General features: G+C 39.2%; 2 protein-coding genes and 1 pseudogene across 3 annotated transcripts; 1 reads left to right on the top strand and 2 right to left on the bottom strand.

Moving 5' to 3' along the window:
* Nucleotides 1-55,769: 55,769 nt before the first annotated feature.
* On the bottom strand, nucleotides 55,770-184,112 carry DERA (deoxyribose-phosphate aldolase). 2 transcript variants are annotated; one of them, XM_030939547.1, is made up of 9 exons: nucleotides 183,889-184,112; nucleotides 145,918-146,015; nucleotides 144,607-144,754; nucleotides 143,027-143,122; nucleotides 140,063-140,197; nucleotides 120,225-120,353; nucleotides 60,355-60,467; nucleotides 56,679-56,828; nucleotides 55,770-56,371 (listed from the first exon to the last, which is right to left on the bottom strand). In XM_030939547.1, the coding sequence occupies exons 1-9, from the start codon at nucleotides 183,917-183,919 to the stop codon at nucleotides 56,315-56,317; spliced, it is 957 nt and encodes a 318-aa protein (XP_030795407.1). In that variant the 5' UTR covers nucleotides 183,920-184,112; the 3' UTR covers nucleotides 55,770-56,314. The 2 variants fall into 2 exon arrangements, with proteins under 2 accessions (XP_030795407.1, XP_030795406.1); XM_030939546.1 differs by lacking the exon at nucleotides 55,770-56,371 and having other exon boundaries at nucleotides 56,381-56,828.
* On the top strand, nucleotides 129,964-130,709 carry LOC115899941 (annotated as a pseudogene).
* An 8,027-nt stretch (nucleotides 184,113-192,139) lies between the features above and the next one.
* Nucleotides 192,140-213,964, bottom strand: STRAP (serine/threonine kinase receptor associated protein). Its single transcript, XM_010368478.2, has 10 exons — nucleotides 212,968-213,964; nucleotides 212,115-212,250; nucleotides 205,813-205,894; nucleotides 205,159-205,231; nucleotides 201,914-202,010; nucleotides 200,672-200,809; nucleotides 198,191-198,327; nucleotides 195,868-196,017; nucleotides 194,900-194,965; nucleotides 192,140-192,718 (listed from the first exon to the last, which is right to left on the bottom strand). Exons 1-10 carry the CDS (start codon nucleotides 213,077-213,079, stop codon nucleotides 192,657-192,659), a joined length of 1,053 nt encoding a protein of 350 aa, XP_010366780.1. The 5' UTR covers nucleotides 213,080-213,964; the 3' UTR covers nucleotides 192,140-192,656.
* Nucleotides 213,965-288,358: the final 74,394 nt, after the last annotated feature.

The following is a 288,358-nucleotide window of genomic DNA, read 5'->3' as shown; positions in this document are numbered from 1 at the left end:
CAGGAGTCTGTCCTCATGGAATTCACCTATTACTTTGTCATTAGTTAATATTCATCAGCTACATTTGATATGGAAAACATATGTTAGGTGTTTGGGAATGGCCAATAAATAACATTCCTTTTTCCCAGTTGAATTCAGAACTAAATTAGAGATAGAAAAGATAGACAGATGGAGATCAAACCAACAGCTTTATAACTGTTAAAGCTGATCGGAGAATGTGACTTTAAATCTGCCTTTATCACCGAATTTAAGAGACGTGTTTCCTTATTCTCCAGTGTAGTCTGACAGGTGCAGGGCATTCTCTCTAGAAACAGAACCCTTACTGTGTGTCAGAGGGCTGACAAGAAGGCATGAATCCTGTGGACATATTCACCCTGAAAAAGAGGTTTAGAGGGAACCTGGTCCAGTGTGTTTGGTTTCTTCTCTTGAACTTACAAGTCAGATAGTGACATTAGAGGCTAAGAGTCTTTTTTTTTTTTTTTTTTTTTTTTTAAGTCTCGCTCTGTCACTCAGGCTGGAGTGCAGTGGCGCGGTCTCGGCTCACTGCAAGCTCTGCCTCCCGGGTTCACGCCATTCTCCTGCCTCAGCCTCCCGAGTAGCTGGGACTACAGGCGCCTGCCACCACACCCGGCTAATTTTTTGTATTTTTAGTAGAGACGGGGTTTCACTGTGTTAGCCAGGATGGTCTTGATCTCCTGGACTTTGTGATCAGCCCACCTCGGCTTCCCAAAGTGCTGGGATTACAGGCGTAAGCCACCGCGCCCGGCTGAGGTTACAAATAGTAATTGAGTAGAAATCCCGTCACATGAAAACACGAGGCCAGAGTGATTATACTAATCATAAATGAAACTGAAAAAAATATAGTTGAGTCAGGAAAAACTTATTTGTCCTTGGAACACTAAAGATTTATTGAGACTTAGGAAAAAGTTTTCTTAAGAGTCATGGTTCCACAGGTTAATTAACAGCGATTGTGAGAGTCTGCGCTATGCAATGATTTCAGCAATGGTCATAACACGAAGGATGACTTTCATTTTGAAAGCAAAAATTGCAGGCGAGGTAAAGATATGTAGATTAGGAGTTGCTCGCTTTGCATTCACATCTGAATTAAAATAAATAGCAATCTAAAATACAGTTTACAGAACAGTGAAGAGTAATTATGGCAATAATTGAAGGAAATATTTTTTAATGAAGCATTACATGTATAGACAAGTTGTTTGAATAAGCCTATCAATCGAAAATTCAGTATCACCTTCTTGCAGGTTTGGATTTATTAAACTATTTTCCAATATAAATCTAAGAAGAAGCAAATGGTTTTCAACCATAACAACTAGAGTAATCACCAATAAGACCTCAAGTAATGTTGGATGATGACTCGCTCACTCTGGAGGCTGCTGCAAACATAGGAATCAGTTATATTCCAAAGCTGTTGCTTGCTCCTAAGAGATCAGGTCACACTGTCGAGTCCCCCAATTTATTTAAATCTGTTATTTTATTTCAAGTGCTAATTGTCTCTCACAACAAACAGAGACTCCTCTCAGCTGCAATTATTGGCATTACAATAGATAATCAACAGGAAAGCTTGAAAGCAGAGAAAGAAGAGTTGCCTTGGTTACAAACCTGAAATGCTTTTGGTATTACAGTTACAGCCATGTTTCTAAATTTCCTGAAACATCAAGAGCAACCTGTCACATTTATTTTCTTCTTTGTGGCCCAACCAAGTTAATGTTAACCAACATGGAGACCTGGTCTTATACAAATAGTTTTACAAGGTCTCTTCAATAAATAGCCCCACCAAATAGGGTTTTCATTTAATTAAAACATTTGTATACACATGTTCATGGATTTCAGAATAAGAAATCAGAGGATTTTTTTTTGTGCTAGAGTAGCATATTATTATATTTTCTCTCTCCACAACCGTAATATACAGCCATTACTCTACATTATACTCTCATCCCCTTTTTCTTAAAAGCAAATGGAAAAATAAATCACTTTATGGTCCATCTCTATACCAGTCTCGAAATGGTATTTTTCCTCTTGAGTGCAGACTGAGTGAGGCTAGCTGGGCAGACCAAAAGGTAGACCTTCATAACAGGGCTCTGCTAGTAATCATTTTGTTTTGTTGCTTCCCTATCTATATAGTAAATTGAGGTTTTTATATTTATATAAAATATAAAATAATAATTATAATAAACAATAATTATTCAGATAATGATCCATTGATATAACTAGCAGTTTAGAAAGCACATAAGAAAATTAATGCTATACTTCATAGGACATCTTATTGCTTATCAGGCTGTTTTAGTGGCCAGTATGGTTTATCCCTCCACCCATTTGTCTTGGTTATGGGAGATTTTCTTGTTTACTTTTGAAATACCTTGTGCATACTCAGATGACTCACATTTCACTACCTCAGTGAAGGTATTCAGATGTACAAATAACTACCATTTATTAAGGCCTTAATACATGACAAACACTGAATTAGAACTTTTAACAAATAGTGTGCTAGCTGCAATGTACAACATTACAATTTAATAACTACAATAAATAACAATCCCATCATGCAAAAATTATTATCCCTATTTATAGATAAGGAAACTAACTTGTGATTTGAAGAGATTTGGGGGGATTTTTTAATGCAAAATGTTTTTACTAACAATGTAGAATGGAGTTTAAGGGCCAGAACACCTTGATTAAAATCCTAGCTCTTGCCGGGCACGGTGGCTCAAGCCTGTAATCCCAGCACTTTGGGAGGCCGAGACGGGCGGATCACGAGGTCAGGAGATCGAGACCATCCTGGCCAACACGGTGAAACCCCGTCTCTACTAAATATACAAAAAATTAGCCGGGCGATGTGGCGGGCGTCTGTAGTCCCAGCTACTCGGGAGGCTGAGGCAGGAGAATGGCGTAAACCCGGGAGGTGGAGCTTGCAGTGAGCCGAGATCACGCCACTGCACTCCAGCCTGGGTGACAGAGCAAGACTCCGTCTCAATAAAAATAAAATAAAATAAAATAAAATAAAATAAAATAAAATAAAATAAAATAAAATAAAATCCTAGCTCTGTCACCTAGAGCTGTGTGATTATTTGCAAGTTACTTAGCCTCCCTCTGCCATAGTCCTTTTATCTATAAAATGAGGAAAATAGAGAAATAGGATTACAGTGAGAACTACATGATTTAATATATGTAAAGCATATAAAGCAATGCTAGACACATAGTAATTATCCAATGTTAACTCTTTAAATATTTGGAATATTGTATAATTTTCCAAAGTGATTATATTTTAATGTTTCAATTGTATTACTATAATTATTTCTTATATCTATAATAAGTTCAATCATTTCAATCAAAGCCATTGAAGATTATAAAATACAAGTATGGGTATAAGGTATTTCTGTAACATACTTTGTATCATTGAATAGGCAATACAGATTTTAAACATGAATGTCTATTATTATTTTGCTATTTACATAGTTAATATGTGCAACCAGCTTTAGCTTTTCTTTGTTAACATTATCTAGAGGGATGAAATATCTCAGTCAAAGCTTACACTATGCAAAATGATGACAAGTATACCTTCCTATTCTGCTGTCCACTTTGTAATTTCATTCATGTCCCTCTCCAATTCCATTAGAATTTGCCTCCCTAGGTTTTCTTCTCTATCAAAACTAGTTTTCAAATTATTCCATTTATAATACATGTGCTGGTTACTAAGCTGCCTTTTCAGGTGAAAATCCATTCCTCTATACTTAGATGCTATTGATAGGACTTCACCAGAAGTATTTCTCCTTTGTCTGTTAGGCACGACCAACAGAGGGCAGTATGGAGAGAGCGGTAACTAGGGACTTGCTTTATATATGCATGTTGTTTATGTATTGCCAACAATAGGCCTAGTGGCAGTAGTGGTCCCAGTCTCCGGCTTTGTTCATTACTCCTTAGAAGCATCAGATGGGAGGTTTCCCTCCTCAGAGTTCTGAGTCCTAATTCCATGCGGCCACTCACTCTCTTGTGACTTTCCGAGATACCAGAAGCAGCTGAACAGCTCCCCCTACCAGGAAGTCTGAACTCCAACTCTGCAGGGCCCCTTCCCTAAGCGTCTAGGTTCAGCTAGCTCCAGCCTCTTCCCTCTGTTCTCCAGGGCCTGGGTATAATTACTCTCTCCGTGTTACTTAAATGTTCACTCTTTTCCAGTCTTCTAACATCTGTTTAACCGGCTCCTTTTTTTAAAAAAATGCCCTTTATTGAAATACCTGTTGTAGTTTCTGACTTCTTCTCTGACCCTAACTGATCCCAAAATGCTACAAATGTTTAAAAGTGTTATACTCTTGGAAGTTTTGCAGATTTAACAAAAAAAAAAAAAAAAGAAAAGAAAAGAAAGAAAGAAAAAGAAAAGAAACGAAAAGAAAAAAAAAGAAGAATGAAGGGGAATTTGGGGCAACTTTCAGGAGATAAAGAAGTTTTTGTGGGTGTAGCAAAAGTTTTCCCTGCGTCCAACCCCACTCCTCCAAATTACTTACACTCCACCTAGGCAGCCAGTTCTGTCCTTGGTTTAAAATCTAACATTTCCTAACACACACCTCTAGAACAATTAATAAACTTATGAATTAGGGTTGTACCGTATATTTATTATAAAGAATTAGCCAGTTTCAAGTGATGTGGCTTTAATGATAATGTACGTGAACCTTCATAGCTTGGCTTTTATCTATTGCCCACCAGATTAAGTCAACACTTTCATTTTCTGGCAACGATATTCACTCTTGAGGCTATATTAGTTAGTTTTGTGGTGCTATAAGGAAATACCTGAGACTGGGTAATTTATAAAGAAAAAAGGTTCATTTGGCTCAGAGTTCTGTAGGCTGCGCAAGAGCATGGTGCCAGCATCTGCTTCTTGGTGAGGGCCTCAGGCTGCTTCCACTCATGGCCAAAGGTGAAAGGGAGCTGGCATGTGCAGAGATCACATGGCAAGAAAGAAAGCACAAGGGGTAGGAGGTGCCAGGTTCTTTTTAATTACCACTCTCTCAGGAGCAGTAACTTCCTACCACAAGAATGGCATGAAACCATTCATCAGAGATCTGCCCCCATGACCCAAAGACTTCCCACTAGGTCCCATCCCCAACATTAGAGATCAAATTTCAACATGAGGTCTGGAGGGACAAATATCCAAACTATACCGTAGGCTTTCAGTTAAGATAACATCTTCTGCTGTTATTTATTTTAAAGGTCCAGTAATCGTTACTAACTGCTCTGTTTGGTGGACCTGCCTGTCGATGCTGAATCTCAAGCTATGTTCCCATTCTACTCACTTTCAGCTCCATCTCTTGCCTATTCTCTCATAGCCAGCTCATACTCTGGATAAAATTTTAATTTCCCTAATGAGATTTCTTTGTCACATTTCCTCCTGTTTAGGAAATCCTTAGACATTAGGAATTGCCCCTCTGTCTGTGACTTTAATCTTGTTTACCCATTCTTCAAGTTCCCTCCTCACAGTCCTGCATTTCCAGTGCTCACATTACTTGTTTTGTATGCTGTCACAATCTGTCCCATTGGCAACCCCCAATGAACCACACCTTGTTATATGTACATCCATGTATAGTCTGCTTTCCTGGAATCTTCGCTGGCGCTGTGACTCATAAGCAAGAAGATGTAGCAGAAGTGACTCTATGTCAGTTCTCAGCCTAAACCTTAAGAAAGGCTGACAGCTTTCACTCTTGCCCTGAGACTGGATGAAAACAGATAAAAGTCCAGCTTTCCTAGCTGGGCCCAGCTTGCAGACATTCTGCCCTCTGAGTACGGCCACACAAATCACCACTGGCAAGACTGGCAGAAGATCATCCAGCTAAACCTAGCCCAGCTTGCAAAATAATGAACACATAAAATGGTTACTATGAACACATGAAATGGTTATTATGTTAAGCCACTGAGTTTTGGTACAGCTCGTCACACAGCAATAAGTAACAAACATACACTAACTGGTCCCAGGTTGGGTCCTCTTTCCTCTTACATACTATGCAACAAGTTTATTTGTTTAGTTTAATTGCCATCTGAATCTGACCTGACCCACTCTTGCCTACAACCCCTTATTGATACCATTGTGGTGACACAGACACAACACATATACTTTTTTCATCAATACATATTGACTTATTTTGCCACTTGGACTTTTGTGTTTTGCTGCATATCTCTGCTATTTTCCAATTTTCTCACTACTATGAGATTATCATCATCCTTGCTTAACTCATTTGTCTAATCTCTACTACGGATGTCTTCCTCCCTTGCTGTCATTGTCAGGCTTCTCCAGAGAAACAGAATCAATAGGTTGTATACAGTTTATACATGTATACTATGTAAAGAGATACAGATATAGATATATAGATAGATGTTCTGTTTCTCTGGAGAAGCCTGACAAACACAGCAAGGAAAGAAGGGAAGAATATATAGGTAGATTTATTACAAGGCATTGGCTCATAGAAACGTGGGGGTTAAGTTCCAAGATCTGCAGATTGAGTCGGCAAGCTGGGGAGACCCTGGAAGAGCCAACGTTTCAGTTGAGTCAGAAGGCAGGAAAAATCCAATGTCCCAGCTCAAAGGCAGTCAGTAACAAGGAGTTTTCTCTTACTTGGGGGAAAGGCAGCCTTTTTCTTCTGTTTAGGCCTTCAGCTGATTGAACGAGGCCCATTCAGATTACGAAGAGCAATCTGCTTCACTAAATCTACAGATTTAATTTCACTTTCATCCAAAAACACTCCCACAGAAATACTCAGAAAAAGGTTTCACCAAATACTGGTCACCCCATGGCTCAGTCAAGCTAACATGTAATAAATTCCTAGACTTGCTAATGAACTAAGTGATCAGTCAAGATTTTTGTCCATGGTCAACTCAAATATCTGCAATTAAGAAAGAGAACTTTGTGGTGATCAGCATTCTCCCCAAGGTTTTGTCCTCCACCATGATGCTGCCTTGTGAACTGCACTGTGTTTTTCCTTTATGGAATTTTGCTCCTGTCTGTCAGGTTTTCTGTATCTTTCTGTACTGCTGGAATGGTTTCTCAGTCCTGGGCCTCTGCAGTCATGAGTAGTGCAAGTCAGCAGCAAAGCACTAGCAAAACTTAGAAGAAACCAAGAAGTGTCTTTGGAACAGTGGACTGAATAAGAAGGAACAGGGTCATATTAAAACATACATGTATGTGTGTGCGTGTGCATGTGTGTGTGTGTTTTATATTTTTAAAAATGGACAGTGAATTTTTAAGAGTATACAGTCTTTTCCACAGGAACTGTACTAATCCAGTTAGGATACTTTCAGAAAAACTTAGACTACGAATCAGCAAAATGGACTTCTTCATTAAGAGTTTTTTAATTACTTTCCTTTGTTATCTGAGTCATGTCAACAGCAAGTAAAACACAAGCAAGTCTAGTGGTATAAAAAATTTTTAATTATTCAGAGATTGGTTGTATGGCTTATGAATTACTATATCTCCCTTCATATCTCACACTTCCCATATCTTTTAATATCTCCAATAAGAGTATGGCTTCAAAAAGTGCAATTCATAACATGGGATCTTTTCAGTCTGAAAGAGACTTAGAGGCTAACTATGGCTGTTTCTTAACTTTGTGGGTTAGTCACCTGTCTTAAGAAGAGAAAGTTGGCCAGGCACAGTGGCTCATGCCTGTAATTCCAGCACTTTGGGAGGCCGAGGCAGGCGGATCACCTGAGGTCAGGAGTTCGAGACCAGCCTGGCCAACATGGTGAAACCCCGTCTCTACTAAAAATACCAAATTTAGCCAGGCATGGTGGTGTGCACCTGTAATCCCAGCTACTCGGGAGGCTGAGGCAGGAGAATTGCTTGAACCCAGGAGGCGGAGGTTGCAGTGAGCTGAGATCGTGTCACTACACTCCAGCCTGGAAGACAAAGGCAAAACTCCATCTCACAAAAAAAAAAAAAAAAAAAAAAAAAAAAGAAGAGAAAGTAAATTGACAAGGCAATTGAATGAGTTGGTGGAAGAGACTAAAATTAGGCAATTTTTTACTTGCAAGCAGACTTACTAACACCTCTAAGGTGTTTTCAGAAAAGAATATGACAATAGTAATAAACATAGGGTTGGATGATTATATAAGGATTTTTATTTTCTGTCTTATTCCTACTCCTTCTATAGAAAATTGGAAATTGACTTTAATGGATTGCTTCTATTCCTGAAAGAGACAGATAATGTTTCCTAATCCAGTGTCCCAGGCCTAACTGATTGATATGTATGTGTATGTATGTGTGTGTATATATATATATATGTGTGTGTGTGTGTATATATATCTTGAGATATGTTGATAGATACACTGCTGTCCATTACCTTTGAAAATGCTAATGTTGACAGCATTATTTTCATTGTTTATGAGGACAGCTGAAAAGACAGCATCCTCAGATGATCTGCCATGCTGACACATGAATAAAATGTCCTTTCAAAATGATGTCCCAGGGGGCGGAGCAAGATGGCCAAATAGGAACAGCTCCAGTCTCCAACTCCCAGCATGAGCGACACAGAAGACCGGTGATTTCTGCATTTTGAACTGAGGTACTGGGGCCATCTCACTGGGGAGTGCCGGACAATTGGTGCTGGTCAGCTGCTGCAGCCCGACCACCGAGAGCTGAAGCAGGGTGAGGCATTGCCTCACCTGCGAAGCACAAGGGGGAAGAGAATCCCTTTTCCTAGCCAGGGGAACTGAGACACACAACACCTGGAAAATAGGGCAATTCCCACCCCAATACTGCACTTTAAGCAAACGGGCACACCAGGAGATTATACCCACCCCTGGCCGGGAGGGTCCCACGGCCACGGAGCCTCCCTCATTGCTAGCACAGCAGTCTGCGATCTAACCGCAAGGCAGCAGCGAGGCTGGGGGAGGGGCGCCCGCCATTGCTGAGGCTTAAGTAGGTAAACAAAGCCGCTGGGAAGCTCGAACTGGGTGGAGCTCACAGCAGCTCAAGGAAACCTGCCTGTCTCTGTAGACTCCACCTCTGGGGACAGGGCACAGCTAAACAGCAAAAGGGGAAGAAGCAGAGGCCTGTGCAGACGCGAACGACTCTGTCTGACAGCTTTGAAGAGAGCAGTGGATTTCCCAACACGGAGGTTGAGATCTGAGAACGGACAGACTGCCTGCTCAAGTGGGTCCCTGAACCCTGAGTAGCCTAACTGGGAGACATCCCCCACTAGGGGCAGTCTGACACCCCACACCTCACAGGGTGGAGTACACCCCTGAGAGGAAGCTTCCAAAGGAAGAATCAGACAGGTACACTCGCTGTTCAGCAATATTCTATCTTCTGCAACCTCTGCTGCTGATACCCAGGCAAACAGGGTCTGGAGTGGACCTCAAGCAATCTCCAACAGACCTACAGCTGAGGGTCCTGACTGTTAGAAGGAAAACTATCAAACAGGAAGGACACCTATACCAAAACCCCATCAGTACATCACCATCATCAAAGACCAGAGGCAGATAAAACCATGAAGATGGGGAAGAAGCAGGGCAGAAAAGCTGGAAATTCAAGAAATAAGAGCGCATCTCCCCCTGCAAAGGAGCGCAGCTCATCACCAGCAACGGATCAAAGCTGGTCAGAGAATGACTTTGACGAGATGAGAGAAGAAGGCTTCAGTCCATCAAACTTCTCAGAGCTAAAGGAGGAATTACGTACCCAGCGCAAAGAAACTAAAAATCTTGAAAACAGAGTGGAAGAATTGATAGCTAGAATAATTAATGCAGAGAAGGTCATAAATGAAATGACAGAGATGAAAACCATGACACGAGAAATACGTGACAAATCCACAAGCTTCAGTAACCGACTCGATCAACTGGAAGAAAGAGTATCAGCGATTGAGGATCAAATGAATGAAATGAAGCAAGAAGAGAAACCAAAAGAAAAAAGAAGAAAAAGAAATGAACAAAGCCTGCAAGAAGTATGGGATTATGTAAAAAGACCAAATCTACGTCTGACTGGGGTGCCTGAAAGTGAGGGGGAAAACGGAACCAAGTCGGAAAACACTCTTCAGGATATCATCCAGGAGAACTTCCCCAACCTAGTAGGGCAGGCCAACATTCAAATTCAGGAAATACAGAGAACACCACAAAGATACTCCTCGAGAAGAGCAACTCCAAGACACATAATTGCCAGATTCACCAAAGTTGAAATGAAGGAAAGAATCTTAAGGGCAGCCAGAGAGAAAGGTCGGGTTACCCACAAAGGGAAGCCCATCAGACTAACAGCAGACCTCTCGGCAGAAACTCTACAAGCCAGAAGAGAGTGGGGGCCAATATTCAACGTTCTTAAAGAATTTTAAACCCAGAATTTCATATCCAGCCAAACTAAGTTTCATAAGTGAAGGAGAAATAAAATCCTTTACAGATAAGCAAATGCTTAGAGATTTTGTCACCACCAGGCCTGCCTTACAAGAGACCCTGAAGGAAGCCCTAAACATGGAAAGGAACAACCAGTACCAGCCATTGCAAAAACATGCCAAAATGTAAAGACCATCAAGGCTAGGAAGAAACTGCATCAACTAACGAGCAAAATAACCAGTTAATATCATAATGGCAGGATCAAGTTCACACATAACCATATTAACCTTAAATGTTAATGGACTAAATGCTCCAATTAAAAGACACAGACTGGCAAACTGGATAAAGAGTCAAGACCCATCAGTCTGCTCTATTCAGGAGACCCATTTCACATGCAGAGACATACACAGGCTCAAAATAAACGGATGGAGGAAGATCTACCAAGCAAATGGAGAACAAAAAAAAGCAGGGGTTGCAATCCTAGTCTCTGATAAAATAGACTTTAAAACATCAAAGATCAAAAGAGACAAAGAAGGCCATTACATAATGGTAAAGGGATCAATTCAACAGGAAGAGCTAACTATCCTAAATATATATGCACCCAATACAGGAGCACCCAAATTCATAAAGCAAGTCCTTAGAGACTTACAAAGAGACTTAGACTCCCATACAATAATAATGGGAGACTTCAACACTCCACTGTCAACATTAGACAGATCAACGAGACAGAAAGTTAACAAGGATATCCAGGAATTGAACTCATCTCTGCACCAAGTGGACCTAATAGACATCCATACAACTCTCCACCCCAAATCAACAGAATATACATTCTTCTCAGCACCACATCGCACTTATTCCAAAATTGACCACATAATTGGAAGTAAAGCACTCCTTAGCAAATGTAAAAGAACAGAAATTATAACAAACTGTCTCTCAGACCACAGTGCAATCAAACTAGAACTCAGGACTAAGAAACTCAATCAAAACCGCTCAACTACATGGAAACTGAACAACCTGCTCCTGAATGATGACTGGGTACATAACGAAATGAAGGCAGAAACAAAGATGTTCTTTGAAACCAATGAGAACAAAGATACAACATACCAGAATCTCTGGGACACATTTAAAGCAGTGTGTAGAGGGAAATTTATAGCACTAAATGCCCACAAGAGAAAGCTGGAAAGATCTAAAATTGACACTCTAACATCACAATTAAAAGAACTAGAAAGGCAAGAGCAAACACATTCAAAAGCTAGCAGAAGGCAAGAAATAACTAAGATCAGAGCAGAACTGAAGGAGATAGAGACACAAAAAACCCTCCAAAAAATCAATGAATCCAGGAGTTGGTTTTTTGAAAAGATCAACAAAATTGACAGACCGCTAGCAAGACTAATAAAGAAAAAAAGAGAGAAGAAACAAATAGATGCAATAAAAAATGTTAAAGGGGATATCACCACGGACCCCACAGAAATACAAACTACCATCAGAGAATACTATAAACACCTCTATGCAAATCAACTAGAAAATCCAGAAGAAATGGATAATTTCCTGGACACGTACACTCTTCCAAGACTAAACCAGGAAGAAGTTGAATCCCTGAATAGACCAATAGCAGGCTCTGAAATTGAGGCAATAATTAATAGCCTACCCACCAAAAAAAGTCCAGGATCAGATGGATTCACAGCTGAATTCTACCAGAGGTACAAGGAGGAGCTGGTACCATTCCTTCTGAAACTATTCCAATCAATAGAAAAAGAGGGAATCCTCCCTAACTCATTTTATGAGGCCAACATCATCCTGATACCAAAGCCTGGCGGAGACACAACAAAAAAAGAGAATTTTAGACCAATATCCCTGATGAACATCGATGCAAAAATCCTCAATAAAATAATGGCAAACCGGATTCAGCAGCACATCAAAAAGCTTATCCACCATGATCAAGTGGGCTTCATCCCTGGGATGCAAGGCTGCTTCAACATTTGCAAATCAATAAACGTAATCTAGCATATAAACAGAACCAAAGACAAGAACCACATGATTATCTCAATAGATGCAGAAAAGGCTTTTGACAAAATTCAACTGCCCTTCATGCTAAAAACGCTCAATAAATTCGATATTGATGGAACGTACCTCAAAATAATAAGAGCTATATATGACAAACCCACAGCCAATATCGTACTGAATGGGCAAGAACTGGAAAAATTCCCTTTGAAAACTGGCACAAGACAGGGATGCCCTCTCTCACCACTCCTATTCAACATAGTGTTGGAAGTTCTGGCTAGGGCAATCAGGCAAGAGAAAGAAATAAAGGGTATCCAGTTAGGAAAAGAAGAAGTCAAATTGTCCCTGTATGCAGATGACATGATTGCATATTTAGAAAACCCCATTGTCTCAGCCCAAAATCTCCTTTAGCTGATAAGCAACTTCAGCAAAGTCTCAGGATACAAAATTAATGTGCAAAAATCACAAGCATTCTTATACACCAGTAACAAACAGAGAGCCAAATCATGAATGAACTTCCATTCACAATTGCTTCAAAGAGAATAAAATACCTAGGAATCCAACTTACAAGGGATGTAAAGGACCTCTTCAAGGAGAACTACAAACCACTGCTCAGTGAAATAAAAGAGGACACTAACAAATGGAAGAACATACCACGCTCATGGATAGGAAGAATCAATATCGTGAAAATGGCCATACTGCCCAAGGTTATTTATAGATTCAATGCCATCCCCATCAAGCTACCAATGAGTTTCTTCACAGAATTGGAAAAAATGGCTTTAAAGTTCATATGGAACCAAAAAAGAGCCCGCATTGCCAAGAGAATCCTAAGTCATAAGAACAAAGCTGGAGGCATCACGCTACCTGACTTCAAACTATACTACAAGGCTACAGTAACCAAAACAGCATGGTACTGGTACCAAAACAGAGATATAGACCAATGGAACAGAACAGAGTCCTCAGAAATAATACCACACATCTACAGCCATCTGATCTTTGACAAACCTGACAAAAACAAGAAATGGGGAAAGGATTCCCTATTTAATAAATGGTGCTGGGAAAATTGGCTAGCCATAAGCAGAAAGCTGAAACTGGATCCTTTCCTTACTCCTTATACGAAAATTAATTCAAGATGGATTAGAGACTTAAATGTTAGACCTAATACCATAAAAACCCTAGAAGAAAACCTAGGTAGTACCATTCAGGACATAGGCATGGGCAAGGACTTCATGTCTAAAACACCAAAAGCAACTGGCAGCAAAAGCAAAAATTGACAAATGGAATCTAATTAAACTAAAGAGCTTTTGCACAGCAAAAGAAAGTACCATCCGAGTGAACAGGCAACCTACAGAATGGGAGAAAATTTTTGCAATCTACTCATCTGACAAAGGGCTAATATCCAGAATCTACAAAGAACTCAAACAAATTTACAAGAAAAAAACAAACAACCCCATCAAAAAGTGGGCAAAGTATATGAACAGACATTTCTCAAAAGAAGACATTCATACAGCCAACAGACACATGAAAAAATGCTCATCATCACTGGCCATCAGAGAGATGCAAATCAAAACCACAATGAGATACCATCTCACACCAGTTAGAATGGCAATCATTAAAAAATCAGGAAACAACAGGTGCTGGAGAGGATGTGGAGAAATAGGAACACTTTTACACTGTTGGTGGGATTGTAAACTAGTTCAACCATTATGGAAAACAGTATGGCGATTCCTCAAGGATCTAGAACTAGATGTACCATATGACCCAGCCATCCCACTACCGGGTATATACGCAAAGGACTATAAATCATGCTGCTATAAAGACACATGCACACATATGTTTATTGCGGCACTATTCACAATAGCAAAGACTTGGAATCAACCCAAATGTCCATCTGTGACAGACTGGATTAAGAAAATGTGGCACATATACACCATGGAGTATTATTCAGCCATAAAAAAGGATGAGTTTGCGTCCTTTGTAGGGACATGGATGCAGCTGGAAACCATCATTCACAAGAACAGAAAACCAAACACTGCATGTTCTCACTTATAGGTGGGAACTGAACAATGACATCACTTGGACTCGGGAAGGGGAACATCACACATCGGGGCCTATCATGGGGAGGGGGGAGGGGGGAGGGATTGCATTGGGAGTTATACCTGATATAAATGACGAATTGATGGGTGCTGACGAGTTGATGGGTGCAGCACACCAACATGGCACAAGTATACATATGTAACAAACCTGCACGTTATGCACATGTACCCTAGAACTTAAACTATAATAAAAAAAAAAAACAAAAAAAAATGATGTCCCTTGACTCAAGTGCTGTCACTGAATGAAGCTGATATCATTCCATGTGTCTCTGGCCAGAGTCCCTACAACACCCACAGCAAGCCAGCAGGTCCACACAGGTCATTTGCCATCATGACTAGGGAAACATGGAACATAGCCTCTCAGTTCACACTGGCCATGCCCTTATGCTTCAAATGTGTTTAAGGAGAAAAGAACTGGAGGAAGAGAAGAGAAGCCAGGAAATGCATACAGAAAGTGATTGACTCCACAAAGAAGAATTGGAAATTAACACTGCAAAAAGTGTACTGGATTTGGATGCCTTCCTTTTGAGATGCAGGTACTAAGAATAATTACAGTCTGTCTATGATTGCCCTTATCCTGTAAAAAGAAAAATGCCAAGCAAGGTTCTTTATGACTTTACCTTTGGTGATTTATCCAGCCTTACAACATTATTTCTCACTGAATTCATCCAGCAGCAACTTCCTATCTTTAAACCCCAAATCCTACAACAGAGTGATACCCTCCTACTTCTCACTGCTCTTTCACTTTCCCATGGCTTTGCATGTGGTGATGCCTTTGTTTGCAACATTCTTCTGCCCTACTTTGCTTTTTAAACTCAGTCTGCCAGACTCACCTCCAGTGCTCTCTGCTGCAGAAAGCTTGACTCTCTCCAGTTTGTTCTAGAAGATCTGGGGTACTCAGCCTTCGCAATGGCCCCCAGTGATTTTTCCTTTCTGATGGTAAGGTCTCCAGATGGCCTCCTCCCCCACTGAATAAAGCTGACCTGATCTATGTAATCTAGCAAAATTGTCAAATGTCTGACTTTTGAATCTAAGTCATAATAAAAGTAGTAGGTCCTACCTTGCTCTCTCTTCAATCGCTTACTCTGGGGAAAGCCAGCTGCCATATCTTGAGATTATTCAGTCATCCCTCTGGAGAAGTCAGTGTAGTAAGGCCTTGTGCCAACAACCAGCATCAACTTGCCAGCCATGTGATTGAGCCAACTTAGAAGCAAATTCTCCAGCCCCAGGAAAGCCCTCAGTTGACTGCAGCCCTGGCTGACATCTTGACTATAACCTCATAAGAGATCTCATGCCAGAATCATTCAGCTAAGCTGCTCCCAAATTCCTGACTCACAGAAACTGTGTAAGGAAATGTCTTAAGTCTGTTTAGTGCCGCTATACTAGATTACCTGAGACTGGGTAATGTATAAAGAAAAAAAGGTTTATTTGGCTCATTATTCTGATGGCTAGAATGTTCAAGACTGGGCATTTTTATCTGGTGAGGACCTCAGGCTGCTTCCACTCATGGTGGAAGGTGAAGAAGGGCTGGTGTGTGTGGAGATCATATGGGAAAAGGGAAAGAGTCAGAGAGCGGGGAAGGGGAGTGGAGTGGTAGACTCTTTTTAACAATCGGCTCTCACACAAACTAACAGAGCCAAGAACTTACTACAATGAGAATGGCACCAAGCCATTCAGGCAGGATCCAGGCCAAAGACCCAAACATCTCCCATTATTGGGGACCAAACATTGGGGACCAAATTTCAACATGAAGTTTGGAGAGGACAAACATCCAAACCATAGAAAATAAACTGATTGCTATTTTAAGCTTCCATATTTTGGAGTGATTTCTTATGCAGCAATAGATACAGGGTCTGTCCTACATTTTTCCATAGTATCCTACATTTCCCTCCATCAAAACCTATTTCCCTTTGTCTGTTTACTTGTCTGTCTCTTCCACTAGCCTGAGATCATCTTGAGAGCAATCCATCTTTCAATTTATAGAGATTCAGTGGCCCCAGAAAGGGCAACAGTTGTACAAGCTGTGCACCTCCTCAAAGGTGCCTGTCCAATGTACACAAGTAAATGGAGGCTGAAGTCCAGCTCTCATTTGCCCAACAAGTTGAAGGTCTTGGTGAGGGCTGCCGTCACTGGCAGAGAGAAGCATTTTTCTTTTGCACAAAAGCACCTTTACTCAGTAAATCTTGTCAAATGGCCACTATTCTAATTCATTCACTGTGTCAGTCAAGGTTCATTCAGGAGACAGAAACCATAAATAAGTAGAATAATTAATTACACCAGTAGATTGAATGAACAGAGGGTTAGCTACTAAGCATCAAAGGAACTCTAAACAATACAAGGATAACAGATTTAGGGAGCAGACACTATCTCTAGGACACAGGCAAAGCACCCAAATAAGGAATAAATCAGACAAAAGACCCCTGCCTACCAGGGCTGAGATACAGGCTTTATTATAGAGAGGATGGTAGGGTCCACTGAATGTAGACAAGTTTGCTGAGGTGCGGCAAGAGCCGAACTTGCTGGGAAGCCCTCTTTTGGAAAGCTGGGGGAAGATGCCAATGCAGAGGTGCCATAGATGCCAAAAGAGCACACACTTGAATGAGGAAGAGAAGCTCCTTCTTCCCCTAGCATTCCTCCAGTGCCCTCTATTGACAGTTTAACTTAGTGTCAGTTGGCAAGTGAGAAATGCTCCAGCATCATTAGCAGGGCGATGAAGAAAGGATTAGTGGCTGAGTGGATTGATAACTGGCACATACCACTAGAAATCAGCCTTTTCCTAATATGTCCATCCAGAAGGAATGCCCTTTCCAGACTTTCCCAAAGGCACTCTATGGACCTGGTGGGTTTTTTTTAGAGTCATGAAAACATGGTTTGGGCTACCAGTTGCTCCAGGGTTGTTCTTAGTCAAGTTCGCTCTTAGCAAACTGTTCTATTTGGATGGATGGCTCTCAGAGACAATTTGTGTTAACATAATCTCCTAGCTATTTCTATTGACCATGCCTCCAATCTGAACTCAGTAGCCACTTGGTACTACTCCATGTCTCACTTCTGACTGAGTTCACCTACATGGCAACTGATTTCCTATGCTGGTGGTTCCCTTTCTGATAACACAGCAGCCTGTATTTTCTGAGCATTGATGTCAACGGAACACCCGGACAACTTGTTCTTACAAATGTGGTCCTTGCAACTGATGTTATGTATGTCAAGTAAGTGTGACAGATAAAACACAAAACCCTTCCCAGTGCTGGATCTGATGAGGATACAGGACTTCTGTCATTTTAGACTGAATGGCTGTTACAAGCAGTTTGGCTTGCAATATCTGTCAGAGAGAGGTGATATTTTATGACATCAAATCACAATAGAATCTCCACTAAAAGGGATATAATCATAATAGAAACTTGCATAGAGTTACACAGCATGAAACGCCTGGCTTGTCATCCCCTCCTATTTGTAATATTTTTCTATGAAATTAAATGATAGCATTACTAAAAACACCTAGCAGTCTGTTTATCCTGCTGCTCTGAATAAATATGCTAATTATATGTAGAAGGAAAACGTTCAATTTCCAACGAATTAAGGATAGAACTAAGGTCAGTTAATTCGGTCAACATTTATTGAGTGGGGTGAAGTTACAAAGAAAGAAGATATGATATGCTTACATCTATACTTATTATATATGTAAAATCTAACATTTTCTATTAGATTATAATAGTCTTCTATTAGATTCCATACACTTCACTTTTAAAAATTATTTCTCCTCTTTTGTCTAATATTTAGATATTAAATGAAAGCAGAAAATTGGAAGAGCTGCACCCTATGATGACCTGGATTTTGTTGCGCATCACTATAAACAAGCCTTGAGAGGGACATACTCATTTACTGAAAAATCGAGGAAAAAGTAAACAGTTGGAAAGTAAATTTAAATCTAGTACTATTAAAATGTCTTCCCTCAATAATTCCTATATTCTAGAAAAGTGTCACACAAAAGTCTATGAAAAACCTTTGAGTGCGTTGCTGTTATCTCTTGGAGAAATGCTGAAAAAATAAGATTTGCAAGCAAATAAGAGGTAAAGGGCCTAATAATCATGACTTTTGAGAGAGGAAAAACAGACAGCTATTGTAAGTCAAATGTACTAATGATGTCTTTCCACAGAACTTAAAGAATACTGTTGGTTGGTACCAATCCAAAGAGTGTAGGAATTATGCTGCTGAGAAAGGTAAGAGGTCAGAGGCATCATGATGATAATAAAAACGATAATTAATGCAAACATTCCCTGAACTCTTTCAGTGAGCCAGCCACTGTTCTAAGCCTATGAGGTGGGTACTCCTGTTGTCAGCTGGCCTGACTCCATTTTTAACCACACTGCCTCTCTGCACATTTCCCCAACTGAAAATAGATACACATTTTAACATGTTAACATAATTCTGCAAGAGTTAAAATTTCTATTTGTTTTAACCTATAAAACACAGAACCCAGAGCTGCTATAATTTTACTGAATAAACAGAAATGAAGGAAAACAAACATGTTTTAAAGATGCTTGTAGTAGGTCAGTTAACATATACTCTCTTGTTAAAAGCCATTCCCGATCTTGTCGGTAGTAAGCAGTACTTGGCCTCTTTTTTTTACCCTTTGTCAATCTTGCCTTCTGCTAACAATATCAATACTGGGGGTAAAGGAGGATAGAGGTTTTGGGAGGCTGTGAATGAACACGTGTTTTGATGTAACTATTCAGAGTGGTTTGGTTTGACACAGAACAGGAGCCCCTCAAAGAAGAATCATAATTCTTAAGCATAATTTGGTTGTATTTAACAGAAACTTGCTCAAACATAGTTAAGAATAAATTTTAAAAGGTTTTAGTAGAAGACCATAGGGGTTTCCCATGAAACTCCATCACAAGTAGTACATCAGGCCTCCTGCAGACAAGAGCTGGGGAGTAAAATGTTGACAACTGCGTTTGCTCTTTCCTTCTCCGGCCCCTCACTCCCACTGCCCTCTATGGTAGTCCTTCCCTGGGTCAGCCAATGGCCTTTTCTGCTTGCTCAGGTGCCTCTGGGTCACCCCAAGCCTGAGACAAGTCCCACAGGAAAAGAAATGTTTGGCACAATCTAGATTTTGTATAATATGATCCACCCTTAGATCCAATTTCCTGTGGTCTGAGAAGAAGGGTCATAGTCAGAAACTACAAAGGTGGACTGTAATGGCTCATCTTAGGGCTGGTGGGGGTATGGGGGCAGGGGCAGGGGTCCCAAAGGTTTTGCAGACAAATTAACCCGTCTCTACTCTGCATCAAAACTAGAAGGAGGTAGCTGCTATACTCCTTCCCCAGGGACCTTAAGTAAGGTGCTTGACCCCTCTGTGCCTTAATCTCCTCATCTGTGAAATGGGGATAGTAAGGTGGTTTTATTTTATTTATTTATTTTGCTTTTGTGAGGATTATAAATTTGAATTCACATGACATGCTTAGAATATAATACATTTTTCCTATTATTATTGTTCTTGTTTCTTGTTATTATCTGAGATCACCTCCTAACACATATAAGTTCAAGAACTGAAAATATCTCAAGAGATTCAACACCATTCACCCCACTTTCTTATTTTACTGGCTATTTCTCATTTCATACACGAAAACATATCTAGGATTCCACGGATTTGGAGGTAAAATTACTTAAAGATTCCAGAATGAGAGGAATAGAAGGTTCAACTTAAAAAACAAAAATCATTTTAGGTTGCCCACACTTTCTCTGCACCCTTTAGGAATAAATAAAAAATTCTGTGGTTGGAGAACAATGGAAAGTTTTTGGATTCCAAAGAGGAATGTGGAGAAATGAGCTTTGGGCAGTGGTCCTTAAGTTGGTTGAACTATTGTTATGAAACTGGTCAGTCAATTAGTTCTAGCAACCACCTTCACTGGCTTTTCCACTTAATTGACTGGTCTCTTGACCACTGTAGAACCACTCTGGAATGTGGGCATTATTGAACAAAACAAGACAACGTGCCCACTAAAATAGATCGCAATGAAAGAAATAAGGCCCTGGGGAACTGGTTTTAAATAAACTGCCCCATTTTGGCTTTATTTTCAAACCTTCATCATTTGGGGTTAAAATATCTAGAATAAAATATCATTTGGTCACCATTCTCTATCTCATGAAACAATTATCTCTTCTATTTCTGAACTTCTGCGTAGCATAGTTGACAGTTATTCCCATTCTAGCCAGTCTCTTAATCCTTATTTTTTTCTCTGAAACCTGACATTATACACTCTGTTTTCAGAATTCAGATAATTTCCTAGTTTTTCCTATAAAACAGAAAACTGCTTCTTTTTCTTTTCTTTTCTTTTTTTTTTTTTTTTTTTTTGCTAGATTGGTGTCTCTACTCCTCCACCTCCTTGTATTAACTTATCATTCACTTTGTACTGCCTTCTCCTTGTCAAAAAAAAAAAGCTATTTTTTAGTTCTTTCTCTCTGTACTGTCACTTCAGATTCACAGTTGCTAAGTATTCCAGGAGCCCACCAGAGGGACTTTCTCGTGGTGTGATTTGCAAACTTTGAAATAACACCCACCAGCAGAAGCACCATATGCTATGGAGTTACACAGTAAACTGACAGGAGCATCTCATTTGTCATTTGAAATTCAGAAAATGTCAGCAGTTTTCATACCCAGAGATTGCCTAAATGTTTCTCTGGTTAGCAAGGAGTAACATTTACTATAAATGCACATAAAAATATGAAACTTCATATTGTGATTCTAGAGGAATAATAATAGCAGAGCCAGTATTAAGATCTTCACAACTCCATGAGCATATGGACACACATATCAAGTTTCTATACTCACTTTATACCCTACATGTGCATCTGGAGGTGAATGGTTCTATCCATAAGGTTTATGGCATTTGGACTATTCACATTCTATAACATTGGTGATTCAAATATACCTCTTTATGATAAGATATTCTACCAAAGAATATTTTTTAATCCATTAAAGGCAAATTTAACATAAAACACAAGCTGTTTCCTTTTTGATTAATTTTTATTCAGCTGCACTTAGCTACCTACACCCAAGCCAAGAGAGAAAACTACTTGGCAATTCTTTCAAATTAAAGGATATTAATTACTGCTAAATACTATACACTTTCTATGTTACAAAGGTTCACCTAAAATAATGTTATTATAGTACTAAAGAAATTAATAATAATTTCAAATCTAGTAAGTGTGGCCAAACTACCCATTAGTTCAGACATTAAAATGACGTCACAATGAAATCTCTGAATCGGCACTGAATAAAGCTTGGAATTCTCAAGCACATCTTTCATGTATTAATTATAGGACCTGATAATGTCTCTTCTTCATAACTAAATGTGGATGATGTGATAGAAGCAGGAGCAAAGATTTCATGAAAACAAAGAATGGAACATGATAAGACTCTGGGTTTTTCCTTTACTCTGAATTCACTTTTGCCAGTATGGCCTCCCCAGTACTGGACTGGGTACTGCACTACCTGTATAACCAGTAAATCATGACCTGTAGGGACAGAGAAACTAACATTTACTGAGCCCCAGGTTTTTCTCTCAGTTTATACAAATCTTTCAAGGTAAGTACAGATACCCTTCTTAGCATATGGAGACTTTGAAGCTTCGAAGTTGGCCGGGCGCAGTGGCTTACCCCTGTAATCCCAGCACTTTGGGAGGCTGAGGCGGGCAGATCATGAGGTCTGGAGATCGAGACCATCCTGGCTAACATGGTGAAAACCCGTCTCTACTAAAAATACAAAAAATTACCCAGGCGTGGTGGCGGGCGCCTGTAGTCCCAGCTACTCAGGAGGCTGAGGCAGGAGAATGGCGGGAACCCGGAAGGCGGAGCTTGCAGTGAGCCGAGATCGCACCACTGCACTCCAGCCTGGGCGACAGAGCGAGACTTCATCTCAAAAAAACAAAAAGTTTAGAAGTGAAAGTTGCCAAGTTTACTCAGTTAATAAGTGGTACAACTATACTTAAAATCCAATCCCTCTGATTCAATACACAAGCACTTTCCACTAAATTATGCTCCCTGTTATGTAAAGGAAATCTGAAAATCTCATTCGCTTTATAATCCAATTTTCTTCCATCCCTTATCAGTTGTCCACAAGTGCTGCTATATTTATTTCAGTTTTGGCACAAGAGGTGACTGGTCTTAGTTCATTTGTGCTGCTGTAACAAAATACCTGAGACTAGGTGACTTATAGATAATAGACATTTATTTCTCACAGTTCTGGAGACTGGGAAGTCAAGATCAAGGAGCAGCCAGTAGGTTAGGTGTTGAATGAGGGCTGGCTGTCTCTGCTTCCAAGATGGCGCCTTGTTGCTGCGTCATTTGGTGGAAGGCAGAAAGACAAAAAGGGTCAAACAGCTCTCCCACCTCTTTCATAAGGTCATTAATCCATTCATGAGGGGTCTTCTTTTCAATACTTCCTTCCTCATCAGTAAACCAAAGGTAGAGAGTGTTGGAAGAATGTGCACATCTCAAGAAGTGCAATAAAAACACTGAAGTTAGTTTTGTGCAGCACCCAGTAGAGGTTAACTACTATAGATGATTGTTCCTGAAGGTGTATGTTAGTCAAAGTATTACGGAGTTGCAGCAGAGGGCAGAAGTTAAGATTGCACGCTCTGGAGTAAGAATGCCTATGTCTAGGTTAAAATCTATGTTCTTCCATGTTCCAGCTGTATAATCTTGGCCAAGTCACTGAACCATTCTGGGTCTCAGAATATCACAGTACAGATATCATAGGATTGTTGTAGGGAATCAGTGAGTCAACATGCCCAGACTAATGCCTATAGGATATGTAACTGTTCATTAAATGTTTGCAACTATTAATTTTGTTGAATATAGAAAATAAACAAATTAATTATAGCTTGGAGAAATCAAGGAAGGCTTTACAGAGGAGGTAAAATTTGAGTTGTCCCTTAAAAACTTCATATTAATAAGTAAAGGTAGTGGAAATAAAAAGTCAGCCACGTAAATGGCTTAAAAGAACCTGTACCATTTACTCACTTTGATGGCCAACCCACACTAATCAGAGCTATCTACAGACTTCAAATAACTTTTGTAAAACTATTTACGCTGGCGTGCTATTCTCCTTAAATGTTGATTTATGTTCTTAGTAAGAACACTGTAAGAAAAAAATAAAGCTTTTCAGAAACACATAGTTGTCAGAAACAATCAAAGATTCCCTCACCCGAAGCCTGCATAAGAGAACCGCTTAGCAGAATAAACTTACTCCGAATGTTTGGGCATACACAGGAATCAATCAGCCCTTTCCTGCAGCTCTTGCCTGTTCATTTTATATAGTTGCCCAGTTTGACAAGAAATCCAGGAAAGGGCTGAGAAGTGTTGTCAGCATAAAGATGGGAAAGAAGTGATGTACTAGGCTAATAAAAGGACTCATAAAGGTCCCTGAAGTCATAAATCCTTCTTGCGACTTTTAAAAGCTGTTTCCTTTGTAGGGCTGCTGTGATGGAGCTTAGACAGAGTGCCCTTTCCATCCTCTCCCCTGCATGTTGGAAACCCCAAGCTAAGTGCGTGAAGGGAAGACAAAATGCAATACAACTTTCTTCCTTAACTATTCTTCTCTTCCCTCCACGTGATTATGTTCCAGCCTTGCCCAAGAAGAAAGGGGCTCTGCTGCCCGGGCCTCCCCAGCTCTCTCCTGCCTGGGCTGACCTGCCCTCCCTATCAATTCTGATGATTACTTCCTTCCCCATGCACTTGGAGAACTACCAGATTCTCTTACACATTAATCTAAATCCTGGCACTCATCCTTAGCATTTTCATTAAATAGATAATTTTTCTTGTTGTTTTTAAGTCAGTTCTTCAGGTGAATCTGGCATGGGAAATATTGCAAATGATGCACAGGATTTTTGACATAGCCTAACATATGAACAGTATCCAGGTCATCTTTGAACATGAGCCATAACCATAGACACAGCTTCCCATCTCTATGTTTCGGATAATCTGCTTTCCCACACTTGGGAAATATAAATCCATATTATATTAATTAAGGCAAAGGCAGCTAGGAAAATAAATTGATAAATGCTACTATAAAAGGACACTATCCAAAAGAAAAGACTAATGCATTTTAATTATTGCAGTTTTTATTTACCCATTCTTTACTTTTCTTTGTACAGTGTAAATATTTTAAAGTTGTTGGAGATATATAAGAATGTGCTCTCACCCTACTAAAGATGTTTAAAATAATTAATTTTTTTAACTACTTTTTAAAATAAATTTAGTTTTCCCTTCAAGCATCTATGGCAAGCTGTATACTTAGTCCCACTCTGCCATCAGTGCTCCTAAACGTTTGTCAGTGTGTGTTTCACCACATCTAATTTTCCTCTACAGGAGATGAGTCCCATCTGCAGAAGTCCCAGAGCGAAGATGACATGCAGCAGAGGTACAAATGACCTGCTGGTAGTGGCAGTGAGAGCTGAACCTTCACCGCGTGTGAAAGTGGCATTCCCTACTCTATGGCAAATGATTCAACGCAGCATTCAGAGTCACAGGATAAATCCCATCTCATTACTTTATAGCCACTTCGTCGTCCTTTGTCTTTCATATACAGCATGGGTTCAAGATGTCATTCATCAGATTTGGTACCAAATGACTTTGGGCTGTTGTAACAAATAAATTTTGTTCTTAAGGGATGCTGATGAAACACCACTGAGCCTTCAGCCACCGCTCATGGGGGTGAGGCGTGCAGTGGGTGGGCAGTCTTATATTTAGGGGATGAGCTAGGATAATTGTTCCAGGTGTCAGGCTATACCAAAAGGTTTTTACTTAGAGCTGCCTGAAGCTGTTAGGCAGAAGAAAAATCAGAAGTATAGTCAGGAAGAGAAGTGAAGATTACAGCTAAAATTGTGGAGCTAGTGGTCATGTCAGAACTATAAAATAAGCTGTGAATCGGAGATTGAAGAATGGATTAAAAATCTGGAGATCAGAATTGGGTAGAGGTTTGGAGTAAGGAGACTCAGAATAAGAAGACTAAGAATTAAGGCACTGAAATGGTGAGAGAATATGTGAAGCATCCTTTTTTACAGAGCCACAGAATCCTGAAAATATTCAAAAACTGTTCCTAAGCTCTAAAGGCAATTCCAAAATAGCAATTCCAAAAGTGTTTCTATCAGTAACAAAGTGACATTGAAGTAAGTGTATAACATCCCAAGATGCCTCCTTTGAGGAAAACAGCACCTATTTGGGTGTGTGGATTTTGACATATTTGTTAAACATCAGACATATTACTTTAGAGTGACTCTTTAAATATGCAATATGTTCAGATACAGGAAAAGCCAACCTGGAACACCGAAGTGTTTTATTTCTTTGTTGCTGGAGTCCCATACGCTTCTTTGTTATTTTTTAATCAAAACGCAGTCTTCTTATTTGAAAATATTTATGTGTGTATGAGAGGATGGGAGATTTTGTGCACTGTTCTTTGAAACCTGTTTTTTACATTATTGCATTCTCACACATCTTTTTCTGTGGGGCAGAATGACTCTGTTTTTCTTTATAACCATCAGTTCACAAATCCATGGGGACTCTACATGGCACGGCTCATGATAACTTTCTAGTTCTGAAAGATTTGGGGCGGAGAGAACTATATTAACTTTATATCAGCAGATGAAGCCACTTGACTTTATCTGAAACTTTCATCAGTCTGGCCCCATTAGGAGAGGTAACTTGGTTTGCTAGGTTAAAGTAGGTCTGGTGACACTTCTGATGACTGTGATTCAAGTGACAGTCTGAATTTCAATGGTTGACTTTAAGATTTGGGCTAAGTTGCTTTGCCTTCTGGAATTTCAACTTCTCCCAGTGCTTCCTACCCACTTCACAAAGATGCTGTGAATATTAACATCAAAGGGCTTTGAGCATTTCAGAAGAAAGACATGCTCCAAATACAAGGCATTAAGAAATCTGAAGGCTCCACTTCATGATTATCATATAAATTATCAGGAGGATTTTACCAAGAGAGTAGTTACTTTATGCTAAATCCAGCTAAATAATGGAGGGAAAATGCACTGAAGAGACAGAAACTAACATAACGTCCTAAAGGTGTATATAAAATAACACTTCGACCAGGTGGGATTAAAGGTTAATCAACACGTAAACTATTTGTAGCAGGTATTTTACAGTGTCAATGTGCTTGATTTTTAATTACAGCATTCCCTTTTGATTGTGAGCACAGAGTTTAGTGCAGAGGACAAAAAATTGATGGCAAAATGTTCAATGTCATTAGCAGAGAAACACAAATTAAACCACAATGAGGAAACAACACACTCAGTTGAATGGATAAAATAAAAAAGATTGACATTACCAAAGGTTGGTGAAGATGTGAAGCAACCAGAACACAAATAAGTTGCTGGTGAGAGGGTGAAGTAGAACAACTACTTTGGAAATCAGTATAGTGTTTCTTATAAGGCTAACCATAACCTACACAATGACCCTGCAAATTCCATGTCTACCCAATAAAAATGAAAACAAATATCCACAAAAGGCCTGTACAAGAATGTTCACAGCATATGTATTCATCATAGCTCTGGACTGAAAATAACCCACATGTCCATCAACAGGTGAATGAATTAATAAATTGTGATATCCATACAACAAAATGCACTCAGCAATAAAAGGGACAGATTCCTGATTCAGTAACAATATGGCCACACCTCACAGACATTATCTTGAGTGAAAGAAACCAGACAACAGAGTGTATCTGCTTGGCAAAAACCCTCTGCTATTATGTCCACAAAAATGGTTTCCAGTTTCTAGCCATATAACATATCTATTCACACACATACACACACACACATACACACTCACACACACACAACTTGTGATATGTTGGAATGTAAATACATTACATTAAGAATAAATCTACAAAAATAATTTAAAATTTTTGAGTGCTTTCTACATGTCAGGCATTATCATAGGTGTTTTATATGAATCGTATCATTTAATGGGGAAAGTACTATTATTATCCCCATTTTATACACCAGAAAACTCAGGCTTAGAGAAGACAACTGCAGTCACACAGTTAAATATGAATAGATTTGGATAAATAAATAATAAATGTTTGAGATTATGGATATGCTAATTACCTTAATCTGATCACCATACATTATATGTATCAAAATATCACTATGTACTGCATGAATATGTACAATTATTTGTCAATTTAAAAAAATTAAATTTAAAACTGTGAGAAAAAAAGTGAACAGAGTTGGTTACTCAAATTCACATCCATTTGAGTCCAAAGCCTGTGGGAAAAAACAGTGTCCTCAGCTGACTCACTCTTTAGTGCTTGCTTTGTTTTTGTAAGACTATGGAACCTAATCTATCAGCCCTTATAAACCTATAATGGTTTATATCACTTTTTGATAAAGATGAAATAAAATATGGACTATGGATTAGGTCCTGATAAATGCCTGTGTTTATCAGGACCTATAGTCAAGAAGGAATAAAAAGCTCTGTCCAATCTGGAAACAAAGAACACAGGTTGCTTGCAAGAAAAGATATCAATATTGATGACATAAGTTTTCCATTTTCTTTTGTACTACAGCTCTACCAGAGTCAGTCCCTGGGCTGCCCACTTCTAGGTTTTATCCATCTACTTTAGTTTCCTACTTTCTTCTTTCCCAAAAAACTCACAGCTATGTCAACTCATGTGCATTTGCATTCTACACAGCTAACTCAAATAATCTTTGTTCCCACATACATAAGAAGGACTCAAACTTCAGTTCCCCTGGGAATTAAGGCAAAATATAAGAAGTAGGTAAAAAGCCTCAACTCCATTCCTCCTATAACACACATATAGATATACATACGTATATACATACACATTTGGGGGGTTTAATATCCATCATTCTCCCGTGTACTCCAGTGCTAACCAATGGGATTTCCCACATCCCTCTCTGCTGATCCTAAGACTGGAGATCTGGCAACCTAGAAATAACTATTGTCATTTCTTTTTACTACGTTGGCTGAAACTCTCCTTGCCCCCATGAATCAGGTGTTAGGAATGAGTTGCCATCGTGGTTCCTTCTGCCCTGTTCTGCTCTTCCTGGTCCTCTTTTGCTGGGGACTAAAGCCTTGCTTATAAGGCTCATAAATGGCTAGGGCCCTGCAATGAAGACACAGCCTAGTTAGTCATGCTCTCTGCCTACCTGGCCATAAATACCCCAAACCAGATTCCCTCCCATGAGTTTCTATGCAAGCCAAAGGTTACTCTCTTTTTGGTGGTGGTGGTCTTGTAAATGTTTAAAACTGGGTTCTCTGCCAGGTGCGGTGGCTCACACCTGTAATCCCAGGACTTTGGGAGGCCAAGGCAGGCGGATCACAATGTCAGGAGTTCAAGACCAGCCTGACCAACGTGGTGAAACCCTGTGTCTACTAAAAATATAAAAAATTAGCTGGGCTTGGTGGCATGCACCTGTAGTCCCAGTTACTCGGGAGGCTGAAGCAGGAGAATCGCTTGAACCCAGGAGGCGGAGGTTGCAGTGAGCCAAGTCATGCCACTGCACTCCAGCGTGGGCGACAGAGCAAGACTCCATCTCAAAAAAAAAAAAAAAAAGGTTCTCCTGGGAAAAAAGATCTGATTTATTGCATTTACCAATTTCAATTTCCATGGCAAATGCCTTCATTTCTAATTGCTTTATCTGTAATACAATTTCTTTAATTATAAGTTCATATAATTTAATTTTTTACCAATGGCTCTGTTTAACAGCTGGCTTTCAAAATTCCTGAAAATTTAACAACCGACTCACAAAATCTAGTGCAAGTTGGCTCCAGTACACCACTGCTTGAAGACATGGGTCACCTTGTTATTTATCACTAAGCCCTACTTTAGGGCACATATAGGCATTTAATAAATGTATACCAATCCATGAATGAACACCCAAATGAGTGGCTAAATAAAAAAATTAATTCCTTCTGTCTAGGACAATAAAAGGAGGCTTCAATTTAGTATACTCTTTGGGAGTTGTATTACTAAACATTTCAAATGAGTAAATATTACATTTAACATTTGTTCATTCCATAAATATTCCATGAATATATATCTACCCTATGTGTGCACTGTTTTAGGATCTGGAATGCAACCGTGATTCAGACAGACAGTGCCTGCCCTCAAAGAGTTTAGATCCAGTGGGAATAGTAATAAATGCACATATTTTAGCAAGTTTCCTATTTCCTTTTACACTATGATGTACAACCTTTCTTCCTAATTAGAGCAGCTCTCCTTCACTCACAAAGCATCTCTTCCATTTCAATGTCTTTGTTAGCACCCTTCTTCCACTCCCTCAACAACCACCCCACCACCACCTGACTCCAGTTTGTTATAAGCTATGACTTCTTACCTTTTCATTGTTTTTGCTTTTCTCCCTTCAAACTTTCCAAGATACACTACCTTCATTACCACAACTAACACTTATTGAACCTATTCTGTATACTATGCATTTATGTACCTTACTTCATTTAATTCTGATTATAGCTCAAATGATGTAGGTAGTATTACTCCCATTATTAAATTAAAAAAAAAAACTCAAAAAAATTTTTTTAGAGAGAGTCTCACTATATTATCCAGGCTGGTGTTGAACTTCTGGGCTCAAGTAATTTCACCTCAGCCTCCTCAGCCTCCTTGGGATTACAGGCAAGCACCACTATGCCACCCTCGCTCCCACTCTGAACTGTTTTTCCTTCTTTTTTTAAAATAAGGTCAGGACTTAAGGCCAGGTCAGATCTGACTGACTGCCAAGTTTACATTCCTGTGTTTACACAGACTTTCTCTTGCTCTGATATTAGCTTTATTTGATTATATAAATATTTAGGTGTTCCTTACATCTTATATTTGCTTATCTGTTAGATTACATGCTTTAAAAATATAAAAAAGTATGTATATCTGTATCAGCCAGAATCATGGGATTTTAATAAATTTGGTTGACTTATTTTTATAAAATATATTTTATTGTTTTCTTTACAAAAGTAATACATGAAAATGAAATTTAAAATGAAATTTAAATTTAAATTTAATTTAAAAATGAAAATCTTAGGCAATCACAAAGAAGAAAATAAATCACACATGTTCTTCTTAGGCAAGTATATGCAACTATTGCTATTTTGTTATTTCAGTATTTTTCTATGTAGTACAACCTTCGGAAATATAACTGGCATCATACTATACATATCTTTTCACATTTTTTAACTTGATTTTTTGATACTTGACATATTATTTTCCCATGCCATTTAATATTCTTTTATAAGGATAGTATTCCCTTGTATTTATTTAATCATTTTTCTATTATTGTTCCTATGACTTCTTATTAAAATAATGCTTGATGAACATTCTCATAGATACATCTGCACACATCCTTATTTCCTAACATAAATTCCTGTATATGAAATCATACCTTTCTGTGACAATCTGTGTGTTATCAAATTGGTTTCCTACAAAATTGCGCCAATTCACCCTGGTAGCAGCAGTAGATGGAGTAGCCAATTATGTACATAGTTGACAACATTTGTTATTATTATGTCCACTGTTCATCATTACCAGTCTGATAAACAGAAAGTGGTATGCCCTCTATTTGCTGTTTCTAAACTGTAAATGGGTATGAATAATTTTTCACAAATTTCGCTGCCATGTTTTGCAAAATATCTACTTACATCTTTTGCCCATTTTATTACTGAGATGTCCTTCTTATTGATGGGTAAGCTTTTTTATAGCAAGGCTATGAAATTTTTCCCTCCTTATGTTGCAAATTTTTTTTCGACTTTCAGTCACTTTTTTAAAAAACTTTATTTTGAAACAGTTATAGACTCACAAAAAGTTGCAAAATATAGTCAGAGCTCTACCATCCCTTTTATCCAGCCTTCTGCATTCATAACTTGTTACGTAACTGTGGTCCATCACCAAAACCAAGAAACTGACTTTGGTACAAGACTGGTAAATAGACTGCACACCTTATTTGTATTTTAGTGTTTACTTTTAAATTTATTAATGGAGATTTTAACATAGATTTTATATACTTCTTCTTATTTTTATAAAACCCCTAATGATTTTCTAGCTTGTATTATTTAGACTATACAGTTTCCAAAATTACATACATAACTTACCTGTACTTTGTCTTAGATTTGTTATAATTGCATTTGTGCATATAACTTCTTAAATTTGTTTTGATAAAGCTGTATGGCCAGAGTGTTAGTTTTTCTCAAATAGTTAGACATGTAATCATCCTTTCTTACTATTAACACTTACGTAGAGTTTACTATGTACCAGTCACTGTTTTAAGTACAATTAAAACATGCTCATTTAACCTCATAACCACATGAGGTAGGCCCGTCTAGTATCCACACTTTACAGATGAGGAAGCTGAGGCACAGAGAAGTTTTAAGCAACTTGACAAGGTCACGAAACTGGTAAGTGATAAAGTTGGGATTTAAATTCAGTTAGTTCAACTGCAGAATTCATACTTTTATACCATTGGGCTATGCTGACTTACTTGCTGATTTGAAAGAGCATATTTCTTTTTGTTTTAAACAGTACACCCTTTTTTTATTCTTAATTTAGCTCTCCAAGACATAGTGGAATAGTGAATAGTCCCAGGGCACTATTTTCATAGACCCTGGTCCCTTTTTACCAGTTTCTATTATTTTCCATGCTTTGTTCAAGATGCTTGGGTAGGAAGAAGAAAAAGACATGGCTCCACTAAGGAGCCTTTTGACTGCTAGAGACGGACTTAGACCCGGAGCAACGATGTCTGAACCCTGACAGGGACCACTGAGCGAACAGCTTTGAATCCCAAACTGGAAGGTTGTCCCAGGTCCAGAACTTAAAACAATGCTATGTCAAACAAAAGGAAGGTACTTCGGAAGACCTTCCTTTTGTTTGACATAGCATTGCTATATAGTTAGAAGGGAATTCTATGGGCCTAAAACTCCTCAGTGAAAAAATAGTAGTATCTTGATTAAGAATTCTCCCTCAATCCTCTCTCTGAATTGGTTCCTGTGAAATTCATAACCAGTGGTCCCTCATGCATAAAGCAGCTTCCAGTAGAGTATTTTTAATTTAGATTGGGACCTTTTGTCTATGTGTGTATATATAAGATTCAGATAGCTCCCAGTAAGCAGACAATCTCTCCATCACTGATTGAATCCTCATTTTGTGGAAGTTTAATGGAAGGAATATGTGAGAGGATCCAGGACACTATCGGGAAAGAGACAAGGAGAGTGGAGAGTTTGTATGGATGGGTAATGAAAAGGAGGGGGAAAAAAATCCCCATTTGTGCTAAAGGCCTCTGCCTAGATCCAGATTAAGAAACTGGTGATACAACTTTGAATGCAGTTTGTATTGGTTTTTTAAATACCGATTTTTTATTCAAAGATACGGCAATCACAATTTATGTTATCACTGTAAGAATTTTAAAGACAAAAAGAATCATAATATGACTGTGTAAAGGAAATATGTGTTGTCTGCGAAATACAGAAAGTGGAATAAAAAATAAGACATGGGGATCTCCACAAAAATTGTCTGAAGTTGTCTTCATGCCCCTAACCTGAATTTATGTGTCTAAAACGAAACTCATCACTTTTTTAAATCTGCCTCCCTTCTGATTTTCTCATCTCAGCCAAATTCATCACCATCTATACAGTCATCCAGGCTAAAACTCTCAAAATGCTACCAAGCTCCTCCTTGTTCCTTTAATCCTCTTAACATAACTAATGGGTTAAGTCCTTTTCCTTCTCCCACATTAACATCTTTGTCTTTCCCCTCTTGACTCCCATGCTGCTTCAGTTCACAGGCCCTTGCTCTTTCTTCCTTGAGTTATTTTAGTTTCCTCTTGTAACAGATGCTTGCTGTTTGCTACCCAGTCAATATTTCCTCTCCTTCGTGGTATGAAACCCTGTTTTCTTTTTCTTTTTTTTTTTTTTTCTGTGAGACCGAGTCTCGCTCTGTCGCCCAGGCTGGAGTGCAGTGATGCGATCTCAGCTCACTGCAAGCTCCGCCTCCCGGGTTCACGCCATTGTCCTGCCTCAGCCTCCTGAGTAGCTGGGACTACAGGCCCCCGCCACCATGCCCAGCTAATTTTTTGTAATTTTAGTAGAGACGGGATTTTACCGTGTTAGTCAGGATGGTCTCGATCTCCTGGCCTTGTGATCTACCCACCTCAGTCTCCCAAAGTGCTGGGATTACAGGCGTAAACCACTGCGCCTGGCCTGAAACCCTGTTTTCTTTGGGGTAGCTGCCCCACCTTCACTCTTGGGGAGGTGTTAACTGGCTTAAACGAATAAGCCTATCACATTCCTGCATTCTGTGATTGGTTCAGGCTCAGACCCTGACCTAAGCTGGTCCAGTCAGAGTGAACTTGTCTCTGGAAATGGTGAGACACAGGCCTCCGTTCTCCCCTACTAGATACAGCCTAGGAAGCATGCCACCCAGAGAGCTGTAGGCAAGGGATAAGTTATTTTAAAGAGGAAAGCCTGCCTGAGAAAGAAGAGCTGGAAAAGGGGAAAGAGAAACTGGGCCTGGATCACTTCACTGGACCCTGGATAAAGCCTCCTCTGTATTGCCGTAGCTCTGCAGGCCAATGACTATTCCCATTCTGGCTGAAGCCAGTGGAGTTAGGTTTTCTAAAATAATTCTAAATATAGGTTGAGTATCCGTTAACCAAAATATTTGGGATCAGAAGTGTTTGGAATTTCAGATTTTTTTTATTATTTAGGGATATTTGCATATACATAATGAGATATTTTGAGGATGGGACCCAAGTGTAAACACAAAATTCATGTTTTATGCATGCTTTATACCTATACCCTGAAGGTAATTTTATACAATATTTTTAATAATTCTGTACATGAAACAAAGTTTTGACTGCAACCCATGACATGAGGTTAGGTGTGGAATTTTCCACTTGTGGCATCCTATCAGTGCTCAAAAAATTCCAGATTTTGGAGCATTTCAGATATTTTGAGTAGGGAGGCTCAACCCATACTTAATTCTTTAATACATCCTACCTGGTGGCCTTGCTTGATTCTCCCTGCTTGTAGTATGATGGAGTGGAGAAATACAAATTTGGAGTCATAGAGCCTGGGTTTGAGTCTTGGCATTTATTTGCCTTCACCTCGGTTTCCTGATATATAGAACCGAATGGCATAGCACCTCTGACTAAACTCTCCTCTCCTTTTAAGTGTCTTCTGTTTCCTGAAAGGAACCTACCCTATGTACTACATGAGAGGCTCTTGGCACAGCATCTGACTGTCCATTTTCAAAAACAGGACTATCTGTTCCTTTCCCCTGACCTTCCCCATCCATCATCAATCTCAAAGTCACTTTTCTTTTATTGTTAATTTTTGTTGGTTTTTACTTGTAGTCTTCATTTCCTTATTACACATTTATTATAGAAAAATCAGAAATGAAAAGTAGGCAAAAAGAAAATTTTAACATGTATCTGTAATCATTCAACATAAAGATAACTGCTGCTGATGTACTGGAAAAATCATCTTCCAGAGTTTTTTCTACACCTAAATACATATGTAAATGTATTTTTAATGAACAGTCCAAGGCTCAAAATGCCATACCATGCCCTCACCCTTCTTCCAAGGTACTCTATCCTCATTCTCTTGCTGAGAAAACTGGCTCTAAGTGACTTCTTAAATGTAGGTAGATGTTTTCTATGCTATATAACCTTATTTCAAACAACCCATCCACAGGCTGTACAGTGGCACTTGAGTGGTGTGATTCAAACAGAGAAAACAGATATTAACTCGCTTGACCAGATTTTCTCTCAAGAATTTGAATTATAAATATGAGAAGACAGTAATGGAGTTGGGAAAAAGGTAAATACTGTTAGACATATACCTAAGGCAAGATACATGTGCCATGAAGAGGTAGAAATAGAAATCAAAGGCATGACTCAGAGAAAACAGTTACCCGTGGAGGGTAATGTAACCACTAGAATGTAGAAAATGGAGCTGGATTACACTAAGAGCATGAGAAAAAGCAGCAACACTACTTCTGTAGGGCCTGTTTCAGGCTCCACAAAGCCAAGTAAGTACTTAGTTCCTTTTCTGCCTGTGAAGCCTGATTGCATGGCTGCGATTCCCCCTCTTATCCCCATGTATTGGAATAATAATAAAGCCCCTCAAAACTTGACATAAGCTGAGTTTCTGTTTTCTATAACCAGAGGAGTCAATGCAATACATAAATATAACAATTATGTAATGATATATGCATAATCTTTATTATAAGCAATTTTTCTACATTTAACATCATATTGTAAACCTCTTACCATGTCTATAAAATCATATCTACATCCTCATTCTGGAGGTTACTAGGAGCCTATCGTATTTACATACTATAATTTTTACCAATTCCTAATTCCTTATTATTGACTATTGCTGGGGATTCTTAGGGAAATCTCACATGGGCTTGAAAACTGCAGTGCTGACCATGCAATTCTTTTTCTTCTTTTGGGAACAAATCTAATATTGTCAAAGGTCACTGTGTTCGTACACTAAGAAATCTACAATTGCCCTGTTGAAAAATGAGCCACTTCTGTGAATCTTTTATTGGGGTTTATATAGTTTCTAAACCATATTGAATTTTTTAAAAGAAACATGTCTTCATAATAGGTTTTGGGAAAACTCCTATTTTTCTATCCCAAATATGGCAACAGAAAGATGTAAAATAATTTTATTGTAGACTTACAGTTTTCCCAGGTAGGGTACCCAAATCTGCAGACTTCGAGCTGTGCGGCCATGAAAAACCGCTCCATCACGGCTGTCTCCTGGGCCCTTGTGGGAACAACACCAGTTTTGGATTTTAAAGACTTTTACCTTCAGGAGGATGCCTGAAGTCAGTGCAGGTAAGTTTGAAATATTATTTGGGTGCTGAATTTGATAGAGAATAAAAAGCATATAGATCCTTTGATCAGCCTCTGTCTCTTGAAATGTAGAACTCTCCATCTCATTATAATGAAATGTATTAAGGCTCAGTCTGGCCCAGGCAGTGAAGTGATTCCCAAAATGGGCAAAACCTAAAACATGGGTATTTAAGTTGTTTTCTATTTCTTAATCATTATAAACAACACCACAATAAGTAGTCATAGTATTTATTCTACAAGTGGAATTTCTGGGCCAAAGGGTATGCACTTTTTTCTCTCTTTTTAAAAATGTATTTTGTTCATAGATAATTGTGCATATTTATGGGTTACATGTGATATTTCAATATATGCATACAATGTGCAATGATCAAATTAGGGTACTTAAGATATTCATCACTTCAAACGTATAATTTCTTTGTGTTGGGAACATTTAAACTCTTCCACCTATTTTGAGATATACAACGAATTATTGTTAACTATAGTCACTCTATTGTACTATCGCACACTAGAACTTATTCTTTCTAATTGTGTTTGTACCTATTAACCAGCCTTACTTCATCTCCCCCTGCCCCACCCCCAACCTTTCCCAACCTTTGCTAACCATCATTCTATTCTGCCTTACTGAGATAAATGTTTTGTTTTTAGCAACCACATGAGAACATGTGGCGTTTGTCTGTGTCTGTCTTATTTAACTTAATATAATGTCCCCAGTTCCATCCATGTTGCTAAACATGACAGAACTGCATTCTTTTTTATGTTTGAATAGTATTCCATTGTGTACATTTACCACATGTTCTTAATTCATCCATTGATGGACATTTAGGTTGACCCTGTATCTTTGCTCTTGTGAATAGTGCTGCAATCATCATGGGAGTACAGGCATCTCCTTGATATGCTTATTTCCTTTTCATTGGATAAATACTTAGTAGTGAGTTTGCTGGATTGTATGTATTTCCTTTTTTTCTTTTTCTTTTTTTTTTTTTTTTGAGATGGAGTTTCACTCTTGTTGCCCAGGCTGGAGTGCAATGACAGATGATCTCGGCTCACCTCCACCTCCACCTCCACCTCCTGGGTTCAAGCGATTCTCCTGCCTCAGCCTCCCGAGTAGCTGGGATTACAGGCGTGTCCCACCATGCCCGGCTAATTTTTGTATTTTTAGTAGAGACGGGGTTCTATTTGTAATTTTTTGAGAAGGCTCCATAATGTTTGCCATAATGGTTATGTTTACTAATTTAAACACCAGCAGTGTTTAAGAGTTCCCTTGTCTCCTGTCCTTATTAGCATTTGTTACTTTTGGACTTTTTCATAGTAGCCATTCTAAATGGGGTGAGATAATATCTCATTGTGGTTTTGATTTGCATTTTCCCTGATCATTATCGGTGTTGAGCATTTTTTCATATAATTGTTGGCCATTTGTACGGCCATTTCTTTTGAGAAATGTCTATTCAGAGCATCTGCCCACTCTTTTTTTTGGGGGGGGGTGTTTAATTTTTTGAGACAGGGTCTCACTTTGTTGCCCAGGCTGGAGTGCAGTGGTGTGATCACAGCTGACTGCATCCTCAACCTCCTGGGCTCAAACAATCCTCGCTTAGCCTCCTGAGTAGCTGAGACCACAGGCACGTGCTACCACAAGTAGCTAATTTTTTAAACTTTTTAGTTCAGGTTTGTGCAATAAACCTACATGTGCCAGTTTGTTACATAGGTAAATTTGTGTCCTAGGGGTTTGTTGTACAGATTATTTCATCATCTAGGTATTAAGCTTAGTACCCATTAGTTACTTTTCCTGATGCTCTCCCTCCTCCCACCCTCCACCTCCACCATCTGACAGGTCCCTGTGTGTATTGTCCCCCTCTATGTGTCCATGTGTTCTCATCCTTTAGCTCCCACTTACAACTGAGGACACGTGGTATTTGGTTTTCTGTTCCTGTTAGTTTGCTAAGGATAATGGCTTCCAGCTCCATCCATGTCTCTGAAAAGGACATAATCTAATTCTTTTTTATGGCTGCATAGTATTCCATGGTGTTTATGTACCAAATTTCCTTATCCAGTCTATCACTGATGGGTGTTTAGGTTGACTCCATGTCTTTGCTATTGGAATAGTGCTGCAATGAACATTCACGTGCATGTGATAAAATGATTTATATTCTTTGGGATGTATACCTAGTCGTGGGATTGCTGGGTTGAAAAATATTTCTGCTTTTAAGGTGCTGAGGAATTGCCACACCGTTTTCCACAAAGGCTGAACTAATTTACACTCCCACCAATGGTGTGTAACTATTCCTTTTTCTCCACAATCTTGCCAGCATCTGCTTTTTTTTAAAAAAATAAAAAATAATAGTCATTCTGACTGGAGTTAGGCGGTATCTTATTGTGGTTTTGATTTGCATTTCTCTAATGATCAGAGATGTTGAGCTTTTTTTCGTATGTTTCTTGGCCACATGTATGTCTTCTTTTGAAAACTCTCTGTTCATATCCTTTGCCCACTTTTTAATGGGTTTTTTTCTTGTAAATTTAAGTTCCTTATAGCTGATGGATATTAGACCTTTGTCAGATGCATAGTCTGTGAAGATTTTCTCCGATTCTTTAGGTTGTCTGTTTACACTGTTGAAAGTTTCTTTTGCTGTGCAGAAACTCTTTAATTAGCTTTTTTGTTGCAATTGCTTTTGGCGTCTTCATCATGAAATCTTTGCTTTTGCCTATGTCCTGAATGGTATCACCTAGCTTGTCTTCTAGTGTTTTTATAGTTTTGGGTTTCACATTTAAGTCTTTAATCCATCTTGAGTTACATTTTCATATATGGTGTAAGGAAGGGGTCCCATTTTAATCTTCTGCATATGGCTAGCCAGTTATTCCAGTACTATTTGTTGAATAGGGAATCCTTTCCTCATTGCTTGTTTTTTTCCGATTTGTCGAAGATCAGATAGTTGTAGGTGTGTGGTCTTATTTCTGTGTTCTCTGTTCTATTGCATTGGCCTATGTGTCTGTTTTTGTACCAGTACCATGCTGTTTTGGTTACTGTAGCCCTATACCATAGTTTGAAATTGAAATTGGGTAGCATGATGCCCCCAGCTTTGTTCATTTTGCTTAGGATTGCATTGGCTATTCAGGTTCATTTTCAATTCCATATAGATTTTAAAATAGTTTTTTCTAGTTCTGGGAAGAATGCCATTGGTAGTTTGATAGGAATAGCATGGAATCTGTAAGTTGCTTTGGGCAGTATGGCCATTTTAACAATACTGATTGTTCCTACCCATGAGCATGGAATGTTTTTCCATTTGTTTGGGTCATCTCTCATTTCTTTAAGCAGTGGTTTGTAGTTCTTCTTGTACAGATCTTTCACCTCCCTAGTTAGCTGTATTCCTCAGTATTTTACTCATGATTTGGCTCTCAACTTGACTGTTGTTGGTATATAAAAATTCTAGTGATTTTTCCACATTGATTTTGTATCCTGAGACTTTGCCGAAGTTGTTTATCAGCTTAAGAAGCTTTTGAGGCCGGGCGCGGTGGCTCAAGCCTGTAATCCCAGCACTTTGGGAGGCCGAGACGGGCAGATCACGAAGTCAGGAGATCGAGACCATCCTGGCTAACATGGTGAAACCCCGTCTCTACTAAAAAATACAAAAAACTAGCCGGGCAAGGTGGCGGGCACCTGTAGTCCCAGCTACTCGGGAGGCTGAGGCAGGAGAATGGTATAAACCTGGGAGGCAGAGCTTGCAGTGAGCTGAGATCCGGCCACTGCACTCCAGCCTGGGCGACAGAGCGAGACTCCGTCTCAAAAAAAAAAAAAAAAAAAAGGACGCTTTTGAACTGAGATAATGGGGTTTTCTAGATATAGGATCATGCCATCTGCAAACAGGGATAGTTTGACTTCCTCTCTTCCTATTTGGATGCCCTTTATTTCTTTCTCTTTCCTGATTGCCCTGACCAGAACTTCCAATACTATGGTGAATAGAAGTGGTGAGAGAGGGCAACCTTGTGCTGGTTTTCAAGGGTAATGCTTCCAGCTTTTGTCTATTCAGTGTGATGTTGGCTGTGGGTTTGTCATATACGGCTCTTACTCTTGTGAGGTGTGTTCCTTCAATACCTAGTTTATTTTTTATGTGAATGGATATTGAATTTTATCAACTTTTCTGCATCTATTGAGCTGATCATGTTTTTGTTTGTTTTTAGTTCTATGTGATGAATCACATTTATTGATTTGTTTATGTTGAACCAACCTCGCATCCCAGGGATAATGCCTACTTGATCATAGTGGATACACTTTTGGAGTGGCCACTTAATTCAGTTTGCCAGTATTTTTTTTGAGAATTTTTGCATCAATGTTCATCAAGGATATTGGCCTGAAGTTGTCTTTTTGTTCTCGTCGTTTTTATCTCTGCCAGGTTTTGGTATCAGAATGACAATGGCCTCATAGAATAAGTTAAGAAGACGTTGGGCACATGGGCTCATGCGTGTAATCCCAGCACTTTGGGAGGGGGAGGCAGGCGGATCACCTGAGGTCAGGAGTTCAAGGCCAGCCTGGCCAATATAGCAAAACCCCATCTCTACAAAAAACAAAAATTAGCTGGGTGTAGTGGCACACAACTGTAGTCCCAGCTACTCAGAAAGCTGAGGCATAAGAATTGCTTGAACCCGGGAAGCAGACATTACAGTGAGCTGAGATCACACCACTGCATACCAGCCTGAGCCACAGAGCGAGACTCCATTGCAATTAACAATAATAATAATAATAATAATAATAATTGTTTAAAAAGCCTAAATTAGGAAGGAATCCTTCCTCCTTAATTATTTGGAATAGTTTCAGTAATTCCTAGACTCAAGTGACCTCCTGCCTCAGCCTCCCTAGTAGCTAGGACCACAGGCATGCACTACCATACCCAGCTAATTTTTAATTTTTTTTTTTTTAGAGGCAGAGTCTTCTTTCTCAGGCTAATCTTAAACTCTTGGTCTCAAGAGATCCCCCCACGTCGGCCTCCCAAAGTGCTGGGATTACAGGTGTGAGCCACCATGCTTCGCCAGGTTATGCACTTTTATTGCCAAGACCCTTCTTAAAGGCCGTATCAATTCATTTTCCTACCATTGGAACATAGGTATACCAATTTCCTACATTCTTGCCAACACTAGGTATGCCATTCTTTGTAACTTCTAAAGAATTAGGTATCTAGTATAAACTGTGTTGACTCCCTGATATAAAACCTCCAAGGGCTCTCCATTGTCTATAGTAGTCATTCTCAAACTTTTTGGTATCAGGACCTCTTTATAGTCTTAATAATTATTGAGGGCACCAAAGATCTTGGTTTATGTGGTTTATATTTATTTCAAATGGGAAAAAAAAAAAAAACCCTACTAGTGAGACATGACATTGTTTTACATTTTCACAAATCTCTTTAGTGACTGGCTTATTCTATTATAGTAGAAGTGGAAATCTCATATCTGCTTCTGCATTTGATCTGTTGCAATCATGTAGTCTCCAGGACACTCCCTGGCACAGTCATGAAAGAACAAGAGTAGAAAAGGTAAATCATGTTTTAGTATTATGTGAATGCAATTTTGGCTTCACGAACCCCCTAGGAAGTTCTTAGGGTCTTCTAGGGCTGTCCAAAATATATGTTGATAACCACAAAGTCCAAAGAAATAAAGTCTAACTACTTAAAATGTCATATTATTCCTTTCTTGATTTAATACTAAACCTTCCTCAATTATCCTCTCTAGCATGGTCCTTCTTAAAGTCATGCAGAATTCTGACTACTTCTCAAAAACATTATGAATTCTCAGTTCTACATATTTTTGCACTTACCATTTTCTCTTCCAAGAATGCCTGTCTCTGGCTGCTATGTTGATGTTTGAAGGAGCTCAATACCTTCTCCAAATTCAGAATAAACTGAGACAAAACAAAAAAGCAAGCAGATAGAATCAAGTAATGCCTTTATTACCAATAAAGTTGATTTTGAAGAATGTGGGCTAGTATACGGTAACAATGGGTTTCCTGATACTCCATACCCAAAACTTTACAGACCCATATACCCAGGTGCAGAAAGCACTAGACAACTGCAAGCTTCCCCCAAGTATATTTCCCTGCCCCATTAGAATTATTATTATTTGAGATGGAGTTTCACTCTTGTTGCCCAGGCTGGAGTACAATGGCACCATCACAGCTCACTGCACGATCACCTCCTGGGTTCAAGGGATTCTTCTGCCTCAGCCTCCCAAGTAGCTGGGATGACAGGTGGCTGCCACCAGGTCCAGCTAAGTTTTTGTATTTTTAGTAGAGATGGGGTTTCACCATATTGGCCAGGCTGGTCTCAAACTCCTGACCTCAGGTGATCCACCTGTCTCAGCCTCCCAAAGTACTGGGATTACAGGTGTGACTCATTGTGCCCGGTCCCCATTATTAAATTTTGATAATGAAGGAAAGGCTCACTACAAAGAAAAAGGTGGAGGAGACTTGAGCAACATACAAACACCCAGTTCCTAATCCTATAGTCAACAAGATAAATCACTCCATCTTCACTGGGAAATGCTGACCAAAAACAACAACAACAACAAACTCTAAGATATTTAAAAAGGCTTATTCGGAGTCAATATGTGTGACTATGGCCCAGGAAGCAGTCACAAGAGGTCCTGCAAAAGTGTGTCCAAAAGTGTGTCTGAGGTGGTCAGGTTCCATGTTGGTTTTATACATTTTAGAGAAACAAGAAGTGTAGGTAAAATCTTAAATCTGTACATAAAAGGTGTACATTGTTTCAGCCTAAAGAGGTGAAGCAGCCTTGCTGTGTGGAGTAACACCCAAGGTTTGCTGTCCCACAGTCAAGGAGAACAAGGACGCAGACACGCAAAGAGTGAGGTTAAGAGTGTAAGTTTAATAGGCAAAAGAAAGCTCACTGCTGCAGAAAGGGGTCCCAGAGAAATGGGTTGCTGGATCCATGGTGAAATTCAGGGGGGTTTATAGATGAGCTGGTGAGGAGGCATTGTCTGATTTACATAGAGCATAAAAGACTGGTTGAATCAGGCATGCCATTTGCATAGGGCGTGAAAAACTGGTTAGGAGTAGGTATCCACTTGCATAGGGTTGAATTTCTGGCTGCCCCCACCGGAATCTTTTATTATGCAGGCAGGTTCTCTGCCTGAGCTGCACCATGTTGCCCATTTCTCTATTACTGTACATGTAGTAACAAAAAAGGAAGATGGAGTTTCCATGTTGGGCATGCCTGGCCCTCAGGTAGCCCTTTTCTGTTGACACAGCTGCCAGTATCCCCCTGTGCAAGCTTCCAGCTTGCTTATCTATGCTTGCAGCTCAATTCTTCAGGCTGCTCTTCATTACAAAAGAAATGACTTCATTACAAAAGAAATGACTTCATTACAAAAGAAATGACTTATTGTTAGAAGGCAAGCTCTTCCAAGGACTCTGTTGCCCTCACTATCTGCCTAAATAATTTCTTTCTACCTCCTGTATCAGAGGCATAGTATCTTGAAGTTGAGGCGTGTATTAGTCTATTCTTGCATTGCTATAAAGAAATAACTGAGACTGGATAATTTATAAAGAAAAGAGGTTTAATTGGCTCACAGTTTTGCAGGCTATACAGGAAGCATGATGCTGGCATCTGCTCACCTTCAGGAGAGGCCTCAGGAAACATACAATCACTGGCGAAAGGCAAAGGGGTAAATAGCACTTCACATGGCTGGAGCAGGAGGAACAGAGAAGTAGGGAGGTCCACAAACTTTTAAACAACCATGTCTCCTGAGAATTCACTCACTATACAGTACCAAGCGGGGATGGTGCTAAAACATTCATAAGAACTCCACCCCTATAACCCAATCACCTCCCACTAGGCCCCACCTCCAACACTGGGGATTACAATTTGACATGAGAGTTGGGTGGGGACACAGATCCAAACCATATCATGGGGCTTATGGATCATAGATGGATTTAAAGATTTTCTGTTTGGCAATTGGTTAAGCTTCATCTAAAGAGGATGTCAATAGAATAGAATGTTTGTGTTAAGATGGGGGGGTTGTGAGACCAAGGTTGTCATGCAGATGAAGCCTCCTGATGACAGCCTTCAGAGAGAATGTATGGTGAATATCATTTTGTACCTTAAAAAGTGTCAAATGCTTAATCTCTCCTAGATATACAAGAGGCCTGCCATATTAACAGAGATTCTCTATAGATGCAAATTTCTCCCACAAAAGACAGCTTTGCAAGGCCATTTCAAAATATGCCAAAGAAATACATTTTGGGCTAAAGCATTTTTATTTCCTTCAGGGTCTGCTATTTGTTATATGATGTTATATCAGAATCAGGCTGGAATTTGATATCTTGCTACCACAAAGAGTCGGTTTTGTCAGGCTTATGATCTCTAATGTTAATGCTGCCTAGTTATGCCTAAACCTTAAAAGGGAGGGTGTTTAATGAGATGTGTCCAACCTCCATTCCTTTTGTGGGTAGGAATTCAGTTTTTCAGGTATCTCTGAAACCACGCTGGCCCAGATGCGGGCCATTCAGTCGGTTGGGAGGCTTAGGATTTTATTTTTGGTTTACAGGAAGCATGACTGAAAGAGAAACCAGGAGTTAGGTATCCTAATTGTTTTCTTTCACGTAAAAGGAAACAGGAATGGGGATGAATCACATCTCCCACTGCCGCCTCTCTCTCAGCCCCTCCCCACACACACACACAGTACAACCAATATTCTCTACCTACAAAATCCCTAGTCATACTTAAGCGTGACCTCTTGTATGAAGCTTTAACCTCCTGATGTCTTCTCCCCTCCACCCATAGAGCACTTTTTACATACAAATAAAGTCAAGTCATATTAAGACTTACATACACAGCACCGAAGATACAAATACAAATAAGATACTATTTCTACTTTGAAAAAGTTTGGGAAAAGATATCTATGACAGCATCTCTGATATAGTTGTCAGATTTTTATTTCCTACATTTATTTTTTTATTTTTTTATTTTTTTGAGACGGAGTCTTGCTCTGTCACCCAGGCTGGAGTGCAGTGGCCAGATCTCAGCTCACTGCAAGCTCCGCCTCCCGGGTTTACGCCATTCTCCTGCCTCAGCCTCCCGAGTAGCTGGGACTACAGGCACCCGCCACCTCGCCCGGCTAGTTTTTTTGTATTTTTAGTAGAGACGGGGTTTCACCGTGTTAGCCAGGATGGTCTCGATCTCCTGACCTCGTGATCCGCCCGTCTCGGCCTCCCAAAGTGCTGGGATTACAGGCTTGAGCCACCGCGCCCGGCCCATTTATTCTTTCAACAACTTTAGAAGCATCAAGTACACAGACACCCTCATTCCACCAAATAATAATTTATGCAAGTCACTGCACCATCTGAAATCTTTCTACACCATTTGACCTTCACAAATCTCTGCTCAACTTTCATCCTGACCTTGAAATTACTCTCATTTCCTATCAAGATCTAGCCAGACCAAGGTCACCAGTAATTATCTCCCAAGCCCAACAATTCATTTTTTCATCCTTCCTATTTCCCTAGTAATTTTATACTTGGGTGGATGCCTTTGAGTGTTTGTGTGTTTTGTATTTACAGCTATAATGGTAGAAACCTGCAGTATCACAGCTCATTTTATAAGGCTTTGGAAATAACATGGGCCGAATCCCAGACCCTAAGACCCAGCAGTAAATATCATAAAAGCCTGATATAACATGTTTAACCTGGAAGGAGGGCATTGTTTCTGTCCCTTAACAGCTCATTATAGAGATTCCACTTCATTGCTATTTCTCCCCATCTACACAGCAGCCTGCAGACTGCTTGAGAACATGATCATTGGCTAGATGTTTAGATTAAATGACCTTTGGGGGTCTCTTTTTACCCCCTGAAATTCTATAATTCTGGTGAGTTTCCTTTTCTTAGAAGTGCGGTGCAAAAGCATCATCTCAAAACAATGCCTAGCTCATCATAGCTAAAAACACAGACACAGGAGCCAGAATAACTGGCCTCAAATCTTGACTATATATATGGTCTTAAGACAAAGCATTTTAATTTTTCTACCTTCATCAACTCATCTATAAAATGATGATCACACTCATACCTATCTCGTAGGCCTGTTGTGAGGAACAAATAGCTGATATATTTAAATCACTCAGAATAGTGCCCACCACTTACGAAGTGTGCAGTAAATTATGAATTACTAGTTAGCAAATATGTGTCCAAGGAATTCTACCATTCCATGAACTCCCAGTAACTTACAATATATGTTAGTAGGCACTCACAAAACACTGGAACCTGTTCTTAGGTCTGAATTTTATAGACCTCATTCAAACCTTTTAAATACCTGGTCTCATCAAAACAAAAATATCTTTTAAATTAGAAAGGCAGTCAGGATTTTTTGAAAACGAATTCTTAGCATAAATACCAGGTATATACATACTAAATCTATCAACTGAAATGCCATTATGAGATCATGTTGGCATAATTCTATTATATTCAAAAAATTCACATCCATTTTTTTTAAAAGCTCAAAACAAGCATTCACACAACTGTAATATCTCTTCTCTGCAAAATCTTACTCTAGGTGTGTCAAAAGTTCTAATCAGTCCACCAGGATACAGACACTGACTGCAGTTTAAAAGACATAATCCAGTAACATATTACCTAGTTCCATGAAGCTTGGAAACCGAAACAAACTTTCAACCTTGGAATGACTTAAGCAGTGGGTAAATTTGGCACATTTTAGTCATTTTAAAAGCATTAAAACATATTTCAAAGATTTCAAACTTGCAATTATTTTTGCTGCCACTCAAAACATGAAATAAACATTGGTTTTAAAAAGATATGTGCTTTTTAATCTATCAAAACAAACAGCTTAATGAATAAAAATTGTTTCCCCAAACTAAACCATTTTTCATACATTTGCAACGTATCCAGCAGGTTTTAGCAGTCTGAACTTAGAAAAGTTATTGGTAAATTGTAGCCCCCTCCCATATTAATATATATCAAACTTCAGGTGTGGTTATTTTATGAAAACTCCTCCAAAAATATGTTTCACACATTTACTTTGAAACTTAATTCACTAGCAAAGCTGCACTTTTGTCTACCTCAGTGACACTAGTATTTATGCTTATCTTGTGGACTCGGTCTCACTTTATACATCTTCCCTGTATTAATCCCAAATGATAATTACCTTTTAAATCTGCTTAACAAATACATTTGGAGCACTTACTCTCTAAGATATTTGGCTGGATGCTTTAAGGAGTTTAAAGCTGGTTACAACGGGCTTACCCCTCAAAGAGCTCCCACTCAAGGTGGGCAGAAAAGCAATGTAGAGAAATAAACTTAGCACAAGACTATCTGCTCTGTCCCTGTCCATTTACAAGTTCTGGGTCTAGAGTGCCATCATGATGAAGGAAGGATACACGGGCCAACCAGATTTCTGTTCTAGGCCACCCCTGCCTGACTTGTTTGCCACTGGCCCCTAATTCCTTATTCTGCAATCTCCTAAATCCTGGCTCCCTATACTCACCCCAAGCTTGTGCCTTTTTTGACACATTTAGAGCCCCTTATTGATTCAGATTTCTCTTCACTCTTGAGTTCCAGACTTGCAAAGCTCCAGGTTAGAGCCCCTCTGCCAGTTCTGCTTTATAAGAACTACTTAACCTAGACCCCTCTCACTCTCCCCTCCCCCTGGCCTTGCAACCTTCCTGCCATAGAAGGGGAATCAGAAAAAGACACAAGGCAATCATTTTATAAGAATGATACAAAGAATGTTCTACAACTGGTTTCTCTACCAGTTGTTAAAGTTAAGTCAGAAAAGTGAGAGATGGCTTCTGAGGTTTGAATCTTCTTTTCTGATGTTGCTCAGTGATGAGCTTAAAAGATGCCCAGGAGGTAAAACTAAAGCTGAAAAAGCATGCTTATACTCATTGAAAAATTACATTTGTGTTAACAGTTTTTCTGTAGTATCATCATGGTGGTAGAAAGACTAACTAGAACTTTTCAAACAGTTTCTACATGTCAGGCACTTTCCGGATCCAATTTTATTAATTATTCCCCTCCACATTCCAATGGGTATAAGTTTTATCTGAGGGAGAAATACAGAATAACAACAGATGTCTCAGGAACTGCCACTTAACATCCTCATTTCTTAGCACTTTAGTTTTAAAGTTGCTGTTGCGTCTACTACTGTTTCAATGTGAATCAGAATTTGTATGCATTCCAAACATAAATCTTCCTATTCAAATGTAACATGTATACAAATTCCAACTCCTTGGCTTCAGGCAAAGGCAGCATATCAAAACAGGTGGCATCCTCCAGGAAGACAAGCCTAGAACTTCTATAAATCAATGGGGATAGGTGCATGGGCTGACAGCAGGTTTCCCTGCACCCAATCTGGCATTGAAGAGAAACGAGAGAGGTGGAGCTAACAGAGAAAGCATATGACAATTCCATATCTGTGTAGGAAGCAGCCTGTTACTGAGGCAGAATCAGAGAAAAGAAATGCATTGTGAGTAGCCCTAAAGCTGCTAATCACTGGTGGCGAGGGACAGTTAAGGCCAAAATAATTCACTCAAATACATAATCCTGTGTCATAAAGAACATATGTGTCTGTGAACAATAAGAATTCCTGCCAGCCTAGAACGTGGACAGATGTAGCATTTATTCCACACAAACCTCTTGCCAGTACCTGGTCCAGAAAAAACTTATCTCATTAAAAAATGAGCATCTATGCAAAACTAATCCAACAAAATAAGAGAAAACAAATAGGGGGGGAAATAGAAGACAAAGAATACTCACCAACAAAAATGTTTCCATAAAGTTGATGAAAATGTGGGCCAAACATATTGCCAAAGTCTTAAAAACAAACAAACTGAAACAAAGCTACTGTATCTATAAAACAAGAGTTTATATCAAATATACAAGAGCTCAGGGATGATAATTCCAGACAATAGAAAATGAAATATAATTTGGTAGAGCTCAGAAAACAAACATTTCACTGAAAGCAACCAGATTGTGCTGAAAACACTGCAAGAAAAAAGGATGACAGGAATAGAAAATAGTATAAAATGAAGTAGGAAAAAAACCCCTCAGAACTAGAGAAAGTAATAGCTAGACAGGACACATATGCAATAACTGGCATCTTGAAGAAAAGTTAAAAAATAGTAATAAAAAGGAAAAATGTTAAAGATATACTTCAAAGTAACTTCCTAGAAATATGTTTTGGATCTGTAGACTAAGAGGGTACACTGAACCCCAGGAAAAACTGATACAAAACATTCAGCCTTGAATTTTGTTTTATTAAGGTTACTGGCATTGAAAGAAAAATCTGTTGTTGGACTGAGGCAAAAGTTTAAGTCAGGCTGTTACTATGTACAGCAGTATTCAATGCTAGCAGACACTGGGGTAGTAATACAAGGTCCTCAAGGAAATAAAGTGTGTGATCCAAGAACTGTACATGGCCAAATAATCACTAAAGTGTAAAGAAAATAAAATTTTTGAACTTGCAAAAAATCAGGGAATGTAGTCCCAAAGCCCTTCTTCAGGAAACTACTAGAGGCCAAACTTTGAAAAGAATATGAGTGTTGACTGCATTTAACTTTGCAACTAAGACAAAAACAACTGTGGAGATTATGGTCACAGAACAGAATTTAGATGTTATAAACTCTAATGATGTAGTATATAGCAAAAGTTTGAAGAAGAGGACAAGGTGGTGGGTAGGTATGCTGATTTTCTCATCTGTAGAGAACAGAATATTATTATTAAAGCTGATAAATCATGTAATAGAGCTATACATATATTTCCAAGCCTCAAGAATATGTTATAAAAGCTATCTGACATCAGAAATCAGATGAATTTTGAAGGAAGATAAGGGAAAGAAAGTAGAAAGAAATAATTTCATCATGTTCTCAGTAGGAAGTCAATAGCTGTCTAAATAAACAGAAGCATACGTATTTGGAGGAAAGGGCATTGTCATATATTGCTGGTGAGAGTGCAATTTTCTTTAAACAAAAGGACTCCATAGGACTTCTCTGGACCTATTACATGGGACCAAGAAACAAGGGGCAACTTTGCAGTGTTCAGCTTTAGAGACTAACTGAAAATGGAAATACAGTAGCGGGGCAACATGTTCTTTCTTAACACAAAGCATTAACTGTCTCTCCAGTGCCACCTTGTTATATTGTAGTCGACAACTGTGACACTTGACCGTCCACTATCTTTTGAACATGATATGCCCTTTTCCCCAAGAAGGCAGCCCAAACTTGCTTTCTCAGCTTTCTCTGCAGCTAAGGTACAGGGATGTGGCCAACACTGTAACAATTAGACATACCCAGACGGGAACTTGATACTCAAGAGATCAACATGAGGAATTCGTCTTTGGCCACTGTGATAAACCCAACTTTCAGGGAAGGCAAAGGCAGGGGTTCTGGTATCAAGTGCCCTGAGGCAGTACCAATGAGGCAATACCATCAGGTCTACACTTGATCTTAGCCAAAAGGCCAAGAAGCGAGTAAGAGCAGTTCTAAAGAGTGGTTTGAGCATTATTCTTACCTAGCTGCCTCTATTTCTGATGTAGTTTGGATATTTGTCCCTGCCCAAATCTCATGTTGAACTCTAATCCCCAACACTGAATGTAGGACCTAGCGGAAAGTGGTTGGGCCATCAGGACAGATCCCTCATGGCTTGGTGCTGTCTTTGCCATAGTGAATTCTCTCAAGAGCTGGTCATTTAAAAGTGTGTGGCACCTCCCCATTCCGCCTCTTGCTCCTATTTTCACCATGTGATGTGTCTGCTTTCTCTTCACCTTCTGACATGATTGTAAGTTTCCTGAGGCCTCCCTGAAGCTGAGCAGATGCCAGCACTATGCTTCCTTGCCTGCAGAACCATGAGCCAATTAAACCTCTTTTCTTTATAAATTACCCAGTCCCAGGGATTTCTTTAGAGCGATGCAAGAATGGCCTAATAAAATTCCCCACTATCTGGCCATCCTGGATATTCTGTAAGACCGCACGCTTTAAGAATAAGTATCTTTTTTTGCTTAAACTAGGTAGAGTTATGTTGCTTATGATTAAGAACTGTGCCTAAGTGCATTATAGTACTGGCAAAGCAAACACTTAACAAAGCAAAAAAACAAATTTAAAACATCATTTTATGTGGAAAAGACCAAGGAACTAACATTTTCATTTGCTCTAGAGACCATATACACAGTACCTTCAAAATAAGCCAAGTATCTGTGAAACATACCATTCCCTAGAACATCTTATCTATTCTAAATGTAAGTTAAAGAATGGGCTCTGTTAAAATATGTCTTGGTTTTAAAGTACATTATATATAAATCACCAAAAATTATAGCATTCCAGACTGGTAGAATCAAATACAGCTGAATCTTACAATCTTGGCTTGCCAAAATCCTTTGGAGATTTTATGGATAATGATTCTAAATTCATCTAATTTATTCTAGGCTCCAAAGCTTGCTTTTAAGCACAAAGTGAAATCAAGTTCATTGCCTAGTGTGAAAGGATTAAGGGATAATGTCATTTCCATTGTCCCCTCTCCTGTTCTTGGCTATGAAAAGCAGCAAAATATACACATTCATCCTAGAGCTTCATGATAAAGAAGTGCTGCAGCTGGTGAATTTTACTGGTTAATAGACACATTTAATTTGGAATCCAGGTATTGAGTGCAAAGATTTCTAATGTAGTGGTTCCCAAAGTGTGGTTCCCAGAGAACAGCATCAGCATCACCTGGGCACTTGCTGGAAATACAAATTCTCAGGCTTTACAGCTAACTTATTGAATTGGAAATTCTAATTCTTCCAGTGATTCCATTTGAAAAACACTTTTTTTTTTTGGCAGCACAACCAAACCATCAAACACAAAGACAAGTCTACTACTGAGAATAGTAAGATGTACCTTCTTAATAACACATTCTAGTCCATTCAGGGAGTCCTTACCTAGAACCTAACTTCACATGTAGCATAAATTTCATTTCTTCTTCTATAGAGGAGATATAGGACGCGTTCCTAAAATCTAATATAGAAGTAACTTTTCCTGGGATTGTCAGACATTAAGAACCCTTTGATCTTCTCTTCAGGCTAAATAATCCCAGTTCCTTTAAGCTTTACTTATAATCACTTCTTATAAGGTACTTATCACTTCTTAAAACTCTTTGCCAACCTCCAGAATAAAGAATAAACTTATTTTATTGTTCAAATGAATTGAAAACATTCCCTGTCATTGGACAATAGAAACTAATGCCATGCGACCTAGGTTTCTTATATTCTACCTGTTTTACAAGATGTACTTCTAAAAACATCAAATTTCAGGTCTGTCCTTTCTAGATATTCCAATTCTTCCTCCTCATCTGTGTTCTTTTTCCCAATAAAAAGTTTTAGTTCATTGTAAGGTCACTAAGTATTTCACGTATATTGCATTAAACATCCTGATCCTCATCTGTCCTATTAAGTTTGAATGGACCAGATGGATATTCCTCTGACTCTCTCCTGAACAGGTTTTAGTTAATTAAAAATGATTATTTTTACTACATATTTGATATATCAGCCAGATGTTACCTGTGGTCATTTCTAAAAAGGATCATTTGGTGCTGGTTGTAAAATACATATTTTCTTTGGGAGGCAAAGCCCCTGAGTGTGATCAGGAAAATAAAAGTAGAAATTGATTTCACCTCATACCTTTTTCCTAGCACCAAAATGGGCATAACATTTCACTGTCTTGGAAGGTAAGATCTATTCAAATTCTTTCTTCTTCTTTACACCTCTGCACTGTGGCCCTATTTATGATGTGTACAATATCAGGTAGATGGAAGAAAAATCAATATTGGTTTCTCTCTGTACTAGAAGTGTAAGTTAATTTTTCCAAAGAAACAGGTTGGGTTTCTGTAAGACACGTATGTATGACATAGCAAACTGTTCTGCTCCATCAGGATGGAGACTATGTTATGTTGTTGGGAGGATACACTTCCAGATATCTGTAACAGTTCCCACTGCTACCACAGGTCTCTACAAACTATTTTTCATGTGAACCAATTTGTCTGAATTTCTCATCAGTGTTGAAATAATCCAGAATGGGGCAAGAATACTTTAATTATAAAACTGTTTTGTGACTACACGTCATTTCCTCTCCATGTGTATACAAATTAGAATCCAAACAAGCCCCCATAACACGTCTTTTTCTTCCTTAAAACAAAACAAAGTAACATTCAACCCTTTAAAAAAATCAGTTCTAGAGGTCATCCAAAATTCTGAGATTCTAACAGATGAAATCAACCATGCTATCACACTATCACTTGGGCTAGATTGAGAAGGTTGGTCTCTAAAACACCATTTCGAAGACTCCAAGAGGCAAACGTGAATCTCTCGTAAGTCTTAAGTTTACATGCTGACAAACATGATTAGATATAGCAGGGTGCATAAACAAGTGAGAAATGTTCAGTTCCAAAGACCAGGGTATGTGTTGTAAATTAATTCGTCATGTGGTGGGGATGTATGTTCTGGCATCAGCTCTGACATTCTATGTGGTCTTGCACAAATGACTTCTCCAATCTGTTTCGTTTCTCATTGTAAAAAAAAAAAAAAAGTGTTGAACTACATGTTCTCTAAAGTCTCTTTATGCTCCCACATTATGACTGATTGTTTCAAAAATAACTTTAAAGCCTAATATGCTTACTGAACAATTGCAACAAGGCAGGGTGCTTTTATTAACTTAGAAGCTTTAAACACAGAACATAGAAGGTCATTTTCTGATTGTATAAAGCATCTGATCCCAATGTTCTGAAGTACACAAATCAGCTTGTAGTAAATCATAGTCACCTCAGAAATGACCTCTTCCTCTTATGTTTTCATAGCAATCAACATTAATGAGGGTGTTCCTATTAAAGTCATCTGTGTTACATTTGATTTCAAGAGCCAGGTAAGGATGAGCAGACATTCCCAGATGAACAGTCCCACAGTCCTTGGAATAAATTTTCCCCCCAAATATAACATTACTTACCTTTAGATCAGGCCATGCTCATCAGCCTCTAATAGGTCTGAGGGACTCACTAATCTTAATTTCCTATGTGAATCTGTAATTGTCCACAGAGGTCAATTTCAGTGGATGCCTCATATAAATTAAAATTGAAGATAATGATGCCTGTTCACTTGATCAACTAAAATGACCAGCTGGGTTTAATGGGAGGAAAACAGAACCCCCTGTGAAATTGGAATAGCGTCAAAGATGATAGACTGTAATTATTTTTCTGTAATGTTTCTTCTCCAAAGGTGACTGGCCATTGCACTGGTGGGCACCTGGGCTAGCATATTATGAGGCTGAATATGCGTTCGGAGCCACTGACCATATCCAAAGGCACAAGTCAAAAGTTGGCATCCTGCTAAGGCAATGGGGAAAACAGAATTTCTTTTCTATTCTTATTTTAGTCATTTCATTTACAGTTAAGAGAGGTGCTCTGCGGGACTTGCTAAATTGTCTCCCGAGAGGCAAATTCTAATTTAGATTGGTACGAAAGTGTTTTCTCTTTTTAGCCATAAAACATTTTCTTGAATTTGTTCTAATTATCCTCAGGGTAATATAATTTTAGGTCTGAAAGAACTTTGACATCATCTGCCCCAACCCATTTTCTTTACAGATGAAGAAACTGAGGTCAAGAGATGTGAACTGACTGGACCAAGGAGTCAAAGAAAGAGGGAGAGTTCAGGCTAGAATTCAGCAGGTGAGAAGATGAAACCAAAACTGACTTCCAGTCCAGGTTTTTGCTTATGAGCAACTGGAGAGCCATTCAGGGAAGAAAAAGACTCTCCTGATGAAAATCACCATTTAAAGAAACACATTCTGTAACGAGGTAGAGGTGCTAGCAAGCAGAATCTCTAGAACAGCGAGGCTGGGACAGACAGAGAACAGAAAAACCAGACAGCACGAGGCAGATTACCGTCCCCTCAGCTGATGGGGAGCTCTGTTTATGTACACCCGACTATGTGTACCGGAGGAAAGGGAGACCTGGGGGTGACTGCATGCACTTGGGAGGAGCCTTTCTGCTTGGGATTGATTTTTAACTCTGCTAATTTTGAGCAACCTTTGGCATGTTGCTTAAATTCTTTGTTCCTCAGTTCCCTGTCTGTATAAAAGGATGATTACATCAGTACTTACTGCTATAAGGATCAAACCCCTTACTGTATTTACCTTACTATTACAAGGATTAAATCAGAGTTAAATAAATTGATACATGTAAAGCTTATTACATAGCAAGTACTGTTAATATCTACTGTTTTCCTCCATTCACTGTACCAGAAAATTTGAGGAGTTTCAGAATACATACATAAGTTGCATTCATTAATAATGTACTAGCGTGTTTTACAGATACATACCCAAGGAATCAACTAGAGAGATTCAGAGACTCACTGATCAAATCTCTTTTTATGTTTCATGTATTACTTTTTCATTATGTATTGTAATACTTTTAAGTTTTTTAAAAAAAATAAACTATAGGAACTTTATTATTTAAAAAACTTTAATGATATTCATAGTTGTATATAACAATGCCAGAAAGTTCATCAGCACGACAATTAATAAAAGCACATACCCATTGCAAAAACGAAAGATGAGTTTTCACGGCAGGAAATTAGTGCTGAATCAGTGACTCCTGAAGTCGTTACAGCAGCACTTGCAGGATGTTGCATTTTCCTTTGCTAGAGCACACTGCTTGGGCAGTTTAATATTGTTTTTTTCCCCCTTAGAATTTGATGTTGTCAAAGCTACCATAAACATTTTACTTAAGAGTTTTTAGGAGAAACCCTTCACAAAGTTAATAGTGCAGATCTTCTAGTAATTAAGATCATTTCAGATGTGCCTGAAATGAGTACCACATGTGGATGAGTTTGGTTTTTCCATTCCATTCTTTAAGTTCGGTAGAAATTTTAAGGAGAGGAATGCCAGTTACCTATTACCCAATTTTTTAATTAAATAATTTTAGCAATTGTGTAGAAAAATAATTTTTAAACGTTGTCCTAAAGAACTTTTCTGGAACTGGTGACTAATTTAAGACATTGGAAGATCATGATAAGCTGCATATCTTCCAGTCACATGATGGTAAATCTGTGAGGAAAAGCAGAGTTTAATTAACAATCATTCTATAATTATACACATCAGTTAATAGTTATACTATCAAATAATAATGAATAGTTTTAATGAACATTTCATTATAAAGCCTCACTAGTATGCGCTTCGGCAGAATCTCCACCCTACTCACTTGTGATGGAGGTTTGCTTGGAAGAAAAGGTAGAGGATTGGGTAGGATGAGGTCAATCAGATGAGTTTTTATCTCCACTTCTCAATTTGACTTTTCAATTCCTTTCTCAAAAACACGTGTCAATTTATTCCAAAGACAGAGATTATTACTCACCTGCCTCTCAATGTCCGAGAGCAGAGTACTGGCACCTATACGAAAGAGTTCTGGCTTCAGCCACTCATTTCCAAGCTCCTCCTTTACAAGAGAGAGCCAAGCAAGGGAATCCTTTGCACTGCGGATGCCTCCTGCTGGTTTAAAGCCTATCTAAATGGGAAGTCAGAGAATAGAACAATCTTTATTGTTACTGGATTTCTTTTAAAAATAATAATATGTTTATCACAGTGTTTATTCTCTGTCTCTCCCTCTTTTGTTGGAAAAAAAAAATCTTTTCACTTCATCCGGTGAAAGGGCTTAGATCAGTGACTCATGCCCATTCATACTACGGAACAACTTTCCCAAGATTTTTGGAAGAATGTCACTGCTTCTGAAGAGATACTACTGAGGGTTAGTAACCCTCATTAACATTTCACTTACTGGAAAGTCATAAACCTCAACCATCTAGACTATAGCTGTGAACCTGGAATAAACAAGGAAGGTGTCAATACATAGGAAGACAGATCACAAAAGCCCACTCATTCTACATTTCTACAAGTAAGCCTGTAGAGTCACTTCTCAGCCTTCATCTTGAGGTTCAAAAGACACACGCATTTAAAATCAAAGGACAGAATCAGCAAGGCTGCAAGGTTACCCTAACCAAACTGGCGGCAATACAGCAAGGAAAGTTGACAGTTGTTTTAATCAATTTAACTGCAGGGATTTTTGTTCTAAGTTGCAGGCACACACAATGCTAAAAAGCTGGCAGACCAGTCACATAAGGGTAGTAGGAAAACACCGTGGGGAGCTCCTCATACTCCAGTAGTCTTTAAGGGTTGACCATAACACAGCCCAATTCAGTCAATATCTAATATTCATAAATGATGTCCCTGGATCCACTAGGAAATGAAAGATATGTTCCATATATAATAAAACTCTGATAATCTGGATTTACATGTTTCGGGAACCTGGCTATCCAGTACAGTCGGGAATCTATAGATGTTAGTGGTCAGAACAACACTTCAGAGCCCGAGTACTAAATCTCTCACATTTTATCACTCAGGGCTATGACTGGTTGCCCCAGCAGATGACTGCTAACAGAATGCTAGAGAAGGGAGACATTAAATGAATATAGTCTATTATCTACCCAAGCAGGAAACCTTCCAGTTTAACCCAAACTCCACCATTCCCTGGCCACACCACCAATTCTACCTCCTTACTTTCCTTATCCCCCATATGCACACTTTCTGCTATACTCTCACTTATCAGTTCTCACAGGAAGTATCAGTAAAAGTCTTTTAACTGGTTTCCCTGCCTCAATTACACAACATCACACAACTAAGCAGTAGCAGTGCAGGGATTCCAAAGGTATCTGCTGTTACTCTGGAGCCCAAGCTATGACTCTGTAAGGTAGTAGGCGGGTTAAGTAGGATGAGGTTATTTGTTGAGAAGAAGCCAAAAAAATCAATTAATTGATATTAGCGTACATGTTAATCATAGGAGCATTTTTGTCAATTAGGCAGTGCTTCTTATAGATTTTCTATACAGTTCAGTTTGTGTCAGCAAGTCTGTTTCCAGAGAGGTTCTAACATAAGTTTATCCTTTTTTTTTTTTTTAAGAGAAAGAATATGGAAAACATAAATCTGCAATGAAATCAGTTATGAAATATTAAACCTCTGCTTCTCAGGAGTGACACTAATCATGGTCTGGAAGGTGGCCTATCTCATTTGAAAACACCCTTAAATCAATGACGTAGAAACTTTATAGTCTAAGGGCTGCGCAAGCAACTTGTCAACAACCCGAAAGGCTGCACCTGATTTGCAAACACATACACAGAATCTCTTTGTTTGAAATCAAATATGATTAAATGAATACAATTTGGCCTGTACCTGTCTTTGTGTTAATAAAACTAGGATGGACTTATTTATTACCAAGGGAAAGAATCAATACAATTAAAAAGAAAGGACTGAAAGACAACAAAGTGTCCCTCCCTCTGTACTCTGGCCTGGAACACTGAGCACTTAAAAATTTCATTAACATTCTTTGCTTGTTGTCTAAGAGCTCTCCTGAGAAGGGACGTACTCATTTATCCATTCCAGCATTTAACACAGGTTAACATCGCAAATGGTTAACTACCCAATAAATGTTTGTTGAGAACAAAACTGGATTGGGTCCCCAGTGGCAAGTTTGAACCCTGGCAATGGAACTTAACGCAAACAGCTGCCTGAGGACTACGCCAGACCCAAAACCATCAGGGATGGGGGCCCAGGCATCTATAAGTATGAAAAGTTTCATATGTGGTTTGATGTTCTTTGGCTAAGAATGAGAATCACAATCAAATGAGTGGTGGTAGTTTCAACTGAGGACCAAAGATAGATTTATCATTTTTACAGCTTATTTAAACAAAAAAATCTTTTAACTTATTTGGATAATTGCAGAAAGTCTACCAGGTAGAGGTTATTCAAGTTGGGTCAGCTTTCTCATGTAGATCACAATGATATTTATCCTATTCATAATTAAGATGTGAAGTTATTCTAAGTGAGAAAATTCTGGAAGGAGTTTATTTCCTCTCATAAACTAGTGTGTTAAAAAAAAAATCACCTATTCCAAAATAAACTGAAGCTACACTTACATATAAAGTCATCACATCCAATGGACAAAGGATTAAAGGTCTTTTTTGGGTTTCTATTCGGAAGAAATCAAGAGACTAGATTTAAAAGATGCCTCTCAGGAAGGGAAAGTGTCATTAAACACAGACACACACACACACACAACCTTTCTCTCCAATCATGTAAAAAAAATCCTTTGAGATAATTTGCAGCTAAACAAGTAACTTGAGATGAAAAGGAAAATCCAAACTCATTTTTAAAAAAGCACCTCATACGCATTTTTCCTTTTAACTTCATATGTTTCAAAAAATATGTATTATTTTTCGAAAAGCTGACAAAAGCTAGTATACATCCTCCTCAGCTTAACAGTCTTCCAAAGAGCACATCCAACTGCCATACAACGCAAAAATTGATATTTAATTCAAGAGCTATATAACGTCTAGCTACCTTTTCCCTGCTGTTTCACAGCATTTCATTATTTTGTTTAATAAGTTCATCTCCTCGAGAATTTTCTCTTCACCTCATATTATTAAAAGTAATAAGTTTTTCTGGACCGGGGGTTTCCCAACAGAAAAACCAATTTATGTGTGTCCTTCAATAATGACAGGAAAAGATTATTTCCCATTATATTGCATACTTTTCATATCACCACCACAGCTTATCATTCAATAAATGTTACTCTGAAATTCTTTCCATTCCTCAAGGAAGTTTAATTTCTGCATTAACCTGTTTTCACTGGCCAACGCCTTGTGAGAAAGCCTCTGTGTTGCAGCAGAATTAGTTCGTTAAAGAACCCATTTAGGAATCTCTTGTCAGTGACAAAATTGTCTTCGGTTAACAAAAGGACATAAAGTGAGTTTACATCTTGATCACACATACTCACTCCCACACTCACAACTCACTTTCTGTTAATCACAATTTTTCTCCATCAATGTGTTCTTTTATAATGAAAGGTAAATTAAACATTTATCTTAACAAAGGTAATTCATTCACAGTTTCTCCATATAAAGACAGTTATTGTGGCTGTAACTAGTATTATAAATAACATTATCTTTACTCTGAAGAAAGATTTGCTGGCAATAATATACCTTGTTTCCAGTTTTCCAGAAGAAATCTCTAATGGCCCGTAGCATTACTATAGCTACTGGGAAGGTGGCATTTACTGTTTCTTTTCCAGTAGAGGTCTTAATAAAATCTGATCCTAAAACAAAAAGAAGAAAAACTCCATGTTAACTAAAGATTTTTTTTTTTTTTTTACACTTTTGAGTCAGTGGGATAAATGAGTTGTGTAAATTTTTTCCTGAAGAAATCCAATGTCCTTTTTCATTAATTATTGGAAAAACTAGAACCAAAATCTCCCTTTAAAATAATTATGTCCATACTTTTTCCCCCTTACCATCACTATATTAGGCACGAAATATATTCTGTGACCTCTGATACTCTTGCCTCCGTATTTCCACAATGTCAATTAAAATCAAGTTGGTTCATTTAATACATAACTGAGATGAAGAAGAACAATTTTATGCCCTATGCTTACTATTATACATCATAACATTTTACTACAAAACTGGAGTGCCTACTCATTTTCTCCTAATTTGCTCATGCTTAATGAAAAGTACACAGTATACAGTTGTGACAGCTCAAGAAGAATCACCATTAGCTGATTTCTATTGCATTGTTCATTAATGAAAGAACTGTCTTCCGAGATTAGCATTTCCATGAAAGACACCATGCAAATATCTTAAACCTTGCAAATATCTTAAGCAACTTCCTTCCTTCAAATGTATCTTAAACCTATTAATATAGTTTAACAGAATAATACAAGGAGACAAAGAAATGATCACAGTAGTTAAGATTCATCAAGTGCCATGCATTATGAATCTAGGTGCTTTACAAATATTAATTCAGTCAATACCTATATGAGCTAAAAATAGAGATCATAGTAATACGATCTCTACTTTTAAAGAGGAAATTGAGTCTCAGAAAAGTTAAGTAACTTACCTGAGATCACACAGTAAATGGAAAGGTAGGATTTTAACCAAAGTAATCTAGCCGAAACAATCCATCACAGTGTCTCCAATAAACTTACCTAGGTTCACACAGTCAGACAGTCAAACAAAGAATACATCTTTCACGTGTTACAAAGCCCTGAAATAGTCAGTGTGGAAGATGTACCAGCAGCATGGGCATTACCAGCAGCATGGGCATTACCAGAGGCTGTTAAATATGCATACTCTCAGGCACTACACCAGATCAACTAAATCAGAATCTAATAACCAACATTCCTAAGTGATTTGTATGCAAATTCATGGCCCTAACCTATGGAATCCATGGCACCATACCTAAAACAAGTCTCTAAGATCCTCCCAAAGTCCATTAACAAAGTCAAAGATAAAAGTGGAAGTGGCCAAAAGGCCCAAAGAAATACACCTTTATTTATTAAGCACACTGTGTATAAGGCATATGGAAAAATATAAAAACAGAAAATTCAAGACCTTGCCCTCAAAACCAATGTAGACACGGGTGGAGATGAAACGTGAACCCCGTGTAATCACCAGATGAGCTAGAAGTCACGAGATCTGGTTTCTAGCTCTGGCTCTCATAGTTACCTTTGAAATTCCATCCCCTTACAAATTCCTCATTTGTACGATACGTCTAAGAAATTCCTACTTGCTTCATAGGATTACACAAAGCATCAAAAGGGACAATCTATGCGAAAGCACTCTGAAAACTTTCAATTATTATACAAACAGAAATGAAGCAAGGATTTAGGTAGGACTGCAATCTGTACAAATTCCATGGACACCGATGCATCAGAGCAGGTCACTGGAAGCCTTCATTTCTTTGGGTCTGTAGGCTGCCTGAAATTGGAGACATGACTACCATGCATGCATTTGCTCAACAAATATTTACTGAGTACTACCATGTGCCATACTCTGCTCTAAAGATGCTGGGAATAGACCAACCAATGAACAAAAAGTTCCTGCCTTTGTGAGCAGGTGTTCTAGAAGAGAAAGACAAGAAAGAAAATGTCAAGTGGAGATAAGTTCTATGGAGAAATGTAATACAATGTAACGAGACAGAGAGTGGTGGAGTTGGTGAGGGGCAGCTATATTTAAAGAGTTATCATAAAAGCATCTCTAACTAATGAAATCCAAATAGAGACTGAATGAAGGAAATGTGGGGATACAGCATTACACGCAGGAAAACAAAGTGTAAAGGCCTTGAGCTAGGCATATACTAAGTTCATGAATAAATGCATGGATGAACAGACTATAGAACTGATGCCTGATGCCTACAACATCAGAAATAAGACAATCAAAAAGAAGAGATTAAAGCCAACACATAGATGTAAGAAGGTGAGGGAAACATCCCCAAAGAATCCATAATGATATCAAGATGTGTTTTTCTAATATGTGGCATCTTTTGATTCACTAGAAGGCTTTTGGGTATAATAATGGATATCACCTAAATTATGTTAAGCATATTGGAAGAGAAGATTAAGACAGAAGACCAAGGCTACTGGCTGGTGGTGGTGGCTCACAACTGTAATCCCAGCACTTTGGGAGGCCGAGGCTGACGGATCACAAGGTCAGAAGTTCAAGACCAGCCTGGCCAACATTGTGAAACCTCGTCTCTACTAAAAACACACAAAAAATTAGCTGGGCATGGTGGCAGGTGCCTGTAGTCCCAGCTACTTGGGAGGCTGAGGCAGGAGAATTGCTTGAACCCAGGAGGTGGAGGTTGCAGTGAGCCGAGATTGCACTACTGCACTCCTGGGCAACAGAGTGAGACTCTGTCTAAAAAAATAATAATAATTAAAAAAAAAAAAAAAAAAACAAGGCTACCTTTGGACATCTAAAAACAAGGCATGATCTCTTAAAACTACACCATCTAAAGTTAATCAAAAGAGCCAAACTCCTTCAGAAGGGTGGAGTAGAGACTCTCTCCTAATATATTTAGGAGAGCAAAGCAGAAGATCTACTATGGCAGCAACAGTAACCCAGCAGTAGCTACAGTGGCCCATACATTATTTGCATGTCTAACGTTTAGGGGCAGGTGCTGCATCTTTCTTATATTATTCTGTATCCTCAGAACATGACACACAGGAGGAGCTCAATAATTTCTAGATGGATGGAGACAGCTACCAAGAAAAAGAAAACTACAGTATTTTCCACCTTTAACTGACTAATGAAGAAGGGAAAATAATTTTGTGTTTCATTCCAGTCCCAGTAACAAAACTGGACTGTTGGCTCAGAACAAAATAGTTTATTTTTAAATAATCTTTTAGTTTTAGAACAAATTTCAATATACAGAAAAATTACAGCAATAATACAGTTTCCAAATACCCGACACCCAGTTTTCCCTATTATTGCTATCTTACATAATTACGGTACATTTTGTAACAATTAAGGAACCAATGCTGATATATTATTAACCAAAGTCCACACTTCATTTAGATTTCTTTAGCATGACTCAATAACCAATCCCATCTAGCATACTACATTTGTCATGTCTCCACAGATTCCTCTTGGCTGTGATAGTTTCTTAGCTTCTTCTTATTTTATTTTGATGATCTTGACAGTTCTGAAAGTACTGGTCAGTATTTTATATTCCACAAAGTGTTTTGTAGAATGTCCCTCAAATGGGATTTGTTAAATGTTTTTCTCATCACTGGACTGAGGTTATGGGTTTGGGAAGACCACAGAGGGAAACTGCTATGTTCATCATATTATGTCAAGGGCACATACTGGCACCATGATTTACCACTGTTGGTGTTGACCATGAGCACTTGGCTGAGGTGGTTAGTGTTGGCCCGGTATCTCCACTGTAAAGCTTATATTTTTTTCCCATTTCAACTGTACTCTTTGAAAAGAAGTCATTATGGGTATCCCATACTTAAGGAGTGGGAAGTCATAATCCACCTCCTCGAGGGGGGCTTGGCTACATAAATTACTTGGAATTTTTTTTTTTCAGCAAAGGAGATATGGGGTTCTATTAAGGGCTTATGCACAGAAGAGAAAGTCCAGTGTTGGTGGGCTGGACAACATAACCACATGGCCCAGTGGCACTGGGCAGCGCAGGAAAACTGCAACTACTTACAAACAGCATGCAGTTTATATAGCATTTTCACTGAAGACCTTCCCCTAATGACCTCCACCTGGCAACCTTGACCATTTAACATAAAACTTAGGGCCTCAATCTCATGTACAGCCTGTGTTTCACTTCCATGGTTCAGGCCAGGGGCTCAGATGTTCTTCATAAACAAAGGAATAATTTCTGGGCTGGCCACTCCCAAACTCCCTCGCTTGGGACACACATTCAGTAAGGGTATGCATAAGTTATTGCTATCAGGTGCATTTACCTTTCACGGATACAATTTAAGCAATTATTATTAATCATATTTTTTCACTGGTGTTATCAACAGCTGATGCAAACTTTTGTTCTGACATAAAGATGGATAAAAATTTTATGCTTTATGCTGAGGTATGAGATTCCAGGGCAAGCTTTTTTTTTGATACTTTAAGTTCTAGGGTACATGTGCACAGTGTGCAGGTTTGTTACATAGGTATACATGTGCCATGTGGGTGTGCTACAACCATTAACTTGTCATTTACATTAGGTATTTCTCCTAATGTTATCCCTCCCCGCTCCCACATCCCCCACCCTATGAAAGGTCCTGGTGTGTGATGTTCCCCACCCTGTGTCCAAGTGTTCTCATTGTTCAATTCCCACCTATGAGTGAGAATATGTGGTGTTTGGCTTTCTGTCCTTCTGATAGTTTGCTCAGAATAATGGTTTCCAGCTTCATCCATGTCCCTACAAAGGACATGAACTCATCCTTTTTTATGGCTGCATACTATTCCATGCTGTACATGTGCCACATTTTCTTAATTCAGTCTATCATTGATGGACATTTGAGTTGGTTCCAAGTCTTTGCTATTGTGAATAGTGCCGCAATAAACATACGTGTGCATGTGTCTTCATAGCAGCACGATTTATAATCCTTTGGGTATATACCCAGTAATGGGATGGCTGGGTCAAATAGTATTTCTAGTTCTAAATCCTTGAGGAATCGCCACACTGTCTTCCACAATAGTTGAACTAGTTTACAGTCCCACCAACAGTGTAAAACTGTTCCTATTTCTCCACAGCCTCTCCAGCACCTGTTGTTTCCTGACTTTTTAATGATCACCATTCTAACTGGTATGTGATGGTATCTCCTTGAGGTTTCGGTTTGCATTTCTCTGATGACCAGTGAGGATGAGCATTTTTTCATAAGTCTGCTGGCTGCATAAATGTCTTCTTCTGAGAAGTGTCTGCCCACTTTTTGATGGGGTTAATTTTTTCTTGTAAATTTGTTTAAGTTCTTTGATGCCCTTTGTCAGATGAGTAGATTGCAAAAATTTTCTCCCATTCTGTAGGTTGCCTGTTCACTCTGATGGTAGTTTCTTTTGCTGTGCAGAAGCTCTTTAGTTTAATTAGATCCCACTTGTCAATTTTGGCTTTTGTTGCCATTGCTTTTGGTGCTTTAGTCACAAAGTCCTTGCCCATGCCTATGTCCTGAATGGAATTGCGTAGGTTTTCTTCAGGGTTTTTATGGTTTTAGGTCTAACATTTAAGTCCTTAATCCATCTTGAATTAATTTTTGTAAAAGGTGTAAGGAAGGGATCCAGTTTCAGCTTTCTACATATGGCTAGCCAGTTTTCCCATCAACATTTAATAAACTGGGAATCCTTTTTCCATTGCTTGTTTTTGTCAGGTTTGTCAAAGATCAGATAGTTGTAGATGTGTGGTATTTCTGAGGGCTCTGTTCTGTTCCATTGGTGTATATCTCTGTTTTGGTACCAGTACCATGCTGTTTTGGTTACTGTAGCCTTGTAGTATTGTTTGAAGTCAGGTAGCATGATGCCTCCAGCTTTGTTCTTTGGCTTAGGATTGCTTGGCAATGTGGGCTCTTTTTTGGTTCCATGTGAACTTTAAAGTAGTTTTTTCCAACTCCGTGAAGAAAGTCATTGGTAGCTTGATGGGGATGGCATTGGATCTATAGATTACCTTGGGCAGTATGGCCATTTTCACAATATTGATTCTTCCCATCCATAAGCATGGAAGGTTCTTCCATTTGTTTGTGTCCTCTTTTATTTCGCTGAGCAGTGGTTTGTAGTTCTCCTTGAAGAGGTCCTATATATCCCTTGTTAAGTCGGATTCCTAGGTATTTTATTCTCTGAAACAACTGTGAACTGGGAGTTCACTCATGATTTGGATCTCTGTTTGTTATTGGTGTATAAGAATGCTTGTGATTTTTGCACATTGATTTTGTATCCTGAGACTTTGCTGAAGTTGCTTATCAGCTTAAGGACATTTGGGGCTGAGACGATGGGGTTTTCTAAATACACAATCATGTCATCTGCAAACAGGGACAATCTGACTTCCTCTTTTCCTAATTGAACATCCTTTCTTTCTTTCTCCTGCCTGACTGCCCTGGCCAGAACTTCCAATACTATGTTGAATAGGAGCGGTGAAAGAGGTCATCCCTGTCTTGTGCCAATTTTCAAAGGGAATGCTTCCAGTTTTTTGCCCAATCAGTATGGTATTGGTTGTGAGTTTGTCATAAATAGCTCTTGTTGAGATACATCCCATTAATACCTAGTTTACTGACAGTTTTTAACATGAAAGGCTGTTGAATTTTATCAAAGGGCTTTTCTGCATCTATTGAGATAATCATGTGGTTTTTGTCTTTGGTTCTGTTTATATGGATTATGTTTATTGATTTGCATATGTTGAACCAGACTTGCATCCCAAGGATGAAGCCCACTTGATCATGGTGGATAAGCTTTTGATGTGCTGATGGATTCGGTTTGCCAGTATTTTATTGAGATTTTTGCATCAATGTTCATCAGGGACATTGGTCTAAAATTCTCTTTTGTTGTTGTATCTCTGCCAGGCTTTGGTATCAGGAGATACTGGCCTCATAAAATGAGTTAGGGAGGATTCCCTCTTTGTCTATTGATTGGAACAGTTTCAAAAGGAACGGTGCCAAGTCCTCTTTGTACCTCTGGTAGAATTCAGCTGTGAATCCATCTGGTCCTGGACTTTTTTTGGTTGGTAGAATATTAATTATTGCCTCAATTTCACAGCCTGTTATTGGTCTATTCAGGGATTCAACGTCCTCCGGGCTTAGTCTTGGGAAGGTGTATGTGTCCAGGAATTTACCCATTTCTTCTAGATTTTCTAGTTTATTTGCATAGAGTTGTTTACAGTATTCTCTGATGGTAGTTTGTATTTGTGTGGGATCGGTGGTGATATCCCCTTTATCATTTTTTATTGTGTCCATTTGATTCTTCTCTCTTTTCTTCATTATTAGTCTTGCTAGCAGTCTATCAATTTTGTTGATCTTTTCAAAAAACCAGATCCTGGATTTAATGATTTTTTGAAGGGGTTTTATGTGTCTCTATCTTCTTCAGTTCTGCTCTGATCTTAGTTATTTCTTGCCTTCTACTAGCTTTTGAATGTGTGTGCTCTTGCTTCTCTAGTTCTTTTAATTTTAATGTCGATTTTAGTTCTTTCCTGCTTTCTCTTGTGGGCATTTAGTGCCATAAATTTCCCTCTACACATTGCTTTAAATGTGCCCCAGAGATTCTGGTACGTTGTGTCTTTGTTCTCATTGGTTTCAAAGAGCATGTTTATTTCTGCCTTCATTTCGTTATGTAGCCAGTAGTCATTCAGGAGCAGGTTGTTCAGTTTCCATGTAGTTGTGCGCTTATGAGTGAGTTTCTTAATGCTGAGTTCTAATTTGATTGCACTGTGGTCTGGCAGAGAGTTTGTTATAGTTTCTGTTCTTTTACATTTCCTGAGGAGTGCTTTACTTCCAACTATGTGGTCAATTTTGTAATAAATGTGATGTGGTGCTGAGAAAAATGTATATTCTGTTGATTTTGGGGTGGAGAGTTCTATAGATGTCTATTAGGTCTGCTTGCTGCAGAGCTGAGTTCAATTCCTGGATATCCTTGTTAACTTTCTGTCTCATTGATCTGTCTAATGTTGACAGTGGGGTGTTAAAGACTCCCATTATTACTGTGTGGGAGTCTAAGTCTCTTTGTAGGTCTCTAAGGACTTGCTTTATGAATCTGGGTGCTCCTGTATTGGGTGCATATATATTTAGGATAGTTAGCTCTTCTTGTTGAACTGATCCCTTTATCATTATGTAGTGGCCTTCTTTGTCTCTTTTGATCTTTGTTTGTTTAAAGTCTGTTTTATCAGAGACTAGGATTGCAAGCCCTGTTTTTTTTTTTTTTTTTTTTTTTTACCATTTGCTTGGTGGATCTTCCTCTATCCCTTTATTTTGAGCCTATGTTTGTCTCTGCACATGAGATGGGTCTCCTGAATCCAACAGCACACTGATGGATCTTGATTCTTTATCCAATTTGCCAGTCTGTGTCTTTTAATTGGGGTATTTAGCCCATTTACATTTAAGGTTAATATTGTTATGTGTGAATTTGATACTGTCATTATGATGTCAGTTGGTTATTTTGCTCATTAGTTGGTACAGTTTCTTCCTAGCATTGATGGTCTTTATAATTTGGCATGTTTTTGCAGTGGCTCATACCAGTTGTTCCTTTCCATGTTTAGGGCTTCTTTCAGAAACTCTTGTAAGGCAGGCCTGGTGATGACAAAATCTCTCAGCATTTGCTTGTCTGTAAAGGATTTTATTTCTCCTTCACTTATGAACCTTAGTTTGGCTGGATATGAAATTCTGGGTTGAAAATTCTTTTCTTTAAGAATGTTGAATATTGGCCCCCACTCTCTTCTGGCTTGTAGAATTTCTACCAAGACATCCACTGTTAGTCTGATGGGCTTCCCTTTGTGGGTAACCTGACCTTTCTCTCTGGCTGCCCTTAACATTTTTTTCTTCATTTCAACTTTGGTGAATCTGACAATTATGTGTCTTGGAGTTGCTCTTCTTGAGCAACTTTGTGGCATTCTCTGTATTTCCTGAATTTGAATGTTGGCCTGTCTTGCTAGGTTGGAGAAGTTCAACTAGATAATATCCTGAAGAGTGTTTTCCAACTTGGTTCCATTCTCCCCATCACTTTCAGGTACACCAATCAGACGTAGATTTGGTCTTTTCACGTAGTCCCATATTTCTTGGAGACTTTGTTTCTTTTTACTCTTCCTTCTCTAAACTTCTCTTCTCGCTTCATTTCATTCCTTTGATCTTCAATCACTGATACCCTTTCTTCCACTTGATTGAATCGGCTACTGAAGCTTGTGCATGTGTCACACAGTTCTCGTGCCATGGTTTTCAGCTCCATCAGGTCATTTAAGTTCTTCTCTATGGTGTTTATTCTAGTTAGCCATTCATCTGATCTTTTTTCAGCGTTTTTAGTTTCTTCGCTCTGGGTTCAAACATCCTCCTTTAGCTCAAAGAAGTTTGTCATTACTGATCTTCTGAGGCCTACTTCTGTCAACTCGTCAAAGTCATTCTCCGTCCAGCTTTGTTCCGTTGCTGGCGAGGAGCTGCATTCCTTTGGAGGAGAAGAGGCGCTCTGATTTTTGGAATTTTCAGCTTTTCTGCTCTGGTTTCTCCCCATCTTTGTGGTTTTATCTACCTTTGGTCTTTGATGATGGTGACCTAGAGATAGGGTTTTGGTGTGGATGTCCTTTATGTTTGTTAGTTTTCCTTCTAACAGTCAGGACCCTCAGCTACAGGTCTGTTGGAGTTTGCTGGAGGTCCACTCCAGACCCTGTTTGTCTGGGTATCACCAGCGGAGGCTGCAGAACAGCAAATACTGCAAAACAGCAAATGTTGCTGCCTGATCCTTCCTCTGGAAGCTTCGTCTCAGAGGTGCACCCGGCTGTATGAGGTGTCAGTCGGCCCCTATGGGAGGTGTCTCCCAGGTAGGCTACTCGAGGGTCAGGGACCCACTTGAGAAGGCAGTCTGTCCGTTCTCAGATTTCAAACTCCATGCTGGGAGAACCACTAAAAAAGCTGTCAGACAGGGATGTTTAAGTCTGCAGAAGTTTCTGCTGCCTTTTGTTCAGCTATGCCTTGCCCCCAGAGGTAGAGTCTACAGATGCAGGCAGGCCTCCTTAAGCTGCAGTGGGCTCCACCCAGTTTGAGCTTCCTGGCCGCTTTGTTTACCTACTCAAGCCTCAGCAATGGTGGATGCCCCTCCCCCAGCCTTGCTGCTGCCTTGCAGTTCGATCTCGGACTGCTGTGTTAGCAGTGAGCAAGGCTCCATGGGCGTGGGACCCTCCAAGCCAGGCATGGGATATAATGTCCTGGTGTGCCGTTTGCTAAGACTGTTAGAAAAGCACAGTATTAAGGTGGGAGTGTCCCGATTTTCCAGGTACCATCTGTCACGGCTTCCCTTAGCTAGGAAAGAAAATTCTCTGACCCTTTGCGCTTCCCAGGTGAGGTGATGCCCCTTCCTGCTTCAGCTCACACTCCATGGGCTGCACCCACTGTCCAACAAGCCCCCGTGAGATGAACCCAGTACCTCACTTGGAAACCCAGAAATCACCCATCTTCTGTGTCGCTCACGCTGGGAGCTGTAGACTGGAGCTGTTCCTATTCAGCCATCTTGGACCCTGCGGCCTGGAATTTTTTATATGGAAAGATTTGTGCCTTCTCCACTTTAAAATGTACAATAATTTACTTAATATCAGTATAGACTTGAAGATATTTATTGTACACTTGGGTTATAATCCCACACTACTTTATTTACTTTACTGTACACACAGTTCCAGCTTTGGCCACTGGGAACTCTTTCAGTTGCTTCCTGTATCCCTTTGCATCATGTGGATTTTTGTGTCTTTTAAGCACTTACTTTCTGAGACTACAAGATGCTCAGGGCTTGTCTTGTGTGTTTTCTGCATCAGTTCTGGTATAAGTCGTTTCTTCAACGAGCCCTGGCTCCTTTTACTGCAGAATGGTATTGGAAACTACTATATGGGTGCTAGTTGTGCTCATTGCTGCCCTAGTGTTCTTGCTTTTAGCTCTCTCAGTTGATGGCACAGGGAAATATATGTGCATATTAACCCATTTATATACACATATCTGTAAATATGTGGAATCCATGGATACCGGATGCTTTTGCAAATAGTTTTCTAAATTTCAAATTCCAACTGTATATTGCTGGTAGACAGGAAGGCAATGGAATTTTGCATATTAACCTTGTATTGTGTAACCTTGGAAAACTCATTTAGCAATTTCAGGAGTTTGTTGATTTGGGGGGATTTTCTACAATCATATTGTTTGCAAACAAAGACAGTTTTATATCTTTCTTCTCATACCAGTTTCTTATGGTTGTTGTAAGAAGTGATCACAAACCTGGTGGCTCAAAACAAGAGAAATGTATTCTCTCACCATTCTGGAGGCCAGAAGTCCAAAATAAAAGTGCCATCAGAGCCATACTCTCTGTGGATACTCTAGGGAGAATCTGTCCCTGCTTCTTCTAATGGCTTTCACCATTTCTCAGCCGCATCACTCCAATTTCTGCTTTTGTCTTCATATAGCCTTTTGTTTATAAGTGTAACCTCCCTCTGTGTCTTTATTTTTACACTTGTCATGATGCCATCTAGGGCCCATCTGGATAATCCAGAATGATCATTTCACCACAAGACCTTTAAATCAATCACACCTGCAATAGCTCTTTTTTCCAAAGAAGGTAACATTCACAAAGGTTTCAGGGATTAGGATGTGAACCTATCTTCAGGACTCATTATTAGCCTACCAAACTTCCTGATCTGCACACATCTTATTTCCTTTTCTTGTCTAGCTAGGACTTCCAGTACAATGTTGAATAGCAGTGGTAAGAGAGAATATCCGTGCCTTGTCCTCAGAAGGATCTTAGCAGGAAAGCATGCAGTTTCTCAATATTAAGTATGTTGGCTGAGGTTTGCTTGCAGATGTTCTTTATTAAGTTGAAGATATTTCCCTCTATTTCTAGTTTGCTGAGTCTTTCTTATAAATGGGTGTTGGAATTTGTCAGATGCCTTTTCAGTATCAATTGATATGATCATATGAGTTTTCTTCTTTGGCTTACTGATATGGATTATATTATGTTGAGAACCAGACTTGCATACTTGGAATAAATCCCACTTGGTTGTGGCATATAATTCTTTTTATACATTGTTGGACTCATTTTGTTAATATTTTGTTAAGGATTTTTGTATCTATGTTCATTAAAGATGTTCATCTATAGGTTTTCTTTCTGGCAATGTCTTTATCTGGTTTTGGAGTAATGGTCTCACAGAATGAGTAATGGTCTCACTCATTCTTTCTATTTCTATTTCTCCTTTCTATTTCTCTTCTATTTTCTGGAAAAGATTGTGGAAGACTGGTATTATATCTTCTTTAAATGTTTGGCAGAATTCACCAATGAAGCCATCTAGAGTTGGTGCTTTCTTTTGGAAGGTTATAAATAGTTTTTAGTAATCTGTTAAATTTTTAAATAATTTTTATCATATAATTATTTTATATATTTACATAAATGTGTAAATAGATGTATAATTTATGTAAAAGTCACATTCATTATTTTATAAAAGAAATTAAATTTAATGTAAATAATTTCTTTAATAGATAAAGACCTATTCAGACTATCTATTTTTCCTTGTGAGTTTTGGCTGTTTATGTCTTTTGAGGATTGATCCATTTCACCTAAGTTATCAAATTTGTGAAAATGGAGCTGTTCATACATTCCTTTATTATTCTTTTAATATTCATGGGAAGAGGAGATGACCCTTCTTTCATTTCCGATATGGGTAATTTATGTCTTTTCTCTTTTAATCTTGATTAGCCTAGCTAGCTGTTTACCAATGTTATGACCCCCCCCCCCCAAAAAAAGTAGCTTTTAGGATATTTAAAAAAAAAAAAAATTCTCTGTTGTTTTTGTTTTCAATTTCATCATTTCTGTTCTCCTTTCTATTTCTCCTGTTTGCTTTAGGCTTAAATTGCTCTTCTTTTTCTACCCTCCTAAGATGAAAGCTTGCATATTGACTTTAGATTATTCTTTTCTAATATATGCATCTAATGCCATACATTTCTTTCTAAGCACTGCTTCTGGAACATCCTACAAATTTTAGTGGTGTATTTTTATTTTCATTTGGTTCAAAGTATTTTAAAATTTCTCTTGAGACTTATTTGACCCATATGTTATTTAGGAGTGTGTTGTTTAATTTCCAAACATTTGGGGATCTTTCAGCTAACTTTCTGCTATTGATTTCTAGTTTAGTTTCATTGTGGTCTGATAACATACTTTGTGTGGTTTTCAGACTTTTACATCTGTTAAGGTGTGTTTTATGAACCAGAATGTGGTCTATCTTGGTTAATGTTCCATGTGAACTTGAATATGTATTCTGCTGTTGTTGGATGAAGTTTTCTATAAATGTTAATTTGATCATATTGAGTGACAGTGCTGTTCAGGTCAACTATATCTTTGCTGTTATTCTGCCTGCTTCGGCTATCAGTGACTAAAAGAGGAGTTTTGAAGTTTCCAGCTACAATAGTAGATTTGTTTATTTCTTTCTTGCAGTTCTATCAAATTTTTGACCCATATTTGGATGCTCTGTTGCTAGATGCATACATATTTAGGACTGTTACGTCTTCTTGGAGAAATGACCCCCTCATCATTATAAAATATCCTACACCTTGTGACCTCAGGTCTTTGATGGGTCTGAGAAAAGTCACTAATTTTCAGTTAATTCTGCTTTTTCTTGCTCTACGGACAGGAGTGACAACTTCCAAGCTCTTTATATGTTAAAGCTGAAACTGGAAGTCCTTAAGTATCAAGCCAAGCCTTTATTGTCTAGAGATTAGGTGTGGGTGGAAATAAGAATATATCTGGTACTTAAGCTGTTCTGAACATATGCTGTGTTAGTCCATTCTTGCATTGCTATAAAGGAATATCTGAGAGGCTGGGTAATTTATAAAGAAAAGAACTTTAATTGGCTCACAGTTCTTCAGGCTGTACAAGAAGTATGGTATCAGGATTGGCTCCTGGTAAGGGCCTTGGGAAGCCTACGATCATGGCAGAAGGCAAAGAGGGAGCACACATGTCACATGGCAAGAGCAGGAGCAAGAGAGAGAGATCGTTCTTTTTAAACAACCAGATCTTGTGAGAAGTCATTCATCACCAAGGGGATGGTGCTAAGACATTCATGAGGGCTCTACTACCATGATCCAAACACCTTCCATCAGGCCCTGCCTCCAACATTGGGGATTACATTTTAACAAGAGATTGGGAAGGGACAAACATCCAAACTGTATCGTTCTGCATCTGGCCTCTCAAGTCTCATGTCCTTCTCACATTGCAAAACACAATAATACCCTGTCAATAGTTCTGCAAAGTCTTAACTTGTTCCAGCCTTAGCTCAAAAATGCCAAAGTCTAAAGCCCAAAGTCTTATCTGGAGATGAGTTCCCTCCACCTATGAGCCTGTGAGATCAAAAACAAGTTATTTACTTCCAAGATACAATGGTGGCACAGGCGCTGGGGAAACATTACTATTCCCAAAGGAAGAAATCAGCCAAAAAAGAGAGGGAGGGGCTACAGGCCCCGTGCAAGCCCCAACCAGCAGGGCAGTCATTAAATCTTAAAGCTCCAAAATAATCTCCTTTGACTCCATGTCTTGCATCCAGGGCACACTGGTGAAAGGGGTGGGCTCCTAAGGCCTTAGAAAGCTCTGCCCTGTGGCTTTTCCATGTGGTAGTTGCAAGCTGCTGGTGGCTCTACCATTCTGGGGTTTGGAGAGTGGCAGCCCCCTTCCCACAATTCCACTAAGACAGTGCTGCAGTGGAGACTGTGTGTGTGGGCTCCCACCCTACATTTCCCTTCAGCACTGCCTTAGTAGAGAATTCCTGCCTGGGTACCCAGTCTTTCTGACACATCCTCTGAAATCTGCATGGAAGCTGCCAGACCCCTTTCACTCTTGCACTCCATGCACCTCCAGGCTTAACATCACATGGAAGCCAGCAAGGCTTACAGCTTGTACCCTCCACAGCAGCAGCCTGAGCTGTATCAGTTGTCCTTTCAGTGGAGGCTGGAGCTAGAGCTTCCAGGATTCTGGTGGCAGCATCCTGACGCTGTGCAAGGCAGTGGGGCTCTGGGCCTGTCCCCTAAAACCATTCTTTCCTCCTAGGCCTCTGGGCCTGTGATGGCAGGGGCTGCTTTGAAGACCTCTGAAATGCCTTCAAGGCTTTTCCCCACTGTCTTATATATGAGCACTTGGCTCCCTTTTAGTCAAGCTAATCTCTCTAGCCAGTGGTTGCTCCATAGCTTGAATTCCTTCTCTACCACAGGGAAAGGCTGCAAATTTTCCCAACTTTTATACTCTGCTTCCCTTTTAAATATAAGGTTTCACAGTAAGTCATTCCTTTGCTCCTGCATGTGACTGTAGGCTGTTAGAAGTATCCAGGCCACATCATGAATGCTTTGCTGCTTAGAAATTTCTTCCTCCAGATACCCTAGTTCATCATCCTTAAAGTCAAATTTCCACAGATCCCTAGGGCATGAACATAATGCAGCCAAGTTCTTTACTAGGACATAACAGGGGTGACCTTCACTCCAGTTCTCAATAACTTCTTCATTTCCATCTGAGACCTCCTCAGCCTTGACTTCACTGTCCACATTTCTGCCAGCATTTTGTCACACCATTTAACCAGTCTCTGATAAGTTTCAAACTTATATTCCTGTCTTTTTCTGAGCCCTCCAAACTCTTCCAACCTCTCCATTACCCAGTCCCAAAGGTGCTTCCACATTTTCAGCTATCTTTATAGCAACACACCACTCCTGGTACCCGTTTTCTGTGTTAGTCCATTCTTGCATTGCTACAAAGGAATATCTGAGGCTGAGTGATATGGTTTAAGTCTGTGTCCCTGCCCAAATCTCATGTCAAATTGTAACCCCCCAATGTTCAGGTGTCTCTGGTAGGAAGAGATTGGATCATGGGGGTAGATTTCCCCTTTGGTGCTGTTCTCGTGATAGTGAGTTACTGTGAGATCTGGTTGTTTCAAAGCGTATAGCACCTCCCCTGCTCTCTCTTCTTCCTGCTCCAGTCATTAAAGACATGCCTGCTTCCCTTGCCACCATGACTAAAAGTTTCCTGAGGCCTTCCCAGCCGTGCTTCCTCTACAGCCTGTGGACTAATACACTGGGTAATTTATAAAGAAAAGAGGTTTAATTGGCTCACAATTCTACAGACTGTACAGGAAGTGTGGTGCTGGGATCTGCTCCTAGTGAGGGTCCTAGGAAGCTTACAATCACAGCAGAAAGCAAAGACAGCAGGCATGTCAGATGGTGAGAGTGGGAGTGAGATGGGGGGAGGTGTCACACTCTTTTAAAAAAACAGATCTCACGTGAACTCAGAGCAAGAACTCACTCATCACCAAAATGGATGGTGCTAAAGCCATTCATGAAGGATCCACCCCCATGATCCAATCCCCTCCCACTAGGCCCCACCTCTAACACTGGGAATCACATTTCAACATGTGAGTTGGACGGGACAAAAATCCAAACTATATCATATGCCCAGTAAGTATTATGATCAATAAGAATTACAAAGGATCAGAAAAATAACTTTAGCTAGAATAATACGGGAAGGCTTCGTGGAACAGAAGGAATGTGTTACAGAGCTTGAAGGAGAGACAAAATTTAAAGATGAGAGGGCACACGTGGAAGAACACCACCATAAGAAGAAACACCAAAAGCAAAGAAAGTATAAGGCATACAAACAATAATGAATGAACACATTTAAGAAGTCTGTGTTGGAGGTGAGGTGGGAGGATGGGCATATACATAGATATATGAATGTATGTTTTAGAAGATGTGACTGTAAATATCCCTTAGGAAAATATTATAGACAGCTTTGAACCTATAGACATTGGGCTCTGTCCTTTAGGTAACATGAGGTCTGACACTAGTCTTAAGATGCTAAATTTAGTGTCTGTATTGGATGTGTTGAGAAAGGACAACTGAGAGCCAGAGACCACAAGATACTAAAAATAGTTCAGGCATGCAGACACTGGCTATTTTTTAAGAAAGGAATAAGATCTAGCTTTAATTACACAAAATATTTTAGAAAGTACATTAATACTTTACTACTGTCAAAAGAAAAATGGATTTTCCAATGGGACTAAGTAGGACACACTTTTGTTTTACTTCTCATTTTAATATTGCTTCCTTTGCCCTTCTGCTAAAACAAAATTACCTTAGAGAAATAAATGCTATATTTTGAATTACCAACACCACACAGCACTACAGACTCTCTTCAGAGCTCACGTAAATCTAACATTAGCCAAGCTTACCTCTGCTCAGCTTGGGGGAAAAAACCTTATGAGAAAATATCTCAAATTACAATAGCTATCCCTATAAATGTTCTTTCATCAGTGCCCACAATTTCATCTAAATGACTAAACTAAGAGATGAAAGGGCTGAAAAAGTCAAAAGTAACACATTAAGTAGACTAATATTCAACTGTGATTAGTTGAAATTAAAATTAATAATAAATCTATACTATTATATTAAATCGTAATTTTTATTTTCCTAATTTGAAATCTTTAGCACAATACTATTTTTGTGGTCTAAGGCAACTCAAAGCTTTTCTAAGGCCTGTAATTACAAGTCTCCATGGTACAGTTTCATTAAAAACTTTCATTAAACAACAGCTGCCCTTGTATATGGTCTTCTAATCAATTTGGTCAAACAGAATGACTTCTAATCAGCTGTTGATAAAAATAGAAGATGAAATTTTAATTCTAATAGATTACCACAAACTCAAGACAGTCTTCAAAATCCATCTAGCTCTATTCTCTAGTGGATTTAATGACTATTCAGCAACTCATTACTAAATAGAACAAGATGAACATTTTCCAGTTCATTAAAGAAATGTACTATGTATTTTTGCATTGTCCTCATGATTCGTTACAGGGAGTCTTAATTACAAGATAATGGATAATGGTTATTAAATGCAGACTGCAGTAATGAAGCTCTATTCATTTGCGAACCTCAGAGACTGCAAAGAGAGGAAAATAAAATTACTAGCTTCAAAAGATTAACGGATCAAATTATTATTCAATTTTGAAAATCTCATTCAGACTTCATAGAAACAAGAAGAGATTAAAAACTAGTATTAAGACCAAAGTAGTACATTTAAAAAAATAATATCTTAAGGCTATTACTGTATAATAAGCTCAGATGTGATTATTAGAAAAACATAGAGCTAACAATGGGAAAACACACATTTTTATTTCTTGAACAAATCTTATTTATGATACAGGAAGTTACTAGTAAGATCTTTAAAAGAGTCCATGGTGAACAGGGAAGATATATGCTACTATGCTACAAAAGAACAGCACAGTGGAAGGTATTATTAACATTTTATACTTTACTAATGAAAAATAGGATTTAAAATCAACTGCTGCTTGAGAAAGCTTGTCATTAAGTGAAATTCATGCCAACCCTATAATAAGAGCTTCTGGGTACATTATTCATTAGCACCATGTTTTCTATCGCTCTCTAAGAAATTACCGATTAAAGTTAGAGAGTTTCGAATGGTAATTCTGACACAATTTATACTTGCAATCTGCAATGGGACACTTTAAAAAAAATAAACAGGGTATACCAAGATATGAGCCCTCAAATTAAAAGAGTCTTCAATGTTGTATTCTTTTGTTCAACATAGGTTTGGAAATAATTTGAGGCAATATAATAAAGACACAGTGTTATGGCTGAAGCACCGGCCAGAATAAATATGGAAGCAGAAAGCCCCTCTGGAGGTATCAATGTGATGTTAATACTAAATCTGGAGACTATGATTCCACAAAGACATGCTTACATGATCCAAGGATAATTAGCTACCCATGTGAGAAAGGGGGCAAAGAGAAAGAGAGAAAGAAAAGCATAAGAAGAAAACCGAAAAATTCAAACACCTGCTCTTTCCAGTGCTTTCTTCCAATCTGAATAGTAAGCTATAGAGTAATTCTCTGTCCATCCAGTCCATCACGTTAGCAATGCAATAAAACAAGATAATTAAGCAATGATACTTGTTCAAGCATAATGGCAGTCAGAAAGAAATCACAATTTTAGGGTTGGAAAATATCTCCAATGCCCCAAAGGAAAGGCTATCTTATGATAACCACATTTCTTCCGGTTGCCTTCCCCTCAATAAAAATAAAGTTGCAACTTTTAAAATAATGGAAAACAGTATGATTTAAGTGGAATACAAAGTGGGGACTCTGATTGTATAATCCTTGGTTACTGACTAGGAGAAGATTCTGCATAATTATGTAAACCCTTCAAAATATGTGGTAGACTCACCTGATCGAAACAAGAGTCCTTGAGTTATGTCCAATAAGTCAGATGTTACCTGTCACTTTTAAAACTTAGAGTGTTCAAAATGAACCTCAGAACTGTAGTAATGCTGGAAATGAGTTACTAATCAAAGTACATAATTTCTATTTTAGAGTGGGTTTCAGCTGATTAATCTTTTTTTTTTTTTTTTTTTTTTTTTTGAGACAGGGTCTCACTCTGTTACTCAGGCTGGAGTGCAGTGGTGCAATCATGGTTCACTGCAGCCTTGACCTCTTGGGTTCAAGAGGTCCTCTTGCCTCAGCCCTCCAAGTAGCCGGGACTACAGGTGTACATGACCAGGCCAGCTAATTTTTTTGTATTTTTTGTAGAGATGGGGTTTCACCATGTTGTCCAGTCTGGTCTCGAACTCCTGAGCTCAAGCAATCTGCCCACCTCGGCGTCTCAAAATGCTAGAATTACAGGCATGAGCCACTACACCCAACTTGTAAACACTTGAATTAAATAATCCCTTTCTTTTTTCAAATGTGTTAAAACCCCAAACCTTACAGTTGTTTAAAAGATTAAACAAGACCACTTCTCTAACTTTTAATATTGTATTAGTTCTCCTGAGGATGTTTTTAAATATCTACATAGAGAACAATTCAAATATGGGTTCTCCAAAATATTGCTGCCCTTCTCCCCTTCCCCTCCCATTTTCTGAGTATGGCTGTCAAGGAAGGAGAGTTATGTTAAGGGAGCCCTAGAAGATTTGTAATTAAAACAAAGGGCTCTGGTTTGGGGCAATATAATAAAGATCCAGTGTTATGTTTGAAGCACTGGCCAGAGTAAATATGGAAGCACAAAGCTGCTTTGGAGATACCAATGTGATACTAATACTAAATCTGGAGACTATGATTCCACAAAGACACGCTTACATGATCCAAGGATAATTAGCTACCCATGTGAGAAAGGGGGCAAAGAGATGGCTGCACAACTTTGTGAGAATGCTAAAAACGCTTGAAGGGGGTTCACCATAACCACTTTAAAGGGTAAACTTTATTGTACATAAATTATATCTCAATTTAACAAAAGGAACAAAGCAAGTGAGTTCATGAGGGAGAAACGAGGAAAAAAGAAAAACTGCCTAGTAAAAGTAACTACAAGGAAAAGTACCATTAGCTGACAAATGACAAAACATATATCAATTTGTACCTTTACTCTTTTCCCTGAACTTATATTTTAAAGCTGCTCCTAGTCTTCTCTGGACATGGTTTCCCATTAGCTGCCAAATATGACATCCATAATACAGGCCTCCTCTCTAATCAACAAGATGTAACCCGTCATTGGTTAAATAGATACAGTTATCTATTGATGATACTTCCCTCCATAGATAAGGTTGACCAAATTGTATTAGTCCGTTTTCACAGTGCTATAAAGAACTGCCCAAGACTGGGTAATTTATAAAGGAAAGGGTTTTAATTGACTCACAGTTCAGCATGGCTGGGGAGGCCTCTGGAAACTTATACTCATGACAGAAAATGAAAAGGAAGCTAGGCACCTTCTTCACAAAGGGACAAGGAGAAGTGCCACCAAGAGAAGGGGTAACGAGCAACTTATAAAACCATCAGATCTCATGAGAACTTCCTGTCACAAGAACAGCATAGGGAAAAACCACACCCATTATGCAATTACCTCCAGCTGGTCTCTTCCTTGACATGCGGGAATTATGTGGATTACAATTCAAGATGAGATTTGCGTGGGGATACAAAGCCTAACCATATCATTCTGCCCCTGGCCCTTCCCAAGTATCATGTCCCTCTCACATTTTAAAACCAATCATGCCTTCTCAACAGTCCCCCAGATTCTTAATTCATTCCAGCTTTAACCCAAAAGCCCAAGTTCAAAGTCTCATCTGAGACAAGGCAAGTCCCATCCACCTATAAGCTGGTAAAACCAAAAGCAAGTTAGTTACTTCCTAGAAACAACTGAGATACAAGCATTGTAAATACAATTGTTCTAAATGGGAGAAATTGGTCAAAATGAAGTGGCTACAGGCCCCATGCAAGTCTGAAATCCAGCAGGGCAGTCAAATCTTAAAGCTACAAAATGATCTCCTTTGACTCCATGTCTCATATCAAGGTCATGCTGTGCAGAGGTGGGTTCCTATGGTCTTTGGCAGCTCTGCCCCTGTGGCTTTGCAGGGTACAGTACCCCTCCTGGCTGCTTTCGTGGGCTGGCATTGAGTGTCTGTGGCTTTTCCAAGCCCATGGTGAAAGCTGTTGGTGAATATACCATTCTGGGGTCTGGAGGACGGTCTCCCACTTCTCACAGCTCCACTAGGCAGTGCCCTAGTGGGGACTCTGTATGGGGACTCCAACTCCACATTTCCCTTCCACATTGCCCTAGCAGAGGTTCTCAATGAGGGCTATCCTCTGCAGTAAACTTCTGTCAGGACATCCAGGCGATTCCATACATCCTCTGAAACCAAGGCGGTGGTTTCCAAACCTCAATTCTTGACTTCTGTACACCTGTAGGACCAACACCATGTGGAAGCTACCAAGGCTTCGAGCTTGCACTCTCTGAAGCAATGGCCTGAGCCATACATTGGCCTCTTTTAGCCATGGCTGGGATGCAGGGCACCAAGTCCTGAGACTATACAAAGCAGCAAGGCCCTAGACCTGGCTCACAAAACCATTTTTTCCTTCTAGACCTTTGGCCTGTGATAGGAGGGACTGCCATGAAGATCTCTGACATGCCCTGGAGACATTTTCCCCACTGTCTTGGTGATTAACATTTGGCTCCTTGTTACTTATGCAAATTTCTGCATCTGGCTTGAATTTCTCCTCAGAAAGTGAGTTTTTTCTATCGCATTGTCAGGCTGCAAATTTTCCAAACTTTTATGTTCTGCTTCCCTTTTAAAAGTAAGTTACAATTCCAAATCATCTCCTTGTGAAGGTATACATCTGAATGCTTTTAAGAGCACCCAAGTCACCTCTTGAACACTTTTCTACTTAGAAATTTATCCTGCCAAATACCCTAAATCACCTCTCTCAAGTTCAAAGTTCCACAGATCTCTAGGGCAGGGGCAAAATGCCACCAGTCTCTTTGCCAAAGCACACCAAGAGTGACCTTTGCTCCAGTTCCCTACAAGCTCCTCACCTCCAACTGAGACCACTTCAGCTTGGACTTCTTTGTCCATATCACTATCAGCATTCTGGTCAAAACCATTCAACAAGTCTCTAGGAAGTTCCAAACTTTCCCACATCTTCCTGTCTTCTTCTGAGCCCTCCAAACTGTTCCAACCTCTTCGTGTTACCCAGTTCCAAAGTTGCTTCCACATTTTCGGGTATCCTTATAGCAGTGTCCTGCTACCTCAGTACCAATTTACTGTATTAGTCCACGTTCATAATGCTATAAAGAACTGCCTGAGACTAGGTCATTTAGCCTAGGAAAGAAGGAAAGAAGTTTAACTGACTCACAGTTCAGCATGGCTGGGGAGGCCTCAGGAAATTTACAATCATGGCAGAAGGTGAAAGGGAAGCGAGGTACCTTCTTTACAAGGCGGCAGGAAGAAGTGCCGAGCGAACAGAGGGAGAGCCCCTTATAAAACCATCAGATCTCGTGAGAACTCACTCATTATTGTGAGAACAACATGGAGGAAACTGCCCTCATGATTCAATTACCTCCACCTGGTCTCACCTTTGACATGTGGGGATTATGGGGATTACAATTCAAGATGACATTTGGGCAGGGACACAAAGCCTAACCATATCACAAATGAACAGCATTTGCAATCACACATTAAACTAAGCATTACTACTGAAGAAAAATACTTCAACAATTCGTAATTGTGGTGCTTTAAAATGATTTTTAAAGACTGGTATCAACACTGGGAATTTCACACTGGCCAAAGAGAGAATTCTGGTTAAAGGACCTTTTAGGACCAGCTCAATGATGCCAACTGGGAGTCACTGACTCTACTGATTTGTTTAGGGCTGCATTTCATGGTCCAATATGATAGTTACACACCACATGTATCTACTGAGCACTTGAAATGTAGCTAGTTTAAACTGAAGTGTGCTATGAGTATAAAACACATATGGGGATTTGAGGACCTGACACAAAAAAATACAATGTAATAAATCTCAATAACTTTTATATTGACTACACATTAAAATGATACACTGCAGATTTATTAGATTAAATAAAATATATAATAATTACTGTTTCACCTGTTTCTCTTCATTTAATTAATGTGGCTATTAAAAAATTTTAAATTAAATATCTCTGTTCAACAGAATTGTTCCAGGGCTTCAATGAGACACCAATACATGTAATCACTCTGTAGGTTAACGATTTGACACCATTTTACACCAATATCTTTTAAATGTTGGCCTAAAATTTATTGAGAAAAAAGGCTCAATTCTGCCTAGATGTAGAATAGAATAAGAAGATCCCTCACGACAGCACTTGACTGTTATCTCTTGTCTAAAGAACTCAGTTCTGCTCCCAAATTTGAATACTTCACCCAGCAAAACAAAAGATCTGTAAGTAACTCAACCTGCCCTCCTTAGAAAAAAGAGAATATCTCTTTAAGGGACAGGGGAGCACAGCCCTGGAATGCCTTATGTCTAATCCCAATAACAGACAGTAGAGAAATTTTAGGAAATACAGTTTCCTCTGTGGTGAATATTTTCAGTGGTTTCAATGCCTCTTAGAGATTAGCGCACCGGGAAACTGCCCAGCTGGCTGGCCCCTAAATCCTGTTCTGCAACTGGCTTTGCTTTCAGTTTTCAAATACACAGGAGTAACTCTAAAACTACACTTATAAACTCATGACTGTGTAGACTTGTTATCACATCTCTGTGCTCAACCCAACTCCTCTCTTTCCCAACCCTTCAACATCCATTTAACTAATACTTACTAAGCACCCACTCTATGCTAGTACTTTTCTATAAACTGCATACACAGCGTGTACAAGACAAGGCTTTTCTTTACCAAACTCTGATCCCTTTGAGGAAACACTGACTTAGTTATGCATGTTTTATATGTTTTTTTCTTGGTTTGACCACCTAATTTAGAAAAATTCTTTATCTGTCTCCATCACATTATCCTGTTTTTTAGAGAGCCAGTGGCATTGCTGAGAAGAAAAAAATGAGATTCATGGCAATTAGGCCAGTACCCTGTAAACAAAAGAAAATGCCAGAAATATCCACAGGCATTATAATATAGGTATAATAGTTTGAACAAAATATTAAGGTATTTTAGACTCAATATAAAATGAAAACACCTATCCGTAAATAAAATTACCAATGCCAAATGCCTCAAAATCAAAATGTTTTTCCTTCTTGGCCAGCTCCTATAGCTGACCTTACTGATGAAGGGACTTACTACGTTAGGCAAATGCCTTTCATTGATATGGTAGTTTTAAAGTCATCTCGTGTTAAAATGACAACACCATATCTAACACATTCTTTTTTCTTTTACTTTTGCTGAGAGGGAAGGGGGAAATAGAACCTCAATACAAGCAAGGTACAAGTTGAGCATCCCAAATCTGAAAGTCTGAAATGCTCCAAAATCAAGACTCCGTTGACACAATACTCAAGAGAAATGCTCACTGGAGCATTTCACATTTCAGATTTTTGGATTTGGGATGCTCAACCGGGTTAGGGTAAACATATGTAAATATTCCAGAATCTGAAAAAATCCAAAATCCAAAACATTTCTGGTTTCAAGCATTTCAGATAAGGGATATTCAACCTGTAAAATATGATTTGGTATCACTATGCTTTGGCAAAGATGAGTAAAATGAAGGAACATTTTAACAAAATAACAAGCTAGATATGCTTTAAACAACTGAATTTCATTTTGATTGTGCTTTCTATTGTCACTAGCAAGTTTGGAATATATAGTATATATTAACATTAAAAGTCAGGTATGCTTGTGTGGAATCTATTAACTTGAGAGAAAATTACTCAAATTGAAGAAATAGCTGCTTAAAATGGATTTAGAAATACATTTTACTGAACAAAGCAAGCTAGAAAATTAGGCTACTTTATCAGGATTAGAAAGTGCTATGAATTTTAAACACAAAGCCTTTAAAAACAATGCAGAACGTATTTGAGATTATCATACCTCAATGTCATCGTAAATCTTTTTTTTCAACAGTTGATGATAAGTGGGTAGAGTTTCTTTTTACAGTGACCTGTCTTTCATAAAAGAAGTTGTGTTAATTTTTCTGTGGGGAGTTTTATCTCCAGGTGATTATTCCACTGTACCTGGAGACTTCTGTGCTTCCCATTAGCAGATCCATAGATGGGTGAACTTTGAAACAGCCCTGAATGGAAAGCATTTACTATATGGAGCCCCGGGGATGGCCATCTAGGTGACTGCAGTCTCCACTTACTAACCACTTATAAAGACAATGCAGCCTCTCTCCTTCTGTTCATAAACAATTTTCACGTTAAAATTCTGTCTCTATTTTTCAACTAGTCATGCCTTCATTTTTATCTTTATTCCTTTTCACTTGGCGACCACCAGAGACCCTGATTCCTCAACAAAAGCAGTATATGCTCGCAAAGGAGAAAGCAACAGAACCCAGAAAACCTCATCTATCGGTAAGGGTACAAGCAGAAAAGGTCACCCATCAAATTTTGCCAGATCATGCTTTCTATCACTGGGATATCAGAATCATTCACAAATTCCTGAAGACACATGAGGCAAGGAGAAAGCAAGGAAAAAGTTGTGAAGGGGGCAGGAAGAATGGTCCTGACCTAGACTCTGAAGAAGTGATGCATTAATATTGAACATGCGCGCAACCTGGATCCACTCTGCATATCAACTAGAACTCATCTAGGATCTCCCTGGATGCCACACACTTGTTTTCAAGGCAATGTCTTGCCCATGAATATATATGCTCACATGCTGTATTTCCCTCACAGCAGAAGGGCTTGGCTCCCTTTATTAAAACTCTTAAATAGAAATAACACACAACCATACGGTAATCGTGTATATTTCAGACAAAGAGGTTATACTGCACACTTAATACAGAAGTTTCATCTGTCTCTCACAGAACTTCCTATTACAAAACTAATAGGTCTGATTTAAAAGTCATTTGCTTTTAGATTTCTGCTCAGCAGAAAATAGAATATAAATAATTTCTTAACACGTATACTGCCAAAGTTAGGGTTTTTACCTACTTGCCTTTTAAACGTGCATTTTAAATTTTTGATACATATTTAATGTTTTTAATACTTCCTGTATAATTGCTTTGAGTGTGGCGTTTATTTCCTCCCCTTAAAGTACATGTTAGAGTCTTCTACATCATAGATATAATTTCTCCCGTGTATTTCAGGAAAGTTATTAAATGTCAAAATCCAAAAGGAATGCATGGATAACTTAAAAATATAAAACCTTAGTGAGAAAAAAATTCAGCTCTTAAATTTATTACCAAAATGGAAAATGAGATTCATAATGATAGCCTACAAAGTAAAAAGGCATTTGGGAAACTGGGTTAGAGACAGTTAACAGTGTCGACTTATGCTGGAGATCTATTTATTTGGTTATTTGTCACATATATCATAAATTTACTTGAGAAGAGGTTGTCTGGGTTGACTTGGCCCAATTTTTTATATTTAATCCATGGAAACTGTAAGATGATGAAAAATTTAAAGTATAAAGATCTAAAAAGTGTTGTAATATAGGATGAACAGTGAGACTGGTTTGATTGTGACATTTTCATCGCAAAACCTGCTAAAAGAATAAAACCCTAGGATTTCCACTCTCCAGGAATATTCCATTGTTCTCTTCTGCTAGTCACCCGAAAGCATCTTAGATTCTAGTTCATTCTGACTGACAACCATATACAACAGTAAGAGGAGGAGGAGGAACAGAATAGGTTTCCCTTCTGAAAATTGCTAAGTACTTGGCTTCACCTTAAAACTTCCCTCATTTGATCTTCATAATACTCCTCTTACCAATAAGAAAAAAAAAGGCTTCATAGAGACTGAGGAACACATTGTGTCATGAATCCATGTTTTTCTAACTCAAAGTCCAAGCTTTTAACTGCTACGCACTTCTGCCCCTACATCAGACCAGCTATTGTTTTGCAGTTTCTACCTTATCAAGTACCTTATCTGCTCTGTGCAGCTGAGACCCCTAAGACACCACCAGCTACGCCTATGCAGGTAATTCCCCCCCTCATCTACACTGGCAAATCAGACAGGAGTCAGAGTCCAACTGAATAAAATGTGGAAGGAAAGGACCAAGGGAGGAGAGATTGGAGAAAGCTATTAGGAAATATTAGGAAAAGCTAAAGGTGAGAAGCCACAGAGTAGTAGGATTCCTGTTGGAGAAACAACCATCTGAGACACGAGTGAATGAAGCATCTGTACACCAGTGTGTCTGCATGTTGCCGAAGAAACCGAGAAAAAGAAACTATGTTTTCTGGCCTGTTGCAGTGGCTCACTCCTGTAATCCCAGCACTTTGGGAGGCCAAGGCGGGAAGAAAACCTGAGGCCACTAGTTCAAGACCAGCCTGGCCAACATGGCGAAACTCTGTCTCTACTAAAAATACAAAAATTAGCCTGGCACATAGTGGCACACACCTGTAATCTCAGCTACTGGGGAGGCTGAGGCATGAGAACTGCTTGAACACAGTAGGCTGAGGTTGCAGCAAGCTAAGATTGTGCCACACTGCACTCCAGCCTGGGTGACAGAATGAGACTCTGTCACAAAACAAAACAAAACAAACAAAAACCTGCATTATCAATATACAGAAAATATAAGGAGCTTCAGCAATAGTAGAAAATGAAGGAAGAAACTAAGGTACAAGTCTTAAAAAGCTAACTAAAGAAGACACTGGGCCTGAATGAACTGAGAAATTTTTCTCTGTGCCTGCCCTTCACTCCCCACCCTAATGAACTACACACTCTTTGAGAGCTATGCCTGCCTCACGAACCATCATTATATTGACCATACAGCTAGCACAGTGCCCTGTGGATAGTAGAAACTTAATAAATACTTACAAAGTCTACATGAATTCTGTATTAGACCAGCTTTAATAAAGAATAATGTCTATCGGCAGGGCGGAGTGGCTCACGCTTGCAATCCCAACACTAGGGGAGGCTGAGGCAGGTGGACTCCTTGAAGCCAGGAGTTCGAGACCAGCCCGGCCAACTAAAAATACAAAAGCTAGCCTGGCACAGTAGTGCATGCCTGTAATCCCAGCTACTCAGGAGGCTGAGGCGCAAGAATCACTTGAACCCCAGAGGCGGAGGTTGCAGTAAGCCGAGATCGCGCCACTGCACTCTAGCCTGGGCAACAGGGTGAGACCTTGTCTCAAAAAAAATAATAATGAAATAAAAAATAAAAAATAAAAAATGTCTATAATGAACATAACTAAATTTTACAATGACTCTATGCCTGCAATTGCCTACTTGTATAAACAAACGGGTTTTTATTTAAATATTTTCTCTAATACACTTATCCAGCACTTACCACGGGCCGGGTACTGTTCTAAGAGCTTGATACATAACCTGACAAATATTTTAAAAATGAAGCAGTTACATGACACTTCAGGCTCCTACTGAGAAAGCTGTGGAAGTGCACATGGAGAAGACATATTTTCAAGGCTAAAGCAATCAAGAAGGAATTTCCAGAATTTCTTGATGGTAATACAGGCTTACATTTCCTAACTCTTAGGAACTTTCCTTAACTATTCCGTCCCATCAGAAATATCTGTAAATAACTACCATGTTCTACGCTGTATGCTCAGCATTGATAAATAAGTCTCTGTCTCTGACTGGACACTACTCCTTTACGAGAAACAGGCAGACACACATGCTGACAGACATGTCCAAAATGCTGGAGAGGAGGGGGATGGCTAGGAGGTAGGATCAGGATGCGGTGACAGGTTAGGAATTCATGTCAGGTACGACATGTGGAAATGAATGAGGTTTCTGTCTCCAGATGGCAGGCCTGGAGGGGCCAAGTGTGGAGAGAGGGTAGTTTAGGTTCAGCACACTCTAAATGAAAGCCTCTCACTAACTAATTGGTAACGTTTGGGCTTTGTTTTCTTGACTTTAGTCCCAGACAGTCATTTAACTGCATAAGTTTGTATTACATTTTTCTGCTTTTTTCTTTTTCCAGCTCTTTATTTAGTCAGAGCATTAATACAAAAAAGTCTCAACTGGCAACCCAATTTTCAGCCTAAAGAGAAACTTCCTCTTTTCTTGGTTTCTGGATTTGGGTTGGACAAATGTCCTGACTTCTTTTCGTTGGGTGAAAGAGGGGAGAGGGTGAGGAAGGGATTGTCACCGATGGTCTCAGCTCATTGGATTTTGTTTTTATTGAATATTTTCACAAAGTCCACATCTAGTTCTCATCATCTATTAGCTGGTTTTCCACAAGTAAGGCCACACATTTGCTGAACATGTTACATCCTTTAAATAGACTTAAGTTTTAACAGGCTTAAATGAACGTGTGAGGACCAGAATTTCAGACAATGGCCGCAGGAATGGGGAGGGGGTGGTGTTTAAAGAGATTGCAAGGAAGGTTTTCTAAAATTGGACCACTTATACCTGCATGCTTATGCTCTTACAGTTATGTGTTCATAGTAATCTTGTCTGCTTAAAAATTTATATTCCTACAGAGCATAATCTTCTATGTCTACAGGACTTAACAGAACCTAATAACTATTCACTTGCTCTATTCTTTGGTTCAATATTAATAATGATACACAAGAAAAACTCTGCCATACTTAAAATGAATTTGGTATGATGAACTTATCCAAAAATATACAAGCGTTTCTTTTTGTAAACTTGCAGGGTCTTTTCTCAATGCACGTGTACTGTGAATGGCTTGCAGGGGTATATTCATGCAGTATTCCCCAAACTTGTATGACCAAGAGATGCTTTTGTCAAAGAAGTTTTGATTGAGATATTGTTTAACAGAACACAACTCAGAAATCAGTTTTAGCAGAAAATAGTTCCAAACATAAAAGCTTTCTTCATTCACTCAGTTGAAGTGAGCTGGTCTTCAGAATAAGCTTTTTAATTTTTTTTTTTTTTTCTCTGTTACCCATGCTAGAGACCAGTGGTGCAATCATAGCTCACTGCAGCCTCGAACTCCTTTTCTGGACTCAAGTAATCCTCCCATCTCAGTCTCCCAAGCAGCTAGGACTGTAGGTGTGCCTCATCGTGCCCTGCTAATTTTTAAATTTTTTTTTTTTTGTAGAGACAGAGTCTTCCTACATTGCCCGGGCTGGTCTCAAACTCCTGGCCTCAAGCAATCCTCCCACCTCAGCCTCCCCAAAACACTGGGATTACAGGCATGAGCCACTGTGCTTGGCCCCTTTTCAAGTCTGACATTAAATTTTCTAGTATTCCAAATCATTCCAGGGCACGTCTGTTGGGTTCATTATGACTAGTTCTGAAGTAGACTGCATGAAATGAAAGAGAAGTTAATCTTTTAAACTTTTCAACTGCCTTTTAGTTAAATTTAATTTGAACTCTATAGGGCATAAAACCAAATCCTCAGTTGCTCTGTTTCTTCTTTATCTAGTTATTTACAGACTCTAACTCTTAAAATAGGTTCACAAATCCCATTAAATCATCAAGTTTTCTAACTCCTTGCACTAAGAAACACATATATGCAGATGATCTTTATAAATCAATGGTTTCTAACCTTGATTTTGGAAACTCCCAAGGTATCTCCTAGTTTATAGTAGGATTTTCTTAAATTCTTTAAAAAATGTAATAAACATAATCCACCCGTTTTTGAAAAAAGAATGTAACAAAGAACCAAAGCCCCGTTAAGTCATCTGTTGTCACTGCACAAAGGATACATGTGCAAACACCCTCTTGTCTCTTAAGAGAGCATACAATTTAATAAGCTAATGTGATTACTACTAAACATTTAGAAAGGTGGTTAGTCCTTTTCTTTCTTCTTCTGTCAGAAATTACTGGGAAGCCTCTTTTCCTTATTAGCTTTAATTTTTTTTGATGCACTAAGAAAAATTAAGAATTGTGGCATTTAAAAGTCATTTTTTATTAAGGATTCCAGAAAGCATGAGGCTTCTAGATTTATAAATCAAAGACTGGTGGGAGAATAAGACTGTTAGGGAGGAGTTGGGTTTTTCTTTTCTTTTCTGCAGTTGTTCCTTTTGCTTTGTGTAGGGTCTCTGGGGGAATGATATGTGCTTTTAACTTTTTCTCTGCATCTATTTATATTTTGAATATTTGGCTGCACATTCAGATTCAAATTATCTGCATATATGAAATTGCTATTTGACTACAAAGATAAACCAATTATATTTTCTACCTCTAATTATTAAATTGAGCAGTTTAGTAATGCCATTCTCCAACCTAGAAATAGACAGGTTCCAAAAGTTTGTAAATTCACAGCAGGCTGGAAATCAGAATGTACTTTTCCAGATTTCATGTGGTAGTAAGTCCCAGCCAGCCCAGAAAAGCATGTTTTACTCCTACTGCACCTAATGAATAGCCCAAATAGCCCTACCAACCCCTTCTGAGCATTCTGCACAATGATATTTTAGGAAACAGGAAGGCCCGGATGCACCTGACTGGCTAGCTCTACAACCCAGAACACCTCTCTCATCTTCCAGGTTGGGGATGGACTTCCTCAGAGCTTTAAATTACTAATGGAGTTTAAATTTGGATAAGGAATCTCAAGATGGTGATGCAAAGAGGGTTTCTGGGGGGAAGAGGCAATGAGGAGTTACGGAAGCTGGGAGCTTCTCGGGCACAACTAACTAGGAATACTTCTCACTCATGAGCCAGAAATTGACACTCTCACTTCCTGGCACTCCCCTGACAAGTGCAGACTCACCTGTTTTTCTTACATCAACCTTGCGGTCTACTTCCCTGTCCACTGCTCCCAGCAGTTGTTTTTAGTTGGCATCTAGCCTACAGTAGTAGCCTTCTCTAACCCTAACCCTAACCCTAACTCTAACCCTCACAGCTTCTCTCTTACCTAAAACAAGCACTCAGCCCTTAGGCACACAAGCAAAATGAGCCAGAAAAGATTCTCCCTGAACTCCAGCTTTGCTTTCCTCATTTTGAACTCATTTGTGGTGGACTGAACTGGAGCCCCCAAAATTCTTATGTTGAAGTCCTAACCCCTAGCATGTAAGAATGTGACCTTATTTGGAACCTGGGTGCTTGCAGAAAGAATTAGTCAACATGAGGTCGTAATGGAGTAGGGTGGGCTCCTACTGCAATATGATTAGTGTCCTTATAAAAAGAACACCAGGTGAAGAGACAGACACAACACGAAGAACACCATATGATCACAAAGTCAAAGACTGGGGTGAGGCGTCTACAAGCCAAGAAACACCAAAGATAGTCAACAATCCCCCGGAAGTAAGGGGAGAGCCACAGAACAGATTCTTCCTCATAGCTCTCAGAAGGAACTAACCCCGCCCACACCTTATCTCAGACTTCTAACCTCCAGAACTCAGATAACTTTCTGTTGTCTCAGGCACCCAGTTTGTGGTGATAAGGGGTAGGAGCATAAGGAGTGGGTCTTAAATATTCCAAAGACTACAGTGAGGTCATTTATATATCAGAATGAATCCAAAATCAACTTTCCAGGATATTTCAGCACAGAGCTGAGGCAGGGAAGGAGATTTAAAAAAAGAGATGACATGAGGAAGGAGGACACAGCTAAGAAACTGGCACTGGGTCCAGGAGAACAACATTTGTAGGGGAAGAGAAGAGAACAGCACTACTGCCCTGTCTAAGACAAAGTGGAGGTTCAGGAGAGATAAAGAGTCCTAGATAGCAACTGGCTAAGGAAATAAGAGAAGAGGATGTACAGCATGGGACTCTAATTAGTAATGCTGTATTATGTACTCAGAATTTGCTGGGAGGATTTGTGTGGTTCTTACCACATATACACAAAAAAAATGGTAACGTGAGGAGATGGGTACGTGACTATACTAATTATTTCACAATGTCTATCAAAATATCACATTGTATGTTGCAAATATATACAATTTTAATAAATAAAAATTAAAATTAAAAAGAAAGAAAGAAGAGAAAAAGGAAAAACCCTGCAGGGCAGCAGTGGGGAGCGAGGGTATTGCTAATTTCTCTGCCACAGTTCTTGCTAGTTCCTGGTAACAGATAAGAGCCACATTTAACTAACGGTTATATACATTGGGTCCTATGTGGTATTTCTTTCTACATTTGTAATTTCTCTAGCAAACAATTTAGAGTTTAGAATAACCTTGACTTTAGAGTTAAGAATAACCTTGCTGTTACAAAGTGCCTGGTAATCATTATCCTAACTTTACTTGATTAGGCAAAGAAAGCAATATTTTGTCTGAAAAGTCCACATTGGGGTTTGTTTCCTTTCTAAGCTCCCAAAGCATCTGACTTCTCAACAAAGTCTCCAGCAAAATGCTGCTTCCTCTAGCATGCCGGCCACTTCTGACTCAGGGAAGCAGGAGACAGAGCATTCGGTCTTAGTATTCTCCTAACTCATGACCTCGCCTTCCTGGGAAAATTTCTCCTCTGATACCATTTATTCTTGTCCTTCCTCAGTTGCAATTTTATTCCAACTATTCTACTAAGCCTGTTACTAATATCTAATGGATACAAATTCAGGCAGATCCTCCGGAAATTGTTGGTGTCTGGTCACCCTAGAAACTGACCACCTTACAGAGCATCAAACACATCACACAGACCTAAGACCACGGCTCCACAAAAGTCTGTATTACTCTCTCTTTGTTACTGAGCACGAATCTCTTGCTGGTCTCTGTGTGAGTTGTTCTTTTCTCTGAGTCAATTGTCTTGAATAAAACACCAAACTTTTCCACTCTAGCCCTGAAGGAACAACCAAAGAAAACAGTCAGTGGAAAGGGGTGGGTTTAGCTGAAAAGTATATTCAATTATAAAAAAGTACCTGATCACCTCATGGGAGTCTGAATTTTTTTTTATTTCTTCTAAAAAAAAATGGGATAACTGTGCAGAATGTGCAGGCTTGTTACATAGGTATACGTGTGCCATGGTGGTTTGCTGCACCTACTAACCCATCCTCTAAGAGGAGCCTGAATTTCAGCAGGAAGCAATAGAGTATTAGTTCTGCCTGGGTATGCGTTTATGGACAGAAAATGAAAATGAAACATGCACTTCAAAAATAATTTCGGCAGAAAAACGTATTTAATAACCACTCAATTTAGAAAATACTGACTGTATAGAAAATGTCTCAGAGCAGTTTTAAGAATTTTTATTTTATATTTTTGAATGGCATATTGAATACTGTAAAATAAGAATGCAGGAAAAAATCTGCTTTTTAATGATCTAAGTTATCTACTCTACAATCCTAGTAAAAAAAAAAAACTCAACATCTGATGGATGTGACTACAGGTATCATTACAGACTCTGAGGTAACATACACGCTTTTTCTTTTTATTAAAAAATAAACAGGAATATTTTAATTATTCACTAGAATGTTAATATCAAGCCAGTGTGATAGCAGCTAACATTCTACAAACAGCCTTTGCTGGCTTTGTGTGACATGGATGATCTAAATTCTTTCCGATTTCATTGACTATTCAGTGCCTCCTCTGTTGTCCCTGCCCAATTTAGCAGCTGTGTAACATAGGAAACTTACTTTCAATGCCCCAGTTGGTGATAAATTTTTTACAAAAAGCATACTATAACACTCATTCTTAGGTCACTCGTAAAGCAAAGCATCATCCTGATAATTCAAGTGAAAGCATGAATTTCCTTTTCCTCCTGAATCACTAAAACAAATGTATTAGTTTTCCATTTTGATTTACATGTTTTATCTTGCTAATGTTTTCTAAACCAAAAAATAGCCTTTCTTTCCACCTTCATAGCCTTCATCAGATTTCCTTAAAAACATTAGTATATTTTTCCTTGTTGCAAGAACAGAAAAGTAGAGGAAAAGCAGTTAGACTACGCTATGTTCTGCAATAAACCAATAATAGAATGAATGGGTGCAGGTCTTATAAATGGAAACAGAGACGCTGGTTCCTGGGCTGGGAAAAAGACTTCGTCCTCCTAAATTCCCTATCCTGACAAAGGGCACCATTAGGAGTTGGGTCTGCCCTCCCCTTCCTGCTCAGCATGCAATCACTCACCAAGCACTATCAATTTTGCCCCCCGATATGTCCCACAGGCATCTACTTTGCTCCGTATCCACTGCGTTGCATCTTGGTTCAGCAGTTCGTAATGGTCAGCTGAAGTGTTACTGCAGCTTCCTAATGGCCTTCTGTCTCCAACCTAAACACATTGCCCAAAGGTGATGTCCCTAAAATGAAAATCCGATCACTGCTCTGCTTCTGCAAAGCGTCTGGATTGAGGGTGTCAAAATAATCTTTGTCATCCAGTGTCTGACATACAGCAAACTTTCAATAAATTCTAACAACTGAATGAATAAATGGATGAATGAGTTACTCAAGTATTCATTTCTCAGGCTAAAAACTTCCTGTACCCCCAAACAGGAAACTTCAGTTCTTTAGCATGGCCTTAAACTCTAAGCTATTTACTAGCTTTATCCCCACTTCTCCTGCCACTTTCCATTTACTCTCCAGCCCAACCAGACCAGCTTTCTCACCATGACATGTTTTTTCACATCTCTGTATAAAAGAGTCAGTGACTCTCAGCCTGAAATGCCTTTCTCTGTATGTGTACCTAATGACTCCTATACAAATGCCACTTGCTTTGTGAATTCTTCTATGACTCCTCCAGAGAAGGTAAGCTGTGTTCCTGCAGTGCTTGGAAAACATGTCCCCACATGGCCTGCTTTCCCAAAATGACAAATCATAAACCCTATTTTTCACTTCTTCACCACACTAAGAGATAATGTCACTTTTTTAAGGCCAGGAACTTATGCTTACTTTACTCTCTCCATTATCTCTTCTAATCCCCCTCCAAAGCCTAGAATAGTGTCTGATAAACATTATGCCTTCATCAAATACTTGGATGAACCCATACGAGGGAAAGAAATATCCCCAGGTACTAATGGCAGAGAACCCTAGCCCTTCTGTTCTTGACTGGCCTCCTCCTCTCTCCCATAGTGCCTCAGTCTTCCCTCCAGCCCTCACCATCCCTCCATCCCTCATTTCCTCCCATTCCCCGACACAGGTTGGAATTGGGGAACTCCCTATTCAAATCCTAAATCTAATATGTTGAAGATGAAAGGAGGAGAAATCTTGATAGCTCTATCAAAACAGTACAAGAATTAAAAATGTCCTGAGAGACCTAAATTAACAATATAAATTCTTGTTCTTAGAAAAACACTGTACATGCATTGGTTAGGACCTATAGTGCAATTGACATAGGGCTACATTTTAGTTATTCTGTACGCTAATCTTGGGGCTGGCCTAGAGACCAAACAACAAGATACAATCTTGTTTCTTTGCAGATTTAAGTTCAGCAGTCCAAATAAGCACACTGCAATGAAAATAACTACTAGAACAATTGGTTTGTTAACTGTGGACTGCCTATGCTAAAGGTGCTTCCTACCTCAGAATTTGAAGTTCTTTAAAGTAATCTCTGAACTACAAATGTGAGTTGAAAGACTTCCTGTGTTAGGCGGCTGTGGTGGCTCACACCTGTAATCCCAGTACTTTGGGAAGCTGAGGCGGGCGGATCACCTGAGATCAGAAGTTCGAGACCAGCCTGGCCAACAGGAAGAAACCCCATCTCTATTAAAAATAGAAAATTAGACAGGTGAGGTGGCACATGCCTGTAATCCCAGCTACTCGGGAGGCTGAGGCAGGAGAATCACTTGAACCCGGAAGGCGGAGTTTGCTGTGAGCCGAGATCGGGCCATTCACTCCAGCCTGGGTGACAGAGCGAGACTCTGTCTCTAAATAAATAAATAAATAAATAAATAAATAAATAAATAAATAAATAAAATTCCTGTGTTAACATCAGGAAAGTTAGATCCTAGATCAGAGGTTCTCATTCCTGCCCACACAGCAGAAGCACCTGGAGAAATCTTAAAATGCATGTTTTTCAAAGTATGAATTTCCTTGGCTCCGTTCATGACCACTGAAATCAGAATCTCTGGTAGGAAGATCATTCCAACAGTTCATTAAAGAAGCTTGTCAGGAAACTCTAATGTGCAGCCCAGGTTGAGAACCTTGTTCTGGACTCTGTTTTGACTTTAGTTATTTGTCCTCAGGCAAATTTCTTATGAATTTGACCTTTCTGGATCTCGGTTTACTCACCTGCAAAATGACAGGTTTGAGGTTAATGAAGCTTCTTTGTACTTTATAATTTGTACAGTTTTCTAAGCATTTACAATTTCTCTGAGTTAACTTTCAAATGTTTATTTGTTCTCTTTCTCTTGGCTTATATCTGACAATGTACAAATAATGGGGAAAAGGCAATGAATTTGTAAACATCTTTTAGTGATTTTTGATAAAAGGGGTGACAGGCAAAAGTTCAATTTGAAAAGTATGTTCTCCACATAATTTACTAGCTGCTGGGCAGACTAAACGTTACATATACAATCAATGGATTTTATGGATTTTTTTCAAGAGCCACGTTAAAATTTAAAAAAAGAAGAGAAAAATGTTCCATGCTATATTTCCCTGTCTTTAGATATGTAGTTTCCTCATTCTAACAATGACTTTTTTGCATATGCTTCCATTAAAGTCATGACTGCAGAATAAGCTGATGATTTCAAGAACGCCCCCTAACTCAAGTATTTTTACCGAACAGCTTGCTGAGCAATTTAACACACAGGGCCCCTCATTTCTTTATTCTAGTGATGGCAATATAACCTTTGTCTCGCTTCAACCAATTTTTTCCTGTTAACATATCTTTCCAAATTTAAAGAAAAATCATTTTTTTCATTCATTTGGCTTATAAAGTAATGCTAGAAGCCTGCAAATATTTTTTCTAAAAAGCAAATAAAGAAATATTCACCCATGAAGAGGAAAAGAGAACACAAGAGAATCGTCTGCTCCATTTTATAATATTACGGTACATTGTGTAGTCTTGTGTCAGTATTTATTATCAGTCATTTAGTTTATGATAGAGAATAACTTTTGATTACTGATGCTTGTAGTATTACTCACTCTGTCTTGGACTGTTTGAAGATCTGTATTTTTATTACAAAGTCCAATAAAAATAAAGTGAAAAACCCATAGGTCCCAAAACTGATTCCTGGCTTGTGCTATATGTCACTCCTTTCCAATCTAAAAAGTATTTCCTTCTACTGTTACTATCTGTCTCTTGCTCATAAGCAAATTTATCTCCTAATGCCTCATTCTTTATTTTAGCCATTAATCTCCCATTGAGAACCTTACCAAATGCTTTTTGCAGATAAAAATATTTAATATCTACTAGATTTCCCCTATCCACAAAACCATCCAACATTGCTGAGAGGGAAAAATCAATCTTTTGTACCTGAATTCAAGTTTGCTGGGTTTGAGTCAAAATATTTTTCTTTAACTTCTTCAGGTCTTCTTAACAGAAAATAATAAGACTATAGAGCAAGAATCCTATTTCTCCTTGCTTTGAATTGCATCCCCCAAAAAGAAATGTCAAAATCTCACCCCCCAATACCTCAGGAAGAGACCTTATTTGGCAAGAGGTCCACTGATGATGTCATTAGTTAAGATAAGGTCATACTGAGTAAGGTGGGCCATTACATTACTGGTTTCCTTATAAGAAGAGGAGAAGAGACACAGACAGAGACACACAGAGGGAAGACAGCCATCTAGTGACAGAGGCAGTGACTGGAGTGATCCATCTAAAGCCAAGGTATGTCAAGCATTGCTGGCAAACACCAGAAGCCACAATAAGCAAGAATGGTTTGCCTGCAGGTTTCAGAGGAAGCATAAGCCTGCTGACACCCTGACTGCGAGCTTCTGGCCTCCATAACCATAGAAATACATTTCTGTTGCTTAAGGCCATCTAGTTTGTGGTACTCTGTTACAGCGAGCCTAGGAAACTAATACACTCCTCTTTTCCCATGTTTTCTATATTTTGGGGCCCTGTATATACTGGATTGTAATCTACTCTTAAATTACACACACACACACACACACACACATGTTCTGTGTGTGTAACATGTTCTGTGTCTGTGTGTGTGCATATAAAACAATTTTCTCTTCTGCACAGAATCACATAAACTCTGAAAGAGAAGGCATCTCTAATGTTTGCTGAGTCTTAGTGTAGCTCCATCAGGCTCATTCAGCCTATGCCTCGAACATCTACCTCCTGATGTGGCCCACCCAACTTTCAAGTGATTCAGACACTGACGAAATTCTTCCTATAATAACTAGCTCAAAAGCCACATTCCCACAATGTCTAAAAGTTGGTCCTAGTCCTACTACTTTGAGTTAACAGAGAAAAATCTTCCTTTATCAGGAAAATCTTCCAAGTATTTGAACGTAATATTACAACCCCAAAGATTTTCCTCTTACTAATTAGATGTCCACTTTCTTTCCAACCACTCTTCATGAGAAGGGTTCAATTTATCTCATCCTGTGCTGTGACTTCCCTCTAAATATTCTGATACCACTTCCATTCTCCCAACCCCTCCCATCCTCCCTACTCTGTTCCTTCATTTTCAGACTGTCTTCAGCTTTGACATCTCTCCTACTCCTCCATTAGGTGGAAAAGAGAAAGATCTGCTTTTCTTGTCACTCCCTAGCTGTTCTCTCAGCACCCTAGGTAAGAGAATCTGGGAAAGGAAAAAGGACAGAACTCAAGTGGCAGCTGTATCACAACCCTGGTTAATTTTCTAAGTGCATCACTACAGGGACATCAACAGACTAGGTAAACACAAAAAACAGTGGAAGCTGCCTGAGAAGAGATATTTTAGCTCTGGGCACCCTACCTTTTCTTTTCAACAAGGAGTTACTGTGGGCCGATCATAGGCAGGTGGCCCTGGGCTTGCTGTCATTTTTTTTTTTTTAATATTGATTTCATGTTCACCAACCCCTATAAATTTCTGCAAACACCTTGCCTCTCTATAGAAACACCTTACCATTATGTCTTCCTTCTCTTGCCCTCAATAGAAAAGTAAAGTGAAACACACAATCTCATTCAGGGCCTCTAGAAATACATCTGTGCCTCCAAAAGTTAAGCACAGCTTGTAAATATTATCTGTTATATAGACCAATTGCAGGATAGAGAGCAGGACTGCGCATTAATAGAAGCATGGAGTTTAGAGTCAAAAGTTCTTCAGAAAATTCTGCCACTTACTCAGTGTGTGGCCTTGGTCTAGTCACTTAACATCTGAGCTTCAGGTTTTCATCTACTAAAAGATGATAATAACTCTCCTCCCTCCCTCCCTCTTGGGATTACTGCAGAAAGAATTTATAAACTACCAACTTCACATGATTCATTACTCTTTTTTCACTTATTCATTCAATAAATATCCATAATCAAGCATCTACCTGGTACAATATACTGAGGGATCCATTAAAGGATTCCAATTCCCACCATTTTAAGAATTTTCTAACAGATCAGTAACTATGTGGCACAGATATTAAGGAATAAATAACCAAGAGTTAAAATGTTAGGAATTACAGATAAAGGAATAACAGAATCTCAGACATGTGAACACAGGTCTAGCCTCTATGTCACGTGCCACAATTTCACTTAGAAAATAAAATCCCTTAATGTTTAATCGGAAAATACAGCTTTATTTAAAAATTGGTTTTTATATAAGTTGATTACAAATATATCTGTTGATGTCCCTGTATATATATGCATGATGTCTGAATCTATCAGTAAGCACGTCCCAGGCACTTACTGTGTACCAGCCTTTGCACCTGTGAATTTTTCTAGGCAAATTAGGTCTGCAGGAAGTAGTTCCGTGATTTTGGAATATGTTGGGCTATATTTTTCACAATTTCATACAGTAAAATTTTACAGACTAGTATAAATGCCACATAAAAAACTAAGCTTACAAACTTTTTCTTTTCTCTTTCTCCTTTTCTTTCTTCACAGAAGGCCAACCATGAAGAAACAAAGAAAACATTTTATGTTTAAATGTATGTCATATACTCAACCTTTTGTTTAGAAGGATATGCATGTACCAAAATACACCATCAGTAGTTCCTGCATTAATGGGAAGCCAGAAAACATGATAACTTCTTTCCTCTGCAGAGCTCTGTGTTTTCCACTCAACAACGGATAGCGAGGGGCCAGGTGGGGGTAAACTATAAAATTTTTGCTTGGGGACCTGAATTTAAATCTATTCCATGGATGAGATAGCAAGTTAATTAGTTTTCACCCTATAAGTAGTCTAATTTCCAGGGCTAGTTTAAGGAACTGTAAATAAATTTACACTTTAAATCTTTTATCTCTTAACCCAATACAAACTATGGTCTTAATGCTTTCCCCAGTGATGACTTTCAGTTGTAGCCTACTTTTTCATAAATTAAATGCTTTTTCCTATGAAAGACAAGACCTTACTTTAAAAAAAAAAAAAAAAAAAAAAGGCCACAACACCACAGGAGTCTAGATGTGCCATCCGGATCAATACTCCTTGAGTATACAAAGACTTGCAGCCTAAGATGAGGGACTCCATGTGACTTGTGACAATCTTTAGAAAAATAAATTGACATTGTCATTTACTCTACTCTTCGATGCATATTTAAATTTTCAAAAATATATTTTTTTAAAATCTTAGATATTGATTTGCTGTTAATCACTGCATTTTTTTAGTGTTTTGGTTTCATTCAGTCATGGCAAGTTTTCCACTACTTTTCCCCTTTATTTTATTTTTTAACAGCTTCCCCTATATTCTCTTATTTCTCTGCTTCCTCTCATTGTTTCTGTATTACTTTGATCTTATTGGGTTGAATTTTGAATGTTCCCTCCCCTGGATTCTACCTTTTTCATGTTTCATTTTCTACACGTTGCAAAATTCCAGCCAAGTTCAAAACTCATTTTGTATTCCTTCAAGGTCTGCTTTTCTCAAGCCCCATATTTTTGTGTTAGTACTCTTCCCACAGATCTTCATCAGCAATTCAAACCTGATGACATTATGATTGCATCTTTAGTGCTTTTCTACTCCAACCTTATTTATCATGCCTGCATTATTTCCAAAGATAAGGTCTAGAATAACTTCAGAGCGGAGCTTGTTAGCTGTTGCGTGTGTGCGAACAGTCCACCGCTACTGAAAGATAAAGCCACTTTTCTATATTCTGGCATTATTCTTAATGTGTGCATTTGCTGGGCTGAAATCCCTTAGCAGTAGATTGACCTGCTTTAGACTTCTCTTTTCTGTAAGCATGTTTCCCTATCTTATTTCCTATCATCTTGCTCTTGGATTGTTCAATGAAAAAAAGTATGGCTCTCTTTTTTCTTCTCTGATTATACTCCCTTCAAATTGTTTGCTCCTACTTTAGTTCCTCCTGTATTTGTACTTCCCTCATCACATTTCCACTAATGTACATGGAAGATCAATTTTTCTTCAACCCCAAAACCAAAGCAAAAAGTTCTCCCTGGTTCTTCTTTGCCTCCAGATCCATCTCCACATTCTTACAGATCATTAATATCCTTGTAATACCTTACACTGCTTTAGAAATACAATATCCTTGTTAAAATATAAACTATCTCTCTTTTTGTTCAACTAAAATAAAAGTTTCTCTCTAAAATAACATGTTCAAGCTCTACAAGATTTTGGCACATCTGGAAAGAGGCCTCTAAATTTTCAAATTTCTCTTTGCCTCTTTTCACTTTTCCTTATCTCTTTTTTCTCTCTTTCACTCATTCATTGGTGTATATGGAAATATATTATTAGGCTCTACTATATGTCAGACTTGATAATAATTGCAGAGGAATAAAGTTAAGGAAGGTGCGGTCCTTAGCCTCAGGGAAGATCATGGTTTTGGGAAAAAAAAAAAAATCTAACAGGTAAAACAATTGATGCTGATACTATATTACAAATGCTACTGGTATTTACAATTGTCCGAAGAGTATAACAGCATGATCAATTAATTCTGCCTTTGCATGATCAATAGGAGGTTTGACAGAGTACAGAAATTTTATTTAAATCTTTTAAAGTGGCCAAGGAGTGGGGACAAAGCTGTAACAGAGAGAGGAACTGGTAAAACAAAGACAGAAGTACTTGGAATGTTTCCAAACGTCAACAATGACCATACAGAACAACAGCAAAAAGATCTTTCTGACTAATATTCTAATGGTATCATATAAGAGTTCCTACTTCATAGGGTTGCTGTGAAGATTAAATGTAAATGTGCATAGATCCTCGAAACACTGTCCAACTCACAGTAAATGCTCAAAAAACTTTAGCTATGATGACGTTGTTGTATTATAGATTAGATTATATATTTTTCATCTATTTAAAATGTTTTTATTTGTTTCTGGTTCCTGCCTTGGATAATTATAGCTGCTGATTAAGTGACTGCCAGTTAAAAGATTTTTATTTAGATACATGTCTGAAGAGCTGATGTTGCTGCTATGGCGTCCAAAATAAAAAACTTAAAAGAACTGTTACACAGACATGACTGAAAAAGAAACTATCAACAGAGTAAACAGACAACCTACAGAATGGGAGAACATTTTTACAAACTATGCTTCCAACAAAGGTCTAACTTCTAGCATCTCTAAGGAACTTAAACAAATTTACAAGAAAAAACAAACAACCCCATTAAAAAGTGGGCAAAGGATATGAATGGGCACTTTTCAAAAGAAGACATACATGTGGCCAACAATTATGAAAAAAAGTTCAACATCACTGATTATTAGAGAAATGCAAATCAAAACCACAATGAGATACCATCTCACACCAGTCAGAATGGTTACAATCAAGAAGTCAAAAAATAACAAATGCCGGCGAGGTTGTGGAGAAAAAGGACCTATTTTACACTGTTGGTGGGAGTGTAAACTAGTTCAGCCATTGTGGAAAACAATATGGCAATTCCTCAAAGACCTACAGACCATTCGACCCAGGAATTCCATTACTGTGAATATACCCAAAAGGATATAAATCATTCTATCGTAAAGACACATGTATGCATATGTTCACTGCAGCACTATTCACAATAACAAAGACATGGAATCAATCTAAATGCCTATCAATGACAGATTCGATAAAGAAAATGTGGTGCATGTATGTATCGTGGACCACTATCCAGCCATAAAAAAAGAATGAGATCATATCCTTTGCAGGGACATGGATGGAGCTGGAGGCCATTATCCTTCACAAACTGACACAGAAACAGAAAACCAAACACCAAATGCTCTCACTTACAAGTGGGAGCTAAATGATGAGAACACATGGACACATCAAGGAGAATAACAGACACTGGGACCTTTCAGAGTGTGGAGGGTGGAAGAGGGAAGAGGATCAGAAAAAAACAACGAATGGATACTAGGATTAACATCTGGGTAATGAAATAATCTGTACAACAAACCCCCATGACACAAGTTTACCTATATAACAAACCTGTACTTGTACCCCTGAACTTAAAAGTTAAAAATAAAATAAAAAAATAAACATGGAAAGTAGTGTACCATAAACATATAATTAACTGGACCACATCTAATTGTGATTCTCAATTAATCATTCTTTTTATACCTTTCTTTTTGAATACAGAGGCAAGTGTTAGCAAAGTAAGTACAAATATAAGATTCACTGAACAACTCTGCTAATATAGTAAGCTTTGGGATCTGGACAGAAAGAAATCCAGCTCAATGTCATTTGTCTCCCCTACAGCTACACCAAATGGTTTTGAAAGGTTATGCTCTAAATAATGCCTTGTAAGAGTATAGAAAAAAAAAGATTTCATTATGTTTCCTTTCTTATTGACACAGGATGGAGAAGGAAGATATACTATTGTTTTTCAATAACTTGCAAAGTACTTCATTTACAGTTTATGAAGCATTCACATACCTTGCTGCATTTGAATTGATAACCAGATTAATTTATTTGTTCAAGGTCACAAAATATGCAAGATAGAACAAGAGTTCTGGTTTTCTTACTGACTGTGTTCCTTCCTCTAAAACATTTTGAAAGATTTCTAAACAAGATTAAACCAATAATCCTTACAGTTTAGACTACTAACATTTAGTTGACCAAAGCTGGTTAACAGAATTTTACTTACAATGATGCATAATACATAACATAGTTAGGTAATCGCTACCTGGTCTCTCTTCAAAGAATTTCTTTTTGGCCATAATCTAAATGGCTACAAAAATATAAAATAAATTACGAATGTAATGACAAACCGTTTCCCTTTGAGATTCTGATTCTAAATTAATGGGAAAACAAAAACAGAGAAGAATAACAGACATAACAGAATGTCACCAGACTTGCCCTCCCGCTATAAATAACAATAAAACTCAGGCACTAAAAAATTAAAAGCTCAAAATACAGACCCTTGAAATAACCCAGCTGTACAAATTAGCACATAAGGCTTTAAATCAGCTATTACAAATATACGTAAGTAATTAAAGAAAAATATGATCTCAACCAGTGAAAAAGTGGGGACATGTCAGTAGAGAAATAAAAATTATAAAAAAGAATCAAATGGAAATTCTAAACTAAAAATGTACAGCAGGATACATTTCACTGGATGGGCTTAAAAGCAGATGATCTGAAACAGAAAATAAGGATCAAACTGATGGCAGCAGTGGCCTGTCTGAAGCAGTCACCGTGGGGACGCCAGCTGCAGCAGGGTCGGCATGGCTGGGGCTCCGCACTCCGTGAAGCTGGTGAGGGCTGGGAACAGGTTGGAGCCCCACCCTCTACCATGTTGGTAGGGCAGGAGTCCCATGCTCCCAGGGACAGCTGCAGTCACCCAGCCACATCTCCAGACCCAGGCATCCCTGTGCTCTTAGGAGCCTGGCAAGCCCTCTACCCCTGCAGGCTCAGAAGTACCTGGTCCCACTCCTTGGCCTCTCCCTGCTCCTGGCGCCTGCTCCAGTGTGGAGCAAAGTTGTGGCTCAGCCTGGGTGCTGCCGCAACCTGGCTGAGTGTGCAGCGTTCAGGGCAGCGCTGACACGCCAGCCTCCCACCACCTTGGTCCCCCTTCGGACTTTGGGTGACAACAAGCATAGGAGAAAGGCCGAGGGGCTGACAGAAGCTTGGTGCGGGCCTGCAGGCGCCCCTCAGTGTGAACAGCCTGGGTGCCATGGACGACATGATGATGGTGGCAGGAGGCAGACAAGTTCCTAGGCAGGAAAGGATGGGTCCCTGGTGAAGCCCCACCTTCAAGCCAGGGATGGCCTGAAGCCTGGGAGCCAGGCTGCCAAGTCTGAGTGAAGGTCACAGCCTGGCGTGAGAACTTCATTGATGACCATTCAGGCAATCGGATGGTGCTTTTTCCAGGCCCATCCATGGCTGCTCATGGACCAATTAGCATGCACTTCCTTCATTCTGAGCACATAAAAACCTCAGACTCAGTCAGACTCACAGACACTCACAGGGATGATCTGCCTCCAAAAAGGAGCTACCCACTACAGGTTTCCTCTCCCCTGAGAGCTGGACACTTGTTGGGACGACCTGCCTGCAGAAAGGAGCTATTCGCTTTGGGTCTCCTGAGAGCTGTTCTGTTGCTTAACGAAGCTCCTCTGTGCCTTGCTCACCCTCCAGTTGTCCATATACTTTATTCTTCCTGGACACAGGACAAGAACTCAGGACCCACCAAATGGCAGGACTGAAAGAACTGTAACACAAACAGGCCTGAAACACGTCCCCAACTCACCACATTGCAGGTAATGGGAAGGAAGAAGGAGCGGCAGCCCTTCTGGGAGCCCCGACCTCAGGGCTCCCCCAGCTAGGCCTGTGACATGCTGTAACACCCTCTTTGGGGCTCTGTGGTTCCTGGTGTCTCCAAGTTTTTGGGCATCATTATGTTCCCCTTGTCCAGATGCTGGTGCCTGCAGTGGAAGCTGCTTGTGGTACATCCGGTCCAGCCACAGCCTCACGTGGAGCCTGCATCTGGAGCTGCTTGCCCTGCTGCAGCTGATGCACCTGGCTGTGCATAGTGGCCGGACCTTGCGTGCACTCACTCACACATCCCTTGCCACTCCATGCCTGGCTTGCCCTTGGCAGCTGTGGGATCCAGGCCAGTAGTGCGAGCCAAGTACAGCCTGCCAGGCCGAGTGGGCAGAACAAGCCCAGCAGCCAGGAGCAAAACTCAAGCAGAAGCGCACGGAGGTTTCTGACTAGCAAAGCAACACCCTAAAGATCCTGTGACAAAAGAACTTGAATAAAGATCCATGTAACCAATCAGGAGAACAGAGGAGAAAAAAAGATTAAAAATAAAACAAACAGGACCTCAGTAACCTATAGGATATCAAGTAGTCTAATACTCATGTACTTGGGGTCGGAGAAGGAAAGACCAATAGAATGGGGTAGAAGATGCATTTAAAAATATGGTTTTGGGCTGGGCACAGTGGGTTACAACTGTAATCCCAGCACTTTGGGAGGCCAAGGTGGGCAAATCACCTGAGCTCAGGAGTTTGAGGCCAGCCTGGCCAATATGGTGAAACCCTATCTCCACTAAAATACAAAAATTAGCTAGGTGTGGCAGTGCGCACCTGTAATCCCAGCTACTCAGGAGGCTGAGGCAGTAGAGTCACTTAAACCCAGGAGGTTGAGGTTGCAATGAGCTGAGATCACACCATTACACTCCAATCTGGGTGACAGAGCCAGACTCTGTCTCAAAAAAAAAAAAAAAAAAAAAAAAAAAATGTGGTTTTGAAAATGTCCTAAACTGATAGAAAACATCAACCTCCAAATCCAAGCAGCTCAGAAAAGTTTAGGATAAATACAAAGAAAACCATGCTTAGGTCGATCATGGTCAAATTACTGGGGGAAAAAAAAAAAAAAAAAAGACAAAAGGAAAATATTGATTGACCATAGCCACAGTAAGATAAGATGTTACCTACAAGGCAATAAGAAGAAATGGGATGCCAAGAAATGGAATGATTTATTTAAAGGCCGAAATAAGAAAATGCTCAACCCAGAACTCTATATTCAGCAAACTATCCTTAAAACATGGGAGTGAAATAAAGAAACTTTCAAATGAAAACAAAACAGAAAGAACTCATCACCAGCAGACCTGTACTGCAAAAAATACCCGTGGAAGCTTCCCAGACTGAATTATACAAGATGGAAACTCATATTTGTAGGAAGAAATAAAGACTGAAGGGATACATTTAAGCAAAAACATAAAATACCAGCTTATCTTAGTTTTTTCTTTGTTAATGTCCTCAAAAGACAAGTGACTGCTAAAAAAGTCATATCATTGTAATAAGAGGTTTGTAAGATACACAGTAAAGAAGAACACTAAAATAACTCAAAGAACCAATGAGGATGTAAATTAAACTGTTGTAAGGTTCTTCCATTTGTGACATATATAGTGAAACACTCATTCTAATTAGACTGTGATAAATCAAGGATGCACATTGCTAGAGCAACCACTTAAAAATTTTGTACAAAGAGTTTCTAGATAAAAAGTCAACAGAAGATACAAAATGTTACAAAAGAGCTGATGAACCCAAAGGGTTGTAAGAAAAGAGGAAACAAAAATAGATTCAAACAAATAGGAGAAAGTTTGCAAGGTGACAGACTTAACTCCTACCATATCAATAATTATATGAAATGTCAATGAATAAAACACTCTAAAAAGTCGAAACTGTCACACTAGATTAGAAAAGAAACGCCTACAAGAGATACATTTTAAATATATAGCCACAGATGAGTTGAAAATAAAAAGATGGAAAAAATATATACCGTGCAAGTATTAAACACAAGAAAGCTGGTGTGGCCAGATGAATATCATTAGTAGACCCACAGACAAGGACTAGTATCAGAGATAAAAAGGGACGTTTCATAATGACAAATGTGCTACTTCAGCAGGTAAACATAATAATCCTAAAGGTGTATGTACATAACGAGAGCTCCAAAATACATGATGAAAAAACTGACAGGCAAAAGGCATAACCAGACAAATCCACGATAATGTCTGGAGACTTTAACACTCTCTCAGTACTAAACAGAACCAGTAGACCAGTAGACCAAAAAGAAAACAAAACTAGATCTGAAAAACATTATCAACCAATTTGATCTGACATTTGCTCTAATATCTGAAATACACATTCTTTTAAGTGCACTTGAAGCATATAGCTAAATATAACCATAAAAGGAGCTACAAATTAACTGTTAATTCCAAAAGACAAAAGATTCTTACAATGGACACTCTCTGAGGATAATAGAATCTTAAATTATAAAGCAACAATAGGATATCCATAAAAGCACAAAATACTTGGAAAGTCAATATCTCATTGTAAATAACACTCTAAATAACAAAAGATATCACAAGGGAAATTAGAAAATACCTTTAACTGAAAAGTAATGAAAAAAAACCAACAAAATAAAAAATTGGCCCTTCGAAAAGATTAATTGGCAAAGCCCTAGCATGAACAAGCAGAGGGGAAAGAAAGAAAACAAAAATAACAACAGGAAAGGAAACAAAAATGACCAATATCAGGAATAAAGAAAGAGATATAACTACAGATCCCACAGATAGGAGAATAGAAGAACATATTATAAACAATATTATGCCAATAATTTTAGCAACTCAGTATACTTACACAATGAAATACTTCTAGGCAAACTCCTTAAGATCTCCCATCTATTATTTTTAGTGAGGGCAAAAACAACCAAAAATGAAGCACACAAGAGTTCACCCTATGTGATTAGATAATGTTCTAATACTGGCAAAGCTAAGCATGGTGATAAAAGTAGAAACATGCTTGCAGCAGGGACGGCAGGTGAGCTGAGTGGAGATGACTATAAAGGGACACAAAGGATATTTCTAGGAGGATGGAAATGTTCTGTGTCTTGAAGGGAGTAGTGGTTACAGGTGTTTGCAAACTGCCAAACGCATCACACTGTCTACATAACACCTGAATTTTACTTAATGCAAATCTGCCTCAATGAAATTGATTTAAAAAAACAAAAAACAAAAAACTTATTTTACAACACCACAGAAGTAGAATACTGAATTTAGTCAGAAATTTTTAAATTACTTTTTGGGGGATTATTTTGTGCAGGTTACATATAAAATTGGGACAAGAATATAAAAAATACTTGAAAATTTTTAAAGTTTGTCAAAGAATACTTCAATTCTATTATATACCTTCTTAACAGAGTAGGAAGTATAAACTACAGGCCAGAAAGTATGCTACATGCTTTCATATATTATGCCTCACAAAGATTGTGTCTTTCATTCATGATAAAATCTAGCATGTGCCTTGGGAAATAGCTGTGTTACAAATGAAACAGCAATAAACCTGGAGCCAGAAGACCCAGGTGCTGAAATAGTGATATAGTTTATTTATTAGCTTTGCGACCTTAAGCAAGTCACACAATCTTAGATTTCTTCCACTCTAGGACTGATGTGAGGACTAAGGAATATTATTTCAATGTACCTGGTAAAGCACACCATGAATACAGTTTTATTACTCACAGTAAGTGCTCAATAAACACTGCTGAAATGAAGAAATGAAGTGGATAAACAACATGAACAGAGAAACAAGCAGAAGGAAAAAATAAAGGGACATTGTTTTCTGTGAAGAGGATGGGTGGAGGGTGGGACAGAGCTTCCAAAGCATGATGACCTAATACCACATTCATATCATGAGAAGTGAAGCCACCTGGACTTCCTGGGTCAAGTGGGGACTTGGGAAAACGTTTCTGTTTAGCTAAAGGATTGTAAATGCACCAATCAGCGCTCTGTGTCTGGCTAAAGTATTGTAAATGCACCAATCAGCACTCTGTAAAAATGCACCAATCAGCACTGTGTGTCTAGCTAAAGGACTGTAAACACACCAATCAGCACTCTGTAAAAACGCACCAATCAGCGCTCTGTGTCTAGCTAAAGGTTTGTAAACACATCAATCAGCACTCTGTAAAAATGCACCAATCATCACTCTGTAAAATGGACCAATCAGCACTCTGTAAAATGGACCAATCAGAAGGACGTGGGCGGGGACAAATAAGGGAATAAAAACTGGCCACTCCAGCCAGCAGCGGCAACCTGGTCAGGTCCCCTTCCATGCTGTGGAAGCTTTGTTCTTTTGCTCTTCATAATAAATCTTGCTGCTGCTCACTCTTTGGGTCCACAATACCTTTATGAGCTGTAACACTCACTGCGAGGGTCTATGGCTTCATTCCTGAAGTCATGAGACCACGAGCCCACCGGGAGGAACAAACAACTCCGGACGTGCCAACTTTAAGAGTTGTAACACTCACTGCGAGGGTCTGCGGATTCATTCCTGAAGTCAGCGAGACCACGAACCCACTGGAGGGAATAAATTCCAGACACATTTTGGCAACCATGAAGGGACAATCACCAAGGGGTGAGTACTGTCGGACCCCTTTTACTTGCTATTCTGTCCCATTTTTCCTTAGAATTTGGAGGCTAAATATTGGGCATGTGTCAGCCAGTTAAAAGTGACTAGCACAGCCGCCGGACTAAAGACACGGGTGGCAGGCTTTCTGGAAAAGGGCTCTCTAACAACCCCCGATTCTTTGAAGTTGGGAGCGTTGGTTCGCCCGGAACCAGCTTCCGCTTTTCCTGTACTTCTGGACTGAGCCGAGGGTTGACAGAGAGTAAAGTCATTCAGCCCCGGGGTCCTGACAACAAGTTGGTTGACCTTGCAGTCATGAGCGGAACTCTCAAAGTCATGTCACCCAAGCGAGACTTGCCCATCTATCCTATCTATCGTGACCCTTGCCTCCTGGGTCCTCATGCCTGCCAAAGAAACTTCCTCTCGCCTCTCTTCTCCCAGGCTAGTCCCGCTTCTAAAAACCACTCCCTGTTTCTGGTGCTTTTCTAGTTTCTCCTATAAGAATGATTTCTAGTATAAACTTCAGGACTCTGTTCCCTTCTTTAGGCACCCAGGCTCACCAATCAGAAAGACATAACTTTTGCCCAAAGCCCTGTCGGGGTTGGGGGGACTATCTTAGCAAGAATTTTAGGATCCCTCCACAGACTAGCAGGCCTAACAAAAGCTATTCCTGAGGCTAGGATATGGGGAGCTTCAGAAATGGTATCTTTCCTATCATATAAGTAAGGACAAAAGGCATCACTCTTCCAACCTTGGAGATCCCTTCCCTCCATCAGGGTATGGCCCTCCACTTCATTTTTGGGGCATAACATCTTTATGGGACAGGAGTAAAGTCCCAATACTAACAGGAGAACACTTAGGACTCTAACAGGTTTTCGAGAATGCATCAGTAAGGCACACTAAATTCGAGTTTCCTCATTCCTCTTCTTGGTCTAGGAGGACAGGCAAGGGTGCAGGTTTTCGAGAATGCATCGATAAGAGCCACTAAATCCGACCTTTCTCGGTTCTCCTTGTGGTCTAGGAGGAAAACTAGTGTTTCTGCTGCTGCATCAGTGAGCGCAACTATTCCAATCAACAGGGTCCAGAGACCGTTGCAGGTTCTTGGGCGGGGGGGGAACCAAACAATCCAAAACCATGGGCAGTTTTGTCTTTCAGATGGGAAACACTCAGGCATCAACAGGCTCACCCTTGAAATACATGCTAAGTCACTGGGACCAACTTGATCCGCAAACCCTGAAAAAGAGGTGGCTCATTTTTTCTGCGCTATGGCCTGGCCCCAATATTCTCTCTCTGATGGGGAAAAACGGCCACCTGAGGGAAGTATAAACTACGATATTATCCTGCAGATTGACCTTTTCTGTAAGATGGAAGACAAATGGAGTGAAATACCTTATGTCCAGGCTTTCTTTTCATTGAAGGAGAATACACAACTATGCAAAGCTTGCAATTTACATCTCACAGGAGGACCTCGCAACTTACCCCCATATCCTAGCCTCCCTATAGCTCCCCTTGCTATTCATGATAAGCCTCCTCTAATATCCCCTGCCCAGAAGGAAACAAGCAAAGAAATCTCCAAGGGACCAGAAGAACCCCCAGGCTATTGGTTATGTCCCCTTCAAGCTGTAGGGGGAGGGGAATTTGACCCAAAGCAGGTCCATGTCCCCTTTTCCCTCTCTGATTTAAAGCAAATCAAAGCAGACCTGGGGAAGTTTTCAGATGATCCTGATAGGTACATAGATGTCCTACAGGGTCTAGGGCAAACATTCAATCTCATATGGAGATATGTCATGCTATTGTTAGATCAAACCCTGGCCTTTAATGAAAAGAATGCGGCTTTAGCTGCAGCCCGAGAGTTTGGCGATACCTGGTATCTTAGTCAAGTAAATGATAGAATGACGGCCGAAGAAAGGGACAAATTCCCTACTGTTCAGCAAGCCATCCCCAGTACGGATCCCCACTGGGATCTAGACTCAGATCATGGGGACTGGAGTCGTAAATATCTGCTGACCTGTGTTCTACAAGGACTAAGGAGAATTAGGAAAAAGTCCATGAATTATTCAGTGATGTCCACCATAACTAAGAGAACGGAAGAAAATCCTTCTGCCTTCCTCGAGCAGCTACGGAAGGCCTTAAGAAAGTATACGCCCCTGTCACCCAACTCATTCAATGGTCAATTGATTCTAAAAGATAAGTTTATTACCCAATCAGCCACAGATATCAGAAGAAAGCTCCAAAAGCGAGCCCTGGGCCCTGAACAAAATCTGGAGGCATTATTAAACCTGGCAACCTCAGTGTTCTATAATAGGGACCAAGAGGAACAGGTCAAAAATGAAAAGTAAGATCAGAGAAAGACCGCAGCCTTACTCATGGCCCTCAGACATACAAACCTTGGTGGTTCAAAGAGGACAGAAAATGGAGCAGTCCAATCACCTGGTGGGGCTTGTTATCAGTGTGGTTTGCAAGGACACTTTAAAAAAGATTGTCCAATGAGAAGTTGCCCCCTCACCCATGTCCACTATGCCGAGGCAATCACTGGAAGGTGCACTGCCTCAGAGGACAAAGGTTCTCTGGGCCAGAAGCCCACAACCAGATAATCCAACAACAGGACTGAGGGTGCCCGGGGCAAGCCCCAGCTCATGTCATCACCGTCACTGAGCCCTGGGTACGTTTAAACATTGAGGGCCAGGAAATTGACTTCCTCCTGGACACTGGCATGGCCTTCTCAGTGTTAATCTCCTGTCCCAGACAACTGTCCTCAAGGTCCGTTACCAACCGAGGAATCCTGGGACAGCCTGTAACCAGGTATTTCTCCCACTGCCTCAGGTGTAATTGGGAGACTATTCTCTTTTCACATGCCTTTCTTGTTATGCCTGAAAGTCCCATACCCTTATTAGGGAGGGATATATTAGCCAAGGCTGGAGCTATTAGCTACATGAATATGGGGAACAAGTTACCCATTTGTTGTCCCCTGCTTGAGAAGGGAATCAACCCTGAAGTCTAGGCACTGGAAGGAACAAATTCAAGCTCCAGCCTTAAGTCTTCCCATGGGACAAAACTTCTCTTTATACATCACAGAGAGAGCAGGAATAGCTCTTGGTGACCTTACTCAGACTCGTGGGACAACCCCATAACCAGTGGCATACCTAAGTAAGGAAACTCATATAGTAGAAAAGGCTGGCCTCACTGTTTATGGGTAGTTGCGGGGGTGGCTGTCTTTAGTGTCAGAGGCTATCAAAATAATACAAGGAAAGGACCTCACTGTCTGGACTACTCATGATGTAAATGACATACTAGGTGCCAAAGGAAGTCTATGGCTCTCAGACTACCACCTGCTTAGACACCAGGTACTACTCCTTGAGAGACCAGTGCTTCAAATACGTACTTGTGTGGCCCTCAACCCTGTCACTTTTCTCCCAGAGGATGGGGAACCAATAGAGCATGACTGCCAACAAATTATAGTCCAGACTTATGCCACCCGAGAGGATCTCTTAGAAGTCCCTAGTTAATCCTGACCTTAACGTATATACCGATGGAAGTTCATTTGTGGAGAATGAGATACGAAGAGCAGGTTATGTCATAGTAACAGTACTTGAAAGTAAGCCTCTTCCCTCAGGGACCAGCGCCCAGTTAGCAGAACTGGTGGCACTTACCCGAGCATTAGAACTGGGAAAAGGAAGAATAATAAATGTGTATACAGATAGCAAGTATGTTTATCTAATCCTACATGCCCATGCTGCAATATGGAAAGAAAGAGAGTTCCTACCCTCTGGGGGGAACCCCCATTAAATACCACAAGGAAACCATGGAGTTATTGCACACAGTGCAAAAACTCAAGGAGGTGGCAGTCTTACACTGCCAAAACCAGCAGAGAGGAAAGACAGAGAGACAGACAGAGAAAGAGAGAGACAAAGACAGAAGGAAAGAGAGAGAGGAAGAAACAGAGAGACAAAGAGAAGGAGACAGAGGAAGAGACAGAGACAAAGAAAGAGTCAAAGAGAGACAGAGAGAGGAAGAGACAGAGAGACAGAAAGTCAAAGAAGGGAAGATAGGAAGAGACAAAGAGGAAGTCAGAGAGAAAGAGAGAGACAGACAAAGAAGAAATCAGAGACAGAGAAAGAGAGAGATAGAAGTGGTAAAGAAAAAACAGTGTACCCTATTCCTTTAAAAGCCAGGGTAAATTTAAAACCTATAATTGATAATTGAAGGTCTTCTCTGTAACCCTATAACACTCCAACATCACCTTGTTGTCAGTGTAAACAAGAGTGTAGCCCAAAAGCACTGATGCCACTGACAACCCATAGCCTTCCTATCAAAAATCCTTAACCCAGCAGGTTTCCTAACACGGGATCTAAATCATAATTAATTACCATACAAAGGTCCAACCAGATCTAGGAGGAACTCCCTTCAGGACAGGACAATAGATGGTTCTTCCCAGGCAATTAAGGGAAAAAGACACAGTGGGTATTCAGTAAGTGATAAGGAAACTCTTGTAGAAGCAGAGTTAGAAAAATTGCCTAATAACTGGTCTGCTCGGCCGGGCGCGGTGGCTCAAGCCTGTAATCCCAGCACTTTGGGAGGCCGAGACGGGCGGATCACGAGGTCAGGAGATCGAGACCATCCTGGCTAACACGGTGAAACCCCGTCTCTACTAAAAACTACAAAAAACTAGCCGGGCGACGTGGCGGCGCCTGTAGTCCCAGCTACTCGGGAAGGCTGAGACAGGAGAATGGCGTGACCCCGGGAGGCGGAGCTTGCAGTGAGCTGAGATCCGGCCACAGCACTCCAGCCTGGGTGACAGAGCGAGACTCCGTCTCAAAAATAAAAAATAAAAAACTAAAAAAATAAATAAATAAAAAAAAAATAACTGGTCTGCTCAAACCTGCAAGTTGTTTGCACTCAGTCAAATCTTAAAGTACTTACAGAATCAGGAAAGAGTCATCTATACCGATTCTAAGTTAATATGAACTGAACGAGGTTTCCTTAATAGCAAAGAAAACTTAAAATCCCAAACTTACAAGGTTTTCAACTAAAGTAAAGTTTGCTAAAAGTTAACAGTGTAACATGTATTATCCTACTACTGTATACTCTCAAAGGATTCCTCAGACAGTTTGCAAGAAATAACAAAATCTATCCTTACTCTACAATCCCAAATAGACTCTTTGGCAGCAGTGACTCTCCAAAATCGCCAAGGCCTAGACTTCTTCACTGCTGAGAAAGGAGGATTCTGCACCTTCTTAGGGGAAGAGTGTTGTTTTTACACTAACCAGTCAGGGATAGTACGAGATACCACCCGACATTTATAGGAAAAGGCTTCTGAAATCAGACAACGCCTTTCAAACTCTTATACCAACCTCTGGAGTTGGGTGACATGGCTTCTCCCCTTTCTAGGTCCTGTGACAGCCATCTTGCTGTTACACACCTTTGGGTCCTTTATTTTTAACCTCCTTGTCAAATTTGTTTCCTCGAGAATCAAGGCCATCAAACTACAGTCTTACAAATGGAACCCCAAATGAGCTCAACTAACAACTTCTACCAAGGACCCCTGGACTGACCCGCTGGCCCTTTCACTGACCTAAAGAGTTCTCTGGAGGACACTACAATTTCAGGGCCCCTTCTTCGCCCCCATCCAGCAGGAAGTAGCTAGAGAGGTCATCGCCCAATTCCCAACAGCAGTTGGGGTATCCTGTTTAGAGGGGGAGAGGTGAAGCCAGCCGGACTTCCTGGGTCGAGTGGGGACTTGGAGAACATTTCTGTCTAGCTAAAGGATTGTAAATGCACAAATCAGTGCTCTGCGTCTAGCTAAAGGACTGTAAATGCACCAATCAGCACTCTGTAAAAACACACCAATCAGCAGGACATGGGCGGGGACAAATAAGGGAACAAAAGCTGGGCACCCCAGCCAGCAGCGGCAACCTGCTTGGGTCCCCTTACACACTATGGAAGCTTTGTTCTTTTGCTCTTCGCAATAAATCTTGCTGCTGCTCACTCTGCGTCTGCACTAGCTTTATGAGCTGTAACACTCACCGTGAGGGTCTGCGGCTTCATTCCTGAAGTCAGCAAGACCACGAACCCACCAGGAGGAAAAAACAACTCTGGACGTGCCACCTTTACGAGCTGTAACACTCACTGCGAAGGTCTGTGGCTTCATTCCTGAAGTCAGCGAGACCACGAACCCACTGCGAGGAACAAACAACTCCAGATGCACCAACTTTAAGAGCTGTAACATTCACTGCAAAGGTCTGCAGCTTCACTCCTGAAGTCAGCGAGACCACAAACCCACCAGAAGGAAGAAACGCCAGACCCACCTGAACATCTGAAGGAACAAACTATGGACACACCGTCTTTAAGAGCTGTAACACTCACCACGAGGGTCCGCGACTTCATTCTTGAAGTCAGCGAGACCAAGAACCCACTGGAGGGAATAAATTCCGGACACATGAGTAGTAGGTGCTGTGGGTAGGACAGGGTTGGCTGACCTCCAGAATGAATACACTTTCATTGTGACCAGGATAACAGCTAGGGTAACAGATATCACAAGATTGGCTCCGATGTGACCCTGAGGAGTATCTCAGCTTCATGAGTACAACCAACAGTGTGGCTACCACAAAGCATGTACTATAAGTGGCTGCTGTTATTCGTCTCCAAACTTTTACTTTGTTACCCGGGCTAACAATCACTTGTGCTGGCAAGGAGCATAAAAGGGGGGTTACCTGCACACCAAGTAGCCTCCAAGGGGCTTTTCCCACGTTCCTAAGAGGTACAGTGAGTCTTCTACTATGAATCTTTGAAATGCCAGCATCACTGATGAACAACTGTTCAAAGTGTTCCATCCCTTCTCATCCTTAGGTTTTTCTGAGATTTTGCTCTCAGACGACAAGTGCAGATATTTTCTAGATATAGCAGCTGTGACCAGACCAACACCACCACTATGACTAGTAGGCTGATTTTCAGTAGAGTTCCAAGGAATGATCTGCTAGGCCTGACAGAGCACTCAAGAAGTACCAAAGAGTATGGCTGGCCCAGATTCAAGACCAGAGAAACCAGGTATCTTCCTCCAAATATAGGGCTCCTAGAAGGACACCTAGAAATTCAACACTCAATCACAATGTCATGTGATAAGTTATATGACAGTGCTTTTAATTGAATGCTGTGGGGACACACAGAGGAGATAATGAGCCAAACAGTAGGGGGAGAAGCAGTATCAGGGGAAATAATTCCTGAAAAAGGTGGTACCTGTGCAGAACCCAAAGATGTTGAGTTATTTGGGCAACAGGCATTCCAGGCAGGAGGCAGACACAGAACGTACAAAGACTCAAAAGGGATGGCACCATCTGCAGAGAACTGCAAGTAATTCTACATGGCTGGAGAACACCATGTTCTCCAGCCATGTAGAATTACTTGCAGTTCTCTGCAGATGGCACAGCCAGGGTCTTAGGAAAGACCTTTTTAAAATAAAAATCTACGAATGTACACTTTACCATGAAGAGGAAGGGAAACAACTGAAGGAATTTTAAGCAAGCAGTACCATAATAAAACTAGCATTAAAAAAAATTGTGGCGACAGTGTGGAGAACAGATTGGAGGGGAACAAAAGTCAAGAAGACAGGGGAACAGCTGAAGTAATCCCTGTGGAGGAGGATGGTGGCCTAAGAGAGCAGCACTTAGAATGGAGGGAAGATGTGTCAAACACAGCAAAGAGGTCTAGAGAGAACTCTCAAGTCTTATTCACTGATTTATGTGAGGTGAGAAAAAGAAAGAACCAAGCATGACTCCTAGGCTGCAAGCGTGGATGTCTAAATGGATAGACCTGCTGTTCACAGAGATAAAGAATAAGTCAACTCATATTTGAAAGTATAAAAATCAATGATACTGCACTAAATTTTAAAACATTAACACAAACAAAGGCAGAGGTTGTCTCAGATAGTATGGATACTATCTCTGAGATAAATGAAAAGCTTAAATTCAGAGAGGAGTAAGTCAGAGTTAAAGAAATTCCTGTCTAACATATGTTGATGAGTGAATAATCAAAGAATAAAACAGAAGGCAATTCACTAACAAGAGAGCCATCTACTGCCTTATAAGCATAGTGCAGCAATGAAATGCCACAAAAAAAAAAAAAAAAAATGTGGAAGACAGCCAGGAGTTTTTGACCACTTCACACTGGACATGTTTTTACAAAATATCTGATTCCTCCCACAAAAAAATTCCAAGTGGTTAGCATGTTTAATAATAGCTAAATGCTTTCACTTACTTAAATTTCTCCTAAAAACATTAATTCAATAGAAAACATCATTTGAATACAAAACACTTACCTGCCATCATTGCTATCATACTGGCTTTATAGACATTAGTAAGAGATCCAAGCTCTCCTGTTGCTAATATAGTTTTCAGATGAGCCTCCCCACAGGCCTTGCGAAACTGACGAATCTCATCATACAGGGCTGGGAAAGAAAATAATTGAGGCAGTTACAAAGCAGGCAAGTGATAACATAACTTGGCAGCCGTTTAGAGCTGGTAGAACCCATTTCACATTTAGGAAACATAAAACATTTGTCACTTTCTAAAAATCACCCCAATTTAACATTGCCTGGAGCATTCTGTTGCAGTTCACATCCTGTTACAAGGAAAGTTTGGTTTGCTACCATGAAACCGTTTCTAAGCCCTGGCCTGAGGTCCAGAGACATAGAGCTTTTTAAATATCATAATGACATGCAAATTATAAATAATTTCTGTCTTGTCCATATGATGGTTGCTTCCAACAAAAAACAAATGTAGCTACTATACATACAGTGGTGTACCCCTTTGAAAAGTAATAAAACAAATCTTAGGTTCTTATTAACTCTTCCATTCACAAGTAATAGGTTCTTTGGCTGAAATACAAAGCACACCTTTCTCGAGAGTTATGTTCATGACAATAAAGACACAGCAGCTTGCCCCACTGCCTGCCAGAGTATGTTTATATATCTGACTAAAAAGTGTTGAGCCTGGCCAGGTAGTGTTGGATGCATGTGCACAAAGCCATCTGTAGGGAGGCTCAGAGATGCTGCCTTGAATCTATTAACCCCTGAGCCCATGACCCCAGGACCACATCTGGCTTTGGAGGGTTCCACATTGTGCCCAGATTTATTTCATATTTCATATTCAAGGTAACATTTCAAATGAAAGGTAATAGGATTTTAGTAAGCAAATTAGACCAAAATCATGGGTATTAAATCTTTAAAAAATTATTTAAGTCTTTTTTCAATGACACCAGTGGATTTTGGCTTTTACCCTGTATCAGGTCGGCCACTTTCATTTCTTGAACTCAGGCTACTGCCATGGTGTCAGGACCAAGGCTTTTTCTTTCCTTTGTATTTGAGAATCTTTCATAGGAAGTAGTTTTATAAGCACATGGACTAAACCAAGCAGGAGGGAAACATTCATAATAAGGATTGGGGTAAGCATTTCTTAAAGCTAAAATGAGAGTTCTATAATTCACAGGCTTACTAAAATACATAAAAAAATGAAAAATTAGTCTCAAGTCAGCAAACTCAGTTTAAACCACAAGAGTTACAACAGCCAAATAAAACTTGCCTTCTCAGTCCTAGAAAACACGAACTTGAAGTTCAGAAGTGAAAAATGAAGAGAAATGAAAGCAAATACTCTATTCCAAGATGCTCAGTTAAGTTTAGAAAGTTTGTTACCACTGAGAGATGGTACCCACAGAAGGTTCTTCAATAAAGAACACACTATTTTCTCAGATCCTTAGTAACGCGCAGTTGTGAGTACTAGGGATGATTGATCCGAGATGCCACACCACCTGCCTTACCCTGCCCATCTACCTAACCTGGGAGAAAATCATCCTACTTATGCCTTCAATGTGACAACCTGTGTAAGAATGTTAAAAATAGTAATAGACTATGTAGCAAAAATATATATATCTTCTTTTAATTCAGAGAATGAATTGGATGGAATGACATTTCTTGAGTTATTGAATCTGAAAAAAGAAACTTGTTCTCTAAGAACAAGTGACAAGGAAAATCTTCTGATCTAAAAATCCAAGAACACTAATCCAAGTTAACTTGTGATTTAATTAATGATTTTCTTCCACAAAACAGTGTTGTCATTAAAAGCTGGCTTTAGAGTCAGACAAATGCAGATTTAAAACCCAACTCCATCATTTCCTGTGGGACCTTAGGCAAGTTATTTCTCTCAGCATCAGCTCCATCCTTAAAGCGTCAAAAATATTTACTTTACAGGGTTACTAGGAATAAGAGAGAGATATACAAAGTACTTTGCATACTGCCTGACATGTTATAAGCACTCAAAAAGTTTAATTATTAAGTTCAGAATTCTAGTAAAATGAATTTCCACTAAGTGTTGTGTTATAAAAGTCAAATCTTACTTCATGGCCTGACCCAGTTCCAGTAACCAAAGTTCTGTTGTATGGATTACTGCTTACAATCAATGAGCCATCAGACAAGGCTTGAAAGTATTTTATTATAGCAGTTGTTAAAGTGAACTTTGGCCTGTAAAACAAATTCTTAAAACACTGATCACAGCCATATTTGTTAACCAAAAAAATCATCCTTTTTCTAGAGTGCTACCTTCTGATGCCAAGTGAATTTCTTGAAGTATAGTTAAAATTAACCAGGAAAACCAGAGGTATTTTATGATTCAGTCATTTGGCAGTTATGCTCTTTAATCCATGATCTAAACAGAATGAACTGAAAGTGGTCACTTACAACATAACTGGATTTACAAATATGCAACCAATGCCTTCTCATTCTTTAACTGCAAATTTCTAAAATCATTTTACTGGCCTATTTTACCACATAATAGGGTCAAGTTTTTCTGAGAAAATATCTTAATCTTTAAGGTTCAACAGGTGGAAAGTTGTCATTTCTTTGTTACCATTCTGCCCAAAATATACTAGAACAATTACATCAAAAGTTATACCAAATCTGGTCTTTTTAAAATGTGACCTGGGCTCTATCAAGTGATTGCTTCTACTCAGGGCTTTGAATCTTACAGAGTGAGACAAAGATGAAAGAATAGTTAGATATTTTCTTCATTAGTGTGGTATCAGCAATAGCAGGAGATCCAAAAGTCCAGTGTCCCAGGGGCCAGCCACCAGCCAACAGTGTGGTACCTGTGCTGGCCAGCAGGAGCAGCACCAGCAGTGGCCCTGGAACCACGCTCTTCCTGTGGCACAGTCTGACTGTGTCCTCTGCTCCTTATTCTCTCATGGTCCTGCTTTTCTTCCAAGCAAGGCTTCCTACTTATTCAGTGAGCTTCTTTATGTCTTTCTAATATCATAAATCCCCTTTCAGCTTCACTTAAGCAGAATTGGTTTTGTTCATCTTCAACTCATGAATATTTACTGAAGACGTATGGTATTGTAGACAATAATGTGGGTTCTCCTGAGTATATGGATTCACACCCGAACCCTACTACTAGTTTATTGTTTGATTTGGATAAGTTACTTAACTCTAAACCTGTCCCACGTTCATTTACAAAATGGGAATGATAGAAGTATGCACACCTCACGGAGTTATTTTGAGCATCAAACAGGTTAACATACATGAATAGATAAGGACAATATCCACACATTGTTCACGCTCAAGGAATGTCAGTTCCTGTTTTCAAAGTTATTGGTGGCAGCAGTGATGGTGCTACTGTTATTACTCGGTGCTTATTAGGCTCATATTACAGAGGGACTTACAAAAGCTGAGGACACCATGATCTATGTTCCTTAAAGAACACAAAACCTCTTTGGGCCCCTAAAAAAAAAGTCTGGGGAAAAAAGTTTACTATATATCACAAACAAGTTTGTTTTTAAGCTAAGAACCCATGCTACATTGAATAGCAGACTCTTGACATAAGACAGTTTTTGCTACTTGCTAGTTGTGTAAACATTTAGGAATTATTCAATTTCTCTAAGCCTAATTACTTAGGGAGGCTCGGTTTGCTCACGTATTTTTGTGATGATTAAATCATACATGTGGCTAGAAGAGAACCAGGCATTTAGTAGGCATTTAGTCATTCAATACCAGCTTCCCACATTCTTTCTCATACACTTCCAAAAACCCAAAAATAACTATAATGAACAACAACAAAAAAAAGCAAGCACTGTCCTAATACTTATGAAAGTACAACTAGAATTTGCCGATCTTACATATAAGAAAAAATAGACCACTTCACTCCAACACAAGCCATAGAAACCACAAAGAAGCATTATTAGTGCTCAGGTCATTTTGAGTACTTAGACAGTACCATGATAGACACCTTGGAAACTAGATGAATGACATATGCTAATCAAAGTGGCTTGATGGCTGAAATGTAACCCAGTCAATCTCAAATTATGTCCTTTAACAAACTCAGTTGGCACTTTCCTTTCAATATAACTAAGCCAAACAATGGAAAAATGAATGAGCAGGTTTTCCCCTATGTTCATAGGAAAGGACAATGGTGGGGCGTGGAGTTAGTATAATTGCTGCTAGACCACACACGCAGAGGAAATTACAAGTGAAGTAATAAGTTCAACAGACGCCCTTTCCAAAAAATTTTGCATGAGGAATAATTACTCTAAAGGATAAGAAATCCCCTGTTTTCAAAGCTTATTCCCTCAAAAATGCTCAGTGTTCTCCACACGACATTTAACCATCCCCTTGTGAGATAGTTCAGTTACCTTCACGTTTCCAATGTGAAAAGTAAGATGTGGACCAGGCACAGTAGCTCACGCCTGTAATCCCAGCACTTTGGGAGACCGAGGCAGATGGATCACCTGAGGTCAGGAGTTCGAGACCAGCCTGGCCAACCTGGTGAAACCCCTTCTTTACTAAAAAAGTACCAAAAATTAGCAGGACGTGGTGGTGGACACCTATAATCCCAGTTACTAGAGAGGCTGAAGCAGGAGGATTGCTTGAACCCAGGAGACAGAGGTTGCAGTGAGCCAAGATTGTGCAATTGCACTCCAGCCTGGGCAACAAGAGCGAAACTCCATCTCAAAAAGAAAAGTAAGACATGGAGAGACAAATGACTTGCCCCAAATCTTACAGAAAGGAGTCGTCATGCCTTCATATGTGGAATAAAACTGTATTTCCTGAAAATTTTCTGCCTCTATTCCAGCACACATAACACACATGCATGCACAGGCACACTCACTGTAGTTACAACATATTCTCAGGGAAATACAATGCAGTACTTCGAGCCACAGAGTCGTCAAAACTCAGAACCTAAAGGGATGTCAACTCCCTTCTAGTTCAAACAACTCACTTGACAGATGGGCATTATAATCCTAAGACCTGGTTTTCATTCTTCTAGGGTAAAAAAGCTGCGTAAAATGAAAAGTTCCAAGGTAATTGAGAAACCTAAGATACTTAATTTTGTATAATGCACTAAAAATGATCTATAGGCCGGACGCGGTGGCTCAAGCCTGTAATCCCAGCACTTTGGGAGGCCGAGATGGGTGGATCACGAGGTCAGGAGATCGAGACCATCCTGCCTAACACGGTAAAACCCCGTCTCTACTAAAAAAAAAAATACAAAAAACCTAGCCGGGCGATGTGGCGGGCGCCTGTAGTCCCAGTTACTCGGGAGGCTGAGGCAGGAGAATGGCGTAAACCCAGGAGGCGGAGTTTGCAGTGAGCTGAGATCCGGCCATTGCACTCCAGCCTAGGCGACAGAGCAAGACTCCATCTCAAAAAAAAAAAAAAAAAAAAAAAGATCTATAAATTGTTCTTTTAGCTCCCCTGGATGGGAAGAAAACAAGAGTATGGTGCTACAGTAGAGTTCACATTTTTGAATCAGGACTTTTCAGCCCTTGCTTGGCCGCTGATTAGTGGTGTTACTTGGGAAAGTTACTGAACCTCTCCAAGCTTCATTTTTCTCCTCAAGATTAGATAGCAGAGCTTTACTTTTACAGCTCAAACCCTTCTCAAATTCTGCCAATATAAAAGTATTAAAATGGTTAGGAAGATAATCATTTTTCCTTCAGATCCACCTTTAATAATAAGCACACGTAAAATGATGGTAAACATTGACTTACTCTAAAAGTTTAAGCTGTTACAACTAAAATGAAAGAGCTTCTTGTTGATTTAGAAAGATGATTCCGAACTCTGTCTTTGGGAGCTCTCAACCACAGACAAGAGGGAGCAGGGATTTTCTCAGTCACACACTGCCAAGAAGGTGAAGAGAAACCTAGCCCCCGTGTCACTGGGGCCTAGAGAAATTGTTAGCCTGCATGTTGCCACATCAGAGTGGAGGCAAGGTGAGGGGGACCTGCAGTCAGCTCTGGGGAAAGCGAAAGTCCTTACCAGCGAGGACTGAAAATTCTAGGGGTTGGGGAGGACTTGGCCAGTAGAGCCAGGAAGACAACCCATAGGCTCTGGAGATTGTCAAATACAAAGCAATTGATCAACTAGGTAAAAATTGATCAAAAAGATGAATATACTGAAAATAATGGATAATAATGGGAGCAAGATTTCTCACTGACAAGAAGAAGGGGTATAAATATGGAAGGGGAAAGTAAGAATAAACCATGCAATGCTGGAGTGTAATAGAGGTTATCAGTGTGAAGCTGTAAGTTCTAAGACAGATTTATAGACTGACATACAGATAAACAAATATACATGAATGTGTGTTTCTATGTGTGTGCTGTGTATATGTGTACGTTCATGTATTTACTAGATCTGTCTGATAAGAGGGCCTAGAAAAATAACATCCCAATAGCAATGAGTTATACCTAGCAGCCAAATCTTGGTTTCTAAATACAATTAATCAATAAAAGGAGGAAGAGCTCCTCGGAGAAATAACTGATTCCAAAGCTGGAGCAGACGTCAAAGATACACCTGAAACATCTATTACAAGAAAGCAAGGAAGTTCCTAAAGAATGATGGGAACATAAAAAGGACAGAGGAGCCAGTTTGAAGCAGCTCCTGAAACCGCCTTTGCAAAATTACGACTGAGACAGTAAAAGAGATCTAACCTAACTGACTCCATCTTGTTTCTAACCTTTAAGCTGTCCTTGTTCCTTCCTGGGCACAGGCTGAACTAACTTTGGGAGGAACTTAGTTGATAGTTCATAATTTAAAACAAAGATAATAACAGCACTTTCCCAAAACAAACCTCCTTCCCGCCTGGGGACTAGACTGCCTTTGTAGAACTAACAAGATTAGAAATGACGGCTTAAGAGTCATGCAGCTGGGGGCTGCAAGATTCCAACCCTCCCTAAACTGCTCCTAAGATCAGTGCTGGAGATATTTTGCAGGCCCTGCACTTGATGGATCAGCTGGCACCACCCAGATTGATAAACTGGCTCATTTGACCTTGTGGCCCCTACCCAGAAACTAACTGCGCACAAGAGGACAGGTTCAATTCCCTAGGATTCCATCTCCTACCCAACCAATCAGCATTCCCGGATCACTGACAACCCGCCAAGTTGTCCTTAAAAACTCTGATCCCCTAATGCTCGGGGAGACTGACTTGAGTAAGAATAAAATTCTGGTCTGCCACACAGCTGGCTCAGCGTGAATTACTCTTTCTCTACTGTAATTCCCTGTCTTGAGAAACTGGCTCTCTGTAGGCAGCAGGCAAGGCGAACCCAGTGAGCGGTTACACTCCCACTGGCCAAATCTGGGACTATCTGAGTATCAAAATAAATAATGACAGTAAAGGATTATAACCAATTGAGTAAAACAAGAATCAATGAGTTCTTACAAACAGGAAGGAAGGGAGGGAAGGAGAGAGACCAGTAAGGAGAGAGGGAAGAAGGGAGGGAGGGATGTCAATACCACATCTGGCTTTGTAGGGTTCCACATCATGCCCAGATTTGGTAATGCCAACTCATAAGTATAGAAGAAATGACATAATTAGAAAATCAAAGTAATAGCTGAAATATCATCAATGGATGCTAAAAGAGTGAATAAAAGTTAGATGAGGAAAAGGATATTAACATAGTCTCAAAATATCTCCATTCATAATCTGTATTAATTACTTATTAAAACGCAAAATACTTATTAATTTTACAATGGAGAAACTTGGCAGAAACCATCTTTGCCAAGTAAAAAAAGGAACATCATCAATAATGGTACAAATTAACATCTTGTGACTCCTGAAATAATGCACTGAGAAGAACAGAGCAAAAGTTCCGTGGCACGCCTGCCAAAAATGTATAACCTGAATCTAATTGTGAGAAAATACCAAACAAACCCAAAGTGAGGTATATTTTACAAAAATAACAGGCCCGTAATCGTCAAAGACAAGGAAAGACTGAGGACTGTTCTTAGTATTCTTAGGTTAAAGAATATTAAAGAAATATGAAACAACTGATCCTAGACCTAATAAAACACACTATTGGGACAATCTGCAAAATCTGAACAATCTGTAGAGTTAATGGTCATATGGTTATCAATGTTAATTTCCTGATTTTGATGCAGTACTGTGGCTTGGTACAAGAGTGTCCTTGTCCTTGTTTTCAGGAAACACACACTGAAGTATTTAAGGGTAACAGGTGAACAGGTCTGCAACTTATTCCCTAATGGTTCAGAAAAATACGTATGTAATATGTCATTTATATATGTATGTACACACATCACAGAGGAAATAAGTCAAAAAAAGTAAATGGTATAGCACTTTATAACTGGGGAATCTCAGTGATAAAACTGTAGTCTTGTGTACCAATTTTACAACTTTTCTGTAAGTTTAAAATCATTCAAAAATAAAAGTTAAAAAATAACTTGCTACATTTGTTGTAATTTAGCATCCAGATGGTTTTCTTACAGGAGGGCTTTTTAGACTATCAATCACTCTGTGGCTTCTATAACTTTAAAAAGAAGTGATTATATATGGTACATATTATTCTGTAACATGCTTTTTTCCTTCAATATATCCCTGACATATTTCTATGTTAATAAATACAGGTCTACGGAGCTACTATTAATGGCTGCACAATATTCCATCACATGGACATAAAAAATTTATTCAATCATTTTCCTACTATTGGATACTTAAGGTTCCAGATTTTTTGCTATTACATGTAAGACTTCAGTAAATGTCCTCATAGTTAAATATTTGCAAACATCATGACCTTATTCTCCAGAGCCTTTACTATTTTTTCTGCTTACATATCCACATGTAATATATATCTGTTGTTAAAACTTCAAACCTTAAGAAAACTGGAAATTCTCTATTTTTTTTTAAAAAAAGCAATTCTTGCCATGTACTAGAAAAATAATAATTTGGTAGGCTATTATCAAAGGTTCCTGACAAATGAAAATGGAATTCCAATACCACGACTGCAAAATAGTCAGAATAATGCAAAATTTAACAAAACACATACACCAGAGAAGTGGCTGGCATAGTGATGTCCCATTAAAAACCTATTAATAAATGTTTTCACTTATAATGAGGTTTTCAGGGGTAGTGAAAGGGGGCGTGCTAGAAACCCAGGATATATTACACTGCAGATGCTTCATCAATATAGTGGCACAACTAGCAGAAGAGTTGTCTCCTGTTTGTCTCCCCGCATCCCTCCTACTACTGCCACACTGAGAAGAAGTAGAAGTCATAACCTGACCTCTGCCTGTCGTTCCCAGCTGAAAAACAAGTGAGGCTGTGTCAGTGGAGTGCTCACTGACAGGACTGAGAGCACTCAGCCACACTCAGAAAGGCCTGTGTGCATCAGTGTGGATCCAAGGACTGGAGAGGAGGCAAAGGGGTCAGACTGCATGTTTGAAACAGCATCCAAATCAGATTGACAACTTGCCCTACCTTCTGCAATGCTGTCCCCGCACGCCAGCAGAACTTGCATCTACAGCATATTAGTTTTCTCTATTTAAGATGAACTTGCAAATCCAGCACTAGATCATGGAGTCCTACACCACTCTCCCACTGGTCCCTGAACGCAGATCCCTTCTCCTGAGAGTTGTGAGCAACTTTCCCCTGTCCCTGGTACTGACTGCAGTGGCTTGGGACCCTGGCCCCGCTCCCCACGCCTTGGCTTCACATTGCATACATCGTTCCCTCTCTGGGTGCACGCTGGGGGTCCCCGACTTCTGCCCTGTGCATGAAATGCCGGGACACATCATGAGGCAGGAATTGGAGAAATTTTCCTTAGAGTATACATCATGCCCTGTCAGCAGGAGGTCAGTTTCTGCGACCTGCAAAACTTCCTGGGCAAGGAGGTGGTGGGCAACTGCATCCAGGAGCACATTAAGCAGCTGCATTGCAAGGGGGCCCTGTGGGACAGCCAGCTGGGCTGTGTGCAGCGTCTCCAAAGGGTGACCAGTTCATGTAGACTGGGAGCAACAAGAAGGGCTGCAAGGCCATTAGCTTCCTCCTGTCCCTCACTGACAGGCTGGTCCTCTAGTGCAGGAGCTGCTGGGAAAATACTATGTCAAGGAGAGGTCCGAGGCAATGGTGGCTTGCTATCTTAAAAATGGAATAGGTTACATTCATCATGTGGACAACCCCAACAACAATGGCTGCTGCATCGCCTGCATCCACTATCTGAACAAGAATTGGGATGCCGGGCTACACGGTAGGATCCTATGGCTATTTCCAGAGGAGAGACCGCTCATGGCAGATGTGGAGGCCATTTGTGAAAAACTCCTGTTCTGGTTAGACTGCAGGAACCCACACGAGGTGCTGTCTTCCTATGAGACTAGATGTGCTATACTGTTTGGTACTTTGATAATGAAGAAAGGACAGAAGCCAAAAAGAAATTCAGGAATTTAATTAGGAAACATCTGCCCTCACTGAAGACTGACTGTACTCCGAAATCTGCTGGCCTTGTTCATTTTAGCATTGGTTCCTGAATTTTCTTTAAGAGTTGAGATACGGCCGGGTACAGTGGCTCACGCCTGTAATCCCAGCACTCTGGGAGGCCGAGGCGGGTGGATCACCTCGGCCTCCTCATGAGGTCAGGAGTTCAAGACCAGCCTGGCCAACACGGAGAAACCCCATCTCTATTAAAAAAACAAAAAATTAGCTGGGCATGGTGGTGGACACTTGTAATTCCAGTTACCCCGGAGGCTGAGGAAGGAGAATCTCTTGAACCTGGGAGGTGGAGACTGCAGCGAGCCGAGATCGCACCATTGCACTCCAGCCTGGGCAACAAGAACGAAACTCCATCTCAAGAAAAAAAAAGAGTTGACATCTTAAGATGGCCTCTTCAGTGACGAAAAACTCCCCATCCCGGTCTTATGTGTGGGACTTTGTGTTTTCTTGCCAAGACTCATGGACCTTCAGATGCTCTCTTTGCTGGATGAACTCATTTGCTATTCCACCTCCAGAAATTTCAGCAGACATCCCAGTTGGCCAGCAGTTTACCTGACAGATTTCATAACACTGGGTATCAAGACAAGAGCCTAGGAGCATAGGTGAGGAAAATAATCTTGTATTTTATGTATATTTCCGGATTTGAAAGGAGGTTTGGGGAAAAAAAAAAAAAAAGAAAACCAATGGCAGATGCCACAGAAAGGCACCATGGAAGCCTTAACAACAGAAAACAGAAATTTGTGTCATCTGAACAATTTCCAGATGTTCTCAATCTGGGGCTGTTGGGGTCTCTAGAGAATTATCACAACCTAATGACAACATTATTACCTCTAGAAAGAGCTGCTGTCATAGTGATCAATCTGTAAATGTCCCATGGGGTGGACACTCGTTTTTCCAAGTCTTGCAACCTGGATTTTTTTTGCCTTGGCCCCATTTTGCTGAAAATAATAACTTTCTGAATAAAGATGGTAACACCATTTAGTCTCCATTTTCACTTCTTACCTGGAGAACCTAATCACCAGAAGCTAAAACTAGACATTAGGTTTTTTCGTGTTGCTTTGCTGGAATGGAATCTGAATTTAAATCAAAGGAAAAATATCTACTTGGTAATTTGGTGTCAACCTCTGATAACAACATGGAAAGAACTAGGTCTGCAGATAAACAATCAACATGTATACATCTTGAACAATCTGAAAGGGGAGATGGAGTTGGAAATGTGGGTGCACCTGGTTTTTTTTTTTTCAGTTTTTTTAATGAGCTCATTCTTCACATTATTTTAAAAAAATAGAATGGTGTATTTTAAAAAAGGAAATGAAAATTTTAAAACTCTCAAAAAGCTAAAAACACATAAATAAATAAATAAAATCGACTTTCTTCTCTCTAGGGTCCACCTGAAAGGAAAGTATCTTCTCAATTTTGAAGCAGCTGGCAATCTGCTAAGTATTCTGGAAAAGCACTGCGCCAGACAACAAAAACTCTGTTACTAAAACTTATATGTTTAAAATTATGATTTAAGTAAGAATCCAAGTGTTTAAAGACTGTTTCCTATCTAAAAGTCATAAAGTATATTTCCTTTTATATTCCCTGCTATTCAAAGGCACTTAAAAAATAATTGTTAACGAACATATCTAAGCAATTATTTTTTGAGTATCAGAAAGATGTTCAACACTGTGCAAGAATGGCCTGAATATAACTCTTAAGATAATTATATGTATAGTAAAACACTTAATATAAAATTGTACAGCAACCTTTTAAACTAAAGAAGTCACAAAATGTTCAAGAACAGTTTCATTCACCAAGGCAACTAATTAATCTTGTGAGATTAAGGCAGAGATGAGCTAACACACCAGATATAATAATAACCTACAAGAGATAAGATGCATATTTTTATCAATAGTATCTGAAGTTTTGAAGAATTGTAGCATAAAAATAAAACCCATAAAAGCATACAGTTGTCATAAGTATTTCCAGAATTTCTGTTATATACAACTCCTAAAACAGAGAAACCACAAATTATAGATTATGTAATTCCTCTCCAAAAAGTGTCTATAGATTTAGAGACTACTTTTCTAATAAAATATGATTAACACTCTATAAAAGAAATATACCAATTTATTTTTAAGATGTTCTTTCTACCATCCTTCTTGTGTAAAAATCAGCAAATAAGAAAAATAGATTATTGCACAGATTCAACGTCTTTAGGATTCTCTTCATATAAGAAAATGAAAAATAATGTGACTTTGGTGCCGATATTTCATTTTCTTATCCTAAAATGTTTGATAGCCATGAGGTATGTACTTCACAGGCCATATTTAAGATAGCAATTCAGGGGTAAACAATTGAAGGAGATGAAAAGTACATGAGGCTGTGGATACAGGAGACAAACGGTACTTCCAATTGCTCATTGAACATGAGATGCTGCAGAATATCAGACAATCCTAGCCACCTTTGGAACGATGTCTGCTGGTGCTCCAGTATGGAAAGAGTCTCCCAAAGCTAGTAAAGCCAGCTCCAGGTCCTCAGCTCATGGAGCTAGATTCCTGAACAAGGTGCAATCTGACAGCATTTCCCTGTCACTGGTAACTATGTTAGGTAAACAGATGCAACAGAAAGAGTCATTTAAAAAGTAAAATGAACACCTCTGTATATTTACAGAGCATGGAAATTATTCGATTTTTAAAACCTGCTCAATAAGATTTATGAGATGATGAACCACTTCTGGTGAATGCTTTCTTCAAAGAACTGTTTAAGGAATGCACCTTATATGTCAACTTCAACACCACCATTAAGAAATATTGTATTACATGTACTAATCATGGGAATAATATTCACTGAAAATGAAAACACTAAACATAAAATCAAAGATCATTATAGTTCTAAAGGGTTGTAAAAATCATTATGTCCTATCCCCTCATTTGTAACATTTACATGGAAGCAGAGAGAAGTGAAGTGTTTACCCAAGGTCTAGGTATAAATTATCAAAATCATAAAGACTAAAACCCAAGTCTTTAGAGTCCCACTTTATTCACTTAACACATGTGCTATGTGTCACTTCCCTTGATAACAGATCATCATCAGGGGCAGGAGGAAGGAGAAGGAGAAGGCAACATTGCAGCTGGCAAGGAGGGCTTCATCTGGGTCAAGCAACAGGATGATCATTTTACAAACATTATCTAATTTCTTCCCTATTGTAACCCTGTGAAGTAGATGTCATTATCTCCATTTTACATAGAAGGAACAGAAATCACAGAGAAGAACCTGTCCAAGAGTGAACAATAGAGCCAAGATTCCAACCAAGATCTGTCTAAATGCAAAGATGCAACTTTCAACTATTCCTGCTTTCCCAGTACTGTCCTCCCACAGTGCATTTGTTCTGGGTCTGACTGTGACTCAGCAATGACTGGGTGGCCTGGCTGGCTGGCTGGCTGGCTGGGTGGGTGATGTCCCCATTTGGATGCTATCTTTATCAGAGAGCACAGCCATCCCAGCGAGAGGAAAGCCTTCTTTTCTCAAGAGCACAGAAAGCAGATGCACTTCTTAGCTAAATTCACTGGGATAACATTTTATTCATCAAACTCTCCTGTTCACAGCTAACTACAGATCCAGGCTAAAGGCATAGAAACATATAGGAAATACAATATGTACTAATTAACTAATTAATTAATTAGTACTAGTAATAAAATAAAACATACAATATATGAATGTATTCAATGTATGAATTTACATACATTGCTGTATGTAAATTCAACAATGCTTCCACTATCTGGCACCTAAAGTATATGCAACTAAGAACTGGAATTATGTCCAAAAAAAAAAAAAAAAAGAAGAAGAAGGAAGAGTCCTGAGTTAGTACTTCTTAATAAGGACATGGGACTGGTGGGGAAGGGGAACAAAATCACCTGGAGAGATTTTCCCCATTTAGGAGCCTATTCCTCCCTTACATATACACCTCAATTATTTTCATCACAAATGCCCAGGCGGATATACTAGATCCTGTCAGGAAAGCAGCTGGGGCAAATCATTTGATAATGTTTGTGAGGTATTATAATTTTGAGAACCAACAATACATGCCATACCCTATTTGTTTCAAACTATGGTGATAAGTGAGAAACACAGTTGTCCACATTTCCATGTCCAGCTGGACAGGAGTGACAGAAGGACTGTCAGGGAAGGACAGTGTGCCATCACGAGCTCAACGTGACCTGACAGTAAAAAGCTTAACCACTAAGGAGCAGGCAAAAAAACAGTAACAAATAAGAAGATACATAAATCAAAAAAGTCTGGACTGTGAGCTATGAGGTCAATCATCTCAGAGATTTCACTGGCCCCTGAAAGCATCACTGTATATTGGGATAATATAATCAGTAACAAAACAGTTTGGAATAATCAATAAAAAATTAAATTGTATTTAATAAAAATTGTTAAGAAAGTCAGGGAAATGAAAATATTTTTTAATAGTTTTTTTTTGGGGGGGGACAGGGTCTCACTCTCTTGCTCAGTCTATTTTAGAAATAAATCTGTTAGGCCACACACAGTGGTTTATGAGTGCAGTGGTAATAATCATGGCTCACTGAAACCTCTGCCTCCCAGGCTCAAGGAACCCTCCCACCTCAGCCCCAACCCTGAGTAGCTGGGACTACAGGCACATACCACCACTCCAGGCTAATTTTTGCAATTTTTTTTTTTTCAGAGATGGGGTTTTGCCATATTGCCTAGACTGGTCTTGAACTCCTGGGCTCAAGTGATCTGCCTGCCTCAGCCTCCCAGAGTGCTAGGATTACAGGCATAAGCCACTGTGCCTGGCCTAATAGATTTATTTCTAAAATAGCCAGATTTCTCTGATTTCATCAAGGTTCAGTGATTTTGAATGTCTACTTATATGTAAATGATGGGTGAAATGCAATATGGTATAGTGATACAACGGAATACGGGTTCTGGAGCAGGTGGCCCTGGCTCCAGGTGGTCCTGGTGCTCAGGAGGTTTGGTTGTCTTTGCCATAAGTAATGTAACTTAAATCAGCAAGGACATGACGTTTCCAAAGGAAAGTACACCAAGGTTGCAGAAAAGTCACACTGGGACACTGGGACAGAATCTGAGAACCACAGCTCGGTGTCCATGGTTCTCAGAATCTGAGATGGATGACTTCAGGGATGACAGAGGAGGTAGAGGAGCTTGCAAATGAGACGCAGGGGTAATCAGAAACAGAAAAGAAGACCTCAGGAATGTAGTCACCAAAGCCACGACAAGAAAGTATTACCAGAAGGAAGGAACAGTCTGCTGTGTCATATGTTGCATGGCAATGCTAAATAAACAACTAGGGAGTATGACCTGGACATAATGAGATGAGAGGTCATTAGTATATTAGTTTGAACTTCTCAGGACAAACAAACTCTTTTCAAAAAAAATTTTTTTTTTTAGATGGAATCTCACTCTGTCCCTCAGGCTGCAGTGCAGTGGCACAATCTTGGCTCACTGCAACCTCTGCCTCCCTGGTTCAAGCAATTCGCTCACCTCAGCCTCCAGAGTAGCTGGGATTACAGGTATGTGCCACCATGCCCAATGAATTTTTGTATTTTTAGTAGAAACAAGGTTTTGCCATGTTGGCTAGGCTGGTTTCGAACTCCTGACCTCAAGAGAGGAAGCCGCCCCGCCCCCAAGCATCGCTGCGGAACCAGAACTTGGGGCAGGGCAGAGCAAAAGGTGATGAGGCCTCCCAAAGTGCCTGTTTCAGCCTCCCAAAGTGCTGGGATTACAGGTGTGAGCCACCGCACCAGGTCTTCTTTTCAGAATTTTAGTAGTGAAGGGAAGAGAAGAAAGGAGGACGTTGCTGGGGATGAAGGTAAGGGAAAGCCGGCATGTGGGTTCTTCCGTAAATGGCTAAGAAAAGCTTGAGTATGTCTAAATGCTTAATGGCAATGAGCTGGCAGAGAGAGGCTGATGACGCAGGAGAAAGAATGCCCAATGGATAGAGTAGGGCTTCTGAAAATGCAGGGGGAGATGAGAGCCACAGCACAGTGGAGGGACTGAATTTAGGAGGAAGGAGCAAAGGAAGAAGCAAAGAAAAGCAGCCCTGATACAAGGACCTGGAGGGAGCTCCTGTCTGATGATTTTATTTTCTCTGAGAAGTAGCAGGTAGTTCATATGCTAACAGTGCAGGAGCTTCAAGGAGGGTGGAAAAGTAAGAAATTTCAGGAAAGTGGACATTTTAAATGGTCACTAAGGAGAACCCAGAGAGGAATATGAGACCTCCCTCACCCCCAAATCCAGTCTCCTCTAGTTCATACCCTAAACTGTGGACTCTCATGTCCATGAGAAATGGTTAAGATCACTCTGAAGGGCCAGGTTTAAAAAATGGGGTTCTTAATGAGAACACATGAACCCAGGGAGGGGAACAACACACAGTGAGGCCTGTCGGGGGAGGGTGGAGGCAGGTAGTGCATTAGGGAAAATAGCTAATGCATGCGGCACTTAATACCTACCTAGGTGATGGGTTGACAGGTGGAGCAAACCACTATGGCACACGTTTACCTATGCGACAAACCTGCACATGTGGCACATGTCCCCAGAACTTAAAAAATGAAATAAAATCAGGTTCTTTCTATTGTGCTTTACCAAGTATCCCACAAACCTCACTGCACAAGGGAGAGGGCCCTAGATTTAAAAATGCAATTGCTTGACAGACATTTCCATCCACAAATTCCAAGAAATTAGTTTACGCTGATATTTTAATAAACAGCTAATATTAAAACATGACACAGAAAAATACAATATGCAATCAAATTGAGAATCAAAATTAAGACAAAATATTGCAGTGAAAAGTCCTAAGTCATTTCAGGTTTCTATTTAGAATTAAATTTCTAGTATTAATGTTCCTTTTCAGTTTGTTTGGGTCAAGAGGTTAACACCAGAAAAAGAGTTAATATAAAAGTATGGTCCAGGACAAAGATGTGTCATTATATTTTGCATAAATGCCTGTTATTGGGAAATTATCAGTTCTTAAAAACAACCATTCCTAGTTCATTAAGAGGCAATCAATTACATCAAAACCCATCTCCTATTGTATTTTATTTTCCAATCAGTAGCATAATATAAACCATATTTCTATATCCACTACTGCTTAATAAAAGGTGTAAGTTATAAACTCTATTTCTATACCTACACAATTGCTTAAGATATAAAGGACATATAGGTTTATATACAACTAAATCACATAAACGTTATTGCCAGATTTGTTTTAAATACTGTGCTTACTCACTTTTTCATTTTACTGTAGCCTTAAATCTTAGTGAAATCCGTGACTAAAAGCAGATAAGCAAAATTAATATATAGGAACAGAGACATCTATTTAAAATATGCCTTATAAGAATGACTGTAATTGGCTCAAACACACACAGGAACAATCATAAAAAAAGAACACAAAATACAAAAAGATATTTGTGAACTGTCGAGAATTTAAACCCGGCAAGAATTATAAATGTTGATGAGTATTAATGGGGAACTTGGGGAGCGGAGGGGTGAAGGTAATGGAAATGGGAATGTACAGGAAAGTAGCTAATATATTCCAAGCTAAAAACTCTATTTTCCAGCTTACTTGAAGCCAAGAATGGCCACGTCACTCAGCTCAGGCCAACGGGCAAAGGTGTAATAAGCAAAGGTGTTGTGTGAGACTTGATGTGAAAAGCCTTTCTTTCCTGTGATCCAAGAAATGAGTGTAAGGGGCTGGAGCTTCAGAAGCCACCTCAGACAATGAAGCGCTCTTGACATTAAGAGCAGAAGCCACGTGCTTTGTAACTGGAATATAAACGTAGATCGGGTCTCCAAGAACTTTGTGGAGCTGCCACACACCCCTAAATACCTACCCTCGGACTTTATATAAGAGAATAAATACTGAGGGTTTAAACCACTGACTGAATGTTTGCTACTTTATAACCAAAAGCAATTCATAATTGACAATCAATGGAATTAGGCTTCACAAATAGACAGACAAAGGCTTTACAGATATAGATGAATAGAAAGTCACAGGAAAATACCCATGAGATATAGGCAAGTCCAACAAGCAGGTTAAATAAGAGATCCTATCTCTTATTTAAATCCTATCTCTTATTTAAACTTTAAAAGAGTGTGGAGATAGCATGCTATGTAGAGAAGTGTGGAAAGTTACACCCTGCAGTGTTACCAGGGGTTATTTCAAGGGATTGAGATTACAAGGAATATCCACTTCCTTTATGACTAGTGGGGATTTCTGTTTTTAAACAGTGAGTAGGTATAGTCTCCATAATTAGTATAAAATATGCCTTTTGATATACACACAAATAAAGAGACAATATATTATCCTGGCTTTAACTTGTGATTTCATTAAAAATTTTTGGTTAGGCTGGGTGCGGTGGCTCACGCCTGTAATCCCAGCACTTTGGGAGGCCGAGGAGGGCGGATCACGAGGTCAGGAGATCGAGACTATCCTGGCTAACATGGTGAAACCCCATCTCTATTAAAAATACAATAAATGAGCCAGGCGTGGTGGCGGGCGCCTGTAGTCCCAGCTACTTGGGAGACTGAAGCAGGAGAATGGCGTTAACCCGGGAGTCAGAGCTTGCAGTGAGCCGAGATCGCGCCACTGCACTCCAGCCTGGGCAACAGAGCAAGACTCCATCTCAAAAAAGAAAAAAAAAAATTTGGTTAAACTATTTATTATAATGACTTTTTTGAAAGTGAGAATTTTACTTTTCTAGCTACCAATGACCTCATCTTTAGTATACAAAATTTATTTAAGACAGAGGTAAAATCTATTTGATTCTTTAACATCTACTTAAAAAAACAAAAGCTTGTTGCTGGAAAGGGCAATGTCTTATTGCATTCTGATGTGACAGTGAATCATTAATCTCATGATAGTCATCAGAGCTATGTATAAGGAAGCAAGAAGTAAAAATAAACTTAGTCAACTTAATAATCCCACATCTTCAAAGACTGCAAAAATTAACATAAAAAAGGGAAGATTCCTCCAATATATTCCAATAAACTTTGCATAAAAGACTTGCCTAGAGTGAAGTATGTATTGAGTAACAAAACAGTATAGAATAGTAGTAACTTTTCCCTTCTAAAGAAAAAGCATGTTGGTAAAATTGTTTTAAAAGTTATGAATCTATTGCATGGAAGCAACTATTCACCTAAGCACTCAAAAGGATCTGAAAAGTTCACGCAGGTAGGCAACTGCCTAGATTCATGAGGGGCACAAGGATGAGTAATCTTAGCCACGCTGTCTCCTAAATTCACCCTTTGATCTACTAACTTGTCACCTAGAACAGTGACCTCTAAAACATACTACATCTTATCTCATCATCTGATTCACCAGGGAAGAATGGTGACACTCTCTTAGGTAAGAGCATGTACCTACCTTCCCACTGGCCTGTCAGCACCAGGCTTCTGTTAATTACCACGTCGATTTCTGTAGCTCCATCTTCCACAGCCAATCTGATCTCTTCTAATCGTGTCTTCAAATGAGTCTGTCCAGCTGGAAATCCAGTGGCCACTAATAGAGATAAGAAAGGAAAGGAAGAAAGAGGGAAGGAGGGAAGAAGGAAAGTAAGGAAGTGGGGGAGGGGAAACAAATTTCAATTGGTCAGCAATTCATCAAAGAATTCCAAACCCCAAAACATCAGCATTTAAAGACAAATGCATTAATGACACTTAAGAACATCACTTACGTTATGCATAAGTGTGAAGAAATAGAATGTTCTCTTGTATTAGTGTTAGGACAAATATTATCATTTTCTGGAAGATCTGAAATTAAGATGCTGCAGAGATGCTCATGAAGGTGGATTAAGTAACCAGCAAAAATGTTATCTTCACAGTGATAGCCATAAAATAGTAGTTGTAGCCCTATCTTAATGAACACTAGTTACCTAGCACACTAGTTCTGGATCCAAATCTTGATCAAGTTAGCTATTTTGATTTTTACTCTTTTACCCTTGATTTATCTTGATTAACTTTCTCATGAACCTCTTTAGCTGTGGTAAACAAATTGTCATAAGTGTTCCTCCCATTGCCTATGTTAAAAACAACCAGCCTGGCAGATGAGCATAAAGAAAAGAGAATGCAGGAGGAAAACATACCTAATTAGTCCACAAAATTGGGGAAGGGGCAGGGTTGGGAAGAGCAGAGCCAAGTATAAATAAGAGGAAAATGAAAACACAAAAGACAACTACACTCTTGAAAAATAGTAACATCTTTTACACGCACATCATTAACTCTCCATCCCTGTTTCTAAATACAACCTGTCATGTTTCCTTGACATTAAATTCCTTGGGGCTGGGCATGGTGGCTCTTGCCTGTAATCCCAACATTTTGGGATGTTAAGGCGAACGGATCACCCGAGGTGAGGAGGTTGAGACTAGCCTGCCCAACATGGTGGCATGTTTACTACTAAAAGTATAAAAATTAGCCTGGTGTGGTGGTGCATGCCTGTAGCCCCAGCTACTCGGGAGGCTGAGGCAGGTGAACTGCTTGAACTCAGGAGGCAGAGTTTGCAGTGAGCTAAGATCATGCCACTGCACTCCAGCCTGGGTGACACAGTGAGCCTCTGTCTCAAAAAATAAAAATTAAAAACAATTCCTTAGGTCTGCTACCTTAGAGGAAAGCATGTTTCTCCGTTGTTTAAAGCAAAAATTGAACTGAGTGAGGTTGATGAAAAATTAAGGTCTACACAGGTGTAGCTGCCAAATACTTCGGGAATCCTCATAAACCAATTCTATATAAATACTGTGCACCATGTTTGTTTTAATATATTCCTAATAAGCTATAAACTCCTTTTAAATGTTTACTTATTTTATTTTTTTGTAGAGACCTTTGTTGCCCATGCTGGTCTCAAACTTCCGGCTTTAATCAATCCTCTTGCCTGAGCCTTCCAAAGTGCTGGGATTACAGATGTGAGCCACCATGCCTGGCCTAGACTCCCTTTTTAAAGCATTAGGATATTCCTCGAACATCTCTTAAAACTAGAATCTAATTTTATATCTGTCTATTCATCCATCCATATACACACAGATATATATTTACCAAACTAATGCTTTAAAGACTTTTCTGTCATACCAAGTCCTACTGTGTCTATCTGAAGTCAGTGACTCCTGAATGCACTCTCTCCTTTATCTTCTAGGTTTTGTGTGGCTCTTATCAGCTCCCACGTGGACTGTGACAAGTCTCCCCTAACTCCATTTCACTCCTTTTCTAATTTATACAGTGCCATCAGGTAACTTACAATGCCATGAAGCTGATCATGTCACATCTCTAACCTTTCAGTGTCTTCTCTATCATCAGAATTCAGGCCAAATGCCACCACATGGCATGGATCCCCTCTGAAATTCTGCCCTGATCTCCCTCTCCAGCTTCAACTCCTGTATCTCCCCCTTTGCCCTGTCTTCGGAACCCTGCCTTTGAAGTCAACAACTGCAAACCTTCTCCAGTCCCTTGAACATGCTTTGTGCCTTCATATGTGCTAGTGCCTCTGTCTAAAATGCGGTTCCCTACCTTATTAACACTGTGAACTCCTTCTCATCCTTAAAACCCAATGCAATTATATCCACGACGATGCTTTCTCTTACTTTGGTGTTACCAACCTCTGCAGAATATATCATTCCCTGCTCAGAATTGCAACTGCATTTTGCGCATATCTTTTTTTTTTTTTTTTTTTTTTTTGGCTGAGATGGAGTCTTGGTCTATCACCCAAACTGGAGTGCAGCGGCATGATCTCGGCTCACTGCAACCTCTGCCTCCCAGGTTCAAGCGATTCTCCAGCCTCAGCCTCCCAGGAGCTGGGATTACAGGCACTGCCACCAACCCTGGCTAATTTTTGTATTCTTAGTAGAGATGGGGTTTTGCCATGTTAGCCAGGCTGGTCTTGTACTCCTGACCTCAAGTGATCCACCTGCTTCAGCCTCCCAAAGTGCTGGGATTATAGTTGTGAGCCATCGTCCCCAGTCCACATATCCTTATATTTTACATATATATATATAAAAGAACACACATACATGTGCGTGTTAGTATGTGTATGTGTGTGCGTGTATATATATATATATATATATAAATACTATATATCGTGCCTTATGATTTTTTTCTTTACCTGACTATTCCTCCTAAACCAACTGAGTTTCCTTAAGGATAGGAATACAGTTCTATATTGTTGGGAACAAATATGTCTTCCACTTACTAAGCAATTAATATATACTAAAATCATGAATAAATACAACTAATTAAATACATAAACTAATTTAAATCATAGTACAAAACTATATATAATACCCCACTGTATGAAGAACTGGACACACGTTTAAAAAATAACAACAAAAGCCACAACCCATTTTACCTGATGCCACAGGGATGTTACAGCCTGCAGCCTTGAGTGCTTTCACAGCATCACACACCCGGGCGGGATAAACACAAACGGCAGCTGTGGTAATGCCTATCAAGAAAAAATAGGAATAGCCAACTTTAAATGAAGCTCAATTCACACAACATGCTTTTAATTATCATTTATATCGCAATACTGGCAAAAATCAAACGAGAGAAAAAATAATTCCCCCGCAATGCTGCAATAAATTAGAAGATTTTTATTTTCCACATTCCCTTCTAGTTCTTGACAACATGGATTATTTTCTTATCGTTAAAAGTCATAAAAACAAGTCTGATATACTCTTCTTTGAGATTAACATAGTACTGTGTTTTAGAAATGTCTAAATAGTAAACTTGGTGATCGCTACTACATGAAAATACTTCAGGTAGATAACAAAATCAGTATTTACAGAGCATTCTCACAGGACAACCTGAAGAAAGGACAGTGTGAAGAAGGACAGATGAAGACAAATATTAAGTAAAATTTAGAGGGCGGTACCACAAAAATGACATTTAACTGATCCTATTCCCTATTTTGAAAGAAATAATAAAATCTGAAATGGAAGCCCTGATTTTAAGAAAAAGTTCATAAATTTTAAAAAACTTAGAAATCAAATAGTCACTATAAAACAAAGAAATATCGTAAGACTTTAAACCAAGTTGTTACCTTTGAGTGCAATAAATAAGGTGGTATTTTTATGGCCAACTCGAAATAAACATAATAAATACTTTTCAAAAGCCATAGAGCTGTTTAGGTTTGTATGTTACCTATAAACCTAAACATGTTTATTTGGGATAAAAGACCTGCACTGGGCCAATTCAGCGTCCCTAGTTGCACTCACAGCAGATAGGCACTTGGGGGCCATGAAGCATACTCCATGGGAAGGAGACCTGGCTCCAAAACCAGCCCAGCAAGTAACAAAACATGTAGTCTTGGGAATGCCGCTTAGCCTTCCAGGTGTTGGGTTCCTTATTTAGAAAACAAGGGAATCAATTCTTACAGGTGTCCAACATCTCCAAAATGCTGAGGTTCTAAACTTACAGTAACTTTAGGAAAGTCCTTCTTTTCATGTATACTAAGGCAGTGAACATGACTTTTTTTGAAATATCTAACCTAATATACAAGCAGGCTATATTTCTTATTTGCACTTTATTTTCAAAAGTATTTCATATACTCACAGAAAATACTTTATGTATGAGATGTGATTATTAAGTAATGAGACTGGCTTTTTCACGTGTGGCTAGGGAATCAGAATTAGTATTTTAGTGTCACTAAACAGAAATTTTCCAAAACTGAAGAACTGAAAAGAAATAAAGTCACTCTCTACCAAGCACTTTAATCCACTGATGGAAAGAACTGACCTAAAAAAAAAAAAGACTCAGATTCTCTTCCTGCTGTTTTTCAGAGAAGAATCTGTCCATGTATACACAGCAAGAGTTTCTATCATGGATTCTATCACCGCTATCATTAGCAGTTGTATCTTAAGTCCTCTTAGATCTAGTAATCAGTATTGTAAGCAGTAAACACCACACAGATCACACCAACAACATTACCTTTATCATACATATTTAAAGCTTTTAAGAGATCTTCCCGGATTGGGTATTTGGCTTTATAACAGAGCCTTTGAATGTTGGAAGATGTATCATCGCCTGAAAGTGTAGTAAGATCTATAAAGGTAACAGCTTTCAGGAGCCAAGCAGCCTGGTTTAAAGAAAAGTGAAAACAAAGTAAATTTAATAAATAAATAAACAAACAAACAAACCTCCAACCCAGTTGGTTAGTAGAGAAGCATTAGACAAGTATGGGTGTTAATATCTTATGTCCACACTGTTCTATGGAATGTTCTGATATATGATATAAACACAGCTCAAGAGCCACTAACAAGATGAACACTGCCCAAAATAAAATGGAGGAAGAGTGGCCTTAAACATTTTTTTTCTCCCACAGATATCCCAAATTGAAACCCCTGTTAGCCCATGTCTCCCCACTTCTGACTACTCCATCTCAGCCAAACGGAGAGCCCATCAGAGCCACCCTGACAAAGAAGAACTCCGAAAGAAGGTTTCTATCTTACATTTTACCCCCCGCTCTGGGATCTGGGATGAGATTATTATTTTTTAAAGTTTCCAAGTTTTTTTATTTTTTTTTTTCAATTTAATCCAATTCCATTTTTAAAACAATATTCATTTTTCACAACTCAGTCTGATGAATTTTCTTTTATCTTTTCAATCAGAGTATTTCTAAGGATGAGCAAAATGTGAACTATCAACTCTCAAGGATTCAATCACAGTATTCTGCCTCACGTGTGAAATGAACTCTGAATTCCTTTTAATCTTACACAGCATGTCTTTGGTTGGGATACACTGAAGAAAATGCTGACCACAAGTACTCTACGAAACATCATTTTTGGAATTTTGAAAAATGATTTATGGAAAGTAATAGTAAGGTAAACACAATGGTCAAGAAAGGTCAACTCTTAAACCTAAGGGCCTCAAGAGTGGACGCATCAAGTTTAGATGTTAGGGCTTTAAAATTAAAATAGAAGACAACCAAAGAAGGCATGTCTAAAAAACTGAATAAATGTGTTGAGAAAATATGCCATTTAATTCACTCATGAATAAAGATGCCTCAAATTCATTTGCGGTTTTGCCACTCAAGAGTGATAAGATTTTTAACTTGTTTGGATAAATGTGTTATCTTTCTCCAACCCATCATCATCATATATGAATTATTAAAATAAGTCATGGACAGCTGCAATCTTTTAAGTTTAGATGCATCTTGAGCGAAATTCAATATTGTGGCCTTGAGGGAAGAGACCATGCATTGTAAAATACAGGCACAGAATGCTCAAGAAGAACCCTTACCTGCCACTCCTTTTTCACCGTTCTGCGAGCCTGGATTTGTTCCGCACGCCTCAGAACTGCCGGGTGATTCACTTGTATTTTGGAGATCCAGCTAAGGTCTAAAACAGACAGAAAAAACACTTTTTGAAACCTAAAGTTTCATTAAATATAGTCACCTATTTTTACATGGTCCTTGAAAGGATACATTTATCACTTGACATCAATCTTTTTTTAAAGCTTGTTTCTTTTTTGTACCACAATAAATAAACAGCCTTGCTGATGGAAGCCCAGTCAACAAAAGGCATACTTCATGCAAAATCACTGGATTACTTTCAAAGGCAAAACCCACAATTGCTTCTGTACCAACCTATACATTTGGAACTGGAAGAACCTGTATTGATTCATCACACAGACATGCTTAACAATCGAGAAATGTGTGTTACCCATGCCATGCACCTCACCTCTGACAGCAAAGACTTATTTGTGAGTGTCCAATCCAGGAGAGCAAATGATTAATAAATACTTAAGTGAACTAATGGTGGGAATTACAGAAACTGTGCTCACTACCCGCTTACTGGCAAGATTAATACCTACTGCACGCTGACAGGATACAGCCCATTCTTTCTTCAAAGAAAAAATTTTCAAAATGTATTAGAAATAACAACATTGACTGATATAACAGAAATTAGAAAAAAAGAAAAAACAAATTATTTAAAGTTTCAGGAGAGATCTCTGTTGCTTTTGTTCTGAAATGCTCTCTCCTACCTTGATCTACTCTCTCTTCTCTTCCAGTTAACTGTAATTTCTACTTTCAGACCTAGTCTAAATATTAGCTGTTGTGAAAACACTGTCAGCTCCCCAGACAGACCTAACATTAGATAGATCTCTACTACAGAACTTGTAATCAGTTCATCAAGGATTCCTGGTGAAACCATTTGTTGTACTTAGTACACTGCCAGCCATGATCTTACCCATCTTTGGGTGTCTAACATCAAACAGTGTTTGGTACGTGTATTTCAACGTCACCCACCAATATCCTATAACATAGGTGGCCTCACAGTAAATTGGACATGAACATTATTTACCTTCTATAACTAACCTCACTTCTATATCTCTCTAGCAATTCCATGTTTTTAAAAGAGCCTTAAAAGAGTACTGTAGAAAAAGTTATCCATTAGAAAAAATGCACTAATTACAGAACTCTTTATAATGCAATGAAGAAAACTGCTGATCACATACTATATCATGTAACAATACAAATTTAAGTATTTGCATCCAAACTCATGTTTACAGATGATGTTCTTTCTCTCATTTTCATTTCATTCTTCTTAAAAGTATTAGTATTAAAGGTATAGAAATTGCAAGTTGGACTCTAAGTGATTAATAATGATATTCTTATTTAAATTTCACTGAAGAAGGAAAAGAGTTTGGGTGCTTCTTTTTCTCTCTAATTATTTTGTTAGCTGAAATCATTTAACAAACCAGATTTTTAACATTTCAATCCATCTGCTCCTGCTCCTCAAAGATATTGTATGTTTTTTTTTTGCTTGTTTGCTGAGCCAACTTCACAGAGAAAATGGGAGTCTGGGGTCAGGCTGATGAAATCTGCCTCTGCTTTCCCACACAAGAGCTGTTTTTGTTCTAGCAGCGCCCGAGAAAATGAGACCAGACACACTAGACATCGTCCCAATTTATCTAAGACCTGTAAGAAACACCCCCTACTCAACCACAGGAGAGGCTTTTTTTGAGGGGGACACAGTTTCTCTCTGTCGCCCAGGCTGGAATGCAGTGGTGCGATCTTGACTCACTGCAACCTCCACCTCCCGGGTTCAAACAATCTCATGCCTCAGCCTCCCAAGGAGCCAGGGCTACAGGCGTGCGCCACCATGCCAGGTTAATTTTTGTATTTTTAGTAGAGACGCGGTTTCACCCTGTTGGCCAGGCTGATCTCGATCTCCTGACCTCAAGTGATCTACCTGCCTCGCTCTCCCAAAATGCTGGGATTATGCATGAGTCACCGCACCCAGCCCTAGGAGGCTCTTTTTTTCTTTTTTCTCAGATGATTGATAATGGTGATTGGGTTCATGGTAAAGACTGTTTCAGGCAGATATAGGAAAATAAGTGAAGCAAAGAGTATGTGAACTCCAAGGCTCACTGCCAACTAATTCTTGACCATGATCAAAAAGAGGTAGGCCTATTACTCAGTTGGGCAAGGCTTTGAGAGGCTGTCCTTTATCGATCACGGGACATCCCTGAAGTCCTTCCCTTCTTTACTCCCAACTCACCATTACTGTCGCCACTGGAAACAGTGGCACCACTGTTGAAGAGGGGTCTCAGGCAAACACAAGCCTCTTCCTTCACCATCTGGCTCCTTCCTCCTTCTCAAGCCCCAGTTCCTTCCTCACCGGTCCTCTGCCTCTGTGGTGCAACCTTCCTAATCTACTGGCAGTTCCCTGGCACATGATGCCAGGCTGTCTCCAGATCTGTACATGCGGACTGCTCCTTCTACCAAGAATACCATTCCCGGCCTTGCCGAACAGTGAACTGCTGCTCATCCTTTAAGACTCGGTTCAAATGTCACCTTCTCTGGGAGCCTTCCCTTCATCTCACAGGTTGAGACATCCCTTTGCTTCTTTGTGCTCCCACGCAACTCTGCATTCTACCTTTAGTACACCCCCTTCACTCAGAATGCCACTGATGTGTCTACATGTTTATGTCCCCAAACGCTTTGTTAAAACTCCAAGCGAAGGACTTGACACACAAGTGGCATATGATAAATAAGTCGAGTGGTTCCCAAAGACCAGAAAAGATTTAATTCTGGGCAATGTCTTTCTCCACTGCTTCTGACTACAAAGGGCTTTTGGATCTCTACAAGAAAGGTGCCACTGAAGTATGAATGGGATGCCTGAGAACTTTCACCTTAAAAACCAATTTTGAGTACACCAAAGGTTACAACTCACAAGGTCTGCTCTTGCACTTCTCAGAAACCTCTTGCCAGAGGTCCCTGCAAACCATCTACTGGAGAATGTAATAGGATTTCTTCTCTCACAGTATCAGCCTTGACTGCTAAAAATATCATTAGCGGTCATAAAATTCTCCAGCCCCATATTTAATATAGCCACAAAATTTGCCTCTGTGACCTCCCATGGCAATGAATTATGTAAGTGACTATCTCGTTTTATTAGCACTTAATTTGCTACTCTTTAATTTCATCAAATAACCCATGTTCTCATATTATGGGGTCTGGGGAAAAGAAAGGACTGATTGGCCTTTGTTATGTCCTTCATAATTTTTAATATTTTATTCAAGTACCCTTTAGCGTCTCCTTCCCAGGAGAAGTGATTCTAATGCACATAATCTCATCAGGACCAAAGAATCTTCTTATGGGGCCAAAAGGGGTTTTAAGTACACATGCCTATGGGGAGAAAAGACATGAAACCATAATTGGAAGGCAATGACACTCTTCTCTTAAAATTCTCCAATGAAGAAAGTCCCACTATTTATCTTAGTATGTCATTTTGGTGGTTTTTAGGCCCTTGTGTTGGTTATAAATTTGTCCTCAAATACTCTTCTCACAATTTACTATTATTATTTTCTGGTTCAAGTCTTAGTGCAACTTTACTTTCTAGCCTTTCCATCATTTTCATTTGTGTTTCTACAGAAGTTCCTGTATTTTTCACAGCATTCCTAAAACATGTAACACCAAATGATAACCCTACGAAAGGAGGTGCATTTTCTATTTTGATTTTAACTTTGTTCCTAACACACAAAAATAAAAATTTACCACACTGGCTGGATAAGAAGTCCAGTTCAGAGGAAGGGTAGGTCACAGTAGGCTTATCCAGTTGGCTAAAACAACCCTAATGGATAAGTAGAGATTTCTGATTCACCCGAAAGCATTCTCAGTCTAGAGACATTTCTGGTTGCCACAGATGGGGTAGGGGGATTCTAGAGAAGGTGCCACTTGTATCTAGTGGGTAGAGGCCAGGGATACTGCTCAACATCTTACAAGGCACCCACAACTTAGAATTATGTGGTCCCAAACGTCAACAGTACCAAAGCTGAGAAACCCTGCCCAGAAAACTGTGCAGGATGCAGGAAAAATAGACAGGAAGCACTGCAAGGTTGTGGGGCTGTCAGAAGCAAAAGCAGGTTGGCTAAATGTGACTGAATGTGGCTTGTGTGACCGACTGTGCCTTATTTGTAAAGTGCCGTAAGCACCAGGCTGAGTGCAGGCATGGGCTGTCCAATCAGTAACCACACACGTGTGCCTACCTGAGCCCTTGAAATGTGGATAGTCCAAATTGAGATGTGTTTTAAGTGTAAAATACACAGATTTCAAAGATTCAGTACAAAAAGAAGGATGTGAAATATCTATTTACGTGTTAACATTGATTACACAGTGAAATTATAATATTTGGGGTACATTTGGCTAAGTAAAATGCTATTAAAATGTTTCACCTGTTCCTTTTTTATTTTTTTATAATGTGCACACTTGAAAATTTAAAACGACTCCATGTCTCACGTTATTTTTCTATTGGCTCTAGGCTCTAGTCTAGGCTTTATGATACAGGTGACCAGAAGTCACAGAAGATTTCCAAACAGGGCTGTAACAGAATTAAAGGAGTATTTTAAAAAAGTAATCGGCACACAGAATATGTCCCATGGAAATACTTTTATAAGTTTGCAAATGCAAATATGAAAAGGCATTTATGGTAGCACTGTTGCAAATGACACCAAGATCCATGTCCAGTTCAATAACATATAGCAAATCCATAATATGGAATACAATTCAGCCATTAAAAAGAACGAAGTACAGGCTGCATGCAGTGGCTCACGCCTGTAATCCCAGCACTTTGGGAGGCCGAGGCAGGCAAATCACAAGGTCAGCAGTTCGAGACCAGCCTGGCCAATATGGTGAAACCCTGTCTCTACTAAAAATACAAAAATTAGCTGGGCATGGTGGCGCAAGCCTGTAGTCTCAGCTAGTTGGAGACCGAGGCAGAAGAATCACTTGAACCCGGGAGGTGGAGCTTGCAGTGAGCCGAGATTGTGCCACTGCACTCCCGCCTGGGTGACAGAGCAAGACTCCACCTCAAAAAAGAAAAAAAAAATGAGGTACATCAATAAGTACTGTTGTAGAAACTGATTATACCATTACTCAGTAAAAATAAGAAATATGCACAGCAGTGTGCTTTTTAAAATAAAACTGTTAATAAAAACAAAAAATACAAAACATGTATCTGTTGGTGTATCTGTTGGTGTATATGCCAAATTCTTTCTCTTCAGAGATAAGATTATATTCCTACTTTCTCATGTTATATATTCCCCTAATACTTAAACATTCTTACAAAGACCAGGCATTATCTTATTGAGCGGGAAATATAACACATAATAATACTTAACTCTTGAATTAAGAGGAACTGCCAGGCAGCAGTGTGAAGGACAGGTAGAATGAAAGGCAGACTACAGTAGGTAAACCAGTAAGCAGCTGTCTGTGATCCAGGCACCAGCATCATACAACACCTACCTGGGGCATTTTCACAGCTCTAAACCCTTCGTGATCAATCTTTGGCCACTGAGCTGTTCCAGAAAGCCAGCCTGACACAGCTACACAATGTCAGGCAGAAATGATGATACCAGAATGCCGTTTCTGTTCCCACAGAAAAGATCACCACAGGCCTCCAGGTAGAAACTGATCATTATATTGCTCCTACATGATACTAACATTACAAGGGGATGAGATGGGCCCATGCTCTATTTAAGAGCCTGCTCTAGCCCACCCATAGCTGTGCTCCTCTCCATGGGCAGGGGTCTGTGGGGCCAAGGACACAGACCGTCCCTGGGCCAACATTCCCCTCTAGTCCATGCTCAAGGTGCATAGGACCCAAAATTTCTAGATCAAATGGCCCCAGCCTTGTTTAGAGAGTCTGCAGGGATCTCTACCCAAAGTCAAGACTTAAACAAGATACAAGACAGACAAGGGACAGAAAACCTCCTGGAGAGTTTGATAAATGCAAGTATGTCTATGAATACCATTCATTCATTCAAGTAATATGAAAGGCTATCCACAATGGTGCCAGACACCACTGGAGGCTCTGCAGATTGAGCAGTGCTGAAAAGAACAAAATCCTTACCCTCACAGGCCTTTCCTAATAAGAGATAAACACATAAATATCTATTAACTATATTATATATCTGAGCTACAATGAAAAGTTATATAGGATAAGAAAATGGAGAACGTAGGATGGGCATGGGCCAGGAAAATCTGATGATAAAACATTTGAACAGGGCACCAGGTGAAATAAGCAATGAGGCCATCATCTAGGGAAACAGTGTTCTAGGCAGAAATGTCAGAGGCGTTTGAAACAGGGCAACTCCATCTGGAATAGGGGCTGGGTAAAATGAGGCTGAAATTTACTGGGCTGCATTCCCAGAAGGTGAAGGCATTCTTAGTCACAGGATGAGACCGGAGGTCAGCACGAGATACAGGTCCTAAAGACCTTGCTGATAAAACAGGTTGCAGTAAAGAAGCCAGCTAAAACCCACCAAAACCAAAATGGCTAAAAGATTGACCTCTGGTCCTCCTCACTGCTATACTCCCGCCAGTGCCATGACAGTTTACAAATTCCATGGCAACAGCAGGAATATTTTTAGACCTATAGGGTCTAAAAAGGGGAGGCATGAATAATCCACTCCTTGTTTAGCATATCATCAGGAAATAACTATTAAAAATAGGCAACCAGCAGCCCTCAGGGGTTAAATAAAAGAATGGAGTAGCCATTCTTTTATTCCTTTACTTTCTTAATAAACTTGCTTTAACTTTACTCTGAACTCGCCCTAAATTCTTTTTTGCACAAGATCCAAGAACGCTCTCCTGGGGTCTGCATCAGGACCTCTTTCCGGTAACAGAAAGAGGAGAAGGCAAGAGTGAACAGTCGTATCTAAGGCAATGCAGGGACACAGTGTAATCAGAGGAAAGTAGGCAAGGCCAGGTACGGGAAATGGAAGAGAGGGCGGCAACGGCCAGATCATATAGTAAAATGTTTTCCAAAAGGAGGGTAATAACCCACGGATATGTCATGAAATCAATTTTGTCAGTGGCAATGAGCATTTTTAAGAAAGAAAGAAACAGAAAAATAGAAAATGTCAAGATACAATGTATGTTATACAGGTAGGATCATTCGTGGAAGTTCTGTTTCAATCCCGTGTGTACCGTGTGGTGTGTACCATGTGGCAATATAAAATATACTGCATATGGTGAGCCATGGCCAATAGGGTTCAAAAGGTCCTTAAGGAGACTTTTTCAGCAGGTTTTCCCGTGTAAGACGGTAAGTCTTTTAGAGAATTTTCAGCAAGGGCTGAAATGATCTGATTTACATTTTAAAATAATCCCTCTGGCTGTGGTGGGAAAGCCAAGGAGGAAGCTCAAGCAAGAGCAGGTGGTGGCCTGTAGCAAATCACTAGACGAAGCACAGCGGAGAGGGGTCAAAATCTCATCAATCAACTGACTATAGCTTTTCTATTCTGCATTTAAAATTTGTCTTCAAACAAATAAGAGCTACTCAATCTCTGGTGCTATTATTCCCACCTGGAGAGTGAAAAGTCAAAGATCCAGAAGCATCTGTCAGATTCACAAAGCACAAAATTCAAAGAAGAGCTTCCTCTGCTCAATACCCATAAACAGCCTCAGGTAAGTCTCTCTGTGGAAGAGTTTACAGATTAGAACACACTGTCAGGGCTGACCTCGCTGTCCCTCTCCCCAACCACTCTATGCTCCAAGTAAGTACTGAAGTCAAATTTGATAGTTCTTCCCAATATGGTCCAACAACTGCTGAGCTTTTGGTCCTGACTAGGGTGACCACCTCATCCTGGGTTGCCCAAGACAAGCCCGGTTTATGCCTCCTGTCCCCTCCGTGCTAGCATTCATCTTCTACATTTTATTTCTTAACAAAGTTGAAAATACACCAAGATGTATTTGGGAGACTCCAGCTTCTCTTCTCTCAGTCTCCAGCAATGTCGCACAGCATGTGAGAGCCCGGTGCAGTGAACAGTGTTTACTTTACCAAGTGGTTCACTCTAAAAGGAAACCAAAACTTGACTCTCTTCCTCACTCTACTAGACATAACAAAACACTCCCAGCATGCCAGGCATTCACTGATTACTGAGGGTACTCAGAATATTCGTGGCTACTCTATTCAGTAAATGGTGCTAGGAAAACTGGCAAGCGACATGTATAAGAATGAAACTGGATCCCCATCTCTCACCTTATACAAAAATCAACTCAAGACGGATGAAAGACTTAAATCTAAGACCTGAAACCATAAAAATGCTAGAAGAGCTAGAAGATAACATGAGAAAAACTCTTCTAGACATTAGCTTAGGTAAACAATTCATGACTAAGACCCCAAAAGCAAATGCAACAAAAAATAAATAAATAAATGGGACATAATTAAACTAAGAAGCTTCTGCACAGCAAAAAAAAAAAAAAAAAAAAAAAAAAAAATCAGCAAAGTTAATAGACAACCCACAAAGTGGGAGTAAATATTCGCAAACTATGCATCCAACAAAAGAATAGCATCCAGAATCAGAATCTACAAAGAAATCAAACAAATCAGCAAGAAAAAAAACAAATAATCCCATTAAAAGTAGACAAAGGACATGAATAGACATTTCTCAAAAAAAGATATACAAATGACCAACATATTAAAAAAAGCTCAATTACTAATTACCAGGGAAATGCAAATTAAAACCACAATAAGACACCACCTTACTCCTGCAAGAATGACCATAATTAAAAAGTCAAAAAATAACAGATGTTGACGTGAATGTGGTGAAAAGGGAACACTTTTATACTGGTAATAGGAATGCAAATTAGTACAACCACTACAGAAAACTATATGATTTATCAAATACTGTAAATCTAAAACTATTTACTTTGGGTCAGGGTTTTTAATTCTGCAACAACAACAAAAGCTATCAGTAACAATGACCTCAAAAAAAGTATGTTTAAGAAAAAATTTTACTCCAGATTCCCATTTCTCAAGAAAGTTGATTATTTGTAATTTGCACAAAATGTTTTTCAACATTTGCCACGAGCCACAGAAACCAAAGGTATCTATCTATCTATCTATACATATATATCAGACTCCAGGATGACTTAAATCTGCTAAAAAGCATCACTATCTACCCCAAAAAATTAGTAGTTAAGATGCCTGTGTCCAAAGATAGCAATTTAACACATCTTCAGAAGACACAGTTACAGAAAACTCTGAGCATGACTTTCATTTAGATAAATGACTATATTCTAAATATTGCTCACTTTTAGATCTAAATTTTCTAGTGAATGTGTAAGAAGGCCGGATGCAGTGGCTCACACCTGTAATCCCAGCACTTTGGGAGGCCGAGGCAGGCGGATCGCAAAGTCAGGAGATCGAGACCATCCTGACTAACATGGTGAAACCTCGTCTCTACTAAAAATACAAAAAATTAGCTGGGTGTGGTGGCATGCACCTGTAGTCCCAGCTACTCGGGAGGCTGAGGCTGGAGAATCATTTGAACCTGGGAGGTGGAGGTTGCAGTGAGCCAACATCATGCCACTGTACTCCAGCCTGGGTGACAGAGTAAAACTCCATCTCAAATTCAAAAAATAAAATAAAATAAAATAAGGAAAGCAGTAGTTATTAAGTTTTTGGCTCCATTAGCAGAAGATTCACAAAATACTAGAAAATATCAGTTTCATAGCAGAGTCATAGGTGCTTCAAACAGAAAATCAGTTAAATTAATTGGAATATTAACTCATTTTAAAAATCTAATTTATCAAATAAAAAAACCGGAAGTCTATTTTGCTGAAGGTAAAATAACTGACATTGCTGTGACTACCACTATAAATTCAGTTAAAGAGGTTAGAATAAAACACATAATTATGTGATTTTGCAGTGATAACATGGATACAAATTTTGTTGTAGTAGCATGATAAAAACATGTTCTTATTAAATTAGGAAACCTATGGAAAAGAAATATACCTGGATCTCTTTGTGACAGACACATAATTCATAATTTCATCCAAATATGCTTCCATAGTCTAACAACTAAAATAAAAACTGTCATTGTGAAATTTTAAACATTTTATTTATACACAGAATAAAGGAACGATCTGATCTTTGTGAAAACGGTGGCATTAAATTAAACATAAATCTTTCTTCACGGCAATACGCACTCTCTCTTTGCTGATTCTCATCACGCACTCTCTCTTTGCTGATTCTCATCAGTTGAATACTAGAAACATCTGACTCTTCGAAGAGTTAGGAGCCATTCTGTCAATCAGTCTAAGCTGATGTACACCGGTCTTGAACTATCTTCTAAATAAGACCTTTAAATGTTGGCTTTTTTTTTTAAATCAGTTGAAAATCTTTTATTTAAAAAAAAGTTAAATAAATAAAACACCAAAGCCTCTTGTTTTTGAAACTGTTAGTGAACTACAATTATTGATGACAATTTTGCAAAGAGGGAGACATAAAATTTACTCCTACAAAAGAATGGATTTGAGCAAATAAAATAATGGTATTTCAACTAGCATACATGGGGTTAATTTTAAAATCCTAAAGTTGCACTTTGGAATACTTCAACTTGCCTGTTTTGACTATCTTTTGTTACATAACAACCACCACAAAACATTGTGGCTAAAAACAGCAATCATTTTATTTCTCCTGATAGGTTGACTGGGGCTCAGCTGAGTGGTTGTGCTGCTGCTTTCACTTGAGATCTCTTGTGTGGCTAAAGTCAAATGGTGGTTGGGATTAGGACATACAAGATTTCACTCACATTTCTGATACCTTGGAGGGTGCAGCTGAAAGACTGGGCTCTGCTGGGACATTAAGTCTCCTCCTTTCTCTCCATGTAGTCCTCAGACCTCTCCCTTTCCAAGTGCCTTTTCCAACAAGGTAGCTGAATTTCTTAATAGGCAGTCAGAGCACCCAAAATTGTTAAAGCAGCTGTAGAGCATCACTTCTGCCATATTTCATTGGTTAAAGTGAGTTACAGGGCCAGCCCAGAATTAATGCAACACAGGACTACACAAAGGCATCAGTACCAGAGACGTGGTCCATCTCTGGAGACTAGCTACCCCAAGCTCCTATTTTAAATTAGATAAACTTATATTCTGTACTGGAAAGAAATGAAATTGAGAAGACTTATAATTTTACAGTACTTGAATTAGCAAAATATCCAAAAGGATCATAAACAGAGACATCTTATTTGACAAGTTTTGTCTTATAAAAATATTTACTATTTTGTCTCAGAATGGAGGCATAAATATATTAGCTGTGAAAACATTTCTGGTAAAATATTTACACACTTCAATTAAAAAAAATGTGAATTGAAAATATCCTCCATTTATAGAATGTGCTAAACTTACCAAGTACCTCAACACTTGTAGAGAAAATATTTTCTTAATTTTAAAAACATGTTTCATGGATAAGAATCAATTGAAAACTATCAAGAATTTTAAACTTAATAAACACAAAATGCAACTTTGACAGATTGATACAGCTAAGAAGCTAATTAAAGCAGAGTAATAATTCAACTTATGTTGTTTTATAATGCTGAGATAATATGAATAAATTTTTTGGCTTTGATGTACATGAGTATATTTTAGTGTTAGAATGAATTTTTTAGTGTTTGAACGGAACTATTTTCTCTTGAACAGAAGATCTACTAATAAAATAAAGGCAATGTATCATTCAATGTTTTTAATTATATAATTTTAAGTATTTTTAGTGCTCCCTTTTTACTGTCAAAAGTGTCTAGTTTGCATGCTAAGTCACCCTACCAAACATCCAAGTCAATGTCATTTCTGAGCAACTTTCCCCAGCTCTTCAACCACTAAGTCTTCCTCTGGGCTCCACTGAACCTTAACAGATTGATATTACAACTCTTACCCAAGTCAGTCAATAAATATTTAGGTGTTTTACTGTCTATCAGGCCCTGGTATATAATCCAGTGGTTATGTTGTGATAGTTGAATTACCTACTTGGATGTTGCAAACAAGATACTAGAGCTTCCTCAAAACAAAGGTATTCAGACTACCTCATTAATAACAACCCAGCTCCTCATCACTGTACTTAACTGACGCATAGCAAATGATCTACAAATATTTGATGAATTGAGGACGACAACACATAACTTAATGAAAAAGGGAGCTGGTAGTTTGGGGAAGCCCTGATACACCAGAATAAAGGAAATATAGCCATTCACTTACCCAAGATTCATTAAGCAACTACTACTTGATAAACAAACATAAAAAGAAAGAGACATCTGGGGCAAGGAAAAGGATCCAAAACCACAAAGATTGTGCAGCTTAGTGTTAACCATCAAAGGAGAACGGAGAAGAAAAACATGTAATTTAACAACGTAAGAATCAAATTGGCCGGGCGCGGTGGCTCAAGCCTGTAATCCCAGCACTTTGGGAGGCCGAGACGGGTGGATCACGAGGTCAGGAGATCGAGACTATCCTGGCTAACACGGTGAAACCCCGTCTCTACTAAAAAATACAAAAAACTAGCCAGGCCTGGTGGCAGGCGCCTGTAGTCCCAGCTACTCGGGAGGCTGAGGCAGGAGAATGGCGTAAACCCGGGAGGCGGAGCTTGCAGTGAGCTGAAGTGAGCTGAGATCCGGCCACTGCACTCCAGCCCGGGCAGCACAGCGAGACTCTATCTCAAAAAAAAAAAAAAAAAAGAATGAAATTAAAGCAAACTACGTTATGTTGTTACACTTAATGAAATAATACATTTAGTATTATCAATGGATGCTAAAGACACTGGGTGAAAAGTTAATGAAAAACAAGACATTCACATGGTATTGGAGTATCAACTCATACACGACATGCAGGTCAAGGAGGGGAAACTGGAACTATACTACTGGTGGATGTGGCTATAATCTCCTTAAGCAAATGATCAAACTTAACTTCATTTATAATAGGATCGCCAGGCACTCATTCTGTGCCTCATGATGTGATATTTAAAATACACAGCATCGCTTCTGAAGTACTTTTACCAGAACTGTTTAATCTGAATCGAATCAAGTCTTAGATATAGCTTCCAAATTAAAGAAAATACAGGGTGGGCACAGTGGCTCACGTCCATAATCACTTTGGAAAGGCAAGGTGGGAAGATTGCTAGAGCCCAGGAGTTGGAGATCAGCCTGGGCAATATGGTGAGACCCTGTCTCTACAAAAAATTTAAAAATTAGCCAGGTCGTGCTGGTGCATGCCAGTGGTCCCAGCTATACAGGAGGCTGAGTGGGAGGATTGTTTGAGCCCAGGAGCTTGAGGCTTCAGTGAACCATGTTCATGCCACTGTACTCCAGCCTGGGCAACAGAGCAAGATACCATCTCCAAAACAAGAAAGACAGGACAGGACAGGATAAGACAAGACAGAAGATGGAGAAATAAGTTAAATGGCATCATGAGAAAATAATTAGACAAATCCAGGTGGTGAGACAATCTACAGAAAACATAACCCAGTATCATGATAGTAAAAAAGGGAGTTCTGCTGTAAAGGAAGACAAACACAACTGAATAAAATACATAGTCTTCATTGGTATTATGTCTTGGATTAACCAGCTATAAAATACATTACATTTTGGGGACAACTGGAGAAATTTAAATATGGTCTCAGTATTAGATGTTAACCAGGAATTATTTCAAATTTGGCTACTATGACAATGATGTTATGGTATTTAAGAAAATACATTAATTTCTTTAAAGTGCAAACTTTTTTATGTTTATGAGTGAAAGAAAGAGAGGGCGGCAAGGGCCAGATCATATAGTAAAATGTTTTCCAAAATGTCTGTAATTTTAATGTAAGATATTGCAGAAAAAAACTGCCAACACAAAGAGTAAATTATTGTGTTAGGTCATGACAGATATTATGAGTGTTCTTTATACTAGTCCTACTTTTCTGAGTGTTTGAAATCTTTAGCCACAGGAAGAAACTTATACAAAAGTAAGTTAAAATAATTAACACAGCAAGTAAGGGAAACTGGTAGCTAGCCTCAAAAATGATCCATGAGGATTCTCTCCTCCTAGTATTCATGCCCCTTCCATAATTAATAGAGGTGACCTATGTAACCAAGAGGAGATTGTGGAAACATCCGCGTGTGACTTCAACACTTGGTAAGAAAACACATGGTGGCTTTTGCCTTCCTACTTGGATCACTCACCTTGGAAGAAGCCAGTTGCCATGTCATAAGGACACTCAAGCAACCCTAGGAGGGTGTTCACATGGTAAAGGGGTTGAGGCCTCTCACCAGGTGCCAGCACTAAGCTGCCAACCATATGGGTGAGCCACTCTAGAATCAGATCCTCCAGCTCCAGCCAAACCTTCAGGTGATGGCTGTCTGGGCCAATAACTTCATTGCAACCTCATGAGAGACCCCAAGCCAGAACCACCCAGCTAAGCCATTCTCAAATTTTTGACCCAGAGAAATGTTGTGAGATAATAAATACTTACTGTTTCAGGCCCCTAAATTTTGGAGTAATATATTACACAACAACAAACAACATATAGAAACCAATATGAAAAGATTCTAGTAGCAACCTTCTTCATAAAAATAAAATGGCAGACTAGGAAGTATTTTACTTTTATCTTCCCCAACTTTAAAATGTAAATATTTAAAATCCTACTAATAAAAATATATGAATCAAATTACACTGAATCTCTTGTACAGATATGTGAAAACTAATGTATACATTTAAAATTAGTGCATAGTACTGTACACATACCTCAATGAAATTTCTTCTTAAAAATCATAGTGAAATTTTTTTTTTGAGACAGGGTCTCACTCTGTTGCCCAGGCTGGAGTGCAGTGGCACAACCATTGCTCACTGCAACTTCCACCTCCCGAGTTCAAGCGATCCTCCCAGCTCAGCCTTCCAAGTAGGTGGGACTACAGGTTCATGCTACCACACCTGGCTGATTTTTATATTTTTTGTAGAGACAGGGTTTTGCCATGTTGCCCAGGGTGGTCTTGAACTCCTGGGCTCAAGTGATCCACCCACCTCAGCCTCCCAAAGTTCTGAGATTACAGGCATGAGTCACCATACTCAGCCAAAAAATTATAATGAAACTTAAAAATATCATAGCAATGGATGTCCATGTCTTTAAATTCAGCTCAATTTATTTGGAAAACTAGTATATTTTTAGTTTTTCAAACACCTTAATTTGATGTCCATCAATTGTTTTTCCAAACTCTCTTCCAAAGAGTTTTGTTAGCTTTGGAAATATCTGCTATAAAAAAAAAAGTGGTGTCAACCAATGACTGACCTCTCTGGGAGGAACAGCAGTTTTATCATAATCTTTTTTGCTATTGTTTTAATATGCTTAAACCTATGAAAAAGGTAGTACTCTTTACTCTGCTGGCATTTTCCTTAAACTCTTAGGGGAAGCATTATCAAAAGATTTTTCAGAAACTAAGTACTTCTACCAAGTTCCCCGTATGAAGCATTTCATTAATAATTTCAACGAACTCTTAACCTGCCAGGCTGGGACTATATAGTTTTCCTCAGCAATTCACATATCAAAAGTTGTTTGAGAAATGTACTTCTGGTCTTGAATCAAGAAGTCAAAGAAAGAGGCAGTTGAAATATCCATTAAGTTTCCCACCCATTTTGTTTTGAATTTACTATAGTTCCAAGTGAGTTTATTGTAAAACCCTTTTTTTTTTTTTTTTTTTTTTTTTAAGATGGAGTCTCGCTCTGTCGCCCAGGCTGGAGTTCAGTGGCCCAATCTCAGCTCACTGCAACCTCCGCCACCTCCCAGGTTCAAGCAATTCTCCTGCCTCAGCCTCCTGAGTAGCTGGGACTACAGGCGTGTGCCACCACACACAGCTAATTTTTTGTATTTTTAGTAGAGATGGGGTTTCACCATGTTAGTTAGAATGGTCTCAATCTCCTGACTTCGTGATTCACCTGCCTCGGCTTCCCAAAGTGCTGGGATTACAGGCTTGAGCCACCGCTTCCAGCCTACTGTAAAACTTTTAACAGCATAGTTCTAATACATCCAAATCCACAGGCTATCTACTGAGGCCAAGTACCGGGTAGCCACAGATGGAGATTCACAGGAACATGCAAGGAATCAGCACTGGGAACACAGCTTTGACCTGGAGAAAGGGAACTCTAGGTTCTCTGGTTCTGTAATATGCATCATTACTGGATTTGCAGTTGAAACCCATGAATAACAGTTTATGAAGCACTAACTCCACCAGGCACTTTGTTAGCTGTCTTACAGTGCTTTATCCTAGTACAACCAACTTGATGCTAGAGGCCTTCTCTGAGTAACTTAACCACAGAATTAGAAGGCAGTCACTGACAAAAAGGAAAGAACCGGGTTATATGGCCTGACAGTCATCATTTAATTGATCTGAGCAGCAGTGCTAAATACAGGGCATAACAGTATAGAATAAAACAGGAAACTGGGTTCTAGCTCCAATTCTGTCACTATGAAAAGACAAGGCCGGCCAGAGAAGGTTTCAAAAAGCCGATAGACCTGCCCTGATAGACTAGTAGAAATTAACTGAGAATCAAGGAGAAGACGGACATTTCCAACATTGAGTATAATATGAAGACCAGTTTGGGAATGGTGACAGCCTGTTTCCAGAGTAACAATGGTAAAAGTTACATGTGGGAGTAAAAATACGGTTGCACAGGTATAGTGGACATTCATTCAAACATACCGATCATGTTTTATTCCTATGATACGAGGTTACAGAGAATCCTGAAATTCAGACTCTGGACTTGAAATACCAGTGGACCACATTCATTGATTTGATCAGATTGGTGGATAAGATAGACTGGTTAGGGAGAAACTATAGACAAGTTTCTGCCTATTTGGTATTATGAACATTTACTTATTTTAAAATCTAGGGGCCGGGCGCAGTGGCTCAAGCCTGTAATCCCAGCACTTTGGGAGGCCGAGACGGGCGGATCACGAGGTCAGGAGATCGAGACGATCCTGGCTAACATGGTGAAACCCCGTCTCTACTAAAAATACAAAAAACTAGCCGGGCGACGTGGTGGGCGCCTGTAGTCCCAGCTACTAGGAAGGCTGAGGCAGGAGAATGGCGTGAACCCGGGAGGCGGAGCTTGCAGTGAGCTGAGATCTGGCCACTGCACTCCAGCCTGGGCGGCACAGCGAGACCCTGTCTCAAAAAAAAATAAAATAAAATAAAATAAAATAAAATCTAGGAGGAAAAAATTAATTTAATACAATAGGAAATGGGGAAAATAACAAAATTAGAGGATCACTGTGGAAAGTCCAATATCTAAGAAGTAGGAATTCCAGAAATAGATAATTTTTTAAAATGATAGGATGTGGAGAAAAGGGAACCCATGTTCACTGTTGGTGGAAATGTAAGTTAGTATAGCCATTATGAAGAATGGTATAGAGGTGCCTCAAAAAATTAAAAATAGAACTACCATATGATCCAGCAATCCCACTACTGGGTATATACCCAAAGGAAGTGAAGTCAGTATGTTGAAGAGACATCTGCCCTACCACATTCACTGCATCACTATTCACCATAGCCAAGATAAGGAATCAACCTAAGTGTCCATCAACAAAGAATGGACAAAGAAAATGTAGTATACCTAAATAATAGACTACTACTCAGCCTTCAAAAAGAAGGAAATCCTGTCACTTACAACAATACAGATAATCCTGGTGAGAGGTGAAGCCAGCTGGACTTCCTGGGTTGAGTGGGGACTTGGAGAACTTTTCTGTCTAGCTAAAGGATTGTAAATGCACCAATCAGCACTCTGTAAAAACACACCAATCAGCGCTCTGTGTCTAGTTAAAGGACTGTAAACACACCAATCAGCACTCTGTAAAAATGCACCAATCAGCACTCTGTAAAATGGACCAATCAGCAGATTGTGGGCGGGGCCAAATAAGGGAATAAAAGCTGGCCACCCCCAGCCAGCAGCAGCAACCCGCTCGGGTACCCTTGTAGCTGTGGAAGCTCTGTTCTTTTGCTCTTCACAATAAATCTTGCTGCTGCTCACTCTATGGGTCTGCACTATCTTTATGAGCTGTAACACTTACCACAAGGGTCTGCAGTTTCATTCCTGAAATCAGCGAGACCAAGAACCCACCAGAAGGATACATTCCGGATACACTGGAAGGTATTACATTAAGTGAAATACCACATATTTCACTTAACATGTAGACTCTAAAAAAGCTGAATTCATAGAAACAGTAGAATGGTAGTTACCAGAGGCTGGGGAGAGAGGATTGGGGAGATGTTGGTCAAAGGATACAAAAATTCCAGTTAGAATATCTATTCAGTTCAAGAGATCTATTGTAGAATATGGTAACTACAGTTAATAACAATGTATTGTATTCCTGAAAATTTCTAACAATAGACTTTAAATGTTCTCACCACATATTATACCTCAGTGAAATTTCTTTTTAAAATTATAGTCAAATTTTTTTTTTTTTTTTTTTTTTGAGACAGGTTCTCACAGTCAGGCTGAAGTGTAATGGCACAATCATTGCTCACTGCAACTTCCACCCCTCCCGGACTCAAGTAATCCTCCCACCTCAAGTAGCTGGGACTACAGGCATGCACCACCATACCCAGCTAATTTTTGTATTTTTTATAGAGATGGGATTTTGTCATGTTGCTCAGACTAGTCTCGAACTCCTGGACTCAAGTGAGCTTCCCTCCTCGACCTCTCACACTGCTGGGAAACAGGAGTGAGCCACTGTCTCTGGCCAACAAATTATAGTGAAACTTTAAGGTAAAGTATCATATGGGTTCATACATTCTTGTCAAATTTGGAAAACATACACACATATTTACATACCTAAAGTTGTGAGTTAATCCTTGAACTAACAACGCTTTGGAAAGCTGTCATCTAGAAATCAGTTCTCTTTCATGCTTTTCAGTCAAATTAACATATTGGATAAATTAGGTAACAGACAAAAGTTTCCATATCACAAGACAGTTTAATTTGAAAACTATTTCATTTAAATTTAAATAAGTATATTAAGCTCTCAAAAAAGAGAAACAATTAATGGAACTTTAAGATTATATAATATCTGTACCTATTTTTCCTGAAACTTATTCCCGTATTAACACAGCTCAGTACTCAATGTCCTATTCTTACCACAAACTGTCCCACTTAAGTCTCATTTCAGGAAAAATCTATTATTGGTCATTTATACTTTACCATGAATTTAAGGTAATACATGACCTCTCCCAGAAACATTTACTTTTAAGTTTCACCTCTAGGATAAGATATAAACTATGAAAAACATATCTTATGAGGGGTGTTAACAATTTCATTTCCTGAAGTTTGTGAGTTCGTATTATTCCTGATGCCTAACTTTTTAAGCAAATTTTTTAAATGACCTGAGAATTGTAACAGTAATTTTGCTATTAAAACTTATATATTTAAATTCTGAAACCAATGTCTATTTTGGCAACAACCAAAAAGTGTTACTGTTCTTAAGTAATAGCGTATGAGCACTTGTCTCTGATTATTTATCTAAAATAGTCATAGGATAGTACCAATGAGACTTATCAAATAAACACCTACTCTGTTGTTTGGCTATTGATTAATTTTTAAAGATGCTGATCAAAAAAGAATCTGAAAAATAAAAGAACTTCGGATGGATAAATTCCCTCTGGAAGGAAAAAAAACAATAACTACCTTTAATCACATTTCCATATGAAAGAAAATCAGTATAAAGGTATTGAATACATGTCTAGTTTCAACTTCCATTATATCCCAGCATATATTGAGGTTCCAACTGCCTACACTCTTTGAACTTTTTCCCTCACAACCTTATGTTATATTCCAGTCAGCAAATACCCTTGTTCACAATCAGTTATTCTTTAGCTTTAAGGTCAGAATTTTTCAACATTCCTAATATATTTTGTGTAAAGGGAAGGGTCTGTAATTCTTATTGTGGCTCACTATATTCTAGGCACCATGCCAACTGCTGTACATATAATACCTCATCTAATCTTCACAGTTACTCTGAACTAGCTTTTACTCACAACTTTTACTTACAAAACTCAAAAATTATAGGTAGAAGAACCAAGATTTGAATGTCAGTCTCACCCGAAAATCCAATTTCTTTTCAAAAAAGCTACAGGTAATTAAATAGTAACATCCCAACATATCTATTTATTTGTGAAAATTTTAATCAGGATGGACTAAAACTCTATAACCAAATTCTCTAACCGGGATACAGGGTCATCCTTCAAAACCAAAGTGAGCTAAGCTTTCAAAGAAAAATTTTAAAAAGAAAGGTTTGTTGTGTGGCTACTGTATATATATTATCTTTGGACTACCCTTTGACTTGCAGATAAAAATCAAATACTCTCCAGATCCCTACTTAACAGTCTCATGCTCTCCAGTAATGCCTTTGTCTGTGCTTAAATATATATTTAAACATGCACATACAGACACATACACAGAAGGAGCTTGGAATGTAGGTGTACTCCTTAAACAGCAGGCATCTAACATGTGCTAAAATACTGTGACTATAAGCAGACAGGGCTTGAGTTTATATTGTCTCTCAAAACAAACAAACAAGCCTCCGCTACATTATGGAGCACAGTGATTGCCAACACTGTCTGGGAATATCTGTTTAAAATCGAATTAGAGGGGAAATCACCACCTGCTGGGTGCTGATTCAAAACATTGCTTCCCACAGCACCTGCTCTCTTTCTGCAATTTCTTCTCTGGAAGAGGTTCTTTTGCGGCACAGGTTTTGACAAGGTTGCTGGTTTTCCCAGTGCTTTCAAATGCTTTGTGACAAGTCATCAAAAACTTTAAAGCACCCCATTCCACCTTTAAAAGGGAAGTCTTTAGATGTGCCCACTCAGAAGTTAGTGTGGGTTAGCTCTGCGATCACTGTGGCCTGGATGCTGGTCGCTGGGAGACGTTCTCCCTGGTGGGGCTCCACAGGAACACAAGCTTCCCGCCTCTGCTCCCTTGACCCGGCTGAACCCGAAGCCCTGGTGGAAGTCACGCGGCTGAGCCAGTGCTTTAAAGGAGCTGACTCCTGTCCAGTTTTTCCACAGAACCCTGCTCCTGTCTGCAGGACAGGATTTAACAGCTACAGATCTAGAAGGCTGAGAAAAGTAAGGTGAAGTTTACAAAAACCATGATGGACAGAAGTCGAAATGGCAAGATTTCGGGGACACAAAAAAGGCTCCCCATAACCAAATATTCCCTTTGGTCAAACAATTTAAACTGCACATATAAAGGGTCATTCCCTGGTGCCAAACAAACTTACCTTTCCCAGGAAAAAGCTATTAACACCAACAGTCTTTCATACTTTAGTGAGAGCCAAATTTTCTATTCTTCTCCCAGACAGCTTTTAATTTAATAGGAGAAACTAATCTCCAAGTAGACACCTTGGGGTGGGAAAAGCAAGCAGCAAGAGTCCAACACACCCACAGGCAAAATCTCCCGACTTCATAAGGGCTGTCCTTGCCATCAGTTGGCTCAATGACTCAAGAGTAAATAGCCCCAACAGGGTTATCTCGGCCCTCGGCCTTTTCCTGTGCTCACAGTTTGCTCATGTCATGTCCACCATATAGTCCAAAATGCAAATACAGAAAGAGTTGAAATTTAAAGTAATCCTTTTTGTTTCTTGTTCAAAAATCTCTGTAAGTGGAATAAAGGGGAAGAAATTTAAAATTTGTGGCTGGGCGCGGTGGCTCACGCCTGTAATCCCACCACTTTGGGAGGCTGAGGCAGGCAGATCGCGAGGTCAGGAGATCGAGACCATCCTGGCTAACACGGTGAAACCCCGTCTCTACTAAAAATACAAAAAATTAGCCGGGCGCGGTGCTGGGCGCCTGTAGTCCCGGCTACTCCGGAGGCTGAGGCAGAAGAATCGCGGGAACCCGGGAGGCGGAGCTTGCAGTGAGCGGAGATTGCGCCACTGCACTCCAGCCTGGGCGACAGAGCGAGACTCCATCTCAAAAAAAACAAAAAAAGAACTTTAAAATTTGTTAAACACTTAGTGATTACCTGTAGACTTCATATCTACCTTCATTTTGGTCTTCCAATTAAGGCAGGTAATTACAGATGATGGTCAAAGGGTACAAAGTTTCAGTCACACAAGAAGAGTAGTAAGTCTTTGAGATCTACTGCACAGCATGGTGGCTACAGTTAATAATAATGTATATTTCAAAACTGCTAAGAGTAAATTTCAGACATTCTCAACACAAAAACTAAGTATGTAAGGTGATTATGTTAATTAGCTTGATTTAATCATTTCACATTGTATAAACATGTATCAACATATTACACTGTATCCCATAAATATATACAATTATTATTCTTCAATTAAAAAAGTTTTAACTATTTTTGAGCCAAGAACAGGTTCATTAAAATTAAAAGTTAGCAAGAGAAATATAAATTAACTTCTAATTCATTTGTCTGCTTTTTCTTCCATTATATGGCTTTTAGCCACTATTCTATGCCGCATCAATCTACATCTCATCCATGTAATCTCATTATACCTTGAATTCCTAACTTTTAAAAAAGCCTTTTAAAAAAGATAATCAGCAGCTAGTTGTATAAGGAATGGGAAGGTTATGTGAATAATTAAACACATACAAATATATAAAGTAGTTTTCAGATTGAGAGTGCAATCTCTGGAATCACACAGACCACAGCTAAGTACTGGCTCACCATTCTCTTGCTAGCCGTATGACTATGGGCAAGTTGCCTCACCTCTCAAAATATCAGCTCCCACATTTGTAAAATCAGGATAAAAATCAGAATAAAATTGTTGGGAGGAGTAGAAGATAATGAATGTACCTAGAAATGCCTAGCATGTTCTAAGTAATTAGTAAATATTAATCTTTATTATATGTATTACCATCTTCATGAAGAGCATCTCCCTTTCAAAATATTTTAAGTAAACCAACTTTAACGAAATCAATTATATTATTATGTAACTACTTGATCATTATCATGTGTTAGCATGATAGATAGCAGAGAGTTTATGTACGTGACTAATCAGAAGGACCCCAGCAGCCTTTTCCAACCAAGGTTTCTCATTTGAACCACAAAACAAAAAAACTCGAGAACAACTATTTTCTCAGTTCTCCCAAGGAAGAACTGGTATCCTTCCAGATGCACTGGAGAGTTAATTCATTACATATAATGGGTGCCCTAAGGCATGAGGGCTGAATTCTTTTACAGAATTCCAGTTGTTGAACGCTGCTAGAACCTCCACTCAGAACCATCTTGCTGTTAGTTTACCCACAATTCTGGTAACCTAGATTCTCTTGTTTCTTGCCTACTGCACATTCGAAATAGCATATCTGAAGTGGAAATTGCTATGATAGAGGAATAAGAGCCTGATCACAGGGGAGGAATCAAAAAATTTATTTCAAAATACACTCAGTGAGCCAAGAGCAGTGGCACACAACTGTTGTCCCAGCTACTGAGGAGGCTGAACCAGGAGGATTCCTTGAAGCCAGGAGTTTGACACCAGCCTTGGCAACATAGCAAGACTTCATCTTGAAAAGAAAAAAAAAAAAAAAACAGTGCATCAAAAAAGAAGAGCAGCACTGGCCACTTGATTAGCAGAAAGTGGCTCTAAAAGCCTCAGGAGTTGGCCAGGTACAGTGGCTCATGCCTGTAATCCCAGCACTTTGGGAGGCCGAGGAGGGCAGATCACCTGAGGTCAGGAGTTCAAGACCAGCCCGGCCAACATAGTGAAACCCCAACTCTACTAAGTAAAGTACAAAAAGTAGCCGGGCATGTGACGGCGGGCACCTGTAACCCCAGCTACTTGGGAGGCTGAGGCAGGAGAATCACTTGAACCTGGGAGGCAGAGGTTGCAGTGAGCCAAGATTGTGCCATTGTACTCCAGCCTGGGTGACAGAGTAAGACTCCGTCTCAAAAAAAAACAAAAAGAAAAAGTCTCAGGAGTCGATGGGGGCCTCACTGCATGAAAACACAGCGGCTTTGATGCTTGTAAGGTCCTCTAAGTCAGCAAAAATGATTCAGTTCTCCCCAGTGCACTCCACCTCCCACAGGGACTAAACCTTCAAAGTTCTACTTCTTCAGGAGATGACTTCTAGATCTACTTCTAGGCAATTCTGATTTCCTTGAAAATTTGTGAATTTTAATTTCCTTGATAATTTACAGATAAATTATAAAGGTAATCTATGTATATACCTTTATAATTAGGCAAAAACATTTTTTAAAGACACTTAATTTTAGAACAGTTTCACTCCAGATGGTTCAAGTTTTAAACATCTTTTTTTCCGCACTTAAAAGAGTAAAGCCTCCACATTGATTCATTCTCCAAAGTTTACAGATAGGTAGGCCTTTTTTATGTTCTAGTTACTGTCTTTGGTGTTAAGGGACACGTGTTCAAAATAGAAGAAAATTTACAGAGAAAAAAATCAAAATAATTGAGCGTTAAAACTCAAGAGGAATGAGAAGCGTTCATGAAAGTGAAGAAATTTAAGCTTCACCTTCAAGGGTAGGGATAATTTCCAGTAGCAGAGCGGGTAACATGAAGAGCCATTCGAAACAGGACCAACATTCCCAAAGAACAAAGACCAAGTCAGCCTGACAAGAGCAAAGGGGTTAGGGCTGGGGGGGTGGGAGGGTAACAGGAATGGGGCCAAATGACCCAGGATCTTCAAAGAGAGAGAGAATGAAGTGTCTGGGCTTGGTACACCAGGCAGTAAAAGGCCATTGTAACTTCCCAGAAAAGGGGAGCAATGCTTCCTTATTCATTCAACAAACACTGATGAAAACAAGTCTTCACATTATGAAAAGTACTGTTCAAGGTGAAATGGGGGATACAGAAGCCTGATAAGCACATATCCTACCGTCAAGCAGCCTATTAAGGCAGCATTAGAACGTAAAAACACAAGACTGAAATTGGTAGGTACCATAAAAGAAGGCAAAGTATCTTAGGAGATCAGTGTTGAAAGTCTAGCAGAGGAGACCCAGTAAGCCTTCACGGAGGAGGTGAAATGGTGAAAGCCAAGTATTTTAGGACGATAATATAGGATCGATTGGAATTACTACAATAGTGGCTACCATGTATTGATCACTCATAAAGTTAAAGGTGATTTAATTCTGTATCTCATTTAATAGTCTCACTAACTCTACCAGGGAGCCATTAGGTCCATTTTACAGGTAAGGAAACAGTTGAAGCTCAGATACTAAATTACTTGTTCAAGGTCACACCACACTTGTCAGGGCTAAGATAGAAACTCAGATCTCTATAATTCAAAAACCTAAGTTATTTCTAGCATATTGTATTTGTAATCTCTACAGTGAAAAATATATTTACTGAGTTCGATTATTTAACTTTTATATATATACATTTTAATTTTAGAAATAGGGTATTGCTCTGTCACCCAGGCTAGAGTACAAAAGTATGATCATAACTCACCGTAACCTTGTCCCGCCTCAGTCTCCCAAGTAGCTGGGACCATAGCGGCATACCACCACACCCAGCTAATTTTAAAACTTTTTGTTGGAGTCTGCTGTATTGCCCAGGCTAATCTCAAACTCCTGCACTCAAGCGCTCTTCCCACTGCAGCATCCCAAAGAGTTAGGATGACAGGCATAAGCCACCTCACCCAACCACACATATAATTTTAATAGAATTTTATAGGCATCTCTATTTTCAGTCTTTAGAATTCTTACCTGGCTAACATCATTCACATATTTCTGGATAGAATTATTTGGCTGTTACTCACTAACTCAATTATTTTCTTCAACTAAAGACAGAGAATACAGTAATTTGTTTAAGTAAGATTACATACTTTTCACGAAATGAAAGAACATTCTGAAGGAACCAAATAATCAGAAGAGCAAATTGGAGATGAATATAATGTGTTCTATTTGAAAAAACAACAAGAAAAAGTTTAACCAAACATGGATTTTCCAGGGGCAGATGGGAAAGCCCAGAGGTAAAGAAACCAGCTATGAAGCCACCATTGTGATTCAGATGTGTGATAGAATGAGCCAAGCCTAGGGAACAGAAGAGAAGAAGAGATGAATTCACAAGATATTTTTATGGGGGAAAAAAAAAACCAGTAAGACTATAACCAATATTCCGCCATGCAGAGGACTGAATACAAAAATAAAAAGGCTCTGTTCACATAAGGATTTTTAAGTCAAGGTATACATTCATGAGACATCTAGAGAAAAAGAAAATATAATGTGTCTAATCATCAGAGAAAGGACAGAAAAGGTAAACTGATCACTGGAATTCAGAGCCTTGAAAGTTAGAGAAGATTATGCCAGCCAGAGAAGGAAGGAAAAGTCTGAACTCCCAGCACAGAGAACATTCTAGACCTACAATTCCACCAAATGGTCATTTTAAGGAATGATAAGAAGACTCAAAGAAGTTCAGAACTAGAAGGATTTTCAGAGATCTGTGTCTGTTTAAAAAAAAAAAAAAAAAAAAACTATTTTTTAGAGCAGTTTCAGATTCACAGTAAAACTGAACAGAAGGTACAGAGATTTCCCACATACGCTTTGCCCCCACACATGCATAGCCTCCCCCATTATCAACATCCCCCACCAGAGTGGTACAAACCTTACAAGTGATGAACCTACATTCTCCTGTGTCTGTTTTACAGACTTGGAAAGTACAAGCCAATGTACTGAAGCCCCTCCCCACCCCACAAGCTTCCACAGCTAGATGCCATCAGATCTAGAACTAAAGTGCCTGGCTCCCAATCCTGTATCCTTCCAGATAAACCACAATGCATTCAATGAAGCATAAATGAGCAGGTACACATTCCCTGACATTCATTCCACAGGATACCTAATTTCAACTTGGCCTGTAAAAATAACTACTGTCAAGCACCAAAACAACTGAACTTCCTTTAGGATGCTTTTCTTTGAGACAATCTTCAGTATTATCAGCACCAATACCTATTTTCTAGACTCTACATGCTAATCACTGTGTCCCAAAATTTCTCTATATTAATTAGTAGTTCAATGTAACACTCAGTCAAATACAGCATTCATCTGCAGACTGAAATTATGATTTTTTCTTGTTGGAGACAGATCTATGGAAATGTTTTCACTAATAAAATTCCATATTAGATCTTTGCCTAGCTCAAGAGATTTCCCACAGCATTTTTAAATGATTATCTAAAGGTTAATAATACAATGTTGACCAGCTACTCATTTCAAACAGGGCAAGTGCATATCCTGATGATGGCCACAGTTTGCTTTCCTTGACAAGAATAAGGCAGTGTACTTCCCCAGGGATATTTTAAAATTTGATGAAGGTAAGCTTCTCAAGGGCAGGGCTCCCAAGTTCTATCGCTCTTGTAGCTTTGACAAAGACATGGACAGTGATGAGTTCACAGTACTCAATATACATGTGCTGAATGAATGAAATGACTTTGAGATTATAATAATGATTGCCTCCTAAAAAGTCAAAAGTTAAAAAAGGAAAACTCTGCTTATAAAGACACAAAACTAAAATACATTTCTTGTTTATTCTTTGGAAAATTATTTATTATTATTTTTATTTTTTTTTTTTTTGAGATGGAGTTGTGCTCGTTGCCCAGGCTGGAGTGCAATGGCGTGATCTCGGCTCACTGCAACCTCCGCCTCCCGGGTTCAAGCGACTCTCCTGCCTCAGTCTCCCGAGTAGCTGGGATTACAGGGACTCGCCACCAAGCCTGGCTAAATTTTTCTGTATTTTTAGTAGAAACGAAGTTTCACCATGTTGACCAGGCTGGTCTCGAACGCGTGAACTCAAGTGATCTGCCCACCTCGGCCTCCCAAAGTGCTGGGATTACAGGCGTGAGCCACCGTGCCCAGCCTCTTTGTAAAATTATTAGAAGCACTTAAGTCTCTTGCTATTTACTGAAGAAAAAATAATCTCCCTCAAAATACCACAATATACAGATCTTGAGCTCCTTCACCAAATACAATAGGAATTGTTATAACCTACTTTCTTCCCTGAGTCCAAAATACAAACTTAATCCATAATCTCAAGGAAACATGAATATGTTTTTTTCTACCAGAAAATTAACTGAATTACTCTTTCTGGTTAATCTCACATCTTCAGCTAATGGGATTAGGGGTCTATCTCCTAAAGTCTCTGAGACCACAGAGAAGATACCCTTATGTCAATTTCCAAAATCATCAAGAACACTGATTATATCCTTCCACCAGCCACTGGCATCATTTGAATAAAATATGTCCCTTTTCAGACATAGTGCACTTTTCAGATATATGCACTTACTTCACTACGTCACCCCGATGTTTCCAATAGGCCTTCACATTCACTTTAACACATTCCTTCACTTATCTCAATCAAAGAAAAAGGCTAATTTCTCTCCATATTTGCTTAAACTTTGCTTATCAATGTAAAATATATGATATATAAAGATAATAAGATAAAGGTAAAAATGACAGAAGATTTATAAAAAAAAATAGATCATAATTAAAGATTCTCTGAATCTGAACCTGGGTCTACTCCACAGCTTACTGCATGGTTCTGACCCTGCAGTATTCATTCATAAGAGCTATCTGGGAATCTTGTAAAAATGCAGACTCCTGTTTTCTCCCCATAATACAAATAATTTGTTATTTTGTTTTTTGGTTTTTTTTTTTTTTGGAGACGGAGTCTCACTCTGTCGCCAGGCTGGAATGTAGTGGCATGAACTTGGCTCACTGCAACCTTGCCTCCTGAGTTCAAGCGATTCTCCTGCCTCAGCCTCGTGAGTAGGTGGGACTATAGGCACGTGCCACTACACCCAGCTAATTTTTGTACTTTTAGTAGAGACAGGGTTTCACCATGTTGGCCAGGATAGTCTCAATCTCTTGACCTCGTGATCCGCCCGCCTCGGCCTCCCAAAGTGCAGGCATTACAGGCGTGATCCACCAAGCCCAGCCCCCATAATACAAATAATTAAAGCTACTGTGGGGCTCAGGAATCTGTATTTTTAAGAAGCACCTTAGGTGATTCTGAGGCAGGGTCAGAGCCCAGTCAAGTTCATGGTAAGCTAGTGGAAAAGAAGGTAATGCAACGTACTAGACTAAACCAGCATAGAGAGAGCCTGAATTTCCATTCCAGTACTGCCTCTAACCAGCCATGTGACCACAGGCTTAACTTCCCTAGATCTCAGTTTTCTTACCCACAACAGAAGGGGGATGGACTGATAGCAAACATGCCTTTCCATTAGGAAATTCCATGATATGAAAAACAACAACAAAAAGAGGCAGCCTTATAAGTGGAGACACTATTATTTTCCTAGAAAAGAGTTATCTGAAATATTTATAAGAGGTAATGTTTATTCAAGGATCTCTACATCAGATCAGGAGTCTCTAATTATACTTTTAGCAGGCTGGATACTTAGTTTAGTGTCAAATTTTAGACATTTGAATGAAATCTCTTTTCTCTCTCTCTCCTCCCTCCCTCCCTCTCCCTTTCTCTATCTCTTTCTCTCTCTCACACACACACAAACAAACACACACACACACTTCTGTCTGAGGCTGTGGGGCAGTCCATTAGGTGGACAGTTGAAAACTTTATCTGAATCTGGATTATGAGATAAGTTAATTTGGATATTTTTCCAGTCTTTAAAGACCTTAGCATCATTAACCACCTTCCAAAAGAACAAAGACACCAGTTAAGTGGCACCTTTTTAGGAAATAACTACCAGCAGCTACTCTTATCTTAGACTTTGCTTTGGGGGAGGAAGGCCTGATTATACAAAGAGAGCCAGAAGTTGCAGCCAGAGTGTCTCAACATTTAAAAAATCTGTATAGTTTGCTGGAGCCAAGATTAAACATTTATCCTTCCTGTGCAACCACTTTGGTTTCCAGGGAACTCACTGTTACGACTGAGGCAGGCTGAGAAGTACATTCGTAGACACACACACAACACACACCAAAGTTAACTGAAAAATTTCAAAGTGCCTTTTTATGCCTTTAACTCAAAAGACGAACACATTTCAAGGTGACCCAATCCTCAAGTGACAGACAGTGTTTTAAAAGGGCCAGAGCTCTCCACTTAAACAATTTCTGGTGACATGTTTAAATCGCATCCTCAAGGGCTCTGTCTGCTGTCTCATTTACTAGTCTTTCTTTCCTGGCTGAGGCATCCCATTTTAAACAAGTGCTTGAAGTTTTTCTTCCTTCCTAATAATTAAAATCCACCGGGCTTAGATGGTTTTAAAAAAAAATGTTTTTTAACTTAGCAGGCACCACGGAGGACTTTTAATTATTTAATTATACAACAAACCCAAATTATTACTTTATAGTTTTTCTATTTATCAAACAGTATCAGAATAATAAAAGACAGCCTCATCATTTATGCTTACAAGCAAAAAGTAAAAGACTTCTAAGGTAAAATCAAAGTAGTTAGCATTCACAAAAGGATGCCCCACTTAAAATCTAAAATGTACATAATTACTGACTCAGTGTATGTATTTCATACATAGACTATGAAGGATTTTTTTTTCTTTCTTCATGAAAACATTACTCTTAGCCATTACAGTGTAATAAGAAGATTACACTAGATACCTGAAAACTCAGTTCCTGTAGTTAATGAAACATGCCAGGCTGCTTTTGCTAGTCCCTTTATAGAAAGTACTCCATCAGAAATATCCTCTCCAGGCCGGGCGCGGTGGCTCAAGCCTGTAATCCCAGCACTTTGGGAGGCCAAGACGGGCGGATCACAAGGTCAGGAGATCGAGACCATCCTGCCTAACACGGTGAAACCCCGTATCTACTAAAAAATACAAAAAAACTAGCTGGGCGAGGTGGCGGGCACTTGTAGTCCCAGCTACACGGGAGGCTGAGGCAGGAGAATGGCGTAAACCCGGGAGGCGGAGCTTGCAGTGAGCTGAGATCTGGCCACTGCACTCCAGCCTGGGCGACAGAGCGAGACTCCGTCTCAAAAAAAAAAGAAAAAAAAAAAAAAGAAAAGAAATATCCTCTCCAAAAAAACCTCCCCGGACCTTCTGTGAATTCATCTTTATCCTTCCAATCCCACCACGTTCCTGTTGTCAGTTTTAACATACTGTATGTGGTGATTTACATAAACATCTCCCTTAGCTGACTGTGAGCTCTGGGAAAGCAGAGACCAGGTCAGGCTCACCTTGGCACCCCTGCCATGACCATGAGCAGCAAGTAGCTAGTGCCAGGAACAGCAGGCACTCCACATAACGTTTTTAAAATATTCTTAAATATTTACATTTTAAAAATTTAAAAAACAAATTATTCTGGCCCCCTTCCCCTTCCCAAACAATTGTCCTAAACCAGTGGAGTGGGGCACTAAAGAGGTGAACAAGGTAGTCATTTCAGCCAGGTTGAAATGGGGGCACCACTATGGCCCAGAGTGGGCCAAACAGCATAGGGTAGCCCAGAGTCCAATCAGAACAAGGAGGGGATCTGCACAAAGCGGGAGCAAGACACGGGGAATGGAAGTGCAAGCAGGGTAAGGAGGGTATCCACCTGGAGAGGCGGCTGGGCACAGAGCTCCACAGCCCCACACTAAGGTAGCAGGGAGATTTGTGTAGGCAGCAGCCTGCTGTGGGGGACGAAGCACCAGTGGGATGAGGAAGGCAGCCTCAGAGGAGGGAGGCTCAGCTCAGGGGTCAGAGCTTGAGAACAGTAAGAAGAATGTCTGCCGGGGCCAGGGGAAGCATGTGGAGTGTTTCAAATATGGAAAGGGAGAAAACTGGAATAAATCCAGTGGTGTTGGACCAGAACTGGAGGTATTCGTGTGAACTCACGGCTTTCACTATGTCGATACAGAGAAATGATAGGTAGATGAATCTAGAAGTGTGTGTGTGTATACAGTACGTACATTTTTCAGCTCTGTCAGCTAAGGGCCTTTGGAACAGTCATCCATCACAATGAGAATACCTAAGGCTCAGATCTTGGCTTCTCAGTATTGTTATCCACTGAAGAAAATGCTCTTTGGAGAGCTGGCTGACTCTGGTGCTGAGAAAGGGAAATTGTAAGATAAGCCAGAAACATCTTGTTGAAACCCTCACCCCGACCCCGGTCTGTAGAAAAACTGTCCTCCACAAAACCAGTTCAGTCCCTGGTGCCAAAAAGGTTCGGGACCGCTGGTGTAAAGCAAAGGGTAAAGAACTTGTAATCAGAAGTTCTGCATTTGAGTCATGACCTCAATTCTTACTAACTCTTACTAGCAAGTTACTTGTGCTTTCTGAGCCTTAGTTTTCTCATCCATGAAATGAGAATGATAATGCCTAGCACAATGGATTCCTGGGAGAATTCAGAAGAGATTATGTTAGTAAAAGTACTCTATGAAACCTAAAGTAATATATGTATGTTAAGTATTAAATATTAAAGAGAAAAAAATTAGATTCAGACATAAAACCCACATTAACTTAAAATTACGCAAATCAACTTTATTGTTTAAAGAAACCTCAAGTTAACTCCAGTTGGGAAATTCCCTGCAGAAATCTAAAAATTTTTAAATTCTCTTACCACCTGAGCTAAGAGCTAGAGTCAAATTTTCATATGCCACCTAGTGAAGAACACACTGCCTTATGTTTTAGTTTTGTTGTTGTTGCTGTTTTTTATTTCAGTAGGAATTGACTTTTATAACTTAAAGGCAAAATTTAAAGCCCTCTGTATCAATAAAAAGAAATATGGGGACTTTGTAAGGTGTATTAGGTCACTTCTCACTTGTGACCCATAGATTCCTTAAACTGTTTATCTTGTTTACAACTACAGAGATTCCAGTTCTATTTTTCAGGAAACTACTAAGAGAAACTCCAGATGTAGAAATTCAGGACAAAAAAAGTCACTCCAAATTAATAAAATTATCAAATACTTCACTATTTCTACTTAATTTTTTTTAACCTAAAGAACAAGAGCCTGGCACAGTGACTAGAGCCTATAGTCCCAGCCACTTGGGAGGCCACAGAGAACTGCTTGAGTCCAGGAGTTCAAGACCAGCCTAGGCAACACAGCGAGATCTCATCTCTTATTTTAAAAATGTTTAAAAAGAATACATCAAGAAACAGGACTGTGCCGGGTGCAATGGCTCACCCCTGTAATCCCAGTACTTTGGGAGGCCGAGGCAGGTGGATCACCTGAGGTCAAGAGTTCAAGACCAGCCTGGCCAACATGGCAAAACCCCGTCTCTACTAAAAATACAAAAACTAGCCGGGCATAGTGGCAGGCGCCTGTAATCCCAGCTACTCAGGAGGCTGAGACTGGAGAATCGCTTGAACCTGGGAGGCAGAGGTTGTAGTGAGCTGAGATTGTGCCACTGCACTCCAGCCTGGGTGACAGAGTGAGACTCTGTCTCAAAAATAAAAAAAGAGAGAAAGAAACAGGATTGTTTTTTAAACCGAGGAAGCTGAGGCCAGCCCAAAGACTGAAGTATGAAAGGTGACGTTTTACAAAACTGCAAGAGACCAAAACAAACACACACACAAAGAAAAGCCCCACTCTGTTCACCCTGAGGTCACTTCCTGGTCACCATCACATGATGTTCTGAGGCTCATCAGCATATCCACATGAAGCAGTTCCAGAGGAAGTCTGGTTTTGACATGCCATCCCTGAAAACTTCACTAACATCTAACCCTACTCTCATCATCTACCAAAGTTTGGACTTTTCCATTCTCCCTCAGGATAAACTGCATCTTCTCTGAAACAAACTGCAATGGTTAAGATGTGGGTTATGGAAATAAAACAGCAACCTTTTATGTTTTAAACAGACAAATCAAACCTAAAGGAGTAACATTAACATTATTCACCAGTTATCTATTTGACTTTTCTGACATTAGGGTGTAGTGCTCCCAGTTAGCACCAATCGACACAGTGTGGTGGTTTAAGCATGTAGCGTTACTAGCACCAGATCACCTGGGCTTGAATTCTGGCTCTGCCACATTAGCTATACCTAACTGGTTTTTGGCAAGTTACTTAAAACTCTCTGTACCTCAGTTTGCTCATGTGTAAATGAGGATCATGCTATCTCCCTCACAGGGCCATTGTGGACTAAATGAGAATTTCAAGCATTCAGCATAGTGCCTTACAAGTAGCTAGAGCTCCATGTTAACATTATCCAGCACCTAAGCACGGTGTCTGCACACGGTAGGTGTTAAATAAGGTGAAGAATTATTGTGCAAACAGATAGCCTTGCCTATTGTTGAGGTTTGAGATTCCATTCTAGGCCATGCACGGTGGCTCATGCCTACAATCCTAGCACTTGGGAAGGTAGAAGTTGGAGTATCACTTGAGGCTAGGAGTTTGAGACCAGTCTGGTCAACATAGTGACACCTGGTCTCTATTAAAACAATAAATAAATAAATAAATAAATAAATATCCATTCCAGAAAGTAAACGTTAACTTTGCAGTGGAAAATCACCATCACCCAAATCAGAAACACTCTGTACCCAAGTTATACCTTAGCAGGAATGCCAAAAATGAGCTCCCTAAATCCCTAATTCGTAGGTTCTTTTAAAAGGAAATTAAAAATTATAATACAAAAGGACCAGGACATTCTGTTTTCACAATCCATTTAAAGCACAGTCTAGGTACATCTATCTAATTTTTAGACAAAAATAAAGGAAAAATAATTGCACATCACACTTGCATTTATTTTAATTGTAGTTCTAGCTTGATGTCCAGCTCCTGAACCAGACCTATTAATAGCTCTGTGAAGGCAGTGACCATCCCTGATTATCTTGTACTGCCAGCCTAGGGTAATACTACCCAGTACAGATTGGTACTCAATAACTACCTAAATAAATGTGCTTCTTAAAACAAAAAATCCCACCAGCCTGGCCAACATGGCAAAACCCCATCTCTACTAAAAATACAAAAATATTAGCCAGGCGTGGTGGCTAGCACCTGTAACCTCAGCTACTTGGGAGGCTGAGGCAGGGGAATCGCTTGAACCTGGGAGGCAGACGTTGCAGTGAGCCGAGATCGCACCACTGCACTCCAGCCTGGGCGACAGAGTGAGACTCCGTCTCAAAAAAAAAAAAAAAAAAAAAAAATCCCATCATGGTTATTTTTCAGATATCTTTGAAATGTTCCTTTTTGTACAGAAGAGTTTTCAGACACACAGAGACAGAGCAGGGAGACCCTTATAAGTCATCTAATAACACGCCCATTCTCGAGACGCCTCCGAAGATAACATTTGCAAGGAAGTTACAGTCTACATCCTTTATAGGCTTCTTGAGATATCTTTGAAGACAGATGTAACAAAACTGAATCTTAATAATACTCACAAAGAGGAAGAAGGTGCCCAGCTTCACAGCACCTGTCCATGCAACCATGTACGGAGACCCATGTACGGGGACCAGGAAGATTCCCCAGTTCCCCCAAGTAAGAAGCAGCTCTCAATTTATTCCTTCATTCAACAGACTTTTTTTTTTTTTTTCTTTTTTGAGATACAGTCTGTCTCCAGTCTGTTGCCCAATGGAGTGCAGTGGCACAACTCTGGCTCACTGCAACCTCCACTCTCTGGGTTCAAGCGATTCTCGTACCTCAGCTTCTCAACTAGCTGGGACTACAGGCATGCGCCACCACGCCCAGTTAATTTTTGTATTTTTAGTAGAGACGGGGTTTCACCATGTAGGCCAGGCTGGTCTCCAACATCTGATCTCAAGTGATCCGGCTGCCTTGGCCTCCCAAAGTGCCAGAACTATAGGCATGAGCCACCATGCCCAGCCTCAAGACATTTTTGACAGCCTTCTGTGTACCAAACACTATTCTAGGTACTTGGAACACATCAGTGCACAAAAGAAAGATCACTACCCATGTGACACCTACATTTTAGGCAATAGTTAAGTGGCATCTAATAAAATAGAAGAATATCTGTACATTTTAATAGACTACATAGGGCATAATAGTCTAGGTACAAAACTTGATAGTACCTTGGAGATCATTAAGCCAATGGTTCTCAAACTTGGGTATGCTTCAGTATTACCCACAGGACTTGTTAAAACTCAGAATGTTGGGCCCCGTCCTCTAATATTAAAGTTACAGGGTACATTCCCTATTTGGAAAACATCTTTCATACATCCAAATGCCAATGTTTTCCTTAAAGACTTTTTAATCATGAGGGTCAGGTTTAGTCTCAAAGGAACTCTATTTTTTTTAAGTCTATGAACTACAAGTATATACAGCAAATCATAAATAACAGTGATTGGACTAGTAATAATTCTACAATATTTTTGTGCTAACTGTATTTTCTAGAATTTTTACAATAACCATGAATTCCTTTTGTAATAAGAAAAGGAAACAGAAATGTTAATTTATTTTAGAAATTAATTACAATGTTTATTAAAAAGACTTTCAATTAGAAAACTATTTTAAAAATCATCAGTTAATATACTGCATAAATTAATACTAAAAGATTTTTTCCCTAGTACATAATTCAAATAACTTATTTTAGCATTTCAGTTTAAACCTGTTTGGATTAAGGATTAATACCTGTGAAGGAAAAAAAAAACTGATTTTAACAAAGACCATAATAAAAACAAAGCTATGATCATTTCGATAGCTGCATAAAAATCACATTTACTATTATTCCACCTGGTAATTATTTATGTCTATACTTTTACTTTTCAACAAATGAATGGAAGTGATTGATTCTAATTACTGCAAATAAATTTAAAAATGATTCAATTATGTTTTTTGAAAGAAAAATTTAAAACGTCTAAGTTTTGGGAAACTTAGGGCACATCCTTGATGTATGCATAATCACAAGGTCATATTCCTGGGAATACCAAGGTAAGACACCACCTCAAACCTGTCCCATATCCACACCTTCAAGGATATTCCAATCTAAGAAATACGCCGTTATTACTAAAGACCACGTTCCAGAGATGGGACTAGAGTTTAAAACAATCAGCTAGAGGACATTGACTAAAACAAAATCAACTAGGTCAGGAAATCAACTGTCTTTAAAATGATAGATTTACTCTCTTACCATTCGACAAAAATTCCAGAACACCTCTTGAAGTGCAGACTGTTTAAGTACAAGTCGCTTTTAAGGAGGGCGGAAAGGAACTACCTGTATGTGTTACATATAATCTACAGCCAATTTTCTCATAACTCCATATACTAATACTATCTATACTGAAGACTTACTAGGTGCCCACAATATACCAAATATGTATCCTCCTATTTAATCTCCTAACGGCCTTATAAAGTAACTACCAGTATAATAACCATTTTACAGATGAAGAAACAAGCGCAAAGTGATAAATTTGTCCGAAGTCACACAGGTAAGAAGTTAAAGATCCTGGATACACATATATCCAAGCTATAAAACTGAGACGCTTAAACCTTATCTTGATCATGCTTTTGCTGTTTGAATTATAAATTTTTCACATTTTAAGAAATCTGAACTAAGCTTCCTTGCCAGTAATATTTGAATATAAAAAAAGATGAAAATTGGGAAATAATACAGATATTTTTACGAATCTTTCTAACTCTAAAATCCCACGCAATCTGCAGTGTTACATTTTGAGCACAGAAGGCTGACTTTTCCACAAGCACGGCCACTTCAAGGATACAGTTAAAATTATCTACGGAAATACTGCATTAAATTACACAGGTATTCTATTAAAAGGAGGAGAAGGTAGGTTTTCATCTGGTTTTACCTGCTTGGGGGTTGTTTTGGGTTTTGTTTTTTGGGTTGTTGGATTTTCCAACCAGCGAGCTAGAGTGAACGAAATGATAGGAAGATGATTATCTAATCCTCCCCTACTCCCGCATACAAGAGTAAAGCTTGGGTGCAAAAGCCGGCGGCGCGAAAGCGTCCAAGAGTTACGCCTGCTGGGTTGGGCCTTTACTTGGGGTGGGTGCGGACCCGACGCCACAGCTTCCGGCCCCGGCGAAAACCCCTTGGGGACGCACGGCCAGGGCAATGAGCGGCGGCAGGCCCCGCGCTAGTCCCGGCGGCGCGGGACGCGAGGGAGAGGGGATGGGGAGCCCCGCGGGCTCCTTACCGAGTTCGGTGCCCCGATTGTGCGCGGACATGGCGCGGGCGGCTCCGGCACTGCCTGCTGGTAGACGCCCAGCCCTTTCTCCTTCCCGCCCGCTCGAGCGCTCGCCCCGCCCCTGCCCGCTCCCGGGGCGGAGTCGCGGGCCCGGGCCACGAGGTCAGGACCCTAGCCCTATAGCTCCGCGAGGGAATCTCGCTGCTCTCCGCCCCCGTCTTCTCCACGAGGTAAGGAACTGGAGCGCTAGCTAGCTCCCGGAAATAATGCTGCCAACACCCTTTTAAAAATACTGAAGTTGCCAACTGCACGTAATAAAAATATTCCTAGAAACTTTTAACTGTAAGATTACATAACAAGAAGGGAGAGGATCCAAGTGCAGAGCCCTGCAATTTCAGATCTGAAATGTCAGCAGAGATCCCATATCCCTGTTAGGGAAACCAAGGAGCAAGGGCCCCAGGGCACACTGACTTTTCTAATCTACGTCATAAAAAGCAGTTATGTGGCCTGAAGAAGGGAAGGGCTTAGGAGTCAGAAGACCTGGTTTCTTAGCCTAGCTCCGGCAATAATTAAATGTGTGACCCTGGGCAAATTAACTGCTTTTCTGAGCTTCATTTTTCTCATCTGTAAAAGGAGACCTTGGCAATTTCTTGGTTCTTTAAATTCTATGATTCTATAAAGGTAAAATGCTTCAGCCTGACTTCTTTGTGACCACAAGAGGTTAAAATCGTCGAGACACTCCACAACCTCAATATAGTTAACTTACCTGTACTCACATTTAGAGGCACCTCTGCTTACAGTTAGTTATGACTTATCTACCATGAGCCAGTTATTGTGCTAGGTGCTTTCATACATCATACATAGATGTATGATAGCATTTGAGTCTCTGAACAATCCTGCCAATAATGTATTTTGTCTCCATTGCTATACCTTTAGACATCAAAGTTCTGAATAGAAAGCATCCTGGTATAGTGGAAATACAGTGGGCTCAAAATGACTTGAACCCATTAATATACAAGCTCTTCCACTTAATAAATGTAACTTAGTGGTTCTGGAAATAATAGTCTATCTACTTACCTGGCAAAGTGGACATGATCAAAATATGTTCACCTTGCAAAGCTGTTGAATGTATGCAAGGCACCTAGTACATAACATGGCATACAGTAGATGCTTAAAAAATGGAAGCTGTTAATGTTATTGTCAAGTTCACACAGTAATTACTGAGCTGTTCTAAATAGGAATGGTAATATTTGTATACTCCTCTACACTGAGCTTTCAGCCTTGTCCACACACAGCCACTGTAGAATGTTTCAGATGAAACATTCATTCATACATATGAATAGATCCTATTCATACATACTAAAGCACTTTTCTTTTTTATATTAACCTTGAAAAAGAGAAAAGCAGACCCTGGAGCTGGCCTGAAACTCACAACTGGACATGGTTTTCCCTGGTTAAACATATACATTTTCACAGAACAGCATCAGCCAAGGCCATTGTGACCATAATGAATCAACAAAAACATAATCATAATCATTTCTGATAACAGAAAACCACGAATATTGTTCAAATAGCCCCTATCCTAGCTATTATGACTTCTTTACCAATCAGTTCTAGCTTCACTCCATTCCTACATTTTAGGTAAGAATTAAGATGCTCTATTATAGAATTATCACCAGTTCCTACCATCATCCAGTCCAGGTCAATGTCCCACCTTCCTTGAACTTTCCCCAAATCACCTATGACAGGCCCAAATCCTGTGTTATTTCTAACATCCTCTTACTGAGACACCTCACATTAGGTCCCCATGGCAAGCATTCTCCCTTGTTACAATAAGTCCATAAACTCAACTTTGTCAACTTGTAGGTGTGTTACTGGTGGTCTCTGGCTGGAGATCATTCACATCTCTAGAAGATACAAAGGCAATACATGAAATTCTACTTTTAGAAGTAGACACAACTCCAAACCAGATTCCATACCATTCATTACATAAATGTTTGTTTTTAAGTTGTGATATCCTAACTTAGTTGAAAAATCAAAATTAGGGCAGCCTCTTAAAGCACATGTTTTGGCAATATATCAGTCAAGAATTTCTCAAGGACTTTTTCTAAAAAGGACCTGTTGAATGTATTAATCTCAAATTAATCTCTGCAGTTTAAAAGTATGTTAATTTGGCAACATTAGGAGAGACAGCAGGGATAGTATGAAAAAAATGAGTTTCTTTCACGGAGAAATGTTTCTGTATTTCACTTCGTGAAGATTCCTTTTAAATTTATTGCCTTATGAAACTTCTAAAGTATCCCTAAGGCAAGTCCCCTCAAAGAAAGAGCTATAGACCACTACAGGGGAATCACCCAAGAGCTTTCTCTAAAGCAGTTCTGGGCTTCCTCACAGCCCTACTCAATCAGAATCTGTAGGACCCAGGAATCTGCAATTTTAATGTTTCTTCAAACGATGTTTATGCAAACTAAATGTAAAGAACCACAAACGAGAAGCAGAGGAAAATAAACTATGCATGTCAATCTGGAGCCATAGCCCAAACTGACTGAGTAAAATTGCTTTTAAAGTATTACATGTTGTATTTTTTAAGCCATGTAAATTTTGCATGCTATTCCTATTCATTGATGTTTTTCAACGTAAATTTTAAATTGCCAAATAAATTACCTAATTATCCTCCTACCCTCACTCTTCCTTTAATTAAATTAAAGCTCTAGGAATATGCAATATTTATCTTGAAGCTTCTAAAAACCTGCCAGTCCTGGGAGATAGGAGTAAAACAAATTTTAAGTTCCAAAGGGCATAGATCATTTGTGCCTGGTTCATCATATGTAGGATCTAGTACAGTAGTTGGCAAATATTAGACTATAAATATTTGTTAGATGAGTGAGTGTATATTGCTGTCTTTGCTACTTTTCTTATACTGCCTATTGTTGTTTTATCAAGTCAAATTTCATTTGATATAGTCTCTACTCCTATGATTTCTAAGAGCAATTATTCACAAGTTCATTAGGTAAATAACCACTTAGACTACAAACTGTCAGCCAGCATTTCTAGGTCAGATAGAGAAAAGTGTAGGAGTAGGGAGGACTATGAAAAAGTGTGAATATTAGAGTCAAAATATTTTAGAACTGGAGGGAGACTAATAGAACATCCAATTCCTAGTTCATAGTAAAATAGAAAAAAAAAGAATTACACTGAGTCATTTATGAAGCTAAATTTATTCAATTTAAAGAACACTCCTTCATTCTGAGACTATGTTGTTCACTACCAATTTGAATTTTAAAGTGTCGTTTTATAAAGATTGTGGTGATAGATAATGATTTTTTCTTTTATAATAGCCTCAATTGGCTAGAAGCTGACCGTTCCATCTCCTCTCCCGTTTTAAAGTCTATTGGCCACAGAATTCTAAAGCTTGGGAATCACTGATAGAATATATAATACTCACTAATATTAAGTGCTTCATATGAATTAAGCCCTTTCCATAAATTTATTTGGTATTTCATATCTATGAGATTTTTCCTGGAAAAAAAAATCTGTGTGTGAGAACTATTTTCTCCCTGTAAACTGGGGCTAAGGGAGATTCACCTGTAAGTGCTAGAGGATTGCTTAAAACCTGGCGATAGATAACCATATAACGATATATAACCTTAGATTACACACTACTATTCCCTACTATCTCTTGGAAGATAAACTTCTTAGACAAACCATTAAACCTCTCTGAAATTCAGGTTTTCCATATATGCAATGGAGACAATTACCGATCTCACTGGATTACTGGGAGAAATTAAAAAGTGACACATGTTAACATTAAAACCTAACATAAGGCACTTACGTCATTTCCATACTCGTCCTTAAACTAAAATCAGTTACCTTCCATTTGACCATGTTCTATTCTCTCATTAAAGTGATTCAATCTATAAAGTATTATTATTGTTAATTAGCTGTCATTTAGATGCATACTTAGGCCTTTTTTCGAAAGGTAAATTTGTTAGATGCCTCCAAGAACTCTACTGATGTAGTCACCTCAATCTAAGTGACACTATGGCACACTTGCAATTAAGCATTTCTCTATTAAATAGATAACCAAAGAAAAGCCAAGCCCCCTCTTATCTGAGAATGTTCTTGCTTTAACAATGTTTTTATGGGTAACCCCCCAGTGTAACAGACAGACATGCACAGTAACATATAGTAACCTAACAGGAACCACTTTTTAAGTTGTTAATCCCCTGGGTGTAAAGCATAAGCAAGGTAGCTAGTTGAGGACTATTTTCCATTGGTCTGCTTTTTCAATGCCTCATTTTGTTGTTGCTACCTTCTGAAAAATTGCATCCATTTTTCCCCAACTTTGGTCTCAAAGAAAAGGCAGCTAAATACTTCCATGGAATTTGAGTAACTACTAAAAAATGTAATCTGTAAATTTGTTATAAATTATGGTGCATCTTTACTATGCTATTTTGTAGACATTAAAAAGAATGTGTTGAACTTTACTGACATGAAAAATATTCTGGAGAATTGAATGACCACACTCAATCCTGGTTTCCTGGAAGAAACCTCTGGATGACACTAAAATAGAGAATTGATTGAGTCATAAAAAGGTAAATTACTAATGTTATGAGGGAACTTGGAATAGCATCACCTACTGGAAATTAGGACCTAGAGAGGAGACTCCAGAGGATGAATGGGATGAGAAGGCAAGTGAAAGCTGGATTCTTCCTGGGTAACTTGAGTCTCACACTGGCTGAAGCTGTACACGGGTTCACTGGAGAGGCAAGAGCTTTGAATAGGTTCCTGCCATGTCTCACTCTTCAGTGGAGGATGACCTGCTGCACATGAGATAACTGGAAAACTGTCTTCCTGGTCTGACATGATTACTGGGAGAGATTAAAAAGATTTGGTGAGGGACTTGTTTCGACAACTATTGAGCACTCACAACATACCAGTCACCTTTCCAGGGAAAGGGAGACTATCAATGAAGCAGAAAAACATGCAACATAATTTCAAATAGTGTTGACAAGTATGAATAAAATATGACTAAGAAGTGACAAGAGGTGGAATACAGACCAGCCTGAGGACTGAATGCAAAGAAAGGATCAGTCAAGCAAACATTAGGTAAGAGTGAACCAAGTAGCAGAAATATCAAGTGAAAGACACTTGAGACAGAAATGAGGCCACTGTGGCTAGAGCAGGGTAAGCAAGGGAAGTATGAAAAAGTCACAAAAGGTCTCAAGAGCCAACTCATAGTAAGAATTTGATATAATGGGAAGTCATTACCGATCTTAACAAGGAAATCACCTAGTCTCTTCAAATCCTAAAGCAATTACCTTTCCTACTGTGTGGAGTATGGATGGGGCAAGAGCCAGACGAATGAGTAGGGGCAAGAGGGAGCAGTTACGAAGGAACTGAGAAAGGTTGTCTGCCTAAGGTGGTAACAATGGAGAGGAGACAAAGCACAGCTTCAGAAATGCCCACAGAACTTGCATATAGACATGAGGATGAGAGAGAACAGAGTCAAGGATTTCCATGTCTTTTAGTTTGAACAAGTAAGTATAAGTTAGTACCAGTTAGTGGAATGGGGAAAGGTTGAGGGAGAAACAGGTTTGATTAAAAAAATCAAGACTTACGACAGGTTAAGTCTCAGAGTCTCACGAAAGGTTAAGATGGAGCACTCAACTATGCTGTCAAACTCTGGTGCTCAAAGAGGCAGCCCAGATACACAATTTAGAATGTATCAGAAGATCCTGAATGTCCTAACAGCAGATGATATTTTTCTTTAGAGAACAGAGCTGGAAAGTACAGCCCAGATCTGAAGTCAAGAAAGAAAAGGAGGAACTGGCAAATACAGGAGTCAGTAAGGTATAAAAAGACCTGGTCGGGCGCGGTGGCTCACACCTGTAATCCCAGCACTTTGGGAGGCTGAGGCGGATGGATCACGAGGTCAGGAGATCAGGATCATCCCGGCCAACATGGCGAAACCCGTCTCTACTAAAAATACAAAAATTAGCTAGGCGTGGTGGCGCTGCCTGCAGTCCCAGCTACAGGAGGCTGAGGTGGGAGAATCGCTTGAACCTGGGAGGCAGAGGTTGCAGTAAGCTGAGATTGCACCATTGCACTCCAGCCTGGGTGACAGAGCGAGCCTCCATCTCAAAAAAAAAAAAAAAAAAAAAAAAAAAAAACCCAGGAGCATAGTTTCATAGAAGCTAAAAAAAAAAAAAAAAAATCAAAAACAAGCAAGTGGATGATTATTGAGTGCTTCTGGAGGTTTAGAAAGAGGAGAACAGAAAAGTGACCACTGCTCTAGAAACATGTATTTAAAAGTTTTGTTAAATTCTACTGTAGGATTCTACCATTACAAAGTGTGGTAAGCAGACTAATGACTAATGGCCCTCACAAAGATGTTCACTTCCCAATCCCCAGAACCTGTGAATATGTCATTCTATATGGCAAAAGGGACTTTGCAGACGTAATTAAATTGAAGATCTTGAACTGGGAAGATTATCCTGAATTATTCAGGCGGGCCTGATATAATTACAAACCTCTTTCTAAGTAAAAGAAGAGGAAGCAGGAGATGCAGAGTCACATTCAGAGTAAGAGATTAAAAAACAGACACTGCTGGATGTAAAGAGGAAGGAACCATGAGGCAGGGAATGCAGCTGACTTCTAGAAGCTAGAAAAGGCAAGGGAACAAATTGTCCTGTAGAGCCTCTGGAAAGCTTGCAGCTCTACTGACACCTTAACTTAAGCCCAGCAAGACCTATTGTGGACTTCTGATCTCCCAAACTGTAAGATAATAAATTTGTGTTGTCTTAAGGTACACACTTGTGGTCACTTGTTATAGCAGCAGCAGGAAACCAATACACAAAGGACTGGCCCTGTACAGGGTCATTAGACTTTTATGAAACCTAGGTAGAAATTCCCTTGGTTCATAAATAACAAGCAACTTCATGATTCCAATCTGATGACACAAAACTTTATTGAGGGTAAATCAGACTCTGATTAGAGTCTGAGCAACTGCTGGTACAATGACAACACTGCTGCAATCCAGAGGTTCAGGCATGTAATAAGCTGACACAAAAATACTACCACTCTATGAAAGCCTATGTGGATCACCAGTTGGCTCCCCTGTATTTCTCTTGGCCATCACAGGCTGTCACAGCCTACAGTGCTTTCTTCTGGTTATCACAAATCCTCAAAAATTAATCTTATTCTTTGGTTGACTCATATTGCTTTTAAGAACAGTTATCAAGGGTCACTCACAAGACTGACCAGGAGAAAAAGAAAGTTGGCAAAGATGTTATTTATTCATCTCAAGTATTTCCAACTTACTCATTTAATATACCCTCTATATTTTAAAAAATAAATTACAAGTCTAAACTCAGTTGATCCAATTAGAAGGTTTTAAAAGGGCTTTCTGAATGCCACCCAAATTTAATTCAAAGAATGAGGTAAAATTCCATACTTCTTAAACCACTGCAGGTGTATAGTAATCCCATTTTTATAAAATCCATTCTCTCTCTCTGTATATACATACAGAGATGCCCTAACATGTATCAACGGTCATTCGATTTTAACAGGTTTTTGACGAGTGGTAGGATTTTTTTTTTTTTTTTTTTTTTTTTTTTTTTTTTTTTTTTTTTTTTTGAGACGGAGTCTTGCTCTGCTGCCCAGGCTGGAGTGCAGTGGCCGGCTCTCAGCTCACTGCAAGCTCCGCCTCCCGGGTTCACGCCATTCTCCTGTCTCAGCCTCCCGAGTAGCTGGGACTACAGGCGCCCGCCTCGTCGCCCGGCTAGTTTTTTGTATTTTTTAGTAGAGACGGGGTTTCACCGTATTAGCCAGGATGGTCTCGATCTCCTGACCTCATGATCCGCCCGTCTCGGCCTCCCAAAGTGCTGGGATTACAGGCTTGAGCCACCGCGCCCGGCCACGAGTGGTAGGATTTTAAGTGATCTTTCAGCTTACTGCTAAAATTTCAGTTGATTTTTTTTCCTATAACTAGCATGCATTCTTTAAATAATCATTTAAAAAGGCATGTCAAGCACTTCTATCCAATCTGGGAATAGAGGAGGGTAAATGAAACGCCAGTAAAGGACTAAGAATTTCAAAAATTCAGTACAAGTAACTGAATCTCAATATTATAAAATAATGTTTACTACAGATTAATCAGTTTATCTTTTGCTATGGTTATGATACAGAAAAACTTTCTGGCTATTTCCACTTATAAAACTCAAATTAGTAGTTTTTCCCCCAAAAAAACCAAACATTGTTTTGTTTTAGAGGCATTTTATTTAGACAACTAAAAACAATTAGATGTTCAGAAGCAGTGTACAATGAAAGAGAAATCAAACCAGTTACTTTATCATGTACTCCCTCTTCTTTACAACTGAAGCAAAAAAAAAAAAAAAAAAAAAAAAGGCATTCTGCTTTAAGGAAAAAGATCAGAAAAATAAGCCAATATATTTTTCTTCTCCATAATAACATAAACAGCTACAAGAACCCTAATTGTAATAATAGAAATTGGATGTTGGCTTGTATATATTCATTAAAAAGGTAACAGGCCACTGTAGTATAAGAGGGTAACTCCACCTCCCTTTATCTGACACTCCTGAGTTCTCACTTACAGGTAACACCAAGTTAGTTGTTCCAGCACTGGAGATAATTCATTTTCCTCATTATTTACTGCTGTTTCTGCCTTAAGCAGAGAGTAACTCTGGAAGGCTGATGCTTTTCTCTGCTTGCTCATTTTAGTCAGTTGTATATGAACTGTGGCATATGATTGATGCTCAGGCCTTAACATCAGGAGCTGAAGGATAGATGCAATCTGAATTCTCTGAAGCAATTTCTTCTATAAGTTTAAAAAAAAAAAAAAGTCGCATTAGTCAACTTAATAAAAGAAAGAAGCAAATCTACATTTCCGCGTAATGAAGGAATAAAAAAATGTTTGTAAAGCATACTCTGGTAAGGGGAAGAAGATAACAACTGCACATGCCACTAACAACTAGACTCATGTCATTGAAAAGGCAAAGAGTTCACATATGTTTTATCCACTAGATTCTCTTACACCATAACTCAACCTCCAAGGGTCCCTTTCTGGCCTAAATTTTCAAAGACTCCAACTATCTAATAAACCCTGATTTAAAGTCATGTCTTTGAAGGATCTGGCCCTCTCTTTTAGTGATTCAAATCCTAATATTTAGTGCTATTTAAAGCAAAACATTAACCATCAACATTAAGTTTCAGCAAGAAGGTGCTTAACAATAAAAAATTTAAGGAAAACTCTACCTGGGTAAACACCTTCCCAATCTCCCCCAAAATCATCACACCCAGTTCCTCATGGCAGCAATCAGAATTCTTCCTTATGATATCCCCACTCATCAATCTCACAATTCTAACAAGTCTAAAAGACTCTCAACTGCATCTACCCTTTTCTGTTCTCATTGAAATACCCTTATTAAAAAATACATGATAGGCTGGGCACAGTGGTTCATGCCTGTAATCCCAGCACTTTGGGAGGCCAAGGTAGGCAGATCATGAGGTCAGGAGTTCAAGACCAACATGGTGAAACTCCATCTCCACTAAAAATACAAAAATTAGCCAGGCGTGGTAGTGCACCTGTAATTCCAACTACTCAGGAGGCTTAAGCAGGAGAATCACTTGAAACCAGAGGCGGAGGCTGCAGTGAGCTGAGATCGTGCCACTGCACTCCAGCCTGGGTGACAGAGCGAGACTCCATCTCAAAACAAAACAAAACCTACAGGATCACTCATCCAGACTACAATGCCCCCTAACTGGTCTATGTTCACTCTTGTTCCCAGTCCAATTCTCTGTACATGCCACAGCCAAGGCAACTTTTTTTTTTTTTTTTTTTTTTTTTTTTTTCCTTGAGACAGTCTCTCTCTTACCCAGGCTGGAGTGCAGTGGCGCAATCTCGGCTCGCTGCAACTTCCACCTCCTGGGTTCAAGCTATTCTCCTGCTTCAGCCTCCTAAATAGCTAGAATTATAGGTATCTGCCACCATGACAGGCTAGTTTTTGTATTTTTAGGAAAGACAGGGTTTCACCATGTTGGCCAGGCTGGTCTCGACCTCCCAAGGCAATCTTTTAAATTCCTCTTCTTAAAATTCAAAGGTTTCTCATTGCTCTTAGTATAAAATTCTCCAAGTCCTAATACAGCAAATGAGGCCCTCAAATGATCTAGCTTCTCCAGCTTCACTCTGCCTTTGCTGTTTAACCTGGAGGCAGGGAGAAGTTCTTTTAGTTCCTCATATGCTATGCTCTTTTTTGGTTCTGAACTTTTAGTTAACATAGTTTTCCTGCTATGAACTTTTCCATCCTGTCCCTACCAATACCCCCTCTCATGACCTCATCTAAACCACTTCTGCTCATCCTTAGGTCCCAGTTTAAATGTCACTTCTCGGCCGGGCGCGGTGGCTCACGCCTGTAATCCCAGCACTTTGGGAGGCCGAGACGGGCGGATCACGAGGTCAGGAGATCGAGACCATCCTGACTAACATGGTGAAACCCTGTCTCTACTAAAAATACAAAAATTAGCTGGGCGCGGTGGCGGGTGCCTGTAGTCCCAGCTACACGGGAGGCTGAGGCAGGAGAATGGCGTGAACCCGGGAGGCGGAGCTTGCAGTGAGTGGAGATCGCGCCACCACACTCCAGCCTGGGTGACAGAGCGAGACTCCGTCTCAAAAAAAAAAAAAAAGTCACTTCTCAACGAAGCTTTTTAAAATCCCCCTTACAATAATTTGTTTGTTTTGGCATGTCTCCTAAGTTAGACTCCAAGCTCTGAAAGAGTAACCACATCGTTCGTGTCCATACTACATTTCTGCACCTATTACTACTATACAGTAGGTATTTAAATATTTAGCTTATAAATATGTATATATACATGCACAAATAAAGTTTCCATTATTTAAATATGTTCATATTTAATAAATTTCTTCTGCCAATGAGTAAAACTTCTGTTACAGTTCAATTTTAAATCCCCTAGGACTCTTACAAAAGTCCTTAGCATTTACCTATCTCCTCTTCTGTTGTCTCTGGAAAACCAATCTTTGGCTTTGCCAGCTCACCACTATCTTCTTCTGTAAAAAGAAAAGCAATGATGATTATATGAATTACACTATTACAAGTAATTTCTAGTGTTCAAAAAGCAAGAAGAGCAAGATAAGACTATTCCAAGAAACGGCTACAAAATATAATAAAAACAACTCATTTTTAAATAATTGTGATTCTAAAATAGTATGTCTTTCTTCGAAATTACTTTTAGGTTCACACTGCAACTACTTAGGGATTAGTAACTAGATATTTTTTATTAAGAACATGTCTACCTTTATTGGTGTGGATCAGTGAGTAACACTATTCAGAGATTAGATACATTTACTTGCAAATTCTTCATATTGCCTTCCAGCAAATTTTGAATTAGATATATTCCAGTCACAAAATGTGCTAGTATAAAAATTTAGGAACAGACTAGATTGTACAACAAAATTTATTTTATTTTTTTTTGAGACCGAGTCTCACTCTGTCACCCAGGCTGGAGTGCAGTGGCGTGATCTCAGCTCAATGCATGCCTCCTGAGTTCATGTGATTCTCGTGCCTCAGCCTCCTGAGTAGCTGGGATTACAGGCATGTGCCACCACACCCAGCTAATTTTTGTATTTTTAGTAGGGATGGGGTTTCACCATGTTGGCCAGGCTGGTCTTGAACTCCTGACCTCATGATCCGCCCGCTTCAGCCTCCAAAAGTGCTGGGATTACAGGCATGAGCCACCACACCCAGCCATACAAAAAAAAAATTTAAACAAACAAAGGAACATGACCCTTTTTCTCTGGCCAATTTATAATCCTGGGCTTCTCTCTGCTTAAACCATAATATATATTTTAAAACTTATAGAAGACAAAAACCCTGAAATAAAATTAATGATGAAAAATGACACAAAATCATGCATTTAAAACATTTTATTACTCTGAATAAAAATTCTTACCAGGAAGCACACATTTCCAAAGGCCATATGTTTTTCCTACCACAGTTTGCCATAGTCTCAATGTTCCATCTTCTGAACCACTGGCATAGAGTTCTCCATCAGGACTAAATCTTACACAGTGAATAGGACCGAAGTGTCCCTTGTAGGATTCTGAAAAAGAAGAGGGCTATTAGATAATTTTAACTATTAGGTTAAATATTGATATGCTGAAAAAAAAATACTGTGTTACTGGGGAAATGAAAAATTCTTAAGGCAAACATTAAAAACTGTACGTAATTTATCATCACAAAAGTGGTATATCATTGACCCTTTCTCTGTAAGATTACTCCTTTCCAAATCTAGCACACATTCTAGTTTTGGATTGTCCCTCTAAAAAAGCAAATGAGGCTTCATGTTTCATTAAGGATGGAGAAAAAGAGGTAAATGAAAACCCCATTAATTCTATAGAAAGTAGATTTAAAGTATTATCAGTTCAACCTCCAATTTCCACATCTTAAAACTCACTGCGGCCAGGCGCGGTGGCTCACACCTGTAATCCCAGCACTTTGGGAGGCCCAGGCGGGCAGATCACGAGGTGAGGAGATCGAGACCATCCTGGCTAACACGGTGAAACCCCACCTCTACCGAAAATACAAAAAATTAGCCGGGCATGGTGGCGGGCGCCTGTAGTCCCAGCTACTCGGGAGGCTGAGGCAGGAGAATGGTGTGAACCCGGGAGGTGGAGCTTCCAGTGAGCCGAGATCACGCCACTGCACTCCAGCCTGGGCGACAGCAAGACTCCATCTCAAAAACAAAACAAAACGAAACAAAACAAAAACACCTCACTGCCTATTTCTCAGGGAACCAATTTTTATTATGACTACAGAGAGCCACCAGGTGGAGCTCTTTTACACACTTTGCCTCTTAATTTCCTATAGTCCACTAATTATTCTGTCACACAGAAAGGTTGAGATATAGGATTAACAATGATCCATAAATATTTTAATCTATGGAACCAAACAAGAAAATGTACAGATTAGGCACATTGTTATATTCAAGTAGTGCTTTTATGTATGAACCTTTCTCATCTACTTTCTAATGCCTCATCACCTTACTAGTTCTCAAAGTCCTTTACTAGACCAGTGTACCTATTCTGTCTCCCATCTGTGTCCAACCAGAGAATAGAAAAGTTGTAAGAGTACAAAGAACACAAAGTTTTGGAAAGAGAAAGGCTGGGCAGGTCTGGTATTCACTGTGACTTCAGATCTTAGGCAAATAATTCAGTTATCTCATCTTGAAAAAGAATAAAATATGAAACCAAAAACATTCTAAAACTTTGAAAACCGGCACTAAATAAAAGTAACAGAAAAGAATATCTTATTTATGTCACTTGTATTCAAGTAATAAAAGCTGAATCATAAGCAATTAAAATAGATTCTGCATGGTCCATCACCAAGGTTCCATTTGTGCAACCCAGACGCATCAATGTTCCCCAAGAAATAAAACTGTAAAATTGTCTTTTGTTCTTTGGGTGTAATCTAGCAAGCTTTGTTCTTTGATTGGTAAGGCAGGGCAGCTAGAAACAGACAAGAACAAGAAGAGACAGCTTATAGATAAAAATATGTATTTATAAAAACTAAATATATTTTTGAACTAAAAGCAAAAACTATTTGGGAAGGCTAAAAGTAGATACTGAGACCCACATGTAACTATGTGAAATACCTGGTCCATCAGATAAATATATGTTAACTTCAAATTAATCCGCATGCCTTCCCCTTCCCCTTACTAAGGACTGTTATCATGAAAGTGAAAGCAAAACTCAAACTCCAAAATAGAATAAATAAAAAGTCGATAAAAATAACTCTCCAATTCAGATTCCTAAAGGTGTCCCTGTAATATGCTATACTGGTTTTCCCTCACACAGTTCTTTAAGGAACCTCAGGGATTCCTAAGTTGGCAAAAAGGAAGATGGGCCAAGTAGATGGGGTTACACACCCACAACATACTTCAGAAAGAATGGATCCCCTTTCATCTGTTTACCATATGACTTTGACATAAGATTCCCCCCTTCCTCCCAGCCAATAAAGCCTAAAACTCACTATACGGTAATACATTAGGATAATGATGTACTTCAGTTAAAAGGTCAAATTTCTGCATACTTTGTTTACAGATCTAAAAAAAAAATCTAACCCAAATGGTTAAAACTCCTTTACTTTTTCACTTGTACGCACCAAGCTTAAGTTAGCTGAAAAATTTGCTTTCAACATGTTATATAAATGAGGTGTTAATTACTGGACTTAACATATGATAAAGGTAACCACATCACTGTAAGGGGACAACTCACCTAATTCCTCTCCACTATTATAATCATACTTATAAAGTTTAAAATCTTCACCACCTGCAACAAGAAATTCTTTCTCAGGATGAAGAGATGCAGAATTGATGGTTGCAGGAGCTTCAAAGGATTTAATTGGGTCCAAACTGAAAAAAAATTTAAGTAGTATTTATAAATCTTGAATATTGTATAAATAACGAGTTACATTTGAACTGTTCTTAAATTCTGAAACCCAAGGAACAATTAAATACTCATTTACTCAAACATAAACACTGATGTAAAAAAGCTGTTAGCAAAAAAAAAAAAAAAAAAAAAAAATCAAACGGGTACTATGCCCAAATGGAGTTCATCTCAGCAATACAAAGACATTTTGATGGAGGGATACCCAGTTTATGCAATGGATGTCTTCCCGGAAATGCGTGTGTTCACTAATTAAAACAGTATGAATGAATACGTTGGGATTTTTGCTCTTAAATAAATTTCACCTGTATTGTTTCAATTTTCTACAAGCACATATTATCTTTGTAAATAGAAAAAGTTTTCACAGTAGGTAATTAATATAAAGGATTATTTATATATTATTATTAATTGCTGAGAGTTTAAGCTCCTCAGTAAGATAAACTTTCAATGTCATAAAATATAAACTGCTAAAAACAGTTATTACTATAAGGCAGTAAAAGACTAAAAAAATTTGGGGCTGTAGTTATATAATAAAAATCAATGCATAATAACAGCTTCATCTGAAAATTAATTACAGTTTGGACATTAGCTTTTTCAGGTTAACCCTAAAAATCATAAAAGGCCTTCAATACAAAATATGATATATCCCAGCTCCTAAATACTTCCCATCATCATATGCTTTAAAGCATGATAATTAAAGTTAGTCATGACTTATGCAGGATCACTACATAGCAACTTGCTAGCTCTAATGCTAGAACATTCAATGGGTCAGAAAATTTCTGCCATCAACATGGGATTTGCCTAACTGCAGGAGTGAGTGAAGAGCATTAATATACTAACTGATAGCTCCAGGAAATAGTATTCTACTATTATCAGTTTACTGTATGTGTATAAACTCCTTGACAGTCTTAACTGCTCTCCTCCAATTTTACTGCCTTTTCTTTCTCCCAGTTTAGTGAAGTTTGACTCTGCAAGTAGCCCTTTAGACACAGGGTTAAGACACTGGTCAAACATCAATCAAAGTGTAATGCGGTATAATCTTATAACTAAGAATTTTAAACTCATTTCTACCCTTTGAACTGACAATTCTACTTACAGGATCCTATCTACTGTAAAGAAACACTCAGAAATGTACCGATCATTCACCATGATGCTAAAATAGGGAAACTAACCCATAATTTAGTACAATCTATAATGCAATATAGTGTATCAAGTAAAAATGTTTTCAAATGGCTAATATTTTTAAATAAATCAAAATGATACTCATTATAGTCCTAATAATTAAAGAAAAAAACACAAATACTGTACACCCACATATATAACATAGAGAAATGGACTAGCAGAAAATATAACTACCATTAGCACTCTTGCACCTATGGTTATAATATTGTGGGTACATTTTTTTCAATTATGTTATATATTCCAGTCTTTCTACAAGAGTATTTACTACATTTAAAGTTGCAAAATTCACATCTGTTTAAAAAAATCATTAAGTCTGCACATAAGAATAGAAATAAGATTATTCCTTCTCTAAAATTTTAAGGTGAAAATAAATAGTAGAATCAAGATCACACTGTTTTTTTGTTTGAGACAGACTCTCGCTCTATTACCCAGGCTAGAATGCAGTGGTGCGACCTCGGCTCACTACAACCTCCACCTCCTGTGCTTAAGCAATTCTCCTGCCTCAGCCTCCCAAGTAGCTGGAACTACAGAAAAGCTCATTTTTCTTCTTTTTGTATTTTTATTTTAGAGACGGGGTTTCACCATGTTGGCCAGGCTAGTCTCAAACCCCTGACCTCAAGTGATCTGCCCACCTCAGCCTCCCAAGGTGCTGGGATAACAGACAAGCCACCACGCCCAGCCCGCAATGGTTTTATATAGTAAAAAAAACATAAATTACATTACCAATCCAGCAGTTTTTGTTTTTCTTTTTTTTTTTTTTTTTTTCAGAGGATGTTTTGCTCTGTCATCCAGACTGGAGTGCAGGGTTAGGATCACAGCACAATGCAGCCTCAACCTCCCAGGCTCCAGCAACTCTCTCACCTCAGCCTCCCAAGCAGCTGGACTATAGGCATGTGCCACCACAACCAGTTAATTTTATTTTTTGTAGAGATGGGAGTCTCACTGTGTTGTCCAGGCTGGTCTCAAGCCATCCTCCCACTTCAGCCTCCGAAAGTGCTGCGATTATAGGCATGAGCCACCATTCCTGGCCTCTTTACTTTTAAAAAAAGTAAATACCTTTCCATTTTTAAGTAGCCAAATTGTCTTTTGTTACCTAAAACAGAAAATGAAAGTATTTCTTGGACATACCTTACTGCACTATGAAAAGCAATAGATCGTCCATAAGTTATAACCAAAATCTCTCCCTCAGGAATATATTCCATACTACTAACAGACATATTAAAATTTAGAGATTTCACTTCTGTCATGGTAGCATGATCCCAAAGTCTGCAAAATAAAGATAAAAATATGATGATGTTTATTCATGTCAGAAAAAAGCTTATAAATTCTAATTACATCTGCAGATTAGCCAAAGAAAGAACAATCAGAATTACAGAAAAACAACATTCATTCCAAGTCACAAATTACAGATGATAAAAAGAAATTCTGGGTTTCTATATACAATGTTAAATTATGCATGACAACAGCTTGTAAGTAAAATCAACTTTAATACCTACATATACTTCCCAATTTGGCAAAACTACGTAAGACAAGTTCTAATCTAGTCAATTTCAGCACTGCTATAAATAGTGGTTCTTACACTCTGTTTTTGTGAATCTAGCAATAGCTACACATCTTTCCAAAGAAATATACATCAGGTGTCAGCACACAAGATTTTTGTATAGAATTTCAGAGGCTTCATGGACCCTCCCTTTAACCTGCCCACAGACCCAGGTTAAGAACACCTGCTTATAAGGTATCAGGATTTAATGTTCTTCTGAATTTTGCGCTCTGTATATACAAGGTGAGCATCCCTTATCGAAAATACTTGTGACCAGAAAGAAGTTGGATTTCAAACTCTTTCGGATTTTGGAATATTTGCATCAGACACTTACCGATTGAGAATCCCTAACCTGTAATACTCGACCTGTAATAGTAAATAGCTCCAGATAAATGTGACCTGGGTGCAACTTAAATTTTACTGTTCAGAACATTTTTCACACATAATATTAAATGTATTTAAAATATAAGCTCTAAGGTAAAATATTTTTCAAATTCTAAGTTTGTTTTTTGTTTTTGAGACAGTCTAGCTGTGTCATCCAGGCTAGTGTGCAATGGCGCGATCTCGACTCACAGCAACCTCTGCCTCCCAGGTTCAAGTGATTCTCCTGCCTCAGCCTCCCGAGTAGCTGGGATTATAGGTGTGCGCCAGCACACCTGGCTAAGTTTTGTAATTTTTATAGAGACAGTGTTTCGCCATGTTGGCCAGGCTGGTCTAGTACTCCTGACCTCAAATGATCCATCCACCTCGCCTCCCAAAGTGCTGGGATTACAGGCGTGAGCCACCATGCCCGGCCTCAAATTGTAAATTATTAAAGAAAAAGTACTTACCGAACAGTTTTGTCATCAGCAGAAAGAATCTGTTTATCCTCACTGCACCAGAGAGCTTTTTTTATACCAGAAGTGTGACCACTAATTTCCTTAGGTTCTTCAGATAAAACAATTAAAAGTACATTTGTTAATACATGATTTTTTTAACTGAACAATACTGGAACAATTATATATTTTTAAAAACACACATTTTAAATTAGAATGTAACTTTTCAAAGCCCAGCCCAATTCAAACCTGATGTTTATATAGAATACAGTTAGTTTTTCTATACTGGAACATAAATTTACCTGCATGACAGGGACCCAAGGAACTACCATGCTTGCTATATGTAGCTGAGTGAATGCACCACTCTCTCCCTCTAGGCTAAATTTCTGCACAACTGATAATATTCAAAAGCATTACTGTATCGCCATGAAATAAAATAATAATTAATGTGGCATAATTTAATAAGAATATGGACCCAGGAACAAGATAGTTGAAACTGATTCTAGTACTATGGCTAACTCTGGGACCTTCATCCAAGCAGCTATTGATAGTAACTAATAGGAAATAAGAGTTAGAAGGAAAAAGGGAAACAGAAAGTGGGACAGCAATTCCCAAGAATGTTTCTACACTGTGAGGAAAACATTAAAAAAAAAAAAAAAAAAAAGGAAGGGAGCTTAAATCTGTAGGAGATCATCCTTTCAAAGGACTTCAAAAAACCCTCATGCTTTCTCTAGGGGCAAAAGCAGACACTGGAGGCAATGCCATTCAACAGTATTTTCACCTTTGGGCATGTTACTTAAGTTTTTAACTTTATTTCCTTATCTGTAAAATGAGATAACAATGGTTACAAATGAGAATAGTGCTTAACAGATACCTGATACACAGTAAAACCTCAGTAAGTTGCTATCATTTCTCCTGCCAGCACAGCAAGAAAGAGCAACTTTCATAAAACAGCTTTGGGAAAGGCAGAGTATGAAAAATGTCCACCCAATCCCTGAACTACCTTGCTTTGACCCAATCCCTGAACTACCTTGCTTTGACCCAATCCCTGAACTACCTTGCTTTGACCCAATCTCTGAACTACCTTGCTTTGCTGAATGAGTTGATAATAGATTAAGTGAGGTCAGAGTCCTTTCCTATGCTTTGGCATAAATTTATCAAAAAAGAAAGCAGAAAAAAAACCCTACATGCAACAGAGAATAAAAAAATCTGTAAATGGGCTTTGTTTCCTCATCTCAAAAATGTTTTTATAACAAACTACCCTAACACTAAAAGGAAAAATATTTTTAAAAGCTCTCAGAAATGGAAGGTATCTCAAGAGAACAACTGCTTAATTTCCAATGCGGTTCTGACTCTTATTATTCTTTTCAATGTTATAGATTTATGACTACATAAATGCCCACATAATAAAATTTGAAAGATACCAAACATATAATAAAACAAAATTATGTTTGTCATGTTTTGGTAGCTAAGTATATATATATGGTAAGGGCAATGATTAAAGTGTTATAAAATAAAGTAAGTATGTAGAGTGAGGAAGACACCTATAACTTCTGTAAAATGAGAGTATGCATAAAGGATTTCACCACCAAAATGTTAAAAAGTATATACTATAAAACTGCCTTAACAAAATTTAAAAGCAAATGATAAATTGGAATTCTATAAAGAACTTTTAAAAACCAGTAAGAAAAACATGAATAACATAACAGATAAATGGACAAAGGGTAGACAGGCAATTATTTCATAAAAAAGGAAATACGTTAAAATGTTACTCAACAGCATTTTAATCTCATGAATTTTCACACTAATACAACAGAATTATTTTCTTAAATTGACAAAGTTAGTTATCAGTGTTCACTAGAACATGTTGGGTATAGATACATATATATACCTATACTTTGTTGGAAGACACTTTGGTACTATCTATCAATGGCTTCCAACAATTCTTTTTTTTTTTTTTTTTCTTTTTGAGAAGGAGTTTCGCTCTTGTCCCCCAGGCTGGAATGCAATGGCACAATCTTGGCTCACTGCAACCGCTACCTCCCGGGTTCAAGCGATTCTCCTACCTCACCCTCCTGAGTACCTGGGAATTACAGGCGCCCACCACCATGCCCATGCCCAGCTAATTTTTTGTACTTTTAGTAGAGATGGGGTTTTACCATGTTGGCCAGGCTGGTATCGAACTCCTGACCTCAGGTGATGCGCTCACCTTGGCCTCCCAAAGTGCTGGGATTACAGGCGTGAGCCACTGCGCCCGGCCACCTTCCAACAATTCTACTTCTCTTTGTCCCACCAATTCTACTTTGCTTAGTTATCTTAAGGAAATCATTGTGAAAATATCTGCAACTATAAGGATGTTTAGCATAATACTGCTTTTAACATTTAAAATTTGTAAATAGCCCAAACAGGCCAAAACAGGAAACTAGTTAATTCACTTATGATCTATCCATAGGATGGAAAACCAGAAAGTCATTACAAAGAGTTCACAGATTATTTAGTGACATGAAAAACCTGTAATTGCAGATTTTTAAAAATTCTTTCAAATAGCTAATGTATTTACATGGTTCAAAAATCTAAGCAATATGTGCACACAACTGAGAATTCTCACCGTCACCACCTTCTATAAATAACCACTCTTTCTTACCAAAAAATATTAACACTGTTCTACACTGTTTTAAAATTAAATATAACGATAAAATTTTTTGCCATAATAAATTTTCAATTTGGGAGGTTATACAATAGCAACGTGGCAAATAAACTGTTTTTTTTTAAACTGCAGGATAAAAAAGACCAAAAGCTTATAAACCGAAAACGGTTGAATTATGTTTTAATTTTCTTCTTTGTGACTAATTTTTTTTTTTTTTTTTTGAGATGACATTTCACTCTTGTTGCCCAGGCTGGAGTGCAGTGGTGTGATCTCGGCTCATTGCAACCTCCACCTCCCAGGTTCAAGCAATTCTCCTGCCTCAGCCTCCTGAGTAGCTGGGATTACAAGCGCCCGCCACCACACCTGGCTAATTTTTGTATTTTTAGTAGAGACCGGGGTTTTGCCAAGTTGGCCAGGCTGGTCTCAAACTCCTGAACTCAAGTGATCCACCTGCCTCAGCCTCCCAAAGTGCTGGGATTACAGGCGTGTGCCACTGTGCCCGGTCATGACTATCTTTATTTTCCAAATTTGAGTACTGAGCATGAAATCCTTTAATCAGTTATTTAAATTAAAAAAAAATAAAACTACAAGCTGATGTTTAAATTATGCTTACCAGCTTCGGGTTTGTTCAAGTCATATATGCGTAACAGTTTATCCTGTCCCCCGGTTAACAAATAATTACTATCCTGAAAACACAAAATGTGAATAGGTTAACCATTTTAATCGTTATTTCTCTTTCAAACTTCAACACCAAATAAAATCAAAATCTAGCTCACAGACATCACAAAGAGATGCAAGACATAACCAATTACTTCTGAGAAGATACTGTGGAACAGCTGCCCTCTCATAACTACCAAGCCATGTGCGCTTTCCAGTTCAAAAGCGTTACATTACGCTACATATATATGAACTCTCCTATTCTCCCCTGATCCTACTCCTCTCCCTTGCGAGAGGCCCTTTTCTGATTATCTCATATTTATCTTCTCACTTCTGTTAGTAGGTGAGAAAGTTTACTTGAGCTTTTCAGATGTTTTTTGCTTGTTGAAGGACTGGTACTTGTTCCACGGTATCTTAAAAGCTTGACAGGATTAACCATGAAACAAATTCATAGAGCTTAATATACAATCAAATTAAATATGAACGAAGACATAACCAATATTCCACACAAAATATATCAATCAAATATACACACCAATCAAATATAAAAGCATTGTCATACTATATAATAGCAACTTAACTTGCTAAAATAAATTCAATTTTCTGATACCTGCGTGAAATCCACAGTCTTGACAATGTGTTTATGAGCCAGGGTCATCAATTCATCTCCTGAGACAGCATCCCACACTTTGCTAAAAGTAAAAAAGGAAAAATTAGTAGGATAAATATTACCCAATAAATTAAAAGGATAAATACAATTATAATATTGATGAGTAGCAAATAAGTTAGATATGTGAAACGTTACATAAATGTATTATGAATCTCCTTTATCTCTAATATCCCTCACAGACTTCATTTGATAAAATATTTAAATAAGCTTAAGGGAAAAGAAATTTCTTTGTAAAAACTTTATAACCAATCTAATTTTCTTTGACAGTGGAAAAGATATGAACAATTTAAGTAAGATTCATGAACCAACCCATCCTACTTACTTTTATTTTAGTTGATAGCCATAATATCCCTTTAGCAAGACAGTCATACATTTTAACCAATTTTTAGTTTCACCATGCCAATTTTTTCTCTGTTCTTCACTCAGATGCACAACAACAACAACAACAACAACAAAAACAGAAATCCTTAAAAATTTTACACGGGAATGAAAAGCCTTAATACAGGTTAAATAAAATTTTAAATTAAGATAGTGGAGAGACAAAGTCCACTTCATCTCTTCTTCAAAGCTGACTTAAATTTTCAAACTCTAGTATAGTTAACTTCCCCTATCAGCCTTTGATTATATAATGCTAACATTGAGAATTTTAATCTTTACATTGTTTTTTCTGTACTACCCCACCCCAAAATACAAGTTGTAGGTATACATACATATATATGTGTGTATATTCCAAGCGGGTAATAGTTGAACAATACTTTACAAAATTAATCTAAAAGGGTTCCCCGAAATAAAAAAGCTTAAGAAAGGGGGAAAAAAAGTTGATTTTAGATCAGAACAGGTCAGTGAAAAATAAACAAGAAAACTTTGCAGACAGGGAAAAGAATTGCTAAGAGTGAAGAAGCTATGTTCCATAGAGATTTCCATTTTAATGCAACTGATACTTATTTTTGGGAACACAGTGGGCAATAAAACAGTAGAGGGAAAAAAATCAGAGAAAAGCAAGATAAATCTTTTCTTTTGTTTATCCAATAAATACATAATAAAATATTTTAAATATATATCATTCTATACTTAGTGCTAAGGCACAAATGGGAGACAAAAAAAAACCCCACAGTAGGTTCCTGCCCTAGTAGAGCTTTAGCTGAGGAGAAAAACATGCATTACACATTTAAGAAATATAATTAAAAGACATATATATGGCTATAAAAACTCAGAAAAAAAAGCACTTAGATATTGTCCAGAAAATCTATGTAACAGAGCTAGTCATCGGAAGAAGCAAAGAGAAATATATCAGGGGAAAAACAAGGGAAGGCTATTCTAGATAAACATTAATAGCATCTGCAATGTGGTTAACAAATATGAAAGACCATCTAATAGGAATGCTTATGATACACTACCAAAGCTTGCAATATTTAATAATGTGTGTCCTACAAGTGGCTGAATATGTTCTGAAAGAAATAATGTCAACTATAAGTAGTCTTGCTACTGAACTCCCTAGTATTCATTTCTCTTTGCCCAGGAAACCTACTCCTCTCTCTCTCATTCCAGTGTAACTCTCTGGCCCCAGTCTACTTTCCCAACCTCATTTTGTATTGTTTCTCTGAATCTAGCCACATTAGATTACAAACCATTCCTCAAATAACTTATGTATTTTCTTCCAGGCTCCTATGTTCTTGTTCATATTATTCTCTTAAGTCTGTATTTTACATTCTTAGCTATTTAAGTTCTACTCACCCTTAGGGCTCATTTCAAATGCTATCTTTTCTTTAAACCTATTTATCCTCGACTCCAATAATTAACCATTCCTTTCTGTTCTCCTACAGAACTCCACTTATACTTATTACTGTGCTTAAATTTGCTTTGTTTTTTGTTTACATATATCCTTACTCACAGGGAAATGCATTTCACGGTTGTGATAAGAGTTCACAAGTATGAGAATGACAGAAGGCATCAAAAGTGAAGAAAACAACAAATGTATCTAAAATGACTATTCTAGTTATTCACAAGTCTCAAAAGAAATCTGGGCAATGTCCTTTGATATGCTAATTTCAGGTATATTAAATAATCTCCCATAAACTTAAAACCTCTCTTTTTTCTTTTTGAGACAGGGTCTTGGTATATAGTCCAAGCTATATTTGAACTCCTGGCCTCAAGATCTTTCCACCCCAGCCTCCTAAGTAGCTACAGGCTAATGCCAACATGCCAGCTCTAAAATCTTAAGATTCTGCTTAGACTGTGTCTATTCAAAGGTGAGGAAAGAGTTGGAGGGACCAAAGCAGGAATATTAACCAGAGAGGTAATGTGTCTGTAGTTTTTCCTCCTATTTAGAAACAGTACTAAAATAGACGCATGACACTTTCCGACATGGCATGTACTAACTCTGGCAGATTTCCAATATTCACAGTAAGAGCCCTAAAATGGATCTAATCTAAATGTTTCCTAAGGTATTATTCAATCTCCAGGCAAGAAACTGGCATATATTAGTTGGCCACAGGGCTCGAATCAAGACAGTAAAGCGCTATTAACCATATCCTTTCAGCAGCTAACCCTCCAACATTTATTTTCTTCACATCCCATGAAGTACTTGTCATCTCCTTCAACTACTGATACCTCTTATACCCCATTTTCTTGCAAATAATAATGCTGCCTGATACTTTTCATATCCTCAGAATGAACTTACCATAAGTCTCATAATAGGAGCTGCTTAACTTCCTTAAACCTTCAACAAAACAGGCCAGTTTAAGATTTTTTTAAAAACTGCCTAAATACCTGAACATGTTGACCAACTCATCTAGGAGATAATACCATTTTTGATTTATCAAGAACCTTATTAAAACTAAAATTAGGTATTTCTATTGGCTTTACAAGAAAGAAAGAGTTGATACATTTTGATTACCTATAAATTCCTGGGCCCAATCCCAGATCTACTTAAGCATTCTCGGGAGCACAGCACAGAATTGTCTTTACTTTGGCACTCTTCCCAAACAGATACAAAGAGGATGGTGTTTTAGGGACACTGTATTCAACACTGGACTCAACTGCCCAAATTACTCCAAGATAACATTCTACACTAGTCCACAGACCTATTCTGCCAAATTTCTCAACTGGAAACAGGACCAAAATCCACTTCTAGATGACCACACCAGAAATGAGTTTTCCAAGAAACGTAAGAATGGAGGGAAAAAAAGATGTTTCTAAAAATGCTTTATAGCAACTACGACTAATCGGGTAGGCTGTGGGGAGTAACTTCTTGGAGAGAATACACACACACACACACACACACACACAAACACAATCCTACACCCCATAGACAAGACATAGAGGAAATGAGGGATAAATGTCAAGTAGCATTTATTGAGCACCTACTATGTGACAGAGATCATACTGGACTTCAGGGATATATGGTAGAGAAAGAGCTCTCTGTTCCTCCAATAATCTCATGGGTCTTAGTCCCATTTTACAGACACGAAAACTGACGTTTAAGAAACATCCTGCTATGGTGGGCAGATCACTTGAGCCCAAGAGTTCAAGACCAACCTGGACAACATGGAGAAGCCCGTCTCTACAAAAAACACAAAGATTAGCCAACCACGGTAGTACACGCCTGTGGTCACTACTCAGGAAGCTGAGGTTGGAGAACTGCTTGAGACTGGGAGGTAGAGGCTGCAGTGAGCTATGATCACGCCACTGCATTCTAGCCTAGGCACCTAAGACTCTGATTCAAAATAATAATAATAATAATCCTATGATGATCAAACTGGAAATACACAACATAGTTTGCACATGATGCAAGCCCACCTAGTGCCAATGCTTGTTACTATTTTCCATTCTAACACTGCACCTAAAGCCTTAACTGAGGGCGGGGGGAAATCACAAAAATCTTCCTTCTTGACATTTAAATCCATTCAACCTTCCTTACATGAGGCCAAATGGTTTCAAGGCTTTAGCCATATTAGTTTCAAAATAATATGTGACTTTGATCAAGTGTGGGTAATAGTTTACATGGTAGCTATCATCGTTACTTTACATATATAACACTTTCATAGATGTAATGGACTTCAGGCAATATTCTAAGTATTTGAAACATATTAACTAATTTAATATTCAAAACCAATCTATGAGGTAGGTACCACCACAGGAAAAAAATGGTTAAATGAAGTGCATGAGGCCACCAATTCAAATACAGGTCATCTGGCTCCAGTCTTCATGCTCTTAATACCAGTTGTAAACACAGACATTGAGACTTGAAATGTTAAGAAGGCAGAAAGACAACGCTGTTTCAACAAACAAGAGCATACAGTCACGTATCTGCCACCACAATCAGCCTTCATTTTTTCATTCTAAAATTGGTATGTTTAATTTACTTAAAATGAAGGAGGCAGCACATTTACAATTGCTCCTTAGTGTGAGGTTGTTTAAAAAAAAAAAAAAAAAAAAATCAAAGGCCAGCCACGGTGGCTCACACCTGTAATCCCAGCACTCTGGGAGGCCAAGATCACTTGAGGTCAGGAGATCGAGACCAGCCTGGCCAACATGGCAAAACCCCATCTCTACTAAGAACACAAAAATTAGCCGGGCATGGTGGCGCGCACCTGTAGTCCCAGCCTCTCAGGAAGCTGAGGTGGGAGAATCACTTGAACCTCAGAGGTGGAGGTTGCAGTGAGCCGAAATTGTGCCACTGCACTCCAGCCTGGGCGACAGAGCAAGACTCTGTCTTTAAAAAAAAAAAAAATCAGCACCACTTGTGCTCTCTAGCCTCTTAAATCTAATAAATTTGTGTATGCACAATAGCTCTTGATATTGCCTTCATCAATTTAAACAATGAAGTGTCAAATTCCTAATTGAACTGGAGATAACAAGATTTTTAAAATATGATATATTCCCAAAAAGGCAACGAGGGCCACTGCAGGTCAGTTTAATAACATAATTAACAGCCAAAAGTCAGAACAGGTAAAGTATATTCTGACAACAATAAGATTAGTATAATTAGATTGTAGGTTTATGGTGTGCAATGGCAGAGGATGCTGTTGATGAACTAGGATGATGCAAACTGTAAAGGGCCAACAATTGAAATGTGTCGTTTAGGTCAGCAATTCCATGACTGCACATCAGGAAAGAAAAGGAAGAAAGAAAAATAAAAAAATGCCAATGATCAGTATGATCAGTACTCCATCCCCAAAGACCAATCAAACCAGAATTTCTGTACCAGGCACAATAGTTCACCCCCGTAACCCCAGCTCTTTGAGAGGCTGAGGCATGGAGGCCAACAGTTTAAGACAGCCTGGGCAACATAGCTAGATACTGTCTATATACTAAAAAGTATTTAAAAAATTTTTCAATGTAGTAAAAAGTATAAATATATATATGCATAGAGAGAGTAAAAAAGTAAAAAAAAAAAAAAAAAAGTTTTAAAAATCCAAATTTCTGTGACACATACCATTTGAATATTTGAAAAGCTCTCCAGATATTCTAATGTATATCAAAGGTCATGAACTACTAAAATGGCAAAGGGAAGACAGGAAGATCATTAGGTAGAGAAGTGACATGATCAAATATATTTTTAGGAAGACAACTGGCAGCAATATGGAATATGAATAGGAGGAAAAGAAACTACTGAAAGTTAAAAATGATCCTGAACTAAGGCAGTGGCAGTTACTACATGGAGGAACACTGTAGTCAGGAGACATCCTGCTGGCACAATCAAAAAAGATGGTGATAATCTCGATGTAAGGGAAAATCAAGAATGCTTTAGATTTCAACCTTTAAAAACTTAGCAAATGAAGAGCAGTTGAGTTTTGCTTTGTTGTTGTTTTGTCTTTTTGTTTGTTTTTGACACAGTGAGTTTTAGTGATGCCTACAGCCAGTTAACAAAAACTGGGATTGAAATAAAAACCTAGGGCCATCACTGTAGGATATCACTAAGGAGTACACACAGAGAAGCATTCGTAAAGGAGATCAACATTCATTATCTGGAGCGTTTGTTAATGCAGATTCCTGAGTCTCAATCAAAATATAAGGAATAAGTCATTTAGGCCTCCGAAAATTTTGGGAACCACTGAAGACAAAAGAAGCACACAGGACCACGATGGACCAGGATGGAATTTTGGTGAGATCAAACATCATGCGTTCTATATGGCAGCCAGCGAGTCAGAATTTTATGAATATCTGAGACTGAAGTTTTTGATTATTTCAGGACACAATCTACAGAGAACACCAAAGTTAGCCATCTTGGCTACACTTACGCTGTGAAATCTGCAGCTGCTGTAGCTGCTTTGGTGGCATCCTTATTCAGTGTTGCACCCCAAACAGCACCTTTATGACCCAAAAATGTTCCAATCCAGTCTCCTGTATCTCCCTGGCGTAGCATAGGTTTACCATCTAGAAAATATTTTTTAAAACATGTAATTTATAAGTTCGGATTACTTAAAGTCTAAGATTCAAATGTAAATATACAATGATGTTCAATGACGAAGTGGAAAAATTGTTTCAGCTATTTACCACCACCGATTGAAGTCACTACGGAATGTCCAGTAATAATTAACTGAAGAGTTGAACAGATCATTTTCCCTGAAAAGCATCTGTAATTTGCTGGGAATACTGATCTGCGTCGAAACAACCTAGATTTTAGTCTTATTTTGGACAAACATTTCAGCCTAAATCTGTTTTCCATTTGAAAAATGAGGCTAATACCACAAAGGAATACCCAGTGAGACAAGCGAACATCTTTGTAAGGTATTGCACGGCCTGGCCTAATTTCTCCTTTCCCCAAATCCTTGAAAGCTATTTACAGTGTTGTCCCGAGAGTCTAGGCAAGTGCTGTCCAGCTCCTCCAAAAATAGCAATAAAAATAATATAAGGAGAGAGGTCTTAGTTGGGGGTAATAGTTTCTACATAAGCGTCCGGAGGCCTCTCGGCTCCAGCTGCGGATTCCCTAACACACTCCTTTCTCCATCGGACCAGTGTTGGCCCTCATCTCAGATGTTAATATCGCCCCTCCCCGCTCACCACACCACCGCTCAGCACTGGAGAATGCGGGTCCCAATCCCTTTCGGCCCAGTCCCAGCCGTCGGGGACCAGGATTGAGGCCTTGCTCACCTTTGCAAGCGCTGATTAAGAAATACCCATAAGGCGTGATGCCACTGAAGGCCAAATCAACCACTGGCCGCGTGTGGCCAGAGCAGGTGAGCGGCGTCTGTCTCATTGCCATGGCGGCGGCGAACCCAGCGACAGGACTGGCGAACTGAGGGTCGTCGTTGTCTTTTCTCTCTTCTGCTGCAGCGCCTCGGGCTCCTCCAGGCACCCCCCGCCCCCCCGACACTAGGGCTGGGCTGGGCAACAGGAAAAGAAGGGCAATCCGGTGGCACCGAGGTTAGGAAGGGGTGAGGGAGGGGTCAGGGAGTCTGCTACCAGCAAGCAACAGTCGACGAGGGAGGGAGAGGGAGGGAGGGAGGAAAGTAGGGGATGGGGAGAAGCAGAGAACCGGCCCAGCCACGATTCACACCGTCCACACCGGTATCGGCAGGAAGTGACGACGTAAATGACGCAGAGCACTCGCCGGAAATGACGATTGGCGGGAGGGCGGGCTCGCTGGGCATAAGTGACTTGAAGAAAGAGCGAGAAGTGCAGAAGGACGCAGGCGCCAGTTCAGTTCCTTGAGGTAACTAACGCTGGCCCACGCCGGCTAAGGGAGGCGCTGTAGGCACCGGGATGGGGTCCCTCGCCCCGAGCTCTAGCGGGTCAGAACGCCTTCCCGGTCCGCGGCCGAGTTGAAAGCCCTTCCCACTCCGGTAAGCCCAAGGGCCAGCGGCAGCAGCGTACCCGCCGAGCAGCCCTACCGAGGACTGTGTTCGGCCTCTGAATATCTAGACTGACACGAGCCATTCCCAGTGACGGCCCAAACCTGCGAACACTGTCTAGCAAAGTTTTTTGCAATTTGTCTTACTTAAAAACCATATACAGGCTTGGCGTGGTGGTGCCTGCGGTCCCACCTATTTGGAAGGCTGAGGTGGGAGGATACTGGAGCCCGAGAAGTCGAGGCCACAGTAAGCGGTGGTCGCGCCACTGCACTCCAGCCTGGAGGACAGAGCGAGACCCTGTCTTAAAACAAAAAAACAAAAACAAACAAAACAAAATTCCCCAGCCATCTCTTCTGCTGTGTAAGTTTTCCTATGTTGCTAATGTTTTAGGCGTGGATACTAGATAGTTTTAAATGCGATTATATTCAAACTACTTTTTACTTGGTGGACTTTGGAGCACTCTAGAGTTGTAGATCCCCAATATTTTTGATTAAATACTCTCATCAATAAAGTGAGCCTGCACTCATTTTTTAAGCGAATGAATGCTGAATTCTATAAAAAACTTTTACACATCTTTTGATATGTATACCTATGAGTGATAATTTGCAAATTACATACATGGACAAATTAAAAGAATATTTAAATATAAACAAACTCTGATATTGTCTGCAGCAGGCAGCCCAGTGTGGCTCTGTGAAACAACCGGAGCTGTTAATTGTTCATACTGTGTACTAACCAGGAGAGGCCTTTTCTCTGCGCAAGTTGTTTCTTTATTGCTAGAATGTAAGCCCAATACAACAGAGATTTTTGTGTTTACTACTTCATCCCCAAGATCAAAACGTCTTGGCACATACCAATAAATATGTAATCAACATAAATGTCTGTGAATGTTTTCTTCATCTTTTTGCAGCAAACACCGTCTACAAGATTTGCGTCAAACAACGTGAGAACTTGAAATATGTCTCCATTCTTTTTCCTTAGTACTCTCGTTCATTCTCGTACAGTAAAGCACTTACTATATACGTTTTTCATTTTATTTTGTTTGACTCCTCCTTTGTGCCAGCCTCTCCCTTTTGTCTCACACATACACACCACTCACACATTTATGAGCTCCTTAATGGCAAAGGTTACGGCTTTGTCATTTGTACTCTAGTGCCAGAAAAGTGAATTGCATTTAGTGAATGCTCAGCATTACTGTTTACTGATTAAATAGATTGTTGCATTACTGATGGAGGTAAATAAAAGAGCCAGTCAAAACGACAGAACTGGTCAGATACTGATACATGTTCATTTATTGCTGATTGTGTGTAGATAAAAATATAACTGGTAAGTTATGGTACCTACTTGGCTCTAAAGAATGTATTCCTGCTCATTTGGATTCTGAGTTCTGAAAGTATTGTGTATTATGACCAATTGTCTAGACTTCAAGGTCAGTTTAATATTAGAAGACAGGTTAATGTAATTGATATAATTCACAATATTAAAAGATTAAAGAAGAAAGTCATATCAAAATATGTGTAAAAAGTTTTTGATAGAATTCAGCATCCTTTCACTTACAAGAACTCTTAGACACTAAAAATAGAAGGGAATTTTTTAACCTGACTATCTGAAACCCCACACCTAATGGTGAAACACAGAAAGCATTCTGTATTAGGTACAAGACAGATGATTGCTACTGCCTCTTCTATACAGCATTGCACTTGATGTTCAAGAAACTTAAAAATGCATAAATGTTCCAAAGAAAGTTGTAAATCTGTGATTAGAAATTGTTTTAGAGGTTATATATAAAGAAAAGGGTCAAGGTGCGGGGGCTCATGCCTGTAATTCCAGTTCCCAGTACTTTGGGAGGCTGAGATGGGAGGATCACTCCAGTCCAGGAATTCAAGACCAACCTGGGCAACAGAATGAGACCCAGACTCTACAAAAAATATTAAAAAATTAGCCTGGCGTGGTGGTACACACCTGTGATCCCAGCTACACGGGACACTGAGGCAGGAGGATCACTTGAGCACAGAAGTTTGTGGCTGCTATAAGCCCTATTTCTGGTACTGCACTTCAGCCTGGACAATGAGGTAAGACCATGTCTCAAAGGAAAAAGAAACTAATACAAATTATTGGAATTAATGAGAGAATTTAGAAAGGTTACTGGAGTTGTTTTTTTCTTTTTTTAAGAGAGATAAGGTCTCATTATGTGCAATGGCTACATTACTGGGTTTTGTTTTTGTGTGTGTGTGTGTGTGTAATGAAGACATCACATTTCTATATGTTAGCAACAACAGAAAATGTAATTTTAAAGTATACCATATTAAATGGCATCAAGAGTTATAAAGTACATTGGAATAAACAAAGTGTACTCCCCAGCAAAAGAAAACTGGCACACTGAAATGTAGAAGTTGAGGGCAATGTAATGAAGGGATCAGTTACAGAAGTGTGGCCAGGATCAAAAGTAACCAACAAGGAGAAAATGGGGCACTAACCATAGATCTGAACGAGAAACTGAAAGGGAGCAGTTATCTGAACCTGATTTCGTTGAGAAAGGTACGGCTGCAGCAGAAGGCTCTTGGCGAGAGGTGGAATAATCAGTAGAGGAACACAACTGCTCCCAATTATCATCAACCCAGCCATGGGGAAGAAGTGGGGAAATGGATATCTACTTTTAGATCTTCTGCCCATGCTTCCCATTGGTCAAACCCAACCAGAGCCCAGAAGACAAGGGAGCCCTTTAATGGGGTCCATAAATGTCAACCTTCTAGGACTTAAAACATAGTACGAAAGGGAGAAAAGGGGATCTCATTAGATAAAGGGATACCCAACATGATGTTCAATATTATTTAATGCCTCTCAGCAAAATGTATCACTCTCTATTAAAGGCATTAAATAATATTAAATGGAAAATGGATATATTGTGTGCGTGGGTTGGCAGGTTCAATTTTGGGAAAATATCAGTGCTCCCCTGTTATGGGCTGAATTGGGTTCCCCTCCTCCAAATTCATATGTTAAAGTCCTAATCCTCTCTGTCTCAGAATGTGACTGCATTTGGATAAGGAAGGTAAAATTAGGTCATATTGAGAGGTGATAACGTGCTAGCAAGCCCTCACTCTCGGCGCCTCCTCGGCCTCAGTGTCCACTCTGGCAGCACTTGAGGAGCCCTTCAGCCTGCCACTGCACTGTAGGAGCCCCTCTCTAGGCTGGCCCAGGCTGGAACCGGCTCCCTCTGCTTGTGGGAAGGTGTGGAGGGAGAGGCCCGGGCGGGAACCGGGGCTGCACGCTGTGCTCAGGGACAAGCACAAGTTCCCCGCAGCTTTGGTCTTGGCCCACCGGCACTCCGAGCAGCCGGCCAGCACCCCTGGCCCAGGGCAGTGAGGGGCTTAGCACCCGGGCCAGTAGCTGTGGAGAGTGCACTGGGTCCCCCAGCACTGCCAGCTTGTCTGCGCCATGCTCAGATACTCACTGGGGCTCAACTGCCTCCCCACAGGGTGGGGCTCGGGACCTGCAGCCCTCCATGCCCGAGCCCCCCACGGTGGGCTCCCGCACAGCCTGAGCCTCACCAGGTACCGCCCCCTGCTCCATGGCACCCGGTCCCATGGACCACCCAAGGGCTGAGGAGTGTAGGCTCACTGCACAGGACTGGCAGGCAACTCCGCCTGCGGCCCTGGTACAGGATCCACTAGGTGAAGCCAGCTGGGCTCCTGAGTCTAGTGGAAACTTGGAGAACCTTTATGTCTAACTAGGGGATTGTAAATACACCAATCAGCAGGGTGTCTAGCTCAAGGTTTATAAATACACCAATCAGTACTCTGTATCTAGCTAATCTAGTGGGGGCTTGGAGAAGTTTTGTGTCTAGCACTCTGTGTCTTGCTGAAGGATTGTAAACGCTCCAATCAGCACTCTATGTCTAGCTCAGGGATTGTAAACGCCAACATCAGCACCCTGTGTATAGCTCAAGGTTTGTAAACACACCAATCAGTACTCCTGTATCTAGCTAATCTAGTGGAGACTTGGAGAACTTTTCTGTCTAGCACTTTGTGTGTAGCTAAAGGATTGTAAACACACCAATCAGCACTCTGTGTCTAGTTCAGGGATTGTAAACACACCAATCAGCACTGTGTCAAAACAGACCGATAAGCTGTCTGTAAAATGGACCAATCAGCTCTCTGTAAAATAGACCAAGCAACTCTCTGGAAAATGGACCAATCAGCAGGATGTGGGTGGGGTCAGATAAGGGAATAAAAGCAGGCTGCCTGAGCCAGCTGTGGCAACCTGCTCCTGTCCCTTTCCACACTGTGGATGGTTTTTTTTTTTTGCTGTTTACAATAAATCTTGCTGCTCCTCACTCTTCTGGGTCCACGCCGCCTTTATGAACTGTAACACTCACCGCGAAGATCTGCAGCTTCACTCCTGTAGCCAGCGAGACCACAGAGCCACCGGGAATAAGAAACAACTCCAGATGCGCCGCCTTTGAGAACTGTAACATTCACTGCAAAGGTCTGCAGCTTCACTCCTGAAGTCAGCGAGACCACGAACCCACCAAAAGGAAGAAACTGCGGACACATCTGAAGGAATAAACTCCGGACACACCATCTTTAAGAACTGTAACACTCACCGCGAGGGTCTGTGGCTTCGTTCTTGAAGTCAACGAGACCAAGAACCCACCAATTCCAAACACAATGTGGGTGGACCCTAATCCAGTGCAACAGTTGCCTTTATTGAGAAGAGGAGATGAGGACACAGACAACACAAAGGAATGACCAGATGAAGACAGAGAAGGTAGCCATCTGCAAGTCACGGGGAGAGGCCTCAGAAGAAAGGAAACTTAATGACCTTAATCTTGGACTTCTAGATTCTAGAACTGTGAGAAAATAAATTTCCATTGTTTAAGCCACCAGCATTTGTTTGGCAGACCTAGAAAATAAATACATCTCCAAAATGATTTACAGATTCAATACAATCACAAACAGAAGTTCCAATTTTTTTGGAGGGGGGGGCCATGACTTTTTAAGATTATTATTTTTATTTTTCCATAAGTTATTGGGGTACAGGTAGTATTTGGTTACATGAGTAAGTTCTTTAGTGGAGATTTGTGAGACTTTGGTGCACATATCACCCTAGCAGTATACACTGCACCATATTTGTAGTCTTTTAATCCTCCTCCCCCTTCCCACTTCTCCAAGTCCCCAAAGTCCATTGTATCATTCTTATGCCTTTGCATCCTCATAGCTTAGCTCTCACTTATTAGTGAGAACATACGATGTTTTGTTTTCTGCTGAGACCAGCTCAGTCGGGGAGACCCTAACCCAGTGGCGCTAGAGGAATTAAAGACACACACACAGAAATACAGAGGTGTGAACTGGGAAATCGGGTCTCACAGTCTTCAGAGTTGAGAGCCCTGAACAGAGATTTACCCACATATTTATTAACAGCACACCAGTCATTAGCATTGTTTCTATAGATATTAAATTAACTAAAAGTATTCCTTATAGGAAACAAATGGATGGGCCAAATTAAATAAATAGATTAGGCTAGTTAACTGCAGCAGGAACATGCCCTTAAGGCATAAATCGCTCATGCTATTGTTTGTGGCTTAAGAATGCCTTTAAGCGGTTTTCCACCCTGGGTGGGCCAGGTGTTCCTTGCCCTCATTCCCATAAACACACAACCTTCCAGCTTGGGCGTTAGGGCCATTATGGACATGTCATAGTGCTGCAGAGATTTTGTTCATGGCCAGTTTTGGGGCCAGTTTATGGCCAGATTTTGAGTTGCTTGCCCCCAACATGTCTCCCTTCTTTGATTTGCACAGAGATAAAAGCAAAGGCAGCTTTGTCACGGTGAGCTACTTCTCACAGGAGTCGGGATCTGCATCTGCAGACTATGCAAAGACAAACAACATAGATTAAAGCACAATCATCATTGCAATCACAGAGCTTCCAAGTGTTTTAATCTATTTAAATGGGTTACTAGCTGCTAATTTGTCTGCAGCTCCTATAAGCACTCCAGTTCCTGGCATTAAGGTCAGGTGTGCCTGGGATGCTTTAAATATTTGTTCTTTTAATTTTGCTGTATCCAAAGACTAGTTTGTAGAGTGTCCTTCCAGATGATTTTTTATTATTTCCCAAATTTTGATCTTTTTGAGAGCATTTAGTAGTTTCTACAAATCCTTATGTTTAGCTCCTAGAGTGGGCCATATCATTTGAGGTTGATGTGCCACTATATCACCATGGTTCCAGATAATAGAAACTTTTGCCGTGCTTCCTATCATTTCTACCATCTGACTGTTTTGTTCAGATTATCTGAACATAGTGTAGCCGTGGCACGCAGACTGAGAGGTGCAATTCAAGGTAAACATCCCCTGAGGGGACTAATCAATAATGATTCCATAGGAATTGTTGTGCAGCACCTCTGCCTGTTCTGCAGTGCAATCTTCCTAAACAAGTACATTCATTTTTTCTAACTGCATCGAATCCTGTTTACAAACAGGTTTTTGAGGGTGGTATGTTTCAATTATAGGAGCAGATTATTATGGTAAATACTGAGATCAGAAAGCATGTGTAACTGTGTCATAGAGTGATTGCATCCAGGCATTATTACAAGCCCTTATCAAAGGAATACTCAGGGCAGTGGTGATAACCGCTATCATAGCTACCATTAAATTATTCATTGTGACTGGTTGTCACAATGACAACCAGTTTTCTTTCTCAGGTTTTCTTTCCTCAGGTTTTCCTCAGGTTTTCTTCTGCCATCTGTGACAGCTTCTTGATCTGTCCCCAGGTGGGTGGCTGTGTTCAACAGGTGTTGCTCATGACAGTTGGGGTCCTCCTCAGCATCAGCCTCGACATGGCTGCAGCTGTGGGGTCCTCAGCATCCTCCCAGAATCTCCTCGTCAGCATCTGTCTCATGGTAAGGTTTCGGGTGTCTTGGTGGTATCCAAATTGGATGTTGATTTTGGCCTGGAGAAATACAAGCATAACCTCTATCCCAAATTATTACTTTACCTATTTCCCAACTTTTTGCTATCGGATCTTTTCACCAAATGATGCTAGATTCAATTGTGTATGGGCTGTCCTGTAATCCCTATTTCTCCTCCTTTTTTGTTTTTGTCATCAGTTGTTCTTCTGTATGAAATCATAACTGAGCATTTTCAAGTAACTGTGTAGAATGAACCACGTATGAAGAATCAGAAATGACATTAATAGGCATATCAAAAGCAGTCAATACCTCAGTTACAGCTACAAGCTCCGCTTTTGAGCTGAAATATAGGACGTCTGGAAAAGTTTACTTTTTGAGCCAAAATAAGAAGCTTTGCCATTATTAGACCCATCTGTAAAAACATTCTCAGCACCTTCAATTGCTTTAAATTTAGGTATTTTAGGGAGAACCCAATTAGTTAATTTCAAAAACTGAAACAGCTTCATTTTAGGAAAATGATTATCGAGAATACCCACAAAGTCAGCTAAATGGGTTTGCCAAGTAAGACTATTTATAAAAGCTTGCTGTATTTGTGCCTTCATGAGAGGGACAATAATTTTTCCAGGATCATATCCATGTAATTTAACAATCCAAGTTCTCCCAATCCTTATCATAGTAGCGATTTGATCTAAATAAGGAGTTAGAGTCCATGAATTAGTATGTGGAAGAAAAAGCCACTCTACTAAGTCCTGTTCTCGGACAATAACACCAGTAGGTGAATGCTGAGTTGAAAAAATTAGCAAATCTAGAGTCTTCTCTGGATCTATTCTATTTATCAGAGCTTTATGGACTTCTTTTCAGTTTTAACTCTGCCTCAGCCTCTTTTGTTAATTGCTGAGGGCTAGTGAGACTAGGATTTCCTCCAAGGATAGAAAACAGATTACTCATGGCATAGGTAGGAATGCTTAGAGCAGGTTGTATCCAATTAATATCCCCTAGTAATTTTTGAAAATCATTTAATGATTTTAATTTATCCCTATGTATGGTTACTTTCTGCGGCACAATGGTAGTGTCATTTACTAAGGTCCCCAAGTAGGAGTAAGGGGTAGTAGTCTGAATTTTGTCAGGAGGTATAATAATTAAAGCAGCACGAGAAATTGAGTTTTGCAAGTGATCATAACATTGGAGTAGTATTTCTTGAGTGGGGGCACCACAAAGTATATCATCCATATAGTGAATAATGTAACACTGTGAAAATTTTTTTTGAGTAGGTTCAATTGCTTACCCCATATGCATCTGGCAAATAGTTGGATTGTTTAACATGCCCTGTGGCAACACTCCAGTGATAACGTTTAGCAGGCTGCAGGTTGTTTACTGCAGGAATTGTAAATGCAAACCTTTCACAGTCTTGCTCAGTGAAAGGGGAGTAAAGAAACAGTCTTGTAAATCTATGACTATTAAAGGCCAATTTTTTGGAATTATAGCAGGAGAAGACAATCCTGGCTGTAATGCTCCCATATGTTGTCTAATTGAAATGATGACTCTTAAGTCAGTTGACATTCTCCATTTACCTGATTTTTTTTAATTGCAAAAACTGGAGAATTCCAAGGAGAAAATGTTGGAGCTACGTGCCCATTTTCTAATTGTTCAGTAACTAATGTCTCTAAAGCCTCCAGTTTGTCTTTACTTAGCGGCCATTGTTCTATCCAAATTGGCTTATCTGTTAACCATTTTAAAGGTATAGGTTCTGGAGGCTTAACAATGGCTGCCATCAAAAAATTTTTTCTAATCTTTGGCAGAAACTTTGTTTTTCCACTTGTTGTGGAATTAGAACTTGTGTTCCCCATTGTTGTAATTCATCTCTACCCCATAAATTTATAGGTGCAGAAGTTATAATTGGTTGAATAGTCCCAGGTTGTCCATCGGGCCCCTCACCATGCAAAATATAACTACCTTGATATACTTCAGCAGCTTTACCAACTCCAGGTAAATGAGCGGGTTGTTAAATTGAGCGGGTTGAATTGGCCACGTGGATGGTCAGTGCTGTAGAGAAATGATTGAAATGTCCGCTCCTGTATCTACCAAACCTTTAAATTTCTTTACTTGAATAGTTATTTCACAGGTAGGACGTTTATCAGAAATTTGATTCACCCAATAAGCTGCTTTGCCTTATTTGTGCTTCCAAATCCTCCTGTTCATTTGATTTCACTTTTTCCCATTCCCACATATGGCACAGTCAGGAGCTGTGCTATGCACTCTCCTGGCTCTGCTTTCCAGGGAACAGAAGTAGATATAGCAATGTGAATTTCCCCATTATAATCTGAATCAATGACTCCTATATGTATTTGTACACCTTTTAAACTTACACTAGACCTTCCTAAAATTAATCCTATTGTCCCTGCTGGCAAGGGTCCACAGACTCCTGTTGGGACCTTTTGTGGGGATTCCTCAGGCAGAAGTCTCACAGCTTTTGTGCAGGATAAATCTACTGTGGCGCTCCCGGCTACGGCGGGGGACAGACATTGTACAGGGGTGAGGGAATGGCCTGAGCTGGAAATGCCCTGGTTTAGAACAGGGCCCGGGATGGGCCCTTCATGGCGTTTCCCAAAATCAGGTTCCCATCTTTATCAAACTTAGAGTGACACTGACTAACCCATTGTTTTCCTTTTTTACATTTTAGACATATTTCAGGCTCGACAGTTTTCTTTTTTCCCCTATCTGGCAGCCTGACTCGCTGATTTTTTCTACATTCTTTTTCAGTATGACCATGCTTCCCACACTTAAAACAAGCTCCAGGAAATGGAGTATTTCCTTTTTCCACTCGCAGTCCTGCCATTGCTTGTGCCAACAAGGGAGCTTTATGCAGATTACCTACGATACCATCACAGGCCTTGATATAATCGACTAAATGTGCTTTCCCTCTGATAGGTCGCAGAGCAGCCTGGCAATCAGGATTAGCATTGTTGATAGCTAGTAACTGCAACAGTATATCCTGAGCAGCCAAATCTGCAGTCATCTTTTTTTAAGAGACTCCTGTAACTGAGCTACAAAATCAACATATGGTTCTCTGGGTCCCTGTTTTATAGCACTAAAGGAAAGGCATTATTCTCCACCAGAAGTGATTTTTTTCCCAAGCTCTAATGCACACTCCTCTAAGTTGTTCTATGGCATCATCCTGCATGACCACTTGTGCATCTAAACCAGCCCAGCCGCCAACCCCCAAAAGTTGGTCTGCAGTTATATTAATTTGAGGTTGGGCCTGGGCACTGTGAGCAGCCTGAATGGAAGCTTCATGTGCCCACCAAGTTTTAAATTGTAAGAACTGAGCAGGAGGCCGGGCGCGGTGGCTCAAGCCTGTAATCCCAGCACTTTGGGAGGCCGAGACGGGTGGATCACGAGGTCAGGAGATCGAGAACATCCTGGCTAACACGGTGAAACCCCGTCTCTACTAAAAATACAAAAAACTAGCCGGGCGAGGTGGCGGCGCCTGTAGTCCCAGCTACTCGGGAGGCTGAGGCAGGAGAATGGCGTGAACCCGGGAGGCGGAGCTTGCAGTGAGCTGAGATCTGGCCACTGCACTCCAGCCTGGGTGACAGAGCGAGACTCCGTCTCAAAAAAAAAAAAAAAAAAGAACTGAGCAGGAGTTAGACAAGCTCCAGTAAGAGCATCCCAGTCAGTAGGAATCATCCAACTGGAAACAGTAACATTCTTTAACAGTCCCGTTACAAAAGGAGAACCTGGTCTATACTGATTTATTGCTTATTTTAATTCTTTGAGTAATTTAAAAGGAAAAGGCTCAAATGTAGCTGTAATATTTCCCTGTTGATCTGGGGGGTGTATTCTAACAGGGGCCTGCCAAGCCTCTAGATCACCCTCTCGTCTAGCTTGCTGAATTCCTGCCTGAATAGAACTAAGAGCCGTCACTCGAGGAACTGCAGGAACAGTCACTGGGGCAACTACTTTTCACCCAGTGTCCTCTGGAAAAGAAAGATCTGGGGGGTCATTTTCTTCAAAATATAAGGAGGGGGTGCAGAAGGGTAGGGATGAACCTCTCCTTCTTTTGCCGCTTTAGCTTTAGTTGGCAAATAAACATGCTCTGTAACCTCTTCTGTCACTTCGCTATGTTCTTATTCCTCCTTGTCATCAGTGTGAAAAAGTTCCAAGGTGGAATGAACCAGACCCCAAACTTGCCCCACTGTTACCCTGATGCTTCTGAGCTTCCCTTCTCACTCACCATGGGGATTGCTTTAAGAGTACTCGGGTGTCCTCCAGCTAGTTTTCCATTCCAACCGTCACTCCGGCAACCCTTCGACCTGGATTTGAGCCCCTGTGAATGGATGCCACTTGCCGAGACCAGCTCGGTCAAAGAGACCCTAACGTAGTGGCGCTGGAGGAATTAAAGACACACACACAGAAATATAGAGGTGTGAAGTGGGGAATTGGGTCTCACAGCCTTTAGAGCTGAGAGCCCTGAACAGAGATTTACCCACATATTAATTAACAGCAAACCAGTCATTAGCATTGTTTCTATAGATATTAAATTAACTAAAAGTATCCCTTATGGGAAACGAAGGGATCCGAATTAAATGAATAGGTTGGGCTAGTTAACTGCAGCAGGAACATACCCTTAAGGCATAAATCACTCATGCTATTGTTTGTGTTTTTTTTTTTTTTTTTTTTTTTTTTTTTTTTTTTTTTGAGACGGAGTCTCGCTCTGCCGCCCAGGCTGGAGTGCAGTGGCCGGATCTCAGCTCACTGCAAGCTCCGCCTCCCGGGTTCCCGCCATTCTCCTGCCTCAGCCTCCCGAGTAGCTGGGACTACAGGCGCCCGCCAGGTCGCCCGGCTAGTTTTTTGTATTTTTAGTAGAGACGGGGTTTCACCATGTTAGCCAGGATGGTCTCGATCTCCTGACCTCGTGATCCGCCCGTCTCGGCCTCCCAAAGTGCTGGGATTACAGGCTTGAGCCACCGCGCCCGGCCTGTTTGTGTTTTAAGAATGCCTTTAAGCAGTTTTCCACCCTGGGTGAGCCAGGTGTTCCTTTCCCTCATTCCCATAAACACACAACCTTCCAGCTTGGGCATTAGGGCCTTTATGGACATGTTGTAGTGCTGCAGAAATTTTGTTCATGGTCAGTTTTGGGGCCAGTTTATGGCTGGATTTTGGGGGGACTTGCCCCCAACAGTTTTCCATTCCTGAGTTACTTCACTTAGAATAATAGTCTCTGATCTTATCCAGGTCACTGCAAATGCTGTTAATTTGTTTCTTTTTATGGCTGTGTAGTATTCCATCATTTTCTCTCTCTCTCTCTCTCTCTCCCTCTCTCTCTCTCTGTCTCACTTTATCCACTCATTGATCGATGTGCATTTCGGTTGGTTTCACTATTTTGCAATTGAGCTGCTATAAACATGCATGTGCAAGTATCTTTTTGAATAATGACTTCTTTTCCTCTGGGTAATACCTAGTAGTGGGACTCCTGGATCCAATGGTAGTTCTACTTTTAGTTATTTAAGGAATGTCCACACTGTTTTCCATAATGGTTGTACTAGTTTACATTCCCACCAGCAGTGTAGAAGTACTTCCTGTTGACTGCATCCATGCCAACATCTACTGTTTTTTGATATTTTGATTATGGCCATTCTTGCAGGAGTAAGGTGGTATCGAATTATAGTTTTGATTTGCATTTCCCTGATCATTAGTGGTGTTGAGCATTTTTTCATGTGTTTGTTGGCCATTTGTGTATCTTCTTTTGAGAACTGTCTATTCATATCATTAGTCTGCTTTTTGATGGGATTTTTTTTCTTACTGATTTGTTTGAGTTCGTTGTAGACTCTAAATATTAGTCCTTTGTCACATGTATAGATTTTGAAGATTTTCTCTCTCTGTGGATTGTCTGTTTACTCTGCTGACTGTTCCTTTTGCCTTGCAAAAGCTCTTTAGTTTAATTAGGTCCCAGCTATTTATCTTTGTTTTTATTGCATTTGCTTTTGGGTTCTTGGTCATGAAATCCTTGCGTAAGCCAACATCTAGAAGGGTTTTTCCAATGTTATCTTCTAGAATTTTATAGTTTCAGGTCTTAGATTTAAGTCCTGAATACATCTTGTGTTAATTTTTGTATGAGGTGAGAGATGAGGATCCAGTTTCATTCTCCTACATGTGGCTTGCCAATTATCCCACCACTATTTGTTGAAAAGGGTGTCCTTTCCCCACTTTATGTTTTTGTTTGCTTTGTCAAAGATCAGTTGGCTCTAAGTATTTGGGTTTATTTCTGGGTTCTCTATTCTGTTCCATTGGTCTGTGTGTCTATTTTTATACTAGTTCCATGCTGTTTTGGTGACTATGACCTTATAATATAGTTTGAAATCAGGTAGTGTGATGCCTCCAGATTTGTTCTTTTTACTTAGTCTTGCTTTGGCTATGCAGGCTCTTTTTTGGTTCCATATGAATTTTAGAGTGGTTTCTAATTCTGTGACAAATGATGGTGATATTTTGATGGGGACTGAGTTAAATTTATAGATTGGTTTTGGCAGTGTGGTCATTTTCACAATATTGTTTCCACCCATCCATGAGCATGGGATGTATTTCCATTTGTTTGTGTCACCTATGATTTATTTCAGCAGTGTTTGGTAGTTTTCCTTGTAGAGGTCTTTTGACTCCTTTGTTAGGTATATTCCTAAGTATTTTATTTATTTATTTATTTTTTACAGCTATTGTCAAAGGGGTTGAGTTCTTGATTTGATTCTCCACTTGGTCGCTGTTGGTGTATAAAAGAGCTACTGATTTGTGTACATTAACCTTGTATCTGGAAACTTTGCTGAATTCTTTGATCAGTTCTAGGTTCTTTCTGGAGGAGTTCTTAGGGTTTTCAAGGTAAACGATCATATCATTAGCAAACAGTGATAGTTTGGCTTCCTCTTTACTGATTTGGATGCCCTTTATTTCTTGCTCTTGTCTGATTGCTTTGGCTAGGACTTCCAGTACTATGTTAAAGAGGAGTGGTGAGTGTGGGCATCCTTGTCTTGTTCCAGTTCTTACAGGAATACTTTCAACTTTTCCTCGATCAGTATTATGTTGGCTGTGGTTTGTCATAGATGGCTTTTATGACATTAAGGTATATTGCTGAGAATTTTAATCATAAAGGAATGCTGGATTTTGTCAAATGCTATTTCTGCATCTATTGAGATGACCATGTGGTTTTTGTTTTTAATTCTGTTTATGTGGTGTGTATCACATATTTGTTTGTCTGAAAACGACTATATCTTCCCTTCGTATATGACGCTTATTTTTGCTGGATACAAAATTCTTGCCTGATAATTGTTTTGTTTGAGGAGGCTGAAGACAGGGCCCCACACCTCTAGCTTGCAGGGTTTCTGCTGAGAAATCTGCCGTTAATATGAAAGGTTTTCCTTTATAGGTTGCCTGGTGCTTCTGTCTCACTGCTCTTAAAATTCTTTTATTTGTTTTAACTTTGCATAACCTGATGACAATGTGCCTAGGCAAAGATCTACTTTGCGATGCATTTCCCAGGTTTTTTTTTTATGCTTCTTGTATTTGAAAGTCTAGGTCTCTAGCAAGGCTGGGGAAGATTTCCTTGATTATTCCCCCACATATGTTTTCCAAGCTTTTCGAATTCTCTTCTTCCTTAGGAACACCGATTATTCTTAGGTTTGTTCATTTACTATAACCCCAGACTTCTTGGAGGCTTTGTTCATATTTTCTTATTCTTTTTTCTTTGTCTTGTTGGATTGGGTTAATTCAAAAACCTTGTCTTCAAGCTCTGAATTTCTGTTTTCTACTTACTCAATTCTATTGCTGAGACTTTCCAGAGAATTTTGCATGTCTAAAAGTGTGTCCAAAGTTTCCTGAAGTTTTTTTTTTGTTTTTTTCTTTAAGCTATTTCCTTGAATATTTCTCCCTTTACTTCTTGTATTATTTTTATTTCCTTGCCTTGGGCTTCTCCTTTCTGTGGTCCCTCCCTGATTGGCTTAATAACTAATCTCGTGAATTCTTTTTCAGGTAAATCAGGGATTTCTTATTGGTTTGGATCCATTACTAATGAACTAGTGTGATTTTTGGGGGTTGTTGCAGAGCTTAGTTTTGTCATATTACCAGGGTTGGTTTTTTGGTTCCTTCTCATTTGGGTAGGGTCTGTCAGAGGGAAGGTCTAGGGCTGAAGGTTGTTGTTCAGATTCTGTTGACCCATTGGGTATTCCCTTGATTTAGTACTCTCCCCCTTTTCCTATGGATGTGGCTTCTGTGACCCCAACTGCAGTGACTATTGTCTCTCTTTTGGGTCTAGCTACCCAGCAAGTCTATCCAGCTCTGGGCTGGTACTGAGGTTGTCTGCACAGAGTCCTGTGATGTGAACCATCTATGGGTTTCTCAGCCGTGGATACCAGTGCCTGTTCTGGTGGAAGTGGCGGAGGGTGCAATGGACTCCCTGAGGGTCCTTAGCTTTGGTGGTTTTATGCTCTATTTTTGTGCTGATTGGCCTCCTGTCAGGAGGTGGCGCTTTCCAGAAAGCATCAGCTATAGTAGTGTGGAGAGGGACCCGCAATGGGCAGGACCCTAGAACTCCCAAGGTTATATGCCCTTTGTCCTCCACTACCTGGGTGGATAGGGAAGGACCATCAGGTGGGGGTGGGGCTAGGTGTGTCTGAGCTCAGACTCTCCTTGGGGGCGGGCCTTGCTGCGTCTGCTGTGGGTGATGGGGGTCAGATTACCACGTCACTGGAGTTGTGTACCTAGGAGGGTTATGGCTTCCTCTGCCGAGTCATGCAGGTTGTCAGGGAAGTGGGGGAAAGCTGGCAGTGACAGGCCTCGCCCAGCTCCCATGCAAAGCAAAAGGTAGTCTCACTTCCACCATGTCCCTGCAACAGCCCCAAGTCTGTTTCCAGGTGGAGGGCTTGAAAACTTGGCTGATGCTATCCGCCTCCCAGCTGCAAAAGAAAAGAACTTTAGTTCTTCCTGGACCTGTGAAGTCTGCAAGCAAGATTCGCACCCTCCCCCAAGTTCTGGCCAGGAGGCTTCTCGCCCTGTTCAAATTGTTACAAAGTTTCAGCTAGAGAATTCCTTCTCTCTGTGGAGTTTTACCTGCTGCTCCTCTGCCCACTCTTCCAGTGGATCCCTGTGGTGCCAGGCAGGAACGAGCTGCTAGGGGACCAAGTGAGCTCCCAGGGCCTTTCTGCTGCTTCCTCTGCCTCTGTGTTTCACTCGGCTCTCTAACTTGACTCAGCTCCAGGTAAAGTCAGAAACTTCTCCGGCAAACAGACCTTCAGCTTCTCCAGTGGGGGTGTGTGTTTGGGAGAGGAGGATCTCCCTTTCCCACTTTCACAGTTCAGGCACTCACAGTATTTGAGGGTCTCCCAGGTCCTGCAGGAGCATTTTGCTTCCTTCAGAGGGTCTTCGGGTCCTCTTGGGATTGCTGGTTTGTTGTTGCAATTGATCTGGAGCTAAATTTTTTTTTTTTTTTGAGACGGAGTCTTGCTCTGTCGCCCAGGCTGGAGTGCAGTGGCCGGATCTCAGCTCACTGCAAGCTCCGCCTCCCGGGTTTTTACACCATTCTCCTGCCTCAGCCTCCTGAGTAGCTGGGACTACAGGCACCTGCCACCTCACCCAGCTAGTTTTTTGTATTTTTTAGTAGAGACGGGGTTTCACCATGTTAGCCAGGATGGTCTCGATCTCCTGACCTCGTGATCCGCCCGTCTCGGCCTCCCAAAGTGCTGGGATTACAGGCTTGAGCCACCGCGCCCGGAGCTAAAATTAACAACGCAAGCCTCCAAATGCTGCTCTATCTGGAGCTGCAATCTAGTCCTACCTCCCGTCTGCCATGATCCCAGGAGTGCTCCCGACTTTTTGGATTTAATCCTCCAATTGTTTTTACATAAAACTTTTCATGCTGATGTTAATAGTTACATAGAAAATAAAAAGGCCAAGAATAGCTAAGACACTCCAGAAAAAGAAAAACAAGGGGAAATAACTTCTCCAACTAGATATCAAGCATAATTTCAAGTTATAATAGACATTTTGACAATGGCGTAGGGATAAACAAATAGAAAAAGGGTAGATAATAAGTAGTCCATGTATATAGAAATCCTGCCACACGCGATTGCTCACACTTATAATCCCAGCACTTTGGGAGGCCAAGGCAGGTGGATCACTTGAGGTCAGGAGTTTGAGACCAGCCTGGCCAACATGGTGAAACCCTGTGTCTACTAAAAATACAAAAATTAGCTGGGTATGGTGGCTCGTGCCTGTAATCCCAGCTACTCAGGAGGCTGAGGCAGGAGAATCACTTGAACCCAGGAGGCAGAGGTTGCAGTGAGCTGAGATCACGCCACTGCACTCCAGCTTGGGAAACAGAGTGAGACTCCATCAAAAAAAAAAAAAAAAAAAAAAATCCAATTAATGGTAAAGCAGTACTGTGATAACTGGGTAAAAAATAACTTCATTAAATTTGGACAAAAAATATTATTCATTTGAAAATGACTGAAATTTCATACCTATCTCATCATACACATTAGACAAAATATAAAATATTTCATAATTTGACAATCAAATGTATAAAATATGTAGAAGATGACAAAGGAGAATGTCTTTATTACCTTCAAGTAAATAAATAGTTTATATAATAAAGCTCAAAGGGTGCAAACCATCAAAGAATTGATGTATGCCTATAGCAAAGTTAAGAAATTCTATTGCAATATCACAAAGAGTTGAAATGGCATGTCAGAGCAGAAAAAAATATTTACAACACATATAGTTGACAACAGACTAGCACAAGAGTATATAAAGAACTCCGACTAAGCATTAAGTCAGGTGACCCAGTAGAAAAATAGGGGGAAATGCTGAGACTCAGCAGTAATCAGAACAATACAAATTAAAATTCCCATGAAATACCATTTTATGTTGGCCATTGGTAGAAATTCATTTCTTGGTGTTGGCAAGGATGTAAAGCAAAGGTGTGGTAAGACTGTAAATTATAAGAGATGAGATTTTGCCATGTTTCCCAGGCTTGTTTTAGAAAATAATTTGGTAATACTAATGATGTTGAAATTGTACGTATCCCATAATACATCAATTTCACATCTGCATATATAACCTATGGAAACATTTCCACATGATATACGGATCCATGTAAAAGAATGTTCATGGCCAGGATTGTTTGGAATAGCCAAAAATTAGAAGAGAAATATCCATCCATAATAGAGTAGAATATAAACTATGGTGTATCCATACCACAAAATGTTACACAGAAGTGAAAAATGAACAACATGGTTGAATCTCAGAAATATGTTGTAAATACATACAGATAATTTCATTTCCATAAGGTTAAACTATGCAAAACAAGCCATATTTTGTTGAGGGATACAAACATGTGGCAATATGCTTTTCTTTATAGAAAAGCACATACTAATGAATAGGACTGAAGATTGATGGACAGAAAATGGGATTGGTACATGGAACTTCAAATTTTACAATACTTTTTTCCTAAAAGTGAATAGTGGGTACTCAGGTGTTTGTTACAATGTCTTTATTATATCTTACATGTACATTTTTATAAATATCTTATGGTATTTATTTAATGTTTGCTGTATGCAGAATTCTAAGAAAGCCCTCAAGATTCCAACCCTCTGGTGTACTTGCTCTGTACAACCTATTCCCTTTAAGTATGGGCCAAGGTTGTGTATGATGTGGGCAGTAGTTGCTGCTTTGATTAGGTTACATTATTTAGTGAAGATGTTGGGAAAGTCACTCTTGTGAGCCTCATGTAAGACTCCATTTCAGCTGACCAAAAAGAGAAATTCTTATATTGGCCATGAAGAAGCAAACTGCCAACAGAATGACCCCAACAGAATGAAGCTAGAAACCAGTGGCAGAAGTAGAACAACAACAACAAAAAAAAAATCACAAATTTCTGGAAATTAAACAACATACTTTTTTTTTTTTTTCAAGATGGAGTCTTGCTCTGTTGCCCAGGCTGGAGTGCAGTGGCATGATCTCGGCTCACTGCAACCTCCGCCTCCTGGGTTCAAGCAATTCTGCCTCAGCCTCCCAAGTAGCTGGGATTACAGGCACCCGCCACCACGTCCAGCTAATTTTTGTATTTTCAGTAGAGATAGGGTTTTGCTATGTTGGCCAGGCTGGTCTGAACTCCTGACCTCATGATCTGCCCAACTCACCCTCCCAAAGTGCTGAGATTACAGGCATGAGCCACTGTGCCTGGCTACAACACACTTTTAAATAACCAATAGATCAAAGAAGAAATAACAATGGAAATTAGAAAATACTTAGAGACAAATGAAAACAAGAACAGAACATACCAAAACTTATGGGACATGGTGAAAACAGTGCTAAAGGAAAAATTAATAGCTATATATTCTTGTATTGAAAAGAAGAATGATCTCAAATAAACAATCTACCTTTTACAACTCAAGGAATTAGAAAAAAAGAACAAATTAAACCTAAACCTAGCAGAGGGAGGAAATAATATAAAGATTAGAGATAAATGAAATAAAGAATATAAAAATAATAGAGAAAAACAATGAACATAAGGTTGGTTTTTTGAAAAGATAACAAAACTGAAAAACCTTCAGCTAGATGGACTAAAATAAAATACAGAAGACTAAAACTACTAAAATCAGAAATGTAAGTATGGACAGATCTGGCCGGTCACGGTGGCTCATGCCTGTAATCCCAGCACTTTGGGGGGCCGAGGCGGGCGGATCACGAGGTCGGGAGATGGAGACCATCCTGGCTAACATGGTGGAATCCTGTCTCTACTAAAAATACAAAAAAATTAGCCAGACGTGCGCCTGTAGTCCCAAGCTACTCGGGAGGCTGAGGCAGGAGAATGGCATGAACCTGGAAGGCGGAGCTTGCAGTGAGCCGAGATCATGCCACTGCACTCCAGCCTGGGTGACAGACTCCGTCTCAAAAAAAAAAAGAAAGATTAACTGTGTACAGATCTATTAATTCTACAAAAATAAAAAAGATAAGAATATACTGTGAACAATTGCACACTAATAAATTGAATAACCTACATAAAATGAACACTTTCCTAGAAACATAAGACCTTCCTAGATTAAACCATGAAGAAATAGGAAATCTGAATAGACCTATAACTAGTAAGGAGGTTGAACCATTAATCAAAAATCTTCCAACAACAACAAAAAAGCCCTGGGCCTGGTGACTTCACTGGTGACCAAACATTTTATGAAGCACTAATACCAATTCTTCTCAAAGTTTTCCAAAAAAATTGAAGAGAAGAAAGAATTCCTAACTCATTCTATGAGGCCAGAATCATCCTAATACCAAAGTCAGACAAAGACACTAAAAGAAAATAAAACTATACACCAATATTCCTTATGGTCACTGATGAAAAACTTATCAACAAAATACTAGCAAAACAAATCCAGTAGCATATTAAAGAATTAAGCACCATTTTAAATGGGATGTTGTATTCCCGGCTTATAAGGATGGTTCAATATACACAACATGATTAATGTAATACACTACATCAACAGAACACAGGAAAATTACCACATGATTATCTCAACTGATGCAGAAAGCATTTGACAAAACTCGGAACACTTTCATGATGAAAAAAAGCTCAATAAACTAAGAATAGAAGGAAACTATCTCAATGCAATAAAAACCATATATGGAAAAACCCACAGTAAACATCATACTGAACTAAAATACAGACCAGTAAAATAGAATACAGAGCCAGAAGCAAACTCTCGCATCTATAGTCCAATGATTTTTGACAAAGGGGCCAAGACAATTCAGTGGGTGAAAGAACAGGCTCCTCAACAAATGAACCTGGGGAAGCTGGATAGCCGCATGCTGGGTTTAACACCAGAAGTACAGACAACAAAAGAAAAAAATAGATAAATTGGACTTCATGAAAATTTTAGAAATTTGTGCATGAAAAGACATTATCAACGGAGTAAAAAGGCAACCCACAGAATAGGAGAAAATACTTGCAAATCATTTACATGATAAAAGATTGCTATCCTGAATATATAGAGAACTCCTAAAAGAATATATAGAGAACTCAACAAAAGAAACCAAACAACCAGATTCAAAAAACGGGCAGAAGTATTGAATAGATGTTTCTCCCAAGAAGATATAAAAATGACCAAGAAAATGAGGGCTGAGTGCAGTGGCTCACACCTATAATCTCAGCACTTTGGGAGGCCAAGGCAGGTGGATCATTTGAGACCAGGAATTCAAGACCAGCCTGGGCAACATAGTGAGAACTCATCTCCAAAAACAAAAAATAAAAATATTAGCCAGGCATTGTGTAGTCCCAGCTACTTGTGCGGCTGAGGCATAAGGATTTTTAAGCCCAGGAGTTTGAGGCCGTAGTGAGCTTTGATCGTCCCAATGCACTCCAGCCTGGTGACAGAGTGAGACTCGGTCTCAAAAAAAAAAAGAAAGAAAAGAAAAAAGAAAGGTGCTCAATATTACAAATCATTTGGGAAATGCAAATTACAATGAGATACCCACTCATACCCATTTGATGACTGCCATCAAAAAAAACAAAAAATGTTTAACCATTTACCCATTCGTTTGTTTAATCATTCATACACTGAAGGACATCTGGGTTGTTTCCAGTTTTTGTTGTTGTTGTTGTTGTTATGAATGAAGCAGCTATAAACATTCAAATGCAGGTTTCTCTGTGAATGTAAATTTTCATTTCCCCGATAATGCCAAGAATGCAATGGCCATGTCATGTGGTACTTGTATGTTTTTTTATTTTGATATTTTTATTTTTTAAATTTTGTAATTGTTTATTTGTTCCATCACCCAGGCTGGAGTGCAGTGGCCCAATCTCGGCTCACTGCAACCTCCGCTTCCTTGGTTCCAGTGAGTCTTGTGCCTCAGCCTCTGGAGCAGCTGGGATTACAGGCCCCTGCCACCATTCCCGGCTAATTTTTTGCATTTTTAGTAGAGACGGGATTTCACCATGTTGGTCAGGCTGGTCTTGAACTCCTGACCTCAAGCCATCCCAAAGTGCTGTGATTACAGGCTTGAGCCATCACACCCAGCCAGATGTTTATTTTTAAAAAGAAACTACCAAACTTTTTCCAGAGTGGTTGCACCATTTTGTATTCCCACCAGCAATGTATAAACAATCCACTCTACTTTCTCTGCATCCTCATCAGCATTTGGTGATGTCACTATTTTAGCCATTTTGATTGGTATACAGTGATATCTCATTGTTGTTTTTGACTGAATTTCCCTAATGTTTACTTATATTGAATATATTATTGTTTGCTTATTTTCCATTTGAATAACCTTTTGAGGGAAATCTGTTCATTCCTTTTGCTCTTTTCCTAATTATTTGGTTTTCTACTGTTGAATTTTGAGAGTTTGTCATATATTCTAGATACAATTCCCTTGTCAGATATGTGATTTGCAAATATTTTATCCTAGGTTGTAGCTTATCTTCTCTTCCTCTTAGCAGTATTTCACAGAGAAAAAAAATTTTTTTTTTGATGAAATGCCATTTGTCCATTTTCCCTGCTATGAATTGTGTTTTTGGTGTCAGGTCTACGAACTCTACCTCACCCTGTATCATATGTTTTTTTCCCTAACAGTGTTATGGTTTTTTGTTTTACATCTAAGGCCATGATTCATTTTGAGTTAACATATGTATAATGTGTGAGGTTTGTTCCATGTTCATTTTTTGCCTGTGGATGTCCAATTGCTGCAGCATCGTTTATTGAAAAAACCAATCCTCTTTCATTAAATTGCTATTGTATCTTTAAAAAAAATAATCAATTGCAGCTGGATGTGGTGGCTCATTCCTGTAATCCCAGCACTTTAGGAGGCCAAGGCAGGCAGATCACAAGATCAGGAGATCGAGACCATCCTGGCTAACACAGTGAAACCCCATCTCTATTAAAAATACAAAAAATGAGCCAGGTGTGGTGGTGCTCACCCGTAGTTCCAGTTACTCGGGAAGCTGAGGCAGAAGAATCACTTGAACCAGGGAGGCAGAAGTTGCAGTGAGCCAGGATTATGCCACTGCACTCCAGCCTGGGAGACAGAGCAAGACTCCATCTAAAAATAAAAATAAAAAAATAACAATTGGGCGTACTTGTGTGGGTCTTTTACTGAGCTCTCTGTTTGGTTCCATTGATGTAAGTGTTTATCTCTCCACCAATACCACACTGTTTTGATTACTGTAGCTCTCTAGTATGTCATAATATTGGGTAGTGTGTACTCCTCCTCTTTATTCTTCTATAACATTTTGTAGATCAGTATTCTCAACAGGTATTAGTCACATATTCAAAATAACTCCATAATAATGGCAATAAAAACAAAAATATTTTGAAAATTATTAGAGAAAGGACAAATCACTGTCATTATCTAAGCTATAAAATAATGTTATATAGTTGCATTTTAAATACTTGATCATAACAATTATGTCTCTTTTCAAATTTTTTCCTGATTAATTTCTCACTGATAACAAAGACACCATTGGCATTTTATTTTTCATTGGCATATTAAGTACATTCTGTGGGATTCCATATATTAAGCAAAACTATGTAATAGCATTAATAATCCCTGCTGATAATAACTTAAAACATTAAACATAGGCATGTAACCAGACTCAGGTTTACCCGCTCACAGCTCAAAAGCCAAACTGGAGAGATAAGAGTTGGTGGGAGGAAAAGCAGATTTATTCAGGAGCTGATAACCAGAGGAGATGGTGGACTCATGTCACAAAGATCATCTCAAGTTTCTCAGGCTAGCTCGAGAGTTTTTATGGGAAGCAGGGATATGGACTATGCACAGGAGTTGACTACGTGCGGGGTAGTATGTCTGGTCTTGATGACTGTCTTGAGCAGTGGGCCAACCAGTGGTCTCGCTAGTGTCTGCTTGATTGCAACAAGAATATAGATGAACTACACACAGATGAAATACGTTCTTCCTGGGGTGAAACATTCCATAACCTTGATTTCATGCTTAGTTTTTCAAGGCTCGTCCCTGGAGTTCTTTAAGAAATGCATGTAAGTTAAACGTTATTAAAAGCTCAGCATAGAAAGAAGTAAGAGAGAAAGAAAAACAAAGAATAATAATTGTTTTCTAAATGGGGTGGTAGTTTTAGTTACAGACATTCATCTTCAAAAGAAATGAAACCAATTGGAAACCAATATAGGTTTAAGATTAAAAAATTAAAATTTTATTGAACAATTTTTAAATTCTGAGTTTAAGACCTTTATAATTAAAAATGACGTATGCAAGTTTTATTCCCCATGATTATTTGATTTTCTCAGTCCCTTAGGAATGGCTTAATTCATTACTTTTTTATTTTGGAATATTACTTTCTCTCCTCAAAAGCAGTGTTACTGCTTCCCAGATAAGAAAGAATACAACATCCACCAAATGATTACAACAAAAGTACAGAATCCATCCGGAGTACAATAGTAAGACTAAAACAATATAGCAACTATCACTGTAAAAAGGACTTTGGGGCCGGGCGCGGTGGCTCAAGCCTGTAATCCCAGCACTTTGGGAGGCCGAGACGGGCGGATCACAAGGTCAGGAGATCGAGACCATCCTGGCTAACACGGTGAAACCCCGTCTCTACTAAAAATTACAAAAAACTATCCGGACGAGGTGGCGGGCGCCTATAGTCCCAGCTACTCCGGAGGCTGAGGCAGGAGAATGGCGTAAACCCGGAAGGCGGAGCTTGCAGTGAGCCGAGATCCGGCGGCTGCACTCCAGCCTGGGCGACAGAGCAAGACTCCGTCTCAAAAAAAAAAAAAAAAAAAAAAAGGACTTTGGGCGAAGGTTATCAATAGATGCCTAATCTAGAGGGATGATAAGTATGATAAGAGTAAATAATTACCATACAGTGGAGAAAACATGCAACATCTTGACCTGGTGTTGGCAGAAAATTTTCCATGGATCCCCACTATTTCTGCAAATCTCCTGAGCAGAAACATGCTGCATTTTGTTCTGGATTCCCTTTTTAAGAATGTTTTTATTGCAAACAGCTTTAGAAGATAGACAGCTTCTCCCTCCATGGGAAAACAAAGTAATGTTTATCGTTCATTATAAAACATTTGAGTTCCCTAAGCTCAATGTCTTTCTCCTGTAGTGCAACCCACTGCATATGTGGATACTCATCAGAACCTATTTGTATTATCCCTGTGGAACTTGGGGACATCGAGAATAGATGTAAATATGGTGCTTCTCATACTCCCAGCAGCATCATGAAAAATAATATCCTTTGTGTCTGACTCAAGAAGTCAGACCAGCATCTTTCACCAGCATCAGTGAAATGTGGCAGGTTAGTTTTGTTAGCTTGCAAGTAGGGTAAAATCTCAGACCTTTCACAGTGCTTGACAGCAGGATCAAAACTGACATCACCCATCAGGGATAGACTTTGTATGCCTCCAAATACTTTGAGAAGGATACAATATCACTTACAAAGTGTGTGACCAGGGCTGCATAACTAAAATCTAATTACTAGGAATCACCAGGCAAACCAAAACTGAAAAACATTTTCTTTCTTTTTTTTTTTTTTTTTGACACAGGGTCTTGCTTTGTTGCCTAGGCTGAAGTGCAGTGGTGCAATCACAGCTCACTACAACCTCTGTCTCCTGGGCTCAAGCGATCCTCCCATCTCAGCCTCCCAAGTAGCTGGGACTACAGATGTGCACCACCATGCCTGGCTAATTTATGTATTTTTTGTAGAGACGGGGGTTTTCACCATGTTGCCCAGGCTGGTCTTGAATTCCTGGGTCAAGTAATCTGTCCACTTTGGCCTCCCAAAGTGCTGTGATTACAGGCATGAGCCACTGCGTCTGGCCTGAAAAACATTTTCTAAACTGACCAGTATTCTTCAAAAATGGCAATATCATGAAATATTTTTTTAAAGTCTAGAAAACTGTTTCGGAATAAAGAAGAATACTAAGGCATGACAATTAAATGAAATATATGATCCTAGACTAGATCTTGTACTGGAGGGAAAAATGCTATACAGGACATTATTGAGACATTGACAAAACTGGAATATGGATTATAGATTAAAGTATTAGTATTATGTTTCCTGAATTTGACAACTAGATTATAGTCATGAGGACAATGTGTTTGTACTTAAGAAAAACACAGAGTATAAGGAGATATAAAAGCATGATGCATGAAGCCTAATCCAAAATGGTTCAGAACAAATGAATTATGTGTTTTATATGTGTATATATACATCTATACAAACACAGGTGATAAATAATAAAGCAAATGTGGTGAAAGATTTTAAAAATTGGAAAATGAGAATACGAATGTTCTTTGTTCTCTTGCACCTTTCCTATAATTTCAAACTATAGCAAAATAAGATTTTTAATACATGTGGAATCTATTGTATAAAACAGTCCTTTACTTCTTCCATACTGTTGCTTATCAGCTCATTCAGATGCCATTAAGTAAGCATCAAGAACTCTGTCCTCTTTGGTTTCCCTTTTTAGAGATGAGGTCTCGCTGCATTGCCCATGTTGGCCCCAAACTCCTGGACTCAAGTGATCCTCTTGCCTCAGCCTCCCAAGTAGCTGTGGTTTCCCTTTTTATCCTTCCCTCCGCATACAACTCACTGTTTTAAAACCATAGTGCCCATCTCTTATGGTCCACCTTCCTCTTTTCAATCTTTGGTACAAGTAGCTAACGCTTTCACTTTCAACAGTTTCTCCTCCTTCGAGCTGCACCAAACTCCTAGTACTTTGCAAACTCTATCATTGTTGACTCAGAGCAAATGACCACTTAATATTTTTTTTAAATGTAGCAGATACAGTCAAGTTGCCATCCTAATTTATGTCTATGCACACTTTTGCCAATATTGTGTGTGAACTTTACCAATCTGTCAGTAGGAAATATTTAATTATTCCAATTTATATTTGCATTTGTAGTTATTAATGGTGTTGAATATTTTCATGTTTATAGCTGTTGGTATTTTGTCATTTGTTGTAGGGATTCAGTCAGGATGGTGGGAAAAATTGCAAAATAAACACAAACTTTCTTGGAAGGCCAGAAGGTTTTTGCAAAAGCCTCGGGATAGAGTTATGGCTGAAGGCAGCCCAATCCTCTTTGAGCTATAGCATGGGTAATTAACATGACTTTTGTCATTTAATGTGTGCTGAATAAATGCGGGCAGGGCCAGCCAGTCGAGGCCAGGGCTGCTACTGTTTACAACACTCTCCTTGGAGTCTGTGAGTGGCCCGGATGCTCAGCCAGAATGACAAGCATAGTATCTGTTGTCAGTGTATATTACTCATCTGTTGTTGGGTCAGGGTCTGTGGGACGGACTCCCACAGTTTGTGAAACACCTTCTCATTCAGTCTTTTGAACTCTTTTAATATTGCCTTTAGGCATTTTTTAAAGAAAAATGTAACCTAGTCTGGTAGTGGGTGCCATTTAATGAGGAAGAAGGATGAGGTATAATCTGCCAGCTGAAGAATAAGAAAAAGAGCTTTCCACGCAGATACTGCTATATGTGGGAAGGTATCTGACAAGTTTGAGGGACAGAAAGATGGGAAAGGTAAGCAACGGTGAGTGAAAGAAGACAAGGATAAATATTACCCAGGACCTCATAGGCCAAGTTCAGAATACTAGACTTTACCCTTTGTGCAACTGGAAGCAGTAGATGACACAATCAGAGTTATTTTGTTAAAACAGAACTTTGGCTGCTGCATAAAGAATGGGAGTGGGAGCAGATACCAGGACAGCAGTTAGAAGTTTATTATATAATTGAGGCCAGAGATGATGGAGGCAACAGTAAAGATTGTCACATTGGATTATTTAAATGTGGTTAGCAGGAAGAATTTATAGCATGATTAATGAAGGTTAGGAGAGGAAGGGAAAGGAATTTGTCAACCAATACCTCGATTTCTCATCTAAACAACTTCATAATAGTGTTGCTATTTAACACAGGGGACACTTAAAGAAGAGCAGTTTTGGGGAAGAATATTATACATTCAGTTTGGGACATGTTGAGTTTATGATGTGTGTAATGCATGTACAGATGATGAATGGGCTATTGGATGTCAGGTACAAACTTGGAAGAGAAGTCTGCACATTCAGGAAACTGTCTTTTCATTGGTAAATGTCACTTGTGCTGCAGGTATTGTCCCAGTTCCTCTTTTGACTTGCATTTTTTTTTTTTAATTTTTATTTTGAAATGGAGTCTCACTCTGATGCCCAGGCTAGAGTGCAGTGGCACAATCTGGGCTCACTGTAGCCTCCTCTTCCTGGGTTCAAGCTATTCTCCTGCCTCAGCCTCCCAATTAGCTGGGATTACAGGCATGCACCACCACACTCAGCTAATTTTTGTATTTTTGTATTTTTAGTAGAGACGAGGTCTCACCATGTTGGCCAGGCTAATCTCGAACTCCTGACCTCAGGTGATCCACCTGCCTCGGCCTTCCAAAGTGCTAGGATTACAGGTATGAGCCACTGCGTCTGGCCATGACTTACTTTATTATGTTTCTAATCATACAGATGTTTTACTTGATATGATGTGGTACAATTTGTCAATATTTTTCTTTGGGGCTTCCAGATTTTATGTCATCCTTAGAAAAGTGTTTCATACTCTTACATTATAAAAATATTAATCCATGCTTTTTAAAGTAACTTTGTGGGTTTTCTAACATCTAATCTTTGATGTATATGTATTTATGTAAAAGAACAACCTCTTGCATATAACAACTACAAATGCAAGACAAAATTTTAAAAATCAGTACTTTAAGGCACTGACAACAAAAACCAGGCCAACTGTACAGGAGAATGTAAACTGGAAGAATGAAAGGGCATTGGGCGATTTTCTCACTTTTATAACTCCTGGCCTAAGGGCAGGCCACACATTGCCTGGTAGCATGGCAAAAGACTCAGATAGAAATTCTACATTTTACCAGCTTAAAGAACCAGAGGTCATCATTCAGGAAAATGACAGCAACTAGGAAATGAGGAGACACATCTTGGAACAGAGATTCACAGAGACAAAACACTCTAAATACTGTGTACAAACTCTGCCAACACCATGTGGGTGACTCCTGACCTACAAATGCATTGTTTAGACTACACAACCCAGCCAAGGTTAAATAATTTTAGACGAGATTTATGCTGCTGCCCACTGTTGAAATGACAGAGATGAGAGTTTCTTGCTTTAACAAAATATTAATGAATAAATAACAGAATTTCAAAGAACTTAAGAGACTCCAGAATCTCTAACTATGTGATTTACAAGTTCCGGTACAAAATCCAAAATTACTAGCCATGTGAAGCAACTGAAAAATATGAAGACTCCTGAAGAGAAAATCAATACAGAGACAACCCAGATACTGGAATTAGCAGACAAGACTACTTAAAATAGCTAATATAACTCCGCTTATGAACATAAAATATGCTCATGAATGAACAAAAACAAAATCTTCAGCAATGCAACAGAAATTATTAAAAGGAACCAAATGGACATTATAAAACTGAAAAAATACAATAGCTGAATTAAAAACTCACTGGATGCGTCTGTGAGTCCTCTGAGAAACAAACACCAAGAAGGAATTAGAAACACAAGAAACAGACACAATGGGCAAAAGACTTGTGAATGATGAGAAGGAAGGGTGGGCAGGATTAAGCAGGGAGAACTTAAAGTCACAATACTGGTCTGACACTTGTGAGAGGAGAGGGTGAAAGATGGAGCACTGGGTAGAGACCAGGACTGCAATACAAATCTGAACAAGACTTGTCCAGGCAAGTACCTTGCACACTTCACTTCTACTCACTTTTCATTGTTGACAATGCACAAAGAGAAAAATTTCAGCAGAGCAATTTCTAGATACATAAATACATGGTCATACATGTAGACACAAAAAGGGCTAGAAAATACAGTCTAGCTGTGCATCTGTGTGCTCAGGAAGATAAGGAGAATAAGTTTGAAAGGCTCAGGCACAGTTACCACAGTTACCTATTTTCACCTGCTTTTCTCTTTTGAGTTATATCTTTTCCACTGCACTCCATATGCTTTTTCCATTTTGTTGACTCTATTTTGAGTCAATTGTCTCTCAGTGCTTCAAATGTAGCTTTCACATATCATTAATAATTTTTTTAAACTCTGGTTTTTCTACTTAACCCTGTCAGCTACAATTGCATCTCCAGGTGTATTCACATAATTTCTTTTACAATTTTAATTTAAAAAACATTTAATTTTTTTGTCTCTTATAATTTCTCCTTACTTTTTTTGTGTGTAGGAATATTTTTGCATAAACATTTCACTGTTTTTTTCAGTAGTTATTCATGTCTCTTACATTTATGTTTCTATTGCTTACCTTTAAATGGTGACAGTTCTATTAAGCTAGTCTGTTATTTGTGCAAGAACAGTGTAAGTGTATTCTTCTTATTTTCCTCCCTCTTCTATTGCCCTTTGTTTTGGCTATAGAACTTTAACTGGAATAATGAATATCAAATTATTATTTTGGTGTGAAATCAGCAGCATATGGGGTGGGAGATCCCAAGTTACATGCCAAGTGAAGAGAACACAGAGACCTACTATGGATACTTTAGGTATTGCTTCTACCTGTATGTTTTAGACAAAAGTCAGTTGTCATGGTTTTGTGGATGGAGATGGAGATAGTTTGATAGGCTAACTACACCTTCCACCACCATCACTCACACTTTTCTGAGAGGAAATAGTACATTATCAGAATGAATCCATTTGAGGCTGGCAACATTTTCCCAAATGATTCACACAGAGTAATTTCAAACTAAACTGATGGCTCCAGTAATATGGACATGTTCAGGAAAAAGCCAGAAGATTCTTTTTCAGGAATTCCAGCATTATTATTTTCTAAGGAATGAGGTCAAAGCCACATTAACAGGAAAATTATAACCCCCTCATATAATGCTAGATTGTGTTATCCTGGGAAGAAAATTAAGACTTATGATGATGAGTCGTGCTTTTCCTTAGATAAATCAGGTAGAAAATGGCAGCAGCCTTCACTGATGAAGAGACCAATCTGGAGTCAGAGCTCTCACCACCTTTACCCCACTTACAACACCAGAACCCACAGTATTCCCTTGCCAAACTCCTGTGTTTCTCTGGCAATATGCAGACCAAGGAAAACCCCATCACCAACTAGACAAAGCCTGTGTAGTTTGATCACACATAATAATGATGTAGTTCTTCTGTCATGTGGAAAGAAGATGCGTTTCCTGAAGAAAATACGTAGGGTCCCTAGGTAGTGGAGGATCATGCAGGTCTGCAGGAAAAAGGTAAGGATTTGAACAGATAGAGTTCAGAAACAAGGGACAACCATATGAAGGCCTAAATCTGAGGACTTTCCCTGCTTCGTCTGTCCTTTGTGTGGTATAAGAGAAAGAATGAGATAAAGTCGTCACAACCCGTAGGTTCTTCTATTTTGTAATCACTGGGAATGCTTATTTAACTCTTCTATAAAAATAACTGCATAAATTGCCACTATAGTTCAATGTTTATTTAGTCTGGAAACACAGAGTGGTGGTCCTTAGAAAGGATGCCAGGCCAAATTAGTGCTGAGAGGGCACATTTTATCCATAGTGACCCTCCAGGGTCTAATCAGGAGACAGAAAATATGCCAGTTATTTGAATAGAGCTTAGTATAAACAATAGTTATATAGCTATAAAGGTGTTAACCATGAAATGGTAAAAAGAGAACTCTAACAAATCATGAAAAAAGCAACTTCAGGAAGCAAGTATCACGCTCATGCCTGAGGATCAAAGAGAATAAGGAGAAAAACTCGAAACAGAAAAGGGCACTGTGGTCCTGAAACCCCAGCCTCCCAGGAGCAGACACCAGCTAGTTGATGCTGGTGTCAGTGGAGGTGTTTGGGGTGTCTGGTGGTGGTCATGAGGCTAGTTCTGCAAGTGGTGAAAAAGTGCAACCTGGATTCTGCTGGTGCAACAGAAAAAAATGCTAGAGGGGTGAAAAAACAAAAAAAGTGCAGCAGGAATAGTTTTTAATAGAACCACAAGCAGACAGGCAGCCATAAAGCTGCAAACGGGAAAAGCAGTACCTTCTTCCTCTCCAGCGTTGTAGTCCTCCTCTCGCGCCCTCTGCTGGAAGACCTTACCACAGAACAGCCTGGGGAAGCAAAAATGAAGTTTGGTAGAGTTCTCACCACACCATCACAAAGAGAGTAGGGTGGAGCTAAGAGACAATATCTGGCGCAAGGATTTAAAACAGGACAACAGAAAATATGTCTAAGAGTGTTTGTGCCATCGGTGATGTATCTAAAGGAAAATGGTAGCTTCTTAATGAATACATGTTCCTTGCCTCCCAAACACTTAGCTAATCAGCTGTCTTTCCTGTCAACGCCATCGTTTACCAAGACACTATTAGAGAATAATCCTTGAATCTTTTATTTTTTCATACCTTGTGTTCAATTAATTAGCAACTTGTGTCAGTTCTGCCACTTAACTTGTATACATTCACAGCCACTAACCCAATTTAAACACACATCTTTTTTCACATAGTCTAAAGCAACACCCTTCTAAATGATATTTGTCTCTAGTTTCATCTCCCTTTAGTGAATCTCAACCCTAGCAGCATAATAGTATCATCTGATAAACTTTTGAAACTCTCTCATTTCCAAGGACCCTGATTTAATTAGTTTGAACTGAGGTGTAGGGATTAGCACTTTTAAAGCTCCCTGGGTAGTTCTTAAGTGCAGCCAACTTTGACAGCTATTATTTTACTCTATCCTCCACATTACTGTCAAATTATTTTATTATTTTTTTTGTGGTGTGCAAATCCAGTAACCTTGGTTCATTACCCAGAATTCCTCAATAATTATCCATATAAACATACAATGTAAATAAATGACAAGCCCATGGTTCTTCTTGGTCAGTGTTCCACATACCTCTCCAACTCCTATTAATTCTCCTCTCAGCCACTCTCACTGAACTGGAAGCTTCTAACTTCTTTTTCCAACAACATTGAGCTACTTGCAATTTCCTGAACAAAGGATACTGTCACCTATTCATACATATGCATATTTTATTCTCTCCCAGGAAAAGAGCCTCTCTCAAATGACAGCAAACTTGAAACATAGTTTAAAAAAAAAACGTACCGTTAATGTTTTTAAAGCACTATTCAAAACTAAATACTTTCATATGATCAATCATATGAAAAGAATGTGAATGCATAGAAAAAAAAAGTTGCTGGAAATTTATTAAAATGTTTGTTGTTGGGCCCAGTGCAGTGACTGATGCCTGTAATCCCAGCACTTTGGGAGGCCAAGGTCAAAAGATTGACTAATTGGCTACCATGGTGAAACTCTGTCTCTACTAAAAATACAAAAATTAGCTGGGTGTGGTGGTGCACACCTGTAGTCCAAGCTACTCGGGAGGCTGAAGCAGGAGAATCGCTTGAACCCGGGAGGTGGAGGTTGCAGTGAGCTAAGATCATGCCACTGCACTCCAGCTTGGGCGACAGAGTGAGACTCCATCTCAAAAAATACAAAATAAAAGTTCACTGTGATTGTCTCTAGGTGGTGGAGTTATGGATTTTGTTTCCTTCTCTATACTTTTCTGTAGTTTAGAAATACATGATATATAAAAATGTATATTTTCTACAATGATATATATTACCTTTCTAAACAGAAAGAATATGTAACATTGAGAAAAATTACTTACATATTTAGAAAACCACCGCATATACTTCTATATCTTATTTGATTCTTGAATTAAGATAGAAGTGTTTGGTTAATAAAATAGGATAGTGGACTTAGGCAGGAGGATGGCCTCAGGCCAGTTCGATATCAGCCCAGGCAACAGTGAGATCCAGTCTCTATAAAAATTAAAAAAAGAATAGCTGGGCGTGGCACTCACCTGTAGTCCCAGCTACTTGGGAGGCTGAGATGGGAGGCTAAGGTGGAAAGAGCTTGGCTCGGGAAGTCAAGGCTGCAGTGAGATGTGCTCACTCCACTGCTTTCCAGCATGGGCAACAGAACGAGATCCTGCTTCTAAAATACAAAAAAAAAAAAAAACCCAAAAACACAAACAAGCAAACAAACAAAAAAAGGATAGTGAGGAATACTAACATTTATTTGCTTCAACAAGTTTTTAACACCTGTCCTACATAAAAAAAAAAAAAAAAAAAAAAAAAAAAAGGCACTTTTCCTTCAGCCACCAGATGGCAATCTCTTCCCATGTATTGTTGTTCCGTTTACAATTTGCTGAAGCACCTTTTCAGGGATTGTGCATAATTTACATAAATATTTTTAATTTTCAACTAACAAATTATAATACATTATTTATATTTAGAGCAAATTTTAATACACACTAAGAAAATTATGAGTTTTAATTATTTAAAATTTAAATCAATTTTCTTATAAACACCTCCTGTTTATTGGTATCATCTCAAGCAATTCTATCACACAGGAATTATTCAATGTAACTGGTGTTGTTGAAGGATAAGCAGACTGCCATCCTCCTTCCATGTATGCCAACTAACTCCACATTGGCAGAGACCTAAGAATTGGCATTCATAGTGGGGGAAGGGAGTCAAACTGAACCAAACTTTCCAAGCTTAGAGCCTGGTAGGAGAGGGATATTCCTGTGGGGAATGTCCTGGTGGCACATATTCTACATGATTCTAAAATCTTGCCTGCAATAATTTATTCAGGAATATTAATGAATATTCCTAAAAGTTTAGAGGATAATGGCTCCTCCAGCATTATTTTCCTTAAGTGGCCATTTTCCACCACTTTTTATTTAGGGTATTAGAGGCATCAAAGAAATCTCAAATTCTCTCCAGAGTTGTTTTCTTTTTCTTTATTCCTTTCTTTCCAAAGTCTGATTGCTTGTCAAAAATGATTCTTCTTTAAGTTTCACTTTTGTTGGATGATGACACATCTGCCTGGCATTACATTTCCAATTTATAATAAACAGTACTCAGGGAATTGGTAAATTTGGCACACTCGGAGCTGTTTTTCTGCTGGATCAGTCAAGTCTTTTGCTTTTGAGCATGTGAGGTGCATTGGTAATGTCTAAATTTTAGGGCTGAACATTACATTCAAGGGTGATTACTACACATTAGAGATTATATAAGCATGTAGTAATTTTTCATAATTTTTTTGATTACAAAATACATACTCTTTTTAAATTTTTTGCAGTACTCTAAAAGCTCAAGGAAGAAAAGTTGAAATCATTTGTAATTTCCCAACCCAGCAAAAGTGTCTGTTAAGTGGCTATAAAATCGATTATAAGGATTTGTGTCTAAACACATCAGTACCTCTGCATACCCATCATTTTCCATAGTGAAACTTTAAGATTTGGAGTTCTGTTGCAATTGTGAGTGATTTTAAAGATAGTAACAGAAAATACACTGTGGTTTGGTCTTTAAACTAGATGTCAACCTGTATTTTAAAACAAACCAATTTTATTCACATTTTTTTATGTGTGTTTGTTTAGGGTTAAACATTTTTTTTTTGTTTTGTTTTGCTTTTTTTTTTTTTTTTTTTTTTTTTGAGACGGAGTCTCGCTCTGTCGCCCAGACTGGAGTGCAGTGGCGTGATCTCAGCTCACTGCAAGCTCCACCTCCCGGGTTCACGCCATTCTCCTGCCTCAGCCTCCCGAGTAGCTGGGACTACAGACGCCCTCCACCTCGCCCGGCTAGTTTTTTGTATTTTTTAGTAGAGACGGGGTTTCACCGTGTTAGCCAGGATGGTCTCGATCTCCTGACCTCGTGATCCGCCCGTCTCGGCCTCCCAAAGTGCTGGGATTACAGGCTTCAGCCACCGCGCCCGGCCTTAACATTTTTCTTAACTTATGTTAACACCTAGGGCTATAAATAAACTCTGTATAATGAACATGCAGCTATTTGACCGATCGATCTTCCTGAAGATAACAGAAACTCTGAATGCTATTCTTGCTATTCCACACATTTCTGTGGGACCTCAGCAAGTTAATTATCTTCTTTGTGTGCTTAATCCTCTTAGAGCACAGCCCTCATCACTTCTGTATGCTATGCCATTCTATGAGGATGAATGTTTCTCTTTATCCTCTGTATATAGAAATGGAAAAAATACAATTAAATACAAGAACAAGAAGACTAAGTGTTTGCATCAAGCTAAGAAACATGGGTTCAATATCTGGAGAATTCAATGTCTGCTTCAGTCTTTTTGTAGGTTTTAGAGCACAATTTTAATTTGAAAATAAGATTGGAAGTCAATATTCAAATGGTTTTCTTTTTAATTATTTTCCTCATCTATTCAAGCAAGCTAACAAACTTCAAAATAATACCATCTCTGCCATTAATTGCTACTTAGTGTGAGAATAACATGAATTTCAAAGTAACAAATGAAATTACAGATTTCTTTTCAGAACATTTCATATTAATTCCTTAAAAGAACATTTGTGGAGTACTGACATAGAGGAATAAGATGCAGTATTTGCTTGGAGTCTAGTGAACGAATCAGAGAAATATGCAATTATACTGTACTGAAAAATTATTTATTGAGTGCTACCGTATTCAGGCAATGTTTTAGAGACTGCAGATAGAGCAGTGAACAAAACATACACAAAAATTTCCACTTCCATGGAGCTTACATTTTAGAGAAGGCAGACAGTAAATAAATAATTAAATAATATATATGGTGTGGCACGTGGTGATGAAAGCTGCAGAGAAAAATAACAGGCTACAGGAAGTACCATTGATAATGTCACATTTTAGCAAAGTCCTGAAGGAAATAAAGGAGGAAGCCATGTGGATATTTGCGTGAAGTACATTTCAGGGGAAGATAAGAGTGAAGAGTCCACCAAGGTTTGAGTGCCATAATCGACCTGGAGACTGGTAGGAGACGAAATGAGAGAGGCAAAAGGAACTGGATCATATAGGTCTTCATAGGTGTTACAAGGACTTTGGCTTTTACTTAAGGTGAGATTGTCAGAGGCATTCTCACCAGAGCTACTCCATCTTGAATAGGGACTAGGTAAAATAGGGCTGAGACTTACTGGGCTGCATTCCCAGGAGCTTAATGCATTCTTAGTGAGAGGATGCAATAAGAGGTCAGCACAAGATACAGGTCATAAGGACCTTGCTGATAAAAACAGTTTGCATAAAAGAAGCCAGCTAAAACTCACCAAAATCAAGATGGCGACAAAGTGACCTCTGGTCCCCATCATTGCTCATTATACACTAATTATAATGCATTAGCATACTAAAAGCCACTTCTACCAGCACCATGACAGTTTACAAATGCCATGGCAACATCAGGAAGTTACCCTATATGGTCTAAAAAGGGGAGGAATCCTTAGTTCTGGGATCTGGGAATTGCCCTGCCTTTCACAGAAAACTCATGAATAATCCAACCCTTGTTTAGCATATAATGAAGAAATGACCATAAAAATGGGCAACCAGCAGCCCTCGGGGCTGCTCTGCCTATGGAGTAGCCATTCGTTATTCCCTTACTTTCTTACTAAATTTGCTTTCACTTTATGGACTCCCCATGAATTCTTTCTTGCTAGAGATCCAAGAATTCTCTCTGCAGGTCTGGATTGGGACTCCTTTCTAGTAAAAACATGAGAAGCCAACTAGAGAGTTTTGAACAAAAGAGTGAAGTGATCTGACTTTAACATAGGAACTCAAATTAGGAGGATATTTATATTCCTGAGGAGAGAGGATGGAAATCCAGACGAGAATGGTAGCAGTAGAGGTGTTGAGAGGTGGTCAGATTCTAGATATGTTTTGAGAGAAAAGCTGACAAAAGATGCTGATGGGTTTGATGTCGGCTGAAAGAGAGTCAAGATTTTGGTCCAAGAAACATTAGTTTTAATGAAAAACGGAGTTGATACTTTTACACTATGACATAGCCTATGTAATTGCTTTGACACTGAAGTCAAAGATTTCTGCCAAAAAGGATTTATTTCCTGTATAAAGCCTAATACATGCCACACTCCATGTCACTGGTTGGGACTGCCGTAACTGTCAATCAGATGAAGAACAAGAAACCCTTGTTCTGTAATGATTATCAGACTTCAATACTATCTCTACCAAGGGCTCCACCAGATTATTATTTTTTCTTTTTTTGAGATAGGATCTGACTCTGTTTCCCAGGCTGGAGTGCAGTGGCATGAACTCGGTTCCCTGCAGCCTACCCATCCCAGGCTCAAGTGATGCTCCCATCTCAGCCTCCTGAATAGCTGGGATTCTAGGCATGCACCACCAGGCCCAGCTAATTTTTGTAGTTTTGTACAGACAGGGTTTCACCATGTTGCACAGGCTGGTCTTGAACTCCTCGACTGAAGTGATCCTCCCTCCTCAGCCTCCCAAAGTCCTGGGATTACAGGTGTGAGCCACCGTGCCCCACTCCTATCAGATATTTTGGATTTGTTCAAGGCACCAGGCTGTTCCCCAGACCCTGAGACATATTTGAGAATGAGGCAAGTAAAAGACCATCCCCACGTATTACATTACATACATGTAATTCCAATGTTTGTGTGCATCATTCAAATGGTGCAATGTCCTTGCCGTCTTCCAGTGAGTCAGTCTTTCACTGTGTAGAGTAAGAGAGGACTGTTGCATAGGGAATATGATTTGACAGACCCTCCTTGTAGGCAAACTTTGTCTAACCATCCAGATATGACTGAAGCCTTACTAACTCGGTTTCAGTCACAGCTCCAGCAGCTGCCTAAGGCATGCACCGCCAGGCCCAGCTAATTTTTGTACTTTTGTAGAGACAGGGTTTCACCATGTTGCCCAGGCTGGTCTTGAACTCCTGAACTGAAGCGATCCTCCCTCCTCAGCCTCCCAAAGTACTGGGATTACAGGCGTGAGCCACTTGTAATCATGCCATGATTGGTTTGGAAATTCATTTGGGTTTAAGTTGGCAGACCGTGCTCTCTGTGGGTATGGGTAGCTGGGGACAGCAAAGGTAAAGGAAGGGAGGCAGGACTAACAACTCATTCACAGTTGTTCCTGAATGTCAATCACCTTCTAAAGCTTCAAAAGTCATGACCAACTTTATGAGTTCTTTAAACAAGGGGTCCTGGAACACATCTCTTCTACTGCCATTATCATACCTGGGTCCTAGGAGATAGGATTCATTTAAGAAATACTGCCTGGGTATTTAAATTGATACTCACTATCCCGAGGCCAAAGATTCCGTGGTGAGCAGTGGCTCATCCAACATGACACTCACAATCTGTCAGAAGGAACAAACAATAAACAAGTATATATGTTAATTCGATAATTTCCAAAAGCGATAAGGACTGTGAAAAACATAAAACAAGATGATGTGATAGAGTTCCTCTTGTGGGAGGGGAGAGGGTAGAGTGGAGAGGCTTCTTTAGACTGAATTAGCGGAGAGGTGACATTTGACATGAGCCTTGAAAGATGAGAAGGAATTCGTCATTTTAACTCAATAAGCATTTATTTGAAGTCTAGTGTGTGTAAACCTGGTGTTAAGTATTGGGAAGAGAGGACTGTGAGAAAAATACAAGGTGAAGAAGATATGGTCCTTGCCTTCTGAAAACACTCTCCAGTGAGGAAGACACACATATATATTAGTAACCAAAATTCACAGAAGTGCTATAGGAGAGGTATAAACAAAGTATTGAAGTAGGACGGAAAGAGAAAGATAGTTCTCTTTAAAGTATGTGAAGAGATTTGGGAGATGGGCTTGGCAATAAGAGTAATGACTATTGAGCCCTGTCTATCGTCAGCTACTGTGCTAATGGGATTTAAAGGAATTCTCTCACTTAATTTGGCCAACCCTAAAAGGCACATAGATGACCTGGGATTTGAGCCCAGTTCATCTAAGTATGGAATTCCTTCTTACAGAGATACTGCAGACCTTAAGATAATCTGCTTATTAGCTGTGTTTTTCTCTTTTCAACTCATTCTTTCTGTGTTATATATCAACTAGACAGTTCTCATCACTGTTTACTCTTTTTTTCTTTTTTTTTTTTTTTGAGTCCCAGGCTGGAGTGCAGTGGCATGATCTCAGCTCACTGCAACCTCCTCCTCCTGAGTTCAAGCGATTGTCATGCCTCAGCTCCCTAGTAGCTGGGGTTACAGGGACCGGCCACCACCACTGGCTAAGTTTTGTATTTTTGGTAGAGAGGGGTTTCACCATGTTGGCCAGGCTGGTCTCAAACTCCTGACCTCAAGTAATCCCCCTGCCTTGGCCTCACAAATTGCTAGGATTACAGGTGTGAGCCACCGTGCCCGGCCTGTTTAGTCTTATTCATAGCATCATTCCCAAAATATTTGCACATAACAAAAACATTTACAACTATGAGGGAAATCTTATAGTGCAGCAAACTTGAGAATGCATAATTTTTTTTGTTTTGTTTTGTTTTTTTGTTTCTTTGTTCGTTTCTTTTCAAGATGGAGTCTCAATCTGTCGTCCAGGCTGGAGTGCAGTGGCACAATCTTGGCTCACTGCAGCCTCCACCTCCTGGGTTCCAGCAATTCTCCTGCCTCAGCCTCCCTGGTAGCTGGGATTACAGGCATGCACCACCATGCCTGGCTAATTTTTGTAATTTTAGTAGAGTGGGGTTTTCCCCATTTTGGCCAGGCTGGTCTCGAACTCCCGACCTCAGATGATCTGCCCTCCTCAGCCTCCCAAAGTGCTAGGATTATAGGTGTAAGCCACTGCGCCCGACAAGTTTTTAGAATAAAGTATATTACTTGGTTTACTATTTAAGGGAATTGTATTTTATTTATTTAATCTAAAATTGATATCATAAAGTAAATGCATATGTTTAGAAAAAAAGGGAAAGTGATTCACTTTTTAAATTCTTTCTGTAGACCATCAGGCTAAGTAAGTTGCAGCAAGTCCGTATATCCATAGAGTCCACAAAGGATTCATAGCCTGGGCAGGGTGCTACTGGGTAGAATTGGGGCTCTTCCTGGAAAGCTAATGTGAGAGTTTTGGACTCAGGAAAATGCTTTTTTGGGAAAACAATATTATAGTTTGTATAATTTGTATTTGGAAATAAATAACATTCCGTTTGCTTTCTTTTGTCTTTTATGAAACAGCAATGCTTTTATGACCCTGGAAATATAAGAACGTTGACATGTTGATTTGTTATTTTCTGTCTGTGGTAGATGACAGATGATCCTAAAAGTTACATTTTGCTATTTTAGGCAGGGAGGCTGAGTTAAAACAATATCAAATCTTAAAAAGTGAGACATTAGGTGTTAATTTTGATGGTCACTGGTTTAAATTTCCTTAGGTGCTGACTGTAATTCTTTTGAATCTTTTAAAATTTACATTTTCACAGAAATAAACTGAGGAACACAACTTGCATTCTTGGAAATCGGTGACCCCTTCTAAAAATTGGCCATCTCAGCAGAAAGAACATAAACTGAATAGATGATCTATTTGACTACCTCACTTATGTAAGATTTATTATTTGAAGCCATGTTGGGAAGTTTTTGTTTGTTTCCTTTACTTACTTCCTTCTTAAAACCTGGGGTGGGGGGGAAAGATGATATGCTGACTAACAAACAGGGGTATAGATTTGACTCTCATTTGGAGTTAACCTAGATACTGTTTTGGGAATATATATATACACTCCCCCACACATATATACACGTATGTACATACATACATTAGATTTGATATTATGTTACAGGAAATTAAAGACATTTCCTACTATCCTTAAACATCTGAGCAGATATAGGCAAAAAGTTGCACTGATTAGAATTGGAGAGACAAGGGCTGGCATGGTGACTCATGCTTGTTATTCCAGCACTTTGAGAGGCCAAGCTGGGTGGATTGTGAGGTCAGGAGATCAAGACCACCCTGGCTAACATAGTGAATCCCCGTCTCTACTAAAAAAATACAAAAAATTTAGCCAGGTATGGTGGCACGTGGCTGTAGTCCCAGCAACTTGAGAGGCTGAGTCAGGAGAATCGCTTGAACCCAGGAGACGGAGGTCGCAGTGAGCTGAGATCATGCCACTGCACTCCAGCATAGGCGACAGAGCAAGACTCCATCTCAAAAAAAAGAAAAGAAAAAAAAAGAATTGGAGAGACATACAGATTACTTGAATTGTGTGGCTGATCCACCTACAGATAGTGACTTGGTCTTTAGTCACTGTAGCAGACTTTGAGTTTTTTTTTTTAAAGGCAATTGCAGTGGTATCTCCTGTCTATATGTTCCTCTGTAACCTTGCCACTACCCAAGAGGTGAAGTCTGTGTCCCCTTCCTGGGCAAGCCGTTGTGACAGCTTTAGATAAGTTCATAAAACTGGCATGTGTATCCATTTGTTTTCAAGGGGCATTCACCATGGAAACAGTGACTATGATGTGAAGTAGCCCAAGAAGTCCACAGAAAGACCCATGTGAAGAGGAACTGAGTCTCCTCATTACTGTCACAGTTGAGCTGACAGCTGACAGCCAGCACCAATTTGCCACGGACATGAATGAGCCATATTGAAAGTGGACCCTCCAGCTTCCAGTCAAGCCAACCCAGTTGAGGCCACATGAAGATGAGCTACCCAGCTTAGCCCAGATTGCAGAATTTTGAGTAAAGTAAATGACTGTTGTTGTTTCAAGTCCCTGTGTTATGGCATAGTTTGCTACAAGGCAACAGATAACTAATACAGTGACCTGATAGTTACATCAGAGCATGACTTTGGAAAATAACTTTCCTTTAAATCCCTGAATGTGGCAACCAGGGAATATCAAGAAATTAAGTATTTCCCATGCAGATAATATTATTGCAATCCCAATATTTTGACAATGTTAAAGTATTAAAAATAATTTTTAGCTATATTCTAAAACTTCCACCTGAAACCACTCCTGACAGCTACAGGAGAATAGAAATCACCTAAAGTAAAAGAGATATATGGAGAAAAGACCCAGAGAAAAAGTTCCCCAGGAACCCTAGTTTTCAAGGGTTGTATAGAGAAGATGAAGTCAGCAAAGTTGGTATAAAAGAAACTGTGAAATAAGCAGAATGAGCAGAGTCTGTGGTACCTAAGAATCCAAGGGAATAAAGTATTTCTTTTTTCTTTTTTTTCCCCCTTGGAGATTCTTGTTATGAGGAAGAGAGTACTTTAAGGATGAGGCATGTGTCAGAGCTGAGCATATTTTATTTTTATAAGAAGTGATAATTGAAAATTGAGATGTTGTATAGATAATACTGTATGTTAGTAGAATGAAGGTAAAATCAAATTGATTTTACGTGTGAGGGATATTTTAAAAAGTAGCATATATACCTGCCATTTTAAAGTCTACACGTATAGTTGAGAAATACATTTTATGCATCATGGCACAGCAGTGATATGGAAGAGAATATAAGTAGACATAGGAATATATTATAGTTCAAAGACAATTAAGAACTATCTAAGTAAGATGGTTGGAGGTGGGGCTCAAGATGTAGGAGTCAGCATGGCAGAGAACAGGATAGGAACAAAAGGATGGATGTATGCAAGAAATCCATGTAGATAGATAGCAATGAAGCCATAGGTGCTATAGTTATCACCAAGGATCAATATAGTAGCACAAAGGATAAAGATTTACAGGGAATTGAAAAGCCTGTGGAAGATTACTTAATGAAAGATCTTTGAAGACATGGTAGATTTCTGTTTGAGTAGCTAAAAAAGTAAGGAAAACCTTGAAAGAATTGAAACCTGAAATATTACAAAGAGATAATCCATGATATCCAAAAGTAGTCTGAGTTAGTGAGAAATGCATTTTTCTAGAAATAGTTAATTTTAGCATTTCAATATCAAATATGTTTATCTGATATTACTAGAATTTTGTAATTCTATAGCTAGTGAAGCATCAAGTTTGAGTAGTACCAGGCCAAAGAGTTGTTCTTTTTTTTATAGCATAGCTTTATATGATCCAAACTTTCCACATAATAATTCAACCCTTTATTTTAATTGTGCATATATAAGTTTTACAACTTTTCTATCTAGCCTTACTCCTATTTTTCCATTCACTGTGAAAAAAATCAGAGAATATTGATTTTTCTAAGTCTTAAATTTTCCCATGTGTTCAATTCTTTTTTCTAGATGTCAGAACTAATCTTATTGTCCTTAAGTTTAGCTCAGAAATGGGCTCTGATCCCATGACTTGTCTGGCCAAAGAAACTCCAAATCATTGGCTAACTTTCAAAAGATCAACAGATGTTACTGCTAACATTGTTAGTCTCCTGAGTCAAAAGGCATCCAATGGAGGCAGAATTAACAACATACTAGATTTCTAAACCAAAGCCTGATGCCAAAGAGAAAATAAACAACTCCTAAGAATGTGAAGAAACAAAAGTTGTTAGAGTGAAGGTTTATCCATACAATATTTTCCTTCAAGTTAAGTTCTAACATCTGAGGTACCCTATCATAGCTCCAGCAACCAAAGTGTCAATTCTCATCTGACATTGGCTTTTAGAATACTCACATCAGTACACCTGAAAGCCATAATTGCTTGAATGATTCAGATGATAGCCTAATTATTGTATTGATTAAGCCATTTTGTTTTGATTGATTTGAAGTCATACATTTTTAAGAGAGCATAAATTTTCTTTTGAAACAAGGTTGTAAGAGACACCTTAGATTATTTGCTGTCTACCAACAAAAACCTTTCAGTGTTTGCAAAACTTACTGTACTATGCTACAGTGGGTGGTCAGCTGAATTGTAGGTTTTGTGGTTGTTTTACATATTTATCTTATTTATGAAATACATATATTATCAGAATATATTTTTGGTATTAAAAGCAATTATGTGGCACAAAGGTTTTAAGAACTAGCTGAAGGGTGCTGAAGAACAACATAAATGGGACCACATCTTTCCGAGTTGGTGGAAAATGAAAGCCGTATTTTATTACCTAGGGTTTTCCATTGCCTCAAAGGTCACTCTTATCTGTGACTCCAACTCTCTGTTTCGTAACTCTGGGATATTTACTGGAGGTTAAATATAACCACTCGCTAGAATTTCTTATAGTTATCTTTACCTTTTCCATCTAAAATAATCTTCTAAAATATAAGTACAGGCGAGGCATGGTGGCTCACGCCTGTAATCCCAGCACTTTGGGAGGCCAGGGTGGGCGGATCATGAGGTCAGGAGTTGAGACCAGCCTGGCCAACATAGTGAAACCCCATCTGTACTAAAAATACAAAAATCAGCCAGGCATGGTGGTGTGGGCCTGTAGTCCCAGCTACTCCGGGGGCTAAGGCAAGAGAATCACTTGAATCCGGGAGGCAGAGGTTACATGAGCCAAGACTGTGCCACTGCACTCCAGCCTGGGCAACAGAGCGAGACTGCATCTCAAAAAAAAATAATAATAAAATAAGTGCAGAACATCCTCACTTAAAGGTATAACCTATGTAACATAATTTTATACTTTATGATTAAATTTAATAATTTAAAATTGCTTTAATGATTTAAACTTTACATTGAACATTAATTCTAATTGCACAAAATGGCACATGGAATATAGATCACTTCTCTTCAAATAACTAATGTTAATCCAGGTGCTCTCAGAAGCAGATGTCAAGACAGCATTAAGCAGTCAAGTATTTTAATGCTGGTGTGAAGTGAAATGGCTGTGTTAATAAAAACCAGGGAGGGAGCTAGAAAAGGCTGGGAGACAGATTAGACCAGGATGCAAGTCTGACCCCAGGCGAAGTAGAGAAGAAAAGATTGGATAGAGGAAGACTGAGTGGCAGCTGTCTACACTGCAGCACAGTCAATAGGAGGTTCAGCAAAGCCATTGTTGAGTTCCGGAGCTAACGTTGGCTAACAAAGGAATTAATTGTCTTCTTAGGAACTGATCTGCCTTACTATTTCCACAAAAACTAGTCATCGGCAAGAAGCTGCCTGTGGGGTGCACATTCTCAGGTCAAATGGTAAGGTGGGTTTGAAGTTCAGTCCCTGGGCGCTCAGTTAACGTACTTTCCCAGTGTTACAGATGTGTTGGGCATGGTCTTATGACTTCCACAGCCACCAAGTCAGTATCTCCAAACTTGGCCTTGCTTCTGATTTCTGCTTCTAAGCTGGTTCAACCATCTACTGGAGAACTCAATCTGGATGATCTTTTGACCCCTCAAATTCAGTAATTCTTTGCATTCCAAAATAAGCATAGTAGTTCAGTCCTAACTCATACCACCGTTATCTCAAATACCAAGGGAAATTTTTACCTCTTCTCTCCATTTTTTCCCCCAGATCCAAATAACTAGTGAATTCTTTTGATTCATTCTCTACCCCATCTTTTCCTTCTGCCCATTCTATGGGTTTTCAATGCACCTGCTCTAGTTTAGACTCTCACTACCTTTACGGCACATTATCTGCACTACTGGCCTCTGTACAGGTGTCCCCACCTGCCAACTCTCTCCTCTCTAATTCACTTAAAGTACTGTTGCCAGATTAATCCTTTTTGAAGGGCAGTGTGATTATATTATTTCTGTTCTACAAAAAATCAAAGAAACCTTTGAAGGCTCCCAATTTCTTACAAAATACACTTCTGTATCCATACCTTGTCATTCAAGGGGCACCACAATCTGGCTCCAGTCGAGCTTTTTAATTTTACCTCCTAAAATTCCTTTTACACACACTGATTTTAGTCTTCTGCGTTACAGCAGGAACACAATTATGCTCTGAACTTTCCTACCTTTGAGACATTTCCTCAGAGACCTGCTTTTATTTTCTCAGTCAGTTCTATCTCTGTTACTTCCAGACCATCAACCACAGTCCAGCTCAAACGTTACTTTGAGATCTTTCACCAAATCCCCTAACCAGAAATACCCTATTAGCTGACATTTGCTGGTGTGTAAGTTATACCTCCTGTTTATAATGAAATTCGTGTATGAGAGTGGGGAAGAGTGCACATTATCAAACATGTATTGAAATTGGTATTGTGAGGGAAAATGTAGTATTTGGCTCATGTAAATACTGAATACTGCAATGTAGCAGGAAGGCATATGTTCTGAATATGCAAAACTTTTAACCTTTAACCCTGAAAAATGGAAATTACAAATTTCAAAAGAAATGTTTTGTTGTCACTGAACACTGATACGTAGCAGGAAGCTAACCAGCAAATTCACCAGTAATTGGAGATCATATAATACAGTGAAGCAAATGCCACTACAGTATTTCCCTGAGTAGTTTAAATGCCAAGCCACAATATGAAATAAATGTGACTGAATTATTGTACAGATAGCCAAAGTACATACAGAAAAAAATATTTCATTAAGAACCAGAAGTATAAAGCAAAGGCAAACAAATTTTAATATCATATTTATGCATGAAGCAAGTATTTGTTGAATATTAGTACCTGGCACAAAACCATAAAGGTGTAAATAAATACATTAGCTTGTATATGATGTTACAATAATGCCTTTGTTGCATTTAGCTATGTTTATCAGTCATAAATTTAAATATGGAATGTTTGAGGAATAACTTCAACACCACATTGCATCAGCTTTGTGGTCTGTAGGGTTTTTTGTTTGTTTGTTTATTTTTTGAGATGGAGTCTCGCTCTGTGGCCCAGGCTGGAGTGCAGTGGCATGATCTCGGCTCACTGCAACCTCTGGCTCCCAGGTTCAAGCAATTCTCCTACCTCAGCCTCCTGAGTAGCTGGGACTACAGGTACTCACCACCGCACCTGGCTAAATTTTTGTGTTTTTAGTAGAGATGGAGTTTCACCATGTTGGCCAGGCTGGTCTCAAACTCCTAACCTCAGGTGATCCACCCACCTGCCTTCCAAAGTGCTGGGATTACAGGAGTGAGCCACTGTGCCAGGCCTAAAAGTTTTTTTTTTTTTTTTTAAGTATAGCACATTCTTGCTTGACTGAATATTGAGTTGTTCCTCCATTCAAAAGCAAACATACTTGCTGAAAAATTTAAATATCAGTTATGATAAGCTCACAATCAACATTAAACAGCTCACTATCTTAAAAAATTTATCTCGTAAAGGATACATTTATCTCCATGGGGCCATAAGTAACTTTTTTCATGAGTGAAAATTCTGACACATCCTTTCCTATCCTGCCTCTTACAATCACAGACTTGAAAAAGTACCTTTTTCATTATTCAAATGTGTTTCTAATGAAAAAGAAACATTTCCTTTACAAGACACCTTTCCGTAATGCCCAAAAGTCGGTCATAACCATGCTGAAATCAGCCTGTAGTACACTGAATCTTTCTTCACTATCAAAGAGTAAGTTTATAGGCATCTGTTTCATTCATAATACTTGGGATCTTGAAACTGTCAAGATCACTTATAAATTTTAATAGCTAAGGAACTAAAATGGTGTCTGTGAGTGGGACTATTTATTTTTACAAATGATATAAAACCATCTCTGGCATCATACAAACAGGTCTCAACTAATAGCAGTTTGATGCCTAACTTTGTTTTTTTTTTTTTTTTAACAGACAGGGTCTCACTTTGTCACCCAGGCAGGAATGCAGTGGTACCTTCTTAGCTCACTGTAACCTCAAATTCCTGGGCTCAAGCAATCCTCCCACCTCAGTCTCCTAAGTAGCTGGGCCTACAGGCCTGAACCACCACATTTACCTCATTAAGGAAAAAAATTTTTTTTTTTTTTGTAGATGTAGTCTTGCTCTGTTGCCCAGGCTAGTCTTGAACTCCTGGCCTCAAGACATCCTCCCACCTTGGCCTCCCAAAGTGCTGGGATTACAGTTGTAGGCCACTGTACCCAACTCAAACCTTCTCTTAAAGCAGAAAGTGAGAAGCTTTAAGCTACAGGAAAATTTCTAAATTTCAGACAACACATGCTTACATTGGAATGTATCCCAAAACCTTGCAACCAATGCTCAAATTATCTATGATACATAGGCCAGAATTTAAACATTTGAATTCTCAACACAGAGATCATCTTCTATACATGACAAATAGATTTACAGCTGCCAAGTCTATGAGTCAGTCATGAGACAATTTGTTGAACCCTTTCCCATGATCTCAGTATCCTTGGCCTTTAGTGAGTAAAAGACTGGGAAGTTGGAGAAATAGCAATATTGTCAACTAATTTAAAAGATTAAATATTACATTTCTGCCTTTTAAGAACCAGAATAAAAACTTGAGCTCTTTTTATTCCAATTCTAAGACATGTAGATAAAGTTTAGTGACCTATTTTCTTTGTTTTGATCCCTGGATTTTCACAGATGTTCAAGGGATGGTTTGACAGTGCTGTATTTCAATAGATTACTGCTTAGTATTTTTTGTTTAACTTGTTCTGGATGGTGCACACTTTTTCTTACAAATGTTATCGGATCACTTTGACAATGATGGAAGAAGAAATTTTGTATTTCAGAAGTCCTGCGGGAAAAAAGTCCTGCAAATACTTAGTATCTTCTATATTCCAGGCATTATACTGAATATTTTCACGATTTAATTGAAATGAACTCAACTTATATCACAAATGAGAAGTATATATGTTTTCTATTGCTGTGTAACAAATTAAGCAAACTACTATGAATTTAGCAACTTAGAGAACACCACCCACTTATTAGTGCACTGTTATATAGGTCAAAAGTCTGGGCACAGTGTGACTAGATTCTCTGTTCAGGGTCTCACATAGCTAAAATCAAGGTATCTCATGGACCTCAGAGTCCTTTTCCAAGCAAAATCTACTTCCTATGGTTATAGAGATGAGGCCTGAGTTTCTTTACTGGCTGTTAGCAAGGGGCAGTTCTCAGCTCACAAAGACTTTCTGCATTCTTTGCCACAAGACACCCTCGATCTTAAAGCCAGCAATGGAGAATCTCCTATGTATTGAATACTCCTCACATATCAAATCTCTCCAGGAAGGTCCCAGTCCCTTTCAAAGGCTCAGCTCATTAGGCTAGGCCAGCATAGGACAGCCTCTCTATCTTAAGGTCAACTCATTTGATAATTTAATTGCATCTACGAAGTTCCTTCATGGTAGCACCTAAATTAGTGTTTGATGGAATAACTGGGAGAAGAAGTGTGTATGCTGGGGTGGGGAATCTTGGGAACTATCTTAGAATTTTGCCTATCACAGTCTCACAAGTCTGCAATCAAAGTGTTAGTGAGGCTGTGTTCTCAAATGGAGACTTCACTGGGGGAGAATCTGCTTCCAAGCTCATTCAGGTCATTTTCTTGTATCATGTGACTGAGGACCTTGGCTTTCTCTTGGCTGTTGGCTAGAAGCCACTTTCCAGTCCTACAGGTTGCCTGCTGCTCACTCTTTCCCATGTAACATGCTCCATAGACAGTTGACAACATAGTTGTTTGCTCCATTTTTTTTTAAGAGATGGCATCTCAATAGATTTTCTAAGCTGGTTTCCAACTTTTGGGCTCAGGCAATTCCCTTGCCTTGGCCTCCTGAGTAACTGGGATTATGGGACTATAGGCACATGCTACTGTGCCTGGTTAGTTGTTTGCTTCTTGAAGGCCAGCAAGAAAGGCTCTTTCTCCAGTCTACTAAGACTGGATCTTACATGATGTAACCTAATCACAACAGTGGCATCCTCTCACTTTTGTGGTACTCTGTTGGCTTGGAGCAAATTATAATATTCCAAATTCAAGGGACAGATATCATACCATAGTGTGACTCACCAAGGGTCAACTTCTGATGTGTCTGCTACAAAAAGTCTGTGCTTAGAACAACTGGGGAAGAAGTTTATATCAAAGTGATTTTCAGGAGTTTTTTTTTTTTTTTTTAGAGTTCAGTGAAGAGGGCATTTGCCTGGGAGGCAGTGTTAGGTATACTGAGTGTGTAATAGCTGCCACCAAGATGTCAACCCAAATGGTTGAAAGGGTATCCCGTCTTCAAATGCCAGATCTGATATCATACTGCTTGAGGTTGAATTCCAACTCTGTTATGGATTATTGACAATGCAACATTACTTCTCTGTGCCTCAGTTTCCTCTTCTATAAAATGAAGATTATAGTACCCCACTGAAGGGTCAACATGAGGATTAAGGAAACATCATTTAAAAAGGAGCCTGATATACAGTAAGCTCTCACAAAGCATTAGATATTATTTTTATTATTTCTTATTTCCCTGTTGATGATCTGTATTGCATCTGTCATTCATGAATTTATCTAAGTCTATTTTTTTTGAGACGGAGTCTCACTCTGCCACCCAGGCTGTAGTGCAGTGGTGCGATCTCGGCTCACTGCAACCTCCGCCTCCCAGGCTCACACCATTCTCCTGCCTCAGCCTCCTGAGCAGCTGGGGCTACAGGCGCCCGCCACCACGCCCGGCTAATTTTCTTGTAATTTTAGTAGAGACAGGGTTTCACCGTGTTTGCCAGGATGATCTCGATCTCCTGACCTCGTGATCTGCCCGCCTTGGCCTCCCGAAGTGCTGGGATTACAGGCATGAGCCACTGCGCCCGGCCTCTAAGTCTATTCTTAAACTTGTGTATTTATGTATTTTTCTTTTTTATATATAGCAGCTTTATTAAGAAATAATTGATATGTTAAAAATCTTGCACATGATTAATGTACTCTGTTTGATGAGTTTGGACATATGCATATACTCTTGATACCATCACCACAATAAAAGTAAAAAAAAACATACCAATGACCTCCAAAAGTTTCTTTGCATCTGTGTGTGTGTGTGTGTGTGGTAAAACATTTAACATAGGATCGACCCTCTTAACAAATTTTTAAGTGCACAACACCATGTCATTAACATCAGGCACTTTGTTGTACAGAAGACCTCTAGAACGTATTCATCTTCCAAAGCTGAAACTTCATACTCACTGAGCAACAACTCTCCATTTCCATCTCCCCACAGACCCTGGCAACCACCATTCTATTTTCTGCTTCTATGAGTTTGATTATTTTAGACACCTCATCTAAGTGGAATCGTGCAGTATTTGGCCTTCTGTGAGTGGCTTATTTCACCCAGCACAGTGTTCTCTGGGCTCATCCATGTTGTGTCTTTCTTGATGTGAGGATTTTAGTGTAATCTTCTCCAACCTTTTCAACTTTAGGAGCTCTTCCTTACTTCTTTTCATGGATTTGGTGAGGTAGTCAGTATTTATTCCATGTTCACGTGTTATGATACTGATTGTACTTTCTCAAACATTTTTAAATTCCAGACAATCAATAAGTCTGCTGAAGGAAGTGTAGTTTAATATAAATTTCCTTTAATGTATTTTAATTATATGTATCTTATTCTTAACCAAAGCAGAGTTAAGGGGTAATGAAATCTTGTGAATATTGGTTACTATGTATTTTATATAATATAATATAATATATATGATTATATGTTATGTAATATTAATATAATATATACATATGTGTATACATGTATGTGTATATATTATACATGTATATACACATTATGTGTGTACATATTATGTGTATATATTACATTAATGTAATGGAATACTTACATAGATATATATATGTACGTGTGTGTATGGATATCTATATATAGTTTGTAGTGGTGAGAGAAGAGCAACATCTTGGGAACTTACACAACCTGTAGGTTGGAGGGAAGCTGACTTAAATTTACTGAATTGAGTAGCACCAATTTTGTGCTCAGCTCTATACCAAGCTTTATACAGAAACAAAAAGGAGTTAAGCTTCATTTCCTATGCTGAGGCTCCCAGTGTTGCTAGGGAAACAAGGCTCATACATATTAACAGACATAATCTAAGATGGCATAGGATTGCATCAAAATTAGTTAAATGACTATAAGGATATAAGTGACATGGGAGCTCCAAGGAGGGAGGACAGCCTGGGGAAAACTTGCTAGAGAGCCTTCAGATAAGTTTGGATTAGGTAGGATTCAGAGATGTAGGAAATAATGAAAGAGGCTTGGTGTGGTGCTCATACCTATAATCCCAGCACTTTGGGAGGTTGAGGCGGGAGGATAGCTTGAGTCCAGGAGTTTAAGACCAGCCTGGGAAACGTGGCAAAACTCTGTCTTTACAAAATTACAAAAATTAACCAGGCATGATAGTGCACACCTGTAGTCCCAGCTACTGGGCAGGCTGAGGTGGGAGGATCACTTGAGCCCAGGAGGCAGAGGTTTCAGTGAGCCAAGATCACACAACTGCACTCCAATGTGGGTGACAGACTGTCAAAAAAAAAAAAAAAAAAAAAGGAAAAGAGAGAGGAGAAAGAAACATTCAAAGATGGGAAATATTTTTAACACATATTTGTTTTTAGGACTATCCCAACCTTTCACAAGACAGTGAGGAGGGTAAATTAATGATTTGTGTTAGGGAGACAGTTGTAAAGCATTTACTTGACTTAATCATTATGAGGTTACCACTGCTCTCATTTTGTCCAGTAGATTTTAGGATAATGGGGATTAAAATATCCACGTGAAACAAGGAAAACAAAATGCCAACATCTGAAGTATGATCAATGTCATAGTGCAAGGTGTTAACATAGGATCCAGTTTTATAGTTTGTTTGTTTTAAACAAAAAATAAATCCTACCAAGAATTTTAGAAATGATTTTATCTTAAAAAATTGTAGCTAGCCTTATGTGTAATTGCAAATGAGTATTAGAGACAACAAAAGAGGATATTAATTTCCCATCTAATTACCAGATATCAAAAGGTATAAATGCTTCATCTTATCTTACACTTACGTATGCTGAAAAAGTACTTTTTGGTCTACACTGTCTTTTGAGTCCCACAGTAAGTCTACAAGTGGAAAGCGTGATTTCTACATAGCTACATTCTATTGTAGTAACGTATCTGCAAAATTATATTTCACTATATGTAATGGGACAATGTATCTTAACTGGCTATTTACAAATTGCATTACATCATACATGGCAATATTATCAGTTGAGAATGGTAGTAATTGAATGTCATAATTCAATCATTTATGACCTTTATCATTTCTCAGACTCTCTTACGAACCAATTTTCTACAATGAACTATTGCACTGAATTGAAAGACAGAGATTCTCATAAGCTGAAATCTACTTCTCTCAGCTATAAATTCTTTGGCTAGTAAATACAAGCTCATCTTATGTGCATACAGTAAGGCACTACTGTTCTATTAAGCTATTTTAGTACATCTTGAATGTGCTTTCTTTCTAACTGAAAAAAGAATTGTGCTCGTAAATTCTCCCTGAACTCCTCAAAGCCATAGTGAACACTGCCTACAGAGAATCTATTCTGTAGATACCCTGGGATCAATATTGATTGTGACATTAAATAAATGGGTTTGATCTTCTCTTTTAAACACTCAAGGCTACAAGCAATGTAATCTCAAAGTAATAGAGGAAAAATAGGCACAGGGATAGGAAATCTAGGCTTATATCTCATTGCACCAGAAAAATAGCCCAATTGTCATTTGAAACCTCTATCTATTCTCATGTCAGCTCTCATATTCACTTTAAATACGGCTAGATGTCTTAAACCTGAGGGCTTCCTGATTTTTTTCGTGAAGGTTATACATTACTCAAGGGCACATGACTAGTGGCAGGTAGGTTTAAATTCAGCTCACACTTGTCTTGCCAATCTCTATGCCTGCTTGGGCCTGTATCTGTTTGAATAAAGGAGTATCTTTTTTTCTCATTCACATAAAGGCTCTGTATGGATTGGTTCTGTCCCTACTAAAGAACACCCTGCTGGCTCCCAAAGCAAATGCATTAGCTCTGCCTGGAGGATCTTGAACAACTGTGATACATGTCTTCACTATGATACTCTAGCTAAAACTGTCTTTCTCTGTGTGAAGAAGAAATTTCTCAATTCTTGTTAAAGGCAATTCTCAACTTCCTTTAACAGGGAAGAAAAGAGAAAGCATCCCAACTTCATAAAAAGGCTATTGTTTATGTTAATTCTCTCTTTCTCTCATAAAACTAAAAAAAGAGTTTAGCTCCAAGACAAAAGATGATGTCATTAGTCCCTTACGTGAATTCTCATCACCTGCTAAATGGTTCTACTAACTCCCAGACATACTTTGTTAACTCCATAGTTGACAGTTTTATTCGGTCTCAGGAAATTCTCCTTTACTTTCTCTGTGTTTCAAAATCTGCCTACTCCGGCCACTACCATTTTTCAAAGCTCAGGGCAAATTCTACCTCATCCAAGAACCATTTCATTTTTGCTTCTTCAATTCTATAATGTTCCTTCGCCCTCTCTGCTCGTCTCCATAACACACACCCAAGCTGTAGCAAAAGCGTGCATCATACACCTCAGAGCACAACATCATGTATGTAGGGGTGGCAGCAGCAGCCTCAGTAGGAAGAGAGATTGGGAGAAGAGGCAAAGTTGGCAGTAGCAACAGCTTCAGGGCAATGCCATGGCAATGAGGAGATGAGGCATTTGTTGTAAGGAACAGCATTGCTTCAGTCCATAGGTTCGCACCAGAGACTGCTGCAGTGTCCATGAACAAACATGGGGAGTTCCTAAATCCCTGTGATATGCCTGGTAGGAGAAAAGAACTCAAGGTGGCTAGGAAGATAGCTTTCATCTGGTGGGTACTCATTTGGAAACTCTGTGGAGCATCTACAGTCCTGCTACTCTGTTTCTCATAACCCCTAGCCTCAGGCTGATGAACGGGGAGTCATGGTATAGATCATCACCAACATGCCCGTATTGCCTTTGTGCAGTTCTGTTACCCCCTCAAGCTCTTTCCTGCTTTATTTTACTGTGCGTTTATTTTCTTCTCCCATTTCCATTTCTTTTTCTGGCACAATATTATTCCTTTTCCCTAATAACAGGTTTAGTCCTTGAATGTGAGGATGATGTGGGTAAAACTTACCATAGCCAAAAAAGCCCAAGCCCACCAAACTATTCTATCCACCTTTAGGGGCATATGCCCTGAGGTTTTCTCTGTGTCATTGCTCATATTAGTTCCTCTGCTTTAATTTTGTTTTCTTCCAATGTTACTTGCATGACTGCTGGCAGCATATTTAAATCAAATGCTAACTGTTTCTTAAAGTATTTCCTGAAATATGATTTTTTATTTCCTTTTAACATGCACAGACTTAGAAGCGACATGAGGCAGGATGGGAGCATAAAAGACAACCAGGATGCCAAAGTCTCCGAGCAGTGAGTAGGAGTCTAAGAACTTGGAAAGATTCATGGACCTCCTCCAGTATGTGAAAGCCACCACTGTGGAGCAAGTGGGAAAGCAGGTCAGGATCCAAGAATTGTGATCACAATTTTGGATATAATTAGGGCACTGAGGCCAGTCGGGAAGAACCCAAGGATGATCTGGGCATAAACATGGAGCAAAGCATGCTGGAGAATTTTGAATGTTGAAGTTCATGTCTAGCTCTAGATGAAACTTTCCTGCTAAAGGAGTTAGTGCCTGTGAGAGAGTCCCAGACATTGCAGTCCTCAGTTTGTACTTCTCTCATAATACTTACATTGGGCTTTGAAAGCGCTAATTTTTCTTACTAGTCTGTAAACTTCTGGAGGGCAAAGACTATGGTTCACCCTTGTTCACATCACCTGCATTGCCTAGTGCAGTGCATTTATACTTTGAAATTATGGACTTGCACAGTGATAAAGTTTGGATATGTGTCCCCCCCCAGATCTTACAGAGGTGGGACCTGGTAGGAGATGATTGGATTATATGGATGGAATTTTCATGTATGATTTAGTACCATCCCCTTGGTACTTTCCTCTCAATAGTGAGAGAGTTCTTGCAAGATCTGATCATTTAAAAGTGTGTGGCACCTCCCTTAACCCGGCTCCTGCCCTGGCCATGTGATGTGCCTGCTCCCTCTTCTGTCATGATTGTAAGTTTCCTGAGGCCTCCCCAGAAGCTGAGCAGATGCCAGCATCATGCTTCCTACACATTCTGCACAACCATGAGCTAATTAAACCTATTTACTTTATAAATTACCCAGTCTCAGTTATTTCTTTATAGCACTGTGAGAACAGATTTAATACACAGAGCATCCAGAGAGAAATATCCGGTAATCAGTTGGAGTTGAAAAGCCCAAGAAGGAGAGGGAGCAGAAGGATGGCATGCATATTTGGATGAAATTCACATATAGGAGGAATCCAAAAAAGTGTCTGTAGAGATAAAAAGGTAATAAGTTGAGGGTTGAATATAGGGGTATATAAATTTATTTATTCAACCAACATTTATTAATAATTACAATGTTCCAAGCACTGAGCTAGGCACAATTATACAAATATACTTGAAGAGTAAGCAATAGCTTGTACCATTAAGGATCTTCAGTCTTCCAATTGTGGTGACAGTTTAGAAAGAATACTCAAGGCCGGGCACAGTGGCTCATGACTGTAATCCTAGCACTTTGGAAGACCGAGGCAGGCATATCACAAGGTCAGGAGTTCGAGACCAGCCTGGCCAATATGGTGAAACCCCGTTTCTACTAAAAAATAAAAAAATAAAAATTAGCCAGGCGTGGTGGCAGACACCTGTAGTCACAGCTACTCTGGAGACTGAGGCAGGCAAATCACTTGAACACGGGAGGTGGAGGTTTCAGTGAGCCGAGATCACACCACTGCACTCCAGCCTGGGCAACAGAATGAGACTGTCTCAAAAAAAAAAAAAAAAAAAAAGAGAAAGAAAGAATATTCAAGAAAGTTGGTGTGACTAGCAATGATATACAATACTTAAAAAAATGAAGACAAAAGAACGACAACCTTATTTGCCTGTCATAAGATCACTGTTCATCTTTAAACATTCTGTCTCAGAGCTTCAGTGAGGCAAATCTGCATAATCTTTGTCATCCTGGCTATGTGATGACATAGGAAATATATGTACATTTTAGGAAGTCTTGCGTTGTTATTAGGTGAAACACCTACTAGGAAAACTTACAACTCTATGTTTCTTTTTCTTCCAGTGGAACTATATTTTTAGCCCATTGTAATGATCTGAATAATGTTAATGGTTTCTTTGACATTCACTTATAAAGATGAGATTTTAATGGCCAGTAAAGCAGTGATCCTCAACCTTTTTGGCACCAGATACCGGATTCATGGAAGACAGTTTTTCCATGGATGGGGTTGGGGGGATGGTTTTGGGATGAAACTGTTCCACCTCAGATCATCAAGCATTAGTTAGATTCCCACCATAAGTGCACAACCTAGGTCCCTCGCAGTTCACAATAGAGCTTGCACCCCTATGAGTATCTAATGCTGTTGCCGATCTGACAGGAGGCAGAGCTCAGGTGGTAATGCCCTTTCACCTGCTGCTCACCTCCTGTCGTGTGGCCCGGTTACTAACAGACTACCGACAGGTAGTGGTCCGCGGGCTGGGGTTTGGGGAACCCTGCAATATGTCCAAATCCCAAAACTCCAGAATTCTGTGTGAATAAATTGTTTTGAGAGAGTGGTGGTAAAACAGTGTGAGGAGGTTATCTAGAGGATCTTATTTTATTCTCTCTTTGTCAAAAAGTACTTTTCGGGCCAGGAGTGGTGGCTCATGCCTGTAATCCCAGCACTTTGGGAGGCCAGGGTGGGCGGATCACCAGGTCAGGAGACTGAGATCATCCTGACCAACATGGCGAAAACCCATCTCTACTAAAAATACAAAAATTAGCTGGGTGTGGTGGCATGTGCCTGTAATCCCAGCTACTTGGGAGGCTGAGGCAGGAGAATCACTTGAACCCGGGAGACAGAAACTGTAGTGAGCCAAGATTGCACCACTGCACTCCAGTCTGGCAACAGAGCGAGATTCCATCTCAAAAAAAAAAAAAAAAAACCGACTTTTCATCTACAACATAGTTTTAGACATCTAGAAGAGATTATTCAGGAAGATCATTTCCAGGCAGTCGCCATTCTTAAAGATTTGAATTAAACACTGATGATCCGTTTGGCCTGAAGTTTTGTTTCAGTGTTACTTGTGGCCATGCTAGCAGCTTACAGTGTCACATTACTTGAAATGAAAAGGAAGTTCTCCATTTCCGTTAAAACAAATTCCATAACCTCTCACCAGGAAACAAAAGGTTGCCTTTCCTTTAAATTACTAAATATTTAGAAAGGTGTGGAACCCACATACAAAAAGGATTGCAATATACTGAAAAAATAAATACGATGAGCCAGTTACAGGGACTTACCACTGGCTATGTGTTGCCAAGAGATTTTGTATCACTGTTTATGTGAAAGTGCATCACACACAGATGGGTACACAACACATGTCCTGCAAATGTTAGTTCAAGTCTAAACGGTTTAATTCTTTATTGTGTAAGTGGAAAAACATTCTGTTGAAAGGTATAACTAATCAGAGGTCATTTTATTATTAAATCAATTGTAGACACAAGGGAGAGGATTACCTCTGAAATCTTAATGGAACTCAGAGGAACTTGAATCAATGTCTTCTACTTAGACCAGAGGGGGAAATTGAGTTACTTATTTTTCCAAGGCTTCTCAATGTGGATTCTGGTCTGAGTACACTGAAAAATTAATAATGAAAGATTTTTTAAATGTCCTTATTTTTGGTATTTATTATCTTCATAAAATGGCTCTCTTTAGAATTAAACAAATGAATTTGAAACATTATATGTAATGCAATTAAAATGCTGATGCTCTTTCCCAAATATTTTTTTGGTAATTGTTTAATATATGATTTGGCAAATATTCAGAAATTATTAGAAACATTTCTTAATGAAAATCCCATTAATTTGATTTAATTAAATTTGAGCAGTGAACACCTAGCACAAACTTTTAACCACTAATAAATAGGATGCCATGTGTTTTTACTTTTCTAGGTGCTGGGGATATAGCTGTCAGAAACTATAGACAGTCTGGGATTTTACTCTACTTTCAAGCTAATAGGCTAGCCTGTTACTCTATCATGGACCTGGGAAAAGGTACGAGACTCTTGAATCGGAGGTAAAGGACTCTATTACTTATAATGCAACAGGCAGCGTGATCTTCACATTTTCTTCTATCAGTTTTCCACAACCCCCAGATTTCATGGGGACGACACAGGGCGGCCTGTACAGATGCCTCCACACTCATTAGAGAGGGGAACACTGTGCTTAGAGAACTTTCAGAGTGCAGGGTAACAAGTCCATTCTTTGTCTAGGAGAAGATACTACCTTATCCCTCCAAGGTTGTCACTTGCCACAAACATAATCCTGAAGAAAGGCCTGAGTGAAGACCAGTGAGAGCCTTGCATTCTTGGTATATCCAAGATTTCACAGCAAGACTGGACAGGGACTCTTAGGGCCTGTTAGCAGGTTGCCTTTCCCAACAAAAGTCATAGGTTCTTGCCCTTAAAGAGCTTACATTTTGAAATTAGAAGGATTCTTGCTGATTAAGGGATTTCATCCTGGGATATTTTACTCCTCCTCAACTATGTCAGCATGACCTTGAAGCTCGCATTGGCCTCTTCCCCAATTTTAGTTTTATACTCACTGTTTCTCCATCTTCCATTGTTATGTACATCTTCCTTGTTAAGTCTCATACATTAGTCAGATTTTGCCTACATCCCAGGAGCTATATTGCTGTCCCAAAGGCTGGACCGACTTTGTCAAGACATTCCCAGGGAATTTCCTTAAATCCTGACCATCCATTCTGGATAGTCAGTTACTCTTACCCAAAGCAATTGCATAACGCAACTGCCCCATGTGGACCTGAAGACTGAAGCAAGCCACAATTTTGCCCAGGCCGTGATATAACCTGGGTCACCCTGAGCTAGACTTCAAGACTCTCGGGGCATCTGTGTCTGCTATGTACAGCTAGATGTTACATGTGTGTGGTAGAAGAGGACTGTCTGTCATCTTCATCTATTGTTTTAAAACAAAATTTGGAGTTTAATTGAAATCAGAACAGGGATACATTAAGCAAACAAAAAGTACTTTTCTGATTATCGATTTTTGGACTCAAAGATCTTCAAAACATTGGGGATCCAGCTTATCCCTGAGGGACATCAGCCATCACTAAAAGTTTTCACTCTTTGAACTATTCATTCACATTTTGTTGCAGAAAACAGGACAAAGTTCCAGAGATATTCTTGCTTTCTTTCTTTTTTTTTATCCTTCCTTTCTTCTTTCTAAAATATACTCACAAGCAGGGTCTTTTCATAGTTCAAAAGAAAAACAAATAGCTTTCTTTCTTGGCTAGTTGGCCTGTTACTCTCACCCTGGAATCTGATCTCTCAATAAGAGGGCCCAGGGCACCAAATTCAAGCAGAAATTCCAAGGACATCACTTTAGTTGTCATTCTATGAAGGTAAGGATGCTTTAGTCTTTCTATGAGGGAGACAATGTTCTGGGATTATTACACCAGTCAATAGTCCCAGGAGGGTGGGTCGGTGGGTGGAAAGGAGGGTTGAATGCAATAGCTAAGGGGTAAGGGAAAAGAATTTCTTTCTATCATCAGGTCTAGTTCTTTAAAGCATGATCGTGCAATGAAATTTTGCCATGAGTGGTGACCAATATTAGAAAGAAAAATATTTGTTTGTCTTACAGTTGCTTGACTCTGAAGATTCTGAGCTGTCCCAGCCCATGTCTATGAAGGATTATAAAGAGCCCTCAATTCACCTGTGCTCTCCCAAGAGAGAGCTAGCACATTGTGGGGTGGTGGCAACTCACCATTTTTAGCACCAACTGCTGAAATATAGAAAAGAAAAGAATTGAGGATTCTCAGAAGAGAGAAGACTTGAAGGTAACCGTGTAAGGTTTATTCTATAGCCTCAAGTAAGATGATATAATATAAAAATTTTTTTAAAAATTTGCACTGTTTTCTGGATTCCAGCTGTGTTCATTCTGTAAAGCAGTGTATCTAAATGTTTTTCTAGATATATTGGGCATGATAGCCAGTTTACCCAGTATGTTATAGTCCTGGTTATGATGAACATAGTTAAGAAGTAGAAGAGAGGGAGAAAGATTGGAAGAATATGGAAATGTGAGAGATTGTGGCTGTGTAGCAACAGTTAATTTATATGCATGGCTGTGTATGTGAATGAGAATGTACATGATACATGCTTTAAAGATGATAGTGTAATACATGTATCTGTATGTATGTATGATGGAAATAACTAGCCCACTGTATATTAGCTCCAAGCTACTACTGTGGTTTTAAAAAGCTGAAAGAGTCATTTCCTTGCAGCTTCATTATGTCACATATAAATATATGTTCTGTGTGGGAAACAAAAATACTGTGTAGGCAAAGGAATTTCTGTGAGAAAGATACAGTCTTTGAAAGAGACTTAAAATCTATGACTAAACGAGAGAAATAAATGACATTTCTAATACAATGCCCTTGTCAGGTTATGTTAGAGAAAATTTATGTCACTGACAAGCCAAAGAAGGAGGCATTTGTATGCTACTGACAGTTGGTACAATATGTGTGTAGAAATGAACTTAAGTGTGGGAAACAAAAGAAAAGAAAAACCTGGAAGAGAGCTGACTAGGAAGAGAACAAATAGGAAAAAGTGAAATACTTAGCTATATGAAACAATTTTAAAATAGTACTATGTTAGATTCTCAAGGATGGATATGTGCTGACACAGTGTCTGGGATTTCAGACCAAGTCCTCAGGTTCACTTTGGATTAAACTTATTACCCCAGACTTGAGCCAAGAGCTCACCTTCGTCATGACCACTCAGCTATTAGCATTTTGGAGTATTGCAGTGTAAATGGATCATACAGAAGTTCTTCTGGTTTTAGAATAAAATGGCAAAGTTGGAGAGAGCTTCCATGAAGATAATGCTCTAGTCAGGCCTGCAAATATTGGCTGAATAGATGGTTTGGATAGAAAGTTTCAAGCAAAGAATCTGACTAAGTACTATTATGAGTTAACTAAATTGAGGAAATCTAAAAATTTCTCATAAAGTTTCAGAATGGAATTAATTTTTATGCTACCTTTCATAGATGCCCAGTTTCTTAAGAAATTACCCTTGCTTTTGGACAGTGAACCACATCTTGGATTCATTCAAGGCCTCTGTGTTGCTCCACTAGATGAAGCTGACTGCCCTGGCAATATGACTGTGACTACACAGCTTGGAATGAAGTAGGCTTTGGACCACTGGTAGGAGGAACACCCTCCCAGAAACCAGAGACATTCAAGACGGGTTAGATAACTATGAGTTACATTTGGCATCTACCAAAAAGTGCTGCTGAAAACGTGGGATTCGGAGGCCAAGGAATGAGGGGGATTGAGAGTCCACACCGTCCAGTGCTGGGGATTATTTTGCTAACATGTACTATACACAAGCAGGAATTTAACAAACACTTGGCTGATGAGCTCATTAAGCATTTTGTATCCTCATGAATTGTGGAAACTAAAACTGGATTTGGTGTATTAATGTCATTGTCATTTATGTATTACAACACTGAGCAAACAAGTAAGTAGTTTTTCTTGGTAAGACATCTTTTTTTTTTAAATGACAAGGATAAAAAGAAATATTAGAAGTGACTTCATCATTAAGGGCTTATACCTTGGGAGACAAGACATACTGATAAAGAAATAATAACACAAGTCATATCGGATCAGTTCCAAACACATTTGTTCCCCCACTCCTTCCGGAGACTTGAAAGGCAAAGCCTTACTCTTTTGAACTAGTTTCTCTTTTCTTTTATCCCTCTTCTGTCATCTCTCTACCATCCTCAATCTTCAGTGTTGAGTTGGAAAACTTAGATCATTTGTAAGTTCTCATGATAATTTGGTTTGAGAAACACAGTGTAGGCAGCAATTGTGGGGGAGGAACAGTCCCAGGGGAGTGGTAGTTGCTGGGTCTTTTACAGAAAGAGCAGGACTCTGATAACTAGATACAGATGCGACGGGTATTTCAGGAAGGAGGAAGAGCCTGAACAGATCATGTCTCAGGGGTGAATGAGACCTGTTTTGCTGCAGTGAGTAATGAACCCTGGAAAAGAAAAACTGTTACAGAGAGATGGGGAGTGGGCAGGTGGTTAGAGGTCTCTAATAGGGACTTATTTAATCTCTAAGCAGTGAAAAGTCAATGCATGCTTCTACGTAAGAATTTAATTTATACCAAACAGGTTTTAAGAAGAGTTCTGGATTGATGTATAGAAAATGCGAGGAAGCAAGAGACAGACTACAAAATGATACTAAGCAGAACTAGAAAGAAATGTAATAATCATCTTAGTCAACTCACTCAATTTCTGGTGTCTGGTGTGTGTGTGTGTGTGTGTGTGTGTGTGTGTGTGTGTGTGTGTGTTAGGGGTGGAGAGCAAGGAAATTTAGCAGAGAGGTTGCCTAAGGTCACAAGCTAATTAACAGCAGAAATAGGCTAGACCTGACTCACAGTTTAGGACTAGATCCCCTATATCAGGGGTTCCCAACCCCCAGGCCACAGATTGGTACCGGTCTGTGGTCTGGTAGAAACTGGGCCACACAGCAGGAGGTGAGCAGTGAGTGAGTGAGTGAAGCTTCATTTGTTTTTACAGCTGCTCCCCATACCTCCCATTACCACCTGAGCTCCACCTCCTGTCAGATCAGCCCTAGCATTAGATTCCCATCAGAGTGCAAATTCTATTGTGAATTCTACATGGGAGGGATCTAGGATCTAGGTTCCACACTCCTTATGAGAATCAAATGCCTGATGATCTGTCACTGTCTCCCATCACCCCCATATAGGACTGTCTAGTTGCAGGAAAACAAGTCCAGGACTCCAACTGATTGTGCCTTATGGTGAGTTGTATAATTATGTCATTATATATTACAATGTGATAATAATATAAATAAAGCATACAATAAATGTAATGCACTTAAATCATTCCAAACTATCCCACACCCCCTGGGTCTGTAAAAATATTGTCTTCAATGAAACCCATCCCTGGTGCCAAAAAGGTTGGAAACTACTGCTTTATGTCATTGTTAAGAATCTATGGCAACATCCAGAAGCTAACAAAGGAAGGCCAGAAGTGGGATCTGCCATTTTATCCCGATTAGAAAGCCATTTCAGAGGAAGTAGAACATAAGAATCAATCAGCCAGGCATGTTGGCTCACGCCTGTAATCCCAGCACTTTGGGAGGCTGAAGTGTGTAAGTGGCTTGAGCTCAGGAGTTCAAGACCAGCCCGGGCAACATGGAGAAACCCTGTGTCTACAAAAAATCCAAAAAATTTAGCCAAGTGTGGTGGCCTGTGCCTGTAGTCCCAGCTACTTGGGAGGCTGAGGTGGGAGGATTGCTTGAATCCAGGAGGTCAAGGCTGCAGTGAGCCTAGATGGCTCCAGCCTGGGTGACAGAGCAAGACCCTGTCTCAAAAAAAAAAAAGAATCAATGAAGATATGATTGGTAATTGAATTGTGTATTCGTTTCCTATTGCTGCTCTACCAAATGACCACAGACTAGATGGGTTAGAGCAGCACAAGTTTATTATCTTACCATCCTGAAAGATCAGAGGCCTGAAATTGGTTCCACTGGGCTAAAATCAAGATTTCAATAGGGCTGCCTTCCTGCCGGGGGCTGTAGGAGATCTGTTTTCTTGCCTTTTCCAGGTTCTAGAGGTTGCCTGCATTCCTTGGCTCCTGAATCTCTGTCATCGTCAAAGCCAGAAATTTCCTTTTGAGTCTTTCTGAGGCTGCATCACTCTGACCCTGACTCTTCCATCTCCATCTTCATACTTAAAGGATGCTGTTGATTACATTGGGCCCTCCCGTACAATCTAGGATAAATTTTTAACCTTAAGGTCAGTTTATTAGCAACCATAATACCCCCCTTGGATATAATGTAGCATATTCATAGGTTTCAGAAATTAGGACATGGACATCTTTGGGGGAAAGGGAGGAAGCCATTATTCTGCCCACCATAGACAGAGTATACGGAGGTAAAATAAATAAAAGATAACACCAAGCTTTTATAATTGAGAAACTGTAAAGACAAGGGTACACATGACAGAAATAAAGAAGCTGAAGAAGGGAAACTGATAGGGGGGCAAATCATCTGAGAAATGTCGTGTTTTAATTTGTGGTGTTCTATTCAGATGAAATATCCCAACAGGCATTATGAAAGCTGAGGGTTAGAAATGTTGCTAGTTAGTGCTAACTCCTACTGTAGTAAGACCTTTTTCATGTTCTTATTTTTTTCTATCAGTATGTTTCCTTATATTCAACACTTTTTGGCAGTAAAACTTAAAGACAGAATATATATAAATGTCTGCTATGCATGACAGATTTCATATTATGATTAACATGCCTTACTATCCCAGAATTTAGTTATCTTGCCTTTAAAATGATTTTCTCATGGACACATAGTGTTATATTATGTATAAGAAGCTTAAAAAAGGTTCTATGTGTTTCTTATAGTGCCAGTGTTTTAATGGTATTCTATACAACTTCAGATGAAAACTCTTCTATTTTATAGATGCAGTATTCAAAGTTGAAAGACGGTTATCTTTATAAACTAAAATAATAGCAGTTGGCTGTGATTAAAAACATTTTCAGATAGTTGCACATATCACTAACAGGTACCACTGCAAATTATTCCAAATAGCATTCCAGAGCCAGTGCCAACTTTCTATCATTTTGAGAAATTTATTTCCCCAAGTATACTGCTTCTCAAGTTTATTCTGATTCTGTGATTGGTCAATGCTGATAGGGTACAAGAAAAAACGAGATAGCAAGACTTATATGGTATAGCAATTAAAATGGCATTTTATTAACATAAGGCAAGACAAATAGACTAAGGGGAAAGAATAAATAATTCAGAAACACAAAAATCTATACAGGAAACTTGATATACAACACTTATAAATCAGTAGGGCAAGGGTTGTGGGACAAGTAGCCATTTGAGGAAAAGGATAAAAGTATTGATCTATTTTATACAATACAAAAAATAAATTTCAGGTGGATTAACATCCATATATGACAACCAAAACCTTACAATGTTTAGAAAAAATATAGCAGAATATGTTCATATCACTAAAATTCCTGGCCATTAGGACACAGATGGTTAAATTTAATGATACAAAAATTTAAAATTTGCATCTGACAACAATGCTATTTAAAATTTTAAAATACAAGCCAAAATTGGGAAAGATTTTTGAAATATGTATAACTAACAGAGGATTATTATCCAGACTATGTAAACAGTCCTTGCAAAGGAAAAGAAAAATATTTACAGAAGCAACACCTAAATAGCAACAAACACATAAAAAAAAGTTTGATCTCACCATAATTCAAGAAAATAAAATTAAAATGCAATGAGATATTATTTCATTACCATCAAATTGACAAAAAATTTGAAATGATAATTTTAAATGATGACCAGGGGTTGGAGGTAATAAGTTCAACCACTGCCAACAAGGATGCGGTTTGGTATAAGATTTGAAAATAAGCTTACACTGTGCTTTATTTAAACTGATCATAACCTATAACCTAGAAACTTCCAACTTCAGGTATATACCCCAGATAAATATATGTAGACATGCCCACAGAAACATATTCAAGAAATGTTTTTTTCCCAGTATTTTTTGTAGTGATTAAAATTTGGAAACAACTTATATTTTCACCACTAGAACAATAGATATTAATTGTGTTATTTTAGCACAATGGAATACTATACAGAATTTAAGTACATAAACTACATCTACATATGTTTATATGGACAGATTTAAACTTTTAAAACACCACACAATGTGTAAAAAGCAAGCTGTGAAGTCTATTTTTTCATTATGCCATTTATGTAAAATGTAAAAAAATTCCAAATAGACTCATGTTTTATTTATAGACATACATATAAGTAGTAAAAGGACAAAAATATGGACTGGGTGCAGTGATGCATGCCTATAGTCTTAGCTACTCAGGAGGCTGAAGTGGGAGGATTCCTGGAGCCCAGGAGTTCAAGACCAGCCTGGTTTATACAGCAAGACTCCATCTCAAAAATAATAACACACATGAAAAGGACAAAAATATAGATGGAAATGATGTGCACCAACTTTATGAGAGTTGTTCTTTCTAGGCAAAATGGGCAAAGTGAAGAGAGGGGATTTCAACTTATTTTGTAACTTTTTGTTTCTTAAAAAAATCTGGTGCAAAATTGGCAAACATATATATTAAACTATATATATTATATAAATATATATTTTTAGACAGAGTCTCACTCTGTCCTGCAGGCTGGAGTGAAGTGGTATGATCTCAGCTCACTGTAACCTCCGCCTCCAGGGTTCAAGTTATTCTCCTGCCTCAGGCTCCCGAATAGCTGGGATTACAGGCACGTACCAACACACCTGACTGATTTTTGTATCTTTAGTACAGATGGGGTTTTGCCATGTTGGCCAGGCTGGTCTCGAACTCCTGACTTCAAGAGATCCTCCTACCTTGGCCTGCCAAAGTGTTGGGATTATAGGCGTGAGCCACTGCGCCTGGCCTGGCAAACATAGTTTTAAATGTTGGAGATATTTTAATGAGTGTCTACTACATATTGCCTATGTAATTATTTAGGGTTTTAAAAATTATTCATTTTACTTATTTCCTAACAGTTCTACTGAAATATAACATATTCCATATATATTATTCAATTTGTATTGTAAAATTCAAAGGTTTTCAGGATACTCACAGAGTTGTGCAACTATCACTATGATCAATCTTACAACATTTTCATCATCCCAAAAAGAAATCATGTATCCACCAGCATTCACTTCCCAGTTTCTCCCAACCGTTCACAACCCTAGAAAACCAGCAATCTACTTTTGATCACTATAGATTGACCTATTCTGGACACTTCATATAAATGGAATCATACATATGTAGTCTTTTGTGATTGGCTTTTGTTCACTTAGCATGATGTTTTCAGTGTTTCATTTCGGTTGTGGCATGTATCAGCACTTCATTCCTTTTTATGGCAAAATAATATTCCATTTTGGGGTATATTACATTTTGTTTATCCATTCATCAGTTGATGAACATTTGGATTGTTCTACCTTTGACTGTTAGGAATAGTGCTGCTATGAGCATTTGTATACAAGTTATTATGTGAACATATGTTTATATTCCTTAGGAGTGGAATAGGTAGGTCATATGGTAATTCTATGTGCAACCTAGGGGACCTGCCAAACTGTTTTCCAAAGCAGATGCGTTGTTTTACATTCTCACGAGCAATGTGTGAGGGGTCTAATTTCTTCACAGCCTGACCAACACTTGTTATTGTCCATCTTTTCTAATTACAGCCATCCTGTTGAACGTGAAATGGTATCTCATTGTGGTTTTGATTTGCTTTTCTCTGATGACTAATGGTGTCGAGCATTCCCTGTGCTAATCGTCTCTATCCCTTTTTAAATGTATGAAATACTTTATAATCAAAAAATAATTTAAACAACTGTTGCAAATGAAATCTTGGTATGGAGGCTGATAGCATGTAGAGCCTGTTAACATTGACTTGGGTGAGTGTTGAAAAAAGAATAATATTTTTAATACATTTTTGGACACATATTTGGCGAAAATTGCGCAGACCATGAAGTGACAAGAATACAAAATCAGTGGTAAAGTAGTTAGTAGATTGTTAATGTAACTACATAAAAACACAAAGCTTCCATTCCACAATTGTGAGGAAGGAGTGTGTAAGGTTGTCAACCTCATTAATGAGTCATTATTCATAACCTTTTTTATGCAATGAAATACTAGCAGAATAGTAGAATTGGAACGCAGTGAGACAAAGAGGCTAGTGGGTGCTCTCCCCCAATAATTAAAAATAGAAAGATCAAGCCAGTTGTGGTGATTCATGCCTCGAATCCCATTACTTTGGGAAGCCGAGGGGGAGGATTGCTTGAGTCCGAAAGTTTGAGTCAGCCTGGGCAACATAGGGAGACTCTAGCTCTACAAAATAAAAAAATTAGCTGGAGATGATGGCATATGCCTCTGGTCCCAGCTACCCAGAAGCCTGAGGCAGGAGGATCACTTGAGCCTGGGAGGTTGAGGCTGCAGTGAGCAGTGACTGTGCCACTGCACTCCAGCCTGGGTGACAGAGGGAGATCCCATCTCAAAAAATACGCATATATAGAGAGAGATCATAAAATCTGAAACAGAACTTCTAGTGAAAACAGTCTATTCTGTAAAAACATATTGTTTAAAAAGCAAGCACAAATCTCTATTCTAGACTGCTATAAATCAAATTTGCATAAAAGTTTGATGAAATTTGATTATTAGGTCAAGAATCAGATCAATACATTCTTTTACTCCATGAATAGGATGACCATGCCGGGAAATCACATGATTGTGAAGGACTTATTTACAAAGAGCTGTGTTGAAGTCACAGTTGGTATGAATGGGGAGAATTTATCCAAACTTTGTTTCCTAAAATACTCTCATTTATTTCAAATACTGTACCTTGTTTAAGGGGATCGTTTTGTGTGTACCTTTTTGTGTGCATGTGGGATAAAGGGGCACTAGGAAAGTGTCCATTGTGAGAAAATCAGTGAGCAAGTGAAAAGAAAGATCCACCTCCTCTAGCAGCCATCTAGGGAGCCACAAGCAAGATATCTATATTTTAAACATTTGAACATGCTGTAAGAATGATCAATTTAGTTAATATAATACATGAAAGAATCAGCAATAACGTCAATGACTGCAGCTAAAGAAGGAAGATAAAATATTGTCAGAATGTTTAAGTCCTTTATGCCCTCCTCACTAATTTCAATTTTGGTTAAGTTAATTTGCAAATTAAAGGAAGAATCAGCCTCCAGGATACATGACTTCTCACAAAAGAAACAGCACATGCAAATCTCTGAGGACTGCAGCAGCTACTATGCGTGATCAAGAGAATTACCAGTCATTCATTCACTCAGCAAATATTATTGCATCCTACCATGGGCCAGGCACGCTAGGAGCACATTATGCAAAAAAGAAGCAGATATGTAAACATAGCATAATGATACGGAGTGATCAATTCCAAAGTATACATTTTCTAGCCAGGTGCGGTGGCTCGCGCCTATAATCCCAGCACTTTGGGAGGCTGAGGTGAGTGGATCGCCTGAGGTCAAGAGTTCGAGACCAGCCTAGTCAACATAGTGAAACCCTGTCTCTACTAAAAATACAAAAAGGTAGCTGGGCGTGGTGGCGAGCACCTGTAATCCCAGCTACCAGGGAGGCTGAGACAGGGGAATTGCTTGAACCTGGGAGGCAGGGGTTGCAGTGAGCCAAGATCACGCCATTGCACTCTAGCTTGGGCAGGAAGAGCAAAACTCCATCTCAATAAATAAATAAATAAATAATAAATAAATAAAGTATATGTTTTCTTAGGATTTTAATAGGAAATTGAAGCGATCACATAAGTTGCATTCTAGTCACAAAGGCTCTTTTAAAAAGGAACTTTTGAGTTGAGCTGCAAAGAATGAGTTTTAGGGGCAGAAGCAGTTTGGGGAAAAGAATTAGAAACAGAGAAATTATCGTGTGTTCAGAGGCAAAAGAGGACAAAAGCCCACATTTGGAGAAACGCTCGTAATTTAGTACATTTGAATTTGAGGGCCTTTGTGTGGGGTCAGAAGGCTGGTGAGAGAGGACATTAGCAATGGGCTGTTCATGAATTGCCTTGTTTGTGGGATGCTCAGGAACTTGAACTTCCTTTTGAAGACAGTAGGGAGGCACAGAAGATCTTAAAGCAGGGCGTCAGTATGATGAATGTGATTCAGAGGTCTAAGCCTCAACGGTCTGCAACTAAAAATAAGATCACATTTACTTTCAATGATCAATGTATGTTGAGCCATTTATTAATTTGTTGAATCCATCCTTCTGTACTTTGTATCTGTTGGGCTGCTCTGTTGCCCCGACCCTCATGAAACATCAGCCTTGCTGGGCACAATTACCTGCCCTTGTTCACTGCTTTTGTTACCTCCACACTGGTCCAGGAGAAGCTGTACTGCTCTGTACTCTTTTGCTTTGTTGAAAGCAAGGTCACAGGCTTGTTCCCATTTTTTTTTTTTTTAACTCGTCATAGAAGAGGTGAGATCAGACTGTATGGGTAACTATGGAGAGGGGATACAACCCTGAGAATTAACTACAACTTTCACACCAATCCCTGTTCTTGTCCCCCATTTCTGATCAGGCAGACACCTTGACTAGATCTATGTGTCAGGGGCAGCTCAATTCCCACAAAGCCATTCAGGTGTGTCCTTTACTGGGAGACAAAAATCAACCACTTTCTAGCCCAAGAGAAAGGAAGCATCTCTTCCCTCCTGTGTCCATCTAGTGTCAGCTGTCCAATCCTCATTGTGAGCCTGAGGTTTATTTAGTGGATAGGTGATCGACAGGGGAAGCACGTTCCCTTCAGGGAAAAGACCATTCCCATCTGTTGCTCTTATGATCCCAAGAGCAAGATCACAAAATTTCATCTTATCCAACTACCAAAATTACTATAAAGTTTGGTTCTGATATGATTCCTAATTTCTCCTTGTAAGAGACTGGAGAAACATGGTCAAACATGGGTAAGAAATTGTCTCTTTGCATGTAATAGATAAGAGCTTGGGCTCCCAAGTCAGAATTTAAGATGTGATTCTGTAACTTACTAGACTATGTGACCTTGGTAAATTAAGTTGATCAACCCTTCTTAGACACAGGTTCATCATCTACAAAATGAGATAAATAATAATAACATCTACATTCAACATTACTGTGAAGATAGAAAGATAAGATTGTAGAGCTGCAACACAGTGCCTGTCATGTCATAAGCAATAAATAGTAGTGATTATTATTACTATTATTACATATAATTTTGGTTCTTCCTTTTCTGGGTTATTTTATGTGTTTCACATTGTTCTGCATTATTATTTTACTAATATCAAAGCTTTCATATCATAACAAATGATTTTTAGTCTTTTCTGCCTCTAAAATTATTCTAATACCAATTTATTTTACTTTTTTTCTAATGCATGTTTTCTGAAAATTTCTGGCTTTATTGTTACCTAGGAAAGCATCTGATATTAAGTATTAAAACCTGATAGACTGTTTTTTTAAATTGTGACTGGATTTCAAATGTTACTTCTTCTGGATGTTTGAACTTGAAGCCTTTTCTCTGTCAGAGTATAATGTGGTTCTTACTCTTGCAACGTAATCTCAGAAATTAATAAGCATTTTATAATTAATGTAGTTTATCTTCATATTTTTCTTTCATTCATTCTACACTGCTTAATTTATAGGTTTTGTAGAGGGTAATGCCACTAGATGCTGCTAGTAAGTAAGTCATGTTTCCTATCTTTAAAGAATTGTAATTTTCAGCCAGGTGGGGTGGCTTATGTCTATAATCCCAGCACTTTTGGAGGCCGAGGGAGTTTGATCACTTTGAGGTCAGAAGTTCAAGACCAGCCTGGTCAACATGGTGAAGCCCTGTCTCTACTAAAGATACAAAAATTAGCTGGGTGTGGTGGTGTGCACCTGTAGTCCCAGCTACTCGGGAAGCTGAGGCAGGAGAATCATTTGAACCCGGGAGGCGGAGGTTGCAGTGAGCCGAGATCATGCCACTGCACTCCAGCCTGGGTGACAGAGTGAGACCCTGTTTCAAAAAAAAAAAAAAAGAATTGTAATTTTCTACAGAAGACAGACATGCAAAAGATAATAGAAATACAATCTTGTCAGTGCAATAATAAAAGTCATGTTTGATTTAGGCACACTTAGTAGCACAGTGTAGGGAGTGGTAATTGTGTAGCTGGCAGCAGAGGTGGAAGGGTAACAGAAAGCTTCAAAGAGAAGGTCATGTTTACATTAGATCTTGGCAGAGACACTCTGTATACCAATAAAGAGAGGGAAGTCATTCCATTTAGAAAGAATGTGCATGCATTTATGTATATATACATACATATTACATGTATGTATGTGATGTGTGTGCACTTATATACATATACATTATATGTATATATGTGATGTGTGTTTATGTGTGTATGCATGCATGAAGGTATAGGAGCAGGAAACAATATGATGGATCTTTAAGGAAATTGGAGGGAGATGATAATAGAGAGGAAGACATATCATGGAGAGTTTATTCTATCTGATGACAGAGATTGGACCCTGCTCTGTAAACAATGAAGGATGATGTTTTACATATGGTTGTCACATTATCTTATTTGTATTTTGGGGACAGTCAGTCTGGAAGCAGTTTGAGGGATGGCTTAGAGTGAAACTAGATGTGGTTTGACCTGTAAGGAGACCTTTGTAACAACCTAGGGAATAAATGCAAAACCCTGAAATATGTTAGTGGTCATGAGGATGAAAAGGATGGGGCAAGCATGAACATATTTTGAGAAGGAATTGATAGAACTTAGTGACCTAGTAAATATGGGTGAAGAGTAGCAACTCTTAATTAATGATTTTGGAAGAAGGATGATGATTTTAATCTGGGGCTGATGAGTTGGAGATTCCTGTAGGATATACAGATAGTAATGTGGCTTATATGTGTGGAACTCTGTAGAGAAGTTTGGATTAGAGAAAAAAATCTTGAGAACTATGATCAGGAAATGTAGAATTATAATAGAAGACCAGGAGGAACACTCTGCAGAACACCAACACTCTCCAGGGAGAAGGAGGACAGAGACCATCGGAGACTGTGAAGCCATTGAATAGACAAAATAAAGCTCAGGTGAAAAACCCCAGAGGCATAGCACCATCAAAACGTTCAATGAGGAAGTAGTCTCGTAATAGCACCAGAAACTCTGAATAACTTATCCTTGGAAGGAAAGACACTACCAATCCCTACTCATTTTTTTCTTATTCTTTCATTTTATTGTTTTGACTGTTCAAGCCTCATCTTGCACATTGTTATTGAACAATAACTGACAAACAATATTAATGATGCTTGTAAAACTAGAGAACATAGAGTTTTCTCACAAATCAAAGAAATAAAATGGAATTCTCCTCTTCAACAAATAGAAGAAAATGCCATAAGATTTGTCATTTGCTGTGTCATGAACTCTTTCAATTTCTATTAAATCTGAGAACATCATCCTCATAAAAACAAAAAATTAATTGAAAACTACCTCACTATGCCTTATATTGAGTTAGTACTAT

The sequence above is a fragment of the Rhinopithecus roxellana genome, chromosome 10, assembly GCF_007565055.1.
Source record: "Rhinopithecus roxellana isolate Shanxi Qingling chromosome 10, ASM756505v1, whole genome shotgun sequence".
Classification (NCBI taxonomy): domain Eukaryota; kingdom Metazoa; phylum Chordata; class Mammalia; order Primates; family Cercopithecidae; genus Rhinopithecus; species Rhinopithecus roxellana.
The sequence above is the reverse complement of the archived record's forward strand: the minus strand, read 5'-3'. Positions and strand labels throughout refer to the sequence as shown.

Excerpts from the sequence above, each read along its gene's own strand:
- DERA (XM_030939546.1), bottom strand. The coding sequence starts at position 183,919 with ATGTCCGCGCACAATCGGGGCACCGAACTCG. Across the intron at positions 120,354-140,062 it reads GCTGACAGGCCAGTGGGAAG|CCCTGTATGATGAGATTCGT; the intron begins GTAGGTACATGC and ends TTTCTTTCCCAG. Across the intron at positions 56,829-60,354 it reads TCTGGAAAACTGGAAACAAG|ATAGGCTTTAAACCAGCAGG; the intron begins GTATATTATTGC and ends CTTCCCATTTAG.
- STRAP (XM_010368478.2), bottom strand. The coding sequence starts at position 213,079 with ATGGCAATGAGACAGACGCCGCTCACCTGCTCTGGCCACACGCGGCCA. Across the intron at positions 212,251-212,967 it reads CTTAATCAGCGCTTGCAAAG|ATGGTAAACCTATGCTACGC; the intron begins GTGAGCAAGGCC and ends AATATTTTCTAG. Across the intron at positions 198,328-200,671 it reads GCTTTTCATAGTGCAGTAAG|TTTGGACCCAATTAAATCCT; the intron begins GTATGTCCAAGA and ends ATTTTTTTTCAG.